The 257,539-nt window shown below is 38.4% G+C and overlaps 5 protein-coding genes and 1 non-coding gene across 10 annotated transcripts; 4 read left to right on the forward strand and 2 right to left on the reverse strand.

Moving 5' to 3' along the window:
- Positions 1 to 894: 894 nt before the first annotated feature.
- Positions 895 to 28,662, reverse strand: PLBD1 (phospholipase B domain containing 1). The gene is made up of 11 exons (XM_058190822.1): positions 28,466 to 28,662; positions 14,590 to 14,809; positions 13,183 to 13,266; positions 12,483 to 12,621; positions 8,314 to 8,475; positions 6,178 to 6,322; positions 4,975 to 5,175; positions 4,743 to 4,883; positions 4,033 to 4,218; positions 3,459 to 3,565; positions 895 to 1,135 (listed from the first exon to the last, which is right to left on the reverse strand). Exons 1-11 carry the CDS (start codon positions 28,575 to 28,577, stop codon positions 968 to 970), a joined length of 1,665 nt encoding a protein of 554 aa, XP_058046805.1. The 5' UTR covers positions 28,578 to 28,662; the 3' UTR covers positions 895 to 967.
- A 3,825-nt stretch (positions 28,663 to 32,487) lies between these two features.
- Positions 32,488 to 128,856, reverse strand: GUCY2C (guanylate cyclase 2C). Its single transcript, XM_058191663.1, has 27 exons — positions 128,664 to 128,856; positions 127,347 to 127,465; positions 122,307 to 122,374; positions 120,922 to 121,137; positions 115,226 to 115,347; positions 107,709 to 107,805; positions 98,377 to 98,509; positions 97,375 to 97,510; positions 96,657 to 96,742; positions 90,633 to 90,744; positions 81,267 to 81,348; positions 79,124 to 79,229; positions 77,441 to 77,503; positions 77,004 to 77,075; positions 75,737 to 75,841; positions 74,078 to 74,164; positions 66,283 to 66,415; positions 63,526 to 63,663; positions 55,390 to 55,478; positions 53,641 to 53,732; positions 50,309 to 50,467; positions 48,987 to 49,179; positions 48,511 to 48,685; positions 39,755 to 39,853; positions 39,023 to 39,117; positions 35,289 to 35,365; positions 32,488 to 33,250 (listed from the first exon to the last, which is right to left on the reverse strand). The coding sequence occupies exons 1-27, from the start codon at positions 128,854 to 128,856 to the stop codon at positions 33,076 to 33,078; spliced, it is 3,222 nt and encodes a 1,073-aa protein (XP_058047646.1). The 3' UTR covers positions 32,488 to 33,075.
- A 14,912-nt stretch (positions 128,857 to 143,768) lies between these two features.
- On the forward strand, positions 143,769 to 172,003 carry IFT56 (intraflagellar transport 56). Of its 3 annotated transcripts, none has more exons than XM_058191151.1 (18): positions 143,769 to 143,915; positions 144,211 to 144,348; positions 146,737 to 146,829; positions 148,640 to 148,754; positions 148,910 to 148,959; positions 149,640 to 149,785; positions 151,890 to 152,061; positions 152,313 to 152,387; positions 153,393 to 153,495; positions 154,546 to 154,601; positions 155,385 to 155,438; positions 155,838 to 155,901; positions 159,782 to 159,870; positions 164,171 to 164,254; positions 165,585 to 165,654; positions 166,933 to 167,039; positions 168,773 to 168,906; positions 171,677 to 172,003. In XM_058191151.1, the coding sequence occupies exons 2-18, from the start codon at positions 144,211 to 144,213 to the stop codon at positions 171,786 to 171,788; spliced, it is 1,662 nt and encodes a 553-aa protein (XP_058047134.1). In that variant the 5' UTR covers positions 143,769 to 143,915; the 3' UTR covers positions 171,789 to 172,003. The 3 variants fall into 3 exon arrangements, 2 of the variants coding, with proteins under 2 accessions (XP_058047134.1, XP_058047133.1); XM_058191150.1 differs by lacking the exon at positions 143,769 to 143,915 and adding an exon at positions 143,950 to 144,086; XR_009156124.1 differs by lacking the exons at positions 143,769 to 143,915; positions 159,782 to 159,870; positions 166,933 to 167,039; positions 168,773 to 168,906; positions 171,677 to 172,003 and adding an exon at positions 143,950 to 144,086.
- Positions 172,004 to 172,997: 994 nt separating this feature from the next.
- On the forward strand, positions 172,998 to 245,162 carry UBN2 (ubinuclein 2). 3 transcript variants are annotated; one of them, XM_058189715.1, is made up of 17 exons: positions 172,998 to 173,515; positions 180,485 to 180,574; positions 181,085 to 181,186; positions 182,506 to 182,643; positions 183,303 to 183,415; positions 183,934 to 184,432; positions 188,193 to 188,263; positions 189,009 to 189,138; positions 190,875 to 190,993; positions 192,877 to 192,990; positions 193,972 to 194,115; positions 212,662 to 212,712; positions 221,241 to 221,283; positions 226,229 to 227,755; positions 237,131 to 237,377; positions 240,989 to 241,078; positions 243,315 to 245,162. In XM_058189715.1, exons 1-17 carry the CDS (start codon positions 173,024 to 173,026, stop codon positions 243,359 to 243,361), a joined length of 4,017 nt encoding a protein of 1,338 aa, XP_058045698.1. In that variant the 5' UTR covers positions 172,998 to 173,023; the 3' UTR covers positions 243,362 to 245,162. The 3 variants fall into 3 exon arrangements, with proteins under 3 accessions (XP_058045698.1, XP_058045699.1, XP_058045700.1); XM_058189716.1 differs by lacking the exon at positions 212,662 to 212,712 and adding an exon at positions 218,412 to 218,462; XM_058189717.1 differs by lacking the exons at positions 212,662 to 212,712; positions 237,131 to 237,377; positions 240,989 to 241,078; positions 243,315 to 245,162 and adding exons at positions 218,412 to 218,462; positions 233,204 to 237,117.
- A 9,610-nt stretch (positions 245,163 to 254,772) lies between these two features.
- TRNAR-CCU (transfer RNA arginine (anticodon CCU)) lies at positions 254,773 to 254,845 on the forward strand. The gene has a single exon. It is a non-coding gene; the product is annotated as a tRNA-Arg (tRNA).
- Positions 254,846 to 255,673: 828 nt separating this feature from the next.
- Positions 255,674 to 257,228, forward strand: FMC1 (formation of mitochondrial complex V assembly factor 1 homolog). The gene is made up of 2 exons (XM_058190199.1): positions 255,674 to 255,837; positions 256,941 to 257,228. The coding sequence occupies exons 1-2, from the start codon at positions 255,700 to 255,702 to the stop codon at positions 257,142 to 257,144; spliced, it is 342 nt and encodes a 113-aa protein (XP_058046182.1). The 5' UTR covers positions 255,674 to 255,699; the 3' UTR covers positions 257,145 to 257,228.
- The last annotated feature ends 311 nt before the right edge of the window (positions 257,229 to 257,539 follow it).

Consider the following 257,539-nt stretch of genomic DNA (forward strand, 5'->3'; position numbering starts at 1 on the left):
ATTGGGGGGTGTATGAAAATTGGATAAACATATTTTCAGCAGTATACAGGTTATGTTGAGAGTAATGTACAAATATGCAAGAATGCAAATCAAATTATGTTCCACAGTATTATTGGATCTCACCTATATTTTAAAACAGAATGATTGGTTTCTTACCTTGTGCTAGCTTGAAAATATATTTTAAGACTAAGTTTAAATTTTAACTGTAAATAAAGCAACTGGACAGCCAAAAGCTGAGATACTCTTCAGATCGGTAATTTATAAGCACTGATAAATAAACTTATACAAAACTCCTTATAGAAATTTGCACTCTGATTTTTTTTTTCTTCAACAGATGAACATGTAAATAATGTAGGCTGTACCAAAAAGTCCAGTTTAAGCAGGACGGTGGCAAGTTCTCCTAACTTTTATATGCATTGTAGACTAGTGTGTATGTGTTAATTGTAGTGGGGTTTTGTCTTGATAAGCCTGAAATTTATACTTTGAAATAAACTACTGGGTTTTTAAACTTTTGAGTTTTGTGTGATTAGTTTGGAAGAACAAAAGATCATTTGGCTTAAGAAATGGAAATGGAAGTCCAGAATACTAGAGAGAGGGAGGGAGGGAGGGAGGGAGGGAGGGAGAGAGAATAGATATAGATGTTAGAGAGAAAGAGACAGACAGCCGGGCAAAGACAACTAGGAACTATTAGTGAGATTGCTGGAAATTCACTAAGCAGCTGCCAGAATTCATCTAGAATCAACAGTCATCTGCAATATGTCATCCTAATCAGACTATTTACTCCAGAAAGTTCATTTATCTAAAATGAACAGAATCCAAGGGTTATATATGCTATTATGTCCAGATATACTTGCATATATCAGGCTTTATCTTTCTCATAAGCCAAGAGTAAAATCAAGGTATATCCAGGTCTGTTTATTTGCTATAGAAGAAAAAAATGTAAACACAATTTTCAGAATTTACAGATTCACAGCACTGGTTTCATAGTAACAAAACCAAAGTTATATGACTCTGGCAGACCCTGGTGCTTCGTCTTGTTGAAATGAACCCAGCTGAAGATAGGCAGGCCTTTCTCCACAGGTGGGCCATTGATGGCATAGGCTGTAAATTTTGCAGCCATATTGATATCTGCTACCTATACAAAATTTAAAAAAAGAGGTCATGTAAGAAAAGAAAAGAAGGGGTAGATGAATATTTCACATATTAACATGCACAAATTATTTCTGAAATCCCCTTCAAATATAAATGGATCATTTAATTCATGCTTTTTCTTTCTTTCTACGTGACATTAAAAGAAAGCAAAATTATTCAAAAATGGCCAGAAATGAGAGTCCAAACCATGTTAATTGAATCACATAGCCTCAAACCAGGCCCCTTGATTCGGCCAAGTGAACTGAAGACCAGAATGGAGATACTGAATCATACATTTGATACAGATGAGAGATGATTTTGTGTATTTTAATTCTCTAAAGCAAGGAGTCAGGACTGAACTATTTCCTATAACTAAATAAAAACAGAAAGCCATGACAAACTTGGATTTATCCAGGTTTTGTCTTGAGCTGATTTTATGAATAGATTATCTACCAAATATTAAGCGACACTCCCTAGCAATGAAAGCATGGTGAGATTTCAACAACCAACTTCCTCAGTGAGATAATCTTAACAATTACCTTGTGCTGTTTCTTCTCTGACCCAAAGATACCCAGTCTTATAATGTGCTGCACATACAACTATCTTTGAAAACTATCCAGAACCTACAATTGGTCTTGAATGTGGTAGTGTAGTAATGGGAATCTCTTGTGACACCCAAGTGACACTGTTGCTCAATGAGCTGCGCTGACTGGCTTCTGGGTGTAATTCAAGTTGGTTATCACCTACAAAAGCCCTCCTAACATAGGACCAGGATATTTGCAAGATGGCCTGCTCCAACAATATCTTCATCCCACACATTGCAATTGAAGAGGGATATCCCTTTCCATATCATCTTATGAGACCCTGGAGATGTGCCTTCTCAACAGTGGCCCCTTTGGTGTAATCCTCCCTTCAGCATAAATTGGCTAGAACCTGCAAACAATTACAAGCCTTTTGGCCAAACTGAGTAGAGTCCCCATCAATAGCAGTTATACTACACTTCAGCTGTGTTTCCATTTATTGCCTACATGGTTTTAATGATACAGGTTGGGTTTTTTCTATTCGTTGGTTTTGACTTTTCCTTTTTTTTAATGCTACTTAAGTCATATTATCTGAGTTGGATGGCCATATAAATGCTTTAAATAAACCAACTGACCAACCAACCTTTCTCTTCATATTTTGCCCATATATCAATTAACTCCTTTATTTCCCCTCACAATTCTTACTATTTCTGTTTTTGACATCCTGAAGTAAAAAGTGAGTGATTACAGATATCCCAATGTTCTGTTCCTGTATGAGTCTTCTGTATCATTGCAAATATGCAAAAATAATGGATAAAAATGGCAGATCAGTGTTCAGAATTTCTGAATCTTCCTTCCAGAAAACCCATCAGCCTTCACATACAAATGAAGGTAAGTATACATGCTCCAAGATAAAGTTGCAGGATCAAATCAGGACCAAAGGTTTATTTTCCAAGTATTTTCCAAGTTTTCGGGCTTGTGCTTGGGAGAATAAATCTTTTATCCTGATGACTCTTATATTGGCTCCTGCAGCCTACACACAGGTTAAGAACAGAAACTATGATATTCCTTAAATAATATTAATTTCTCAAGGACAGGAGGGCTATGGCTCTTCCAAGGGTTGCTAAGTTGTAATTCTGAATGTCCATTGCAGTTAGCCAGGCTGGTTAAGGCTACTAGAGACCCTTTGCCTCAATCTTAAAGAGAGAATTACTCTGTACTGGTCTGTCGCATGAAATTGGAATAGTTCCCAAGTTGCCTCTGAAATGGCTATACTTTACAATCCCAACCAAAAAACAAGTATTTACATTGAATTCTCATTTTATTTTTAACTATTAATTAGATGAAAGCTAATTTTATCGTATTTTAGTTATTTATATATTAAATTATTGTATTTTGTTCCAATTTCATTTTAAACTGTATTTTATTCCAATTTCACTTTAAATCATATTTTATTCCAATTTCATTTTAAATTGTTTTTATATTATTTTTATATTATATATATAAAATAATTTTTGCCTGGAACTCTGCACTTTAATATGGCCCAAAGGCTAATCAATAAAGTTAACTAAAAACAAGATGAAAGCTGCTATCGATGGAAGCATGATAAAAATGATATCAATAATTGTCAAGGTAGCTTGATTTGGCCAGCTGCTGGCACCTGCATTTGAATCCAAAAGTAATTACAGGCACATATAATGATGTGCAGTGGGGAGAATATTGTGTATGCAGAATAATGTGAATCAGCTAATATTTTCTCCACTCCACACATATCTATAGTGGGGCAATTCCTTTAGGAATGTGTACCTTAGAATCATAGCATCCAGCTGGAACTGGAGACTTGTGGTTCAAGTCTTCTCGACAGCAAATGGTATTGCAGGGATTGTGTCTTGTGTATGGATCTTTCTTATAATCTGGAAATAAAAGGAAAGGGATAAGTAAGTTTTCGCTCTCTTGCTTAACCATGATTTAACCCTGTATCTGTAGAGTCAGAAGTCTGTCATTTGATTCTTGCTTCTCCTTCAAAGAAATTGGAGCCATTTTCTTTCCACCACAGTTGGATTTTATCCATGAAGCAGGTTAGAATAAGAGAGTAGAAAAGAGGGTTTGCTCTGAGAAGTTGTTTAAAGATAACTAATAGAAATTTGACTCCTGTCACTCACAGACTTAGAAAACTATATCGAAAAATATGATGTATTTAAAATTCAATATTTCTTTATTTTAACTAGATTCAACAGATAATGGCCAAGAGTTGGATAGTTTAACATTGTGAAAGGTGAGCAGATACTGTTATTGCAAAACAAATGTTTGATGAGGTTTTTTTTATTATGGAAGAGAAGACAATCTAAAAAAATCAATAGAAAAGTTTAAATTGACATACTATTGTATCTCATGATATACTTCATGGACTCCATATCAGTTACTTTTCCTTGGTCCCGTCGGAAGATTTTTGCTCTTGGGGCTACTTCATAAGAAAAATCCAAACCATACTTTTGAACATATTCTTCATATCCACTCATATTGTAAATTATTTTATGGAAAGGGATGTTGTAGGAAGGCCAGTATCCTGCAAAACAAGGCTTTACCAGTGAATGAATTCAGCTGGAGCTTTTGTATATTGCTTGAATTCAGCTACAAGAAACATTAGCCAAGTTCTAAAACAAGAGTCTCCAACCTTGGCAACTTTAAGACTTGTAGTCTTAAACTTGTAGTCTTAAAGTTGCCAAGGTTGGAGACCCCTGTTCTAAAACACCGAAGTCTCAAGGGAATGTGAGCCAAACTACCATGGTAGAAAAATTTCATAAAAGGAGGTTACATTTGGCAAAGCTGAAGTATTTAAGGAATTTCAAATTCAGCAAAAGAATGTGAATTTACATCGTCTACCATCTGTAGCACAAAGGAAATTTGTATTTAGTGCTAAAATCTCTCTCTCACACACAATTATTTCTATAAATACAAACTTTAAGTTCCTGGTAAGTTGTGCTTACTAATGTTGAGATTATTTGCAATTTCTATTAGGAAGTTTTAGCTGAGATTAATTACCTTTGGCCCTTTCCCAGATTCCATTATTCAAAAACTCTTAGTGTTTACCTTTACGGAGAATATTTGTTTGATCAGAATATTCTACAAGATTGGGAACCTGTTCAATGATATAAAGAGTCCCATCGTCAATGCTTCTTCGCAATTTGATTTTTTTTGTATCAAGTATCATATACTGGTTATTGTAAGTACCTAGAGAGCAGTGAGAAAATAGTTAAATTTTAACTGTGCTTTCCCGCCCCTAGAATCATGGGTGAAAAGATTGCCATTCAAATATACCAACCAGAATTTTGTTTTTCAAAGGTTTGGGCCCAGGTCTTTCCAGAATCTGCCATCATATTGGCAATACGGACTCTCTCCCATGCAAAAAGGCTCTCGGGTACCACTTGTTTAAGAAGAGAAAGGTTGAATACACTGTTTGTGGTCTGCAACATAATCAATCCACTGCCAAGTATGTAAAAGTCATCTAGGGAAGTCAAAAAGCCTGAAACAAGAATTTTCAAAAAGTTTGTTATTCAAAAAGAAACCCTTCAGAATTTTTTTATTCTAATGCTTGATTTCTACAAATGAAGGAAAAAAGAAGGAAATTAAATGGATAAAAACAAAGACTCTACAGTAACAGCAGCACCAGAATCAACTGATTTTAAACGAAAGGAAACCAAATTCAGCTAAATTATATAAGGTATTCAACAATGAGACTCTGAAAGTGATGAACTGGACCTATTTGTGAAGAGATCATGCATTCTACAATTGCTTCCAGAAATGTGGATTGGACAGGACTGGACAAGTCTCCAAAGAGGCTTTTCTTTCAGTGTCTTCTCAGTGGTTTTATTTATATGGGGGCATTCATTAGCACATGAATGTCCTATGATTCTGTGTTCATTTTAACAAAATACATGAAGAATTATTCACAGGACCAAAAAAATTTTTACTCCCTTTCAGTCCATGTCATGGTTTGAGGAATGATTGCCACATATGAACTATAGGGGTGAAGGAGGACTCAAGATGGATCTAACTATTCCAGTTTCTTTTGGAGATACGTGCAGTCCAATCTTTTGGGATGGAAACACAATACATAAAGGACTGCAATGCTGCATATTCATCCCTGATTTCAACTCGTCTTGGGAAAAGCTTTCCTTGCTTTTCACCTCACAAAAGGCACCATAAGAAAAATCATTTATTTTATTACTTAAGATTCAATTCTAATGTAGACATCTGTACAATTGATCTGTAACTGTTTTTGTGTGTGTCAAAGTACTTTCATATTACATTATAAAACTCTACAACACTATTCTGAATGCAGTGCTGTTGAGTTATGTTGGATTATCTTCAGCTAACCTAGCCAATGGAAGATGGTACTTATATTCTAAATATGAGCAGGGAGAATTTTTTTTGGTTTATGGGTATATAGAGCTCCAAATTGGAAACGGCTATAGGTTACAGACAAACTAAGAAACACATGTCATTTTTCACTCATCTAAATTACCTGGATAACTGCTGAAAGAGGCACGTCCTGTTTTTGTCTGTGGGTCAGTAATTCTGAAGTCCCAATGTTTATATATTCTCAAAGTGGCAGCATATGTGAACCAACTAGAATGAGCAAAGTAGACATTCTCATATCCAGGGAGGACCTGAGAAAAAGAATGAATTAGTTATCTAGAAATAACATACAAATCACTTTTGTTTTTCTTTTATGGAATTTAACACTTTAAAAAATCCTTTTATTAATTGTTGGTTAGTATTTTTTTTAGCCTGCATACAATTAATAATGTGAATTAAAACATTAATAGAAGAACTGGCCTTACAAAACTTTGAAGGTGTTGCAAGAATTAAGAATTTAGGCCAGGAAAGAGAAAAAGTGAGGGTTTTTTTTCCCTGCCACTATCCATTGGATAAGAATAAAAAAGAAAGAATGGAGGAAGCGGGGACCCCCACTGTATTCAGCAGACCTATGGAGCTGAAAAGTCATGAAAACTATTCAAGTTAGCTTTCTTAGCATTCCTTGCACAGAGGAAAGCAGGACACTATGACTGGTGGGTGGGTAGGTGTGAAAATTGGCAAGATGGCAGGTGCAATGGTGCAAACCAAGCTCACCTCTTTTGTATATGTGTGGTCTTATCTAACCTTAGGTGGAGATCTGTTCAAAGGAAAAGAACAGCAGTTGAAAAAGGATGCCTACATGGTCCCTGCTAACACTTTCAAAGATAGGACTTAATGCTTACACCAAAATATTTTATTGTACAGAGATTGTAATGGCATATAAAATCACTTTGAGAGGCAGGGGAAGAAACACAGGCCAGGGAACCAAGCAGATAAGAGGCAGGTTAGCCTGCAGCAGGAATGTGGGTTTGGCAAATATCTCAGACCCTCCCTAGTTTCATGGACAGTAAAGGCAACAGGGGAGAAATGTACTTTCAGACTTGTAAGATTCGGTTGCTATAATCTTACAATAAAGTAGAATTAGTTCATCTGAACTTGCTTCCTGTATGAACTACCTTGCAAGGCTGTCAGAGACCCCTGGGAGCAGGCAATCTCAAAGATATCCAGACCATTAGCCATATAGGGCTTTACAATGCAAATAGAACTTTGAATTAAACTTGAAAGCCAATGAGTAACTAGTACACCTCTTGCAGTGATGGAATTATCTGAAGAAAATAAGATATGCCCATAAGGCTCAACCTACTGCATTCTGGACCTGTTGTAGCTTTCAAGTAGTTTTCAAAAACAATCCCATGTAAATCAGATTACAATCATTCAGTCGAGAACTGCATCTTCCGATCAGGGTATGTTCGGAATTGACACATAAAATGGAATTATGTAAAGGCCTTCCTAGTCACAGCTGCCAACTGCAAGCAGAAATTTTAAGTCCAAATGGACCCTCGATTTATGATTCTGTTCAGTCCAGAGGAATGGAACCAGAACTATTTATTTACTTATGTTTTTAAGGCCACCCATCTCAACAATAATTAAAACCTAAATAGCATAACAACCACTGCATATTCAGCGGGTAAAGTTTACTTCAGGGTAAAACTAGAAGTAAACTTCAAAAACCATCATTGACATAATCATTTTATGGGCTTTGCCATACATCTAAACGCTAAGGACTTAAAGAAATAACAGAATTATAGGACTGAAGGAACTTTTGGAAATATCTAGTCCAACCCATTGCCCAGTGCAAGAATCTAACTCCAAAACATTTGAAAAACAAATGTATGCCTTCATTTCTTAGGTATATTCTGCTGTGTGCCTACCACTTAATTCCAATCTGTTAAAAATGCATCCAAATTTTATGGATTCTTGTGCTCCTTAGTAATGTGTGAAGCTTCGATTTCCCTAATTTCTTGTTGGATTCACATCCTGCATTAAATTGAAAGGGTTCTGATTAAATAACATTAGGCTACCTTTAAGCTGTTGAAAGAGATGAATCAATGTTTTTGGGTTGGCTAATTCAGTTGGTTACAGCAGTGCTCCTGAAACCCCAGGTAATGAGAATAATGGAGAATAAGCAGGTTGTGTTGACAATGCACTAATATTTGTAGACTGCTTGGAATGTGCTGTGATCAGTTTAATCGGCCCTTGTAATTCTAAAGTAAAAGTTAAAAAAAAATGCTAACGCTCTCACCTTGATTAAAGCTGAGCAATGACCCATATCCCATTGATACGTCCTAGAAACTTCTGGCATAGAAAGAAAATCATTGTTTCTTGAGTCTGAGGTTAAGGCAGGAATGAGGTCAAGCAGATCTCCAATTGCATTTAAGAAACTAATTTCAAAGTCAGTGAGAGGCTGAAATGAAAAAGATAACAATATACCTAAGATTCAGTTTTATCTACATGAGTGTTACACATGACAGGCAGAAATAATCCATGCCTAGCCAGTCTGTCTTCAAATTGGGAATCTGAAAACCTAAAGTCCAACAGCGGTGATGTTTTAGTTCAAACATTTATATTAAAATTAAGAAATAAAATTAAGAAGTTCATAAAGAAAGTTTATACAGAAAATTGGATCTAAAACTATTGATTTACCCAACATGCTTTATTCAGACACAACTTTACTGATTAGGATCCCATTCAGAGATAACCAAATACAGGAAAAAAGAATATTTGTTCCTTGAGCTATAGAATGAATGAGCAAGGGGGTTTTCTTAGTTCAGCGCCTGCAGATGAGTAAAGAGTCAGAGAGTTCTTGTCAGCAGATTCTGGTAGTTCAAAGTGCTGCACACAGGTAATCCTCGAGCTTTCAAGTCTCTGCCTCATAAGCAAGGGACAAATTGCCCTGTTTTGTTGCCTTAACAAGATTGCTCGGTGCTGCAGAAAAAGAGCCTGTTCATTACAGTCGCAGGTCGCAATGGCCATTAAGTGAATATTTCACTGAATGATCCCCCGTCACTGTTCTCCCCAATGCAATTGTTAAAAGAATGTGCAGGTCATGAAATGGACTTACTCCAATGGAGTAAAGCTATTGGAGGCCTAGCACAGGCCTAGGCCTGCCTGCCTTGACCCTCCCAAGACTTAGTGAAGGTCCCTGAGGCCTTGCAGACCACTGGAACAGATTGCTTCATTGAGAGGCCATATGACATGATTCTGGAAGCAGAGTTTCCAGAGCCTGAGAGGTTTTCAAAATCCTACACGGACTGAATTAGTGAAGCAGAATGGGCTGTTTTGTCCTTCAGCCATATGGCATGGTTCTAGGAGCAGTCGCCATTTTTTCAGCCACCAAATTGCATTCTGATATTGCCACCGCTTCCGGAATTGGCTCCCATGTAACACCACTCCTGCGCAGGCTGCACTGGCTACCTGTGGTCTTTTGGGTGCACTTCAAGGTTTTGGTTACTATCTTTAAAGTGCTCCATGGCTTAGGGCCGGGGTACTTACAGGACCGCCTACTGCTACTGAATGCCTCCCACCGACCCGTGCGCTCGCACAGAGGACTCCTCAGGGTGCTGTCCGCCAAGCAATGTCGGCTGACGGCCCCCAGGGGAAGGGCCTTCTCTGTGGGGGCTCCCACCCTCTGGAATGAACTTCCCCCAGGACTTTGTCAACTGCCCGACCTTCGGACCTTCCGCCGCGGGTTGAAGACTTACCTGTTTATTCACGCAGGACTGGCATAGAAATTTTAATAGTTTTTAATATTTGATATAAATTTTATGGGGTTTTTACGGTTTTAAATGGTTTTAATTTTGGCCTTATATTTAATAAGTTTTTTAACTATTCTTTTACCGTGTATATAATTGTTGTTTTATTTTGGCTGTGAACCGCCCTGAGTCCTTTGGGAGAAGGGCGGTATAAAAATCCAATAAATCTAATCTAATCTAATCTAATTGCACCATGCAGATGTAAGACAAACCACTCTGTTTTGCTGCTTTTGTGTGGTTTGCACAGTGTGGCAGAAACTTTCTGCAGCTTTCTGCAGCGCTTTGCAACCTCATTAAGACAGAAAAATAGAGTGGTTTGTCTCACAGCCACCATTTTGATGGTTACTTCCAAGTTTCAGCCACACAGGCAAGGGATAACTGCCCTGTTTTATTGCCTTAACAAGATTGCACAGTGCTGCAGAAAGTTTCTGCAGGGCTGTGCAAACTGTGTTAAAGTAGCAAAACAGTTTGTCTCTCGCCTATGTGGCACAATTTTAAAATTAAGCCATGTAGCCAAGCAACAAAGTGACCCATTTCAGTACTATAGAAGGCTTCGGAGCTCTTGAAAAGGTAAGTGAGGAGGAGTGTCTGGATCCTAGTAGGGTGGGAATCAGGCTTAAGGACAGTAGGGAGCCATTGGGAAAGGGAAATTCCTGCAGAGACCCAGTGGGCAGGATGGGGGAGAAGACAGGCAGGGTGGCACTGCAGTATCCATGTGGTTGTTGTAAGGGCATATGAATATGGGGGCGTTGCCCCAGTCATAACTACGGGTCTGGGACATAAGTAACTTTTGCCGTTCCGCCATAATTTTGAACAACTGATAAGCACCGAATATGTCAAGGACTTCCTGTATTCCCTGATAAAGGACTTTCTATCATAGAAGAGCCAGAGAATAGGATGTAAATGATGAAGAGTGCAGCATAATATAACCTATTATCAATATTTATCCTTTTTACTTCCTCTTTTTTATTTCATTTCCATAAAATCCTAACAGAAAATGCAAATTGTCAATTCATTTATAAATATTGCAAAATATAATAAATCCACCATAAAAATAGATTTCCTAATCAAAATCACTATGCAGCACTGAAAAATTCAAAATTTCACGTTTTTCTTCATATGTAATGAAGAAAAAAATAATAATACTTTTTTCTTAAATGTGGGTATACAGATCAAATTTGAAATTGTACACATTTTCCAGGGATAAGAATTATATGAAAGTGGAATGTATACTTTTTAATTTAAGTATGAGCTAGAGAGAGTTTAACTTATTTGCTAATATTAAAATTGGAGAAAAAACAAAATAACTGGGTGTGTACATACAAGTTTCCAAATATATCTACACATAATTATCCAAATAGTATTCAAATATCTTATTTTTGTTATTTTAAGAAATCTACCAGCTTTAAATCTACCACTAAAATACTTAAATCCAAATTCAGCAGGAAAACAGTATCTGACTATGGATGTACAGTAAAAAACTACATATTGATTAATATAAAATCTTTCAATATTCAGCTTACTTTGCTCAATAGTGTTATCCAAAATACGAAAAAACAAATACAATCTTTTATTTATCTAACTGGTTTCTATTTTCATCATTTGTAAATAGTATAATTTAATACTGTTCTCAAGATTTTGTCCAGCGTAGTGGAAAAAATGAAACAAACTATATATTTAAAAATTGGGTTTTTATATATAATATTAACAAATAAGGTACTAAAAAAAGTGCATTTCTACTTACAGGTTGTCTGAATTTATTGGGAAAAGACTGCCAGTATTTGCACTGAACAATATTTCTGCCAGTGGCATCATTGGCAAATCATTCCTGATTTTGGTACAAATAAGGCTGGGGGTCAGGGGGGGATAGATGCCTATTAATACAGCGTGGGCGAAAAGGATGGGTATTTCCTTCTTTTAAATATGAATTATTAGCTCAGATGTTCATCTTAAATTAAAAATACAGGCAATTATTGGGATTTACTTCTTGAACTTAAAAGTGGAGGCCAATAGTTTTCAACTGTTACATTACATTTCATAAAAATGTTTTTATTAACATTATGGTTGGAATCAAGAAATGTTTTTCCTTCTCGGTTTCTGTAAATCGTTTTCAGAGAAATTAATTCAAAGAGTTTGATAAATGCTATTTTCACTTCAAATGGTATTGACCCTGATTCCATTAGCCCCAGGCTCCGTATTTCCTTGCAGTGCTGAGTCAAGGAAAGAAAATGTGTTTAGTTATTCATGTCTTTACTGTCATGCTGTGCTTGAGTATGGAAATAAAGGTGAAAGCTATTTGTATCCAGTGAATTCTCGTCCTGCTAATTCACAATGACAATATCCTGTTGACTCTCGGAAGGTCACCCAGCCCATTCCAAAATTAGGGCTATAATGACAGCACTTTCCCTGTGTGGCATAGCAACTACGACAGACGTTCATCTTCTATCTAAGCTTCCTAAATGGTTAGAGAATTATTGAGTAATGCTCCACTCTGGGGCTGTACCATACCAACTAACTTCTACATCAAATGGAACAGCTGTAACATAAAGGATGTTTTACATATTCTGTACAGGAAGCAGAAAGACTTGGTCTTAACTTAAATCTTGCACTAAACTCTATTTGCTTTTCTGAAAGTGAAAGACAACATATTGCTTCTTACTGTCCTTTTCTGCCGTTTAGCCCATTCCACGTTTCCCATGTACAGCCCATCCAGCTGAGCAATAATGTAGCCTGCATTTCTCCAGTAGGGGTCATCCTTGTTATTTTTAATCTGCTGCCTGGTCCACTCATCCTGTTTCCTATATAGGAACAAAACTGAGTTTAGGATATATATTTGATCAGAACTACTGAGATACTTAAAGTTTGCTCCATTCTATGTCTCAGTGGGACTTTCTTGTGAATGTTTAGGCTTATGCTCTCCTCAGGCAATTAAACAATGAAGTTATGGAACAAAGGACAAACCATATTAATACATGTTCTTTTGTTAAAAAGTTTTGATAATTTCAAATATCACAGATACATTTCCTCTGCTAAATATAGTGACCCTAAAGTGCCGGAGATACTATCAACTCTGCATCAAAGCCAAAAAGCCTTGTGGCATTTTAGAAATGTGGGAAATCTATTATGTCATAACCTCTCCTTGTATCGTATACTTTAGCATATGCAGAGTCCTTCTAACAGATTCTTGCAGAGTCCTTCTAACTCTGTTTGTCTGCTTCTCATTTAGTTATGTATTGCTGGAGCAAGTGGAATTAGCTTAGTAAAACATTCAATAATTCTGGGGAGTCTTAAAGCTGTATTATAGCACTTGTTTCATTGCTACTTATGAATGGGAACATTTTTGACAATAGAATACATACTGCATAAAATCTTTTACTTTTTGTTCAATGATGACGTTCTTAATCATCTGAGGATACAGATTTGCAACATGGTCACTCATATGCCTGGAAGAAATATGCAGGAAATATTATTTTAGTTCACTTGTCTTGCTTTGTCAATATGAACACAACTTAATACATTTTATGTCTTAACTTGTATCTTTAGTACAGCAACTGTTGTGACATTCCAATATAAAGAAAGACTGCACATAATTTCATTCTGTATGTAAAATAACAATAAGCAGGCTTCCCACCCTACTCATGGTAATCCTAATTAAAACTATACATTTAAAGTTATTTTCATAAGATTTTCTTAAATTAGCTTGAATCCTCTTTCATTTGGTATTACGAACAGCGTGCTAATTCTCCCCAATAATCTTGGTTTGCCTGCTCAAAGCTACAGGCAAAAAATCAAGCCAGAGATAAAAAAAATTGAAGATTAACTACAGTAGAATTAGAATTTTATTAGAACTGAAGAGGCTTCTTGAATGAGAAGCAAAGCATTTTCTAAGGGAATAAAAGTCCAATTGCCTTTTTGGAAAAAGCACCTTTGGGTCCTCCAACATAGTGCGATTCAAATTTTGGACCTCAAATTCTCAACCTGTAAATCTAGAATAACCTAAATTTAGGGAAGTTTAGTCAAAACATCACTTGCCTTAATGCTTTGTTAAATTATAATTCACATGAGAAAGGCAAGCAAATCAAATTTGCAAGATTCTGTTACTGTAGCCAATCTTTAAAAAGGTAATTTTAGGCGCCCATGGTATCTGTTTCTGGTCTGGTCCATCTGTAGACAATAGTTGTCTATTGTTCCAGGAGATTAATCTTTCCTTAATATGTACTGTATTAAAAGTACATATTATAAGTAACTAAGCTACTTCTTTCACATGCACAGTCCCCTATCCTATTTCCTACTGTTCTAATCATGGCTTCCCACGATATCTAAATTGTTTACAATTAACGTGGTTTGTCTATCATTTTTCTCCAAGGCAAAATAAGAAACCGTGATGCGTGCATAAGAGCACAAGCGTGCCTACTGTTCCTGTCCTATTGTTTCTTTTCGTTATATCCAATTAATATAGTTATTACATACTCATACCTATATATGCTTATATATTGTATAGTTACTTCATGCTTATGCTTATATATTCTGTGTGACTAAATAAATAAATAAATAAATAAATAAATAAATAAATAAATAAATAAATAAATAAATGGATTTATGTGTCTGTTTTGGAGGCAAGTTTGGTCAATTAGGATATTTTGGAACTTGTGATTACAGCAAGCCAAATAACAAGGGAGTGAGTGTTCTTCAAAAATCCAAAAAGTCCAACCCACATTTTAGATAATCAGTTAAGCTATGCCAATTTAGTTTACCAAACTACTTACGAAGCAGTGAGGTAGCCTTCCAAGAAACCTGCAGCGTACATGAGTATTTCATTGCTTACGGGCTGGTTACCATAGCCTGCTTTGATCTCAAGTATTCCCCATCCAGTAGATTGTACAGTGTCATTGTAATAGCCATAAGCATCGCCATTCTTGTCTAATACATCCCTAACTTGGAAAGTTTTTTTAGCTTCCAGCCAATATACAGTAGCATAGTGGAGATCTGTAAGGATACAAAGAAAAGCATTGAAAAATCAAAATATAGTATAAAAAAACTCTTAATTCCTTGATTATGAAAAAATTATAAAGAGGAAGATGGGTGGAAGAGATACTTTTCTTAGTCATTGTTTGTAGTTAGAAATCTGTTTCCTTCCATGCAACATTTGTCTTTTGTTTTGAAATCGACAGCTTAATAGAGGATGGTTGCATCCTAATTTAATCATAAAATCATTCATATAAACAATACAGGATGCATTTCCAGTCAGATGGAAAGTCACCATTATAATCTGCCTACATAAAAAGGGTGACAAAGATTAATCAAAAAACTAGAGACCAATAAGTTTTATTGGAATTGTGGCTAAAATGTGTGATAAGGGCAATGAAGTGTAACTATTTCTCCACCTTTATTGCAACTGCAGGGAGATGACTGGCAGCCTTATTTCCAGTAGTCAGGTCCCTCCTGGGTAAGGAAAAGCTAAAGGATCCCTGGCAGTGTCACTTTGAGGAATGTTCTTGAATATTCTTGGCATCCATCAGACAAAGTTCTTGACTTTGCTCAGAATTAGACTGTGACTGGGAACCCCTATGAAAGTGATGGAGGCATGTTTGAGTCTTGTTATCAGGTAGGAATTTGAGACAGTTGCTCTTGAGAAAGTGGGTAGGTTCCTTAGGGCTATGAGTTCAGCCAGTTACGTTCTGGATCTATGCTCTTCCTGGCTAGAGAAGGCCTCCTAGGAGATGGCATATGATCCAAACAGTGGTTAATGGCTCTTTGCAGGATAGGATGTTACCACCTGCTCCCCAAAGAGGCAGTTGTATACCTCCTTCTCAAGAGGCCATCCTTGCACCCTATAGTATTGGACAGTGTCCAATCTCCAATTTTTCAATTTTAGGGAAGCCTGTTGATATGGTGGTTGATGTAAAGTTACAAAAGGTACTGGATAAAGCAGATTATCTGGACCCTTTCCAGTCTGGATTCAGGCTGAGCCACAGTGCTGAAACAGCATTGGTCATACTTGTTGATTACATTTGGAGATAATTACCATAGTATCCTTTAGTACCAGTTTCACTGTGCTATAGTGGCCTCCTCCTTCTTCCATAGCTGATTCTAGTTACTGTTGGTAGGAAAGGGAAGCTCAATATGGTGTGTTCCAGGGCTCAAGCCTTTCACTGCTCCTTTTAAAGTTCTACATGAAATTGCTAGGAGAGGTTATCTGTTGTTATGATATCTGCTGGTATGATATGATAGTTGGCCCAATATCATCACTATGCTGATGATACCCTCTTATATATAGCTAGACAGGTGACACTGTGGTGGTACTGGCTGAATGTCTGGAGGATATAAAGGCCTGGATGGGGAGGAACCAGCTTCAATTCAATCCTGGCAAAATGAAGTGGCTTTGGGGTTTTGCCCCCCCCCCCAGGTCCAGATGATATTTTATCTTTGATTCTGGACAGGGTGGCACTTTCCCAGACTGAGGTGGTTCATAGTTTGGGAGTTCTCCTGGATTAACAGCTCCTGCTCAAAGAGATTTGGGGATCCTTTGCACAGATTCATCTAGTGCATCAATTGCACCTCTTCCTGAACTGAGAGGCCTTGCTAATGGTCATTCATGCTTTGGTCACCTTCCATTTGGATTATTGCAATGCACTCTACATGAGGCTGCCCTTGAAGACCCCCTGGAAACTTCAACTTGTCCAAAACATAGCAGTGGGCACAGTGATGGGTACTCCTCGGTTTGCCCATGTAACTATCTGGGGCCCAATCTACACTGGCTTCCAGTTTCTTCCCAGTGCAATTCAAGGTTTTGGTCATCATCTTTAAGCTCCCATATGTTACAAGGCCAGGTTCCCTTTTCCCTTTTCCTAATGATCAGATAAGGCAATCCACTCTCTTAAATATTGTCATTTTATGGGAGCTAGGAAATGTGAGTTTTCCAGGGCAGTCATTGCCTATGGAATCCCTCCCCCTTGAAGTTCATCCTTTAACCTTCTAGCTTTCCATAAAACATTGAAGATTTGGCTTTCCCCCAAGTGTTCGGATGAGGTAACTTCATATTGGAAGCTTGATGGAGCCTGATTTTTGGTTTTTAATGTGTTTGGATTTTATAGTTTTAAAATGGTTTTATGTTGTTTTAATTTTTGACTGGGGGCCACTCAGGGTATGTTATAAGATGGGTGGCTACACAAATAAAATATAAAGTCTTCCTGTTACTTTGTGCAAATACTAAAATTTTTCATAATTTAAAAGTTTGGTTTGGCATTAATTAGATTTTATTTACTGTGCGGCTCTCCAATCTATGATTGCAAGTTTATAAATTTTAATTTGTTAAATCAATATTGTTTATTAATTATAACAGAGCTAATAATTATAATTACTGTCATAAATATGGTTCACTATCTTGTGTTAAGACTTCATGAAAAGACCAAGAAACGTAAGCATAAATCCCAAAAATACAAATAAAAAATTTCAATAGCAATTCTAGAAATGCTTACATGGCAATAAAGACTCAGTAGGGTATAGTTCTGAAAAACTTTGTTGTTAAGTTTAATATGAAACAATCAGTTTTACCAAACAAAAAAAATATTGTAAAAAAATCATACATCTCAGCTTTTTGTTTAAATATTACAATTAATTTATAAGATAGGAAAAACATCCTATTCAGAAAATGGACAAGAAAGACAAATAAGAAGATTCTTAAGCAAGATCCAATGTTATCTATCTTGCCTACTGTTTGACTTGCACATTTACAAAAAGCACATCCAATATCCTCCACATCAAAGCTAGATCTGACCAAATCTCTTGAAGAGCAAACTTCTAACTGCATCATCACCTACCAGCAGACTGAGAAACATTGTCTGCACTTGCCAGCACTGGTGCTCTATCTTTTTATGCCCTTTTAAAAGAGGTTTTGAATGGAAACTTCCAGTTTGGCGTCAGGCAGGATAATAGGGCTCTGCGAAATACCAACTAATACCTCTTCATTGGGGGGCCCTAGAGGGCCAAAGTCACCCTGGAGGGGTGACAAAGAAAGGAGGGATCCCTTGCTGATCATGATCCCTTGCTTGATCCAAGGCACCCTCCCGACCAACAAAGAAGAGAAACGACCATTATGGCCAACCGAAGCTGGCCCAACCAAAGAAAGAAATGAGCTGGAGCAGTTTGTAAACAATGGATTGGAACTGAGTGAGACAATATTCAATTATTTTATTAGAGACCCACCTGAAACCAAATAATTTTTGAAAGACTCTGAAGCATGGAGAAAGCAGCGATACATAAACTATAGACCCAAAAGAGAAATGAAATCTTAATGGAAGATTATGAAGTTTTTAAAGACAGAACTAAATCTGTTATTTTGCGAAAAGTGACGTAAATCTGCTAGAAATATTGTCTGACTGTTGGGAGAAATTATATCAAGAAAAACATTTTTTTCTTTGTATTGAACTTTGACAATCAGCTGGCAGCCCCATTTTGATATTGAAATTTAGAGCTGTGTCACTATCTAATGGCCAAAGAAAATATTATATTGATTTAGGCTGGAAAAGACCTTGAAAAAGAGTTGGGGGAAAAAAAGAAGAGTTATAGGAGGAGATAAGAAGAGAAGTAAAAGGTAAACAACATCTGAAAGCCGTCTCTTTGTTTTTCCCTGTTGTCTCTACTTGCTATTTTTGGGTGGTTTAGAAATAACTGATGACCTTTTGAAATTTTGAAAACAATGTGGATTATAAAGAATAGGAATTGCCCTTGAAACTGAACATCTGATTCTGTGAGTTAATGAGTCATGGGGAAATTTGGCGGGCCATTCTGGATTACAAATACCATTTAATAGAATATTCCACGAGGTGAAAGGAGGGGGGAATTAAACAAGACTTATAAACTTAAATAACTCGGAGTAAAACAGCAGACTTTGAGGATTACAAACATTATGGATTTTGAGGAACAGTTCAGGGACTGAGCAAATTCTTTTAACATTGACTTCTTGACATTCTTGAAAACTTGAGACATTGGGACTTGGATGGATTACTGAATAACTTTTAGCCAACCAAATAAAGTAAAATGTTACAAGAAGAATAAAAAAATATACCCCAAATAGAAATACTATTAATGTTTCAAGATATTAAGAAAACTATGATAAGGAATCATACAGAAATGATGGAACTGATTGATGCACAATACAGATCGGAGACCGGGAAATTGCCAACAAATGATAATGAATGATGAACAAAACATTCAAACAGTAGAGGAGAATTCAGAAAGAGCAGAAGAAAGAAGAGAAGAGAAAAACCAACAAATGACACAAATCGATAAAGATATAGAAGAGACAGTAAAAATAGAACAAATAAATGATTTTTTAAGAGGCCAAAATGTAGAAAAATGCAAAAAGAAAGATTCCTGAGCAGAGACCAAAGAGGTTCTGATGGGCTATCTTAGACAGCAGACAGCAAGAGGCTGATGTGGAGGCAGGAAGATATTTAGATTAAACATGAATGATGTATACAAGATCTCATAGGAGGAGCAAGGGACACTGATTAAAAAGTCAATAAGAGTTGAAATACTAAAAAGGGCAAGAGATGATGGATAGATATAGAATACATCTTAATATGGGATTTGTTTTTGGAAAGACTAAAAATAGAGCTAGAAATTAAAAATTGGGGAGATGTTATTATGCATATATGATAGAATCTATTATAGTTAATACGTATAAGTAAATGTTAGAAGTCAAGATTACGATTATGGAAGCTTAAAAAGTAAAAAAATAAGGGATGAAGGATAGATACATCATATCTTAATATGGGAAATGTTGTATCAGAGGCTAGTAATAAGACATAAAAAGTAGAAATTGGAAAAATGCTATTTTATATATGGCCACAAAATAGAATACGTTATAATTACAATGTATATATTAATCTGAGAAGCTGAAAGAATATTATTATGTATATTTAATTAATATAATCATTATTATCAAGATTTTGTATAAAGTAAATTGACCCAGCCAATGTACTGTTCACTAAGTATCTTGAAGGAAAAAATATATAAAGTTTTGAATGGAGCATTCTTTGGAAAAGTTTCTCATTTCAAATATAAAATGTCTGAATGTACATAGGCACTACTTTTCTTCTGCCTTGTTCGTTTGTATCCTACCTCTGTTATTTTCTGTTATCAATTATACTTTCTTACATCAGATCTCAATACATTTAGTTGCTTAGGAATGCAACTTAATGGAGGCTCTGCTTCAAAGTTAAGATCAACACAATTTTGAGCAATGCTCTCATCTTGCAAAAAATAAGTGAACTAATACAACAGGTCATATTTCGATACATTGGATTGGAGAAAACATTTCTTTTAAAACAAGGTGTCCTTTATATTCCAAGTTTATCCCATTAAACATCTATTGCAATTTATGGGTGGAACAAGAAACTGGAGGAGAACATAAAGCATTGTACAAGAACTCTAACAAATTAATCCATTATAATTATGTATTACCCATTATAATTCATCTATTACCCATTATAATTAGTGCAGCCTAAAAAAAATATTGAAAAGTATTCTTACCTGAATAGCTTGGGATAATTCTTATAGCATGCAACTGACAATTTAAAAGCAGTGTAATAAATTTCACAACATAGGTTTTAAAAATCATTCCTACTGAACAACAGCTCAGAACAACAAAAAAGATTATAACATCTAGCACATTTTATTTTCTTCATCACTGTCAATCATTTGGACAAATCTGACTGGCCTAGGAGGTCCAGGTGTTTACCATCTCCTTGACTGCCAAATGAAGCAAATGAAAAAGTCTTCCTTTTTTAGTTTCAACAGTGGGCCTTTTCAAGCCTAAATGCCAGAGGAAGAATTATTTTTCTGGATCATAACTGCAGCAAGATAGGAGATAGGGAAGGAAGCTTCATCTTTCTCATTTCATTGGGGTCATCTCTGAAAATCTGTCAAATGTACAAAATCAACTAAACTCCCTCATAGGGCTTCTATAAGCTTCATCTCTTCCCTGTTACCTAGGATTGGAGGCAAGCCTGTCAATTAACTTTGCTTGGGTCCAAATAAACTTTTTCTTTGCCTCATCGGCTTTTGACTTTAGTAAGACTACCTCACACACCAAAACACAATCCTCAGATTGATATACATTTCCCTTGTCATAATTAGTAGCTATTTGAATTATTACTTCAGTCAAACACTTGGTATAGCTCATGGGTGTCAATTCATTGAGGGCTGCATCAGAGTTGTGTTTGACTTTGAGGGGTGTGTGTATGTGTGGCCAGGGTGGGTGTGACAAGCTCAACGTCACTTGTATCGGGGGCACCTGTGGTGGCCTGAGCACTCTGCCAGCGAAAACGGGCTCCCAAGCTCTGTTTTTGGCTGCAACAGCCTCCTGCAACCCTCTGCCAGTGAAAACAGAGCTTGTAACCCTCCCAAGTTTCGTTCTCGCTGGCAGAGGCACCATGGGCCAGTCCTTTGCTGTTTCCACGGTGGCCTGTGGGCCAGATCTAAGCATCCTATGGGCCAAATTTGGCCCCCGGGCCTTGAGTTTAACACCCCTGGTATAGCTGAATGTATGAACAAATAGGGGAAGAAATAAGCTTAAGATATACAATATTTTAATGCTTTTGATGAACTGAATACCTTCATTTATTTTTAAAAAACATTCAACCAAATTTTTAAAAATGCATTTTTACTAATGCAGTAAAAAAAGAAATGTTTGCTGTAAATTGCATAATTACATGCAAGTTACACAAGCACTTCAATCTAGCTAAATTAATTCTTACTCTATTTTTTTGTGAAAGCCAAATTATTTGTCTGAACATTTACAAATTAGTACCCTCAGTTTTAAAAATATAAAGTATATTATACACTTTTTAAAAATTCATATTACAAGGGTTTTGTCTCCCCAACTTCAAAAAACAAGTTACTACAATAATAAAATGCTTATAATAAGATAAACAATACATATGTGAATTTAGTTCAATTTTTAATATTAAAGCTAAACATAGCTATATACAATCAATGAATTCTAGGTAACTCAAAATCTTCCACACTTTTTATAGCATTTAGGTTAGTTCGAGTAATAGCACCGCCATGGATTTTGAATTATTTTACTCAACAAATCAGCATGGCTATTTTTTATTTGTACTGCATTGGATTTTCATGAGATATCATCTTTATTTTGTTTTTTTGAAACTGTTGTGTCCAGGATGTCCATATCTAAGCCATGTGCTTAGATATTTTCTTGGGCAGAGAATGCCAACAGGAAACCCCAGACAAAAGGCAGTTTCTAAGAAACTTTAACTGAAGAAACTCTGGAACTGTTTCATTCCATCTCTGATAGGAAGTTAGATGAAGGGGTCACAGAGATCCCCAGCATCCAGCATAAATTATATACATTATAATCAGCCTTTTAAAATATCACCCTTCTACTCAGTTACTTGTTCCCCATCTCAACATGATTCCACATATGAGGTTGCCTTCCTTGCTTGCTTCTATCTTTTCTGAAAGTACGTTTATCTATCCTTGGAAGATACATCTTATCTCACCTCTATGGCTAAACTATCTTCACGGCCTGTATACAGTAAAGAGTAAGATAATAAACAAAATCTTAAACAAACAAAAAACGTGATAGGTTCCAGAGCCTTAATAAAAGTGTGAATGCTCTAATAAAATGTTTTAATACTGTATTCTATAAAATATTCTAACGTCAAAGAGATTGTAATTTTATAACTCAGTTAATTGGGGGGGGGGGGAAATCTGTGGTCTATTATAAAAGATGTTTCCAACTTTTGGAATGTTGTCTTTAGAAAACAACTGTAGTTTGTCATGTGGAGTTCTGAAAGAAAACATTTAGGAATTTTTTTTATTTTTTGCTAGAAAAACATCCTAGAAAATCATTTTCTTATAAGCAAGCAGAATGTGGAACTGCTAATCTCACATTTAGAAAGAAGAAAAATAACAGGTTCCTTTTTTTTTCAAGTACAACTATGATTTTTTAAAAATATTTTAATACTATTATGCAACTATACTTGCCTAACACTTTTGCTTCTATAATTATTAATTTGTTTTGTTTGTTGTTTGTTTTTTTGTTTTTACATTTATACCCCGCCCTTCTCCGAAGACTCAGGGCGGCTTACAGTGTATAAGGCAATAGTCTCATTCTATTTGTATATTTTTACAAAGTCAACTTATTGCCCCCCCAACAATCTGGGTCCTCATTTTACCTACCTTATTAATAATTAATTCTTTCAAATAGAAGAACTAAATAATTTCACTTCCCCTATCATTATTGCAAAATCAGTACAAAACCAGATAGAAAACATGAACAAATGAAACTACTAGTTTCATTTCTCCCATAAAATTAACAGCCAAAATTCAAAAGACCAGAGATACAATTTTAGGTTTGTTGAAAAATGTGCAGTTCTTTATTTTTTAAATACAGCTTTATACATTTTATAAATCTCAACAAAGTTTTCAAAACTTTGAATCTCAGTCACACAAATAGGTGTATAGAAAATGCAACATTGGCTCCAAGTTATTTTGCTTGCTATCCAGTAACTTTTATTTCATCATTGATACCTCTAACTGCCTTTGTTGAATTCAGTAAATCTAGGTAGTCAGGGATACCCAGCATATTTTGGACTCAAATTTTCCATCGCTTCAGTGAACTTTATATTTTCCGATACCCACTAGTATTGCAGTGTAGCACTATTCTTATTCGGGTTAAACAGGTTTAAGATTGAAATAATCCCTTGATGTTATAGGTGTGAGCGCCATTGCATTCATATTTAGTTTGTGACTTAAAGGCATCCTACTGGTACTATATAAGTACAAGATATTTGGGGAATTTTCAGCCTTTTTTACATTCTCCTTTCTGTCTTGTCTGTTGCAAGTGCCCTCCGTAATATATTCCCTTTTGTGGGATTGCCACAAACCTCAGCAGCCCTAATACAGATAGTCCATGATAACAAATGGAAAGATGGAGTTTCTCTAGTCAAGCTGCTTTTTAATATACAGAAATTAAAAGAAGGATCCCCAAGATCACCAATTCCAGAGAGAAAGTGGTAATTGCCCCTCAGAGTTACTAGTTCAACAGTTAAGAAACAAGCAGTATTGGAATAAAGGTGAATTCTGGTGCTTGTCGTTCAACTTCCAAAGTTAGCAACCCTATTCAGAGCTCTCCCAGGACCGTTCCCTGCTTACACTAAGCCACAACAGAAACATGCCCTGGTAACTCTTCTGCCATTTTTCATGATATTGCCTTCAATTTAGCTCAAATACCTGAACCAGCTTAAAGTTGTCCTTAGCTGTTCTGATATTAAAATAATGCTTTCCCTTTAAGCAGTGGTGGGATTCAAATAATTTAACAACCGGTTCTCTGCCCTAATGATTTCTTCCAACAACCAGTTCACCAAACTCTCAGAAAGTTAACAACCGGTTCTCCCGAAGTGGTGCGAACTGGCTGAATCCCACCACTGCCTTTAAGTAGGCAACAACATGTAGCAGTTTGTGGATACAATCTGAACCATATTGCCATTTTGTCATTGGTGCTCCTTAGTGAGCAGGATCTGCTTGGCACCCTAGTAATTTTATGCTGATGGGCACATGCTCCCTTCCCTCTAGTCCCATATTTCTCTGGGGCTATTCTGCTTTTTCAGCCATAGAATCCATTTTTCTCCCCAAATCAGGATCTGGACTGACCCCTGCTTCAGTCCAGAATCTCAGTTTAGAGACCTGAATCAGCTGGAAGAACAGCCAACAATTGGCAGTGATCACAGTGAACTTTTCAAAGTTTAGAGTAATGTTAAGCATGTGTGTAGAACTGAAAATGATATTACTATTGCTGTATATTTCTGTATATATGGCAGAGAATAATACTGCTACATGAGAATATGAAAGTGATAATATCTAGTAACTCATCATACATAAAATTCTTAGTTACTAGTGGTAAATTCAGGGACTAAAGTTACACATAATAGATGTTTCCTCACTGTACTGTTTTGTATGTATGTGTCTTTGACTCAGCTTTGAGTCCTACCAACTTCCTGGACGAGTCCCTCATGTTTTCTTGGCAAGATTTTTCAAAAATGGTTTGCCATTGCCTTCTCCTTAGGACAGAGAGAGTGACTGATCCAAGATCACCAGCCTCTTTTGTGTATAAGCTGGAACAAGAGCTCAAAACCTCCAGCCAGATCCCTCGACCACTATATAAAAGTGGCTGTCGGTAAGGGGATCGTACCCATCTCTATTCTTTTCCAATCTATCACTCAAAATATATCCAGAAAGTAACAGTATAACTTAAGAATACTAAGATATACAGTATAACTGATCATTTCTTGAAAATAAACTCAGGTATTTTAATCATGAACATTTCAACTAATTTCAACTACTTTGGGTGTTTGAAACAATGGGGAAATATGTGGTTGAAAAGATTGAAATTTACATTACTTTATGCTATGATTTTAAGATTTTTTAAGATAAAGTTACCAGAGAAATTCCCTAAAATGTATAAAGAATTACAAATTTATGTTGGAAAAGTGGAAAACAAGAAATGTTTCACTAAATCACAGTGATAAATACATGCGGTCCTCAACTTACAATTGAACCAAAAATTTATGTTGCTAAGTGTGAAATTTGTTAAGTGAGTCACTTAAGTCATGGAACTTTGTTTTTAAACGTAACAACTTCACCAAAATTATTGTATATGCAAAGGTGGAAAGAGCTGGTTGGTGAAGATGATGGAACTTGCAGAAATAGCCAAACTGACTTATTAATTAGAGAAAAAACAACATCTATATTTATTGCTAACTAGAAACCCCTCATAGACTTTTTGTGAGAACAGAAAAAATGAACTTACAATGTATGGTTTTGCTGATGAGTCAGGATAGTTTATGGGAAAAAATAAGGTATTTTGCAACCAAGTAGTGTAATTTATAATTGTACTCATAACTGATGTGAAGAAACTCAAGAGGCTACTTCTTTGTGTTTTCTTTCTTTGCTTTTGTGCTTTGATCTCGTTTTCTCTTTTTATATTAGTTTCTATTAGTTTTTTTAATCTTCTTTCTTAAAAGTTTTAATAAAATTATATGGATAAAAGTAAATTTAGTTACTTTTAAAATAATTTCTGATTATTTGAGAAAATGAGAATTTTGAATACTACATAAAAAAGGAAGAGGTCACATATTGATTATCACACAATTCTTATCTCTCATTGATAAAACTAAATTTTTCTAAACTACTTCAATTGAAAAGTTATCAGATTTTAGAATTTTTAAACAAATCAGATGAAAATCGTAAATCAGCTTGTGACATAGTCAAGGAGTAGAGAAAAATCAATAAACTAAAACAATTTAAAAACACATCTGTAGATTATAATTCATCCAAAGAAGGAGCTGTTCTCCAAATCTTACAATCATTATTAAGGAAGAGGTTCATAATTTATAGGTATTATTTAATCTACTGATATCACCAAGTTATTTTAAAAGATATAGAAATATATGGTTTTTATTAGACTATTATGAGTAAGTGTTCAACCATTCTTGTCAACTGTCCTGGCATTCCCTATATCAGTGTTTCTCAGCCTTGTCAACTTTAAGATATATGAACTTCAATTCTCAGAAATCAGTTGGTCCACATATTTTAAAGTTGCCAAGGTTGAGAAACACTGCCTTAGGTCCAAACCCAGCCCAAATTCAAATCATTAATGATTCTAATCTTAAAAATCCTTCACTCCATTAAGCCAGGATGCTTAAAAGTCTATGTTATGTATTTACCCATTAGTATTCTTATCAGAGGGATTTGGCTTTTGGATCAACTTAATTATAGACGGTCTTCTTGACAGTACCACTCAGTTGCTCCTCTTAGAGAATTCACTTCACACTTTCCTACTTAATCCTTCTGGCAATGGTCTATCTATGGGTACTCCTCAATTTACAACCATATTTGAGCCCAAAATTCCATTGCAAGGCAGTTATAGTGAGTTTTGCCCAATTTTATAACCTTTTTTGCCATAGTTGTTAAGCAAATCACTGCAATTGTTAAATGAATCATGCTGTGTCATTAATCAAATTTGGCTTCCCCCATTCTTTTCTTTTTGGAAGCTGGCGGGAAAGCTTACAAATGGTCACATAACTCCGGGACACTTCAACTGCTTTATCAACAGTTTAAAAGTTTTATGTTACTTATGATCATCCTCATTTGTGAGTTTTCCAAGCATATTAATAGCAAATCATATGAATGTAAGGAAGTAGATTCAATGCTTATTGCTCGCAAGTAACTGCTTATGGATTATATCCAAAGATAAAAACATGTATTAAAACAGATAAAATTAGTATGTGAGTAAAGTAACTGACACTCATATACATCAATATAAATAAATATAGAGTAAATATAAATAAATTTAACCCTAAGAGTCAGCAATTCATGGGAAGAGAAACACACTCTTCTTGTAGCTAATCTATCCAGGCTACAGACTGCAGATGTGCTGGCTGAATATGCAAATAAAGTTACAAAATATTTTCCCATGGTAATTTATTTTATCTCTTATGTATTTCAGCACTCATTAGAATGGAAATTTATACACTCTCTTAATCCATGGTGCCAAAGTACCTGTACATATTAATTATAAATTATATTTTCAGCCTACAAAGCACTTAATGTAAAACTTTTTGAAACTGAAGGTTACATGCTATATCACATGTAAGAGAAGATGTATCTTCTCTTCTAATATTGCAGTAATAATTCTTAGGATCAACAGGCTTTCCTTTTCTAATTTGCAATTTTTTAAAAAGAATAATATTCAAATTAGAAGGCAATCAGTCCTACCTTGTGTTTACAAATGTAGATGTAGTTTTCAAAGTTTCAGAATCACACTATATACTATGTACTCAAGTTATCTTATCTTTTACATATTGTAAGCAGTTTTTCCAATAATGGAACAGAAATGTATTTGCCTCTTGAAAATAAACGAGGGATGGAAGACTGAAAGTTGTATGATTTTTGTTTGTAAAGTGTCCCCAAACTCTAAATAATTTCTGCTTATTGTCGATTTCAGTTCAGTTCAGGATTTAATTCTAGGAAACTGGCTTTATAATACATGCAGCAAAGAATTACTCCTCATAAAAGGAGAATGCCAAAAAAAGTGCTGCTCCTTGTTGCTTTTACTATTTTTGCTCATTAGGCAAAAGAACCCAACAGATTGAAAGGCGAATTCGAAACAGCTCCGTTCCATGTGCTATCTAATCTGGTTGTTTTAAAAATACGTTTCTTTTTGAAATTTAGAATAGGAATTCTGGACTTATTTGCGTTGTGCGCCATTTCCAAACGGAGGGCTTTTTGACGCCTTTAAAAAATATTTTTTTAAAAAAAGTCAGAGGAGATGCGAGAGAAAGCAACGGATTCAGATCGCTCCCTCCACGGGGCAGAGCAGAGGGAAAGGAAAAGCGAGACTTTCCGGCTGCGCTGTAGCTCAGGGATTGGCGAGCGCCCGGCTCACGCTTTCTTGGCAGGACCTTGCGGAGGGGGCCCGGGAAGCGTCGTCCTCCATGGAAAGCCGCTTCTTCCCGCGGCAGCCTCAGCCCGAGCCCCTTCCCGGGCCAGCGGCGAAGTGGCCGGGAGAAGGGCTTTTTCTTTGCCTGTCCTGTCAAGGGGCTGCCTTCTCACCTGTTCGAGTTTCTGCCACGGCCCAGAGAAATAAAAGTCCCCCCCAATACCAGCTCCAGCATCGCTGGGGGCGATTGTCCGAGGAGGAGGAGGCGCTGCCGAAGCGGACCATGCCGAGTCCTCCGAGCCGGTCCGAAAGTGGGGCGAGATTACTCGCCTGGCTCTTTCCCGGCCGCTGCCCCGGGTGGCACAAGAAAGAGGTCCGCCCTCTCTCAGGCGGGGTGGCTTAGAAAGTGAAAAAGGTCTCCGCCCGAGCCTCGAGCATTATCACTATCATCGTTATTATTGCGGTTGTTATAGTGTCGGGACTGGAAGCAAAGGATAGTAAGACGTCTTGACCTACTTTTAATGTCCCCAGACTCTTAAGGCGAAGTCATTAACCCAGAATGACTTTTAAGCAAATCTCAACACCTGGCCGACCCTGTCTGTAGGGTTTGGAAGGGAAGGAGCGTCAGGGCTGCTTGGTATTTCAGCGGGAGATTTTTGGGCACGGGATAGCATCCTTCCACACACCTCAACAGTTGAACTCAACGAGTATTGTAATCTGATACTGAGGTGTGCACTTTTGACTGGAGTCTGGGCCTAACACAGTTATAACTTTAGGGATACAGAGGTTTATGCTAGCCAATTGGTGCTTTCCCCTCCCCTAAATTTCTCTTCATGGATACGTTTGAGAACACAAAACATGGAAATACGTAAAACATAGAAAACACAGCAGAAAAAGACGTAGTGGACCATCAAATCTGTTCTTTGAGCTCTTTAATTTTTGTTTTCTTTTTAATTTATTATTTTTAATTAGGATATGTTCCTTGCACAGTCAGGCAGGTATTCAGCTGGATCTGGCATTTTTATCCACCTATCGAATCCTTTTCTAGGACCTGGGATAGACAGATGTAAATGTTTTATGATGTTAAAGGAATTGTCGCAGTATATAAGCTGTTCTAAGTAAAGCTTTTTGCAATTTTTTAAAATCTGTTTTTGTTGAATGGTGGACATACGTTTATCTCAAGTATATTTAAACCAGTTACTGATGATGTGCCTTTCATTATTAAAGACAGATTACAGAAACATAACAGAAAAGTACAACAAAGTGTGAAAAGGAAAAGCATTTTCCAGGTGTGATAAAAAATGAGTAAAAAAACCCTATAGTTAAATTGCTTGTTTGATAAAAGCAAAAGCTTGGCTTGAAAGCATTTAGTAGATCAATCACTTTCCTAAGCAAAATTCCTATAATTATGATAGATCTTCCTATTACAATTTTATCATATTTTTCTTGGTCAGATCTGATGTTTTTCAAAACAACCATTGTAGGCCAGCTTCCTAAAGTGATAAGGCTGAGATTGAGCTCCCTTTTTATTTTTACAATTTTAGTTATTTTAAAGCCCTTCCAGTTCTAAAAGTGTAGGATTTTTAAATTGAATCTTAACAAGAATTCTCTTTTTGTATTTCTACAAAATTACATTTTGGTAATGGTAAAAGACAGAGAATGAGGTGACTGGATGGAGTCACTGAAGCAGTCGGCTTAAATGGTCTCCGGGGGATGGTAGAGGACAGGAAGGCCTGGAGTAACATTGTCCATGGGGTCGCGATGGGTCGGATACGACTTCGCAACTAACAACAACAAAAAATGATAAAAGAAATGGATGCATGGTTATAATTCCATTCAAAAAACTAAGCCACCATATAATATTTATGCCATTAAATGGTGATAACTGTAGAGAACTGCAGAGATTATTTTGGAGAAAATATACAAGTACTCCTCAATTTACAACCGCAATTGAACCCAAAATATTTGTTGTTAAGCGAAACGATTGTGAATTTTGCCCCATGTTACAACCTTTCCCACCATAGTTGTTAAGTGAATCACAGAAGTTAAGTTAATAATATGGTTGTTAAATGAATTTGGCTTCCCCATTGACTTTTGCTTGTCAGAAGGTGTCAACTATCATAAATATGAACCAGTTGCCAACTATCCAAATTTTGATCACGTGACCATAGGGATGCTGCAACAGCTGTAACTATGAAAAATGGTCATAAGTCCCTTTTTTCAGTGCCATTGTAACTTTGAACAGTCACTAAATTAACTGTTGTAAGTCAAGGACTACTTGTACTAATAGCTAATGCAAATGGAGCTCCTGTATTAATTGTGGAGTCTGATTTCTGATGAGGCCTACTTTGAATGGCTGTCACCAATTTTGAAAGTGGAATAGCTTATTCTCTTCCAGCTCTCTTCCATTGAAAAGAGTCAAGACTAAAATTAAATTTATTTCTCAGGCTATTGTTTTCCCCATGTCAAATCAATGTTTTGCTAACATACTTTGCATATCTTCTCCAAAATAATGTCTGCAGTTCTCTATATAAACCTATTGGTTGGAGTATCTGAATTACTCAGTTTTAAATAACTGAATAATACATAGGTGGCATTTTCTCAAGAGTTTTGTTATCATGAGTTATATAAAAAGAATCATTCTGTAAATTTTCCATCATTAGTTGAGGCTGATCCGAAGAAGTCAAGTAGTTCTATCATATATTTTTTTTGAAAGGCAAAGTCAAGTTACTTTCTTATGATCTAAAGGTTACCTTAAATGTTTGCCTATTTAACAGTCTCCTATGTGATCTTAGTCATGAACAAAGAAACTACAAGAAACTGCCAAGGGCGGGAAGCTACAAATTTCATTGTACACCAACAAACTAAGGGTGACTTTTATTTTTCCCCTGCTAAGTAAATCAGTAATAACTAACTTTAACTATGGTTTATCTGTTTGTTTTATCAGTGACATCATCAAAATAAACAAGTCCCCCTCGAATGCAGACTCTACCAGGTCATGACCCTACCCGGATATGACGTGCATACCACCTCCCTACCTGATGTTGGAGTCAGAAGTTCAGGACTCCTATAGGACATGACATATTGAACCTAATCCCATGAAAAAAAAGTGACTGTCAACCCTACAGTGTGTGATTACCCAGCCTTCATCCTATATGGATTTGAATCAAAATTAAGTAAGGTGAATAATTAACAGAACTCTGGGCTGCGATGTATTTGGGAAACAAACCCTATTTATGTATTGATAAATAATAATAATTTTCTCTCATTTTTTTCTTTATGTGCTCTTTCCTTTATATTTAAACTATTCTTCAGATTCTAAAGTTTATTTTTTCCCTGCTATATTGTTTGGTAACATGAGCAAAAATATAAAGTAAAATATATTTTATAGTGGCACCATATAATTAAGATAAGTAATAAGGAAAGTATGCCCATATTCTGGTATGTATACAGTATTTGGCTTCAATTAACACTGATGTCATACATTTTGAAGACTATGGCAAAATTTGGTGGGATGTACAATTATCCCATTTTGAAGACTATGGCAAAATTTGGTGGGATGGTAGCAGCCATTTTATTTTATCTATTTTACATATATTATCTATTTGACATAGGATAATCTAATTATTTGATGTAACAGAAAAATAAATGGCAGTTTATGAAGCAGCTTTTTAAAAGTTTTTGTTGCTAACTTCCCAGCCTCAAAACAGCAAGATATGCTTCCTAAAAAGAAATAAAATGAACAAAACATGCATAAAACATGAATTTGAATTTTTAAAAATGAAAACAGTTGTAACATTGCTATGAAAATAAAATCATAGCATAACAGAGTGATACCCAGATCGCCAGCTGTGTTGCTAGTGGAGACCCCAAAAAGGGCAGCTTTTTCTTTCTTTGCAGCATTTTGAATCCTGGCTTTTTGCCACACAAATGATCCTCCGCTAGTCCTCCAAACAAGTACTCTCAATTGTACATAAGTTATAAGTAATCTTAATGTTATAAAATACAAAATAAAGTCATGTATGAAAAAAAAACTATATAGGACAACAACAAAATGCCAACATCCACATAACTGCCTGCCTGTGAATATATCTCAATTAAGTGGGTGTGGTTATGGAGATACATATTCAAATTTCATCTGTGGCATGGTAAAAACAAGTGCTACAAGATACTCTTGTATAAAAGAGTTTTATTGTATTTTCAAATGGATTGGTTACACTCCCAAACATAGAACAAATAAATCATGGAAAAATCAATGCCTTAACAGATTTTAAATGGCAGATAAAATTCTTCTTATATAACCATAAACACTGTACTGAGTCCAAAAGATATTACTGGTAGTTGACAGTCTCTTCCTTTGTTCCCTGCATATCCAAAAAGCAGTGTAGTAGTAAAGGCTCTAATAAGTCAGCAGAAGCAGCTTGCATTAAATTATTTGCATGTTGGAAATGCAGCAAAGGGAATCTTTTCTTAGTTTATTAATTACTTGTATAATATGCAAGTACAGAAGATATTAACAGAGAGCCATGTTAGTCTATGGTAGCCAAGCATTGTTGCAAACTAACACATTCTATTAAAAAATAAACTAGTGATGAAAACTTGTATGTCTTTTAATAATGCTTGCTATTTTGAAAAGATGCCACCAGACTCTTATTGATTAATGATACTTAAAGGAATGAGCAACATTCTGTTTTTAACCAGTCTTGCTCTCCTCAATCTTGCAAATGGGTGGCGATGGTAGGAACCCAAAATCATTTTATTCCTAACTTGTTCCTATCTAGTTTTACAGATAAGTGGCAGGGTGTTCTGTAGTTGCCAATTGCAGATATTCCAGGGTATCTTTGCAGTAGCTAGTCATGCACGAAATCTGCTGCATCTGGCAATCTCCCGTTGGTCTTTTTTGCAACGAGTCCTTTATCATCTCAGCAAAGTCTGCCTGCAAACGCTGCTGATTCTCCCTGGAAATAGCAGTAAATATTTTCAATTATCTATACATTTCTATCCATCAATACTTCTATTCAGGGGTGAAATCTAAAAATTTTCCCTACCAGTTCTGTGGGCGTGGCTTATTTGGTGGGCGTGGCTTGGTGGTCAGATGACTGGGTGGGCGTGGCCAATAACAATAAATAATAAAAATAATTAACTAACTATACAAAACAACAAGAGGTACCAAAAACCAACTTTCACACTTTACACACACACAACAAAACACAACACAACTGACTCACACACAGTGTAAAAGCAGCTGCACTTCACCCAAAATGGCCCCTGCAACAAGCAGGAACCTCACACTTTCACATTTTACACACACACAACACAACACAACACAACTGACTCACACACACACAAAATGCCACATACAGCTTTGTGAGATTTTGTGTGTTTGTGTAGTTAGAGTGAAACACTACAGGAACACACCAAATTTCAGAAAGCTGCACAAATATTTTATTTTATTTTATTTTATTTTATTATTTTATTTTATTTTATTATTTTATTTATTTTATTTTATTTTATTATTTTATTTTATTTTATTTTAATTTAATTTAATTTAATTTAATTTTTATTTTATTTTATTATTTTATTTTATTATTTTATTTTTTTTATTTTTTTATTTTATTTTTTTATTTTATTTTATTTTATTTTATTTTATTATTTTATTATTTTATTATTTTATTTATTTTATTTTATTTTATTTTATTTTATTTTATTTTATTTTATTTTATTTTATTTTATTTTATTTTATTATTTTATTTTATTTTATTTTATTTTATTTTATTTTATTGTGGACTTCAAATCCCAGAGTTCCTAAGTCAGCAAAGCAGGAAGTCAAAGCAACACTTTTTTTTTTCTTCAGTAGCTGAAGAAAGCATAGCGTTGCCAGCCCGAAAGAGCAGTAATTATAGGTAAGTGAGGAGGGGGCATTGGGTGGGCATGGGTGGGGGCTCTTGTAAGTTGGGGCTGTTAAAAAGTGAGTTTAAAAGCCTGCTAGGATCAGGAAACTCCTCTGGGATCGCCAGAGGAAAAAAAGTTTTAAAGTCAACTCCTCTGACGATCTCAGCTGAAGTTCCCTCATAGCAGCCCAGAACCTCTTAAGATTATAGTTTTAACATGTAGAAAACATATTTTTTAAGGTTCTGATGATGAGGAACTCAGCTGGGATGGCCAGAGGAGCCTTTTAAAGCACCCCCCCTTTTTCCTTTTTCCCCCCTTCAGCTGAAGAGGTTTTTTTTAAAAAAACTTTTAAAGTGTTCTGATGATCTCTGCTCAGCCCCGCGATCATCAGAGGGTTTTGTTTTTTTTAAAGGTATGTTTTCGGCTGAAGAAAAACTTTTAAAAGTAAAAAAAACCACCTCTGCTGATGGTGCGGCTCAGCAGAGGCAGGGGGGGCGGGCCCAGGGATTTTTGCTACCGGTCCTCCGAACCAGCAGCTGCCATCGCTACCTAATCGGGAGAGCTGGTGCAAACCGGGAGCATTTCACCCCTGCTTCTATTCCTATAAATGCTGTTTAAAAGTTGAGAATAGAGGGAGCTCATACAGCAGTGGCAACACCTAGTTGATCTTAATAATAGCAGTTTGAGACCTGGATGGCACCTGGGTGACAGACCATCAGAATATCCCAGGACTATAGAAATGGTGAAGAAATTGGGAAATAAAACCAAACAATAACAGAAAACAGTGGCAAGCCACTCTCCTGAATACAACAGATATCTACACATATACACACCAAGAACCAAACTCACTTGTGGTGAGAATGTACTTTTTTATGTGTCTCTATATCTTACAGGGGGTGAAGTTAGTTTTGGAATGCATAAACCTGACCTCCAAAAGCACCCCACCCTCAGAAAATAACAAATAGGAAGAATATATACTGCAAAAGATTTTTTTCTCTCTATCAAAAGGAAAACAAGAACTATCAATCAACTACACAAAAATCCATCCTGATTTGAATACTGGTTAATATCACAGCTTTTAAAAAATACAAAAAAACCTCTTACGCAGAAGGAGGCGATGGAAGATTATATTGCTGATCCTTCACACCTGTCAGCCAATAAGTAATCTCAGTTCCTTTGCCCTGATATGAAATGATAAGATTATAATTAATTAACTATTATAATTATAATTATTATTATTTTGAATATATATCAATATCAATACATGAATAGTGAGACATCTGGGTATCATTCATTTGAATACAAGTAGTAATGATAGTATTAATATTATGTTATTTAAATCATACTTATGTAATTGTAATAATATTATTTTACATATTTGTATTAAAATATAAGCCTTCATTATTTAATTGTTCAACATTTTAGTCCCCCATTCTAATAACAATAACAATATCATGGTATCACCATCTTTCAACCTCTAATCTTTATGTCTAGCTATTTCTTTTAATATGTTATATAAAAATGTGCATAATAATATTCCCTCTATTTCTGGTGTCTGCCTCTAGTCTAGCTCCTGGTAAAGCCAATCTTGTGTTACAAAACATTTCCTCTATCTGTCATCTCTTGCCCGTTTTAATATTTCAATTCTTATTCGTTTTTTGACTTGCCTCCCAAATTCCTCCCTTGGGTCTTCTCTAGCTACATCTTTCCTATTTAATTTAAATATTTCTTCCATCTCTACTATCTTTTGTTGCCAAACCTCCAGAGGATCAGCCCAACTCTCCATTTTCTTTTCAAAGATATCTTTCTGTTTATCTAGTATCATTTTTGATCTTTTAGCATGCATTTTCCCTGAATTGCTTCATACATTTTTATTACCTTTTCCCTCTTATCTTCTTGTTTTGTTTGCTTATTTAGTTCTGTCTTTTCCCCTGGTCTCTCCATTGTCTCCTCTATTTCCTGGGCTTTTTTATCATTATTCGTGATCCCTTGTGGAGCATTTTCTAACTTCCCATTTTTGTTGTTCATTAAGTCCATTATCTCCCTGTGATTCCTTGTCATAGTATCATGAATGCTTTGAAACATCACCATCAATTCTTTTTGCAACCCACTTATTTCCCCCTGCTGAAACATCTTGCCTTCTTTTTTGATAAGTCCAAATATCGATCAGTAGTCTGTCAATGTTCTATCACTGCCCAGAGTCTCTACTAGTTTTGCCCTCAGAAAGTCGATCTGGAAACCATTTACTCAGTCCTGAAGTTGCTTCTCCAGAAATAAAGTAATATGGTCCCACAGTTAGTCAATTTAGCTCTTTTTAGGTAATCCAGGAAAATTTCCAAATGTCTCCTTAAGTCCCCATTATAAGTTCAATCATAACTCCTGATATTTAAAAGTCACTTTACTTAGATGTCTTCCTTATTTTCAATGTTAGAGCTCCAGTAGTCATGGAATAGATAAGTATAAAGCAATAAATAGCACAGCAGTCCTCCAAGTACACCGCCCCGAGTCTTCGGAGATGGGCGATATAAAAATTTGAAAAATAAATAAATAAATAAATAAATAAGTGTTATTTCCACTTTCTCCTCTGTTTTATCAGTATTTTTCTTAGGGTTGTAGGAATATAATGTATTCCATTCACCAGTAGATGGCGCCTTCCGTTTAACTTCAACATTGCATAGATTCTAACAAGTTCAGTTTCTATTTATTCAAACAAATAATAAAAATTCTGACAAGTAATTCCAACATTTTAAAATACCTTATTGCCAATAAAAATTAGAGATCCAATTTTTCTGTGTTTTTAAAGGTTTTGCGCTCTCTTTTTAATATTCTTTTCTTTTCTTTCAGGTCTATGATTTTCTTCTCTGTAATTGTTCACCACTTAAACAAACTCTTCAAAGAGTCCCTTTTCCAGAGTTTATTTTCTTTAGGGTAGGTTTCAGGTTAAAAAAAAGTCACCTCACTGTTGACTGGTGTGGATGAACAGTCACTGTTCATCCACACCATTCCAGCATAGTCTTTGTTTCTTTGGCTGCCCCAGCTTCACAGCAGCCATAATGGCTGCCTCTCCTCTTCTTTGTTGGATGAGAGGGAATTAGCTGGATTAAGCAGGACAGCCACCACTCTCCATGATCTGCAGGGAACCCCTCCACTCTTCATCACCACTAAAGGGTGTCTTTAGCCCCTTATGGGGCCCTCCAACAAAGGGATTCAGTGGGAGTTCATGGAGCCCTGGTTTTTACATCCGATAGCACAGTGACATCAACTGGAAGTCCAATTATTGTGGTTACTATATTGCATGATTTTTTTTAAAAAAAGCAAACCATTTAAACCCACTGAATGTATAAATACATAAAATAACACATTATGTTGTGATTAATTCAACCTCAGGATTTGCTAGCATGACAATTAAAAGAAGGAGAAGAAAGAAAAGGCCTTGGACAAGATGCTATTTTATAAAGTAAGCAATTCCAAAATTCTTCACTATAAAGTGAAACGGGACTATTTTTTCCCTGAGGAGGAAGAAGACATTTTGCTTCTCATCCAAGAAGCTTAATCGGTTCTGGCAGGATGGTGGTGGGGGCAGGGAGGTTCGAAGGATCATATTTCTTTGGCAGTCATCTGGTTATTAGCACTCTCCCTAAGAGCTCTTGAAGCCACTTGCAGGATTTATCTGTGCAAATTGGGGATGTGTGTGTGAAGCTGCTCAATGTTAACATAAATGGCTTCTTTTACCCATTTTTAAAACCAAAGCTGGACCATTATGTTAACACTGAGCAGCCCTCTCTCAACAGAGGGGAGTGATAAGACACCATCTATCTTCCGCCTACAATGCAGCCCTTGCAGCAGTTCGAAGAAGATTTGCATTCCGATACAGGTAAGTCTGAGGGCACAGTTAAATCCTCCAAGTGGCCTTAGGAGTTCTCAGGGAAAGTATTATGACCAGATGACTGCAAAAGAAATATGATGCTTCCAACCCCCTCCCATCCTGTCAGAACTAAGCCTTCCATTGCCCCCACCATCCTGTCAGAATGATGAAACTTCTTGGATGAGAAGCGAAATGTCTTCTTCCTCAGGGGGAAAAACAGTCCAGTTGCCTTTTGAAAAAGCACTTTTGAAGCAACTATGACCTGGATGACTGAGAATCTCCGCAGACATTCTTTATCACAAATTCCTTATTCCATGGACAACCCCCTCCCCCCCCAAAATTCAAAAAATGATCACACTGCTGCAAACCAGGAATGTATTTCCCAATCCAAGTTCATACAATAAAATTTATTACAAATAATCCTCACTTATCAAGAGTAACTGGGACCAGCAACTACGCCAGTAAAGGACATGGTTGTAAGGCACCACACTGAGTTATTGCAGTTGTAAAGCAACTTGCCAACTTACGATGAATGTTCCAGCAGTATTAGTTGCTATAGTTAGATGAATCCTGTTATTACAGCATCCCACAGTCACATGATTATCATTTGTGACCTGCTGCCAGCCTCCCCATTGATTTTGCTTGTCAAAAGATGGCAGTGAAGGTCACAAAAGTGATCATGTGATGTTCTACTTGTGATCTGATCATTGATTACCCCAAATCACAATCAAGTAACCACAGGGACTCTGCAATAGGTATAGTTATAAGGATCCGCCATAAGTACCTCCCTCATTCCATACTGTTGTAATTTCAAATGGTCACTGAATGAGTGGATGTTAAGTGAAGCCTACCTTTAAGTAGTCTGGACACAACCGAGCTATAAGTTATATTTTTTTAAAAAGCTACGTAGCTCTTAAATAAATGTTCACTGTAAACAGATTTTTAAAATTATGAATATATGGGTATAGATTACCTTCAAATATGTTTCTCCCCGTTCTTCATACTGGAACTGACAGTCTGTCCTCTTCAGAATATCAATAGTGGAACCACTTACATGAATCCGCAAAGCTAAAAGTAAGCATATAAAAATACACAATATTTGTAAGATAGTTTTATTATTATTTATTATTACTATTGTGCCAAAGTTATACAGTTGATATTTAATAATTCCTGATTTTTTTAATGGGTGGAAACAATAGAATCCAGTTATCTGAAAAACACCATTGTTTTTATAAGAAACATTTGTAATTAAGTATATGTAATGCTGAACATACTAACATAAATTTGGATTAGCTTTGCTGATTTTATTTATTTGTTTGGTCATATAACAATATATAAACCAATCATATCCAAGACTCAAGGTAGTTTACATTAACCACAAAATCCAAATGTACTAAAATGGTTCCTGCAACAAACCTGCCTAAAACAAAATGAACCACATCTTAGTCCTGGTACATGAGGGCAGGTATAATATTACGGCTATTATTGAAACTGGATGTGATGGAACCATGTACAAGCTATATATGTTGCAGTGCCTTGTAATCTAAATTCAGAAAAATTACACACTTATCTATGAGAGAGTGATTGGCCCCAGATTCTAATAAGTCTATCATATTTTGATAAAATGTTTCTTTTTATATATGGAATTCTGAATTTGATTGTATAAAATATTGTATAGTTAGAAACTCTGAAACTCTATTCTTACGTAAACCTGTAGACTCCATTCTTGAAGCTGTGTTCACTGTGTCTCCAAACAAGCAGTAACGAGGCATTTTAATTCCAACCACACCAGCTGCGCATGGACCTGAACACAAGACAAAATAGAAATTGTCTGAAAAGATAAGTCCACATTGTCTAATTAATCTCACTGTTTACAATCCCTTAATCATGTGTATCAATATTTGTAACTCATAGCTGTATGCTTATTCATGGATGTTTACACCCATAGTTAATAGTTTCTCGTGAGTTAAGAGTATAAAAAGTTATGCCATAATCAATTACCAATCATATGAGTAGAATGAACTATAGTCAACCAAAAATTATGCCACAATCAAGTTATTAAGATACCATAAATTACTAGTTATTTTTCCTAATGTGTGTTTATGAAAAGATATGGCAAAGGAATGAATGTAGCAGGATTGATTTGATCAATTATGTTTATGAACTGAGAGCACTGGTAAAGAATACTTTCTCTCCCTGCATATATAAATGGTGCAATTGGAAACATGTTAAAAGATACATATAAGATGGAACGACTATGCAATATTTTTAAGATGTGTGATCATTGCATCTCTGTCTTATAATTGGAAGAATGTTGTCACTGTTCCCTCATATAAAGGAAAAGGCAACTAGAGTGAATGAAAATCTCAGGTGGTTTGATAAATGTGCTTGGGAAGATATTCAGCAGAATGCTGATTGAAATATCCTGGCATTGAGCAAAATTTGACAAACATCTTATTCCGTTGTTTGTTTGCTTATTTGTTTGTTTAATGTTTTTAGTAGATTATTAGGAATTGTTTGACTGTGAAAATGTATTCTATGTAAAACAAAGATATGTGATGTCCCTTGATTGTTTAATACATGTATGGGTAAATGACTAAATGTTTATATTGATATACTACATTGATATATATATATTTCGTAGCGGTTTTATATATATATATAACCGCTAGAGAAATATATGCAACCAAATAAAAACTGAATGCACACATTACCACACCAAGCAGGAAGAGGACCTTCTGCGCACAAATTCCAATTGTGCCTTTTATAATTTTGTGAACAGTAAACTTAAAGACTCAAGATTCATCCCACCACTAAAAGATTCTAATGGCAAAGAATGCAATGACAAAACAGTTAAAGCAAACCTCTTTAACACATTCTTTGGCTCAGTTTTTGTTAATAGTGATGACACATATCCGACATTCCCAAATCGTACCAGCAATGAGTATGACGACTGAACACATATAGATTTCACAGAAGATAATATTGGAAAAGCTCTTCATAACTTGAAATCATCTCTGTCTATTGGACCTGATGGACTATGTGCATACTTCTTAAAAAAAACTTTTCACTAATATAGCAGAACCCCTAAGCATAATCTTTGATAAAGCTTTCACGACCAGTTCCCTTCCCAAACTTTGGTCACTAGCCACAGTCATCCCAATCTTCAAAAAAGGAGGCCCCAGCCATACGGGTCTGGATGGGGAGAAACAGACTCAAGCTCAATCCCTCCAAGACGGAGTGGCTGTGGATGCCGGCACCCCGGTACAGTCAGCTGCACCCGCAGCTGACTGTTGGGGGCGAGTTAGTGGCCCCAAAGGAGGTGGTTCGCAACTTGGGCGTCCTCCTGGATGGTCGGCTGTCCTTTGATGAACATCTGGCGGCCGCCTCCAGGAGGGCCTTTTACCAAGTTCTCTTGGTAAAGAGTTGCGTCCCTTCCTTGACCGGGATGCCTTGTGCACAGTCACTCACGTTCTGGTTACGTCTCGGCTGGATTATTGCAATGCTCTCTACATGGGGCTGCCCTTGAGGTGCACCCGGAGGCTGCAGTTAGTCCAGAATGCAGCTGCGCGAGTGGTAATGGGAGCCACTCGTGGCTCCCATGTAACACCACTGCTCCGTAGTCTGCACTGGCTTCCTGTAGTCTTTCGGGTGCGCTTCAAGATCCTGGTTACCACCTTTAAAGCGCTCCATGGCTTAGGACCCGGGTACTTACGAGACCGCCTGCTGTTACCTTATGCCTCCCACCGACCCGTACGCTCTCACAGAGAGGGCCTTCTCAGGGTGCCGTCTGCCAAACAATGTCGGCTGGCGGCCCCCAGGAGTAGGGCCTTCTCTGTGGGAGCACCAATGCTCTGGAATGAACTCCCCCCTGGCTTACGTCAAGTGCCTGATCTTCGGACCTTTCGTCGTGAGCTAAAAACATATTTATTCATTCAAGCAGGACTGGCATCAATAGTTGATTTTAAATTGGGGTTTTATTAATATTTTAAATTTTTAAATCTTTTTAATTATCAGCCGTTTAGTAATAGTTTTATTTTAAATTCTTTTAATTGTATATATTCTGTATCTTATTTTGGCTGTACACTGCCCTGAGTCCTTCGGGAGAAGGGCGGTATAAAAATTTAATAAAATAAAATAAATAAATAAATAAAATAGTTGAAAATTACAGACCAATCCCTCTATGCTGCGTCACCTGCAAAGTCATGGAAAAAATCATCAACCAATCCATTACCTTCCACTTAGAAATACACAACCTACTCTCTAATAAACAATTTGGTTTCAGAAAAAAATTATCATGTAACTTGTAAAAACATATGGACTACACTGGCCCATACATATGGTCTCCACTGTAAAAACATATGGACTACAAATCTACATAGACTTCTGCAAAGCTTTTGACTCAGTAGTACATGATAAACTCCTCCTAAAACTAAAATCCTATGGCATTTCAGGACCCCTTCACAATTGGATATCTGCTTTTCTGTCTAACAGACAACAAGTGGTTAAAATTGGCAATGCTCTATCAAATCCTGTTCCTGTCAAGAGTGGCGTTCCTCAAGGTAGCGTTCTTGGACCAACACTCTTCATACTATACATAAATGATCTTTGTGACCATATTTCAAGTAATTGTGTTCTCTTTGCTGACAATGTCAAACTATTTAACACCACCGACAATACATCTACCATTCAAAAAGACCTTGATCTTCTAACCGCTTGGTCTAAAACTTGGCAACTCCAAATCTCAACCAGCAAATGCTCAGTCTTACATATTGTAAAAAAGAACCCAAACACTAAGTACATGTTTGATGGACATTACCTTACAGATGACCCCCAACCTGTTAAAGACCTTGGAGTTTTCATATCAAATAATCTAAGTGCCAAAGCCCACTGCAACAACATAGCAAAAAAAGCTCTAAGAGTTGTAAATTTAATTTTGGGTAGCTTCTTTTCCAAAAACACTACACTACTAATCAGAGCATATAAAACATTTGCTAGGCCAATCCTTGAATACAGCTCGCCTGTCTGGAACCCACACATTTCTGACATCAATACAATTGAACATGTCCAGAAATATTTTACAAGAAGAGTTCTCCACTCCTCTGAAAACAACAAAATACCTTATCCCACCAGACTTGAAATCCTAGGTTTAGAAAACTTGGAACTTCGTCGCCTTCGACAAGACCTAAGTTTAACTCATAGAATCATCTATTGTAATGTCCTTCCTGTTAAAGACTACTTCAGCTTCAATTACAATAATACAAGAGCAACCAATAGATTTAAACTTAATGTTAACCGCTTCAATCTAGGTTGCAGAAAATATGACTTCTTTAACAGAGTTATCAGTGCTTGGAACACATTACCTGACTCTGTGGTCTCTTCTCATAATCCCAAAAGCTTTAACCAAAAACTTTCTACTATTGATCTCACCCTATTCCTAAAAGGACTATAAGGGGCATGCATAAGAGCACAAACGTGCCTACCGTTCCTGTCCTATTGTTTTTTTATTCTTATACATGTATGCTTATACTTCCTCATATTTCCTCATATATATATTTATATACTATATAACCATTTTGTGTGATGCTTATGTATATTGTTTTGACAAAAATAAATAAATAAATAAAAGATTTATTTTATATTAGATATAAAATATTAGACATATTAGATTTATGTTGCATACACAAATGTGGATGTGGCTTTGTTCACGGATGATATCATGCTGATGGTTGAGAATATAAGTGATTTGCAGTGACTGTGCACGAGATTATATAATGAGGTATATCAGTCTGAAAAATATTGCACTAAAATCTAAGACACATTGGTCAAACACCATAAAACAAATATCTGAAGGAAGAGTGGATGGGCTGAGACTTAGCAGAAGGTGGAAAATTTTACTGCTAGATGGAACTGATTAAATTCTGAAAAACAGAGGGGTAAGAAGTATGCAGAGCAAAAGACAGGACATGAATTAAAGACCACACATGAATTGTTGAATTGACATGGCGAAAAAAGGATGGTTTGCAACACTGAAAAATATGGAAAGATACAATAAATGCTGCTAAGTAGTGATATAAACTATATTTTAGTTTCCTTTTCTTTTCTCATATTTCCTGCTGTTAATTTCTTTTCATTACTGATTCTTACTCCTCTTCTAGACTTTGCATAGTTGCTTCTCTCAAATGGGAATAGCATAAGAGCTAAATATCAATATTTGTTTAATATTTTTCTATTGAAATAATAAAAAATGTATCAGTTCAGTAATTTATTTGCAGCCTTTGATGCACTTAGTTCAAGCACTCCTTTGCAGTCCACAGCCTACAACACAGTCTGGAAGGAAGGCTTGTTACACAAACTACAACTGAACATTCCATGTCAAAAGACTATCCACCTTATTAATAATATGCTGAGTGACAGGACTTTTCAAATAATAATGGGAGGGGAAAAAAGCGAGGTGCTCTTCCAAATCTAAAATTGCCTTATTTCTGAATCTCAAGCAGAATTCTTTTCTTCTCAATTCCAATTATGTCAAATTGTCTAAATCCTTTTTCATCTCTCTGTTATTTCATTTTACTTTATCAGTAATTTGTTTTGGTTCTCCTCAAGTTCTTCAATTTGTTTTTTCTTCTTCTTCTTTCATTCCTTCTTTCATCTTTACAAACCTTTCTTCCATTCTCTCTTCAGATGCAGCTAGTTTAAACAGATTTGACAGATTCAGATACTTTTTCCCCAACTTTTGAAACCTTTTTGTAATATTCCCAAAATAATAGTGTTTTTTATTGGTTGTTTTAAGAATCCTTTTCTTCCCTCACAACATTTTGCTGCTTTTGCAGTAGTAACCATTTTTAAAATTTGTAATCCAAATGAAAAAGTGATTCAGATGAGTTCCAGAAAATCCTGGTGAAGATACTACAAAAAAGGTTATTTAAACTTTAACATTTTTTTAATGAGATGCAAATAGTACACAGGCAGAGCAAAGTATATAGGATTAATATATGATTTGCAAAATTAAGAAATACTGTATATTAAGGGATATTCTTGTGTACTTTTTCATGAAGAAGACCAGAGACCAGGTTTTGGGGCAACATTCCAAGATCAGACTGAAGATTAACAATGTAGATGCAACTATACTTAAATAAATTTTGATCAAGATAATGAGCAAGAGAAAAGAGTTTTTTTCCTGAAAAGTTCAGACAGAAAACAGATACCATTTGGGATAAAGTCAGTGGTGGGATTCAGGTGGTTTGCACTGGTTCAGGAGAACCATTTGTTAACTTTCTGAGCATTTTGGTGAACCAGCTGTTGGAAGAAATCTCCTTCTAACAGCCTTTTGTTTTTCCCACTTTACAGGGCTAATCCTGTCAGGAAGGCAGTAAGGAGAGTTTCTAGCCTAATCCTTAACTTTATTGCCCTGCTTAAGTGTTTTTAGAAACTGCCTCTGGGTTAAGCCTTATTACATTGTAACAGCAGTTAAAGGTTCTTGGCAGTACACCCAGACTAGCCGGAGCCACTTCTCTGGAATTTTTTCCCTTTGCTGGTACTTTTATTAGGGGCTTGACTGTTTTTTTAAAGTTTTTTACACTACTTTAGTGGTTCCTGGCACTGTCCTTTTGGGGTGTACTTCCAAGAGTCAGTATACAAGCTTGGTACTCTGTCTGATTTTTTACTGCCTTTCTGGGTGCATGTGATCTTTCCTTAAATCTGGATGATTTCCTTAGGATATCTTGTGAGGTGAACGAGACCAGCTGGTATCTTTAAGTGGTGCAAACGGATCTAAGGATTGCTTCTCCTGGGTGGGAAACTGTGCTTTGTCAGTTCACTGAGCAGAGGAGTCTCTTGTCTATGCGGATTCTTCAGTCAGCCAGGTCATAGTTGTCCAAAGCTGCTTTTTTCAAGAGTCAACTGGGTTTTCTTAGTTTCCAGAAAGTCCAGTTGCCTCTTGAAAAAGGACCTTTGGGACAGGAGTCTCTTTCATTGCTTCGGAGCGACCAAGACATCATACTCACTGATAGTAAGATTAAAAAAAAAAAAAAAGGAGGTAGGGGTGTGGATCCTTCAATTTATTTTAATTTTCTCTCATGACTATAAGGCTTAGTCACATGGCACCAGACTTGAAGTTTTTTTAGATATTTGTGGCATGTACTAATTTTATTGTGATCCTGACAAGCTTGGGAGGGCAGAGACTTGAACCTGGGTCCCCTATGTAATTTGTTAATTTGTCTCTTTAGCTTGGCATTCTATAGCCCAAATGTACCCATCCACTTTCTGGAGAGCTTAAATGACCTCTTTGCTAAAGGGTTTCACTTTATGAGCAAGAATTGGTGTTGATAGTTATCATTGCATTTTAACTATTTTAATTCCTCAAGGTGCTCTGACACCCTGCCTGATTTGTAACTCTGATTTGCAGGTATTGCTAATCAAAAGGAAGGTATTCAGACAGAATGGTTTAGATTTCCATGATTGCTGTGACTGTCATTGATTTTCAGTGTGTATTCCCCCATTTCTAATATAATGATTGGTATTTAGGGCAGCTTTTTGCAAGCAAATAAGCTGTTTGTATTTTTGTACAGGTAATCCTTGACTTACAACAGTTCATTTAGTGACCATTCAAAGTTACAATGGCATTGAAAAAAGTGACTTATGACTATTTTTCATACTTATGACTGTTGCCGCATCCCCACGGTCATGAGAGGCCATGCAAGGCAAAATGCCCCTCGACATGAATGATGTCGAGTTGGCCATGCCTATCCAGTCACATACCCACCCAACCACACCTACCCAGCGGGTCATTAGGGCAGAGAACCGGTTGTTAAATTATTTGAATCCCACCACTGTACCAAGTGGATCCTTACTTTTAAACAACAGAAATTTATATTGAATTCAGTACAAAAACCAAGAGAATTTCTAGAATAATTTAAAGTGGAAAAGGAAGAAATGAAAATAGTGGTCATAAAAAGGACTAAACAACTACAGAATACTGAGGAAGAGGCTCCCATCTTAGGCACTACAGGTAGTGACTTTTCTTGACATTCTTGACATAAATATGAATGTTTAACACAGAATATAAATGGAGCAAATACTCCTCAAAAAAGAACATTGTTTGATTATTTGAAAAAAAAAATAAAACTAGATACATTCTGCTTATAAGAAAACTTATCACGTAAAAAGATAAAATATTTGGTTTAGACAGATATAGAGTGTCAAGGTTCCAGAAATACAGAAGAGTCTAATATGGTTTCCAGGCCTGACATAGAGTTTATTTCAATGGAGTTGTTTTGTATATGAATCCACAATTACAATCAGAGTTGTTATTAGCTGATGGTATAGAACATGTGGAAACTAATCTAAACCAGATGTTCTTGACAGTTCTACTCAATCTTTATTGTTCTTGATGAGAAAGTCAAGATAGCAATAAAACTTGCTTTAGACCAGTGGTCCCCAACTTTTTGGGTGCCAGGGACCAGTTCCATGGAGAAAGGTTTTTCCATGGACCGGAGGGTGCATGGTTTTGCATGCTACCTGCATCCTGTGGATGGGGCTTCACTTGTTTACACAGTCTGGTTTCTGGCATGCATAGACCAGTGGTAGTCCAATGGATCGGGGGTTGGGGACCCCTGCTTTAGATACTACTCTCTTGCTCCCATTTTTTCTTTTTAAGGAATTTAGAGAGGACTGTCTGCGGTGGCTTAATTAGAACATAACTAATTAATGCTTTCTTCAGGGTTCCTGAAAAGGGCAGTTTTTATGAACAGTACAGAAATTCTGAATTTTGTATACAAGTGTATACAAAATTCTGAATTTTGTATACAAGTGTATTTTGTATACAAGTGTATACAAGTGTATAGAAATACAAATTAAAAGGTAAAGGTAAAGGTAAAGGTTCCCCTCGCACATATGTGCTAGTCGTTCTTGACTCTAGGGGGTGGTGCTCATCTCCATTTCAAAGCCGAAGAGCCAGTGCTGCCCGAAGATGTCTCCATGGTCATGTGGCCGGCATGACTCAATGCCAAAGGCGCATGGAACGCTGTTACCTTCCCACCAAAGGTGATTCCTATTTTTCTACTTGCATTTTTTACGTGCTTTTGAACTGCTGGGTTGGCAGAAGCTGGGACAAGTAACGGGAGCTCACCCCATTACGCAGCACTAGGGATTCGAACCGCTGAACTGCCGACCTTTCGATCGACAAACTCAGCATCTTAGCCACTGAGCCATGTAAAATACAAATTACAATTGATCAATAATATTAGGAAACAATTTATGCTTGATATTATCTTTATAATATTCACTATATATTTTTTGAACAATTGGTCACCACTAATAACTTTCTTAAATGTAATATTTGAAATCCTAAGAAATATATAATACCATTTCTATTATTACTTTAGGAAAACTTAAACATGATATTAAACATCATTGGTTGATTTGTTTGTTTTGATCAAACGTTTGATAGAATCCTCGTACCAGAATGAATTCCTATTCGAATCCATACAGGAAGGCCAGGAAGATGTTGTAATTCAAAAGACCCCATGAAACTCAGTATATCCAGGGCCATCATGGAAATATCCACTGCGTGGCAGTTACCATTTCTGTTTGGTAAACCACTTACTACCATATATGCATCTCCAATGGTCTCCACCTGTTGATACATGACAAAAAGTCACAAGATATATCTTCTTAGGGAAACGTTCAATTAGCAAAATAATGATTAGAGCTGTAGGTCCACTCAGTATAATACAGCCCTCCCATAATTGGATTCTGTGATTTAGATCTCTTCAATTCTGATTTTGCTCCACATACGTGTGTGTGTGTGTGTGTGTGTGTGTGTGTGTGTGTGTTGTGTGTGTGTAACTCTTGCCTTCTTTAGTGCATTGCTGCCCCCCACTACTTTTATTTCATCTTAAGGTAACCTTTTATATTTTGTTCTCAAATCAGATCACCTTGTAAACATCATGATGATCAAGAATGTGGTCAAAGTTCTTGTAGATGTCATTCAACATGTCTACCACTTCCATAGGTGTGCTGTATTTACATATGGTTGTGAAGCCCACAATGTCACTGAAGTAGATGGTGACCTCTTCAAACAATTCTGGCTCTACAAGTCCAGTCTCCTTCAAAGATTTTACCACAGGCCTGTGAGGGGAAAAATTTCAAAGTGTGCTTTAAAAAAATTAATTGTGATATGATAGTCATAGCTTTTATCTCTTGTTGAATCGCCTTGAAAGAGATGACAGCTATAAAAATGTGATTAATAAATAAATAAATAATTTGTTGAGACATGATTAGTTAATAATTATTTCACAGCTAATTAATAATTACTTAATTAAAGTATTAAAGCATTTATAGAATAGGTAATCATATTCCTTATGCAATCAATATTTAATTAAATAAAGTCATCCTAACACTTCACTGTTGTGAAATTCCTTTAATGTAATATCACACTATTGTGTAGATAATAAGAAGAAAGCAATAGTAATAGGGTGCAATCCCAAAACAACTGGAGCACCACTTGAACACTATCAGCAGTGACAAATTCACCATCAGTCAATTGCAAAAGGCGGTTTTACTCGGAACAGCTTATATCCTGTGACAATATTTATAACAGCGTGAAACATCTAGATCTGTCTATCTGAGGTCCTTGGAAATTACTTGATAGGTAGACAAAAATGCCAAATCCAGTCTGAATATCTGGATGACTATGTGACAAACTATAATTTATAAAGTAAGTATACTGGTCTAATTATGTAGAGTCTGAAATGGCATAAATATAATAACATTTAAAAACCATCCTTCCATAGACCAGACATTCTATCTCCACAAATGAACACTGTGCATGGCAAACAGGATACAGTATTCCAAAGCAGCACTAGGTACAATACCTGTGGCCTTTCTAAAATCTGCCCCCCAAAAATCAAGACTATATGTCCTTTTTCAACAAAGTTACTTGAAAAGTATAAACTTCATTCTATCTATTTATAGAAAAATGGTCTTTCTCTGAAAATGGTATTTGCATATCTCTTGAAGAGGAATAGAATTTGAATGGAACAGAAGAAATTTTTGCATGCTATCCAGACATAACAAGATAAATCCCTCATGCTGTTCAATATTGTACAAGTTTTTGAAAAGACAAATATATTAACATAGATTTTAAGAGCTTATCCTTAAGTATTTGGACAAGAAACATATAAATCTTTTTACAATTCTTCAATCAGTAGAATTCTGCTGATACTGCAGGTACTATTCCCTGGTGGAAGACACTCACCGTGGGAGAAGCATGAAATTTAGTTTGTCAGCTCTATCTCGTTCTGCTTTGTACAGCTTAGTTCTCTCTTCTACTAAGTGCTCCAGGTTTTGAGAATACAACTGCAGACGTCGGATCAATGTGTCCATATAACTCTCATTGTTTTGGTTGTGGTAGTTGCTAGGAATATTGTAAGAACAAAAATGATATTTTTCAAGAAAAACAGCAAATAGAACTTGGTGGAAATTAATCTAATCTATAAATGTTACACAATCAAAAGGAACATCCACCAATTCTTTCCCTCTGAATAATAGTTATAAATAGATAAAAATGACATGCTAGAAATGGTTTTAAAAGTTGTAGATGAATCTTAAAAGAAAAAGAAGTAAGTATATTAGCATTTAAGGGTTTAAAATGCTACACTAAATATTTTAAGGAGAGAGAGAAAGAGAACACATGAATGAGAGAATAGTCAGGGAAGTATATATTCAGGGTTGATTCTAGTCAGTAATGATTGGGGAAGAAGAGGGCCTGCCCTAACCCCTGCTATGTGAGGCACTGCAGGATTTAAGTTTTCTCTCTTTTCTCCCTCTTTAATATTTACATGAGACCACTGGGAGAGATCACAATAAGCTGACTGGTGCCTTGATTTGTGACCAACATTATTTACTACTGAAATTTCAGTCCCAATTTATAATTTATAATTTATAATCAAATTTATAATTTGATTTATAATCAAATTATAAATCGTCATAACAATAGTGCTCCAAACTACAATTTTAAAAAAGCTAACTATGACCTTATAAACAATGATCTCTCATTTCTTGACTGGCAAAATCTATTCTCAACCTGTATCACTGCAGAAGACCACTATAAAGTATTTCTTCTTGAAATCAATAAAATCATCAAACTATACGTTCCACAAATCACCACTAAAATCAAAAAAAGAAACGAATTACCCATATCAATAAAAAAGCTTCAATCCAAAAAAAAATCCCTCTGGAGAAGAAACAAAAAGGGTTATGTAGCAAACTTCAAAAACCGCTACAGAAATATTTGCAACCAAATTAAAACTGAATGTAACATTTACCACACCAAGCAAGAAGAAGACCTTCTACGCACAAATTCCAATCGTGCTTTCTATAATTTTGTGAACAATAAACTTAAAGAAACAAGATCCATCCCACCACAAAAAGAACCTAACGGCAAAGAATGTACGGACGAAACAGTCAAAGCAAACCTCTTCAACACATTCTTCGGCTCAGTCTTTGTAAACAGCGATGGCTCACATCCGACATTCCTTAATCGTACCAAAAATGATAACAACGACTTAACTCTTATAGACTTCACAGAAGATAATGTTGAAAAAGCTCTTCGCAACCTGAAACCATCATTATCAATTGGTCCTGACGGGCTATGTGCATACTTCTTAAAAAAACTTTCAATAAATATAGCAGAACCCCTAAGCATAATCTTTAATAAAGCTTTCACGACTAGTTCCCTTCCAAAACTCTGGTCTTTTGCCACAGTCATCCCTATCTTCAAAAAAGGAGACCCCAGCCTAGTTGAAAATTACAGACCTATCTCTCTATGTTGCCTCTCATGTAAAGTAATGGAATCTATCATAAACCAATCCATTACACTCCACCTCGAAACTAATAACCTACTAATAAACAATTTGGTTTCAGAAAAAAAATTGTCTTGTAACCTACAACTTCTCCACTGCAAAAACATATGGACTACCAACCTTGATCAAGGAAAAAAAATAGATGCAATCTACATAGACTTCTGCAAAGCTTTTGACTCAGTAGTACATGACAAACTTCTCTTAAAACTAAAATCCTACGGCATTTCAGGACCTCTCCACAATTGGATAAATTCCTTCCTATCAAAAAGACAACAAATAGTCAAAATTGGCAATGCTCTATCAAATCCTGTTCCTGTCAAAAGTGGCGTTCTGCAAGGTAGTGTTCTTGGACCAACGCTCTTCATACTATATATAAATGATCTCTGTGACCTTATCTCTAGTTATTGTGTTCTCTTTGCTGACGACGTCAAACTATTCAATACTACTAACAATACTTCTACCCTTCAAAATGACCTCGACTTTGTTTCCGATTGGTCTAAAACTTGGCAACTTCAAATATCAACCAGCAAATGCTCAGTCTTACATATTGGTAAAAAGAACCCAAATATCAAGTACAAGCTTGATGAACATTACCTTACTGACGACCCCCTCCCTGTCAGTGACCTTGGAGTTTTTATATCAAATGACCTAAATGCCAAAGCCCACTGCAACTACATAGCACAAAAAGCTCTAAGAGTTGTAAACTTAATTTTACGTAGCTTCTTTTCCAAAAACTCTATACTACTAACCAGAGCATACAAAACATTTGCCATACCTATTCTTGAATACAGCTCATCTGTCTGGAACCCATACCACATCTCTGACATTAATACTATCGAACGCGTCCAAAAATATTTTACTAGAAGAGTTCTTTGCTCCTCCGAAATCAGCAAAATACCTTATACCACCAGGCTTGAAATCCTGGGTTTAGAAAACTTAGAACTCTGCTGACTCCGACATGATCTGTGTTTAACACATAGAATCATCTATTGTAATATCCTTCCTGTAAAAGACTACTTCAGCTTCAATCGCAATATTACAAGAACAAAAAATAGATTCAAGCTTAATGTCAACTGCTTCAAACTTGATTGCAGAAAATATGACTTTTGTAACAGAGTTGTTAATGCTTGGAACTCACTACCTGCCTCTATAGTCTCTACTCAAAACCCCAAAATCTTCAACCAAAAACTGTCTACTATTGACCTCACCCCATTCATAAGAGGACTATAAGGGGCATGCATAAGAGCACAAAAGTGCCTACCGTTCCTGTCCTATTGTTCTCTTCGTTATAGTATTATATGCATACTTTACTTATACCTTTACTTATATATACTTTTTCTCTCATGATGGGTTATTTTTATGTATGTTGATGATTGTATATACTGTTGTGACAAAATAAAATAAAAAAAAATTGTGCTCGCAGGTTGTGGGCTACCTGTAGAGAGAGAGAGAGAGAGAGTAAAAGAGACAGAGACAGAGAGAAGAGAAGAGCCTGGCTAGAACAACCTATATGATCCAACAGGATTTTTGCATTACTAACCTTTACAGTAAATAATCATGCTATTTTACTTGATTTCTCTTCCCTTTATTCACGTCTATATGTTCTTTTCATACATGGACATTTTTTAAAATCAGACAATACATTATCATTTACTTTTGCCCATGTCCTGTACATTTTGCCATATTACTATATAAAACCTTGCTTTAATGTATATTTGTTTCTTACCTAAATATCCTACCTAGAGTAGTTTCAATTTTTTTAAAATCTGGCCTCTTTTCTGGATCTTCTTCCCAGCAGCTTTTCACTAGAAAATATATCTGGCAATGCATAATCCAAACTAAGGTTAGTTAATCTATTTCGGGTTCTATGACAAGATATCAAAATAGCATTTTTCCTTCAGATAAGGTTTGCACATTTCCCACCCAATTTCCACTTCTTTGACACACAAGTATTGTGTCAAATATTAACCACTACCTAAGGTTCCAACTCTTTGTCTTTGCAAAACTGAATGACTAGTTAAGCAGTTAATTTATTTTAACATAGGCCTGCCTTTCCTCCTGGATCTTAAGACAATGCATTGCTTCCAATTTTTCCCTATAATCATGAGTTAGCTTCGGGGTGAGAAAAAGTGACTGGCTTAACATCACATTGTGAGTTTCCATCGTTAAGGCTAGACTGAACCTAGATCTCCCCACCCTTAGTTCAACACCTTAACCACTACAACACACTGGTCACCATATGAATTATATTATGAGGATTGAAATTAAAGATATTGTAGGAGAGTTTGCACACTTTATTAGGCCTTTTTTTTTTGGTACTGAAACATAGATTGTGCTCTTTGACTTGGGCAGCCACCTCTCTTACAAGCCCGGTCAGTATTATAAAAAATAGCAAAAACGTATCTCATCTGCTAGGCTTTTAACTGTTGATTGTTCTAATGACACTGATTTTATTGTTGCATCTTTTTTACTGTCATTCCTTAAGGGTACATATAGAGAAGGGGTGTCAAACTCAGGGGCCGGGGGCCAAATCCGGCCCACGGGGTACTTAGATCTGGCCTCTGGAGCTGCCCTGGAAACAACGAAGGACCGGCCTACAGTGGTTCTGCCAGCGAAAATGGGCTCCTGAGCTCCATTTGCAGCTGCCACGGCCTCCTGCAATCCTCTGCCAGTGAAAACCAAACTCTGTTTTCAGTGTCAGAGGGTTGCAGGAGGCCGGCAGCCGAAACGGAGCTCGGGAGCCCGTTTTCGCTGGCAGAGTGCTTGGGCCATCACAGGCACCCCCGATATGAGTGATATCAAGCTGTCCATGCCCACCCTGGTCACACACACACCGCCCCCCCAAGGTCAAACACGACTCTGATGGAACCCTCAATGAAAACGAATTTGACACCCCTGATATAGAGTGTATATATGAACAGGAAAAAAATATAAAATGGAATGAATAAATGAACAGGGTTACGGATATGAGCTGCAGAATTAGAAGAAAAAAAACACTTGTGATGTCATTTAATGGTTTTCCAGGTTTTGTAGCCCAGATTTGGTAGCATAACTATCCCATTGTTCTTACCTCCCCAAAGGAAAATATTACCAAGCCTGTTTTCCCAGTGAAGCGCCAAGGTTAAAAGTCATTTGTTAGAAGAAATATGGCAAGAAAAATATAAGGGTTTGCTTTCATGTCTGTTGAGGTTTGTAAAACATCATTTTAATTGCCCCTTTTTGCACTCTAAACTCCAGCTGCTATGTAGGAATTTGGCTCAAGCTACATTCTAACAGAGGTAATCAACTAAGAGAAGAATTACACTTGGAGAAAAGTTAATTACATTTTGCAGATCTCCATGAAGTTGTTAACAGAAACCCATTATATGGTGAAATTAAAAAAAAATGGACCCACAATATTGTTTGCCAATTTTTCTAATTTCAGCTGACATGCATATACTTCACTCAATAGACCCGTGTTTCAGTTAGAACGTACGTCTTGCTCTCGCTCCCCTTCTGTCTCCAATAAAAGATCTGGCCGGAATGGTCGTTCTTCTTTGCTGCTTTCTACTCTATAAAGTTTTTCTGTAGTGGGAGAGAAAATGTGATATATATATATATATATATATATATATATATATAGGTCTTTGGTTGTTCGGGTTTTCTCCCGTGTAAAATTGGAAGTGTCTTGGCGACGTTTCGACGAAGTCTCATTCGTCATCTTCAGGCTTCAGCTTCGTGCTTCTGGGAGCAATGTGTGATCGCTCCCAGAAGCACGAAGCTGAAGCCTGAAGATGACGAATGAGACTTCGTCGAAACGTCGCCAAGACACTTCCAATTTTACACGGGAGAAAACCCGAACAACCAAAGACCTACATACAAACACCCGTGAAAACCTCAGAAAACATATATATATAGACATTGGATATGCTTGCCCAATCGGGGGAAATGCCCATTAATCTTCTCCTCTTTGGGAATAATGGGATTTGAAATCTAATATATTTGGAGGATACAAAGGATTAAGAGCATGAGAACAGAACTGTTGTAGATAAACAGAAACCATCAAGGAAATATTTTATAAATAAAGATAGATTAAAGCCTAGCTCTGAATAAACCTGTTCATTCTTTGATAAAAACCTATAGACAGGGGGGTTTTTTGGTTTTTTTTTGTGAGGTATGCCAGAATAAAATTCCTGCTAGGGTAAACAGAGGAACAAAGAGCAATTGATGCATATTGTTACTACATATAGTATATAGAGCAATAAGAAAACAGCGCTGTGGGCAGCAGAGGAAACAGGAGCTTTTCTCTGCACAGAGCTTTTCGGATGAGACTTGGAGGAAAGCACGGCTCATGGCTGTTAAATTTCACTGTGCTGCGCCAAACGCTTTCCCATAAAGAATAACGAAGGAGAGAAACAGCCACTAACCTAGAGAACACTTGGACTGGAGCAGCTCTGTGCTCTCCACTGGCTGTTTCTTCCTCTTCGCTCATCCAGCACAGCGAAATGTAGCAGCCATGAGCTACGCTTTCCTCCAAGTCAAATCCGGAAAGATCTGGCTGGGGAGGGGTGCCTCCGTCCGCCAGCTCAGGGCAGAGGACTCAGCTGCAGGCCAGACTAGCTGAGGAACTGTGGGGAAACTCTGCACTGTTTTTGGGCGCCCAGCTTACCAGGCTGCCCCAATCCCTGTCACAACTCCAATGGTGGCAGCTTCAGGAGACGCTGGTGGTATGGAGGCACTGTTGAAGGCTGGGAGGGGGATGCAACACATGGGGGGCCGAGTCTACTCCCCTTTGCCTCCCGACACTTGTTTACCCGTCCCAGAGAGCTTGGGCTTTGGGGAGGATCCAGAGGCCTTCCTTGCCGGCGTCACTCCTGAGCGAACTTGTTAAGTTTGGGCAATGAAGAGGCAGGAGACCAGTGAGTGACAACAGCTCTTTAGTTTATTGTGATCCCAGCAAAAGACAACAGGCAAAAACCCCTCTTTAAATACTGTTTAGGCTGAGGCTTCAACCAATCAGCAACGTGCTAGTTCCCGCCCAAACTTCCCTCCTAAAGTTTAAATACATTACACTCCTTCCCTCCCAGAACGCATTGTACCCCTATTTACATAAAATTTGCAAGTTATTTTTCCACGTAGTCACGCAGGTAGACAGGGCATCTCCTAACTCTTTCTGACCTGCGCAATTCATTCTCTGGGAGTGAGTTGAGCTGGCCGGAGGGACTGTTTGTTCCTCCCAGCTCCTCCTCTAGGCCATCCGGCCCTGGATTATTTGCAGAGTCGTCCCTGCTGTTTTCAGGAGGAAACGCTTGGCGTCGCTGGACTTCATCGGAATCAGATAAGTCCTCCGCTCGCCTCGGGTTTGAGTCAGCTGTATATTCAAACATTTGGTAGTCAGGGTCTGGCTGTTTGGCTTCCGTATTACCTGGTATTCGTTTTCTTAATTGGTCTATGTGGCGTCTCCAAACCCTGCCATCCTCCATGTCTACTATGTATGATTTTGGCCCGGTTATGCTTATAATTGTCCCTTTTAACCATGTTGGGCCTCGCTATAGTTGTGTGCCCATACTGGTCACCCGCTGTCATCTCCCTAGTTTTTTCTTGGGTACTCTTGTACCCGTCTGGGGTGTAGGTTGGGTTTAGTCGGTCTAATGGGCACCTGAGTTTCCTGCCCATCAATAGTTCCGCTGGGCTGCGGCCAGTTGCCACACAGGGGGTTCTATGTTGGACTGCTAGGAAAGTATCGATTTTGGTTTGCCAATCGCCTGGACTTATCCTAGATAGCGCTTTCTTGGCGCTCCAAACAAAACGTTCTGCAAGTCCGTTCGTCGCCAAGTGGAAAGGCGCCGAGAGGACATGTCTGATGCCCTCTTCCGCTAAGTACCCCTCAAACTGGTTTGCCGTGAATTGTGGGCCGTTGTCGGAAACTAGGGTGTCGGGCAGGCCGTGTGTTACGAATAGATGCCTTAGGACTGTGATTACTGCTTCAGCCCTTGTGGTTTTCATGAGGATGATTTCTAACCATTTTGAGTAGGCATCGACTACAATTAAAAAGGTCTGCCCATGGAATGGCCCAGCAAAATCTATGTGAATCCTGGACCATGGCCCTTGGGGTTTCTCCCACTCTCTGATTGGGGCTCTAGGGGATAGTGGCCTTGACTCTTGGCAGGACTGGCATTTCCCTACCCTGTCGCTAATGTCCTTATCCATTAGGGGCCACCATACATAACTCCTCGCTAAACTCTTCATCCTTACAATCCCCGGGTGTCCCACATGCAACAGTTCCAACACATTTCCGCGTAATTTTTCCGGGATAACCACTCTATCCCCCCATAACAGGCATCCCCCTTGAACCGACAGTTCCGATCGTTTTTTGGCATAGTCTTTGAAACGCTCGCCCGGTGCAGCGGGCCATCCCCTTTGCACCCAACCGATTACAGTCCTTATTGTAATGTCCCTGTACGATGCCCTAGCCACTTCCTTAGATGTGACTGGGCCAGAGTCCAAAGAGTCAATGAGCAAGACGGGTGTCCCCGGGGTCGGGTCTTCGATAGTCTCTGGTAAAGGGCATCTACTAAGAGCGTCCGCATGCCCTAAGTCTTTTTCCGGGCGGTTGAGCAACTTGTAAGAGTATGCTGCCAGGAAGATAGTCCATCGGGTCAGCCTGGGAGAAAATGCAACAGGCGTTGGGCGGTCGCCTGCTAGGAGTCCCAGTAGGGGTCTGTGGTCCGTGACAATCTCGAAATCTCGTCCGAATAATTATTCGTGGAATTTCTTAACCCCTGAGACTATGGCCAATGCCTCCCTATCTAGCTGGCTGTAATTCCTTTCAGCTGAGGACATTGTTCGGGAATAATACACTATAGGGGCTTCTGTTCCATTTGGTAATCTATGGCTGAGCACAGCCCCCACCCCCTATGGTGATGCATCGCAAACTAGTACTAGTGGCAACGTGCCGTTGTACTGGATGAGGAGGCTATCACTGGACAAAAGGTTTTTTACCCCCTCAAATGCCCTAGCCTCCACTCTGCCCCAGGACCAAACAGTTTTCTTTGCTAGTAATTTGTGTAGCTGTTCGGCTATTGTTGCCTTATTCCTTAAGAATACCGCATAGAAATTAACAAGCCCTAAGAATGCTTGTAATTCCGCTTTATTTTTTGGAGCTGGGGCCTTCCTAATGGCTCGTACCTTGCTCTCAGTGGGGTGTATTCCTTCCCTGTCTATTCGGTATCCCAGGAACTCTACGGATTCTACCCCAATTTGGCATTTGTTAAGCTTAACTTTAAGCCCAGCAGACCTGAAAATGCCCAATACCTTTCTCAGTTTTACCCCCAGTTCATCTAGACCCTGTAGCAGTCGCTCCATTAGGTTCTGGAAAAGCCCTGGAGCCACACTAACTCCGAACTGGAGTCGCATGCATTTGAAGGCGCCGCGGTGCGTGACAATTGTCTGTGCCTCGGCTGTGCTGCTATCTACGGGCAATTGCTGGTAGGCTTGAGCCAAATCGAGTTTGGCGAAAACCTGCCCTTGCCCTAATGAGTGCAGCAAGTGTTGTACTACTGGGACAGGGTATGCGCTTTTCTGCAATGCTTTGTTAAGCGTTGCCTTGTAGTCAGCACAAATCCGGACCGATCCGTCCGGTTTGACTGGGGTCACTATGGGTGTCTCCCATTTTGAATGGTCGACGGGAACTAGTATTCCCTGGCTTACTAGTTTGTCTAACTCCCGGTCAATCTTTGGCTTTAGGGTGAAAGGGACCCTCCTAGCCTTTAACTGGATAGGGGCGACTTGAGGGTCTAGGTTGAAAGAAATAGGGGTCCCCACGTACTTGCCCAGGCAGTCCTTGAAGACGTCCTCGAACTCCTTCAGTAGTTCATCCTTGAGGTTGACGTCGTTTCTGTAGACCCCGGTCACTCCCATGCCCAAAGCTCGGAACCAGTCTAGCCCTAGCAAACTCGGTAGAGTTCCATCCACTACGGTGATTGGCAAGGTCTTCTTGAACTGTCCATACTTGACTTGGATGGACGTGACCCCTCGAACAGGGATCCGATTTCCCTGGTAGTCTTGCACTCTCAGCTTCTGGGCTTGTAACTGGCGCTTTGCGATGGCTGGCAAGTCCTTCACGATGGTGTCCCAGGACATAATTGTGATTGATGAGCCGGTGTCTACCTCCATTTGGCACGGCACCCCTTCAATGTATGTTTTGGTAAAGATCTTCTTTTCTAGTCGTGTCGATGCGTGGCCCACTCTCACAGTGGTCTGGTTTAACTTCGCGCCCTTTTTGAATGAGCCAATCCCCGGCCGCTTCGCTGCTCCGGTGCTCTGATTGGTCGGTTTGAATTTTTGACGGGAAGGTTGGGGGGCTCGACAGGCCTGAGCTATGTGTCCTTTCTTTTTGCACGACAAACCGCGTCCTTGAATCTGCAGTTTTGTCGTTGGTGTTGGCCCCCACAACTCACGCACTCGTCCCGGTCACCTCTCTCCGGCCTCCCGGTGTGGAAAACCTCTTCCTCTTCCTCACCTTCCGATTCGGCCTGGACTTCCTCACTGTGGACCGGTGTTGCTTTCGCTCCAGCACCCTGCGCGTTCGGCTTTTGCAAGGTCTCCGCCGCTTTGGTGGACATCTCATGAGCCCTGGCCTCGTCCAAGGCTATTGCCAACGTTAGGTTGCTCTTGGACAGCAGCCGCCATTGCAGTCGGATGTCCCTGACCCCACAAATGAGTTGTTCGAGTAAGGAGTCCTCCAAATCTCTGTACTCACAGTGGTTCACGGCTTTCCTCAACGCGGCCATGTACACGCTTATCGATTCGCCCTCTCGCAGTACCCGTTGCCTCAACTCGAACCGTTGGACGAACTTTGAGGGTACCGGTGCGTAGTGCGCTCGAAGTGTTGTTTGTAGTGTTTGCCACAGTACCGATTGTACCGGCATTGGCTCTGAAAGTGACTCCGCGGTATCAAAAACCTCTGGACCACAATGACTTAGGAAGTACGCTCGCTTCCGATTGTCTGAGACTCCTTGGAGTTCGTTTGCTTCGAGGAAACACTCGAAACGAGCCATGTTCTCCTTGGCTGGGTCAAATGGCGCTGGCGGCGTGTAGCTGGACATCGCTAAATATCCGCCCTTGAAACTGGCTGGGTTCGCGAACTCCTTTGCTCCTTCAGCTCTTTTTCCCAATCTCACTGCCTCAACATCCCACCTTCGTCGCCAATGTTAAGTTTGGGCAATGAAGAGGCAGGAGACCAGTGAGTGACAACAGCTCTTTAGTTTATTGTGATCCCAGCAAAAGACAACAGGCAAAAACCCCTCTTTAAATACTGTTTAGGCTGAGGCTTCAACCAATCAGCAACGTGCTAGTTCCCGCCCAAACTTCCCTCCTAAAGTTTAAATACATTACAGAACTCTTCCGTCCTCAGCTGTTGCAAAGAAGCGGCAGCTCCGGGTGCATCTTGCCTGCTTCATTCTCTTTGAGAGCAGCTTTGCAAAGCTGCTCTCAAAGAGAATAAAGTGGGTGTGGCGCACCCGGAGCTACCGCTTTTTCGCAACAGCTGAGGACCTCTTCCGCTTGGAGCTCCAAGCTGCTGGGAGGGGGGCGGCTGCAACGCCGGCAGCTTCAGGAGGCTCCTTCCCTCAGTGGTTCATTTTCTTTTACCTCGTCTAGGCGGCTATGCCAACTTTCTCCTTAAAGGCTGCACCACGCCTTTTGATCTTTCTCAGGCGTGGAGAAAAGCAACCCTGTGAAAGGACTGAGCCTGTTGCTGAACTTGGAAGCCGAGAGGCTTCTTTTCCACCCAGCCGCTGGTGTAGGGCGCCAAAAAGACCTCCGGTCTCTGCCACCATCTTTGCACATGAACAGGACTTTTTGGCGCCCTGTGGCCAGGCAGCTGAGAGACTTCTTTGCCAGTCAGCTGCTTCCCAGCTCTGGTCATCTTACCGTCTGACAGATGCGTCAGGGGGGCGAGCAAGCAGTGACCAGGGAACCGGTTCGGGGCGTGGCCAGGCTGCCCTTAGTACCAGTTTGGAGAACTAGTCCCTAAATTTACTACCTATTCATTAGAACTGGGCAGAACCGGTAGGAACCCACCACTGATGTCAAGAGAATCAAGATCAATGTAAATGAAAAACATTGGGTCATTCTTGTTGTGAATATTAAATTACTCCGCTCTAGGGGGTATTTAGGCAAAATCCAGCCATTAAGCTCCTTCCTCTTTGTAGTGTTACTCATTCGTCATGTTTTTGGGGAATAAATCCAGAAGGAACTACACAAAGGAAGTGGGTAATGTATTGCTGTCTCTTGTGTTTTCTTCTCTCACTCTCAGTACACAGAAAGCATAAGAGCAGCTGTGAAACAGAAGAGAACTGGAGGGGAAAGATTTGCCTGAGTTTCCTGTTGGAATACATAGAAACATGCACTCAACAATGCTGACCACAATATGCTCTGATTATTGGGAATTTTGGGGGGGGGGGGTTTAAGCAAATTCAGAAACGTGTTAAAGGGGGAGTGTCCAGGTATATTAAACAGGGATCTTCATTCCCAGCCTTTGAAAGTTGCTAGACACTTTTTTGGGGGCTACTAATAGATAACATTTTGATCCTAAATCAAAAGATAGATGTTTTACTAAATGCATAGGCCAAAGAAGTTGACTTGCATTAGTTGATTTATAGTGGTTCTTCTAAAGACTGTGCTATGAATATCATTTACCTATAACTTCTGCTTGTCAAAATATAAAGGTGAAACCTGTACAAACTAAACAGTGTGGCCCAGATCCTTTAGCAGCCTCAGAGGGACCCGCAAGCTTAGAATCCTTAAGAGCTTCAGTGCTTGAACTGAAACCAGCAATCCAATTTGATATGAAAAAGCAGGCTGAAAGTTCATATCCGTTACCTAAATGAACTATGAAATAAAGAACTGAAATATCCAATCTTGGAAATTCCAGGATTTAAGAAACAGAAAATGTACTGATGATTTAAGCAATTAATTCATCAGGTAATATTATTTTGTATTTGTTGGATTCCTCAAAGAATATTTAAAAAGAGGTAATTTATTTTTTGTGCTAGCATTGCATGAAATCTGAAGCTTCTTTAATTGTTATAGTTTGACTTTATCCAGCTGTAGCTTTGTTTTGATTTCAAATTATAGGAACATTTTTTGGGGGAAAATATTAGAGTTAAAGACATAAATATGATATTGAACAATATTGCTAAAACATAGAATAAGTCATTTCAGAAAGTTTTGACCTAGCGTAGAGCATGGCAAAGAAGATAATCCCATGCAAATGAGGTAAACATCTTCCTAATATTAACAACTGGTTTGGGTATATAATTATGCTATCTCTTTTTTAATATGTTTTAATGTGCTAAAAATGAGATAATAAAGCAATATATTTCTACATGGTCTCAATTTAATCATTTAAGATTGAATTAATTTAATTAATTCTAATTAATTAATATTAAATGAACTTTTCTTTTGTAGTTCTTTTTACTTTTTCTTACATTTCAGTTAATTATTATAATATTTATTCTCGCTATATTATGTGTGTTATATCTTTTTCCTGTTTCTATTGCTGGGAATCTGTTGTTTTTTTAAAAAGTATAAGCATGTAGCCACCCCTCTCTTTATGCACCGTGTTTACCTTTTAAATTCCGACAATCGTTAGTGTAGAAAGTCTCTTTACGCAGAATAATCTCTTGTGCTATAATTCCATAGCTATACACATCACCTTTCTGAGATACATCAGCACAACGGAGGTGTTCAGGAGCAGTCCAGAGATCTGATTTACAGAAGAAAAGATATGAGTAGATATGAGTAGACAGACAAGCATCTGAGAATTTAATCTATTCATATATTGGTTTGGCTTCCATTAATTCTATGTATTGTTTTATCATTATATATATATAATATAAATATAATATAATATTTATATATAATATAAAGATATGTATGTGTGTGTATGTGTGTATATGTGCGTGTATATGTGTATATGTGCGTGTGTATATGTGCGTGTATGTAATATAAAGATTTCAATGGATAGTCATCCCGACATTCAGTATCAGAAATAGTGATGTAACATTAGAGAATTTTGTCTATTGTTAGGGATCCTGCATATAGGTTGTCCAAGACATTTGATTAGCTGCTGTGAAACCTAAAAATTAAACTACAGAAGTCTTTGGTCAGAACTACTAAGACTGCTTTTACATTCTGAAAGTGGGTCAAGAAGAATTTATTTATTTATTTGTATATATTTAATCCAATCAATAATTTGATTTATTTGATTTATACACTAACTTTCTACTTAAAACAGGCACTCAAGTGACTAATTTTTTTTAAAATGAGATATAAAAGATAAAAAACGTCTAGTACCCATTGAAAGCATTCCATTATGAAAGTCTGTGAAACAGAAGAAGATAACTGTTATTGTTGTTCTTTTTCTGTGGGCACACTGGTGCACATTAAAAATGAAATTCTGTTGCCTGCTCTCAAAAGTATATACATACATAACACACACATATATATGCTATATACATACATACAGAGGTGAAATGCTCCCGATTCGGACTGGATTGCCCGATCCATTAGCGATGGCTGTGGGTGGTTCGGAGAACCAGTAGCAAAAATCCCTGCCCCCCCCACCATGCCCAGCTGAGCCACGCGATCATCAGAGGTTGTTTTTTTTTTACTTTTAAAAGCATTTTTTCTTCGGCTGAAAAAATGCTTTTAAAAGTTTTTTTAAAAAGCCTCTAATGATCGCGCGGCTCAGCTGGGATTGTCAGAATCTTTTAAAAGCATTTTTTCTACAAACTCTCATCCGAAGAGGTTGTAAAAAAATGCTTTTAAAAGGTTCTGGCGATCAGGCAACTCAGCTGGGATTGTCAGAACCCTTTAAAACCCTTTTAGGTTGTAGAAAAAAATGCTTTTAAAAGGCTCCTCTGGCAATCCCAGCTGAGTTGCCTGATTATCAGAGGCTTCTAAAAGCATTTTTACAACCTCTTCAGCCGAAGAGGTTGTAGAAAAAATGCTTTTAAAAGTTAAAAAAAAAAAGTTGGCCACGCCCACCCAGTCACATTACCCCCACCATCAAGCCACGCCCACAGAACCCATAGTAACAAATTTTACATTTCACCCCTGCATACATATGTATATAACTACACCCTAGCATATAAATACTTATAATATTAATCACTATCGTCTTAAATACATATCGGAAAGAGGAAGCTTGAGAGATCATAAGGTTGATACTGTATGGAACAAACCTGTGGTTGAATCTGGATGGGCTGCTTCAGATACCATGAAGCCTCCTCCCAGAAGGTAACAAGGAAAATAGAAGAATCCTTACAGATTTTCTACATATTGAGCATATGAAGGCCAAATTCAATTCCCAAGGTTGTTTGTCCAATAGGAGGCAATACTCATTAGTTGATGTTAAGACCATCTTTCACTTAGTTATTTTGTGCTTAGTTATTTTATTTGCTGAAATATTCAGATCGGTCTACAATGGGACAAAGATCTCTCAAAGGATTAAGATAATTTAAGAAACAAAGTTGGCCTACTTTCCATGGAACTACACTGAACCAACCCTAAGGGAGAGGAGACTTGAGATCTGGCTGCCAGACAAAAGCATTCTAACTACCTGGTATTTGCAATTAGAAAAAAATATGACTCCCTTCCTCTCAATGAGGAGGGAAAGGACTTTATAGCAAAGTTCCTTTCCTCCTGATTGAGAGGAAGGGAGTTATAGCTTTTCTAATGCATTATTGAAACAGAAAAAGGTTATCAAGGTCAGTTTAAGGATACATGGATGTAATTAAGTCTCTTATTATATTAGTGAGTTCATATGGGATGCAATTAAAAGAAAGGTGATGTTTCAATAAATATTTTGTTTTGCTGTCTCAGTTTTTAAAAGAGGGGTGGCAAAACCTGATTTAATCACATATAATCATTAAAGAAACACATTACTGTCTCAGTGGCATCGCTTGCATCATCATTATATTTTCTAGATATGATTTGACTACAAAGGCCAGCATTCCTAGCAATATAACTGTCATCATGCTGTCCTCTTTGCTTCAAAAACCAAAAGGTAGGTAAAAGTAGTACATTACCTACTACAAAATATGCTTGCTCCTATTGCATAAGGTGTGATCATGAAGGGCCATAACTTCATGGCCAAACATATCCTTTGTAAATGGGTCCTAGTATATACAAGCTTTGGCATCTTTGCATAAGGCTGGAAAAAGCCCTTCCTGCAAATTAACTGCCAGTCTGTGTCAGTATTGGTGAATTAGCTGGACCAATGATTTGATTCAATATGACGCATTTCCTATGTTCCCATTCCCAAAGCATGGGCTTTTTTTTTTAAAGAGAGTAAATGGTTTCTTCCATATCCCTTAAGTACCTTTTTTAGGTAGCAGAATAGAATTGCAGCCAAAATCAGTGATTTTCACAACCATGCGTTTATCAACAACACAATTTGTGGATTTCAGGCGTCCATGGACCTCTGTTTTGCTTGAATGCAAGTAAGACATTCCCTATGAAACAGAGTGACAGAAGGTAAACGCATAATATCATTACTAACAATTATATGAGATAGACTGGGGCAGAGGTGGTATAGTTTGCTTTTGACAATGGTAATTAGACCTCCAGCCCAATCACAGCATTAACCTGAAAACACTTCTTGCATTATTTTACTCTCCAAGCTGGCAAGAAATTCTAGGACTTGTAGTTCCCACTATATCTAAATGAAAACATGTTAAAGAAATATTGACTGAAAATTAATGTAAGCTCTGATTCAGTAGAGGTCCAAGCATGAATCCCTAGGTAAAGAAAATATCCCAGATTTGCAAGACTTACAACCTATTTCTCAAATACGTATTATAACTTTGACAAAATTTTAAATGACAAAGATAATCTTATGCAACAAATTGGATTGGGAAATATCAATTGGTAATATTTAATGGAATTATTCCACACTTGCTTGCTGAGATGATACATATAAGATTCAGAAATGTTAAAAGCCAGAAAGACATGTTACCAGCATCAAGTACATTCACATGGCATCTTATCACTCAGCCCATCTGAAAGATAGCTGAAGCCTCTGTCCCTGCCAGTTGCCCAAGCACCCTTCATTACCCTTTAAGGACAGTGACCGATGACAAGCTTTCTTCCCAGCCAATGACGTGAATCGGAAGGGAAATAAAGCCAGAGGAAGCTACCAATCCTCTTAAAACCTTGCAGTAAAGTTATATAGACAAGGACCATTTACAAGCTTGAAAACTGAGGCAGATTAGTGCTCAGCTGTTAGGGCAAATTTGGGCATATTTTTTGCTAGTACATCTGCTCTTTTACATTTCAGAATGGAGATCAGCCTAATACTGCTACTTTCTACCTGTTTTCTCTCTTCTGCCATCATCTAATAAAATGATGCTTCCTTTTCCAATGTCAGTACCAGTAAGGGATGGGGAGGAAAGTAAAAAAATATTTCCCACAGATTTGTCTGCATTAATTATTGATAATATCATGAGAAAGACCTGGCAGTCCCATTTTAGCACTTTTTTATATTGTCTTGTCTTATCTCTGGGCCTTAATTAAGCTCTCTTATCTTGCTCTTTTTGTACCACAGAACAGTGCCCAGCAGCAAAACACAGAAGAGAACAAAGAAGTCAGGGCAAAGAATTATTATTCAAGCAGTGCTTTCTCTTGCTGCAGCAAGGGCTGCATTCAACTAAGAATCACTAGTGAGAAATCACTCACAGCAGGGATTGTACATCTACATGTCTATTATTTGTTTGATTTATCAGTCTTATCAACCCAACAGGAAGCAAATGCATTTTTAAGATGCCCATAAATTCAGATTACATCAGTCAAAACAGTGGATTCCCAGGAAACATAGCAGAACCCAGGAAACATAGATTCCCAGGAAATATAGCAGAACCCCTAAGCATAATCTTTGATAAAGCTTTCACTACCAGTTCCCTTCCCAAACTTTGGTCACTGGCCACAGTCATCCCTATCTTCAAAAAAGGAGACCCCAGCTTAGTCGAAAATTACAGACCAATCTCTCTATGCTGCGTCACCTGCAAAGTCATGGAATCAATCATCAACCAATCCATTACCTCACACTTAGAAGCAAACAACCTACTCTCCAATAAACAATTTGGTTTCAGGAAAAAATTATCATGCAACTTACAACTTCTCCACTGTAAAAACATATGGACTACAAATCTTGATCAAGGCAAAACAATAGATGCAATCTACATAGACTTCTGCAAAGCTTTTGACTCAGTAGTACACGATAAACTTCTCCTAAAACTAAAATCCTACGGCATTTCAGGACCCCTTCACAAATGGATATCTGCTTTTCTGTCTAACAGACAACAAGTGGTCAAAATTGGCAATGCTCTATCAAATCCTGTTCCTGTCAAGAGTGGCGTTCCTCAAGGCAGCGTCCTTGGACCAACACTCTTCATACTATACATTAATGATCTTTGTGACCATATCTCAAGTAATTGTGTTCTCTTTGCTGACGATGTCAAACTATTTAACACCACTGATAATACATCTATCATTCAAAAAGACCTTGATCATCTAACCGCTTGGTCTAAAACTTGGCAACTCCAAATTTCAACCAGCAAATGCTCAGTCTTACATATAGGAAAAAAGAACCCAAACACTAAGTACTCGCTTGATGGACATTACCTTACAGATGACCCCCATCCCGTTAAAGACCTTGGAGTTTTCATGTCAAATGATCTCAGTGCCAAAGCCCACTGCAAATACATAGCAAAAAAGGCTCTAAGAGTTGTAAACCTAATCTTGCGTAGCTTCTTTTCCAAAAACACCACACTACTAACCAGAGCATATAAAACATTTGCTAGACCAATTCTAGAATACAGCTCACCTGTTTGGAACCCTCACCATATCTCTGACATCAATACAATTGAACGTGTCCAGAAATATTTTACAAGAAGAGTTCTCCATTCCTCTGTAAACAACAAAATACCTTATCCCACTAGACTTGAAATCCTGGGCTTGGAAAACTTGGAACTCCATCGCCTTCAACAAGACCTAAGTTTAACTCATAGAATCATCTATTGTAATGTCCTTCCTGTCAAAGACTACTTCAGCTTTAATTGCAATAATACAAAAGCAACCAATAGATTTAAACTTAATGTCAACCGCTTTAATCTAGATTGCAGAAAATATGACTTCTTTAACAGAATCATCAGTGCTTGGAATACTTTACCTGACTCTGTGTCAGGTATATAAAGAGGGATATAAAGTGGGTACTATCACTTAATGTGGTCTTAATTCTACCCCTCTGTTGATGCAACCCTGGGACTACATTGGCTTCTTTGTAGCTGGAGCACACTGCTGACTCATATGTGATTGTCCAGTAGGACACAGAGATCCCTCACACAATCACTACTATTAAGGCAGGTGCCATCTATTTTATACCATTGCATTTGGTTTTTCCTGCCTAATAATAAGACCTTACTTTTCTCATCACAATTGCATTTTGTTGGATAGGTAGATGACTTGACAGATATTCAAGTCTGTCAAAATCCTTTTGTATCTTGAACCTAGGTTCTAAAGTGTTGGCTACTCCTCCCAGCTTGATGTCATCTTCAAATTTAATGAGTTTCCCCTCTATCATCTCATCTGAATCATATATGAAGATATTGAAGAGTACTGGGCCTAATACAGAACCTTGAGGTACCCCAAGTTCCCAATTTCTTACTTGGGTGAGAAGGTAGCACCATTTTGCCTAACCTAATTATTGCTGCCCATAGACACTTAACTGTACTTCTAGTCAAGGATGGAACTTACTAGTTAGTGATTATTCCACTTCACCCTGCACCCCTACTTTATGACCTGTATACTAGGTAGATTGATGGGTGAGCTAAACTATCTGCATTTGCCTGTCTCTGCCACACTACACCTTTAGTACTGTATTTGGTAGTTACTTTCTCTGGCAGCAGGTAACCCTCAGTGGATGAGGAAATAAAGGCAGGGAGAGACATCACTCATTTTACTTAAATTCTCCGGGATTAAAACTGGGCAGCATCCCTTGCCAGCCTCAGTACTCAAACAAAAAAGCAATTGTCAATGAAAGCAGCACAGGTTTTGCCAGCCTGTTTCTCTGCCAAATCACACTTTGGAGCAGTGTTTCCCAACCTTAACCATTTTAAGATATATGAACTTCAGAATGCTCCAGCTAGCATTGGGAGTGAAAATCCATATTCTAGGAGTTGATGTCTGCACATCTTAAAACGGCTAAGATTTGGAAACATTGCTCTAGATCAGGGGTGTCAAACTCACATCGTCACCACGGCATCAAGTGACGTATTGGGACTTTTTCTCCCTTCACTAAACTAGATGTAGCCGTGCCCAGCGCATGACACATCTGGGCTGTGGGCCACAAGTTTGACAGCCCTGCTCTAGATGAAAGCACTATAACAGTGGTTGTACCCTAAATGTGGACAAGTCAGTAAGTTTTTTGAATGAAAAACCGGATAATTGTGTTTTAAATATTTTAATTTTTTAAAATTTCTGCTCAGTCAGTCAAGGTGAAGATATGCAGCTAGCAGATGCCTTACTTACAGGAAAAACCAGCCATTCTACAGAGTCGGCTGCCTGACAATTCTCCACTGCCATTAAAAAAGAAGAAATTGTGAACTTCTTCTGTCATGAAAAAAAATTCTAGTTAAGAAAGATAAAAAAAGAATATTCCTGTATGCATATGAATAATTCAAAAAGAGAAATAATAAATATGGCATATATCTAAATGGGAATTTATTTATTTATTTGTTTGTTTGTTTATATTTCTATACCGCCCTTCTCCCGAAGGACTCAGGGAGGTTTACAGTCATATTAAAACAATTTTTACAAACACTAAAATAATTTAAAATGAAATATTTAAATTTAGGCTGACTCCTTAAAACCCATTTAAAATTCCCAATTAAAACTATCAGGCCAGTCCCGCATGATGAAACAGCCGTGTTTTCAGCTCGCGTCGGAAAGTCCGGAGATCAGGGAGTTGGCGAATACCTGGTGGTAATTTGTTCCAGAGAGTTGGGGCCCCCACAGAGAAGGCCCTCCCCCTGAGGGTCGAGCCGACAGCACCCCGAAGAGGCCCATTCTATGGGAGCGCACTGGTCACTGGGAGGCCGTCGGTCGCAGTAGGTGGTCCCGTAAATAGCCAGGTCCCATGCCATGGAGCGCTTTAAAGGTGGTAACCAGTACCTTGAATTGCACCCGAAAGATCACCGGAAGCCAGTGCAGCCTACGCAGGAGTGGTGTTATATGGGAGCCTTGATTTGCTCCATCACCCGCACGGCTGCATTCTGGACCAGCTGAAGTCTCCGGGTGCTCTTCAAGGGGAGCCCCGTGTAGAGAGCGTTACAGTAGTCCAGACGGGAGGTGACAAGGGCATGGGTGACCGTGCATAGGGCATCCCAGTCTAAGAAGGGACGCAACTGGGACCCAATACTTCAATTTAGATTTTTACTCATTTCCTTATACACCCTTTTTTCTGGCAGTATACATTTTCCGCGATGATTACATAACATAAATTACACCCTCCACCCACCTACATTGACACCGAGGAAGGAAGTGGAATGTATGAATTTTGTCTTCTAGATTGCACGTTAAGGACTCCTAAGCACTATTCTTTGGTCACCTGAGAGATAAACAATAAAATAATCAAACAATTTACTTCTATCTAGAGCCTGTGCTGGCCTAAGAGAAGGTCCTGCCTCAGTTTTCATACAGAAATTTTGAGTATTCTGGATGAAATCTCTAATTCTGAAAGAGTTCCACCTACTCCTTAGTCATCAGAAATGTACACCTGCATGACATTGGGTATCTTTCTTGCTAATCCTTATCCTGCCTGCTTCAAATCATTGCATTCACCTGTTTTACTTCCAGTGCAATAGGTGACATAGCCCAATAGATTTTATGTACTTTCTGGGTAGATAATATTAGAAGAAGGGGGGATATATTCTCTTAAGGTAGCTAAGGACTGCTTAAATGTGTCTGTCTCAGAGTGTGAAGGAATTGAAAGCAACAGAAAAGAGATCTTGCCAGGGCATGTTTGCACAGCTGCAGGTGGGGAAAGGCCATATGTAATGCAGAAGGAGTGCAATTTGACTTATCACAAGACAGGTTGAATACCAGTTTAACTGCAGGCACACAATACATGCAGGAAATGAAGGATGGGAACTTCTTTGTGCTTGTCATACTTGTATTAGCTGATATTATTTCTGATTCCAACAAATGTGTGGGACAATTAAACTATTGAGAGATTTTGCTAAAGATAATCCCTACTGGAAAAAAGTCAAAATTATCATGGTCTGAGTTGACATCCAGACATTTTTCTGGCCTCTTTTTTTGCCTCCTATCCAAACAAGGATGGAAGATTTGTCTCACTGGGCTCTTCCTCATGGCAGTGTTAAAATGTTTCCTCCTTTCTTTGCTGAGATCACTGCAGTAATAAGAGCCAGTTTGGTGTAGTGATTAAGGCACCAGCCTAGAAACTGGGAGATCATGAGTAGTAGTTGCACCCTAGGCAACAAGCCAGTTGGGTGAACTTAATCTCTCTTACCCTTAGGAAGCAGGCAACTTCAGGGCACTTCCAAGAAATCTTGCAAAATTTCAAGGACTAACTCAGGCAGTTGCCAGAAGTCAAAAATTGACTTGAAGGTGTGTGTGCTTGCCCGCGTGCACACACAAACACACACCAAGACCAAAGACTAGTACAGATGTACTCTGGGAGAACTTAAGAGAAGTGATTTTGGATTGTTTGGCTCAGTGGTGGGTTCCAATCGGTGTTACTACTGTGTTACCACCAGTTTGCTTCGCTTCGCACTTTGCTACTGGTTTGGCTTTATTTGCATTCCCAACATTAGTCAACATCTGATAGGAAAACATCTATCAATTACTCTCCATTACACAGATTGGAGCTGGAACCTTTGGAGGATGCAGTAATGTGATATGATATGAAAATGTGAATATAACGATCTCATCTGATCTGGGAAAAGGAATTTAATTCTGTCTGGCTACCATTTCCATTTTTAAAATTCTTCCCATGGTGTTGGTTTTTGATTTTTGAAAATACTGGTCTGTGAATGTGTTGAGATTCCATAATCTAATAAAAAATAAGACACCATGCACACCTGGGGATGATGAGGTCAAGTCAGCAACAGACAGCATCTCTCTCTCTCTCTCCCTCTCCACTCTCTCCCTCTCTCTAAAAAAAAGCTTTTAAAGGGTTCTGATGATCCCAGCTGAGTTGCCTGATCGCCAGAACCTTTAAAAACATTTTTTTTACAACCTCTTTGGCTGAGGAAAAAAAGCTTTTAAAGGGTTCTGACGATCCCAGCTGAGCCATGCAATCATCAGAGGCTTTTTTTTAAACTTTTAAAAGCATTTTTTCTACCGAAGAAAAAATGCTTTTAAAAATAAAATAAAAAACCCTCTGATGATCGTGTGGCTCAGCTGGGGTGTGGGGGGGGGCAGGGATTTTTGCTACCAGTTTTCCGAACCACCTGCTGCCATCGCTATTGGATTGGGTGATCCCGTCCGAACGGGAGCATTTCACCTCTGATGTAAAAGCTATTGGCTCCAACAAATTTCAGGGAAGAAGAATTGTAGGTTTAACCTTCTGCTTAACATGAAAGCTTTCACTGATTTAGTACCTCACTGAGAATTAAGTCTGTCTACTGGAAATAAAAAGCATTCTGAGAAAATGAATATACAGAAAGATTACTGGAAAAAAATTCGAAGTAAGAAACTATGAGCTTCATGATATTTTTAAAAATAAACATTATTTCCAGTGCTCAGCATAACCGGCTACAAAGTGAAGCCTATTTAATGTGAGTTCAGGATGATTTTTTCCATGCCTCTTTTTAGTTCATGATTTCAATTTTATAAATATGTTTGTTCTCATTCTGTAAGGAAATTTCTATCATTTAGAAAAATTACTTTTATTTTTTCTGTACTGAAATGTACCAAGCTTATTGTGACTCAGCTTTCAAGAAATCTGCCATTTCATATTTCCTGTTTCTAATGACAGGACTTGAAAGAAACTTGCGCAAGCTGATTTTATACATGGATAGTGAGGGCAATCTATGAAACTCCCATCTTATTCTGTTGCTAGGTTTTATAATGTAAAACTATCCTTACATATTTACCTTAGCAATGTCATACATGACAGAAATTTTAAACTCCCAATCCATGAAGGTTCCATCAGGGTAGGAGATTTTATCATTTAAGACGTCCTGAGATGAAAACGAGAGAAAGAACTGCTGGTAACAACATTAAAACCTGCGTAATCCTGAAGAAGTTGCTAAAAGTATCCAACAGTCAAACAATATCTTCATTATGATCAAGTAAAATAACACAAAATAACGAATCCTTGCTAAGCAATTCAGGGCAACTGAATAAAAAAAATATTTCCTTGAATAAAGTAGCTATTGAGAAAACTCAATTTTATTTCCAGTTCAATTCAGACATCAACTTAGTGATTCTGTTTTTCCTGAAGTTACTTTGATCACAGTGGACAGTCCTATCTGAACACAGTGGGAGATAAAACAGAAATAGTCCTCCATGTTTGTATCCTTTTTAAATGGCTATTGCAGTTAAATAGTTCAACAGGAGAACAAACCTAACCCTGTAAGCCCTTAGTACCTACCACCAGTAACCTAACATAATTGACTGAGGTATGTCTGAGAAGTGGGGGGGAAGGGGAGGACTATACTTAAAACTCAAGTGTAAAATATTGCTTTTTCACAATATAGTTAAATTAATTCCAGCTGGAAATTCTGGAAACTATAGTTCTAATACCCTGGAAGACACCAGAATGGGGAAGATCAGGCTTGCCTTTTCATTACTGGTCTGTCTAAGACAGGGGTCTCCGACCTTGGTCCCTTTAAGACTTGTGGACTTCAACTCCCAGAGTTCTTCAGTCAACTTTGCTGGCTGAGGGACTCTGGGAGTTGAGGTCCACAAGTCTTAAAGGGACCAAGGATGGAGACCCCTGGTCTAAGAGGGCTGAACTTTTATTTTAAATTGAATACTATAGCAGGGGCCTTCAACCTTGGTCCCTTTAAGACTTGTGGACTTCAACTCCCAGAGTTCTTCAGTCAACTTTGCTGGCTGAGGGACTCTGGGAGTTGAGGTCCACAAGTCTTAAAGGAACCAAGGTCGGAGACCCCTGTACTATAGAGTATTTGCTTTGTGGTTAAAAAGAACCTCAGCTTCTATCTGAAATATTTCCTATTTCTTGACATGGAGGAGTGAGCCCTTTTTGTTTCTCCTTATGACTCCTAAAATATCACAAAATCTAGTTCTTAATAGCAGATTAAAATAAGTAAAGTGGTATGTAACAGGTTATAAAGAGATAACTGCCATCTGGAGCTATTTGATTTGCTTCTGAATTGAAGATGCCAATCAATGTCATCTTCTCTGATGCATTGTGGTGTTGTGGTGTCTTTTTCTTATTACCTTCCTGTTCTTCATAATTAAAGCAAAATCTCATTAATTCTGAAAGATCTCTAAAGGTGCTATTACCCTTGCGACCACCACGAAACCCTTTTCTGTTTTAGAAATTCTTTGTTTTTCTCCCTTCTTTCGTTGTGTCTCTATGGTAACACGACTGTGGAACATGGGGAGCCTATAGGACAGCACAGTCATTTCATTAAGATTTAAACAACCACCACCAAATTAAATGAGTTATAAACAGACTACTATTCTTTCGTAGTGCCCCCCTTGACCCTCACTAGAAACTTTCTTTATGATGAAGGTTAATGTGTCTTGATACAAACTAACCAGTGAGTTATAAATCTGTTTACCCGCAATGAACCCCTTTCACAGTACTCAATTACTCCGTAGATCACTGTGTCCATCTTGACTGTTCCATAGAATTTAGTTAGGTTGTAATAGTCAATTTGAAGGAGCTGGAGAAAATAATTGCATTTATTAGAAGCAGATAGTTACATTTTAAAGTAACATACAATACTAGGAATGAAAAGTATAAAAACTCAGTCTTTCTTATGGCATGGAGATACTGTATTTTTTGTTGGGTCTTGTAGCTTTTCAACCCTAAGGTGATTAAAATATTTGCAAAAACTACACAAGATACATATTTTTGGAAATCATTAACCATACCTAGAATGTTAAGTTTATTTAACATTCTAATGCCTGCCATGCTAGAGGTGCATGGCAAATAATAAAATAATAACTGTTTACTGGAAGGGAAATTAATGTTGCTGTCCCTCATTCTCTCCTTAACTTAGATTATCTTTTTCTTGTTTCCAGCCAGATGAGTACTTCTTAGCGGTGTACAGAACTATAGTTAATACATTCCCCACTTTTATTTTCTTGGAATGCCTACAGGGTCTATTTAGGATTCAGAAATATTCTTAGAAATAAAGAAGAAGGATCTCCTGCATCTCTTGGCGGCTTTCAGTACCATCATGCAGTTAAAGGTAATGGTTATCACTTTTAAAGCCCTATATGTTACATTGGCACAAGATCTCTTTATTATGGGACTACCTCTCCCGAAGAATATCTGCCCATTCCACTAGATCAGGTAAGATAGTCTGGCTCCAGATCCCTTCCCTGAAATCCTGCCACCTATTGGGACCTCCGTGTGCTTTTTCCATGGCTGCCCCTGTCTTGGGGAACATCCTCTTCTTGGTGGTTTGACAGGCCCCCACCTACCAGTATTTAGCCTTTTAAGATTGAGGATACCTTTTATCTAAATGCTGAGAATGGAATGGAATGGAATGGAATGGAATGGAATGGAATGGAATGGAATGGAATAGAATAGAATAGAATAGAATAGAATAGAATAGAATAGAATAGAATAGAATAGAATAGATTGAAACTTGTTGCAGGGCATCCTAAAGAAAGATTAAAGGCACAGTATTTTTATTTTTGTTTGATCATTTTTTTGTTTTGTTGTTTTATGGTTGTTTTATAGTTATTGGTTTTACTATTCTTATGAGGCATCCTGAGCTGTTTAAGATGGGTGACCATATCAACATTTTAAATTAAAAATAAAAATACATGAAAAAAGTTGTATTCCAGCATTCCTCAGAATAGTGTACTGCTTACCTTATTCAGAGCTATTTTCTGTTTCTCTGTAAAATTTCCCTCATTGTGTCTGAAATCCTTCAGGATTATTATCTAGAAAATGAGAGCAATTGGAAGAAAACCATAGCAAAGTCATAACAACCTATCACTAATATCTACAATGTCTAGAGTTCATAACAATGATTAAATAGCAAACACATCATATTTTATAGACAAATTGATATGTACGCTAATCAATAACAAGCAAATGATTTTAAAATTTTACACCTGCAGTCCACTTTGTTCATTATTTAGGATTGAGAAGTTGCAAAGGAAAAAATTCCATACATTTTTAATGCATTCAACTTTACAACAAACTGGGAATATTAGCGGCATCATGAAATCTGTCTTGCACAAGAGCATCAGATCATTTTTTTTAGTGAAGGCAAGTAGAACAGAGAGACTGGGAGTAAGAATACCTTCTTATCATATTTGCCTTGACGCAGCCTTTGAGCAGTATCCCGCCTTTTGTCTTCATCAATCTGGGAAACAAGAGGACTCCTTTAGAATTCTTACTTAGAATAGTAAGGTCTCTATCCTAATGTGTACTAGGAGCTAAAATGTAATACCCAGCTGCTAGAAGGTTGTCAGCGGAACAGATTCAAAAATACTTCCCATAACTTGAATATTATTTTGATATTTTGTGCATCAAGTGATATCATATAATAAATGCAATTTCTCCTTTGTTTCCCATTCTTGTCTCAAGATGGTCTTTTTGTTTTTGTGGAAGAATAGAGATCGCATCGCACTCGTGTCAGAAGCACCAAGGTGCTTCCAAATTGAACAGATTAGCCAGTGACATCATCATTGCCCAGGGAGCTCACCCTGCCCCCAAAGCAGCACTCGGATCTCAAACGCAAGTTTGCTAACTTCCAAACAGGGTCCTAACCACACGAGCCCCTGTGCTCCTTAGAAGAATATAGATGGCAATACTTAATGCCTAAACAAAATCAAATCCATAGGAGTCTGATTCCTAAGGGGAACACTGTTGTGTAAAGCATAGGGAGATAACAGATAGTCTTTGTGTCCCACAGATAAAATTAATAGCATTGCAACTTAGAAACTCACTGTCCTTAGAACTATACATAATTCCAGAAAGAGCTGTAATCAGCAAATAGGAGAAAGGGAGGAGAATAAAATTAGTTTCGAATTTCAGGTGAAGCTGCAATTAAGAGTTCTTCCACACAACCTGCTTTTCCAGTGTGAAGTTCCCCACTAACCATTTGTTGAGGACAGGAATGTGTAATGTCATACTCAGTTCAGCCTCTTGCAAAGATAGCCTATCCCTTCTTTTTTTATTTTTTTTTATTTTGTCACAACAATATATACAATCATTAATATAAACAATAATCCATCATGAGAGAAAAAGTATATATAAGTAAAAGTATAAGTAAATGTATGCATATAATACTATGATGAAGAGAACAATAGGACAGGAATGGTAGGCACTTTTGTGCTCTTATGCACGCCCCTTATAGTCCTCTTAGGAATGGGGTGAGGTCAATAGGAATGGGGTGAGGTCACTCTTAGGAATGGGGTGAGGTTCTTGTTCATCTCAGATGAGATAATGCATTGGCCATGAAGTGCATGAACTCTATCCATAGCATTTTATTTCAGTAGAAGCCGTGTTTTTATTCCTACTGGATAATCTAAGTTGTTGCAGGCAAATCTCTTTCCCTCTAGTCAATAGTAGTTGCCATTTTGCCCATGCTGACCATATTTGCATATGCATGGGATACTTGTAGGTGCCATTGCTACCTGCTGTCCCATTCCCTTCCAAGATTTATTGATTGGAGATACTTAGGAGCTCGGATGAAACTGCAAATGAGGGGAAGAATGATAACATTGGCCGCTATCTGTAAACTAATAAATGTTACTGTTTCTATCACATGGGGCAGAGTCTAGTAGAAAAGGGGAATGTCTACTTGCTTTATACAATCATGACAAAACTATTAATGCACATATAATAAACTGAGCAATTAATTTTATTGTAGAACAGAAGACTTTATAACGTCAGAGTGATATTGTCTGATATACCATTGTGAAGAATGTACAACTTACTTCATATTCTGTGGTAAGAAACTTTTGCTCTCACTTCCTACCTTCAGACTAACATGATTTGACTCGTTAGTATTCAATGGTAGTATCTTCTCAGGTGGAATATGGGACCATCTCTTTTGCCGCAATTGATTGGCTCTTCTGTATTTTCTGAAAATTTAGAAGTATTGTAGAAACAATTCTGAAAGTATTAGAATCTGGATTTTTAGGAAGATAAAAGCTGTTTTAACATTTTAATACATTTACACATTCATACAACATAGCACCTAATTGGGGAGTGGGTGAAGGAAGAAAGACCAACAAGTCCAAATGGAGGATGCTGGGTCTTTGCAAGCTTTAGCTATAGAGCCCAGGCAGTCAGATGAATCGCTAAAGGACCCAGCATCCTCTATTTTGTTGCAAACTTTTGGAGATGACTTTTGGTTTTCTTTAGTTAAACAGGAAAAATTGCAGAAAGTTTTTATTTCATTGCTTGCTTCAGTGCCTGAAGTCAAGGTCAAATTTAAAAGGGATAGAGGTTGGAGAGCAGAAGGAGAGATTAGTTTTAACACCTAATTGGAATGGGGGGAAGCAATCAACAAGTATGTCCCTCCCAGTTTTTTGTAATTTTTTTTAACTTGAAGAAATGTGGTTTCCTGGGGGGTGAGGGGTGGGGATTAAGCAAGGGAAAGGTTTGGGGAAGCTTACCCCGAACCTGCCTTTTATGCAAGGGCCAGCTTCCCAAAGCCTAGAGAGGCAGGCGAGCTTTGCAGCCTCCCAATGGCCAATTGATCAGTAGCTATCTGATGGTGCAGAAAGCTCTGAAAATCTAAGCAACTGGGCCTTTTTTTGCCCCAGAAAGGCAGGGCATCTTGACAGGAGGAAGGACAAGGGCAGAATTAGGAAAGCCAGGCGTGCCCAGTGTTTTCCTTCCTTCCTTTGTTTCTTGCTGGCAAGATAATCAGCTGTGTAATGGGCCTACATACAGGCTGGGGGATACTTTGAGAGGCCTGAAGCAATATATATATTATATATATATATATATATGTAGGTCTTTGGTTATTCGGGTTTTCTCCCGCGTAAAATTGGAAGTGTCTTGGCGACGTTTCGACGAAGTCTCATTCGTCATCTTCAGGCTTCAGCTTCGTGCTTCTGGGAGCTCCCAGAAGCACGAAGCTGAAGCCTGAAGATGACGAATGAGACTTCGTCGAAACGTCGCCAAGACACTTCCAAGACACTTCCAATTTTACACGGGAGAAAACCCGAATAAACAGAGACCTACATACAAACACCCGCGAAAACCTCAGAAAACAAATATATATATTTGTATATATATATATACGAGTATATATTGTATGTATATATATACGATGTATGTATGTATGTATATATATACGAGCCCACTTGCTTCAAGTGGTATTGCTTCATATATATTATATTATTAATATTATATTTATATATTATATTATATTATATTATATTAATAATATAATATATATGAAGCAATACCACTTGAAGCAGGTGGGCTCGTGCCTGAGCAAGGCCTTCCAGGATCTACACAACCTTAACTTAAGCTTCACTGAAAAACCCATGCATTCATTTAAAGAATGCATTGGGGAGAGCAGGGATGATTAGTTGTTACTTTAGGTAGTTTATTTAACATTGTTCTGACTTTTGACACTAATAGACAGACTCCATTATGATCGTAACTTGAGGACTACCTGTTTTCACATTGAGCCTTTGAATTAGCCCTTCAAACAAATGGGGAAAAAAACGATGGTTTAATTCTGTGGTGGGTAAGTTTTAATATATTGTTTAAAAACTGAGTCATAGCTGCAATTAAAAAGATGAATAATTTTTGTTATTTTGACTGAGGTTTATTTTGCTTGCTTTATGTTGGATTAGCATTTGTATTTTTCCTTTTGTTATGTTTTTATTATACATCATAACAGGAAAAATAATAAAAGACAAGTAAGTAGCAATTATAAATTTGAATCTTGTCCAAAAAAGAAAAAAAGAAAAAGAGTGATGGGATTTATGTAGTCTAAGATATTTGTGGGGAGTAATTTTGTTTGCAGAAGGAAGACTTGAAAGAAGCTGAAAGTATTTGTAGGCTGATGCTGGCCTTCCCAATCTGAGGTCATCCAGATGTGTTGGACTATGAATTCCCTATTTTTAGCCCAAGGAGGACAATGTAAACAATCATACCTCAGCACCAACAAAGCAATGATCAGAACTAGCACTACAATTGCAGTAAGTGTGAAAACAGCTATGGTCAGAATGTGGGGACCTATAAAACAAGAAAAGAAAAGAGGAATGGGTAAACCAAGATCCTTAAAAAGTAGTTTAAGAGGCAAATCATAGTATAAAAAATAAACTTGTATTACTGTACACAGCTTGTACAACAAAATAGTAAATTTTACACAACAACAGTTTTTGAGCCACTATTTTGAAGGTACTGTAATGAATCCAGTCCTCCAAGAAATTAGCATCAATATCTCACCATCAGAGATTTAGGAAGCAAACTCTCAAACTGATACTTTATCAGAAAAACAAATGTTTGGCCTCCAGTACTCCTGGATTTTTAGCCACATATATATTTTGTCTTAAATGGTTTGGTTTGGTTTGGTTTGGTTTTGTCCTAATGTCTACCCTAAATGATTGCTAGGTTGATTTTTCACATATTATATCAGTCTTGTTTTAACCATGGTTTGTTAAAACAAGAGCTAAACAAGGAGCTAAAATCCTTTTCTCCCTGCTCCCCTCCCCTGACCTCTTTCCTAGGGATGGATCTGCAGGGAGAAAAGGATTTTAGCTCTGTGCCTTTTCTCCCACAGCCACAGAGCTGCTCCACCAGTATGGAAAGGCAGGGAGAAAAAGATTTTTGCTCCGTGCTTGTTTGAATTTTCAGCCTGCTTGGATTTTCTTTCCATGTCTCTCCATTTCTGCACCCCTGTGCGCATTACCTGGGAATCCATTCATTTAACAACTCTTGAGATCATTTCAAACTGAAACTGGCAGTGCTGGGATCATGGTTATTGAGTGAAATGGTCATGTGATGTCTTACGTAACGACTGCTTTGCTCAATAACCAAGACTCCAGTCCCAACTGCACAATTAGGGAAAACCTGCATCTAGTAATAAGTAATACTTATTAATACTAGATGTAATACTAGATGTATTAATACTAAATGTAATTAATTAGTAATTAATACTAATTAATTAATAATTAATATAGGAAAACCTACATCTAGTAATAAGTAATACTTATTAATACTAGATGTAGTACTAGATGTATTAATACTAGATGTAATTAATACTAGATGTAATACTACATCTAGTAATAAGGGGCGTGCATAAGAGCACAAACGTGCCTACCGTTCCTGTCCTATTGTTTCCTTTCATTATATCCAATTAATATAATTATTACATACTTATGCTTATATATATGCCTATATATTATATAGTTACTTTCATGCTTATGCTTATATATACTGTTGTGACAAAATAAATAAATAAATAAAAATAAATAAATACTTACTTACTCCAGTTTTGAGAAAGATGGAAGGAATGGGTCACTATCAACACTATGATTCTATGCTAAATTCTTTGGGGAAGTTTTTGCATTTATTACTACTTTGACAGCTCTTGACATTTACTTATTTTGCTTTGATACATCTATCCAATTCATCTACCTTTTCAACTACGGATCAGCCTTATTTTCTTAATTCTGTGACAAGGTCAAACTTGTCAGAACATCTGGGCTGGCTGTTCCTATCAGAAAAGCAGGATGTTAGGTCAACAATAAATAGAGCACTTAACATGCTCATTTACTTGGCAGATTACAAAAATCTTGCCTGCCCTGTACCCTAAGCTGAATGACAGCGGGTTAAATACCTCCCAGCACATTTTAAATAAAATTACAAGTTCACATTTAGAATATAGAATAGCAAGGCCATATATTTCTGGTATGCTGCTGCCCCCTAGTGGCTATAAATATTCCAATGGGAAAATAGGAAAAATCTGGATGCCTTCCCATATGATTTTCTTCCCATTAATTCTGATTAAGATGTAATCAGAATATTAAATGCAGGCATTATTATTATATTAGTTTTGTGAATTTCTGAACAAATGGGGAAATGAATTATATAAGGCAGCAAACATCATATTATATTTTCAGGATATTGATGAAGAGACTTTTATTTTATTTTCTGCACTGAATGCTATAACTGTTTAAATAAACTTTTTCTTTTTTGAGAAAAATGCTATAAGCAGTGCAATGAGAGACAGAACAGCAGTCTATGGAGCCACAATACTTAGTGTCACAATTTAATTTGGCTATAGATAGAACATTTTATTTGTACTATACCTTAGGAAATATATACCAGAAATCCTTTGGGAATGCTTTTCTGAACAAGATTAAAAAAAAAAAGAACAGTACCGGTATTATACTGAAACTATGTAAGAGTTTGAAAGCTGCATATCAGCTATTGGATAACATATTTGCAGTCTGTTCTCAGTCTATATCTAAAATGCCCCATATTTATCAGAATCTTGGCATTTGTTGATATACCATATTTTTCCCAGAAAGGGTACATTAAATATTATAGATCTGTCATTTTTATAAGGATGACAATAAAACCTGGTATGGGAAATGAGAGGACCTTTCCATACCTAATGGAAATTATAGCATGCAAGATTAAAGTTTAACAGGAATCAGGAGTGAAACAAACAATTGGAAAATCCCCACCCACCTCGATACAATTTTGATAACTTCCTGAGCTAAATAAATAGCTTTCTGTTTATTGAGTCCTCTGTGTAAGGCCTTTTAATAATCTGCTAGGCTCCAGATGTGTGAGTTTAATACAATTGGAAAATTGTAATTTGGGGAAGACTAAGCTAATACTGTAAGTCAACTATCAGTTACTCCTACTGCTGACATATAGAGAGGGGGGGGGGATTGGGGGTCAAAGCATGTGTGTTTGTATCATTCCCCCTGGGTCAACTAATTTTGAGAGCCATTCTAGGATACTGTAACATCTGCGGTTAGGAGGATAGGAAAGACTATATAAAATTTTATAAATTGCACATTCATTCCTTACCTGTTGGGAAATTTATTGAGTAGATCAGGATCACTTTTCTTTTAACACTAGATAATATGACTCACAATTATGCTAAGAATGTGTTTTATTAGCCTTGCCTGTTATTCCATAGTAGCATACCTCAAAATGATCATTTGTTGTGGTTCAGCAGCACTGGTTATGGTGAGGGTTCTATAATCCTTTCCAGATGGGGGCACATTTAGAATTTTGAGAATATACTGTGTACCAATGTATTCTAGCTTTTAAGAATATTATTTGACATCCTATAAAATGCTGGAATGGCTTTAATTAGAAATTAGGGCAAAACAGACAAATAAGATACATTATGTTAAAAGGTTTTACAATATCAATTCCAAGTTTGAAAAGCTATAAAATATTCGCAGCAAGAGATGTTAACCATTTGTTATCAAATACATTATTTGTGTTGTTTCCTGTATCTTGAGCATCTGAAAATTAATTTCCAGTTCAAAATACCCTTTGTAGATCTCATAGAATGGATAATGTATGGTCATGTGACCATCCTAACCTTTCAAACTTATTTCTCATGGTCAACCATAGTGTTTCCATAGCAACAACTCTTTATTTAATAAGCAGGGTTTTTTTTTTAACCTGGGAGGATAAAAGAAGGAGTGGCAAACAGGAAAATTATTTCTCCATCCAGGAATAAACCAACTGCTATGAGCTCTTGATCATGCAGAAAAGGTTAAACCAAATAAATCATTGCAATGCCTGAAAAAGTTCTATGGTGATACAATGTTTTGTATTTGATATTTATATTTGATTAATTATAAATTGCCTTGGAACTGAGGTTGGCATTCAAAGCAGAAAAAAACTTTTATGAGAATATACCTATATACCTATATATCTAAGTCAGCCATCTTTGCTGGAGAATTCTGGGAGTTGAAGTCCTCCAGGCTTAAAGTTGCCAAGGTTGGAGACCCCTCATCTAAGTCATTTTATTATCTATTCTATTGATGCACATTTCATTGACTTTGTTCTCATATAACAGTAAACCCTTGTTTTTAACTGTGATTGGTTGAAATCAGCAAAGTAATTACCGTATATACTCGAGTATAAGCCGAGTTTTTCAGCACGTTTTTTGTGCTGAAAAACGTCCCCTCGGCTTATACTCGAGTCTACGTCTTCGGGAACCCCGCACAGGAGGGGGTACCGAACGGACTCCCATGGGAGGGACGGGGAGCGGGCCCGCCGAGGTCTCGCGGGATTTGTCGCCCCAGGCCGGCCCCCATTCCCGTGTCTGGTGGGCGGGGCGCAAACTTGGCGGACTGTGCATTGGCGGGGAAGCCCTGGTGGTGCAGTGAGAGGGCTGGGCAGGGAGCCGCCAGCCTTCTCGGCTGAGGAGGAGGGTTTCCCGACCCGCGAGCTCGCCGCCGCGAGAGCCACCCCAAAGGCCAGAAGAAAAGGCCATTCCATCGGAGTAATGGAGCGAAGGCTCCTTCCTCTCCGCCTTACCCATGCTGTGCGAGCCGGCTGGGCTGCAACCCCGCCGCCGCCGCTCCTTCCTCAGCCTCCGGGGCTCGTGCTCTAGCAGCCGCCAAGCTCAGGCCGGACTCGGCAGCTCCCATCAGCACTCACACGGCGCGATTCGGGCAGGAGGTCGGGCTCGCTCTGTGGCGGTGGCGCCTCCGCCGCCGCCTCCGCCGCCGCCGCCGCCGCCGCCACGGCCACGGAGCGAGACCGACTCCTCCTGCCCGAATCGCGCCGTGCGAGTGCTGATGGGGAGCTGCCGAGTCCGGCCTGAGCTTGGCGGCTGCTAGAGCGAGCCCCAGGAGGCTGAGGAAGGAGCGGCGGCGGGGTTGCAGCCCAGCCGGGCTCGCACAGCATGGGTAAGGCAGCTCCCATCAGCACTCGCCGGCGCGATTCGGGCAGGAGGAGTCGGGCTCGCTCTGTGGCGGTGGCGCCTCCGCCTCCGCCTCCGCCGCCGCCGCCACGCCACGGAGCGAGCCCGACCTCCTGCCCGAATCGCGCGTGCAGTGCTGATGGGGAGCTGCCGAGTCCGCCTGAGCTTGGCGGCTGCTAGAGCGCGAGCCCTGGGAGGCTGAGGAAGGAGCGGCGGCGGGGTTGCAGCCCAGCCGGGCTCGCACAGCATGGGTAAGGCAGCTCCCATCAGCACTCGCACGCGCGATTCGGGCAGGAGGAGTCGGGCTCGCTCTGTGGCGGTGGCGCCCGCCGCCGCCTCCGCCGCCGCCGCCGCCACGGCCACGGAGCGAGCCCGACTCCTCCTGCCCGAATCGCGCCGTGCAGTGCTGATGGGGAGCTGCCGAGTCCGGCCTGAGCTTGGCGGCTGCTAGAGGGCGAGGCCCGGGAGGCTGAGGAAGGGGCGGCGGGGGCGGGGTTGCGGCCCAGCCGGGCCCGCACAGCATGGGGAAGGCGGCTCCCCATCAGCTTTTCGCACGGCGCGATTCGGGCAGGAGGAGTCGGGCTCGCTCTGTGGCGGTGGCGCCTCCGCCGCCGCCTCCGCCGCCGCCGCCACGGCCACGGAGCGAGACTGACTCCTCCTGCCCGAATCGCGCCGTGCGAGTGCTGATGGGGAGCTGCCGAGTCCGGCCTGAGCTTGGCGGCTGCTAGGGCGCGAGCCCGGAGGCTGAGGAAGAGCGGCGGCGGCGGGGTTGCAGCCCAGCCGGGCTCGCACAGCATGGGTAAGGCAGCTCCCCATCAGCACTGCACGGCGCGATTCGGGCAGGAGGAGTCGGGCTCGCTCTGTGGCGGTGGCGCCTCCGCCGCCGCCGCCGCCGCCACGCCACGGAGCGAGCCCGACTCCTCCTGCCCGAATCGCGCCTGCGAGTGCTGATGGGGAGCTGCCGAGTCCGGCCTGAGCTTGGCGGCTGCTAGGCGCGAGCCCGGGAGGCTGAGGAAGGAGCGGCGGCGGGGTTGCAGCCCAGCCGGGCTCGCACAGCATGGGTAAGGCAGCTCCCCATCAGCACTGCACGGCGCGATTCGGGCAGGAGGAGTCGGGCTCGCTCTGTGGCGGTGGCGCCTCCGCCGCCGCCGCCACCGCCACGGAGCGAGCCCGACCTCCTGCCCGAATCGCGCTGCAGTGCTGATGGGGAGCTGCCGAGTCCGCCTGAGCTTGGCTGCTAGAGCGCGAGCCCGGGAGGCTGAGGAAGGAGCGGCGGCAGGGTTGCAGCCCAGCCGGGCTCGCACAGCATGGGTAAGGCGGAGAGGAAGGAGCCTTCGCTCCATTACTCCGATGGAATGACCTTTCTTCTGGCCTTTGGGGTGGCTCGCGGCGGCGAAGTTCGCGCGTCGGGAAACCTCCTCCCTCAGCCGAGAAGGACTGCACCGCCAGGGCTTCCCGCCAATGCATAGCCTGGCGGGAGTTACTGCAGCTCACCCGGCTCCCGCCCCAACTGGTGGTGTTGGGGCAGCCGCTCCGCTTTCTAGCAAAAAGGTCGCTCGCCCAAAACTCCTCGCCTTCTCCTGGGAAGGGCTGGATGGCTAGCCGGGAAGGGTTGAATAAGCAAGCCAACCTCCCTCCCTCCCTCCCTCCTCTCCCCCGCAAGCGAAAGAGCGTTTTCCCGTTGGAAGAGAGAGAGAGAGAGAAAGGAGGGGCCGTTCCTCCCCTTCTTTCATTCTTTCTTCTCCCTCCGTGCTTCAGAAGCTGGGCGTGTGTGTGCGCGCCCTAGTCCCCTTCTCTTCCGCGGCGCTGGAAGAGAGAGAGAGAGAAAGGAGGGGCCGTTCCTCCCCTTCTTTCATTCTTTCTTCTCCCTCCGTGCTTCAGAAGCTGGGCGTGTGTGCGCCTGTGTGCTCTAGTCCCCTTCTGTTCGGCGCTGGAAGAGAGAGAGAGAGAAAGGAGGGGCCGTTCCTCCCCTTCTTTCATTCTTTCTTCTCCCTCCGTGCTTCACCGTGCTGGGCGACCTGGAGCAGCTGCTCTTCAGCCAGATGCTCGGTGAGTCAGCCCGTCCCCTTCCTTCCCGTGGGGGTCTGCCTTGCTGGTGAAGGTTATTGGGGCTTTTGAGCAAGGGAGGAGGAACGCGAGCACCGCCTTTCGCGCTGGCATTCCGGGATTTCCCTTTGTTTAGAGCTGGGAATCCTCCTTCCCCCTTTTGCACTCCCTCCCTCCCTCCCTCTCTCTCTCTCTCTCTCACACACACACACACACACACACACAGACTTCTAAAGTCGATTGGCACAATGCTAAGCAAACACAGCAGTGGGTCAAGGGTGAAGGGCTAGGAACCTGGCAGGTGAAAGGTTGAGCGACATGAAAGGCAAAGACCACAATTGTTTTAAGAAAGAAGCTTTAGCAGGGAGGGGGGGATGGGAGGGTGTTTTAAGTTTTGGCAAACAGCCAGGCCAACTGTATTGGAGAAGGTCACACAACTGGCCTTAACATTTTAGCTGCTGTCTTTTTCCTCACACTTGGGTTTAATGATATTAGAGATCCTTATTGCCCTGCCAAAAAAAAAAAAAAAAGAGCCACCCCAACGTCTATGAAAATTAACCTTCTCTGCCAAGAGACACTGTGCAGGGTATTTTCACTATTGGTGTGCATACAGGCTTAGATTTGTGCTGGGTTCTTAGTGCTTAGAGCACTGACCTTCAGAGGCACCCTGGTCCCTTGGAAGCTAAAGGAGGACTCATTTTCATGCTTGCAGTTGTATTGTCAATTTCTGTGAGACAATGTTGTTGAAGTAACTCACTCACTCATTCATTCATTCATTCATTCCTTGTGTGTCCAATCACACTTAGCCAATAAAAATTCTATTCTATTCTATTCTATTCATTCATTCATTCATTTTATTTTGTCAAATACATATTAAATAATTATATAAATATAAGCATGAATTGAATACATAAAAGGAATACAACTAAAGGGAACATTAGGACAGGGACGGTAGGCACGCTGGTGCTCTTATGCACGCCTTACAGACCTCTTAGGAATGGGGTGAGGTCAATACTAGATAGTCTTTGGTTAAGGCTTTGGGGATTTTGGGAAGAGACCAGAGTCAGGTAGCACATTCCAGGCATTAACAACTCTGTTACTGAAGTCACATTTTCTGCAATCTAGATTGGAGAGGTTCACTTTTAAGTTTGAATCTATTGTGTTCTCGTGTATTGTTGTGGTTGAAGCTGAAGTAGTCATTGATAGGAAGTACATTGTAGCAGATAATTTTATGAGCTATGCTCAGGTCATACCAAAGGCGGCGTAGTTCTAAATTTTCTAAAGCTGGGAATCCTCCTTCCCCCTTTTGCACTTTTATTGTTTTTCGTTCAAATAAATATTCATGTTATTTTACTTGGCTCTATCTTTATTTTTTACATTGACCAGTAGCTGCCTCATTTCCCACCCTCGGCTTATACTCGAGTCAATAGTTTTTCCCAGTTTTTGTGGTAAAATTAGGTGCCTCGGCTTATATTCGGATCGGCTTATACTCGAGTATATACGGTATGTCTTATTGGATCAATTCCTGGTTTCTTCCATTTTATCTATTCTTGTTTTGCACATCTATAGTTGGTTTGAGACTATAGGAGAAAAATAACAAACCAGTAATTCAGAAAACCAAAATTCCTGCTTGCAATTTATACTGTCGCACGTAAGGAACATAACCTTGTTTGAAATGCAGGTAGTCCTTGTTTAGTGACCACAACTGTGACTGGCAACTTGGTCATTAAGCAAAGCAGTTAATGAACCTGCAACTGTTCTTACTTCCACCTTCCCTTGCTTTACAGACCTGCAAGGGCTGTAAATGAGAGGATTAGTTGCAAAGTTGCTTTCTCATCACCGTTGTAGCTGCAAATGGTCGTTAAATGAGGTAGACACCAAACAAAGACTAGCTGTATGCAGGAACTGTTACCTAGGCAAAAGGGACTGATACATTTTCAACAAGATAGCGTCCGAAGTGGTTCAAACAGATACATACATTCTCAACACATGTTATGAATTATGGCAATTGCAAATGACTGATTCCATTTGTTAAGAATTACCATTCTTAATTCTTCTTTCTTAAGAATTACCATATTTTTCACTCCATAAGACATACCTGACCATAAGACGCACCTAGGTTTAGAGGAGGAAAACAAGAAAAAAAATATCAGGCAGAGCCTGAGAGGACCACACAGGGGTGGTTTCTACTTATCTTTACTATCGGTTTGCAGCGGGAGTGTGCACTTTTCTGCGCATGCGCAGAAGCTTATGATGTAATCAATATAATCAATTATGATGTCTGGGCATGTGGGCGGAGCCTCCCACCACTTTTACTACTGGTTCTAAAGAACCGGACAGAACCAGGAGCAACCCACCACTGGGACCACAGATAGGTGTCCTCTCATGTGCCAGCTCTGCCTATTGACTCCTGCACTGCGGAATGACAAAGACAGAAGAGGCGGGTTCAGCACTGTAAAAGGACCCTACTGCTGTGGCCCAGCTGCTGTTCACCAAAGGACCAGCACCTTTTTTTTGGAGGGGGGGAGTAGTCTTATGGAGCGAAAAATACAGTAGATTGGCTCACCACTGCTAGGAGAATCCTTAGGTAGCATGTGGTTTTTCCAGATGAATGTAGGTGTCTTTGTCTTCACAACAGTTTTGTTCAAATTTGTGTCGAACCACAGGAGGGGCTTAAACTGGAAGAAGAAAAAAGGAGGTTTCACTCTGAGACTTCTTTCCCTAGTGTACTAGTTTATTTATTTATTTATTTATTAGATTTTTATACCGACCTTCTCCTGAAGGACTCAGGGCGGTGTACAGCCAAAAAGATAAAAACTCAATATATATACAATTAAAAAACAAAAATTTAAAACAGAGCATATTACAAAAGGCCGACATTAAAAAATTTTAAATTTAAAAACCCTAAAACAATAAAACCCCAATTAAAATTTAATAAAACTATTAAGCCAGTCCCGCTTGAATAAATAAGTATGTTTTTAGCTCACGGCGAAAGGTCCGAAGATCAGGCACTTGGCGTAGGCCAGGGGGAAGTTCGTTCCAGAGCGTAGGAGCTCCAACAGAGAAGGCCCTGCCCCTGGGGGCCGCCAGCCGACATTGTTTGGCGGACGGCACCCTGAGAAGACCCTCTCTTGTGAGCGTACGGGTCGGTGGGAGGCATAAGGTAACAGCAGGCGGTCCCGTAAGTACTCGGGTCCTAAGCCATGGAGTGCTTTAAAGGTGGTAACCAAAATCTTGAAGCGCACCCGAAAGACTACAGGAAGCCAGTGCAGACTGCGTAGCAGTGGTGTTACGTGGGAGCAACGAGTGGCTCCCGTTACTACTCGCGCAGCCGCATTCTGGACTAACTGCAGCCTCCGGGTGCACCTAAAGGGAAGCCCCATGTAGAGAGCATTGCAATAATCCAAACGAGAAGTGACCAGAGTGTGAGTGACCATGCATAAGGCATCCTGGTCAAGGAAGGGATGCAACTGGCGAACCAAGCATACTTGGTGGAAGGCCCTCCTGGAGACGGCCACCAGGTGTTCATCAAAAGACAGCCGTCCATCCAGGAGGACGCCCAAGTTGCGTACCCCCTCCCTTGGGGCCAATAACTCGCCCCCAACAGCCAGCCGCGGTTGCAGCTGACTGTACCGGGGTGCCGGCATCCACAGCCACTCCGTCTTGGAGGGATCGAGCTTGAGTCTGTTTCTCCCCATCCAGACCCGTACAGCACCGGAACAGTACTTCAACAGCTTTGTTGGGGTGGTCCGGGGTGGAAAAGTACAGCTGAGTATCATCAGCGTAGAGATGGTCACTCACCCCGAAACCACTGATGACCTCCCCCAGCGGCTTCATATAGATGTTGAACAGGAGAGGCGAGAGAATCGAGCCCTGAGGCACCCCACAAGTAAGGCGCCTCGCGGACGACCTCTGCCTCCCTGTCAACACCGTCTGCGACCGGTCAGAGAGATAGGAGGAGAACCACCGATAAACGGTGCCTCCCACTCCCAAGCTCTCCAACCGGTGCAGCAGGATACCATGGTCGATGGTATCAAAGCCGCTGAGAGATCTAATAGGGCCAGGGCAGAGGAGCAACCCCTGTCCCTGGCCCTCCAGAGGTCATCCACCAACGTGACCAAAGCCGTCTCCGTACTATAACCGGGTCGGAAGCCGGACTGGAACGGGTCTAGATAGACAGCTTCATCCAGGTACCGGGGAAGCTGCCATGCAACTACACTCTCTACAACCTTCGCCACAAAGCGAAGTTTGGAGACTGGACGATAATAGTGATTAAAAGTAATTTTTTCAGACTCCTCCTCTGATCTTTTCAGTTTCCTTTCTGTATCCCACATATCTCATATTGAATCTTGTGTAAATTATTAGTCAAAGTATAAAGGAGTCTTTTGCTTAAGGACCAAGTCCCTTTGATTTCCTTTACTTGAATTGCAGTAAACCAGGAAAACTCCTAGGAAGGGGGCAATGGCAAACCACTTTTGAAAACATCGCCAAGAAAACTGCAGAAACTTGTCCAGGCAGTCTCTCAAAGGCACAACAAAAACAATAAAAGGAAAACTCTACATTTCCCATTTCATTTTAATCAGGCAGCAATGTTTACCAGCTTCAAATTACTCTAAATAGTACATCAATTTTAAGCTATGTTTAATATACTCTTCTGCTTTGCTCCAAGGTGAGAATAGGGCTGTTGTTTGGGCCTGTCTGGATGACTGTGGCTCAGTAGTAAGGAATGTGCTTTCTATGCAGAAGTTTGCAGATTTAATCTCTGGCTCTACAGATACAATGGGCGAAAATCCTGCCAGACGTACATCTGCTAGTTAATGTACTTATCTTAATGTAGTGTCTGATGTTTTTGTTCAGATTAAAAGGAAAATAGTAATTAACATAGGCTTTTATCTAATATGTTTCCTCCCAAAATGTAAGCACCAAGGAGTATTTAAAGTGCTAAAGACATAATAATTTTATAGATTTTTAATTCCTGATGTTGGTGACACATTTTAACATTTCTACATTCATGCTACCAATAATTAAAGGAGAAACTCCAGTGGCCCTACAAAGCCAGTAGGAAGTCCAAATATAGTGACTTGTGACTGCATGACTATAACTTTGTTGCTTGTATCCTTGCAATTTATATTTATATTGATTGTTTCCTAGTATGATTTGATGGCTTACTGTACCATGTGACTGTCATTGGGTGTTGTGCCTTGTGATTCTTGACGCATGTATCTTGTCTTTTTATGTACACTGAGAGCATAAGGGGCCGGGATAGCTCAGGCAATAGAGAAGCCTGTTATCAGAACACAAAGCCTGCAATTACTGCAGGTTCGAGCCCGGCCCAAGGTTGACTCAGCCTTCCACCCTTTATAAGGTAGGTAAAATGAGGACCCAGATTGTTGGGGGGGCAATAAGTTGACTTTGTAAAAAAATATACAAATAGAATGAGACTATTGCCTTATACATTGTAAGCCGCCCTGAGTCTTCGGAGAAGGGCGGGGTATAAATGTAAACAAACAAAAAAAAATGCACCAAAGACAAATTCCTTGTGTGTCCAATCACACTTGGCCAATAAAGAATTCTATCATTTTATCTATCATATTCATGGGCAAAGAACTGTATAATCCAGGGGTGTCCAAAGTTTTTTGAGTGAGGGCCAAATACAGAAAAATAAGCAAAGGCCCAGGCCACGGGGGGGGGGGGGTCAAAATTTTTTGTACCAGTTCTGTGGGCGTGGCTTATTTTGGGGTGTGGCTTGGTGGTCATGTGACTGGTGGGCGTGGCTAACTCCTCATGTGACTGAGTGGATGTGGCTATGGGCATAGAAACCTAAATACATAGAGACCTAAATACTGACAGCGGCTACCAGTAATCCTCGGCTTGCAACCACTCATTTAGCGACCAATACAACAGCACTGAAAAAAGTGACTTACCACCAGTCTTTGCATTTATGACCTTTGCAGCATCCCCAGTTACATCAAAAGTCAAGCTTTTGGCAACCAGCATGTATTTACTGGGGATTTTCCGCTGTCCGTCATGAACTCTCTTCCCACTGAGGGAGACACAGCAGCCAATGGAGGGACTCCGGGAGGCCCAGGCAAGGCCCGCACCGCTTCCTCGCAGCCACTCAGGTGTGCCACGCGCTCCCACCCAGGCCAGAAAGGGACGGGCTAACTAGGGGCGAGTGGGCGGGCACCGCCCCTCCTCCGAGCGCCGAGTGGCGGCGCGCGGAGCGGCAGGCGCGGCGGCCAATGGGAGCGGCGAGCTCGGCGCGTCACGGGCCGGCACACGGGCCCGCGGCTGAGGTAAGCGGAGCATGTGGTGGGCGCGCGCGCTGCTTCGGCGGCGCATGGAGGCGATGCCTTGCCGCGACCGGCGTGGTGGGCCAGCGGGGCAGAGGCCGGATGCCGGCGGCGGCGGGCCTCGGCAGCTGCGCTTCGCCGACCCCAGCCCGGGCAGCGGTGGCAGCCTGGGCCCGGACAGCAGCAGCAGCAGCGCCGACGGCAGCCGATGCTGCTGCGCTGGGGGGAACGGCTGCTGTGCGGGGGACGGGTGCCGAGAGGCCACGGCCACGGCGGTGACGGCGCCGCGTCACGCCTGGCCGGGATTGGCGGCGGCCCAGCCCAAACTCCTGCCCATGAACGACCAGATCCGGGAGCTGCAGACCATCATCCGCGACAAGTAAGCGCCCCCTGAGCGCGTGCAGAGCGCCGTGCCGGAGAGGATCCGCGGGGCTGGGAAGCAGGCGCCTCGCCCGCCTGGCTTCGGGCTGCAGCCCGCGTGGGGCGATGGGCGCCGCCGCCCGCCTCTTCCTCTGTCTGGTGGGCGGGCTGGAGCCATGGGCGCCCTGGGCGCCTACAGCCCAGTGGCGGAATGGCCGCCCGCCCGCCTCTTCCTCTGTCTGGTGGGCCGGGCTGGAGCCATGGGCGTCCTGGGCGCCCCCTACAGCCCAGTGGCGGAATGGCCGGCCCGCAGCCCCGGGTGGGCGGGGATCGCCTCAGCGGAGCCACTCCGCATCTGCAACCGGGCGAGCGGCGGCTTCCTTGGGGGCCAGGACGGGGGCCGCACCCCACTGTCCACCGAGAATTTGCTGCGGGCCAATAAAAACTGACCCGCGGGCCGCAGTTGGCCCGCGGGCCGTAGTTTGGACACCCCTGGTATAATCCTTAATAACCTTAATAATAATAATAATAATAATAACAACAACAACAACAACCTCTGGAACGAGCTTCCCCCAGGACTTCGACAACTTCCTGACCTCCGGACCTTTCGCCGCGAGCTGAAGACATATCTATTCTTTTGAGCAGGACTGGCTTAAATAGGGTTTTTAAATATGGATTTTATTGGGGTTTATTTTTATATTTTGTATGGTATTTTAAATTTAGGCTATTTTGAATAAGTTTTTTAAAATGTGTTTTATTGTAATATATTGTATTATTTTATTTGCCTGTTCACCGCCCTGAGTCCTTCGGGAGAAGGGCGGTATAAAAATTAAATTATTATTATTATTATTATTAACAACAACAGAGTTGGAAGGGACCTTGGAGGCCTTCTAGTCCAACCCCCTGCCCAGGCAGGAAACCCTACACCATCTCAGACAGATTGTTATCCAACATTTTTTAAAAAATTTCCAGTTTTGGAGCATTTACAACTTCTGCAGGCAAGTTGTTCCACTGATTAATTGTTCTAACTGTCAGGAAATTTCTTCTTAGTTCTAAGTTGCTTCTTTCCTTGATCAGTTTCCACCCATTGCTTCTTCTTCTACCCTCAGGTGCTTTGGAGAACAGCCCGACTCCCTCTTCTTTGTGGCAACCCCTGAGATATTGGAACATTGCTATCATGTCTCCCCTAGTCCTTCTTTTTATTAAACTAGACATACCCAGTTCCTGCAACTGTTCTTCATATGTTTTAGCCCCCAGCCCCCTAATCATCTTTGTTGCTCTTCTCTGCACTCTTTCTAGAGTCTCAGCATCTTTTTTACATCGCAGCGACCAAAACTGAATGCAGTATTCCAAGTGTGGCCTTACCAAGGCATTATAAAGTGGCACTAACACTTCACATGATCTTGATTCTATCCCTCTGTTTATGCAGCCCAGAACTGTGTTGGCTTTTTTAGCAGCTGCTGCACATTGCTGGTTCATATCTAAATGGTTGTCCACTAGGACTCCAAGATCCCTCTCACAGGTACTACTATTGAGCAAGGTACCACATATACGGTACCTGTGCATTTTGTTTTTTTTATCCTTATTTATAAGGATAAAAATTAATATAGTTAGCAAGATGAATAGCCTCTTCTGATATATATCTGCACTAACTTGTGTACCAGTTAGAACATTTCTGTATCAGGAGCCCTGTTTATAGTCATTCATACTTTTGGGTATCTCTTGATTGAACTACTGCAATTCACTCTATATGGGACTGTTCTTGAAGCCTACCCAAACTCCCCCCTCCCTTAATATCAATACTGCAATGTTACATGATTCAGTACCTGGACAACTATATGACTAATTTCTCAGAGTGATTGAACATCTAGTCAGTGATTGGTTTTAGTTCATTAATTCTTGTTAAAAGTATAGTTTCACAATAAGATTGTACTCACTTCATTGTTATCCGTTGATGTATAGAAAATACTGAAATTGACATCAATATCTCCATATCCATCCAAGATTCGAGGACCTAAAATACCTAAGGGGAAAAAAATCATATTAACCTGTAAGTTTCAGTCAACAAGTGACATTAATTTACTATATAGTAAATTAATTAGACTAATAGTAAATAATAATCAAATTAGTTAGATGCAGAGAATTCCTTTGACAATTTGTACTGGATGGCAGATAAATGGTTGTTTTAACATGACCTATTGGAAAATTATTATGGAGAATGTAAAAATCAAATCATAGAACAATAGCAGAAAGATATAATTATCAATGGATCTCCTCCTTGCAGTTTTAAAAATGTAATGAGACATAGCTTACTATTTATTAATTTGTGCTTTTTTATCTACGTTTAAAAGTTTTAATAAAACATAGTAAAGTATAATCAAATTATTTTTGAAAAAGTGTTTCTTTTACCCTGCATTGCTAAGATGTTTCTTCCTCATTATTTGTAAGGTAATATTAAGAAACCTCTTCATAAACTCTATTTTTGGTACTTAATTTCGCACACTACCAATTTGATCCCTATAGATATTTATGGATTGCAACGCTTAGAAAATTAACCAAGACTCCTCAGAGTTGCACTCCTAAAACATTTGCCAATTTTAAGAGGCCTGCATAGGCCATCCATAATAATCTAAAAGAAACAAGATCTGTAATTACCTTGAAATGTGATATTCCGGAACTGGTCAAGCAAATTAACAGGACAAACTGATTCTTGTCTGGACAAAAGGACTTTCAAAGCATGGCCAAAGAGTAAAACAGCATCCAGGTATCCCAGGAGGACATCGTTTTTCAGCTAGAAGCAGTAAAAGGAGAATTAGATCCTAAGAGAGTCTTGGATGAAAATAGTATATGGTGTATTTTTATTCATTTTTATTCAGAATGTGTTTTTCTCTAAATTGTTAAGGTATCAACTGAGTCATTGCTTTGGTATTGCTCTTTTTGTTTTTCTCCTTCAAGTTTTATTCAGAATATTCTACATAAATATACATATTTTGTGTATATGGGTGAAGAACATGCCCACTGTTCTGTTTGCGAACAATACGAGGGTCCGAGGCTTGGCTTAAAAACTGCTTTATTAACAACTCTCAACAACTTCTCACTGGAGGCAATAACTGGAACGCCACGCTGGGCTCGGCAGCTGCTTAAGTGTAGCTAGCTAACAAGCTGCGGAACCAATCAACCAACCCCCTTTCCGGCTCTTTACGCTAGCCGTGCTTTAACCAATCAGCGACGGCTAGCAACAGGCATTCTCTCCTCGGGTCACATTCCCGAGGACACAACACCCACATTTGTTTGTGGTTTTTGAAACCTCTCTTCTCCCCTCTGAGGCTCGTTTGAAAAAAACCCTCAAATAAATGAACTACTTAAACAAATTAATAAGCCTTGTCCTCTTCCAGAAAATTATAAATGGATTATGCGAGTATAATCTTGTTCAACATGCGAAGTATTGGATAAGGTGAGTAATTTTAGGAAAGGAAGCTGTACAGAATCAGATGATAATTGGCAAAGAAGGTTGTAGTAGAAAGTGAAGAACAAACTCAACAGTACTAGCAATGTTCAAAGCAACTGGACTGCAGCTGGTAGATGTAGTTCAGCCATTAAGTCCATGAAACAAGCCAAAAAAATCTCTTGTATCCAGAATGCAAATAAAAGAGTTACCAAATTGATCTTCTCAGCATCCACGAGAGTCCTATTATGATTTATAATTGAGCTGTAATTTGCTGGTGCAAGAGTCAGAACAAGGACATTCTGCATGTAACTAGCTGAGCGACTATTTTCATAAGAAATGTTACTGAAAAGAAAGCACAAATACCCGTATGTAGCAAGTAGCAAAAAGAATACAGTCAAACATTATTCAGCCACCACAGAGAGTTTCTCTAGTAAAAAAATCATTTATCAAAGCAAGAAGCTAGCTTTTTTTCAGAATCTACTTGGCAGAAACAATATTTAGCTCATATAAATTTGATATAAAAGTAACATTTAATAGATCAAGATTAGATCTATGTATATAGTTCATTCAATACTGAAGCAAGTGAAATATCATAGGATTTGACCTAGACATGCAAGGATTCAAGTGTCATGCATATCATATAATAGCTCCATGTTTCTTCATTGTCTCATTCAAATGATAGTCCCTTCAAACAGGGAGCATATACAGCAATCATTCTGCCTGCATCTAGTCAGAGCAACTCAAGAAAAGGCATTTTTAAACCCGAACTTTCCAACAAAAACAACGGTACCTATGAAAATAATAGGGTATCTAGAGGTAAAATATCAGTGTTTCACACAGCACACCTTACTTTAACAGTTTCCCAAACTATTATCATCTCTAATTTTCAATATCAGGAGAAATAATTTTTCATGATTTCATTTTTGTTGCAATTGTTTTTGTAATATTTTAACTGAAATGTATTAAATAATTAATTAAATTCATTTGCGTGCCTCTTCATATATCCAAGAGCTGTTGCGGGAATATAAGAAATGCTCAATACAAATATAACAATACAATAAACATTTAATATCATAAATGTTTATGAAGTGTGGAAAACAGCAAGAAATTTATACAAAATATAAGAGATGGAAGATCATTTCAGTAAATACTTGAAATGCAAACACTTGATTTGTAATATAGGTTTATAATTATTGTCTGTTTTAAATGTGGAAATCATAAAATTTTTGAACACAAATAACCTTTCTACTCCATGTAACAGGCAGCAAAACTTTATTGAATTGATTTAATTTATGGTATGAGTTAACTTGAGTACTGTGAACAAAATGTATAATAAAAGATTCAAACTACATAAAATTATTTGTCTACATAAAGAAAGGAAATAGTTCAAATGAAATTTATCAATCATGTATTACAACTTGTCAAATGCTTATCTTTCTGTTTTAGCATTTAAAGGCAGCCAGTTAGAGGAAGTATAGTGATACATTGTGATCCATCATCTATACACTGTGCATAGTTCAAGAAAATGTGTACATGTTCAGAAGTTCCTGTTTGAAACAGGCACAAGTTACCTATCCATTAGCCTTAGTTTCCTCCATCTCTCATATCAATACTGGTTTACGTTATAGGGAACATTACACAGTATTTTGAAATAATATTAACATCCCAACTCACTGAACTCTATATGAGTGCTAAATAAGTAACAGGATGATAAATAAACCTGCATTTTTGATGCAGATTTGTATTTCATTTGTCAAATTGCTGGTAGTCTTGCAAGCAGACTGAATGTTCTTTCTGCGCCAACTCAGTAAGCTCAAACTGCCCAAGGAGCTGCTGATTCAGTTCTATAGAGGAATTATTGAGTCTGTCATTTGCACCTCTATAACTGTCTGGTTCGGTTCTGCAACCCAACAAGAAAAACACAGACTTCAGAGGATAATTAGAATTGCAGAAAAAATAATTGCTACCAACCTGCCTTCCATTGAGGACCTGTATACTGCACGAATCAAGAAGAGGGCCGTGAAAATATTTACAGACCCCTCACATCCTGGACATAAACTGTTTCAACTCCTACCCTCAAAACGACGCTAAAGAGCACTGCACAACAGAACAACTAGACACAAGAACAGTTTTTTCCCGAAGGCCATCACTCTGCTAAATAAATAGTTCCATCAACACTGTCAAACTATTTACTGAATCTGCACTACTATTAATCTTCTCATAGTTCCCATCACCAATCTCTTTCCATTTATGACTGTATGACTATAACTTGTTGCTGGCAATCCTTATGATTTATATTGATATATTGACCATCAATTGTGTTGTAAATGTTGTACCTTGATGAACGTATCTTTTCTTTTATGTACACTGAGAGCATATGCACCAAGACAAATTCCTTGTGTGTCCAAACACACTTGGCCAATAAAAATTCTATTCTATTCTATTCTATTCTATTCTATTCTATTCTATTCTATTCTATTCTATTCTATGTATATCCCATGCCAAAAGATCTTGTAAAACAATTGCACTGTCATGTGTGAAATGAGCATTTCCTCACTACTGAGTTGAAGTGTTATCCGCTCATCCTTGAGGCAACAGAAAACTAAGCCAGCATGACATGTGCTAACCCCTTTGCTGATCTATATCCCACCTCTATTGCCTCTGTTGCAAATAACTGCCAATCATGTTTTCCTCATTAAATATATGTAGGGCATGACAGGCAAGGTTACTGACAACCTTCTCAAGTACCTATGTCAGGAAAACAATAATCATGGCATTACAGCACAAATAGACACAGAGGAATAATGCAATAGTTATTTTTTCCTTTGCTAGTTGCCAGACACATATCAAATAAAGTGTGTGTGCATGCATGCATGCATGCGGGTGTATATGCGTACATACAGATGTATTTTTTAAAAATCCCTTCAGACCCCTATGGGTGGTATGTGTCTGCCTCAATCTCAGGCCTGGGAGAGGCCTGGGAATTACAGGGTTACATGCAGTATTTTAATTGTTCTTACCACTGTCCTGATGCTCCTTGTGAAGTGGGGCCATAGGAATCAGATGGATTTGCTGATCACGTACCTGGCTCCTTGCTGCGTGACTACAGCCCTACCTGAGCTACTGGAGGTGCTTGCCGGAGTGGCAGTTGAGATTCCCAGACTTTTGGTCATGTGGGATTTCAACTTGCCATCGGCCGGCTTGTCATCAACGGTGGTCCAGGAGTTCCAGGCTTCCATGACGGCCTTGGACCTGATTCAAGTAACTGATGGCCCTACACACATTGGGGGAGCCACACTGGACTTGATTTATATCTCTGGACAGTGGTTTAATGATCTGGTATTAGGAGATTTAGTGACGGAACCTGTGTCATGGTCAAATCATTTTCTCCTTCGCCTGGACTTTCGGACCGCCGCTCACCACCGCAGGGAGATGGAACCAATGCGTTGGTTCCGTCCCAGGCGCCTGATGGACCCCGAGAGGTTCCTGATGGAGCTTGGGCCGTTCCCTGAGGATCTTGCCCACGGCACGGCTGAAGAACTAGTTACGGCCTGGGAACAGGCTGCGGCTGGGGCTTTGGACCATGTCATGTCTTTGCGGCCTCTGACCCGGCATAGATCTCAATTGGCCCCTTGGTTTTCTGAGGAGCTGAGAGAGATGAAACGCCGGAGAAGATGCCTAGAGAGTACCTGGAGGTCCAGCCGTTCGGAGGCTGATCGGACACTAGTTAGGTCTTTTTCGAAGACCTACCTAGTGGCACTGAGGGAGGCGAAATGTTCTTACATTTCCACCCTCATTGCGTCGGCAGATAACCACCCGGCCGCCCTGTTTTGGGTGACCCGCTCTCTCCTTCATCAGGAGGGGCGGGATGACCCCTTGCAGCGACGTACCGAGGAGTTTACTGGTTATCTATACGATAAAATCGTTCAGCTTCGGGATAGTTTGGACCAAAATTGCGATGATCCAAGTGAGATGACGGAGACGCGTCTTGTTGAGGTTGTCTGGGATGAGTTTGATTCTGTGGCTCTCGAGGACGTGGACCTGGGGAGGTTACATGCCACTACATGTTTACTGGACCCGTGTCCCTCCAGGCTGGTGCTGGCCACTCAGGAGGTGACACGAGGCTGGCTCCAGGGAATTATAAATGCTTCATTGTTGGAAGGGGTTTTCCCCGCCGTCTTGAAAGAGGCGGTGGTGAGACCCCTCCTCAAGAAGCCTTCCCTGGACCCAGCTATTTTGGGAAATTATCGTCCAGTCTCCAACCTTTGCTTTGTGGCGAAGGTTGTAGAGAGTGTGGTGGCATGGCAGCTTCCCCGGTACCTAAATGAAGCTGTCTATCTAGACCCGTTCCAGTCCGGCTTCCGGTCCGGGTATAGTACGGAGACAGCTTTGGTCGCGTTGGTGGATGACCTCTGGAGGGCCAGGGGTAGGGGTTGTTCCTCTGCCCTGGTCCTATTAGATCTCTCAGTGGCTTTTGATACCATCGACCATGGTATCTTGCTGCACCGGTTGGAGAGCTTGGGAGTGGGAGGCACCGTTTATCGGTGGTTCTCCTCCTATCTCTCTGACCGGTCGCAGACGGTGTTGACAGGAGGGCAGAGATTGACTGCGAGGCGCCTTACTTGTGGGGTGCCTCAGGGGTCGATCCTCTCGCCTCTCCTGTTCAACATCTATATGAAGCCGTTGGGCGAGGTCATCAGTGGCTTTGGGGTGAGTTACCAGCTGTACGCTGACGATACGCAGCTGTACTTTTCCACCCCGGGCCACCCCAATGAAGCTGTCGAAGTACTGTCCTGGTGCCTGGAAGCCGTACGGGTCTGGATGGGGAGAAACAGACTCAAGCTCAATCCCTCCAAGACGGAGTGGCTGTGGATGCCGGCACCCCGGTACAGTCAGCTGCAGTTGCAGCTGTTGGGGGCGAGTCATTGGCCCCAACGGAAAGGGTGCGCAACTTGGGTGTTCTTCTGGATGGACGGCTGTCGTTTGAAGATCATTTGGCGGCCGTCTCCAGGAGAGCTTTTTACCAGGTGCGCTTGGTCCGCCAGTTGCGCCCCTTCCTTGACCGGGATACCTTATGCACGGTCACTCATGCTCTTGTCACTTCTCGTTTGGATTATTGCAATGCTCTCTACATGGGGCTACCCTTGAAGTGCACTCGTAGGCTTCAATTAGTTCAGAATGCAGCTGCGCGGGTAATCAAGGGAGCCACACACTGCTCCTGTGTAACACCGCTCCTGCGCAGTCTGCACTGGCTACCTGTGGTCTTTCAGGTGCGCTTTAAGGTTTGGGTTACCACCTTTAAAGCGCTCCATGGCTTAGGGCCCGGGTACTTACGGGACCGCCTGCTGTTACCTTACGCCTCCCACCGACCCGTACGCTCACACAGAGAGGGTCTTCTCAGGGTGCCGTCTGCCAAGCAATGTCGGCTGGCAGCCCCCAGGGGAAGGGCCTTCTCTGTCGGAGCCCCTAACCTCTAGAATGAACTTCCCCCTGGTTTGCGTCAATTACCTGACCTTCGGACCTTTCGCCGTGAATTGAAAACGCATTTATTTATTCAAGCGGGACTGGCCTAAATTTTTTAAACTTTTTAAAAAAATTTAAATTCTAAATAATTTTAAGTGGGGCATTTTTTATGAATTTTATGGGTTTTAAATTTGATGGTTTTAAATTTTGGCCATTTATGGAATATGTTATTTTAAGTTTCTGTTTTAAGTTGTATATTGTATTGTTTTATAATCTGGCTGAGTCCTTCGGGAGAAGGGCGGTATAAAAATCTAAATAAATAAATAAATAAATAAATGATGCTGTTCCTGGGATCTGTTGGAGCCAGTGGTGGGTTTCAAAAATTTTTACTACCAGTTCTGTGGCTTGGTGGGCGTGGCATGACTTGGTGGGTGTGGCTTGGTGGGTTTGGCAGGGGAAGGATATTGTAAAATCTCCATTTCCTCCTGATCAGTTGGAATTTGGGAGGAAGAATAGATGGGGGTGAGGCCAATGAGAATTTTTACTACTGGTTCTCTGAACTACTCAAAATCTCCGCTACCGGTTCTCCAGAACTGGTCAGAACCTGCTGAAACCTACCTCTGGTTGGAGCCACTCTCCCAGTTTAGGAGTCACCATGATATGCAAATTTAGTTTAATTAGAGCATCCGCATGATATAAGTTTAATACTTTTATTATGGATAAAACCATAGTAAAAACATCATAATATAGAACCTTAGAATTGTAATGGGATAGATGTTATAATTTGATAACTAAGGAAGCTAATCTTTTAACTGCTTCTGATGTGGCTGTAATGAGATTGTCCCAGATGCCTTGAAATTTTCAGAAGACACATTCTATATGTGTTATTGTTTGCTCTGGAGCATCACAGTCACATTGTGGGCTCTTGGCCATTCCTCACTTAAAGAGCTTTGCCTTAGTTCTTAGTTCTTGATGGTGGTGATAAGGGAAACATTTAGAATTTGGGGGTGGGTGGGGAGTTAGATTTGTCTTGGAATGTTAATATTAACATTTAGTCTGTTATACCACTTTATACTGTTACACTATTAGACTACTTAATATTTTAGGCACCGTTATACCAAAGCTGCATCCAGCTCTTGTGGGAATAAATACCACAAATATAACACACATTTTTGTGGTGAGGTTTCTTTTATCTCTGGCTCACCCTTTTTAAGAAGCCTTGTTTTCTGGAACTTCACTTTTTCTGTTGACATTCCTTCTACCTCTGGGACTTTTGCCAAACTCAAGCATTTCTGGTGTATTGCTTTTGCTCTCCAGATAGTCAAATAATCCTCCAATAATTCAGCCTCTCTCTTTCTCATCTCAGACTGATGCTCTTGAAACCAAAATCTGTCTGAACATGTCTCTGGGCTGGACAGAATCGTTCAAGAAATATTTTTTCTTCTACTGCTACTTAATTTATAACTAATTTGATTCCTGAATAGGATGTAAGAACCATTTGCCTAAGACATCTGTTTATCCACAATGGATGATCTGGCCCCTCAAAAAACTGTCCAGTTGGTAGAATAAGAGACCAGATGAGATAGAAACTGTACCATTCAGTCAACAGTATATGATAGCTGTACTCCTACTGGAGCCTCCAAAGAAAATTAAGATTCATTTACGGAAAAACTAGGGATGCCTAAATCCATCAAATGACTCAAATAACCTTTGTTGTGGGTAGCAAGAACATTCTCTCAATCCCTGCCTAGATGTACTGGATTACTTATGTCAGAATAAAAATACCCACTTACCACCTGAGTCATCCCTATCACAGACAAAAGTCACAAACAAAATTATAGGGATATCTAAAAAGCTTTTCATCTTATGGAGGCTAGAGATGACAAAAGCATGTCTCCTCAGGAAGCCAGCCAGGAAGCAAAATCCCCTCAAGATAAGAAAACCTCCTAAATCACAATACTATGTCAGACCCTCTCATAAAATTCCACATCTAGGAAGATCTGCATGTCAAACATGCATCTCGTGATCAAAGTCCATTTTGGATTTCACACAGCCCCATGACAACAGCACCTCAATTTGCACATCTAACACACTTCACGATCAAAGCCCATTGTCATTATAAATACTTCTACTCTCAAGCTTCCTAATCTTCTATATAGCATAACAGAGTTGGAAGGGACTTTGGAGGTCATCTAATCCAATCCCTTGCTCAAGCAGGAGAGTCTACACCAGCGGTTCTCAACCTGTGGTTCGCGACCCCATTGGGGGTCAAATGACGATTTGCCAGGGGTCGCCTAAGACCATCGGAAATATGGGAAGTATACTTGCAAGTCGAAGAATCGTGCTCCAATGGTTGACTCCACAAGCCAGCTGCAGGCTCTTCAAATTGCTAGTCAAATTCGGTGTCAGGCGCAATGAATTAAAAAAGAGAGAAAGCTTTGTTCTGATGTCTCCCTCTCAAGCCAGCTGCAATCACTCCCAATTGCTAGCCTAGTCTGGCTTCAGGCGCGCTAAACTTAATAGGGGAGGAGTCTCCGCTTTAATGCCTCCGTCCTCAAGGCAATCGCAAGCAGTTCAGATTGCTAGCCAATACGGCTTCAGGCGCAATAAATTCAAAATGAAAATAATTTTACGGTTGGGGTCACCACATCGTGGGGAATTGTATTAAAGGTGTCGCAGCACTATAAAGGTTGAGAACCACTGGTCTACACCATTTCAGACAAATGGCTATCCAGTCTCTTCCTGAAAGTCTCCAGTGATGGGTCACTCACAACTTCTGAAGGCAATCCATTCCTCTGGTTTCTTGTTTGTGAATCTCCGTTAGGAAATTTCTCCTTAGTTCTAGGAGAACTAAGACTTAGGAACAGCTTCATTAAATACTCTGATTACTGAACCACAGATAGTTTTCAATTATTATATTCAGTTTTTCAGCCTCCATTCTTCAAGCTAGTAGTATTGTGGCACTGATATAATTTATAAGGCTAGCAATCTCTCTTTGAACCATCCAACCCTTTGCTGCTCTTTGTTAAATCTTGGCCTTGGCTAGTGTCAGAAAATTTACAACATGATGACAAAAGCTCTCAGGCCTATAATTGGCTTCTTTCTAGTCTTGCACAGGACACAAAGACTGCATTTTGTTAATAAACATCTCAGATAAGTAGCAAAACCCTGAGAAAACCTAATGTGCAGGAACATAAATTATATGGATGCAAACTCCATTGCTTATCCCCTTAAATCCTTAAACAATGGGGGAAAATACCATAACAGTACCGAAAAAGAAAAATGGTGATAGTCAAGTAGGACAGATCACACCCCTTCCAGTCATCTTTCCTGAATCTCCTTAGAGAAGCAGTAAAAATGCCAGTTACACCATGAAAGGCTTAGAAAGCAAAAGAATATTGATAATAGGTAGCACTTCAAATAACAACAATAATGTTTATTCCACATAGCTTTGTTTGCAAATAAACCATTGTCTTTGTAGTTCTACTTTTATTATCTCTATCACAGCTATTCCTAGCCTCACAGATTATATGCATATTTTCTTTGCATAAACCTGGGGTTATACACAGGTCCTTTTTAAGCATTGCAGCCAATTTATGCTTTGGATGAAAGGGTGTTGCTGGTCTCTTTTACTAATGAACTTTAGTAGATTGTTTTTTGCTAGAGTACATACCTTCGGCCCTGCAGCATTATACCCCTGAGTACATAACAAATCATGCTGGAAATCACGGATTTTAAAACAAATTCTACCCCCTCAGGCTTCAAGCATAAAAACTACTAACTTGGACATCAGTGGAGAAGAAATTACTCTGTCTCCCTCCATAAGGGAATTCACTGATTGTAAAGCAAATATTCATTTGCATACGTTTTACAAAATTTAAAAATAAGTTTAATTTGAGAGTTACTTTGGAATAGAATATATATAAAATTGCCTTCTCCCCCTTATGGGTGGTATTTGTCTTCCTCAATCTAGGATACTGAGAGTTTGAGGGTTCTGACTAGTATCTTAGCCAGACATCTGTATCCAGATTCCATGATTTTCTTTTATTATTCTTTATTTGTTTCATAAAATTTGTACCTGTGAAGATCTATCAGGATGAAAACTATATTGTTATCCACCTCTTTATTCCCAAGGGCTATTTTGATATCATCTGGAATACCACATGTGAGGATTACTGTTAAAAAAAAGTAAGACAGAGTGAGAAATAAGAAGTAATAAATATTTTACTATTTTTTTTAAAAAAAAATCTTATGTTTAGAACATGAAATAACATTAAAGTAGTAAAATTATTGGGAATCTAATACACTAAAAAACCAACAACCTAATAAGCAAAATCAGAGAGGTTAATACAAAAGTTGAAACTTAGTATTCTGATGGTTATCAAGAAAGAGTGTGGACTTCCTCTATTTTATTGTTAAAGGAACTTACGAGATATATTTTAGTGGAACTAACAACTACAAAATGGAGAACCAGCAAGTTGACTGGCTCTTCATAATTCCTTTCTGGACAAGGAGAAATTTTGAAATCACCCTCATGTGCTACATATAGTTGCTCCTGTGGGAAAATTATAACAAATTAGATTCTTCTTCTTAATTTTATTCCTCATATTGTCTCAATCACCCCTTAGACAGGTCATACACAAACCACCTTTAATCTACCGACAATTCTCAAAATAAAGGAAATGATTAAAAACACCTTACTGCCCTCATCAGGGAAATGGAACCCCTTCAAGATTAAATCACAATACCAGGCCCCTTACAATAAAACCACAGTTAGAAATGCTTGTTAACTGCTTTTCAGCTATTAGCAGGGATGAAGTACTACTGGTTCGGACCAGTTCAGATGAACCGGTAGTGGAGATTGGGGCTGGTTCGCCGAACCGGTAGCAACCACTGGCTGGCCAGGCTCCCAAACCAGTCCACAGCCCGCAGTCCTGCCATGCTTCCCTGCCTTCCACGCTGCCTTCCTGGCATCCCCATGGCCAGCTTGCAAAGGCAAGCAAGTGGAAGGCCACATGGAAGGCAGGCAAGCATGGCAGGGCTGCGGGGAAGGGAGCTAGCAGCCTACTCCCTTCCCTGCAGCCCTGCCATGCTTCCCTGCCTTCCATGCTACCTTCTCCTCCTCCTCCTTGCGGGGTTCATTGAGTTTGTTTTGCAAGCTCACCCAAGGTTTACAACTTTGCACGGCCTTTGGAGCTTTTGTGCAGCAAGTCCTCCTCTTCCTCCTCCTCCTCCTCCACAGCTCTAATGTGGGTTTTTAATTCACAAGGAAGGAAGAGAAACCCTTCCCATCCAACCTGAGGACCAATTAGATTTTCTTGTCGCTCATGGTGGGAATCCAGTCTTTGCATGGGAGAGAATTTCTTCCCACTGGCCCGGCAGCCCTTGTGGGAGATGCAAACATTGTGCTGGGGATGAGAGAGGTGGTGCTGCCAGTGCTGAGAGAGGTCCCTCGCTTTCTTCCTTCTCCCACCACTGCCACTGGATCCGAGACTGCTGCTCCGCTGGGCTGTGCATGGGCAGCCCCAGGAGGGTGGGCAGATGTAAGGCCAATGCTGGTGGTGGTGAAGGGAGACCAGCTGCGCTCGGCCGAAGAGCCGCCTCTGGGGAAGATGGTGAGGCTCACTCGCCTTTTGGGCCTGGCATGCTCAGGTTCTGCGGGGCCTTTGGGCAACTGGCACCTGCTTGCCTTCCCCTCCACCTTGGGTCCCACTGCCTGCATCCAGCCCATGATGGAGAACGCACCACTTCCGGGCTGGGCCGCCCTACCTCCCGGAGCACTTTCTTCCTTCTCCTGCAGCAGCCACTTCTCAGACCAGGTGTGTGTGAGAGAGTGTGTGTGTGTGTGTGTGTGTGTGTGTGTGTGTGTGTGTGTGAGAGAGAGAGAGAGAGAGAGAGAGAGAGAGAGAGAGAGAAAGAAAGAAAGAAAGAAAGAAAGAGGAAGGGAGAGAGAGAGAGAGAAGAAACAAAGAAAGAAAGAGTGATGTGAGTGACATCATGTTGGCCAAGCCCACCCAGTCACATGACTGCCAGGCCACGCCCACCAAGCCATGCCCACAGAACTGGTGGCGAAAATTTTTAGATTTCACCATTGGCTATTAGGAACTTTTACAGAATTGTAATTGCCTTACAGACCTTTTTCAATCCTTAGTAAAAGAAATTTTAAGTAGAAGTTTGAAGTTTTAAACTTTTTGTGTGTCACATCCTGGACATAAACTGCATCAACTCCTCCCCTCAGGATGCTGCTATAGGGCACTGCATGACAAAACAACTAGACACATGCCATCTCGTGCCATCACTCTGCTAAACATCAATTCCCACAGTCTTATGTTATTTATCCGTGTAGTAGGGCTGTGTTACTATTATCTTTCTCATCTTTCTTTTTACTTTCTACTTTGGTAATTTATGATTATATTACTTAGCTGTTTGTACGTACACTAAGAGTTATGCACCAGAGACAAATTTCTTGTGTGTACAATCACACTTGACCAATAAAGAATATTTTATTCTTCCAAAAAAACCTGGAATAAGCAGCAAAGCGATAGTTAAAATTTTGATTTTAGAAAGTTACAACTGAACTGAGGGTTTAGATAAATTTAAAATAAGATTTTGGAATTAATTAAAATAATCTGTCCTATGAGAGCACACTTTTCTTTTGAATACTTTTTTAAAATGCTAAAATAGAACCTTGAAGTTGGACACTAGAGAGAACTACAAAGAACTAAAACTCCCAATACTACTTAAATTTGACTTATTAATTCAGAATAAAGCAAAATGTTTTAACCTTGGATATATTGAAGGATATTTTTGAACAATGAATCCAGAAGCTAATTTTAAGAGAGTCTACCTCCATAGATGGACTGAGATTTAAAATATAATGGAAGAGGAACAAGTTTTACTGGACAAAAGTGAGACTGATGTAAAAATGGCAAGCTACAGGAAAGATATAGAAAAAGACATTATACTGGACATACAAAAGAAACTGGCTGATATCTTAATATTTAAAACAGTTATACAAATAACAAACCAAAAGAATGATCTGGCTAATTTTCATATATTGTATTTACAAAAGAGGCTTGAAGAAGAAAATACGTAAAGAAATCAAGTTTTAGGACATTATTTCAAGATACAGTTTCTTTAAAACATAAAAGGAATACAAATTAGAATAGAAAAGAACAGAATAGAATAAACAGAGTTGAAAGGGTCCTTGAAGTCTTCAAATCCAACCCTCTGCTTAGGCAAGAAACCCTATATACCATTTCAAACAAATGGTTGTCCAATCTCTTATTAAAAACTTCCAGTGTTGAAGCATTCACAACTTCCAGAGGCAGTATATAAATATAAAGCTGACTTATTTGATCAAGGTGTAGCTAGATATGTTGCTATCTCTAGTAACCATCAATGGCTGATTGGGGTTGAAATGACAAGGTTTTAAAGGATTTGTTTATAGATAAGAGGTGGGATATGGGAAGAAGATATGCTGTATTTTAAAAGAAAGTGATAAGCTGTCTCAAGTTTCAGTCTCACTGGCACACATAGTTTTTCAGAAAATTATCAATTTTACTTCAAGGCTGAAAAGTTAAACATGAAGCAAAGGAATGTAAACAGGTCAAAGACTTGCCTGCAAAGTTTGTTTTGAAATAGAAGCACTCTGAAGAAGAGTTCAAATTCAGTCCAAGTTTTAAAGAGCTAGGTCCAGATTATCAGATAGTTCAAAGGAGAGTTTAAAGAGAAGACTCCACATATGATTGTCATACATAGCCAGACAGTCAGAAGTTATCTCCAACAAAGAGAGCATGCACAGATGGTTAAAAAATGGGACGTAATGGCGTCCCGGTGGGTGGGCAGAGCCTCCTGCCGCCGGCACTACGGATTCACTAAACTGGATAAAACTGGGGGGGGGGTGGATTTCACCGCAGGGCTACATTCAGCTGTCAATAATGTTTACTTCTTTGCTTGGACAGCAGCATAATAAATTCCACTGTGCTGCTCTCTTCTCTATTCAGCTGGTACGTCAGGGGTATCAAACTCACATCATCATGGCGATGTCACGTGATGTATCAGAACTTTTCTCTCCTTTGCTAAACCAGGTGTGGGCCATGAGTTTGACAGCTTTGTGGTACATGGATTGGAAGGCATTACATCATCCTCATCTGATTTTTTTGGCTGTTTGGCTGGTCCCTATGTTTGATCAGTCTCACATGATTCCTGGCTTCTTCCGGACCAGATTCAGACTCAGAACCTAAGTCCTAAGCCTGGGCCAGGCCATTAAGTTACTAAAATTGTTTATAATTGTGAAAAAGAAGAAAGCAATTTCTTTATATCTTTTCTTTTTATTTTATATATCTATATATCTATATATAAAAGCGAAAACCACTCACACATTAATCACAAAATCTCCAGAACCGTAAAGCCTGCAAATTTGAAATTTGCCATGTATGTACCTCTTGGCTTCTAAATGCTCACTAAGAAAGGATTTTTCAAAATGACCACCAGTGCATTAGGGAGAACCTGAGGGAGAGAAGGGGAGGGGAGAGGACAGGGGAGGCTTCTGTGGGGCCAGCCTGAGGAAGAGACGGGGAGAGGAGAGGATTTCTGGGGCCAGCTTGAGGGAGAGAAGGGGATAGAGAGGAGAGGCTTCTGTGGGGTAGCCTGAGGGAGAGAAGGGGAGAGGAGAGACCAATCATAACTACTCATTAATTTTCAAATTCTAAGTGTTGATTTATCAAGCCCAATCACATAGTTTTGTAGCGGAGCATGAGTATTCAGCCAGTTTTCTATATTCTTTTTTTTTCTATATTCTTTTTCTTTTTGCTCTTTTTATGGTGAGATCAAGGTTTACTCTTTGTGATTCTTTGTCCCATCTGCACAGTGCAACATCCTTGAGACATCCTGTTTCTGGGACACAGGAAGAGTATCTGATTTCAGATGGTTGGCTTCTGAACTTACCAGAATTAGTACTTATCCCACTTTTATGGTTAGAACATTCCTTTCTCCATTCCTTTATAACTGGAAAGACTTAGCAGTTCTCATCTTCTTTTCTCCTAATCCAACAGCCTTGAAAGGGTCAGTGACTCTTTCTTGGCTTCCATTTCTATTTCTGCTGATCCTGAATAGTTCTCTCTGCCTACCAACTCATCCATGGATCCTAAAGGAGGAAGGGATTTGGGAAGAAAGTATATGCATTTCCTCTAGAGCAGGGCTGTCAAACTCGTGACTACACCGTATCATTACATGAAAAATCACAACTTTCCCCCCCTTTGCTAAACCAGGGGTGGGCGTGGCCAGCACGTGACACATCTGGCCCACGCATGGGCCACAAATTTGGCACCCCTGCTCTAGAGAGAATATAGCAGGCAGAGAAATCATTCAATATCATGATCTTCTGTTCAGATACTTTCCAGTCCAAACCCAAAGATGTTTTCCAAATGGCAACTGGACTTTCTTGGCTTTTTTTCCCTTGAAAATGTTTCACTTCTCATCCAAAAAACTTCTTCAGAACTGAACTTTTCAAGGAAAAAACCCAAGAAAATCCAGTTGCCTTTTGGAAAAGCACCTTTGGGACAACCATGACCTGGATGATTGAGAATCTCCATAGACATATTCCGAGTTCAGAACTATTCCACTATAGACTATGTTGGAGTGGCATGACAACAGGAAATGTCCAATAACCAACAGCTCAAAGTGTAACATTCCATTCACTCTGGTTTAAGGAGAGTACTCATCTGTTCCAGTGGATCAGCGATATATAAGAAAGAAATGTTCACTTCTGTTAAAGGTGTCTTAAATACTGTCCAGTTTCATGTACATGCAAGAATTTAATTTTCTATTTGTAGTTATCCAATCATCCTGTAACTGTAACTTTGTTGCTTATGATTTATATTGATCCTTATGATTTATATTGATATATTGACCATCAATTGTGTTGTAAATGTTGTACCTTGATGAACGTATCTTTTCTTTTATGTACACTGAGAGCATATTCACCAAGACAAATTCCTTGTGTGTCCAACCACACTTGGCCAATAAAAATTCTATTCTATTCTATTCTATTCTATTCTATTCTATTCTATTCTATTCTATTCTATTCTATTCTATTCTATTCTATTCTATTCTATTCTATCCAATCACTCAGAAGCTCCTTAAGTTCAAGTTCCTCCTGCTCCAAGTTCAAAGAATTGATAAGTGGTGAGACACCAATGCAAGACTTAAATCTCCATGTTTATTATAAGTAGAATGTTCCTAGCTGGGGAGTGCTGGGAGTTGAAGTCCACACATCTTAATTTTGCTGAAGTTGAGAAACACTGAGCAAAACCACCACATACTATTCTCGTTACTGCTATCTGTGAATTTGCTCAGTGAAGAGTGATCTATGTTTTCTAACTAAAGTAGAAAATATTCTATCTTGCATGAACAAGTATTAGTCTGTTTTGTGAGTAGGAATATTAATTACATGAAAGTTAAAATGAAAGAAAAAAATTGCATAGGTTTGATCATGCGTGACCCTTTGTAAAATGTTTCTAGAAGTTCCAAGTTATTTTGTTTTGTGTGGTGGGACATGAAGCCTCTAGAGGGAAAGCTAAACAGAGTTTCAAAGAGTATCAAGGGTCATAAAGTGAGATGAGGAGGGATTGTACATTCAAAACTTGCCCCCACGTCCAAGTCTGCATTGATAGTTTTCACCCTCATCAGTGCTTCTGCCAGCTTGGTAAATAAGGCATCTTTGCATGACTCCAGAAAATGTTTTCAGACAATGCTGGCTCCCTCACCAAGAGAAAGCACTACGCCCTAGAGTCAGACACAACTTGACTTTTGCATGCAATTATATATTATGAAATTCTTGTAACTTCCAGAAACCATCACAATATTTACAGCAGAACCAATCTGAGTGCAAAAATTAAAAAACAGATGAAAAGACATTAGATACATAGTTGGAATAGGGGACTGGCCTCAAGGAGAATTAAACCCCTGGATAGGAAGTTCAGAAAAATAATGGCAATGGATTGTGCCCTTCATCCCCATAAACAATGCTGACAGATTCTACTTACTAAGGAAAATAGGTGGGCGTGGAATATTGCAAGTATATCATATGATTGAAGAAGATAAAAAGGCATTGGAAAGATATCTGAAGGACAGTGAAGAAGCTAGCATAACGGAAGGCTTAGTGAGGACTGGAGTGACCAAACTGCCATACAAGGAAGACCAAATAAAAAACAAAAAAGAGGCATGGCAAGACGTGGCCAGTACATTAAAAAATAGCAGGCAGATAGACAATAACAGAACTTGGTAATGGCTAAGAGCAGAAAAGTTGAAGAAAGACACAGAGGGGCTAATTCTGGCTGAGCAACACCAAACCTTAAGAACAAGCTTTAAGATTATGTTTGGAAGCAGCTCAGACAGATGGCTCCCTAATGAGGAGGAGGAGGAGGAGGAGGAGGAGGAGGAGGAGGAGGAGGAGGAGGAGGAGGAGGAGGAGTCAGGCTTGATAAACAGTTGTTATAACCAATATCAATAAAAGTACTGTTAGGCATCCTTAAAGTTGATTTCATGGCCTGGTCTACCTAGACCTGTAGATTCCAGACAGAAAGCCCTTACCATTGCTTTTTCGACTTGAATTTTTCACAATATCTTGCAATTCTTCTGGCGTCCTTAGAATTTGCCTGAATTTCATGTATTTTGAGATATCTGTAACTGAAGCATCTAGAGCATTCATATACCTGGGATTGAAATAAGAAACAATAGGAAAATTAATATTTGGCAGTTGCATAAAGTTTGGCAAAATATTTGGTGTGAGGAAGATGATAGCGTTGTGGCATCAAATCCCCCCAAATTTCAAGCTGTACATGTCTCTAAAAAAGATGGCACTTCATGTGCATCAACATTTATAGTATTAAAACCATTATATTCCTGTTGCAAAATCCATAATAATCATAGGCTTCCATCATATTAAGCTTACTTTTAAAAACGGGATGTTTCTTATCCCGTCATATAATAGGTTTCCTCGACCTGGAATTGAGCCTGGAAATGAAATGAATATGTGTGTTTCTATGGTCATTGGTACGCAGGGATTGGGATGTAAATAGCTCTGGGGAGGTTTGTACTAATTTTGAATTGTCATTAAGCAATAAAATGTTAAATGAGGACTATCTATATTGTTCTGAATATTCATGTCATATGTCTTAATACTTTTATGTGTAGTGTTTTTAACTCTGTATCACATAAAGTACATTTCTTTCTGACCGGTCGCAGACAGTGTTGGCAGGAGGGCAGAGATCGGCCGCAAGGCACCTCATGTGTGGGGTGCCACAGGGGTCGGTTCTCTCGTCTCTTCTGTTCAACATCTATATGAAGTTGCTAGCTGAGATCATTCGTGGTTTTGGGGTGCAATGTCATCTGTACACTGATGATACTCAGCTGTACATTTCCACCCCTAACCACCCCAATGACGCCATTGAAGTGATGTCTCAGTGTCTGGAGGCCGTGCGGGTCTGGATGGGGAAGAACAGGCTTCGACTCAACCCTTCCAAGACTGAGTAGCTGTGGATGCCAGCATCCCGGTACAGTCAGATGACTCCATCGCTGACTGTTGGGGGCGAGTCATTGGCTCCTATGGAGAGGGTCCGCAACTTAGGCGTCCTCCTGGATGTATGGCTGTCCTTAGAAGAGCATATGACGGCCGTCGTCAGGGGAGTTTTTTATCAGGTTCGCCTGATACGCCAGTTGCGTCCCTTCCTAGACCGAGATTCCCTATGCACAGTCACTCATGCCCTCGTCACTTCCCGCCTGGATTACTGTAACGCTCTCTACATGGGGCTCCCCTTGAAGAGCACCTGGAGGCTCCAACTGGTCCAGAATGCAGCTGCGTGGGTAATAGAGGGAGCAACTCGAGGCTCCCATATAACACCTCTCCTGCGCAAGCTGCACTGGCTTCTGGTGGTCTTCTGGGTGCAATTCAAGGTGTTGGTTACCACCTTTAAAGTGCTCCATGGCATAGGACCGGGTTATTTACGGGACCGCCTGCTGCCACAAACTGCCTCCCATCGACCTGTGCGTCCCATAGGGAGGGTCTCCTCAGGGTGCCGTCAGCCAAACAATGTCGACTGGCGACCCCCAGGGGGAGGGCCTTCTCCGTGGGGGCACCTGCCCTCTGGAATGAGCTGCCTCTGGGGATACGTCAACTCCCCGACCTCCGGACCTTCCGACGCGAAATAAAGATCTTTTTGTTTTATCGCGCAGGGCTGGCTTAATGTAATTTTAACATGGGTTTTATTATGGTTTTATTATAGTTTTAAATTTTGTTTCAGCGTAATTGAATTAGATTTTTAAATTGTTTTTTATTTTTGTGTAATCTGTTTTTATTTGGCTGTGAACCGCCCTGAGTCCTTCGGGAGAAGGGCGGTATATAAATTAAATTAATAAATAATAAATAAATAAATAAATAAATAATAAAATAATGTATAGCTTTATAGAATTGTAAGCTATGACTTCAGTATGTACAACCCTTGCAATTCACTTCTGTACCAGTGGAGATTCCTTCTTGTCATGGTGCCTCTCTCTCTCTCTCTCTCTCTCTCTCTCTCTCTCTCTCTCTCTCTGTGTGTGTGTGTGTGTGTGTGTATGGTATACATCTCTACCTGTATCTATCTATCTATCTGTCTGTCTGTCTGTCTGTCTGTCTGTCTGTCTATCTATCTATCTATCTATCTATCTATCTATCTATCTATCTATCTATCTGAATAGAATAGAATAGAATAGAATAGAATAGAATAGAATAGAATAGAATAGAATAGAATAGAATAGAATAGAATAGAATAGGATTTTTATTGGCCAAGTGTGATTGGATACACAAGGAATTTGTCTTGGTGCATATGCTCTCAGTGTATATAAAAGAAAAGATACCTTCATCAAGGTACAACACTTACATTAAATTTAACAATGATACAACACTTAATGATAGTCATATAAGCAATCAGGAAACAATATCAGTATAAATCATAAGCCACATACAAGCCACAAAGTTACAGTCATAAGTGGAAGGAGATGGGTGATGGGAACGATGAGAAGATTAATAGTAGTGCAGATTTAGTAAATAGTTTGACAGTGTTGAGGAAATTAGTTGTTTAGCAGAGTGATGGCGTTCAGGGAAAAACTGTTCTTGTGTCTAGTTGTTCTGGTGTGCAATGCTCTATAGCGTCATTTTGAGGGTAGGAGTTGAAACAGTTTATGTGCAGGATGTGAGGGATCTGTAAATATTTTCAAAGCCCTCTTTTTGATTCGTGCAGTATCAGTGGAAGGCAGGTTGGTAGCAATTGTTTTTTCTGCAGTTCTAATTATTCTCTGAAGTCTGTGTCTGTCTTGTTGGGTTGCAGAACCAAATCAGACTCAATAATTCTTTCTTTCTTTCTTTCTTTCTTTCTTTCTTTCTTTCTTTCTTTCTTTCTTTCTTTCTTTCTGTCTGTCTGTCTGTCTGTCTGTCTGTCTGTCTGTCTGTCTATCTTGTTATCCATGCAAGTTAGAAGTCTTTTTAGTCAGAAGTCTCCTACTGGCTACCCCAAGTTACCTTTTGTCCAGGGGAGGGGGAGATTGTCCACCCTGGACAAGGAAATACTGGATTATAGCCAAATATCACTTGGTGCTCTCTGAACTTGGTTGTTTGCTTGAAGATATTTCATTATTTGGCAAGGTAGCAGCATCATTGCTAGTGAATGTGGAGTTTTCTCCCTGTTTGTATACAGTAGCTTGCCTTGCCAGTGTTGATGGGAGTGGGGTTTTCTCATTGGTAGTTTTCTCAATAAAGGTACTTTTTTCTTCTTTATTTTTTGTCTCGTATTAATCCCTGCTGATCTGGGCATTGGCTGAAGAGGATATATTTTAATCTCCTTATGTCTCTCTGAGCTATTTTGTTATCTCCTTTGAATGGTATGGAAATGTGGTTGATCTCTAAGTATGTATTGATGACTGATTTGTCTGAATGTCAGGTTTCGAGGAATTCTCTGGAATTTTTTGGATTTAGGTTGCTCTAAGATGCTCATAATTTCCCAGTTGAAACTATGATTAAGTCTAACCATGTGCTATGAAAATCACATTTCTATGCTTTGCTTGTGTCAACCGTCCTGTTGGCATATGCAGCAAAAGAAACTCTTTACCAAGAGTTTAACTTTACTGATAGATCCATACAGAAGAAGCGCAACTAGCTCGGAGATTTTTGCATGAAAAACAGCATAGTTAATTTCCCCTTTCCCTATTTTGACCACCCATTGTCCATTGTCCACCAATCCAATTCTTTTATTTTGGGAAAACAGTCTGCACCTTTGGAAGGTTCCCATTGAATGGCCTTGAAGCATTAGGATCTTCTACAAGCGGCTCACATAGGTTCCTCACTTCCCTTCCCGTTCCCAATACATTCCAAGCATCCTCCTTCCCCCCTCCCTTCATTTCTTTTGCCAAATTGTGAGTAGAGGCGCCTTACGAGTCAGCCTTGACAGCTTTGGTATACTTGCTTTTACACAAGGTAGCCTTGTCAATTGCCACCATGCTTCATCACCCTTAATTCATCTATAAAAGTAGAAAATCTGCATGCTTGATGATGAACAGAAAGGCTGGATTCAGCATAAAAGGTGAAGTCTTAAGAACTGAAAGCTTTGAGAACCTTAACACTATCTCTAAGATTGTTAATCTTTTGAGGTTGACCAGATCAGGAAATAGATTCTATAAGAAGATCAGAACCACACTATTGTAACAGAATCTTAATTGTAGTTTCTTTTCCCTTCCTCCCCTTGGACTAGTTGAGGCTGTTAACACAATTACTTATTTATTAGATCCCTGTCCATCCGGGTTAGGGAACGTTTCTAGGATAGTGGCTTCTGGGCAGTTGCATGCTGTGATTGCTGCAGGGGGTTCTTCCCAAAATTCTGGAAGGAAGGTGTGGCCTGCCCCCTCCTTACCTCACTTACCGGACAACTTCTGTCCAGTTTCCCAGGTTTCCTTTCTAGGGAAGGTGGTAGAGAAAGTGGTTGTGTTACAGCTCTAGAGGGTTCTGGATGAAACAGATTATCTAGACTTCTTTCAGTCAGGTTACAGGATAGAAACAGGTCATATTTTTCAATGATCTCTTGTGAGAACAGATGGGGTAGTGCATCTATTCTTGACTTCCTTGACCTCTTAGTTGCTTTCAGCACTATCAACCATGGTATTCTTTTAGACCAGTTGTGGGATTTGGGACTGGGTGGTGCACTGGTTTGATTCTTTTCTCAATGGCCAGTTCCATTCCACTCCTTTGTGGAATGCCACAAGGCTCAGTACTCTTGACACTCCTTTTTAACATCTACCCATTGGGTGAGATCATGGAATGGAATGAGATCTCAGTAATATGCTGATACTCAGCTTTACATCTCTGGTGATCCAAGTGATGCTGTGGCTGCCCTTTTGAAGTGCCTGTCATCTGTAGGGGTCTGGTTGGGGGACAACAGGCTTCAACTAACCCTGGTAAGATAGAGTGGCTGTGGATATGTGGAGCCTTGAGATCTGGAGGTTTATCATCATTAATTCTGAATGGGATGGCACTACCCCAGTAAGTGCTGTTTATGCAAAGAAGCTGAAGAAACAGTGGACCACCTGGTAATTGTTGCAAGAAGACCGCACAGACTGACTGCAAACAGTGGCATGACAAAGTAGCAACAATGATGCATTGGAAAATCTGCAAGAAATATCATTTGTCTGCAAGCAAGAACTGGTGGGACCATTAAATAGAGAAAGTCATAGAAAGTGAAGAAGTTAAATTGCTCTGTGACTTTAGAATTCAAACAGACAGGAACCTGCCACATTACACTCTGGACTCAACAGTTGTTGATAAGAAAGACAAAAAAGTCTGGATGGTGGATGTGGCGGTGCCTGGAACAGCAGACTAGAAGAGAAAGAACTGGAGAACATAACAAAATACAAAGACCTACAAATAGAAATTGACCAAGTGGGCCAAAGGTAAGCAAGGATAGTACCAATAGTAATAGGCACCTTGGATGCAATCCCAAAACAACTGGAGCACCATTTGAACACCACTGGCATTGACAAATTTGCCATCAGTCAATTGCAAAAGGCAGCTTTACTTGGAACAGCTTCCATCCTGCGACAATATCTGTAACACCATCAAAAATTCAGATCTGTCTATCCCAGGTCCTTGGTCAGGATTCAATAGATAGACAAAAATGCCAAACCCAGTCTGAATATCTGGCTGACAGCCAGATATTGCAACAACAACAACAACATTTCAAAATGATAGCCTGAAAGTTTCCTACCAGTAGCAGTCTTCATTGATGTCATTCTTTCTATAGACATAAACTGTTTCCCACACATCAGTTTTGAATGGCAAACTGGCACTTTCCCAGAAATCAATCAAGAAGTTAGTCACTTTCCTGGTTGGTGTTAACATCCTTGTTAAGTTTTCTTTAAAGTCACAAGCCAGACCAAAACTCCCAACAGAAATGAGAGGGAGGTCCAATACATGATATAATCTAGAAAATAAATAATAACCAAATTATCTTACCATGGCTGATATTGCTGTCAGTATTTCATAATTGAACTAATGGGAGGCACACTTTTAATATTCTTCAGTTTGACTTCATCTTAAAATCAATATAAAACCAAAATAAAGTAAGCTGTTTCTTTCATAAAAACGATTTAATAAATTATACAAGTACTTGTAGTCAAATGTTTCAATTGTTACAGTGTGGATTGCTTCTGTTGACTCTTTCAATCAGGTATCAGCTATCAGTGCCATTTGTAAGGTGGATATTGGGCATGGAGAATGACTGGACAAATTGCTCTGATTATTCATCTGTCAATGTAATTGCAATTCTAAGGTTACCAGGTTGGGGCCTCAGAAATATGGACAATTCCTAGAGAGCAGCAAAGAAATAGATTATCTATAAGATGAGAAAGGATCTAAAAATATAACCTTGAGCCATGGCGGTACAGTGGTTAGAATGCAGTATTGCAGGCTAATTAGGTTGATTGCTGATTGTCAGCAGTTTGAGTCTCACTAGCTCAAGGTTGACTCAGTCTTCCAGCCTTCAGAGGTTGGTAAAATGAGATTGTTGGGGGCAATATGCTGACTTTGTAAACCACTTAAGAGAGGATTGTAAAGCACTGTGAAGTGGTATATAAATCTAAGTGCTATTGCTATTGCTATAATATTTTATACATTAATCTCCTAAACTTTTAAATATGTAACTATGTAACTATATGTAAATAAGTTAATTCAATATTTTAATCTTATTCAAATACAGATAGTCCTTCACTTATGACCATAATTGGGACTGGAAAATTCATTATTAAGTGGTGCAGTCATTAAGTCATGAACATGTGATCATGATTGTTAAGCAAATCAACCAGGCTGTTAAGCAAGACATTACCTGATTGTGGTTTGCAACCTTCCCTGGTGGCTTCCCCATTAATTTTGTTCTTGGAAGCCAGCTGGGAAGGCCACAAATGATGCTGCAATCATTGTAAATACATGTTGGTTGCCAAGCACTGAATTGTGATCACATGTCCATAATGATTCTGCGATGGTCATAAGAGTGAGGACCAATCATAAGTCACTTTTCTCACCAGCATCATAAGTTTGCATGATCGCCAAATGAATGGTCTATGTCGGGGATTATCTGTATTGGTTGATACTTACGTGACCATCTGATATGTGGCAAATGAACACACAGGACCCAGGACAACACACCCAAGTTTGTGATAAGTCTATAATATAAATAAAGATAATATTAGAATATGCCTTTACTCAACTTCATCAAGTGTTCTAGTTATAATCATTACTGGACCAGAAGGCCTACTTTCTCTTATGTTTTAATTACCTCTTGATCAGATTACTATTATATGCTTTAAATGGAGCTTACTTAAACACCATCCTGAAGCGACATTTTAAGTAGTTACGGATGTTCCTTATTTTGCCCAGATAGTACCTCTACTTCAAGAGGCTTTCAGGAGCAATTCAAGGTGCTGATTGTTACCTTTAAAGCTCAACATGGCTTGTATTATGTATCTTCAAGATTTCTTCCTCCCAATGGTTTCTGTCCATTAGAAGACTGGAAGGAATGGCTGTTTTGGAATCCCTACTCTAAGTGTCATTTTATGAGCCATTAAAGCAGGTCTTCTCAGCTGTTGTCTCCCTTCTCTTGAATAGCATGCCCCACCACAGGATTAAAGTAGCTCCAATCCTACTGAGCTCAGGAAGGTCATTAAGCACTAGAGTAAGATGAGTTGAAATCTGAAGAGGATGAAGCTGCACTGGAGGAAAATGGTTATGGCATCAGGTTTTGTTTTTATTGTTTTAATGGAACTTTAGTTTTTATTGCAGTTCTGAGCCACCCAGAATTGTGTCTTTTAAGATGGGCAGCTACGTATAACTGCATTTACCATTGAATAATGTAATAATTAATGTATAATTAGCATGATGCAAATCATTATAAGATGCCATGGAATAGTGATAATGTTTAGCTTTATGACCTGTACTTAGCTAAATTAACATATTTGAAAGATGGAACATGCAAGTTCCATTCAAAACAAACAAAAAAGGAGGAAAGGTATGTTGAGGGATATTTCATCCTATGCGATATGTGGAGAATAGACAAACAAAGTATAATCCTTTGATGCCAGCATATGGAACGAATGCAAAGCTAACTGGGCTAGCTAGATTTTGAATCAAATAGGTATACATAGATGTGTGTTTGATCAATCTGACAAGTAATTTCCCCCTCTACACACTGCCATCTCATCCAAAATTGGCATCTGATTTTAAGGCTGTTCCCCAGCAGATCTTATTTCTCACAGAACTGAGCCATTCAAACAGAACGCTGAATGCTGGGATGCTGCCATTACTCTCCTGGATATAAGTCTTCTAATACAGAGAACCAATTTAGTCTAGTGATTAAGACACCAGTCTAGAAACCAGGAGACATGAGTTCTAATTAGGCCATAGGCATGAAAACTAGCTGGGTGAATCTCTCAACTCTTGATGTTGGGTGACAAGCTGGTTGGTCAATTTCTGTCATAAGAACACATCAATATTTGATCGATTTGAAGAAGTAGCACCTTGGGAAAAACACTAGGAAGAAGAAAAAATAAGGCTTCTAATTCTTGTTCTGACTCTGCTGGGGTGGAAGGTAGAGATTCTTTTTCAGGATGTGTCCAGAATGCTTGTCAGTCTTTAATCCTTTCTCCCTTGTCAGAGCTCAACATCATATCCTGTAGCAATATTTTTTTAAAAAATTATTTGGGAGAAGTGATTTGAACTTTGCAAAAGTAAATTTATCAAGTATCTAGAGGATTTTTCAAGAGTCTATATTAATTTCCAGAAATGATTTGAGAGAAGGTTGTAAAAAACAAACAATTCATGAGTAACTACTGTACTTTAATCCTCCTCCAAAATGGATCAGAATATTAACTATCAGTGACAGTATGCTAAACATTCTTTATTCTTTGTATTAGATTTTTGATATTTTATTGAAAATGAAGAAATCCTTTGTTCCCTCTTTGACAATTGGTTATGGGATTTATCATTTTATAATTTGGTATATACCCCCCAAGTAATTTTTAGAGTCATGCATTTTGTTTCTTCAGGTTTAAAAAGTTACTGCTGTTTCCAAAATATACAGTAATAATAATAGCATGGACATTCGAGAACTAGATTAATTGGAATTTAATTTGTTGCCAGCAGATTTAAAAGAGAAAGAATCTGGTCTGCAACTGGTTAGAGAAGGCTAAAAGGATATTGATTCTAATGACTCAGAGTTGACAGAACTGAAGAGTAATGAACTGGATTTTTTTTAAAAGGATATTGATGAAGATTGGGAAATGGACTTATCTAACTGGAAAACAAGTTTTAAGAGACCTTGTGTTTTGTAGGAAATTAGCACCCACCCCTGTCCTGGGAAAATGAAATATTCTGGGAAATATTAAGGGGGCAGAATATTATATTTTCCCTAAAGGAGAAACATGTTTCTAAAGACAAGCTCAGAGCCTCAGCTCCCTGTCCCCCCAGCAGATATTTTGGTGCAAACCTATCTACAAGAAAAAGGTTGGGGTCAGCTTATCTAAAAGACATGGCCCTCAGGACAGAATAGGATTAGCCCTCACTGAAGATCCAAACCAGGACAAAGCCATTAAGCCGTAATAGGAATTGCCTATTATGTATAATAAATAATATTATATAATTACTGTTATATCATCACCCAGCAAGATTCAACCAGGGCTGGGACTCAAGACAACCTACAAAGTTACCCCTGAATGGCCCCATGGGAGTCTGACAACCAATCAGAGTACATTTCTTACACAGGAACAGGAAGTTCCAAGGCGAGGCCCAAGGGAGGGTATAAATCTCTCTCCTCTCTCACCCATGTGCTTTTTTTTTTTTGCCCAGGACCTCAAACCATGTGGCCCTGTCCACCATTAAACCATCTTTCCAAGCAGTCTCTATGTTTCCAGTGTCTTTCTTCCCACTTGGAACTGAACCCAGATGGACATTTCTTCCAACAGTTTCAACCTGTAGGAGGTGTTTGGTTTTTTTTGAACAACAAATGCTGTGCAGATATCCACAACAGACACTTATGATTTTGGGGAATGAGATCCAATTGTTAGGAAAGATCCCAGTTAAAATGTTAAGGTGAAGCCTTATTATTAAGAATCAATCGAGGATATTTTATCCTGGATGGACCAGAAGCAGCAATTGTGGTGAGTTATGGTGGATTAGAACCCATTGTGTATTTTCTATGAGTTAAATGCAATAATAGGGCCTTGAAGTTTAATTCTGTTGTTGGTTTTACCCATTAACAATTGTAGGAAGTTAGCACCCTCCCCTGTCCTGGGAAAATGAAATATTCTGGGAAATATTAAGGGGGCAGAATATTATATTTTCCCTAAAGGAGAAACATGTTTCTAAAGACAAGCTCAGAGCCTCAGCTCCCTGTCCCCCCAGCAGATATTTTGGTGCAAACCTATCTACAAGAAAAAGGTTGGGGTCAGCTTATCTAAAAGACATGGCCCTCAGGACAGAATAGGATTAGCCCTCACTGAAGATCCAAACCAGGACAAAGCCATTAAGCCGTAATAGGAATTGCCTATTATGTATAATAAATAATATTATATAATTACTGTTATATCATCACCCAGCAAGATTCAACTAGGCCTAGGACTCAAGACAACCTACAAAGTTACCCCTCCATGGCCCCATGGGAATCTGACAACCAATCAGAGTACATTTCTTACACAGGAACAGGAAGCTCCAAGGCAGGGCCCAAGAGAAGGTATAAATCTCTCTCCCTCTCTCACCCATGTGCTTTTTTTGGCCCAGGACCTTAAACCATGTGGTTCTGTCCACCTTTAATCTATCTTTCCAAGCAGTCTCCATGTTTCCAGTATCTTTCTTGGAACTGAACCCAGATGGATATTTCTTCCAACAGTTTCAACCTGTAGGAGGTGTTTGGTTTTTTTTGAACAACAAATGCTGTGCAGATATCCACAACAGACACTTATGATTTTGGGGAATGAGATCCAATTGTTAGGAAAGATCCCAGTTAAAATGTTAAGGTGAAGCCTTATTATTAAGAATCAATCGAGGATATTTTATCCTGGATGGACCAGAAGCAGCAATTGTGGTGAGTTATGGTGGATTAGAACCTATTGTGTATTTTCTATGAGTTAAATGCAATAATAGGGCCTTGAAGTTTAATTCTGTTGTTGGTTTTACCCATTAACAATTGTAGGAAGTTAGCACCCACCCCTCTCCTAGGAAAATGAGATATTTTAGGAAATATTAAAAGAGCAGAATATTTCCTCTAAAAGGGAGGCAGAAACTCAGTCTCTCCACATCTTTGTTAATGGGCTATTAAGGTCTGGGCCAGTCTATTCTATATAACAAAGATCTACCTCCTTCAAGCAGAGCCATAATAGGAATTGCCCAAAGCCCTTTCGTTACATCATCACCCAGCAAGAGTCAACCAAACTTGGGACTCAAAAACACAACCTACAAAGTTACCACTGCATGGCCCCATGGGAGTTTGACAACCAATCAGAATACAAGCTCAAATTCAAAAGCCTAGAGAGGGTATAAAACTGAGGCACTCTCAGCATCTCTTCCCTTTTTTCTTCATCCAAGATCTTCAAGGCATGTGATCCTGTCCATCATTAAAACCATCTTTCCAGGCAGCCACCATGTTCCCAGTGTCTTTTTCCCCACTTGGAACTGAACCTAGAAGGATATTTCTTCCAACACTGTTTTTTATATATATAGTAGATAGATGTCAGGTCAAATGGGTTGGGCAAACAAAGTTGTAGAAGTTCATAAATTGTGTGCCTGTTTTGCAAGGGTGGGGACTATTATTCCTGAAATGTATTTATCAGCATTCAATTAGGGAGGATAATTTATGTGTATTTTTTTCTTTTCATGCACTTTTATGCACATTTATATTTTTCTCTTTTTTGTTTTGTCTAGTTTTGCTTTGTTTTTGTATTTTCTTTTTTCCTTTTTTTGGAATTTTAATTTTAATGTTCTTAATAAAAAATACTGAAAATAAAGAGAAAAATATCTATACAAGCTAGCAGCTTTACAGCAAAGAAAAACTAAAACTAGTCAAACATAATATAAGAAAGAAGCATAATAGTCACTATAAAGCAGGTTAAAGCTAGAAATGTAGCTATAAAAGTTCATCATACTCACATTGAGCTGTCTAACAAATGCCACACCTTCACAAGTGCTACTGCGGCACCCTTGTGAGGAATAGACAGATGTGTTGAACACATCATATGTAGCACTTACGTTGACAGTCATGTTGTTTTCTGTAACAAAAATACAAATAGAATACTATTTTAAGATAAAATTTAAATGATAAAAGATCTACTGAATTGTAAAATAATTTAATAAAATAATACGCAATGCAATAATTTTAATAAGGATTTATAATTATTTTTATTGTAGTGTGTGCCCCCACTATATACATTGCAGATCTTCTATATTTGAAATAAATGGAATAGAATATGGGGATTTTAATTGAACTCTACCAGTGTGCTATGAAAATTATTATTATTATACTTTCTGTCTCATTCTTTCAATGTAGCAAAATTTGCTTCTATTGCAGATAAAGAACTGTCTTCAAAACAACTGAATACAATTTAAAGCCTGAATGCTGTTAGTCTTATTTTAAAACAATAGGTGAATAATATTTAAGGCAAATGCTTATGTTTAAACTAAAGAATTTATCTACAAAATTTTCAACTAAAGTTCTCAAAGTTACTTTCCTCCTAATGTTTGGAACTAAATTTCCAACATAAATAGTCTGTTCTTCCATACTATTACTACCATAAGCACTATGCAACAAGCAGTCTCGATACTGAGAGATATTTCATTTTAATACAGCAGTTGTAAGTTCAATTACAACTGATATTTATTTATTTATTTATTTATTTTGTCATAACAATATACATAAACATCACACAAAAGATTATATAGTATATAAACATTTATATGAGGGAATATAAGGAAGTATAAGCATATATATATATATATATATAAGAAAAAAAACCAAAACAATAGGACAGGAACGGTAGGCACGTTTGTGCTCTTATGCACGCCCCTTAATATCACATGAAAGAAAAATAGTTACAGCCTCCATGAAAGAACAGCACAAATTGCATTCTCAGTGAGATAAATTGAAAAAAATAAATTAGCAGGTATGCTGTGTATTTGTTATACCATGCTGCAATCTGGATTTGTATCATTACCAAATTTTAGTATATTAAATATTTTGCATTACTAAACATATTAATTACATAAATTGTATTTTGATGTTATGCTTCAAAATGTTTATTTTTAAAATAAAGATTACTTTGAAAAATATTATAAATTATGATTCGTTAAAACCAACTCTGAACCCACATAAAGCTATTAGGACAGCATTGGTTTACACTATATTGATCAATTACTGATAGCTAAAAGGTTATAGATAGCTAAAGTACTGAACACAATTAACATTCTTACCTTTCAGAATTTCATTCACCAGTCTGAGCCCCAGTTCTACAGTTGGTTTTAAGTTCTCTGATGTCACTGGATAATCAGAGTCATTTAGCATCATTACATTGATCACATATTCATCTTTACCACACTTGGTTTCACTAGTGTGCCACAGCAGCTGACTCAAGAGAAATGATGTTCCCACAAACTGATACATCATTGTTACCTTTTTATACTCTGTACTGCCACTTGGCATATTTTAATATCTGCCTTATGTCTAGCACTCTGTTCAACTTTCCTTTTTTAAAGTGAGTCCTTCTGTCCTTTTCGATGCTTCTTTTTCACTCCACGCCCATCTGCCTTACCTGTCACCTCTGTTGTGAACAATTAACAGGAGCAGAACTCATGAAGATGGGAAGAGACCAAAGGTTGTTTTTCATGTTTGCTGTAGAGAACATGTAAGCTATAAAACTGAGGCATTAGCCACACCTCACCAGATAAGCATTCAATATGATTCACAAGAAAAAAAAGAGAGGAGCCAATAACATTTAAAAAAAAAAACTGAAATAAGATTTAAAAGCCTATTAATGCATAGCACAATGGCTGCTGGTCTCACCATTCTAAATCATAATGCCTCTTAAATGAAGGATACTGAATAAAAACTGTGGTTTGTTTTGAGATTCTATTTTCATTTTTTCATATTTATATCTTGCTCTGACAAAAGATTCTTGCTTATTATTTTCTTCCACCTTTTTTCTCTTTCATCCAGTGGCATTTTCAAAGAATCAATAATATATATACAGTTTCTGTTGGCTTATGCTAATTTGTTTTACACAAAAGAAAAAAAAGGGAGAGAAGGGGTAATACGTGATTTGTTTCAACTTAGTCAATTTGCACCAAAGGTCCAGAAATATGGCAAGACATTTTCCCCCATCAAACTCATCTCTGTTCTTATTCATGTGTTTACCATTGTGTTATGAAGTTGCTCTAGCTGTACCTTCTGTCTCCAACTAATTGTACTTCTTTTCTTGCAATAGCCATTACTGTTACTGTGGGGTAAAAACGGGCAATGTCCTCCTGTCCAAGGAAGGCCCTTGCCTAAAATGAAAAAGAAAAGTGTTAGAAACATGTTTGTTACACTGCAAAGGGACAAAGCTAAATGATCCACAGGCCCAGGAAAAGCTTTAAACTTGAGCCAACCTACAAGTACAACCACAAAAATGCTAATAAAGTCCATAGTGCTATAAGCCTCTTTGTTTTATATAATTATTATGTGCATTTGAAATCCGACTGTAATAAACATGGAGAAAATACTTTTGCTATATACAGAACATGAGACAAAGAAGAAAACATGTTTAAGTAATGTAATGCTTACGATCATAGCTCTAAAAATTTATAAGCACATTTGTAAATTCATTTGGGTTACAAAATTTTACACCATATTCCACAACTCCCTTTTTTCCCCACTATCTAATTGATGCAAATTCACTTTATGCAAGATTTTGGGGAAATATAATCGTAGCATAAAACAAGGGAAGACTGTATATGATTACATCTTTTTGTACTCAAATTGCAGATATCTATCTATCTATCTATTTACGGTATCTATCAGCATAGAAGTGATATGTTGTACCTGGTTATTTCTATTTGTGATGATGGTATTCCTTAGATCACTTGTGTAAAACAAACATCCTAAAATACAAAATATACATAGAAATCAGCCAACCTATTAAATTATTATAAGCAATTTGACAGTAAGGTCACCCTAGTGCATTTCCATTTCCTAATTTATTGGTAATCATTTGAAGCTGGCCTTTTATGCAAGAAAGAAATTTAAGAAATGTTATTGCCCTCAAATCTAAGTATCTATTTGTCTGGTCATTTGAAAAAAAACAGAGATACGAACCCTTATTAAGGAGAAACTGCTAAGTTACCCTCTCACCATGCCTCTGTATCTTAGTAAGGATAATAAAAGGATAATAGGCTGGCAATAAGGTACTTAAGGCTGTACGCTTCTATAAAAAGTAGAAAAGGGGGGATATGTTTTAAATAACGTTTATAGATGGACAACAGTATCCTGGAGGTTGCCTAGCTAAGAGAAAGAGACAGTTCTCAAGTAACAATAAAGCCCTCCCTATATTCCACATGAAAGAAAAAAGACCCATCTAGCAATCCTGCAAACATGAAGCAGTCATTAAAACCAAAGAACCCAAACAACCTGAGACTTTGCACACAAGTTAGTCCCCTGACAAAAGGAAGCAGGAACTAGTAATATTAGTAATAATAATATTCTTGTGTATTTTGTTCCTTCTTCTTGCTAGGAACAACTGCAAAGCTCTGTAAATAGTGGAAACATTTCACCTCAATCCTGCCTGTCTCTTAATTGGGAATCAGCAAGATAGTGTGTAGTTGTCTGGTTCTATGCAGACCGGGCAGCAATTGTTGTGAAACCTGTAAAGCCTTCAAGCTATTTTTCCCTTTAGGGATCTGTGAAGGAAATGCTATATCAGCTTAATCCCAAAAACAGGAGGTGGGAAAAGGTAAGATAAATGCCACTTTGTTTACCCATTGATTGTTTTGTCGTTTTAGATATCCTGGGACTAAGCTTAAACAGTACACTTAGCTGTCAAACACGAAAGTATACCAATGCAGACATGATACTGGTCTACTACAATAACACCTTGATCTTGGAAGGAATATCCATCTGGTTCAGTTCCAAGCTGGGAGAAAGACACCAGAAACATGGAGGCTGATTGGAAAGATGGTTTAATGATGAACAGAACCACCAGCATTTATGGTTCTGGTGCAGCTGCCAAAATGGAGTTGAGAGTGTGTGGCTTTCATACCATCTTTTGGGCTTTGTATTTGAGTTTCCTTTTCCTGTGCCACGAATATGTCCTTTAATATTTTATTGGCTGTTTTCAGATTCCTATGCGGGTCATGTAGGGGTTACGTAGGGGTCATAGCTGGCTCTATAGGCAAAAGAGGAAACGGAAATCCTAGGTGTTTGTCTGAATTTGAATTGTTCTGGGGTTGGTGCAATGTCTGAAATACCCTTAGGAGATTGTGCAATTTAGTGAGCTCTGTGTCTTCTGCTAAATGGTAATGGGTTAATCCTATGTCCTGAAGGATCATGTTCTGTTCTTAATCCCATCATCCTGGAACTGAAGATCTTTTGTTTTGTAGTTACAGTTATGCTCATAAGTTTACATACCCTGGCAGAATTTATGATTTCTTGGCCATTTTTCAGAGAATATGAATGATAACACGAAAACTTTTCTTTCACTCATGGTTAGTGTTTGGCTGAAGCCATTTATTATCAATTAACTGCGTTTACTCTTTTTCAATCATAATGACAACAGAAACTACCCAAATGATCCTGATTAAAAGTTTACATACCCCAATTCTTAATACGGTGTTTTGCCCCCTTAACATCAATGACAGCTTGAAGTCTTTTGTTGTATATGTAGATGAGGCTCTTTATCCTCTCAGATGGTAAAGCTGCCCATTCTTCCTGGCAAAGCCTCCAGGTCCTGTAAATTCTTGGGTTGTCTTGCATGAACTGCACGGCTGAAATCTCCCCAGAGTGGCTCAATGACATTGAGGCCAGGAGACTGAGATGGCCTCTCCAGAACCTTCACTTTATTCTGCTGTAGCCAATGACAGGTCAACTTGGCCTTGTGTTTAGGATCATTGTCATGTTGGAATGTCCAAGTACATCCCATGCGCAGCTTCCGGGCTGATAAATGCAAATTGTCCTCCATTATCTTTTGATAACATACTGCATTCATCATGCCATTAATTCTGACCAAGTTTCCTGTGCCTTTGTAGCTCACACATCCCCAAACATCAGCGATCCACCTCCGTGTTTCACAGTAGGAATGGTGTACTGTTCATCATAGGCCTTCTTGACTCCTTTCCAAATGTAGTGTTTATGGTTGTGGCCGAAAAGCTCAATTTTGGTCTCATCCTCCAAATGATTTTGTGCCAGAAGGTTTGAGGCTTGTCTCTGTGGTGTTTGGTGTATTGTAAGCAGGATACTTTGTGACATTTGCATAGTAATGGCTTTCTTCTGGCGACTCGACCATGCAGTCCACCTTTCTTCCAGTGCCCCCTTATTGTACATCTTGCAACAGCCACACCAGAGATTTTCAGAGAGTCCTGTATTTCACCTGAAGTTATTTTGGGGGTTTTCTTTGCAATTTTCCTGGCAGTTGTGGCTGAAAGTTTAGTTGGTCTACCTGACCCTGGTTTGGTTCAACAGAACCCCTCATCTTTATTTATTTTATTTATTTATTTTGTCGAGTACATATTAGATAATATGTATAAGTATAAGCATGAATTGAATACATAAAGTAAATACAATTAAAGGGAACATTAGGACAAGGATGGTACGCATGCTGGTGCTCTTATGCACGCCCCTTACAGACCTCTTAGGAATAGGGTGAGGTCAACAGCAAACGCTCTTAGGTTAAAGTTTTGGGGGTTTGGGGATGAGACCACAGAGTCTGGTAGTGCATTCCAGACATTAACAACTCTGATACTGAAGTTATATTTTCCGCAATCGAGTTTGGAGCGGTTCACTTTAAGTTTGTATCTATTGTGTGCTCGTGTATTTTGTGGTTAAAGCTTTTATGATTTTATGAGTTATGCTTAGGTCATACCGAAGGCAGCGTAGTTCTAAATTTTCTAAACTCAGAATTTCAAGTCTGGTGGCATAAGGTATTTTGTTGCGAGCAGAGGAGTGGAGGACTCTTCTTGTGAAATATTTCTGGACACACTCAGTTGTATTAATGTCCAATATGCAGTGCAGATTCCAGACAGATGAGCTGTATTCGAGAATTGGTCTAGCAAATGTTTTGTATGCTCTGGCTAGTAGTGTAATATTACTGGAGAAGAAACTACGCAAGATTAGGTTTACAACCCTTAATGTCTTTTTGGCGATGTTGTTACAGTGGGCTTTGGCACTTAGCTAATTTGATATGAGTACTCCAAGATCCTTGACAGAGTGAGGGTCATCTACAAGGTCATGTCCATTTAGCTTGTATTTTGTGTACTGATTCTTTTTACCAATGTATAAGACAAAGCATTTTTTGGTGGAGATTTGGAGTTGCCAATTTTTGATCATTCCGACACAAAGTCAAGGTCTTTTTGAAGGGTAGCAGCATTGTTGATAGTGTTAAATAGTTTAACGTCATTGGCGAAGAGAACGCAGATACTTGTAATATGATCACAAAGGTCATTTATTTATGAAGAGTGTTGGTCCTAGAACACTGCCTTGGGGGACACTGCTATTAACAGGTGCAGGATTTGATAGGGCGCTCCCTATTTTGACTACGTTGTCTGTTTGACAGGAATGCAGTCATCCAATTATGGAGAAGAAAACTACACTACTACTTCTGCGGGTTTCGCAGTCAGAGTTTGAACACTGCTGATTGACATTCTCAATTTCTTGGATATTTTTTTATATTCTTTTCCTATTTTATACAATTCAACTACCTTTTCCCACAGATCCTTTGACAATTCTTTTGCTTTCCCCATGACTCAGAATCCAGAAATGTCAGTGCAGCACTGGATGAAGGATGCAAGGGTTTGTCAGGAGGCCGGAAACTCATTGACCTTTTATACATGCATACTAATTACATGCAAACAGATCACAGGTGAGGATGGGTACCTTTAATAGCCATTCACACCCCTTTGTGTCAACCTGTGTGCATGTTATCAGGCCACAATCACCAGGGTATATAAACTTTTGATCAGGGTCAAAAATAGGTAGTTTCTGTTGTCATTATGATTGAAAAAGAGTAAACACAGTTGATTGATAATAAATGGCTTCAGCCAAACACTAGCCATGAGTGATAGAAAGGTTTTCGTGTTATCATTCATATTCTCTGAAAAATGGCCAGGAAATCATAAATTCTGCCAGGGTATGTAAACTTAAGAGTACAACTGTAGGCTGGGCCAGTCTTTCTTAATAGGCACAAAATATCTGCAGGGTGGGGGGTGGGGACTATTAAGAAAGAGGGAGTCTACTTCCTGCCTCTAAAAAAACATTTCTCATTTTGGGAAATATGATATTCTGCTTTTTTTAAATATTCCTCAAAATATTTCATTTTTCTAGGAGAGTGGGCTTCCCACATTGAGAATGTCTTAAGTAAGAACACAGTAAAATCGTATGCAATATTGTATATTCTCCTTGTGTCTAAAATGCTTTCCTCATCCCAATAAATTGGCTGTACTCATCATTTCCTTTTCTGACAGCAATGTGAGGGGCACATCAAGTTCTGGGAAATCAACTATATCAGGGCAGTCTTCAATGATTAACAAATGAACTGCCTAGAGGTACCAGGAATGCCTGAGAGTTGTTAATTTTAAAAAAATAAAAGTTGTTTAGCTTATAATTAATTTTTCTTTTGTTCATAGTTGAAAATAAACTCACCTGATGAAGACTTTTCAAACACTATGCTGAAGGTCTCTAATAGCTTTAAGATGATTAATAGGCAATTTCCAAAAGAGATTAGAAAATTAGGTTTGCAAACTTGGTATCCTTTAACAGACTCAGTTAAAGCAAGGTGGTTGATGTGGAAGTCACCTGACATTTAAAAGGACAGAAAACTGCTGTGATCTCCTTGAAGGGGGCAGCCATCCAGAGCAAATGTGGGCAATCTCCTATCCCAGTGATGGCGAATCTATGGCACATGTGCCAGAGGTGGCACACAGACTCCACTCTGCTGGCACGCGCACTGTCACCCCAGGTCAGATCTTTGTGGCATTTCTTTCATGAACTTCTGTTTCCCTGCAAATGACGAAACAGAAGCTCACGAAATAAAAAGATCTTACCTCTTGCAATGCTGCCAGTGTTGGGATGTCCCACCTCCTGTTGGTCAGCTGGTCTTTGGGTCTCTGCTGCGCATGCGTGCATGTCTGGGCATGCATACGTTTGTGCATGTCCATGCATGCGCATGCACACACTTATGTGTGTGCATGCATGTGTTCACATGTGCACATGCACCTTTCAGTTTGGGCATGCGCATGCGTGCAATTTGGGCACTTGATGCCTAAAAGGTTCACCATCGCTGTCCTATCCTCTCCTTAGCTGGAGAAGTTCCAAGAAACTCTTCCAAGAAACTGTTCTCTTCACTGGTTTCTTGGTCTTTGCCATAGTTATTGGTGCTACATTCAGAGAACTGTCTTCAATTCATCATACCTCCCCTGGAAGTCTATGGTCAACTTTTTATTGATATTAATATAAAAGTAAAAAAGCAACAATCATGTTAATTGATTTCACATATAATATGTCAGGGTTCCAAGTAACACCCCCAACGAAAGAAGACTCCAAGGCTAGAAGTTCCTCAGAGTTCCATTTTATTAGAGATATCATATTGGCACATCTGGGAAAACCTGAATCTGAGAGCTTCCAGGTTTTTCCCACCCAAAAGAAAGTCCAAGTCTCTTCCCCTGCACCCACGGTCCAATCAATGCACTGTCCCAACTGGAGATGCCTCCCAATCATGCCACTCCAGGTGCAGACAAAATGTCCTTGACTCTCAGAGAAAAGAATGTTATTATGGCTAGATATCTCCCCAACTCCATGTAATCCTCCCTCCCAATTTCCCACAGCACTAAATGTGGCAGCCCTGAAGATCCAAAGAAAAATATGGCCTCCAGGGCTGACATAATCATAATTTAGTCGTATTTTTAAAATTGTACTTCCTCCTGGTACTCACATATATACTAAGATTGATTGTACCATTAAATTGTGTTTTAAAATATAAACAAACTATGAGACGTCTCATAGAACAAGTATTATATTTCTTATCTTTCAGAAATTATTCCTGAGCAAAGAACCTGGAAGTTTAACATCAATGATGTAACAACCCAAGGTCTCAGAATATAGCAAATGAAAGTGATTGTCCATGCCCTAGCTCTTAAAAAATATTTATAACACTGTTGTCTACAGTTATCTCTACTTCACACAGTTTTCCCAAGCCAAGCAGCAAGTTTCTAAAGGGTGCAGTTTAGAACTATCTGAACTATAACTAACCAGTACTTCTGTATAGGAATTTTATGGAGAATAGAGAACTTTCTATTTGCTAGAAGAAAGCAGCCTCTTCTCAGCAGCGTCTCAGCTGGCAGCCTCTCAAATACTGGAATACTGCTGTGATGTCTCTGCTAGTCCTTCTTTTCTCTAGACTAGCCAAACCTAAATCCTGCAACCGTTCTTCATATGTTTTAGTTTCCAGGCATTTAATCATCTTAGTTGCTCTTCTCTGCACATTTTCCAAAGTCTGAACATCTTTTTTGTAACCTGGTGACCAAAACTGGATGCAGTATTCTAGGTATGGCCTTACTAAGGCAGTACTAATACTTCACGTGATTTTGATTCTGTGCCTGTTTATACAACCAAGGACAGTATTAGCTTTTCTGGCTGCTGCCACAGACTGTTGGCTCATATTTAAGTGATTGTCTGCTACAACTCCAAGATACCTCTCACAGGTACTGTTTTTGAGCCAGGTTTTGTCTTAACTGTACTTGTACCTTTGGTTTTTCCTGCCTAAGTATAAAACCTTGCTTTTCTTCACATTAAACTTAATTTTGTTGGGTAGCCCCCATTGTTCAAGTCTGTCAACATCTTTTTGGAGCCTGAGCTTGTCTTCTGGGGTGTTGGCTATTCCTGTCAGTTTAGTGTCATCTGCAAATTTCATGATTTCCCCTTCTATTCCCTCATCTAAGTCATTTATGAAAATATTTAAGAATATTGGGCCTAAGACAGAACCTTGTGGCACCCCATTGCTTACTTTCCTCCATATAGGTGTAGTACCATTAAGGACTACTCGTTGAGTACCGTTTGCCAGCCTGTTATAAATCCATTGTGGTGATGCTGCCTATCCCACATTAGGTTGTGGTCTACTTTGTCAAATGCCTTACTGAAGTCTAAATATATTATGTTCACAGCATTTCACTGGTCTACTAAATTAGTCACTATGTCAAAAAATGAAATAAGATTGGTTTGGCATGATCTGTTTTTAACAAACTCATGCTGGCTTTTAGTTATAACTTTATTTGTTTCTAGATGTTCACAGATCTGTTTTTTTATTATCTTTTCCAGTATCTTCTCAGGTATTGATATTAGGCTGACTGGTCTGTAGTTTCTTGAGTCTATTTTTTTCCCCCTTTTTTGAAGGTGGAAACCACATCAGCCCTTTTCCAATCCTCAGGTAATTCCTTGGCGTCCAGGATTTTTTAAAGATAGGATATAATGTTTCTGAAATAACCTCTATCAGCTCATTCAGAACCCTGGGCTTTAATTTGTCAGGTCCTGGTGATTTATATTCATCAAGATCAGAGGTGTACTCTAACCATTTTCTTACTTATTTTAATTTTTATTTCTGGTCTGTCTTTTACAGTTAGGTTTTTGGTTTTTAGAACCAGCAAATACCTCCTCTGGCTGGCCCCAGAGTGGGGTGGGAATGGAGATTTTGCAATATCCTTTCCCTGCCCCGCCCACCAAGCCATGCCCACCAAGCCACGCCACACCCACCAAGCCATGTCCACAGAACTGGTAGTAAAAAAATTGGATTGCACCACTGGCTCTTATGATCATCAGTTTCCCATGCTTCTTGAACTGTTTTCCCCTTTTAGGATTTTCGTCCATGGAATCTTTCTTAGGCTGTTTCTGAGTTTGTTAAAATCAGATCGTTTAAAGTTTAAGACATTGGTTGGATTACGTTTCATGCTTGTGTTTGCATTATATTGAATTCCAATTTGATGTGGTCACTCTTGCCCAAAGTTCTGGCAAGTTCAACTCTCTCTATAACTTCTTCTCTATTAGTAAGAATTAGATCCAATATAGCTTTTCCTCTAGTTCCTACTCTACCTTTTGGATGATAAAGTTGTCAGCTAAATCTGATCTCCCACATGCTGCAGAGTTTATCTCCCAGTTGGTATCAGGGTAGTTAAAGTCTCCCATTACTGTGATATGTTTTCTACATTCATTAATTGTTTAGTAAATGCTCATCTATTTTTTGTTTGCTTGGATGGTCTATAGCAGGGGTCTCCAACCTTGGCAACTTTAAACCTGGTGGACTTCAACTCCCAGAACTCCCAGCTTTGCTAGCTGGGGCATTCTGGGAGTTGAAGTCCACCAGGTTTAAAGCTGCCAAGGTTGGAGACCCCTGGTCTATAGTACAGATAGTCCTTAACTTACAACAAGTGACTGTTCAAAGTTAGAGTGGCACTGAAAAAAGCAACGTATGACAATTTTTCACACTTACAACCATTGCAGTATCCCCATGGTTATCTGATCAAAATCTGGATGCTTGGCAACTGACTCATATTTATGATGGTTGCAGTGTGCTAGAGTCATGTGAACAGCTTTTGTGACCTTCTGACAAACAAAGTCAATGAGAATAACAGATTCACTTAACAACTGTGTTACTAACTTAAGAACGGCAATGATTTACTTAACAACTGTGGCTAGAAAGGTCATAAAATGGGGCAAAACTCACTTAACAAATGTCTCATTCAACAACCTAACTTTTGGGCTCAATTGTGGTCATAAGTCGAGGACTATCTGTATACACCTATAGCAATGTCATTCTTTTTTCCTTTTATATTGATCCATATGGATTGTAGGAGGTTTTCATCCTTGGTTTGGTGGATTTCTGTAGAGATATAGAGATCTTCTATATATAATACATTTCCTCTGTGTATCCCTCCATCAGTACAATCCAGTTATGAGTTTCATTCCACTGAGTTTCAGTAATGACAACTATATCATATCTGCCTTAATGTATTAGAACTTCAAGTTCACCCTAATTGTTCCCTAAACTTTGAGTGTTTATGTTTAGGCATTTGAGTCCTTTATGAGTCTTGGGTATGTTTCTTATATCTCCTACTTTGTAACTGGGTTTTACTTCCTTTCCATCACTTTCTACTCTGCTGTGTTTTTTCTTTTTCTTTTTCTTTTTCTTTTTCTTTTTCTTTTCACCCTACTTCCTTATATAATTGGTTATCTAGTGGTTTTTGCTTGGAATTAGGTTCTAAAGTTTCCCTCCTCCCTCAATTTTAGTTTAAAGCTTTTCTGATGAGCCAGTCGCTTTCCAAAAATATTCTTTCCAGTTCTTGTGAAGTTCAATCCAAACCTTACCAGTAGCCCTTCACATAGGTAATGCAGACCATGGTCTAGGAAACCAAAGTTCTTTTGGTGACACCAGCTTTTAACCCTTTGCTCCCTCATTGGATGATGGCCTTTTGTTGGAAGCATAAATGAAAATACCATTTATGCTCCTAATTCTTTAACTTTTTTTCGTCTAGCTCTTTGTAGGAGTAGAGGTTTTTGCTCCCAAAGTTTATTAACAGTGGAGGATGGGAAAAGTGCATGCAGGTGGTGGATGTGGCTTGAACTTTCCTTCTTGTCTCATTTTGAATGGATATTCTATCACAATCATTACTCTGTAGAAATTCTGTGTTGCCTTTTTATGCTTTGCTTTTATATTAGAAAATGTTACATATTAGAAATCTACAAATAGCCTTCTAGTAAACAGCAGTGCAAAGATTTTTTAAAAAACATTTTGTGATGATTGTTGGGGCATCAATCATTTAATATGGTAAAACTAGCATAAGAAACACAGTATACTCTAGTGGTGACTTGATGGTTTTCCAGAAATAAATCTTCTATGACAGAAAATTATTTCTGTCCCTAAAATTGTCCACAAGCCATTTCCTGTCCAGGAAGATTTATTTCCAGAAAACAATCAGATAATCTCTAAAATGACTCTTTGCTTCCCACCCCAAATCATCTCTACACTGATTATCCCTGAGACTTTGTCTCAATGAGTCTCCATGCTGTCCTTAATACTGCTGAACTATGGCAGAAAAGAGCCTGTGCTTTTATAATTTTTCATTTATATAATTTATATAGCTGTCTATCACACATAAGAGATTCTGGGCAGCTTACAAGATTATAATGTTGTACCTTAGAATTCTTGACAAACATCTATTTTCTTTTATGCACACTGAGAGCATAAATTCCTTGTGTGTCCAATCACATTTGGCCAATAAAAAAATTCTATTCTATTCTATTTTAAAACCCATCAAATATAACCTCTGGAACCCAAGAATAAATAGTCAGCACACTCATAATCAATAGTAAAATAGTTTCATCTATCCACCTGACCCAAATGCCTGGGTCAGACAGCCAGGTACTCCAATGCCTATTGTCTGCATATTTCTGATGTTTGTTAATATAATATAGTAACCATATTCCAGTATCTGGAGGAGAATATCTTCTCCATAGCCTTCATTGTTACTCTACCAAGGGCTACTCTACAACATATTCTTGATTGCTTGTCTGTCAATGCTGTGTGAGTGTGCACATGCATGCACAGGTGTGCCCTCAAGTCAGGTTTTTTACTCCAGGTGACTGCCTGGACTGGTCCCTGCAGTTTTTTTGGCCAGGTTTTTCAGATATGGTTTGCCATTGCCTTCTTCTTACAACAGACAGTGACTGACTTAAAGTCACCCATATGACTTCATGCCTAAGGCAGGACTAGAACTTATGGTCTCTAGTTATTACCTTTAACTGCTACACCAAAAAACGGGCTCTATTACTCTTTATAGTTAATCCAAAAAAGTAAGAGATTTTCACCACTTCAGTATCTTCATCGTCAATTTTTAGGGATGGTTACTGTACGTGTCATTAATTTGGTCTTCTTTATATTTAAACTTAGTCCCATATTTTTTTATTATGCTTCTTTGCTTTCATAGTTAGAGCTTGCAGATCCTTTGCATTACAACTATCAGAGTATGTAGTATTGTCCACACAATGCAAGTAACTAATATTTCTTCTTTCAATTTTAAAATTACACCTATCTTCTAATGCAATATATACTCCTCTATATATTCCACATATAGTATACTAGCTGAACATCCGTGCTCCGCTCAAAACTATGTGATTGGGCTTGATAAATAGGCACTTAGAGTTTGAAAATTAATGAGTACTTACAATCGGCCTCTCCTCTCCCTGTCTCTCCCTCAGGCTAGCCCCACAGAAGTCTCTCCTCTCCCCTTCTCTCCCTCAGGCTTGCCCCACAGAAGGCTCTCCCCTTCTCTCCCTCAGGCTGCCCCCATAGATCCTCTTCTCTCCCCTTCTCTCCATGAGGCTTGCCCCACAGAAGTCTGTCCTATGACATCCCATTCTCTCCAGAGTTATTTTCAAATTGGGAGGGGGAGTAGAACATCTAACTAATTAGCATCAGAGCATGTTATAATAATATAGGAAATACTAATGCTCTGATCGTCATTTCGAAAAATCCTTTCTTAGTGAGCACCTAGAAGCCAAGAGGAACATATGTGGCAAATTTCAAGTTTGTAGGCTTTATGGTTCTGGAGATTTCGTGATTAATGTGTTAGTGGTTTTCGCTTTTATATATATAGATGTTGAATATTACCAATCTATTTCACCATGTTCTTCTTCATTTCAGTCAACAGTTGTATCTGAATCCTTTTCATTTAGCGCATTGGTATGCTGAAGTACTATACCTATGTTCCTTTTCAATAGAAATAGTGTAACGGTCTTACAGAAAGTTGAAAATCCACTGTAAAATCTAATGGTCTAGCCATCTGGCAAAAATTGTCTCCTCCACAGCCCATGTTCAAGAGAAAAACTGGTGGATTTTTTTTTTCTTGGTGATAATTAGTAGCAGAGTACAACAAATCTGAGAGAACTCATCATCTTTGTCATTAAATGTACAATATACATTGTACTTGTGAGGGTATAATAGATTTATTAAATATGTATATAGTTGTAGGAGTAGTAATAATACTTGATATATAAGGAATTAGGAGATATGTAAATTTGTATATAGACTAAGGAATATATGACATAGAAACTTGAACTTGACGTATATGTTAGAAACCAGAGACGTGGAGCAATGTCCAGTTTTTGTTTGTTTTTAAATCTAATAAAAAAAATTCAAAAAAATGTACAATATACATTATAGATAACACATTTGCAATCTTGCTTGTGGCAGGATTGTGGTAACAAATTTAATACCATTATAATTTTTGCCTGGCAAAGGGATGGTAGACAGCATTTTAACTTAGCCATAAAAAAGATCTATAGATTTTCCTTTTGCTCTGCAATATCTCTGAGAGAAAAGAATCTGGGATCACAACATTTATTTATTTAAAACAGTTGTATTCTACCTATTTCTTCAGTTCTAGGCAGCAAATCATTGTGAAAACAGAAAACATAGAAAAAAAACATTATTGCTCTTGATATTTCCAGTATCTTAAATAAAGAGCCATTTTTCATAATGGTTCCCCCAAAAATTTTTTTTGCATTTGTTGAAGTAACAAATTCAACGTGGTACATAAATCAGCCATAATTTTTTAATAAACACACGTGTATAAATCATCACTGTCACTGTATGATAACTCATTAAAGTATATAATTTATTTCAGACTGATCTAGGGAATACACTTAATTGAAAACAATGAGAGTTATTTCCAAGAAGTCATGTATAAAATCGTATGATTTTTGTCATAAACTTCCCTGATTTTATGTCATTAAACTTTCATAAACTGTTCATAAATTCTCTAAATGTTATTCTACATATGCAGTAGTGGTGCAATTAAATAATTTAAAACCGTTGGTCCATAAGTTTCTGAAAATAATGATGATGATGAAGAAATTGCACAAAATCACTGGTGACATGTTATTTAAGGGAAGATAAAAATCTACTAAAGATACCAACACAAACTGGTGTTTTTTTTAGTCCTACTCATTTGGAAATATCACAGGCTTTGTGTCAGGTCACAACACATGTCATTTGCCTTCATGCCCTTCTCAGATGCTTATTGTATATTGTTTGGGAATTAGTATTATTTTGTTATAATATAAAAATATAATTGTGAAGCATATAACTGTATACAAGTTTTCCCAGCTGTCTCCAAATAAATATGCGATCATAGCATATTGTAGTAAGTAGAAACAGCCTTGGTTGGGTGATGACCCATTATCCGACCCATCGGAGTCAGTTGTAGCAGCAACTCAGTAAGCAACTCTACCGCAGTGGTTTTTCTTGCAGAAATGTGTCACTGGACAAGGTACAGCTAGTCAGCACTTCGTGAAAACGGAGCTTTCCCGTCGAATTGGGACTCGCCTTTCTTCGCCCTCCTAAACCACGATAGGGTACACGCCTCTTCACGTCACTTAAGCTCTTAGATTTCTGAGATTCTTCCCAAAACTATTTTGTCCGGAGAGCCACCGGAACTGTAAGTATGACTCGCAGTTGCCGCCCGGTCTTTTGTTGCTGTCTCCCAGGCCAGATTGCCTTACCCTAACTACCTCCCTTCGCGCGGTTGCCAGGGTAACAGAGACCTTGGTGAGGCAGAACAGCAACAGACGACCGTTGTTTTTTGTGAAGCAGGCCTGTGGGCAAGATGGTGAGGGACAAGTAGAATCGGATAAGGCTAGATTAAGGGGCTTTTCTAAAGAGATCAGAGGGCGAAAAAAAACTAGCGAAGCCCTATTCCCTTTACCTTGTTCTTACCTCTGTCGCTTTTGCAGATGCTCTCACGGCTGAAACCCGCGGTTGGAGGCGGGCCTCAATCAGCGGATAAGCGCAGAAAGAAAGGCAAACGGCTGCCGCAGCTGGAAGATTTATTAACTCAGCGAGATTTCACTGGGGCCATTGCCCTTTTAGAGGTACTAGGGATACATTTGGGGAATATGGCGGGACGAGAGTTCTGCAAGTGGAGTTGCTGCGGCCGCTTCTGGATTGTTTGTTAGCATATTTGTTTAGACTTCTTTAGGAATAGATCAGTGCTTTGGAGGGGTGGGGGAAGGAAAGCTTGTCCAGCCACCTTCCTGCTACTTCTGTCATTTCAGACTGAGAACATCCGTACTTTTTGCTTCTCTGGGTGGCAAATATCACCTCTGCAAAATAACAATAACAATAACAATAACAACAACAGAATTGAAAGGGACCTTGGAGGTCTTCTAGTCCAACCCTCTGCCCAACCCTACACCATTTCAGACAAATGGTTATCCAACATTTTCTTAAAAATGATCACACTGTTGGAGCATTTACAACTTCTGCAGGCAAGTTGTTCCACTGATTAATTGTTCTGTCAGGAAATTTCTCCTTAGTTCTAAGTTGCATCTCTCCTTGATTACTTTCCACCCATTGCTTCTTGTTCTACCCTCAGGTGCTTTGGAGAATAGTTTGATTCCCTCCTCTTTGTGGCAACCCCTGAGATATTGGAACACTGCTATCATGTCTCCCCTAGTCCTTCTTTTCATTAAACTAGACATACCGAGTTCCTGCAACTGGAAGTAAATCTTAGATTTAGAAGTAAATCTAGAGTGTAACCCAAAGGTGCTTTTTCAAGAGGCAGTTGGACTTTCTGATTTTTCTTTGAAGACATTTCACTTCTCATCCAAGAAACCTGAAGGAGAATCTAAAATGTCTTTAAAGAAAACCAAAAAGTCCAGTTGCCTCTTGAAAAAGCACCTTTGGGACAACCATGACCTGGATGACTGAGAATCTCTATAGACATCTAACCACTTTATGCAGTGGCCCCAGATTAGAATAGAATAGAATTTTTTATTGGCCAAGTGTGATTGGACACACAAGGAATTTGTCTTGGTGCCTATGCTCTCAGTGTACATAAAAGAAAAGATACGTTCATCAAGATAATCTACAGATTACAATTTATCTTCCTTACTATAGATTCATATAGCCTTCATAGCTGGTTTGTAGACTGATGAGATATTACCAGTAATAAGGAAACTTCTGTATCGTATCTAAATCACAAGATTATGAACAAGATAGTTTATAATGACTTTATCAGTTTAGGAATTAGGATTTTATAGCAACCATCTTAATTTGCTGGAGAAGGTAGGATAAACTGCTTGTTCACTTTGAAATAAACCAAAATTTCTAGTTTATCATGGGTGAACATGGCCATAAGCTAATGCAGTAGTTGTTCTACAAGTTTATTCCTTGTTGAGAGCAATGCAACAGAAGCAATATTATTAAACTGCAACATGAATGAGCACTATGTTTGTGCATATATGGATGGTTTAGTGTGACATCATATTCATGTTAGAATATGATTGTTGCATCTGAACAAATTAGGATTAAGTTTGTTTAATTTATTAGTTTATAAATTCCTAGCTTGTTTTCTTCAGTTCTGTGATTAATGTTCTATGATTAATATGTTAAGATGCACAATACCAGAGTCAAGCTGCATCATGAACTGTGTGTGTCAACACTTCATTATGGTAGTTACATGCAGACATGTAAGGATAATCAAATTACAATGTTGTTGCCTTTTTAAAAACCTACATTTGCAATGACAAAAGCAGAGTTGGAGCGAATGTATTTGCACTTCACTCATATTGTGGTTTAATGAGCTAATGAGTACTGCCTAACTGACAGTGACAAATAGATTGATTGTATGGAGATCCTATGACCTTAATATCAACTTAGAAATATTTATGGTATTGTTAAATCAATAATCACTTGGTGACACATCATATTCATGATCACTTTAATACATTTCTGTCTGCCTGTCATTAAAACTGGCTATCTAAATATCTGTAAACATCTAATTACTTAATTTAAATGTGAGCCTTTATTTTATACATGAACATCATATATACAGACATTTTTTTTTAATTTGCATTTATATCTTGCCCTTCTTCGAAGACTCAAGGCGGCTTACACTATGTCAAGCAATAGTCTTCATCCATTTGTATATTATATACAAAGTCAACTTATTGCCCCCAACAATCTGGGTCCTCATTTTACCTACCTTATAAAGGATGGAAGGCTGAGTCAACCTTGGGCCTGGTGGGACGTGAACCTGCAGTAATTGCAAGCAGCTGCTGTTAATAACAGACTGCATTAGTCTGTTGAGCCACCAGAGGCCCAACAGTGTCTAAATTAAAGTCCCATCACTGCCTAAAAGATTAATTTGTGTAAACTCTATGGCTGCAATAAACTTGTCATTTAAAAATAATTAAAAATTATATGAACTTGGTCACAGTAGGATATCACTTTAATTTTTATTCTGCCTTCTTCCCAAGTTTAAGCGTCAGGTTGGAGAACAAGAGGAAGATGCAAACCTGTGGATTGGATATTGTGCTTTCCATCTGGGTGACTACAAGAGAGCACTGGAGGTGAGGTAGTGCTTCTTTGTCCTGAAAAGGAGGATGTTCTCTTAAATTTGTAAGAAAGAGGATGAGGTAGTCCTCAATTTACAACCACAATTGAGCCCAAAATGTATGTTGCTAAGTGAGAAACTTGTTGATTCCCCCTCCCCCGTTTACAACTTTCCTTGTCACATTTGTTAAGTGAATCAGTACAGTTATTAAATTAGTAACACAGTTGTTAAGTGAATCTGATTTCCCCATTGGCTTTCCAAAAGGTGATCACATGATCCTGGGACACTGAAACCATCATAAATGTGAGTCGGTTGTCAAGCATCCAAATGTAAATCACGTGACCATGGAGATGCTGCAATGATCATAAGTGTGAAAAATGGTCATAAGTCACTATTTTCAGTGCTGTTGTAAGTTCAAACAGTTACTAAGTGAACTGTTATAAGTTGAGGACTACCTGTAAATGTTCCTCAAAGTAATATAAAATCAAAAATATTGGTTATAATATTTTATGTCCAGAAGCCTAGTGAATAAATTACATATAATTTATTATTTTGACTTATTTATGAAATACTTTGTATTAATTTATGATCTCTATTTTTCAAAATTCTATGTTTATATAAGGAAAATACACCAAGAGAATCATTGTAAGAGAAAATGGAATTAATTTACACATGATTGTGTCACTATGACTGTGTCACTTTGTAACATTGTTCCTCAAATTTACTATCAGTGAAGAATGAAATTTAAGACTATAATGCAGTGGTGGGTTGCATTAGACTGGTTCTTGCGAACCGGTAGTCAAACCAGGGGTAGGCTCCACCCACCGACCCCAACATCATCAGGAAGTTTCTGCGCATGCGCAGAAGCAAGCAAGCGTGAGCGAAGTGCACATGAGTGATCCCGCTGCAAACCGGTAGTAAAAATAAGTAGAACCCACCCCTGCTATAATGTATCTCATGGACCAGAATAAGTAAGATAAAACATCAGTATTTCAAAGGCTTGCATCTATTTGAATATATATTTAAATATTGTAGAAGAAAACTGTTGCGTATAAGTTGGGTTGACAAAATCAGAAATGAGGAGGTGATAAGCCACCTGGGAAAGCCAAGGAAAATCATCAAAACCATAAAAAAGTGAAAGAATATTTTGGACATGTGATGTGATACCCAGAAAAATACGGCATACTTCACTTAATCTTTCAAGGAAAGATTAAAGGTAAACGAGGTCCAGGCAGAAGAAGAACATCATGGCTTCAAAATGTAAGGGACTGGTTGGACAAAACTCAACAGCACTTTTTCGTGCGGCTGTTGATAAAAATTGGATTGTTAACATCCGATGGTGGATATGGCACAAGAAGAAGAAAACTATAATAGTACAAGGTTAGGTCTATGCAAAGCACTTAAACAGATGTTTTGCAAAGCATATTGATAATGAGTGAAGTTTTCTTCTTAAACTGCAGAAGTAGCAGTATCTTCCAGGCAATACCATACAACTATTTTTAGGTTTTTCCAGGTTTCTTGTACATGTGCATACACATAAAACATTTCCATTGGTACTTCTCATAGAGCAAAACTGCTGTACATACACACACTTGTAGAAATGATTTGGGAAAGCCCTACAAGTAGCTGCAATTAAAAGGATGCAGCTTTTTCAAAATTTTGAAGATAACTGAAATACCATATTTGCATTGGTAGTCATTTCTGTTTGTATTTTTTTTTCTTATTTACAGTTCTTATGCGCTCTGGCTGGGTTATAAGAAGAAATAGAGCATAAATTTGTCTGTGGTGATTAAGTAAGGCTGCATTAAAATTATTATTTATTTAAGGAGTATGAGGAATTAATCAAGGAATCTGCCTGCAACCCTGATGTGTGGGTGAATCTAGCATGCACTTACTTCTTCTTGGGAATGTATACACAAGCTGAACAGTCTGCTTTGAAAGGTGAGTTTGATAATTAAGCTTGCTTTTTTATTTATTTTTACTGGCAATAAATTCAGGTGCACTTACTGGAAGTGAGTGGGGGCATTGTTTGCACTGTGAAAATGAGGCATATGAATTAATACGTTTTAAAACCTAGGTATTAATTTTGTTTTTAGCTCCCAAGAGTAGACTTCAGAATCGTATGTTGTTCCATCTAGCACACAAGGTATGTATTTCAAAACATTGGATCAGATTTGGATGTAGTTGAAGTATTTTGAAATCCAGTTCCCATCATGTGCCCAAATGTTATTTAAAATCTTATAAATACCCATCGTGCTATTTGTTTTCAGAGCAAGCAGTGTAATGCAAGGTACTTGAAAAAAAAAGAAGCAAAAGATGTTAGAGATAAGAAGAAAGGGGGGGAAAAAAGAAACCTAACTAAATCTAGTTGACATTAACATATACCTCTCTGTACCATGGAGATTCTGCTACAATTAATTTATTCACTTTTGCTCAGCTTACATATATACATACTCATAATGCTATTCTGAGCTGCATTGCCACTTCATAAAAATACAGCAACTTTTACACCTTCACCTTACTATTCAAATTCTGAAAGGCTTGTTTAAGTGAGAAAGAAGTTCTCTAAGTAGAATGATGAAATGAAGAGCTGAAGTATTAAGTAAGCACAGAAGATGAAAGCCTGAAAATTTCATGGTGACAAGAATTAAGATAATTAAGAAATAGATGACTCTTTAAAGACTGCCTGAAGTCTGGAAAAATGATTAGTTTCTAATGAAAGATGGTAGAGGAAAAATATGGTTAAATATTATTTTCAGCAGACAGAGTATTAGAATATGTAAGGCATCCACTTGTCTCTGTCTTTAAATCATATTTCCTTCTTAGTTTGGTGATGAGAAGAAACTGATGAATTTCCATCAGAATTTGCAGGATATAACAGAAGACCAGCTTAGTTTAGCATCTATACACTATATGCGATCTCATTATCAAGAAGCTATTGATATCTACAAACGCATACTGCTTGATAACAGGTTGGTTCAACTTGTTTCTATCTGTTTAAAAGATAATTTGGAGGGGAAAGCTGAAGCAAATAATTTCATAGGGCTTTTCGATCTTGCAGTGTTTAGCTATCTTTTGCTGAATATTGCCTTTTGAGATCCTTCTTTAAAATGTTATTGTAAAATCTTCTTTAATTTTTTGATCCAGTAGTGAGTTCTGAGTTTAGTAAAACATGAAGGGAATGTGGATACTTAAGGAAAAATGCTAATGAAGGTACAATTCTACATTCATATTAGATATATGTGGTTAGGATTGGGGCTTTTATTTTTTTATGAACAATTACTTTTTGATATTTTACCTAATTTAAATAATTTTTAAATAATTGGATAACTCTAGCAGGACATACTTCAATCTAGTGGGGTTTTTTTCCTGTTTAAATTAGATTCTGGTTAAAAAGAAAGAAAGATGAGAATTAAAATCCAACTTTAGAAATATATCAAGGGCCAGAAAGGAATGGAGCAAACTTTCCACCTAAATATCTAATCTAAATTACCCCAGTCTTTCTTCATGTCAATAGTTTAATTTATGGTGAGAGAGAATCATTTTGAAGTTGTTACTGTTAAGCAAATAAGAGTCAGAAATCCTTGGCAATCTGCTGCAAATCACTCAGAAGCTATAATTACATCCAGATGCATCTTCAGGCCAGTAATGAGTTCCACTTATCTTCGCTACTGGTTTGAAACTGTGAGCATGCACATGCACAGAGTGTCTGTGATGACGGGTGGGTGGGCAGAGCCTCGCGCTGCCACCACTACCGGTTCGCCCAAACTGCGGCGAACAGGTAGAAACCCACCACTTTTTCAGGCTTATTACATTTAGTGCCCAAATCTTGTTTAAACTGCAAAATAGAGAAATAGCTGGATCAAATCAAGACCTATTTTAAGCCAGCAATTTGTTTTTCATAGTAACCAACTAAATCCCTCTAAGGTACTTGCGAATAGGAAATGAATGCAAACACTTCTCTTGCTATTGCTCTCTTCGTATTTGTATCTGGAAGCATGCAGTCACCTTACTGAAACAATGAACACTGAGTCTCCGTGCCTAACAGTTTTGATAAATTTATTCTTTATAAATTATCCTCTTTTAAAGCAATCCAGACTAATAGCCAGGCCTATGTCTTACGTTAATGAATTCTACAAACCAATTATGCATTATGCAGAAATACTTTTCTTTTGTTTATTCCAAGACTTCCAGTCAATTTCATTGAAATCTTCTGATCCTAGTTTTGAAAGAGAAACTTCTTCAGGTCTACTCTTTCTATGCTCGGAATTTTAAATGCATTGATTGAATCTTTACTCAGTTATTTTTTCTTCAAGTTAAGAGTCTCAAAGATATTTGAGCCTTTTGGTTAGTCACTTTGATTGCTTTTTTTCTGCACTTTTCCCATCCCCATTGTAGTGACCAAAAATGTACACAGTACTTCCAAGATGTTGGGCTAGAATAGGGGAGAGCCAAACTGAAATCCATTCTCAGCCATGGAGACTCACTTACGAGGTTGTTTGTGTGAGGAAACCAGTGGAGGTGAGAACACTGTGTTCATTATCTTGAGTCTCTCAAGAGAGCCATTTATTAATCAATGAATTATTGATAGATTTATTTTCATTTGGACACCTTTCTCATGAATTCTCCATGGAAAACAGCTTTTTCACAGCTGTTGTACACTATATCAATCTTCAGTGAGTTATCCACTATAATTCCAAATTGTTTTTCTTGATCAGTTAGAAACAACATAATATAAATTTATATTGCAGTGTCCATGTTTTTTCTGATGTTTCTGTTTTTTTAAACAAATGTAAAATTATATGTCCAAGATCCTAGACAACAATTTTAGTGTCCTATTAGCTGAGAATTTCATACCTATACCATAGACATTTACTTTACCACAGTTTGTAGCAAGATAAAGATATTAATATCTTGTGCCATTCTGATTTTCATTGAAGAAAGCTGGATATTTTGGGTATTTTTTTATACTTCGATTTATATACTGGGCTTTTCTAAATTTTATATCACGGAAACTTAGTTGAATTTCATAAAGCATTAGTTATATTAATATGTTGATGCACTTTAATTTGGCAGGGAATATCTGGCCCTCAATGTATATGTGGCATTGTGTTACTACAAGTTGGATTACTATGATGTCTCTCAAGAGGTGCTAGCTGTTTACCTTCAACAGGTTCCTGATAGTACCATTGCTCTTAATTTAAAGGCTTGTAATCATTTCCGACTCTACAATGGGAAAGCTGCTGAGGTATTTTGTTACTATAGTTTAATCTCTCAAATCTTCCCTCAATCCAAATTTAAATTTTGCTATAACATTTCAGTATCTATTCTTGAGAAATGCAAATTATTTGTGGTGTGTGTTTAGCTATTTCTTATTGTTTCTGATACTATGCAGAACAAACATTTTAATTCTATAGTATTTTGCATATGTTTATTCCTTTGGTTACCACTGTTGATATGACCTATTAACTGTTTTTTAAATTTCTTTAAAACTACAAGGCAGAGCTTAAAAGTTTGATGGACAGTGCCTCAACATCATTTGAATTTGCTAAAGAGCTCATTAAGCATAACTTGGTAAGTAGCAATGGGATAGCTCATATAATGTAACTTATGCAGATCATGCACATGATCAAAGTACTGTTTGGTCAACTTGTCTGGGAGAGTAATTTATTGATTGGGAATGAATATGAAAGTTGTACTTCACAGAAAGAAATCCCATTGATTATCACATTCATGCACTATCATTAGCCTATTCCTGACTTTAAGTTCTTTTCCTGTTATGTTCAAATATTTATTATTTCTTCAAAAATCTTATGTGATCTATTCCCACCAGCTTCATTTTGATGTAATTTTTCAGATATGTCATTTTTCAGATATGTCATTTTTCAGGTGATGTTAACTCTGTAAATTTGAAATATTTTTCTCTTATGATTTTGCTTATGATGATTTTTTTCTTGATATTAACTTTTTTCACAAGCCAAAATAATTTAAAGATATATTTATTTATTCCATGCACAATTCTTCCTTGTATCTCTTTTACTAGCTTCTCATTCCCTCCTTTATATACTGTTGTCATCTTATCCTACAGCTACCAGATGTTTTACAGCTTATAACCCTATTAATGACTTTAACTTATCTAAATCTATCATCTTAAAATGTCAGATAATATTCATAGTTATGCTTTCTTATCCTTGTTGTTTTTTGAAACGCTCTTCTCTCACAGACCATATACTTGATGTCACCTTTTACCTCCCACCTTAAAATCCACGTTTTCTGCAAGGTCTTGTGCTTGACCTTTTTTTTCCCTCTCTTATCAACTGTATCCAAGTTTTGGAATGTATACATATTGGCTGTGTATGAAAATGCTATATTTATTGATACATTAAATAATAAAGATGTCACTATGATTTCTGGGATAAATGTTTAATCTGTAAACTACAAAAGCAATGGAGTAGTAAATGACAAATTTCATTGTTCATGATAAACTGCTTAGTACAATAAATATATTGAAAACGTGCATGGGATTTAATTGTAACTTGTTTACTACAATATTAATACAGTGAGTACTTCTACTTACAGGTAGTATTCCGAGGAGGGGAAGGGGCTCTCCAAGTGCTCCCTCCACTGGTTGATGTCATTCCTGAAGCTAGACTGAATCTAGTCATTTATTATCTTCGGCAAGGTGAAAAAAGCTATATATCTCATTTTACATTTTTATATCTAAATATATTTTATATATCTGTTCACATTTTTAGTGATCTTTTTCTACCAAATAGAAGATATATGTACTTTGTTTTGGGGATTATTGGGGGAGGGGATACAGTAGTTTACTATTTTTTATTTGTGGTGCTTCATGAGCTAACAAATGATGTCAAGCAGGATATCCCAGGAGAAACATATGGGATTCTTTAAGGTATTGCAGACAAATGTTTATATTTGCCACCTGTACTTCAAATGCATTTTGCTTTCAATTCCAAAGTGCTGCATAATCCTATTCTTTAATGTCCCTTTTAAAGGAACAAGTGCATTTTTTGTTTAAGGCAATCTGTTCAATCTCTTCTAACTTCAACTGATTTAGGTAGGAACAAAAACTGAAACATCACTAACTTCAACTATAATTTCAAGGACAAATCTCTTTTGTCCCTCCTCCCCCCCTTGAGATTTATTTTGAAGAGCAGACTTCAAAATCACATGTTTTGATCTTGGGCTGATCTTAGTGTCAACTCACGAAGCTTTCCTGACCTGCTCGTCGACATAGCGCTGGATTTTTCTTGAAACTTTGCTTGAGGCTTCTGCTTTCATTAGGGCATCAGCTGGAACCCTGGCACTTAGTTATTGTTATTATTCTGCAATTGTCACATTGACTCTGGTATTTTTTTATTTGTATCCGTACTATTAAAACAAAATCCCCCAAAATGCTTTTCTGTGATTGTTTTGGTTTGTTACTCTAATAAAATGTCTCATTTTAGTAATTAAATACATCATATATGGATCCAGAAAAAAATAAGGTGACAGTCTGTTTTGATACATTTTCTTTCTCTTTTTTCTATGTATAGTATGTGAATATATGAATAAAAAAGGCTAAAAAGCCTTTATACTGTATACGTATTGTAACATTTAAAGATAACATTATACAAATATTTACCATCTTCTTTTGTCAAAAGATGAATAAAAGTATGGGAGAGGTATAGTATTATATACTGTAATATTATATTGTATCGTATTATTTCAGATGATGTACAGGAGGCTTACAACTTGATTAAAGACCTGGAACCTGCAACCCCTCAGGTTAAAAAAAAGTTTATTCATTGATACATACTAGAAGAAATTATCTTTGGAATGTTATAGGATAGAATTCTTGTCTATTTTGTTTGTTGTCTTCCATTTTTTTAAAAAAGATACGTTGATCAGAGTAATTAAGTAATTAAGATAAGTGGATCAGAGTAATTAAGTTCTGTTAAAATCTGTGAAAAAAGAATTGTCATTTGTGTCACGTACATTTTAATGCAACCAAGTACAGCTAATTTATTCGTGATGAAAACTGTTTTGAATTTTTCTTCATACTTAACAGTGATCAAAACAATACTATAAGTTGTACTTCAAGTTTTGAAATTTTATGATAAACTATAGTAAACAATTGATGTGTTTGATGTTCCATTTAAGTAACTTTTATAGATTTTTATGGATATTTCCATTTTCTGATTATTTCACTTATTTCAAATTCATTATTGTTACTGTTATTATTTAAAAATAGTTTCTTTAGCTGATGTATACTTTAAAAACCTGGAAGATGCCAAGATAAATTTCTGGAAACTGGGTGGTTAAATTAAAATACATGCTTATATAATGGAATACACCTACAATTTTAGCAGAAGAATGAAATGGACGACTGATCAGCCTTTTAATGGTTTGAGTGCCTTTTATATTTAACTTGATACAATTAGAATCCATAAATAAATCTGATTCAAATATCTTATGTATTTGCACAGTAATTTGAATAAAAGAATTGCAAATTGCTTTAAGCATCAGGAAACAAATTGCATAATTTAATTCTTTTTTCAATATTTTTAGGAATATATTCTGAAGGGAGTAGTGAATGCAGTACTTGGGCAGGAAATGGGTTCAGTGAGTATAACAGTTTCTGATACTAGTAATTTATGAAGAATCCATAAATGGTCAAATCGAACGCAGAAGCTGATTGAGATTTTAAATTGATCCTTTCTTACATAAATTTCTTGTTTTAGTTAATTATAACTGTTTTAGACAAACTAGAGCTACTAAGAAACAAAAAGGAAATATAACCATGCTTGGGGAAGGCTCATCTATTTTCAAAAAAATAAAGTTTTACGCAGAAATTTAAAAAACAATAACTGAATATGCTCATTAACATCAAAACATTTTGGGAGGAGAAAATGGAAAACAAAATGAGCATGATGAAGAATGGAACTAAGCATTTAGGAAATAGAAAGGGAAAAATATTCATCAGCACAATAAAAGCCCTATTTCTATACTGTTCTTTTTCAGAGAGACCATTTGAAAATTGCTCAGCAATTTTTCCAACTGGTGGGAGGATCTGCTAGTGAATGTGGTATGTTTTAAATGCACTGTTTTCTCTTTTCATCAGACATTAATTGTATTAAATTTATTATGTGATTCAATGAAAGGTAAGTTCACTGCAAGTTGCTATTAGTATTTGCCAGTGACAAATATTAAGTAGAAATATTTAACATAAAAATGCAACATAAATATGCTATTTGGGCTAGAATTGGAATTTAACTTATGAATTTAGATTATAAATTTTCATGTCACAAAGAATTATAGAATCATAGGGTCGGAAAGGACATTGGAAGTTCATAACTTCTCTGATCATCCCAAATGACTCTCTAATCTTTACTTGAAAACCTTCAGTGAGGGAGTAGCCATAATTCTACGAGGCAATCCTACTTTCAAGAAATTTCTCTTTACTTCAAGTTCAGCCCTTTAAGGCAAACCAGACCGAGAAGGAAATGTCATATGGGTCTTAGAGCTATTTTTATTTTATTAGAACAGCTATAGCAGCGGTCCCCAATGTTTTAGGCACCAGGGACCGATTCCATGGAAAGTGCTTTTTCAGCAGATGCTGAAAGGCATAGTTTTACATAGTGCTGCATTCCACACATACATGGATGGGGCTTCACTCACTTGTGTGGCCTGGTTCCTGGGGTAGGCCATGGCCCAGTGCCAGGGGTTGGGGACCCCGAGCTAAAGTGACAGAATATTGCAAGTCTGAATATGCTTTCCTCTTTCTTCACTTTATCTTTGTATGGATTAAAGAGGAGCCTATCTAAGGCATCATCTTCTTTCTTGGAACGGATTCAATAGGCACTTGTCTGATTGTTTCCTTGTAATGGATCTTCCCACTATCATTCTCCATGCCTTTTACAGGTTCCATCAGCTGGTTCTTATTTTATTGTTGGAAGCTGTGGAGAATAAAGTAATACCTTCTTCCCTATGACAGCTCTCCAATTATTTGAAGATTGCTGTTCTGTCTTTGCTTAGCCTTGTCTTCTTTAAGTTAAACATCTGGTTCACGTATCCATTTTCATAGACTTTAGCCTCCAAGCCCCTCATCATCACTGCTGCTTTTCTAGACATTGTTTCTAGTTCTGTAACATAGTTCTTTGATTATGGTGACTGAAAATGGACATAGTACTCCTGTTGACCTCTAATCAGCGCAGCACAAAATGGAACTATCACTTCCTGTGATCTTGACACTGTATTTCTCTTGATGCAGCTTAATATTACATTAACTATTTGATACCTGCAGCAGACCGGCTCATGTTTAATCTATGGTCTACTAGGGTGCTTAGTTTCTTCCAAATATTATTGCCAAGCCAAATACTGCTTATTTGTGAATCTGGTGCTTGCTACTTAAGTACAGAATCCTACATTTTTTGCCATTGGACTGCATTTTTTTGGATAGGGCTTGATGTCCAAATCTATCAAGACCCTTTTGAATCTTGAGTCTCTTTTGAACTATTAGCAATTTGTCCTTTCCCATTCCCATTTCTGAGTTTTGTGTCATCTGCAGACTTGATGCACATTCTTTCTATCCCCTCATTAAGCCATATTTGATACATTTGAAATGGAGTTGATCAGCTGCAAATCCAACTACCGCTAATAGTGGAACCATCCATTCGTTGGTGAATTTTATGAAGGAGGAAGAAATATATCCATAGCATTCCCATGGTTTATTATTCTAGTCACTGTGTCAAAAAAAGCAATAAGATTTGTTTAGAATGACATGTTTTTAACAAAGCCATGCTGGCTTATAACAATCACTTTGCATCATAGTTATTTGGTAATTTTCCAGACATTTTTTGGCAGCTTCACTCATCCTAATATCCTTATATGCTAATATGAAACAGCAGAAGGAAATAATAGTCACTAGATTTGATTAATCAAGCTCAGCCTCTACATCACATCCTGAATCTTTGCATCTTGGAGATAGCACACTTCTTTTTACTGTGTTTCCCTGAAAATAAGCCAGGGTCTTATTTTCTTTTGAACCCTGAAATAAGGGCTTGGCTTTATTATTGGAGGGGTGTTATTATTTGGAGGATGGAGGAGGCGGTGAGTGTGGGACTGGATTTTCTGTCATCGCTGTTGCCTTCCCTCCCTGTTCTTCACGCTGGCCGAGTGGCTGGCCGCCGCTGCCCTGACATGTCCCACTGCCGTCGCTGCTTCGTGGAGAGGATTCTGCAAGACCTGTTGTGCCATTGCACACATGAACTGCAGCACTGCCGTGAGCTTCATCATACTGGCAACAGCTGGTGTCCTACCACTTGCGGCTGCGCCGGTATGTCAAACCTTGCAGCAGTGCTGCCGTTCGTGCAGACAACAGCACAAGCCTTGTAGTGTCCTGCTCTATGAGGCGGTGGTGGTGGCGCGATGAGTCTCACAAAGACTCATTTCTGACAGGTGGGGTGGGGGAGAAGCTAGACACGTGGAGTGAGATGTGGCTCCCCTTGCCGTCTCTTCTCCCTGCCCTTGCCGGGCATGGCAGGGCTCCTCCCCCTTGTTTAACCACCTGCCCCCTTTAGGGATGCAATTTGGGGGTGGCAAGTGGGGCGGACTTACCTTTCAAGCGCTGTGGCATTCCTCGCCGTTGTGTCCAGGGAAACATGTTGTAAAAGAAAACTTGCAAGTTGGAGAAGTTTGGTTGAACTTGCGAGAAAGTTTTCTTTTATAAGGTGTTTCCCTGGACACAACGGCGAGGAATGCCACAGAGCTGGGAAGGTAAGATGCGCATTTTGTGGTCCAACACATCCCACCCCACCCCAATGGCAACAGCAGCCTGGCTGCTTCCCTTCCCCGCTGTCTCTTTATCGAGAGGAGTGGCAGGTAGGGCGGGGGAGAAGTGAGATGTGGCTCCCCTTGCCATCTTCCCCCCCCCTCTGGGCATGGCAGGGTTCCTGCCCCTTGCTTAGCCACCTGCCCCCTTTAGGGATGCAATTTGGGGGTGGGCGAGAAGCGGGACACACGTCTTACCTTTCCAGCTCTGTCATGTTCCTTGCTGTTGTGTCCAGGGAAATACATTGTAAAAGAAAACCTTCTCGTGAATTCAGTCAAACTTCTCCAACTCGCGAGTGTAGCCAGGCATGCGTTTAAGCCATTTACTTTCTTGTATAGTAAGTAATATGATGAGTTTGCAGTTGCAATCATCATATGGTAGGAGACAAGTGTGACACAAACTTTACTGGTCATCATATTCCATCTATGTGTATGACTTTCTGAAGGTGGTCCAGGTTCAAACAGCTGCTCCCTTTACATATTTCCTTTGCCCTTGAGAAGAACCCCCCCCTCCTCCCCCCATCTTATTCCTATTGGAAAGTGAGTGGGACTGTAATCTGGCTATTTATGATGGATGTAAAAGTAAGGAGAAGAAAGGAGAAGGTCTTTATGAAGCCTATGCCTTCCCTACTCACCATGGAATCTAGCATATAAAAACTAATATTATGACAAATGAGGACCCAGATTGTTGGGGGGGCAATAAGTTGACTTTGTAAATATACAAATTGGATGAAACTATTGCCTTACACAATGTAAGCCGCCCTGAGTCTTCAGAGAAGGGCGGGATATAAATTCAAATAAAAAAAATGTGTTGATTGTTAAAGTGTTCAGAATGTTTTGCCTCTCTGAAAGCAAATTATTAAGGGCTCATTAGTCATAACTTGAAATTCACACAAGTAACTTCAAACTAACGTGAGAAGCAGATTCTAAGATTTTAACTTAGGGAAGCCTTTTACTTACTTTTTGTTTGTACAATGACTTAAATCAGTGTCAAACTGTTTCCTATCTGTCAACAAAGTAAATAATATATTGTGTTGCTTTCTGGCACCCTGGCATTAGTTCTAAAAACAAATGAAGATAGGTGTACTCCCCAATATTTTTGCTATTCTCAACTTATTTGCACTGTTATTCTTCAGATACTATCCCTGGGAGACAGTGTATGGCTTCTTGCTTCTTTTTGCTCAGGCAGTTTGATGATGTCCTAATATATCTCAATTCAGTGAAGGTTAGTAAAAGTTACAATTGTCTTGTATACATTCATGTATGTCTGTTAGTATCTCAAAAAGTGACTATGCACAAACATAACACTAGAGAAGAGAAGAAGGCTATTTCATCGAGTGTCATAGAAAATCCAGTGTTAGGGCATCTGGCTTTTAATCTGTGATATTTTCAGTTAAAATGTTGCTGTGGTGCCAATGATCAATTATTTAATTTTGGTCTTGCTAGAATCTATATTGGAGTATGTGGTTGATGCAATCTGGATTTCATAGAAGTTTCTATAACTACCTCTTTCTAGTGTCTCTTTACTGTAGATAGTAACGATAAATAAATAAATCTATGATGGTAAAATCTGTCAATATATAAAAAGCAACTTGACCTATTTTTAAGTCAAAGCTTTATCTTTATTTATTATATTTATATCTCACCTTTCAGTCAGGAGGTTAAGCTAACAAATGCAGTATTCCCTCCGCTTTTTCTCCATAGCAGCACTCTTATGAGGTATGTTGAGCAGAGAAAGAATGATTGGCCCAAAGTGAACTGTTGCAATTGACAGCGGAATAGAAATTTGTGTTTGCTTGCTTAGTTCAGCACCTGTGTTGCACTGGCTTTCATATATTAGCCCTTGCAACTCTTTTTTTAATATATTTTTCTTTGCTATAAACTACCTAGAGTCTTATGATTGGGATAGTTTACAGAAATTGTAAATAAATATCTTTTGATGCTTTGCACAGCCCTATTTATTTTTTATGAAATGCCAAGCCAAATGAAAACTTATTCTGTCCCTTTACTTGCCAAATCTTGTTTCATTAAAGGATTCTCTGGCATTGGAGCAAAATCTGAGGAAGCAACTTGGACCGCCCCTCAGATATAGTATGTAATGCCAGCTCTGCTGTAATTGATTTTCCCATTTTCCAATTAAAAGCTGGGCATTGCCTTTAATTTACAATATTTGGTGTATCATTTGGTGTACCAGGTGATAGTGCCTGGCAGATTTCAAGGCTCTAGTTGTACAGTGAATATAGCCCCTTGGTTTTGACAGTAGATAATTATAAAATAAGAATTTAGCTTTTTCAAATGACTGAAAAATAAATTGTTGCAATATCTCTTAGCTCTTTTATCCTGTAGCAATCATTTTCTTTTACTACTATAGAGCTAACTTTTATTACTGAAACTACCTCTCAATTTTTCCTTCATGAATTGCACAGGGTCATTTTTTTTTCAAAAACTAAGGACACAACTAAACATGATCATTTCCTGAGTAATACAGAAAATTAACTTATTGGATATATCTGGATCTCTGGAGGGCCAGGGATAAGGGTTACTCCTCTGCCCTGGTCCTATTAAACCTCTCAGCGGCTTTTGATACCATCGACCATGGTATCCTGCTGCGCCGGTTGGAGGGGTTGGGAGTGGGAGGCACCGTTTATCGGTGGTTCTCCTCCTACCTCTCTGACCGGTCGCAGACGGTGTTGACAGGGGGGCAGAGATCGACTCCAAGGTGCCTCATGTGTGGGGTGCCACAGGGGTCGATTCTCTCACCCCTCCTGTTCAACATCTATATGAAGCCGCTGGGTGAGATCATCAGTGGCTTTGGGGTGAGATACCAACTGTACGCTGATGACACTCAGCTGTACTTTTCCACCCCGGGCCACCCCAGTGAAGCTGTCGAAGTACTGTCCCGGTGTGTGGAAGCCGTACGGGTCTGGATGGGGAGGAACAGGCTCAAATTTAATCCCTCCAAGACGGAGTGGCTGTGGATGCCGGCACCTCGGTACAGTCAGCTGCAGATGCGGCTGTCTGTCGGGGGTGAGTCATTGGCCCCGATGGAGAAGGTACGCAACTTGGGCGTGCTCCTGGATGATCGGTTGTCCTTTGAAGATCATTTGGCGACCGTCTCCAGGAGAGCTTTCTATCAGGTTCGCCTGATCCGCCAGTTGCGTCCCTTCCTGGACCGGGATGCCTTATGTACAGTCACTCATGCTCTCGTTACCTCTCGCCTGGACTATTGCAATGCTCTCTACATGGGGCTCCCCTTGAAGAGCACCCGGAGACTTCAGCTAGTCCAGAACGCGGCTGCGCGGGTTATTGAGGGAGCGGTTCGGAGCTCCCACGTAACACCTATCCTGCGCAGACTGCACTGGCTACCTGTTGTTTTCTGGGTGCACTTTAAGGTATTGGTTACCACCTTTAAAGCGCTCCATGGCTTAGGACCGGGCTATCTACGGGACCGTCTACTGCCGGCCTCTATCTCCCATCGTCCGGTGCGTTCCCACAGAGAGGGACTCCTCAGGGTGCCGTCAGCCAAACAGTGTCGACTGGCGGCCCCCAGGGGGAGGGCCTTCTCTGTGGGGGCTCCGACCCTGTGGAACGAACTTCCCCTCGGGCTTCGACAACTACCTGACCTTAGGACCTTTCGCCGCGAACTTAAAACCTATTTATTTCGTATGGCTGGACTAGCTTGATTTTTACCTTTAATTTTAATTGAATTTGATGGGTTTTTAAATTTTTGTAATTTTATGGGGGTGTATATTACTTTAATTTTTGGGCAAATTTAAATCAGTTTTTTAAGGGTTGTTTTAACTATTGTGTATGTCTGTATTTTATCTGCCTTAGGGAGAAGGGCGGTATACAAATTAAAATATTATTATTATTATTATTATTATTATTATTATTATTATTATTATTATTATTATTATTATTATTATTATTATTATTATTATCTCCTTCATACCAAATAAAAGTTAATTCAGCTTTTAGTTCATGTCATGCGCTGGAAACAGGAAGTTCATTTTCAGGCATGCACATGTGCCATTGGCAGCTCCTCTTCAAGGTTGCAGCCCAGATGCACAAAGTACACGCATGCTCCCTTTTGGGCATTATTTGCCGAAAAAGTTCGCCATCACAGGATTAGAAGTTGAAAGCACACAAAACCACTTAACAAAATATATGAATACAGAGATCAAAACAGTACACAGAGGGTGAAACATTTGTGAAGATTGATGTTAATCTACACATGATGATTCATTATTTGATAATATAATTAATGCATTTAAACATTCCATACTGATTGACACTTAATATTAGTTGGCACCTTTCCATTTTCTGTGTTCTAAACCAGTATATCTAGATAACATTTTATACCTCCCACAAAGCTAATTTCAGCATAAAAGCAAACTTTTCCACACCTCAAGGAGAATGGTATTTTTCTTCCTAGGCTGCAACTTGACATGAATCCAGACAAAATGTTATTATAATGTGATCTACATTCATTTATACAGCAATTATTATATTTTATAATTTCTGAAATTCTTAATTAGCATTTATGTTATTTAATATATGAGAACATATTGATAATCAGTTCATCCATGGAAAATCTAAAGAAATATAATGCGTTATAGTATTATCAGGGTGAAATGTTTTATTGAAATGGTTTGCTATAGCTTCTAATTTAGAAATTTGGTATAACAAAATGAGGAAGTATTTAATTTTAAATGTGCAAAAAGAAGTATAAAATCCTTTCTGACTTGGTCTGATGGATTGCTTCAAATAGAACTTACTCACTAGGTCATTTATTTTCTGCAGCAGTGCCTATCTTCTGGAGAAGGCTCCATGTAAAAATCTGCATTCCACCATGCCTCCCAGCATATAGGAAGGATGAAAACTGAGCTGTTTAGAAGACCTTTTAATGATTAAAGTTAATTATTAGGAGACACTTATATTAGTATAATTATGGGTAATTTAATATACTGATTTGCTAGGAGTTCTTTGGGAGTGTGTTGCTATATAAACAAGTAAATGTTCCATCCTCTCTTTTTTTTTTTTTTTTTGCATTTATATCCCGCCCTTCTCCGAAGACTCAGGGCGGCTTCTCTGTATAAGGCATTAATTATGAATTGTGGGTTCATTGCTTTTTATACTGTTTTGGAATTAAATAAAAGAACGATTTCACATTCATCAGGACTATATTTTAGGGGTTTTCTAAGGCTTAAACTATTTTTATGAACAGTCAATAAGCTGTATTTTCAAAATGTCATAACTAGATAGAAATGGGGCCCTTGATATTCGTTGAATTTTAAAAAATGGAATCGAGCAATAATGTTTTGAGGAGACAAGCAAAGGGGAAATTACATCATAATAAGATTTTATATACTTGGGAGAAAGGCAAAAGATGTTCAATTTCTAACTTATTAACATCCATCATAATTCAATTGTATTGTCAATTACAAACGATAGCTGAAAATTGATACTAGCTGTTAAATGTCATAAACCATTAAATTGTTTATTAAACATGCTTTATTTTCCAGAGTTATTTCTACAATGATGATACTTTTAACTTTAACTATGCACAAGCCAAAGCTGCTACTGGCAATACCAGTGAGGCTGAGGAGGTATGTATCTACTTATTGAAAAGATCACAGACAAATTTAAAAATATTTGCTGCTTACATTTTGTATCTTAATTTCTATATCTGAACTTTCTGAAACTTCAAGGATTTGTGCATCCTTTCTTAAAGAATGTGGAGGTTGTTCTGAATAAGAAGCAGTAACCTTTTAAGTATTCAATATACACATAATCCTATGCATATATACTAAGAAGGTAACAACACTAGACAGCAGCAAAATGTGTTTTTTTAATACTAGGAGCTATACTGAACCTTGTCTTGTGGTCACACTTTCATAGTGTATGAAACTAGAAAAAATATAATAAAACAAAAGGAGAATGTGGAAGATTGATTAATTGCTAATACAATATAGTTTGTAATTTAAAATCTTTCATAATTACAGAAAACAAACAAAAAATTATTTGTTGCAGTATAATAGGAGAGTCTTATATTTTATCCATGTAACATTGAGAAATGGAAGTAAATTTGCTGCTGAAAAAAAAGGATCTTATGGTTGCTATTTCCCTCTTCAAATTTAACTCCATACATGAGTTGTACAACTGCAGAAGAATACTCTGTTTTCAAGAACAAATGCATGCATGCATGAATGGATGAAAACATACAGTATAAGATATGCCCCATTTGCCCTTCACCATTCCTTAAGTACTCCAGAACATTCTCCAGAATGTTGTGTTACTCCAGAACATTCTGGAGTAAAAGCTCCAGAATGTTCTGAATAAAATGGCTATATATATATATATGCTATTTTTAGAAAAGCTTCATTATTTGCTGACTCTGTAAACCACTGTAAACCACCGTAAAGTATATAAGTGTAAGTGCTATTGCTATTTCTAATGAAAAAGTTATTCTCCTTGAAACTTAATTTTTTTTAAAAAAATCAATGTGAGTTATCATTTGACAAAGTAAGGATTAAAGGTTAAATGATTGGTTATTTTTTCTTTTTAAATATCAGTCTGCATATTAAGCTAGAGTTTTATGAAAACAATCTAGAATCATTCCAAGACTTTGGCATGATCCCCTTTCTAAACTACTAATTGTTCCCATTTAAAAGGGCCATAAAATATATAATGATATCAGGACTGCAAGCTTTGTTTCTTACATCTCTGCTTTTGTATCACATCTCTGCTTTAGAGATCCTGGGGGTCTTTTGATAAGGCAAATTATTGAATAAATAATTTACTTTTATGATTTATGGGAAAACTATACTTTCATGTCTTAAACTTTTATAGCTGCTGAATCTTTAGAATGACAAACCCTGATTTGATTGAGCTACATTTAATGTGAACAGAAGCTTGGTTTTCTTTGTTTCCTCTCAGGTGTTCCTCCTGATTCAAAGTGAGAAAATAAAGAATGATTTTGTTTACCTCAGTTGGCTAGCACGCTGCTGTGAGTTACTCTGCTCTGTTATAAAATACGTATTGACCTGGTAATCTTGTCCCTTAAATTAATTTTAAATGAAATTAAGTATTAAGTATATGTAAATTTAATTACTTTTTAAGTTAGTTTTTTTTCTTACAAATGTCTTTTAAGAAGCAATTTTCCAAAGTTTTGAGAGAGGGAATTGAAATTTCTGCTTTGGAGATAGGCCAGTTCTTTAAGATAATCTATAGAAAATGTGTCCCAAAGGTGTTTTTTGAAAAGGCAGTTGGACTTTGTTTTTCCTTGAAGACATTTCGCTTCTCATCCAGGAAGCTTCTTCAACCCACTCCAAAGCCTGGGAGAATAATCAGGTCTCCAATAACTTCCTGAATGTTATCAGGGTGTGAGATGTCATCCCACTCTGGGGAAATATTCTAGAGAGCAGTTGATTAACACATGGGTAATTGTGTGAAGCCTTCACAGTCCAGGAAAAGGTCCAACTGCTGCGCTAGGTGTGCTTTTGTGAAGACTCCTTTGGCCATAACTGCCAAGGTCCTAGAGCTGTGATGGCGAACCTATGGCACGCATGCTTCTCTGTGGACATGTGCACCGTCGCCCCAACTCAGCTCTCCATGGCATTTCTTTTGTGAGCTTCTGTTTTCCTGCAAATGAGGAAACAGAAGCTCATGAAAGAAAAAGATCTCACCTCTGGCAGAGCTGCCGGTGTTGGGATGCCCCACCTCCTGCTGGCCAGCTGGTCTTTAGGTCTCTGCTGCCGATGCGCACATGTTTGTGCATGCACGTGCGTGTGTGCAGTTTGGGCACGTGCATGTTCGCAATTTGGGCACTTGGTGGCTAAAAGGTTTGCCATCACTGTCCTAGATAGTTGTATCTCCTTCAGGATCCTCTATAGTTGAAGTAGGTTTAATGCCAACATAGATATTATATATTATATTCATAGATCAGAAAGAAGAAACTCCTTCTTGAAGGCAACTGACTTTATTTTCACATAAAAACCCACATGTATAATCTATTCAAATGCTCAGTCTGCTGTGTGCTCAAACGGAAAGTACCCATGATAATCTAGAGCTCATTGTCATATAAAACTTCTACGTTGGCATTGGCACATATTTTTTAAAAATTATTTTTTTAATTTTCCAGTTGACTTAATCGGTGTGGCTATGTTACTTCTCAACTCATCTGAACAGCCAATCTAAAGAACAATACTGCTGAATAATATGCTTATCCAGTTCTAAACACTGTAGCAACATGCCTCTACTAGTTTTAACTTTCTGTTGATTGCAGATATTATGAATAAGAAACCAAGATTAGCCTGGGAACTCTACCTAAAGATGGAAACTTCAGGAGAATCCTTTAGTCTTCTGCAACTAATTGCAAATGACTGCTACAAAGTACGTTTTCTTTCATTCGTTTTCCTTCACTATCTAAATCAACCCTGTAGAATTGTAACTTTTTTTCCTTCTCAAGTCATGTATTTTTTTAAATAAATTGCTTCTACACTTTTCTGTTGTTAAATCCCATTTTTTACAATCAGAAGTTATATGAGATAGTCCTAATTCCTAGACTATAAAGCAGTTTGTTAGTTTGGAGTTTTTATGATGCATAAAGCTGTCCCAAGAAATAAACCATGCTGACTACTTTTCCTAAGATCATACTGAGACATCTTAAGAAAGATTATCAGTTTTTTTGCCTTTCATTGAGTAAGGAAATGATGTTAACTTTTCTATATGTTTTTGGCATTTTTCTAAGACTTAAATGCAAATATTTCATAAAAATACATTTATCTTTTTTTTGGTCATAAATGCTCATTTATTATTAAATGTTCCATTTAGAAGAAAATAGACTTTATATTGAGTCAGAAGTTTCAATCATTTGTGCTATTCCTTAATTTTGGCTTTTCTATTTTAATAGAATAGAATTCTTTATTGGCCAAGTGTGATTGGACACACAAGGAATTTGTCTAATACAATTTTGACTATAACTTTTTAAAAACATATTTCTGTTCATTGGAAATCATTTTATTCAATATAATACTTTGCTAGAAATGAAAAAAATTAAATGTTTCAGGATGAAAGGTAAAATGTAACTGAAAATTGAACTGGGAAAAAAGAACATTTTAAAATGTTTTCAAAGAAAATCTTCCATCTTTAAAATTGTTTGGGCAACTATCATGGTTAGTGGCATGCCCCATTTCTGTGCCACAATGTAATCATGTTAATACACACACACACACACACACACACAATAAAATAAATAAATAATGCAAAATTCTTGGTGCTCTCTGAGCTTGGTTGGGTTTTTTTTTTTGCAGATATTTCATTACCAAATTAGGTAACATAATCAGTGCTAGTGGGGAATGGGGTTTGCTCTCCTTTTCTATGCTAGTGGCTTGCCCTGTAAATGTTGGTGGGACTAGTCTTAGTAGTTTCCTGATTCAGCTATTGTTTACTGTTAGCCTGTTTGGCAGTTCCTTGATTGAGATATTGTTTGCTTCTTGATTGTTCATCAGATCTTAATCTTGATGTGAATCTCTGCTCATCTGGGTGTTGCTTGGTGAAGAGGTGTTTTGGTCCTTTTCCTCCCTTTTTAGCTTTTTGATAGTCTCTTTTGAATGGTATGTAGATGTTGTTTGTGTCTGTGTGCTTATTGATGCCAGATTTGTCTGGGATTCTGTAGCGTTTTTAGACTTGGCTTGGTCTAAGATGCTCACAATTTCCAAGTTGAAACTATGGTTTAGTCTGTCTGCGTGTTGTGAAATTAAGGAACTTTCATCCTGTCTTCTGTTTTCCTAGTTTTTCATGAATATACTCTGCTAGTCTTCTGCTGGTCTCCTAGTTTGGTAATAAAATGTCTGCAAGAAAACAACCAAGCTCAGAGAGTACCAAGAGTTCCACAGTTCAACATTGAGCTACAAATATTGTATCAATAAATAATGTGTTTATGACATTGAAAAATATTTATTTCTTTAACTTGAAAACAAAGTCAGAAAATTTTATCTGGATTTCAAATCATGAACAGGAAAAATTCATGTCACTGTTCATTCCTCTTTTTATGTTGCTACATATTTAAACTTTGTTTTAGGCAGTGTTGCTGCCTTAAGCATATACCTTTATCTTTTGAACAGATGGGCCAGTTTTATTATTCTGCTAAAGCTTTTGACGTCCTCGAAAGATTGGATCCTAACCCTGAATATTGGGAAGGCAAAAGAGGAGCCTGTGTTGGTATCTTCCAGATGATTGTTGCTGGCAGAGAGCCTAAGTATGTACACTGAGTTTCTTTCTACTACTTCGGCTGTAATATTACAATATTGTTTTTTTTTACTGAATAAAAATGCCGATTAGAAACATAAGGAACAGAAGGCCTTTAAGTTTTGATTCTGCTAAAGTGTGTATTATGAATGGAAGCTTTACCTTTATTAAAGTACTGTAGTCCTCGAGTTACAATAATTCACTTAGTGACAGGTCAAAGTTACAACACCCTCCCACCCCAAAGTTCTTACAACCCAGGCCTGAAGTTATGTGTGTTGCAACACCGTGGTAGTCATTTGCTCGTATGACTAACCACAGAGATACTACAACATGCTTCCTGCCTATTTCCCCCAATACTGCCTCACCAGGTCTCCACAAGAACTCAGCCTCCTTTGCTAGTCTACACATGCTCCTCCCCACCTTGTCACCGATTGCTCACTTACCTTTCAAAGATTTCCAGCATTCCAGACAGGCTGGGCCACATGACAGAAAAGCAGCCATCTTTTTCTCAGAAGCTGGCGAAGAGGACAGGATCATCTGTAAGAATGCAACATCTATCAGATCCCTGCAGGTCTCGTCTGGTCCTGGCCTGAGTGGCTCTCTGGGCGCTCTCTGCACACTGCTGAATGGCTGGTTCAAATGAACTGTTTTGGACATTGTGGTGTGAAGATGGCAGTGGCATCCAATCAACATGGGGCATTTTTGTGCTAGTTTTGGCTAGAGGAAGAGGAGGAGGCAAGACTGCAGGGCACTTGGGCAGCCAGCTAGAGTGGCAGCAGGCGAGCCAAGCCAAAAGAGCTGCACAATTGCCGGGGATGCCCAAGCTCCTCATAGCAAGCCAGTTCAGTGCAGCCATCCTAGAAGCCTCACACGCATGCGCTCACTCGTCTCCTACAGTGCCTTGGGTGCCGGAGCCCGGGGCACGTTCCCTGGCGATGGTGGACGGGCGCTACCACAGCTGTGTTCCTGGGAGAGTCATCCTCTTGTCCTCTCCCTTGGGGCAACCCCCACAGCCTTCATATGCCTCTCTGCCCATCCGATCTCCCACAGGACACACCCAGCAAGTGTGGGGAAGACGGTGCACCAAACTCTCCATCTTTCCAGTTGCCTCTGTAACACTGCAATTGATGAGGTCCATGCAGGTTCACCTCTCCATTATGTGACAGAGCCAATAAAGGCTGCAGAGACTATGGAGACAGGTGGAGAGATGGCAAGCTTGGTGTACCAGCCACCCCATGCTTGCCAGGCATGCCCGAGGAGAGATCAAGCAGACAGAGAGGCATCTGTGGCTTGTGGGGAATGCCCAAAGGGAGAGGATGAGTTACAGGGGGAAAAAATAATTCAACAGACAGGTTATACAGCCATAAAGAATGTCCTCTCTCATTTACAAGTTATTCTTAATATTTTTTAACTAGAAACATCTGTACATAATCAGCAAGATTGACATACATTTAAAAAAATTTGCTACTACTGAACCAAACCTAGGTTACCCTCACTGTTAATCTGCATAAACTGCCTGATGTCCCAAAGGTGCTTTTTCAAGAAGCAACTAGATTTTCTGATTTTTCTTTGAAGACATTTTGCTTCTCATCCAGATTCTTGGATGAGAAGTGAAACGTCTTCAAAGAAAAACCAGGAAATCCAGTTGTCTCTTGAAAAAGCACCTTTGGGACAACCATGACCTAGATGACTGAAAATCTCCATAGACATTTAGACTGCCTGATGCTGGACTTTTTTGAACCTTAAAGATATCTCTGATCACCAGAAGCAAATAATTCCCAGGAAAACAAACATTTCCAGACACATTTTGTGGCACACTATCCCATGTATTGTATTGAAGACCAAATGTATAATAAGATTACAGTGGACAAATTACCTGAACCCATTAAAAGATGTTTGTAACAACTAATAGTGATAATAAGTATACTTCTATATGCTGCCTTGGGCTCCTACAAAAGATGGAATATCAAATAAATGTGCGTCTACAAATAAAAAGGATCCGGGATGATCCTTAAATGCTGAACGTAGATCATCCCAAAACTATATCAATAAAAGTTTTCATCCAGACAGTTTTCTCTCTCAGTGACTGCAATCGTACACCCATGTTGTTTCCTTTGCAACATTAGAAAGGAATTGCTGTTGCCTTCTTTGGAATTATTTTTTTTACTTCCCAGTTGACCAATATGTAATTAATATGCAAATCGATGCAATTTTTAAGAATTAGTTCCTCCATTTTCCTACTTCATGCTCCAAGATGGCTGGGTAGGGTTTTTCTCAGGATGCTAAACAAAAAGTAATTAAATTGAATTCCACTTTATTATTGCAGTATCAATCACAACAGATATATCTGCTCTTTCGGAAGAACTTAATCCTGTATTGACGCTTTTAATATAAAATTTCTTTCCCTCTGTTCTGTATTCTAAAATTGAAAATTTTTAGAATGCAGAGCAGAGGAGGAAATTTTAAGCACCAATATAGGGTGAAAATCGAAAAAAATCAAATCATGGATAGCCACTTACTCCTATTGAATACATACTAATTTATGGGGCTGAATTTTGGGCTTCTAGTTCCTAGCAAAGGTGATATATCACTTTTCTGATTCCTATATGAAATTTTCTTTTATCCATTATGTGAAGCCAGAGAAATTTAGTTTCTAGCAACAGAACTGAAGAAAATACTTCAAAACTTCTCAGATATAACATAGTTAGAAGCTGTCTAATATTGTCTGATATATTCTTTCTCTCTTTTTTTAAAAAAAATCTTCATTTCTTTCCTTTTAGGGATACTCTAAGGGAAGTACTGCATCTCCTGAGAAGTTCAGGCAACCCCCAAGTAGAGTACATTGTACGTATAATAAAGAAGTGGGCCAAGGAGAATAGAGTTGCTGTTTAAACAATGTGATCAAGCGAATGGAAGTCATCTATATTGTGCCTGGCTGGAATACTAAGACACAAACATTGGAAATCTATGATAGAATATGTGCTTACCTATTTATACATGTTGTATGTAATTAATATGTTGATGCTGTATGTTCATTACAATTTTTTACAGTCTCTCCTGCGTTTAATTCTGGAGCAAAAATTCAAAATAAATTCATTTATAAAATTGCCTGTGAATTCTTTTTGTTCTTTGTATATGCCATATGGCTAAGTTTGGGATTTGGTTATTTTTTAAAAATTCCTTCTTTTTTGTATTAAATCACTCAAGGCCATTTTGTAATTAAGCAGCAAATACATTGCAAAAATAAACATTACCTTGTATAATTGGATAGATTCTACATAGTTAAACCAGGAAGCTTTATGCCTTATAACTTTGTCTCTGAAATTAGATACTAAAAGGAAAAAGGAGCTAGATATAGCTTCTGCTTTGTCTTAGCATTTCAAATTTTTTTGTACTGTTTCCAGCTCAAATGTACTAAACAAGAAACACTTTTTAGGATGGCCGTTTCTTTGAATTGCATCTTAAAAACAAATAATGAAAGACGGTGTTTTGTAATTAGTTCATGTCATGTTAAAAGGAAATTAGTATTAAATAGGAAGAAAATCATACAAGGATAGAACGCTCACAACTTTTTCGGGTACTAAATGGTTTTTATGACCATCTTCATTTGCTGTAAACTAGAAAAATACTAATAATATATGAACAGGAATGACAACGCTTGGTAGCTGCCGTATTAGCGCCGCGTTCCTGAGGAAGTTAACTTTTGCCCGAAGCCACCAACAGCAAAGAAAAGTGCTCATTCAGAACTCTTCGGGAAGACTTTTTAAAAGTCTTACGATTGTACGGCGTACGCATTTCCAAGGCAACTGTGGGCGGAGCTATGTCGTCTTCAACGTGCGATCGCGGTGACGTACTAAAAAAAAATCCCTAATCTAGAACAACAATGACGTGTAGTAGTGCGTCCGTGGAGGGTTCTGCCTTTGCGCATGCGTGCCCTAGTAGCCTGCATCTATTTACGTGGGGGGGCTCCAAGATGGCAGCGATTTTATCGGCAAGGAGAGGCTAGTGGGGAAGAGGGGAGGTACTCTGACCTGGTTAAGGGGGAGGGAACGGGCGGAGGAGGAGCTGGGGTTGTGGGTGGCGAGGTTGGGTCACCGAACAGGTGGGAAGGGGGGGTGGGGGGGTGGATGATGGCGGAGCCGCGTCGGGTGCCGTTCATTAGTCTGTCACCCGTGAGGCGACGAGAAGGTGAGTCTCCGGTGCTAGAGCGAGAGACTGGAGGGGGCCGCGAGGCAGAGCAGCCATTAGCGCGTGAGGGCCTGAAACTACCAGATCAGGAGCACCACCACCACCCCTATGAGAACAGTCCGGTAGAGCCGCCGTCGCAACCCTTTGAATCTTGTCCTCGGCCAGAGTCTCATCCTGTGTCATTACCGCGGGAGATCAGCCGGCCTGAGCTGACACCAAAGCCACCTCAGCCGCCACCCCACCGAGAGTCCCCAAGGCCAGAAGCACCGCCGCTGTCGTCTCATCAGCAGCTAAATCAAGAGAACAACCGACAGGAATCGCCGCCACCGTTGGATCAGACGGTTCGCTTTGAGTTGATCTTGAAAGATCCCACGGAGGAGAGCTGCGTGGAGTTCAGCTATCCCGAGTTGCTTTGGAGTGGCAAGGCCCGGGTACTAGACCAGCAAACACTCACTCTTCTCTATCCTTTCTGCCTCCTGTTTTGTCAGTCTTGTCCTATATGGTTCTGTTAGCATAGTCCTTAGCTTGAGTGCTGGGGGAGGAAAGGGAGAGGGGAATAATGAGGAAAAAGTAAGGGGGTTTAGCATTAGAAAAAATTCCTATCTGGATTGATACAAGACCAAATTGCTACTCTGATTCAGTCAAAAGATGGTGAACCTGTAGGAGCTGGATTTTCTACTGTTACTTGAAAAGCCTTTGATACAAAAAGAGCAAAAGCAAGTAAATATATCTGTGCCAGAAAGATTTTGTTAGAGCAAATTAGTTTCTCTGTTGTGAATAAGCATAAACCTGTGGTTTTTATTTGCAGTGTTCTTTCAATATACCTTACAAACACTGTTATGGCTGTACATTGTTTAAGTGTTGTAGAGATTTGAAGATTTACATAGCAGTGGTGTAAAGGCAATCAAATTTGGGTATTTCTTTTTTTACAAAGTCAGGATATTGGGAAAACTTGCTTGTTGATATTGTAATAAATAGTTTCAGTAAATTTGTGACAATGCTTTGTCAGTAGCCTGAGGGTTCACATGAAGAAATCAACCTATATTGAGATTGGCTGTAACTATTATGTAAATTGGTAAATTATTAAAGCCTATTAGATTTTTTTATTTAGATCTCAGTATCTTGAATTTATTGTATAACTTTTGAATGTGATGTTAAAAGATATTTGCAGGAGATTGAGGAACATTAAAGATGAGTAAACTGTTTCTTTGAAATAAGAGAGATAGAGAATCTGATGTTAGTATTAAAAGAAACACTATGTTTGTTTTAATAAAACTGACCCTTCAGTCTTCATAAAAGATTTTATGCTTCCTTTTAATATATGCAAAATAGAGGTGGATATCTAAATTACTTTAATCTCAGATTATCAAGGTAGTAAACCTGTACTACTGCTTTGTTTAATCCATGTTGAGAAATTTTAGCACCTTATAGAGTGCTAAATTTAGGGATGATGATGTACCTCTAAATATTGTTGAATTGCATTTCACATTGGCTCTTACTTTTGGACAAATTAGGGCTATTGAGAGAGAGATTTAACCAGACTAGGCTATGTTGCCCATTTTGATCGCGTTGTGGTGAATTTAGCCCCAATAATACATTTAGAAATGTTAATGCAGCTTAATTCATAGTAACTGAGGCCTTATACAATGGTTGTTATTTTTTTGAGAAATGGGCCATCACTATATGTAACCCACAGTCCCTTTTACGTTACTGAGAATCTGAAGTTAATTTAAATATTCTAAATTATTTTTTCACTTATAGGGAAGTTACTATGTGAACAAAGTAATATACACTGCTCAAAAAAATAAAGGGAATACAAAAATACTGTAAGACATCCTAGATCTGAAGGAATGAAATATTCTTATTAAATACAGTACATTGTGTTGGTTAGGTGTTCCCTTTATTTTTTTGAGCAGTATATTATTTTGCTATTTGTGGATTAAAAATAGAACATTGCAAAAAAAAGTCATTGAATTACTCACAATTATTTTTTAAGTGTTGATAAGATCTGATTTGTAGCTGTTTCTATTATACTATTACATAATAATAGTCAATACTATTATCAAAATTAATACTATAGTACCTACAATTTATCATTAGGAAATAACTTTTTCTGTGATTTTTTAAAACAATCTTGTTTTTCTTTGTATGTTGTTGGTTGGTATTAAGAATTCTACCAATTGTCCTCATCATTCTTCTGCTGTTATAATATGAAATGTAGTACAGATAGTCCTCAATTTATGGCCACAATTGAGCCAAAATTTATGTTGCTAAGTGAGACATTTATTAAGTGCTGTTTGCCCCATTTTATGACCTTTCTTACCACAGTTGTTAAAGGTATCACTGCAGTTGTTAGTAACACAGTTGTTAAATGAATCTGGTTTCTCCATTAACTTTGCTTGTCAGAAGGTTCCAAAAGGGATCACATGACCCTGGGACACTACCACTGTCATAAATATCAGTCAGTTGTCAAACATGTTAATTCTGATCACATGACCATGAAGATGCAGCAACATTCATAAGTGAAAAATGGTCATAAGTCCCTTTTTTCAATGCCGTTGTAACTTTGAATGGTCACTAAATGAACTGTAAGTCGAGGTTACCTGTATCCTCTTTTGCTATATCTTTTTTTCTTTTTGTTGCTATAATTTATCCTTTTCTACATGGTATTGCCCTTGGAGTATTGCAGGCCAACAATAAGTTCATAGCAATGTAAATGTTTTACTTGAAGGTATATTTGATTATTATGAGATTTGTATTAAAAGGGATCAAAATAAAAGCAAGTAATGATAATTTCTGATTCAAATGCAAATATGCCAATAATTGTTCAAATCACATTTTGCAGGATTGCTAGTCTCATATATCTAATATTATCCCAGGTTTAAGACAAATAGGTCTTAATCCTGGAATAATAGGTAAAATAGTCATAATAGATGAAAAACCTAGGTGAATACAAAAAATAATTTGTAAGCAATATCCTGTTTCCCCGAAAATAAGACCCTGTCTTATATTTTTTTGAACCCTGAAATAAGCACTTAGCCTTATTGCCATGCGTTCAAAAGCCCAATTGGACTTATTATCAGGGGATGTTTTATTTTGGGGGAAACAGGGTAATGTGTCGCTAAGTATAATTTTATCCAAGTGCATTCTGTTCTTATGCTGGTGTATCTATTTGGGAATGTGAGGCTATTGAACTATTGTAAATCAGTGGACACCAAATACACTACTACCAATATTATTGATGCTGCTATTGCTAGTTCAGCTGAGGAGTTCAGTTAGTTTCATGCTTGTGAAATTGATTCATGTGGAAGTTCCAAAGCTGTATTTTTCTTTCTCAGTGATGATTTATAACATAAAATGACAGTTTGATTACCATGAATGTAAATATTTAAATATTTAAAAGCACTTCTTATATCTATATTGTTTTATATTAGTAATATTTATATTATACAAGTAAGATAGTTATTTTATTTTAAGGTTTAAAAAGTCTTATTTGATTTAAATAAGATAATTTATGGTATCTTTAATTGCGAGGTTAAATTATTGGTAGCTTAGTACAATAGGTAAATAGGCCATAGGGCTTGTTTTTTCTACTTTGATGAGAAAGCAATTAAAAGAGATGGTAAGCAATATCTAGTCATACATAGTCACTGATCTGCAAGATTGATTCTGATTCAATAGATCATTGTTAAACACTCTTTAGCAGTTTAATGATTGACTACAGCCACTGAATTTAAGTTTGTGTGCTTGGAAAATGAGAAGGGCACATCCGTTCTTGGAAATATGGTTACATTCTGTTTAAAACAATTTAGCTGTGGATTAATCTGGCTTCTTTCAACAAATAAGGTTTTAATATGTTAAACTATGATAAAGATAACTATCATAGTTTAGCATACTTAGCATAGATAAATTACATTTGGAGTACTGTGTCCAGTTCTGGAGACCTCACTTTAAAAAAGATATAAGATTGAACGAGTCCAGAGATGGGCAGTAAAAATGGTGCAAGGTCTGAGGGGGAAAAAAAACATTAGGAGAGATTGAAGGGACTAGATATGTACAGCCTGGGGGACAGAAGGGAAAGAGGGGACATTACTGAAACCTTTAAATATATTAAAATTGTAAATAAGGTTCTAGAAGGCAGTATTTTCTATATTAAAAAAGCAACATGGGGGCATAACCTCAGTCAGGTGCAGGAGGCAAGTTCACAAGTAATATTAGAAAGTATTACCTCACAGAAAGAGCAATAAAGGTTGGAGTCAACTCTTTGTGGAGGTAATGGGTCAATTATTGGTAACTGAGTTTAAACATGCTTGGGAAAACATGTCCATCGTCCAACAAAAAATTAAAAAATAAAGTAATTTAAAAACCCTCAAAAGGCAGACTTGGACCAATAGATCTTTTTTTGCTATCAGGTTTCTAAATAGAAGTGAAAAATAATTGCTTTGTATCCATATCTAAACTAGTGGGAAACTCACTTTAGTATCTTTCTAACAAGGTAACAGCCCAAGGCCCAATGTAGCATTTTTTTTCACATAAAAGCAAACCAGATCTTTCTATGGTGAAAGGCAGAAAATAGAAGTGTATGTGTCTCCTGCCTTGTTCTACACGCAGTATTTGGAGGTATACAGGTTCCAATGTAGGAATAACAGTAATGGTTATCCTTGATGGCCTAATTGTTCAATAATACTTTGATATAACCTCTGAACTTACGTTATGTTTTAGACTAGAGTTAGAATCATTAAATTATATTGGGTTTAATATAACCCAATATAATTTAACATGGTAATGAAGATATATTATAATCGATAGCCATGTTTTGTTGCTGCTTTAATTCATCCAGTTGCTGTGTGGTGTGTGAATAAAACATAAGATCAAGATAAACTACAACATTAAGCTAAAAAATTTCCAGCAGCAATTCTTCTGTGTCTTTAAAAGAAGAGGGAACTAGGAAAGGATTAACCTTTCTTTCTATTCTTCATGATTACTACTACATCTGTAAAATTGGAAACAGTGAACAGAACTGTGGCTACAGATTCTTTTTAAATTAAGGTGACTGAAACAGGCATGAGAAGAAAGAATAAAATTTTGATTGAGCAATTTGTGGTAATCTACTGGATGCCACATGAATAAATCTCATATTTGTGTGCAATGGATGAGTCAAAGTAAAGTACTAATCTAAAGGAGTGAAAAGTTACATCTCTATGATGCCAGTTCCGCTTCATTCAGCTACATCTCAAATTGTCCTTGCTTTACCACATTAGTTGATCTCACTCTTTGCAATAACATTCAGTGGTGACATAGAAGAGATTAGCCAAAGAATCTCTATTTTGCCCATAATATCTTGTGAATATGATTTGAATTTACTGAATTTAGTAACTTTAAAAGTAATCTTTGTTTAATGCAGTTTCATGCCATTAGATCAGAAGTAATTGTGATGCTTTTTATTAAAAAAAACTTTATATAACCTCCAATAGTTTTGTAGACAAATAGAATAGAATAGAATAGAATAGAATTTTATTGGCCAAGTGTGATTGGACACACAAGGAATTTGTCTTGGTGCATATGCTCTCAGTGTACATAAAAGAAAAGATACGTTCATCAAGGTACAACATTTACAACACAATTGATGATCAATATATCAATATAAATCATAAGGATTGCCAGCAACAAGTTATAGTCATATAGTCAAATATGACTTTGCTTTTGTTTGAATGGCTCTTGCGTTGTTACTGGATAGATGCAATATAATAATAATAATAATAATAATAATAATAATAATAACAGAGTTGGAAGGGACCTTGGAGGTCTTCTAGTCCAACCCCCTGCCCAGGCAGGAAACCCTACACCATATATGAAATGTCAAGTAGGAAGCAAGAATGCCAATTTAAAGTATTTCAGAAACACTTAGTGTACTGCAGGAGATACAAAAGGAAGGTAATACATTGTAAAGTGATCACAATTTTTCACTGTCATCAGGCCACGTAGGAAATGAATTCTGTCATGATGGGAAATAGCTACTTATACCTTGATTTATAACAATTCATTTAGTGACTTAGTGTTTAAAGTTACAATATCACTGAAAAAAGTGACTTATGCCCGCTTTTCACACTTATGCCCGTTGCAGCATTCCCATGGTCGTGATCTAAATTCAGGTGCTTAGCAACTGTCTTATATTTATGACAGCTGCAGTATCTGGGGTCATGTGACCATCTTTCGTGGCCTGACAAGCAAAATCAAAGAGGAAGCCAGATTCACTTAAAGCTGTGTTATTAACTTAGTGATTCAGCTATAGCAAGAAAGGTCATAAAATGGGGCAAAATTCACTTAACAAATGTCTCACTTAGCAACACAGATTTTGGGTTCATTTGTGGTCATAAGTCTAGAATTACCTGTGTTCGTTTAAAACAGTTCTAATATCTATAATTGAAATAACTATTAATATCCATTAATCTGGAATACACCATTTATATGATTGAATTTATTCTGAAGTAATGTTTTGAGTACAGAAGAAAAACATAATTTTCAGATCTCAAATTTTATTTTCTGTGACTGTTTCTTAAATTTTTTATTTTTAGGACTCCTTCCCACTTTTAAAAATTATAGAAAATCCCAAAGGGGCTTTTGTTTATATTGGTTATTTTAATCAATATTTTCTGTATTAAAAATTAAAATTGACTCACTCATAGAATATTTATTTGCTGGATATGTAAAAGTAAAAATATTAAATCTATTAGATATTATGATAAATAAAATATATCTCAAGGAAAATCCTATATTTTTTTTACAAAAAATGAAAAGAATAATATTGTTTTTAATTTTTGTAAGTACCTTCAATATCTGCCAGATAATTTCTTCTCGGAGTTTGTAAAGTTGTAGTTTAGTCTTCACTTAGGTTATTCAGTAATAGCATATTTAATATATGGGGTTTTAAAATATTCTGTGTTAAGTCTGTAGAAACATTACATTTGGTAAGTCCTTTAATAGATAGTTTAAAACAGTGGTGAACCTTTTTTAACTGAATCATAAGCTTTGAATGGCATGAAATGGGACTATGATTAAAAACAAATGCATTTATTCAGTTAATATTATTCCCTATATGTTGAATAATGTATCCAGTCTCTTGCATTAAAATTGCAGTATAGCATTAACAGTTGGGGTTTAGGGTACCATATCTAGTATTAGGGTCACAGATTGTATATCACTGATTAACATGTCTTACTGATTCCAAAAGGGTTTATTTAAATTGAGCTGTTTAGTTTAATACTGATGCATTACATATTAAACTAAACATGTTAAGGATTCTGTTTGCTTTTCCATTTAAAGTTATAGTCATAGATAATCCCTCATGTACTGCATATTTAAGTATTAAAAGTGATTGGTTTCTTGTTTTCTCTCATCAGAAAAAGTCACTCATTGAAGACCCATTTGATAATGAAGAGCATGAAAGGCATGAAGTGGAAATGCTGGCTAAGAAATTTGAAACAAAATATGTGAGCAAATCTGTAGAAATTGTTGCTATTATAGGCATGAATCCTGATAATTTTTAGTTGCTTCTAATATTGCTTTAAGTGACAAATTTAGGTTTTAAAGAATTTTGTTTTAGTCATGATAACACATCCACTGTGTTTGCTGTCTAATCATTCTGCTTTTATTCATTTCCCCCAGAAGGTCGGGACTCTCCTGAAAGAAAAATAATTCTGTTACGTCTAAACACAGTTGCTGACTTTTTCTTAAAATAGCCTAAACTAATTTCAGTTTCTGCATTCAGTCTTATTCATTATAAGAATATAGAACATCCAGTTAGATGTAGGTCTTAATTTATTTCTCTTGGTATCTTGGCTACCTTATTTGCTAGAGAAACCAAGCAGGAAAGATTGGTGAACTTTTTCTTTTCCGGTTATCCTATAATGCTTATCCACTTTGTTTGTTTGTTTGTTTGTTTGTTTGTTTATTTATTGTGAGATAAAATTTCTTCTAAGGTATCAATCTTATTTTTATAGGGTGGAAAGATCCACAAACATCGGAAGGACCGAGCTCAAGATCTGATAGATATGGGTTCTGGTTATGATGTAAATGATCCGTTCATCGATAATTCAGAAGCTGTAAGTAAAACTTACATGCATACTGTATCTTCTTCTGAGAGCTAAAATGTACAGTGGTATCTCGATAGTCATCATTAACTGGTTCCAGGAGGCGCAATGAGTACCAAAAATGATGGGTACCAAACACACTTTTTCATAAGGAATAAGGTAGTGAGTCACCAGGCAACTGATACAATCTAGCTTGTGCGTTGAGTACCAAACAAACGATGAGTACTGTGACAAAAAGTTAGTGTCCAAATGGTGTTTGAATACAAATTCTATGACTTTCAAAGCAATTGAGTTCTAAGCTACCACTGTGTACCTGATATTCTGGAGTGATTTCATTCGGACATTAGGCTGTCTTTTTTCAGTTTAGAGATAGGACTACATCAAGTATTTTTGGATGATTATTTAAAGCTGGGTAATTTAAGACATTGCAATATTTACATTTGGGCCCAGCATTAGGGATAGGATGATGGAATAGTCTGAGAGAAGAATCAGGAAATGCTGCATTTGTTTTGTAAATGCTTTTAATTTCAGTGCATGATTGATTGACTAACAACAATTGTGTTTTAATTTTTTAATTGATGTGATTTTTATATTTCATCTAGTATTAAACAATGAAAAAAGGAGTACATTTTATAATTTATAATTCAGATAACTCTTAAATTTGTTGGGGAAGCAGCATTAAAATATGTTAAAATATAAAATAACTGATTAGCCAAAGGCAGATGTCTTATGCTACAATTAGGCAAGATTATGTTCTCTGTAGTATAGTACGCTTCATACTAGATGTTCATCTTTTAAGATATACCCACATACATAAACACACCTTTGCTACATATCAACACTTACCTAAAAAGGACAAAAATAAGGACAAAATTGTGATTATATTTGCCCACAAGCCCTAGTATTAATCAGTAAATGGCAGGCATTAGGAATTAATTTGAATATCATTTTAAAATTATTCTTGAAATTTCATTTTTGAAATAATATTTTCAGGTACCAATTTTAGCATTAGTTAATGTCATCACTGAAAGCCTCCTAAATGCTGTTTAGATTAATTTATAAAATATATAAAAAATGAAAAAGATATACCATATATTTTTCTATGCTGTAAATCTTTATAGCATAGAATTTTTTGATACTATTGTATTTTGAGGGTTGATACAACACTGAATTAGAAAATCATTCTAGATGTACATGCTTTGTGTCTTTATACTGATCAGGGTTCTGACATATTCATACTAGCCTTTTGTTGCATTGCAATAAAACTACTACATTGTTTTATATTAATGCATATTAGTTATCTAACTTTTAATCTTCTATATTCTATGCAGTATGATGAATTAGTTCCTGCATCCTTGACTACTATATATGGAGGCTTCTACATTAATACTGGAATTCTGCAATTCCGCCAAGCATCTGATTCTGAAGAGGAGGATTTTACAGGAAGCAGAAAGCATAAACCATCAAAGGTGAGTAGACTCAGGAGAGGTATACTTCAATCCTATGCTCAGTGCAGGTATCTAAATGATAGCTTTTCACTTGTAGATGCTATTAATTTTTTTAATATCAAGATTTTGCTTTAATTTATTCAATACATTTATTTGCTACACATCTCACTCTCAATGCAACTTTTAGCTGCTTACAATCTATAAATTAAATAATATATTAACCAGAATTAAGATACTGATTCAATTACAGGCAGGCAATTGAACCCAAAATTTATGTTGTTAAGTATTTGTTAAGTGAATTTTACTCCATTTGATGACTTTTCTTGCCTCAGTTGTTAAGTGAATTGCTGCAGTTGATAAGTTGATAACCCAGTTGTTAAGTGAATCTGGTTTCCCCATTGACTTTGCTTGTCAGAAGGCCACAAAGGGTGATCACATGATCTTAGGATACAGCAACAGTCATAAATATGAACCAGTTGCCAAGCATCTGAATTTTGACCACATGACCATGGGGAAACTGCAAAGATCTTAACTGTGAAAAATGGTCATAAGTCACTTTTTTCAGTGGCCTGTAACTTTGAATGGTCACTAAACAGACTGCTATAAATTGAGGACTACCTATATTTAAGTTGTTGTATGCTTCCTCGTCCCCTTTTCCTCCTTGCTCCCTAAATTTTTAGTTCAGCAAAATAAAAGATGGCGATGACCGCAGTATGAAGAAACGAAAGCGAAAAGAAGAAGAGGCAGAGAAGGAGAAAAAGCCTCGGAAAATTAAAGTTACTAAGCAGTTGGGGTAAGTTTGCTAATACTTTCTTCTGACATAATACATTTTGTGAAACTGGTAAAAACGATGAATTATTTGCAGTAGTATTTCCATTGTGAGTTATTTAATTTGGTAGAATAAATGTAGATCAAGTGAAGTTCAGTATATTTTTCTTGACATATTTTTTAAAATACTATCAGTAAAATGATCAGAGTTTCTTAGATTGCTGTCCCAAAGCATAATACTACTATTTGAATTAGTTTATTAAAAGGTGAGAAAGACATGTTCAAAAAATATTTTGCAGTTTTCCAAACCCATGAGTTTGTGGATTTAAGAAAGTTAGTTACAACCAATGTTCTGAAATAATTTAAAATTAGATTATATTGTATTTCTTTCATTACTTTATATTGTTTACTATTTATTGATGTAGTTTAATCTATGTAATTTACAATATTCTAATATTAACTAATACAAAGTTTTCACATTTTTAATTGAGATCCAAGTTAGACATTAATTCCATTCAGTTACTTATATTGTTTTATTTGCAGGGTAATAGCATTAAATTCACACAAATCTGAAAAGAAGAAGAAAAAATTATACAAGGATTCTTTTTCATTGGCTGCTATGATCCGAAAATTTCAGAAAGAGAAAGAAGCTTTTAAAAAAAAGGAGGTTAACCTGAATCCCACAGTAGCAGCTACCTGTTCTACACCCAGTAAACTTCCTTTGGCTCATTCCACTGGTGGCAATGATATGTCTGACTTGAATCTCAGCATTACAGATCCAGTCCTTTCCATTTTTGGCAGCACTAATGAACGTGAGCTCCTGCAGGAAGCTGAAAGTGCCCTGGAGATGCTGGGAGACATTGATTTTGATAGGTTGCTTGATGGTACCTCTGATGGAAGCCCAGTATCTGAGCCTTTAGGAGAAAATGGAAGTGTCACTCAGCCCCCCCATACTGCTGAGGTCCTGACACTGAAACAAGTGCCTGCCCTCCCAGAAGGTCTACCGGGAAATCTAGAAAAGCGTATTGAAGACCTTAGGACTGTAAGTATATCTTTTTTACTGGACTTTTTAAAAGAACTATTAGAATTCATGTTATTTAAGGCAATCTTTGCAATCACAATACTTTGCAAATTTCAAGATATATATATATATACAAACTGAAATGAATGTTTGAATATTGGACTTTGGTTTGAATTTGTTTGAATATTGGAGCTCTGATACTTTTTATTTCCTTTGACAGACAGCAAATTACAGTCCCTAGTAGCGTACATTGCTGATATGTATGAAATCTGTATGTATGCTATCAAAGATACAGGTTAACCTAATCCATCTGTTTTTGTAAGGCTAAAATTTCGATAAACATATATTTTCATTTCATAGAACCTATTTATGTGATCCGTATTTTCCTGTTTAATAAAACTTTCTTTGAAGAAAAGAAAATTCCATTTTCTTAGGTGTTAATCTCATTCTGTTGTGATTGATTTTCAAATACACAACCTATCCTGAACCATAAATATGCATGTCAGTATAGCCTGAGATTTTAAAAAACAAGTATAAAAAGTGGAACGAGGGGCAGCTAAGTAAGGCAGAATATCAGCAAATAGCCTGAGCCTGTAAAGATGAAGTGAGGAAAGCTACGACTCACAATGAACAAAGGTAAAAAATAACCAAAAAAGCGCTTCTTCTAACATGTTAAAAACAAGAAAAAAATCAAGGAAACAATTGCTGGGAAAAAATGGCAAAAAAGTGACAAGCAACAGGGAGAAAGCAGAACTACTTAACTCGTTTTTTGCATCTGTCTTTAGACAAAGGGAAAAAACAACCCAATCTATCAAAAACAGCACCACAAAAAACAGATTAGGAACATAAGTTAAAATAGGGAAGAAAATAGTAAATGAACACCTGTCTACCCTAGATGAGTTCAAATCACCAGGACCAGATGGATTACAGCCCAAAGTTATGAAGGAACTGACAGACAAGATCTCAGAACCACTGAACTATATCTTTCAAAGATCCTGGAGAACTGCCAGAGGACTGAAAAAGAACTGATGTAGTTCCCATCTTCAAAAAAGGGGAGAAAATAGATCCAGGAAACTATAGACCTAACAGCCTGACCTCAATACCAGGGAAGATTCTAGAAAAGATAAGCAACCATTCAGTGAACACCTAGAAGCAAATAAAGTAATAACCAAAAGCTAACATGGTTTTTGTTGATGATGATCAAAATCAGATCATGCCAGACTAATCTTATTGCATTCTTTGACAAAGTGACAAAAAGTGACAAGCAACAGGAGAAAGCAGAACTACTTAACTCATTTTTGCATCTGTCTTTACACAAAAGGAAAAACAATCCAACCTATCAAAAACAGCACTACAAAAACAGATTAGAAACACAAGTTAAAATAGGGAAGAAAATGGTAAGTGAACACCTGTCTACCCTAGACGAGTTCAAATCACCAGGACCGGATGGATTACACCCAAAGTTATGAAGGAACTGACAGACAAGATCTCAGAACCACTGAACTATATCTTTCAAAGATCCTGGAGAACTGCCAGAGGACTGAAAAAGAGCTGATGTAGTTCCCATCTTCAAAAAAGGGGAGAAAATAGATCCAGGAAACTATAGACCTAACAGCCTGACCTCAATACCAGGGAAGATTCTAGAAAAGATAAGCAACCATTCAGTGAACACCTAGAAGCAAATAAAGTAATAACCAAAAGCTAACATGGTTTTTGTTGATGATGATCAAAATCAGATCATGCCAGACTAATCTTATTGCATTCTTTGACAAAGTGACAGAATGAGTGAACCAGAGGAATACTGTTGATATAATTTACTTGGACATCAGTAAAGCATTTGATAAAGTAGACCATAACCTACTACTTGATAAAATAGAAATATGTGAGTTAGACATTATCACCACCAGATGGATTTGTAACTGGCTGATCAACCGCACTCAACGTGTAGTCCTCAATGGAACTGTATCTACATGGAGGGAAGTATGCAGTGGAGTACCCCAAGGCTCTGTTTTAGGCCTAGTACTCTTCAACATCTTCATCAATGATTTGGATGAGGGGATAGATGGGGAACTCATCAAATTTGCAGACAACACCAAGTTAGCAGGAATAGCCAACACTCCAGAAGATAGGCTTAAGTTACAGAAGGATCTTGACAGACTTGAACATTGGGCAGTAACTAACAAAATGAAATTCAGTGGTGAAAAAAGTAAGGTTCTACATTTAGGCAAGAAAAACAAAATGCACAGGTACAGTATATGTGGTACCTTGCTCAATAGTAGTAACTATGAGTGGGATCTTGGAGTCCTAGTGGACAATCATTTAAATATGAGCCAGCAGTGTTGCAGTTGCCAAAAAAGCCAACACAGTTTTAGGCTGCATAAACAGAGGGATAGAATCAAGATCACATGAAGTGTTAATACCACTTTATAATACCTTGGTAAGGCCACACTTGGAATGCTGCATCCAGTGTTGGTCGCCATGACATAAAAAAGATGTTGAGATTCTAGAAAGAGTGCAGAAAAGAAAAACAAAGATGATTAGGGGACTGGAGGCTAAAGAATGATTGCTGGAACTGGGTATGTCTAGTCTGATGAAAAGAAGGACTGGGGTGACATGATACCAGTGTTCCAATATCTCAGGGGTTGCCAAAACAAGAGGGAGTCAAGCTATTCTCCAAAGCACCTGAGGGTAGGATAAGAAGCAATGGGTGGAAACTAATCAAGAAGAGAAGAACTAAGGAGAAATTTCCTGACAGAACAATTAATCGGTGGACAACTTGCCTCCAGAAGTTGTGAATGCTCCAACACTGGAAGTTTTTAAGATGTTGGATAACCATTTGTCTGAAGTGGTGTAGGGTTTCCTGCCTAAGCAAGGGGTTAGAGTAGAAGACCTTCAAGGTCTCTTCCAACTCTTTTATTCTATTCTATATACTGTATAGCCGTGATGGCAAACCTGTGGCATGTGTGCCAGAGGTGGCACGCAAAGCCCTCTGCTGGCACGTGCGCCGTCGCCCCAGGTCAGATCTCCGTGGCGTTTCTTTCGTGAGCTTCTGTTTCCCTACAAAAGAAACAAGCTCACAAAAGAAAAAAATCTTACCTCTTGCCATGCGGCTGGTGTTGGGATGCCCCGCCTCCCGCCAGCCAGTTGGTCTTTGGGTCTCTGCTATACATTTGCATGCGTGTCTGCGCATGTCCACACCTTTCAGTTTGGGCATGTGCACACGTGCAGTTTGGGCACTCAGTGTCTAAAAGGTTCACCATCACTGCTGTATAGTATTTATATTTTATCTATAAAATGAGATTTAGATTTTAGAAAACATCTTGTTGAATATGAATGTGCAGTAAGTTCTTCTTTATATTTAGTCTCCTAGTTATTCTTTGTAGAACCCATAATACTTAAAATGTATTAGATAATCTAATTTTAATTGCATATTCAAATACAATTGGAAAGTTTAAGAAGTTTTCAAAATAAAATACAACAAGAAAGATCAAATATTTTGTATCCTATGCCAATATATTTAAATGAAGCCAATTGTTACTATTGCTTAAATAATAATATTTAATATTATTAGCAATATTAGTGCTTAAATATAGTAAATTTATCTCCCAATATTATACATAGTGAGGAAAGACAAAGTACTTGTGGTATTCTAGAATAAATACTTGGTAAAAACTGAAGTAGCTTTCCTGAGATTGTGAAAATATCCTATGATTACAGTAGAGTGCAACTTGCTAAATTATTAAAATGCTGGGCTGAAGTGCATTTTTATTGTTTTCTCTAGGCTGCCAAGCTTTTTGACGAAGAAGGCAGAAAGAAATTCTTTACCCAGGATATGAATAATATCTTGCTCGAGTAAGTGCTCATTTTGTTTTTCAGAAAAATATTTAGTTTAGTAGAATAATGTGTTGAGCACAATGAGTTGATTTCTAAAGTAGCTCATAAAAATCACTAGAATAGTGTTTATTTGTTGAAGAGTATATTTGTCGTCCCTTGGATATACAGTCACTTGGATTGCAAGGCAATCAAACTGGTCAGTCCTAGAGGAGATCAACCCTGACTGCTCGTTAGAAGGCAAGATCCTGAAGATGAAACTGAAATACTTTGGCAACCTAATGAGAAGGAAGGAGTCACTGGTGAAGAGCCTAATGCTGGGAATGATTGAGGGCAAAAGAAGAATGGATGACAGAGAATGAGGTGGCTGGATGGAGTCACTGAAGCAGTAGGCATGAATTTAAATGGACTCCAGAGGATGGTAGAAGACAGGAAGGCCTGGAGGAATGTTGTCCATAGGGTTGCAATGGGTCAGACACGAATTTGTGACTAACAACAACGTACTTCTTGTATTTAGGTTTTGTATTTTTTATTCATAATTATATAATATTCTTATACTTGTTTAGCCATGTTTATGGTATGGACATTAATCACAAAACCCTTTAAAAAGAGCAAAAAATAAAGAAAGTGGTGTCCCTTAAAACAACCAATTCTCAGATTTTTTTTTTCCATAGAGAAAATATAAACTTATTTGAGAATAGGCAATAAGATAAGAGTCTTGTCCATGTGTTCCTTATTAGTTGTGAATTTGTTTTCTGTTCAACAGTATTGAGATGCAACTACAGGAATTGAATCCTACTTTCCGCAGTGGAGTGTATTCTCATCTTGAAGCTTTTGTGCCATGCAATAGGGACACATTGATAAAACGTTTGAAGAAATTGCATCTCAATGTCCAGGTAAAACTACCTAATTAAGATACATTTTAATCGAGACACATCATAGATGGGTCAGAATTGGTTCCCTGTAGAATGAAGCATTACCTGCATGTCAAGGGTGTTTGTGTCTGTATCTGTGTGTGTGTGATTATAAAAGATTTATATCCCACTGATTTTTAAATAGACTAACTTCTTAATGTGCTGTAAACTAGATCACATAATTTCTTTGATGAAGATTGTTTTATTTTGAATTATTTTTATTTTTGTATTAATTTGGGATTAGAAATTGCAATCCTTTGGATAGACTTTCCAGAAGTAGCTAACTTTTTTCATCTGTTGCTGATTTGTAACTATTAATCTAAAAAGTATTTGAGAACTGTTGTGGTACTTTTAAAAATGTTGACTTTTAAAAAAGATGACTCAATTGTGAATAAATTAAAATCCAATAATAATGCAATACTATCATAATTAGACAAGCCCATGGTACTTTTTGGACTTGCTGACTTGTTTTTATGCTAGATCTAAGAACGTATGTTTTAATTGAGAAACACTTTTTTTAAGTGCTGTCAAGAAAATAAGTCTTTTATTTCTTTTAACTTACCTGATGGTCTGGAAAATTTGGTCCATAAATTTCAAAATTACCTTATTTGTCTATTTCAAGTGATGGGGGAAAGTACTTTGTCTTTTTTTTTAACCTTAAAAAGATCAGAAAAGATAGGAACATTGCAGGATGAATTTGAATGGCAGGCAGGCAGGCAGGAAGGAAGGAAGGAAAAAAACATAATGCCATTTTTGTTTAGCACTCCAAGATCACTTCCATTATATTAGTCAAGAAGAGTCTGGCCATTGGATTATTTCCCACTTCCCTGCATGCCTAAAAAAACTTCATTTTTTTCTTACTAGAGCCTTTCTCCCTCACTATAATAAATTGGGAGTCGAGGGGCACCACTTCTTAATTAGCAGATATCTGATGAATGGATAAAATATTTACCAGGAGGCAATGTCTTTGCATTTCATACTCCAAATCCTAAGAAGGTTGGAGGAAACCAAGACAATGTCTGGAAAGCAAAATATAGCAAATGAATTCTAGGTGACGCTTGCATTTTTAAATTTTCAGATTTCTGTGTACATTTTTTTTGCAATACAGTTAATTCCATCTTGACTATGGAAGATAAATAATGAAAAAAAAACCTCTTTTATATTGAATACAGGACCATACTGGCTATATTAAGTTCCTCATTATTTGTATCATTGTCATGGTCTGAACCTTTGTTCTTGAATTCTAGCCCTAGCAGCCTGACCATGTCTATTTGTCTTTTAGTTGTCTTGCTGCCATACAATTACATTACTATGGTGTTTTAAATTATTTTATTTTTTATTCTATTTTATAGATTGTAACCCTCTGTAAGTGACTAAACTATACGTATTTCAAATAAATTAATAAACACGTTTTGAAAACAGTAATATAGGTATAGCTCCTTACATCACCTAAGTTTAATTTAATTTGTTTTGCTCCTTTCCTAAGAAGGTTTTTCTACTGCAAACTTTTTTCTTTTCTCTTCTTAACAAGTAATAATGTTTTTATTGTTAAAAATATACATTAAATTTCATAATACAAGACTTAAAAAAAGCAATTGTTTTAGAACCAAGTTAATTCAGAAAATGAAAAACATTGTTCAGGGAGAAAGCTTCAGAGATGTATTGTGTGAATATATTACATTGCTTGCATCACTGTTTTAATGGTAGTATCTTCTCAGGATGATCGCTTGAAGGAACCATTGCAAAAATTGAAGTTGGCTATCAGCTGTGTCATGCCTGAACAACTATTCAAATACCAGGAAGATTGCCAGGCACATAGTCAAGCCAAGAATGCCAAGTATGTAGGCAAACCAAACAGCTCTTTGGCCAAGGGGGGGGGGAAGGAGATGAAAGGGCAACTGTCCTGTTTTATTAGAAAATATGATGTTCCAGATGTAAGGAGATTATGTTTGTAATTGCTACTTTTCTGCTTATATATAGATTTCCCTTTTTACAGTAATTCTGGGAATATAATGGAGCATTTATGGGATGGATATGTATATATGGATATGATGGATATGTCTCTTGCCCTAAAAAGATATTGATATCTGTCCATGTATTCACTTGGTCTTTTTTGTCTGCTATCTTAGCAAAAGCAGCTCTAGAAGCTATTCCTATTGCTTGTGACAGGTTATATTTATCTAGATATCTATTTCTAGATTTTAGCTGTTTCATTTTGTTTTTTCCCCCCAACATGTCCTGCATGTCTAGCTAGTACTGGAGTTGTAATTGAAAATCTTTAGCACAAGTTGGGATGACAGTTAATTTCTGTTAGAAAAGCTGTAGCCTGAAGTTTAGCAAACAGTGATGTTGCAATTTAAGTGGGGTCTCGCATGTAAGAAAAGAGCTATTATTAGTGATCACTGTTTTATTTAGTCCTACAGCTAATTGCTGGATACATTAGTGCTAGCAAACAATCCATCTGAAATTCTTCAAGGATCATTCCATTAAAATAGCCCTTCTTTTTAAATTTTCAAGTTTCATTTATATTCTTGTCATTGTAGGAGTAAACGCTTATTAATCTGTGGTTGCAACATATCAGAAGGAGTTGATAACGTATTTTCTGACTAAGAGACTTAAGAAATTTAATTAACAGCTATTTTGTTAGTTGGAAAAGGTGGTACCTTCTGACTTGTATTGACATACATACTAGCTGATAAGTGGTAATTGTATGAAACTTAATTACTTAATTAAGTTAAAACAGATTAAAAGTAAAGGTTCCCCTCGCACATACGTGCTAGTCGTTCCCAACTCTAGGGGGGCGGTGCTCATCTCCATTTCAAAGCCGAAGAGCCAGCGCTGTCCGAAGACATCTCCGTGGTCATGTGGCTGGTGTGACTCAATGCCAAAGGAGCACGGAACACTGTTATCTTCCCACCAAAGGTGGTCCCTATTTTTCTACTTGCATTTTTACGTGCTTTCGAAACTGTTAGGTTGACAGAAGCTGGGACTAGTAACGGGAACTTACCCCATTACATGGCAGCACTAGGGATTTGAACCGCCAAACTGCCAACCTTTCGATCAACAGGCTCAGCTGTCCTAGCCCCTGAGCCACTGCGTCCACAAAACAGGTTAACATCTGACAAATCTTGCACCACTTATTAGTTTTATAAATTTGGGACAGGACCAAATTGCTTTCCCACAGCTGAATTCTTAAATTATTTTATATGCAGTCATACAACTGACTCTTCTTGTCTCATGAAGGTCTTTCATATTTTTTTACAATTATTGCAATGAACTAAATGGAAATTGCCTCATTTCAGTGTCCAAGATATGTGTAGATATTCAGTGACTTTTAAGGTGATGGACTGCAAATACCAGCTTCTATCTGGAATAGCAAAACATCAACTGCTATAGGAAAAGGATTGGCAGAACCTGAGGATGGAATAAAAAAGGGATCAGTCTATACTCCCTACAAGTGAACTAAATCCAACTATCCTTAAATTGGCCCTTATCTAACACTAAACAGGTGTTAACCCTTCGTTGAATAGATTCTATTCATAGCCATGATTAGCAATACATCAGTTTAATTAGACCTTCACATAGAGTCCTGATCTTTCCTACCAGACAATTTCAAATAAGCCACCAGCAGGTATCTGAGTCTCTCTGGCAGTGTAATGATGAAACAAGCTTACTTCTGTTTCTACTCTTTACAATACTGTGCTTACTTTTTTGCTCCAGAATGCAAGCAGAAGATGAGCGAGACAAGAATGGTTCAGAAGAGGATGACGACGAGAAACCAGGGAAGAGGATTGCAGGTCCAAGAAAAAAATTCCACTGGGATGAGACAGTGAGGTGTGATACTATATTGTTTGATACTCCACTAGAGGTATTCTAAGTTACCATAGCACAGACTAATAAAATTTATTTCAGATCTATCAGGAAAAAAATATTTCTTGGACCTTTTTCCTGAGATGTAGCACAGTCACAAATGTAAATCTATAATAACTAATGCATGCAGTTCTGGAGTGGAAATGAACTGCATGGAAGTATAACAGAAATAAATAATCTTGGTTAATGTGAAGCTCATCTTTCTTGCTAATTTACTTGTTCCTAAGTGCTATCTAATATTCACTGTAGTTTCCCATACCTTTCACTGCATAAGGCTTTGCACACTTGTCTATATTGGCGTTCTTGTCCGAGAATCTTTGCTTTTATTTGGATTATGTAAGGTTCTGTCCTCAATATTTGATTTGTATTAGCTGCTATGTGAGGGATTATCAGAAGAGAAGTTAAAAGGAATGCCAAAGAAATTGAAATAATTTTGCTTTATAGGTGAGAAATCTGAAATGTGCAGTGGTATTTGCTTTACATTTTCCACCAACTTTATGGATATGGAGAAGGAAGAAACTCATTTTCATCTTCCGTCTTCAACAATGGAATGGGAATGGGAATGGAATGGAATGCCAAGTATGATTAAATACACAAGGATTTTTTCTCCAGTGCAGATCTTCATTTCTTAAATCCAATTCTGTATTTAGATTTGTTTCACTTAACAAATTCTCAATTGTGGAAAATTAGTATCTACTGGAAGTAATTGCAGTGTTTTTGGGTAAGAAATGTCCAAGAAATGGAAATGCCTGTTTTAAATTATAGAAAAGATAAGCCAGAATACAAGAAATTGAAAAGCCAGTTGCATTATATCATACAGAATACTATGCTTAGCTAAAAGTTATTGTTGAATAATCCTATTTTTAGAGAAAATGTGAAAGGTAAATGAGTAACTTTGACAAGTGATGCTTGATGCATTGAAAACAGCCAATTTTATTTCAACAGGGCTTTGCTGTGTAACCTTGTCAAGATAAAGCTGGATTGTTATGAGCTAGAGCCAAATAAAAGTCAATCTGCAGAAGATTACCTCAAGACATTTATGGAGACAGAGGTGAAGTCTCTTTGGCCAAAAGGTTGGATGCAAGCTAGGTATGATGCCTATTTAAGACAAATATTCTTATTCAGATTTTATGATATATGATGAATTAAGTTTTGTCAAAATTCAAGTATATGCTATTTTTCAGATCCTGGTTATAAGACATTTTCTGAAATAGTGTATATGAAATCATTAATTAGTGCTAGAATTTCCAGATTAGTATCTGTAGGCCTTAGAGTAATATCTTGATATCTGTGATGCTCTTATTTATTCTCTTTTCTTTTTAATCTGGTAATACATTGCTGGGAAAGTGCAAAGATGATCCAGCCATCAGCAAATGGAACTTGCTATTGCATCCCAAGGTGCTTAAAACAACAAAATAAACATAAAGCATTGTTTTCTGGAAAATCTAACAGTGTAGATGGCCACTAAATACAAAATAAACATTTTTTATATTGCAAGGGAGGGTTTTGGGGGGGGAGAAGTCCAGGGAATATCTTGTTGATTAGTTTGATATTTAGTTGTAGTAACACATAATCCTGGTTTGTGGTGGTCCTACATGTTTTTTAAGATATTGAGTCAAATAATCTTGCTATTGCAGCAAAATGTGACACTGAGTTCAATCTGACTTACCCATCAAATGCAAATAAATATATATTTATACAGCTATTCACAATGTAGGATATGTAGGAAAGTTGTATTCTTTTAAAAACATGAGCAGAAAATTTTTGTTGCCTGAAAGCTACACAAAATTTGGATCAAATGTCCCAGTGAATGTGGTGGGACTCCAATTAGTCTTCAAGGGCAACCCTTGTAAAGCTCATTGCATTAATTCTGTCTGGGGATAATGAAGACAAAGATGACTGTTGTCAGAGTTTCGTACTCCAAAAATGTATCACAGCTGGTCTTGGTAAAGGCATTCAGGGTTACGTCTTCATCTATAGATCCAGTATAATCATGAATTAAAGAGAAACCTCATAGTTGTAGCCCTGGGCCTCTCCAACTATGACTGCTGGACAGTCACTCTGCTCTAATGCTGTCAACATCAACATCGGGAATGAGATGAACCTCTGCAATACAGTGCCTCCAAACAGCCATAAGTGGTCCGAGATGCTAGCATGATCAGTGTCAAAACCAGCTAAGATCTAAGAGAATAAGGACAGCTGCACTCTCGCTGTCCAACACACAAGGGTAACCTATTGCTGTTTCTGTTCCATACCTGGATTTAAGTCCTATCTGAAAATGACCAGCTAATTAATTTCACCCATGATTCTTTGCCCTGGATTCCCATAATATTCTCCAGATGTTCCATAAAAATGGGAGGTTGGAGATTAGGCTGAAGCCATCTAATAAGGGGAAGTTGGAGACATTGTTTTTCACCACAAGCATTCCAGATATCTTTTCTATCATTTCATAGGATCTCTGATCAGGGACAGATTGGTAGAGTGCATTCTTTTTCTACCTTAGAAATAGCTATGTTCTCTGTCTCATTATTAACTTTATAGAAGCTACTATATTGCTGGAAATTAAGAATTAAGATTATTGGTGTTTATCTTTTTAAACTTTAACAATAGTTTAAATTTATCCATTTAATTGTTTAATTCATAGCAGCTTGTTTTTGGTATTGATAAGTTTAAAAAAAATTTTAAACTGATCTGCTGTATGGTGAACTATGTACGGTTGCTTTGAAACACAAAACGACATTCTACCTAACTCCTAATCAGACAGAGTAATGGAGAATTTATGGTAGTTTCAAAATCGGATAATTTTTTATTTTAAAAATCTTTATTTATTGTGGTAATCAGTGGAAGGACAACTATTATATCAGTGTGGAACATAATAAGTTGCATTAAAAATAGACCAAAAGAACTAAATTTAGAATTTTGAGTGGAAAACTGCTATTAACATAACAACAAAGTTAGAAACTTCTGTTCATACTATTCTATTTTTAGTATATACTATTGCCCAAATGTAGCAAGGTCTAAGGTATTTATGTCTGAATGACTTTTTATGGACTTACAGAGCTGTTCATTTGGAAGAGTAAAACCAAAAAGCTTCATTCTCCAGAAACCATGTGGCCTGATAAGGTTAGGATAGTTCATTCATTGCCCAAGAACAGGAACAGGCTTTTTTTTTTTTTTTTAAGAAAATGGGCAAAGAAATACCTGTTCTTTTACACCTCCTCTTCTAGAAATGGTAGAAAAAAACTGATTAGTTCTGTTTAAATGTTGCTGAAATGGAGAATTTTACATGTGAGCATGCTTGATAATCCCTGTCTTTAATGTCACTTATACTGTATTGGGTTTTTGTAGGAAGGAAGCCCATGTGCATAACAGTATTAAGTGTTGATTTCCTTGTTAGCCAGAATCTTACATGGGAGCTAAAATAATATCTCCTCTGCAAACGTTTGTATTGAACCTAAATGTCTGCAAGAAAGCCAATGTCACTAGAGCAGAATCATTTATTTCAGTAATGCCTGAACTTCAGCTTTTTAAAAAAATGAATTCTAAAGATTATAGCACATGGTTGAAAGGGTAGAGAGCAATACTGATACAGGAACAACTGGGAACTTGCAGAATCTGTTAAAAAATATATGTAACTTGAAGCAACTTTAATTTTTCTTAACTATTTTAATGTGCAATATTATTTAGAATCACAAGAATTGCAGGAATAATTTATTAACTACCCTTTTATTTCCCTTCAGTGCATGAGAAGAGTCAGACTATGCAAGAAGAGCAGGTTACTATTATTCATGTTCATAATGTGTATGATAAGGACTGGCATGTTAGGATACAAAAAATATTAAGTGCAAGGAATTAAGTACCCCAAATAATTGTTTTATTAGTTCTTTTATTTATAATGAAGACAGTATACTAGCATACTAGCAATGTGAATATGTGTTCAGAGTGAACACATTTAAAATGGCTTAAATTGAGAATGTCACTGAAGTAACATTATTACAAATTATGATCAATTTATGAAACTTCATAGCTTCTATTTGCTTCATTGTCTTGGCTATTTCAGGAAAGTCAAATACATACATTTCAGTATAGTAATTATTAATCTTCCTTACTGCCTTGTTTCAATTGTTTGTAGCTTGATTGGCACAAATGTGGCTCTATACACATGTAATCTTAACAACCCTTTTGAGGATTAGAAATTACAAATACTGAATTTAAAAAGTTGATTAATCAGTTGTATAATCATTGGCCAAAAGTTTTATTCAAGAATGACTAGGTAACAATAACGCAATCTTTAACCAACTATTAATATATATTTAGTGTGGACTTATATATTTGGCTCTTTATGAAGAGTGAAACTTGTTTTCAGCCTGAAAGAGGTTAGACTGAAAAGGTAAAATACAAGTCACAAAACTTTAGTCAAGGTAAGAAAATATAAAAAGCTTGGAGATGGGTGGATAAGAATGAGCAGCTTACATACGAGAGTGTTCTAAGGTTTGGGATTTTTCTTTATAGTGAGTTTACAATAGCTATTATTGGGATAATAGAAACATAGTTGAACATCGCCATTTGGATCAGTGGGTGATTGCTCCACTATACAAGCCCCCCTCTGCCAATAGATGCTCATATCCTGCTTAAAGCAGGGATCCAAATAAAGTATTCCTGATAAATGATTTTATAACTTCTATCTGAATATGTCCAGCAGATTAGAGCTACTATCTCTTCTTAATCCTTAATAGACATTTTACAACTTCTACCTTAAAGTCCTCTCACAATCACTTTTTTAAACATTTAGTAACAGTTTATCTTTCTATAATTTAAATCTGTTAAATACTCTGGAATATTTAGACTAAGTCTTGGTATCCTTTTGATATTATCTCTGTTCAGTCTTCTTAAAACATAAATTGGTGTGGGTGTATTTCTTTATACAATTTACTTCTGGTTTGTTGGAACTCTTCCCAAAGAATATCATTCAGAACTAAAACAATACTTGGGTTTCACCTTATACAAAGTAAAATAAAATTACTATTTGCTATAATTTGTAAATTAAACTTTTCTTGACACAACTTAAAATGATACTATCCTCTCCTTTTTGCATTCATATCACATTACTAACTTCAGTTTGTAATCAATTACTCTTTGAAGATCTTTTTGAGTGAAAAAAACTGTGTCTGTGAAATTTCATCCAATTTAAGCTACTTTTTGTAACGTTTCAAGATCCTAGTTTTGAAACATCAATTAATTTTACAAACGTTTCCTTCATTTAGAAAGTGTAGAACAGGGGTCCTCAAACTTTTTAAATAGCCAATTCATGATCTCTCAGATTGTTGGGGGGCCAGACCAGCTGGGTGGGCATGGCTAGGTGGTCATGTGACTGTTTTATTTACTTTTGTTTACATGTTGCTCTTTTGGTTGACTTTCTTTTTACTATATCGTTTTTTAAGTTGTTTAGGAGTCTAATGGTCCACTTCAGAAAACTCAGTTTTGCAACAATTCTTCTCAGCCCCAAGGAGCTTACAATCAACAAGCTTCTCTCTCTATGTCTTTTGTATCTCTCTCCTTCCTTCCTTCCTTCCTTCCTTCCTTCCTTCCTTCCTTCCTTCCTTCCTTCCTTCCTTCCTTCCTTCCTTCCTTCTTTTCCCTTCCTTCCTTACTCTTTTTTTCTCTGCGTGTCTCTTGTCTCTCTCTGTTCCCAGGGTGGGGGTGGGTGGGAAGGAACCCCTGAACTGGTGCTGGATGATGGGAATCTGAAGTCTGGAGGCCGATGAGTCATGCACCGAAGACCACTTGGCCGGTGGAGAGGCAGGGCAATCCTGCTGTCTCCCCAAAAGTAATATATCTCTTGTCACTTGAAACTTGAAGACTCAAGGCAGCATGAATGTTTGTGTTATAGCCGCTGGAGCTACTAAACAGCGTGGCACTCTCCCCTGATGGCTGCCCACTTGTCCTCCCCTGCATCCACCCCTTGGCCAGGGGACGCAGCACTTTCAAGCTAGTCCGGCTGGCGGGTGGGCGAGCAGGCGGCCCTCCAAACTAATCCTCCAGCACTCTGCCGGCTGTGTGGAGGCCCCAGGAGGCCTCCATGAGTCCCAGTTTTGGCTGGCAGAGTGCTTCTGGAGGCTGTGGAAGCAAAAAACAGGACCAGTAGCACTCTGCTGGCCAAAAACATAGACCTTAGCTTCCAGTTCTAGCCTACAGGGCTTGTGAAGGTAAAGCCTTCGCTTGGCTGAAGGGTGGGGGCTGGCGGGTGGGCAGGGCAGCCTCGTGGTCCCATGCGGCCTGGATTAGTTTAAGGGCTTCTGGTGTAGAATCTTCCTGGTCATATTTTATGTATGTATGCTTGCATGTTCCTTTGAATCAATGATGTCTCTTGTCAACTGCCTGGACAGGTCCCTGCAGTTTTCTTCACAAGTTTTCAAAGTAGTCTATTATCCTAGGGCTGAGAGAAAGTGATAGACCCAAGCTCACTCAGTTGCCTTTATGCCCCAGGCAGGAATATAACTCATGGTCTTCAGGTTTCTAGCATGATACTTTAACCACTACATCAAATTGGTTTTCACTGTTACACTTATTGGTCTGATTTTGGGGTCCTTTAATTCCTTTTGATGATAGATAGAATATTTACTTTTCTGCAGTCATCTGGCACCTCAGCCGGCGGGGGCGGTGTTTCAGTATTTCTAAAAAATAGTATATACATGTTTGGCTGAGCCCTCAACAAGTTTCTTCAGGTTTCATCTAGGTTTTGGAAATGTCAGCTTATTTGAAATAAAGGGGTATTTCCCCACCTCTATCTAAATCTATCATTTAGATAGATGCTTTTCTATCTAAACCATCAATTTACCCCTCCTTCCTCTTCAGAGTTGTCAAGTAGAGCACATAAGACTTCATGTTGGGGAGAACTGAGATGAAAATATACTGCTTTTGATTTATTATCTGTTACTATTTTTGCCACCTTCACTGATTGATTGATTATGTCATCAAGTATTTTCAACTCCTAGCAATCACATAGATTTTCTGTCTCTTGTTTCTTCAAGTCTCCCAGTGATAAATTCATCACCACCATAACTGAATCTATCAATCATGCTACTCCTCTTCTTCCCTTTCCTTCATGTTTCCCAGGGAGCTGGATCTTCCTATTAGGTAGGAAGTACAGGTAGTTCTTGCTTAATGATGGTCACTTAGCAACTATTCAAAGTTACAATGGACTTCCTCAGAGCTACTTAACAACCCGTTTTCAAAGTTCCATTGTCGCAATCTTTCCATAGTCACATGATTTCATTTTGGGCTCTTGTCAATCAGTTTGCATTTACAATTGTTTGCAGTGTCCCATGGTCACATGACAATGATTTTTGGCATTTGTGGTTCCCAATTTCCAGCAAAGAAGTCCAATGGAAAAAACTGACTTGCTTAACAACTGCAGCACTCACTTAACGGCAGCAGCAAAAGCCATAAAATCAGGTGGTCAAACCAGTTGACCATTGACTGCCTGATTTTATGACATTTTGTCCTGCTCCCCACACACACATGCACGTATAGCAGGAGTTCTACACCGCCCTCAAACAGGTCCTCGGAAAGCACTCCTGTTGCACAGGTCCAGATTCTAAACTCAGCAGAAGAGTCACTGGGTAACCAGTCCAATGGGCACACATGAAGATAAGGAAAGCAATCCATGATTCAAACAGGTCAGGATACTTGGCACAAGCACAAGGCATGGAACTGGGCATGTTGCTCCAGCAACACAAGTCCTCAGGGCAAGATTACGTAGGCAACACTGGTACAGCCCTTCATGAGAGGCGAGGTTGCCTGCTCACAAGTAATCTAGATGACTGGGGTTGTGTCTGCCTCCTCTCTTCTCTACCTGTCCTTAGATCAGAAGGGTGTGTGGACTCCACCTCCTTCTCATTGCTAATGGGCTGCAGCTGCTCCTGGTCCTTGTCTGGAGCTTCCTGGCCAACTTGCTGCTGCTGTGGCTTGCATCACTCAGCCTCAGCCTGCCACACATCCGATCAACCCATTTGAGACTGCTCTGCCAGGCTACCATGCTCCAAGCCCCAGTACTGACCAACCTTCAGCTTTCCTCTGCTGACTCACTCACCCTTCTCTGAACTTGCATTCAGAGAGGCAACCAGCACCAATCCATGACACTGTATGACTTATATAATTCCAGGCTCAATTACACTCATAAATTGAGGACTACTTGTAGGATACCCTGGTCAATTGTGCCTTGTGTGAGAACAATGGGTTGATTTGTTCAGCGATCCATTAGTTTATTTTCTTGACTGTCCACAATATTCTCAAGAGTCTTCTCCAACACCAGCGTTCAAAGGCATCATTGCTCTTCATATCCTGCTTCTTTAAAGTCCAACTTTAACTTCCATTAAGCATCATAGGGAATAACATGGCTTGCATGATTTTGATCTTTGTAGGTATAGACGAAGAGTATTAAACTCACCGCGACATGTTGCCATCATGTGATGTATCATGATATTTTTTCGAGGAGCTGAGGTGGGTGTGACGCATTTAGCTCACAGGCCACCAGTTTGACACCCATGGTATAGACACGTTGTAAAATTTGAATATATTTTTCAAGGCCTTCATGTCTGGTTGTTCTTCTGCTGGTGCTAGCCTGCAGTGTATTTTTTGACTGCTGCTTCTTTTACCATTGATTGATCCTGGTAGGCAAAAGAACTGTCCATGTTATCTTCAATTGTAAAGTGACTCTTGACATGGGATATTGATGGGAAATAGGCTTTTCAGGCAGTATGTTGATTATGCAATGTTGTACTTGGGGCAGAGAAAGTTGTTTATTTCTTTTACTTAAAAATCCACAAAACTGTATTTTTTATTATACGAGAAATTCCATATGTAGTGAAGATTGGAAGAAGAAGGGGAAGAGCGTTTTTTTAAAATAAATTTTATTTTATTCGGAAAATTAAGGTAAAATGCAAACTTTTAAAAAAAAGATTTTTTTACAAAAACAAAATATAGACAAAACATTAGAAAAGAAAAAAGTGCATCAAAAAAGACAAAAAAACACACATATATTATCCTCCTAATTGAATACTGATAAATATATTGGATTTTTATTAATTCTCAATATTAATTCTCCCCCTTGCGGAGCAGGCCCAATACCTGTATTTACAGCCAGTTTGACCTGTCATCCATCTAGTATCTAAAGAGGCAAAGTAGTTAACAGATGAACCAACAGCAAAGTTAAACTTCAAAGCTCTCTGTTAGCAATCTGTTATTGTATTTAATTTGTAGAAAGCCTACAGTCACTATAGCCATTATCTCTAATCTGTCCAGAATCAAATGCCCTCATTTGATTCTTAATAATAAAACTTCTCCTTAAGATTTTGGTTGAAAATAGCCCAACAATTGTGTCTTATTCCACCAAATCCTCTTTTGTCAATCCATCTTCCAAAAATTTCCAGTCCTGTCAGAGTTTAGGCAGCGTGACTAGTATTGTGAGATAAACCCAGGAGCAAAACACAGCACATAGAGCCTTTAGATAATTAACAGTGGTTTTATCTACAGCTAAATATATACAGACTTATACATGGTAAATACCTTATCATACAGCTACCGACACAGAGCAATGAGATACACTACGAAAGAGAACATGAGAAGGGAAACGCCCCCTAATGGCTTTCCTTATATAGGCAGCTTCTTACCCAGCTTCTTAAACTGGCAGTAACCCTGCCGCCTCAATCCCATTGCATCGACTTCCGGTTGCCTCTGCTTACAACCTTCCATTATTTTACAGCTATTAAATCTACATACCCTGACAAGTCCAAATCGTTTTCCAGTTAAATTTAGTAAGTCGATTACCCAATCACCATCAATCTTAAGAAATTCCCATTCATCACTCATTGATTCTGTTAATCCCAAATCTGTAAAATCCATATCCCCATCAGCCTTCTCCAGCAAACCTGCAGTTTCCAAACCAAGTTCTTTCTCATTTAAAACTGCCAAAAGCAATTTAGATTCCAAACCATCCAGTTGTGAGCTTGGTTTGGCTACAGTTGCTTGTGTTTAGATAACCTCTTTAGTTTGATTTAAAATTATGTTGTTTTATCAAACTTTTTACCAACTTTTTTCAATCTGAACTTGTAGATTAAAAAGCATTCTGTTTTCAAAGGCTTCCCAGAGGGCTTTATCTTTTAAGTTGGTACATTGTTTGTATTTTAATTATAGTCCTATAACTGGGCACTCACAATCAGATATTTTCCTAGACCAGGGGAGTTAGACATTCACAAAACATTGAGATAATATTTCTCACAATAAAGAAGGATGGGGAAAAAAGAAAATTTCCATGAAGCATTTAAAAATTAAGACCAGAGCTTTTTAAAAGTTACGAAAGTGTGAAAATCTGATACAAATGTAAATGCAAACGGATCACTTTCACTATCCAGAAAATCTCCATTGTCTTCAATACTAAGAAAGTGAAAGTAATTCAGACAGCAGAGTGAAACATGAAAAAATATTAAAGAATTCACGTTCAATCCAGCAAGAGGTTAAAGTGAATCAGTCTTCAACCGGTCAATTGACTTTTAAAAGAAAAATCAAGCTAAAAAGGAAAATACAAATCATGCAGGTAAACCCAGATGTGCTTAAAAAACCGATCAGCTGAGGGGAAAAAGGGAGACCCAATTTTCCGACCGCTCCTACTAGAAATTGCAATCCTCAAGATTCCTCTTCCCAGGAGGATCTACAATCATTCAAGATTCATCTTGGGTCTTTCTTAGGTGCTCCCATTCAGATCTAGGAAGGACTGCCAAAGAACCTGTTTTGGCAGCAAAATCAGCTGTTCATTGGCAGGAGAAACAAATCCCCTTGGCACTCAGCATGCCATCTTGCGAGAAGCGGGAAGAGCATATTTTCCGCAAATGGTGTTAAAACTTTTGAGAGAAAAGAAAAATTGATCTTGTTCCCAGTGGATATCTGGGTTTGTGAGTTTGTAGCTAATTTTTGACCATTGCTATCAGGATATAAAAAAGCTGTGGTATACAGTAGCAAGAATTCTGCATAATTTATGTGGGACTGTGTGTTGCAAAATGAGACCAACCCAAAGAGGTTGACTGTCAGTAGTTTCCATTAGCATTGACCTTTCTAGCAACTGTTTAGGTAAGTCAAAATGACACACTATAGATTTATCCATGAAATTAATAATTGCACCTACTCCAAAAGAGCTGAAAGTTGTATTTCTGGAGCTTTGTGGATATGAAGACTAACAGGAATAATAAAATTCACTTGCCTGCTGTTGGTCTTCAGAACTCTTCTTAATTGTTGAGAGGCCCTGTCAAACGTTTGGAAAGTAGCTTACAAAGTTTTCCAAAGATGAGGCTCTGGAGTAATTCAGATATTTACTTGTGAGGTACATTTCCACAAGTATGACTTTTTATAGTCAACTCAGGAGTATGGAACTTGAGCAGTACAAACCGTAGCTAGTTGTACTAGAGCTCCCTAATAAAAACACAAAGCAAGGGCTCACTTTCTTTGTATTTCTGCTGCAGAGATAGATCTCCTCACTGTTCCTATTTATACAGGTGGCACGGTTGGAGTTTGAGGAAACAACAGGGTGGTGGTTGAAGGGTAGAGATTATGAAAGTCTGTACAAATGTCTCCATTGTACTCTTTATGCTTCAATTCCTTCTGCTCTCTGCCAATCAGCATGTAATACTGAAATTGCTCTTCTAAATTTTCTGAAGTGCCCTGTCTTACTAATCCATCCTTCAGTTTATCAGAAAGTCATTCCCAAAATTGGTTAATCAAGGCAAAATAATTCCAGTATACATCTCTGACAAAAATTAAAAATCAACTACCTACTCATGAACGTGATTATTTCCTTGCTTCAGCTTGTACTTCTCTCAATTTGTGATGTTTCTTCTGGCCACAATATCAAAAGCAGCTCAAAATCTTTGCATGAAATTCTGGTAGTTATCTAAGACTGCATCATTGCTCTCAATGAGCGGAATTGCCCATCAGGCTGCTCCTTCCTTCAACAGGCTGAGAACGAAGGCTACTTTACTCCGATCAGTTGGAAATTCTACTGGTCTCTTCACCATGAATAATTCACATTGAATAGTGAAAGTCAGGAATTGATCCTGTGCCCCACTGAACTTCTCCAGCAGACTTCCAGGATATCAAAGTAACATGGCTGTGGGGCAACTTGTGGGGCCACTCCCAGCTGAGGTAAGCTTTGTCCCAGATTCTGTGCTCGCTGTATCATGGCACTGTGCAGGTTCGTTATTTCTATTTGTAGCTGGTGTGGATGCTGCAATAATACCTCAGCCACTTGTTGTGCAGACAAGTTGCCTCAAGGATCTGTTGTCATATTCCAGGTCTTGAAGGCAAGTTCTGATTTCTCTGCTGAAAGACAAGATTGTTGTCAATGCTTTGAGGTAGACAGAATATAAAAAAAAAAGGAGCAGCTTTGGTTTCCAGGAATGCTATATTGTGCCAGGGTACAATAACAATCCTGAAAGCAAATAAATCTTATACCAAACAAAATCATAGTGGGAATAGTCTTTTCTAAAACCTCTCCCTCTCTTAATAGTTTGTTGATTCCTTCCCCTTTCTCAGGGCCATTTACATTCCTTCACATTTTTGTGTTATACAATATCTATAAAAATAATTCTCAATTTACTTTTGCAAATGTACTTTTTCAGCCAACAGTGCAGCATTATCTGCATATAGACATACACATGTATATTATCAAACAATCTGTTATTATTACTAGCTTATTATCAAAGCATTCAATATACATTTATCCATACATTCTTTTTATAGTGGATTGCTGGATGCTACTGTTTCATGCCAGACTCTCAGTCAATGCTAGATTTGTATGGCTGAGCCTGCAAATGTGGTTTACATCACAGAGATCTGATTTACATGGAGATGTAACCCTGTTTGAGATTTTCCTGCCAAGTTTCTAGCTGCTCCAGTAGCGTTGATAGAGCAATTGGGGAGGAGGTAGAGTGGTAACTTTGTAAAAGTTGGCAGTACCAGAAGTACTTCCTCAGAGCTGGTCAGGTGAATATCTGTATGATACATTGAGCTTTAGGGAAAGGATAAATGCCCTTTCTGTACCATCTGCTTCAGTGACCTGCAATATGTCTGCCCAAGCTTCTGGATCTTTTGGGTAGTTTGGTGGTAAAATTCCCTAGACTGCAATCTCTATTTTCTACAGAAGAATCATCTGTAGAGAATTCATCTCTTCTGTAGGGACCACAGATTTATTCCAGAAGATTTTGGGTCCAGCTTGAAAATAGATGGCCACACATTAAATCCGGTGTTTACCTCAGAACTGATAGCATGTAAACTGAGTATGGAGAACATTGTCTTTACTTATCATTTTCATACCATTTTCTATCTAAGAAATGCATTATGTATTCAACTGATTTCTACATGGTTGGTAAATCAGTTAAACTATATTATCCCAAATTAAGAAAGACTTTTCTGAAGGCGCATGGATAATTTCCAAGCAACCTTGCAATCAGCTCTTCCGTGGGCCTTGCCAGTCTCAGGAATATGGAGCCAATGTGAGTTTTGGAAGAGATTGCCCTTAAGCAGCCTCTCCTTCCTCACAAAGGGTTACTTGATTTATGGGGGAGCTACAAGAGGTAAAGAACACGTACAGCAACAATTAAAACAATGAAGAAAATATGTGATTGATGAAAGTTGATACCCATATTGAGGAATATATTACATCATTAAGAGCGATGAACTGGAGTTATTTCTTCACTCTTAATTGTGATTGCAGTGGCTGTGCCCAAGATTACCCTTTCCCTTTTAGGGCGAATTGGAGGGAGGTCTTTTTGTAAGGTATTGTGATTTATTTACAGTTGTTTTGCAGGTAAAATTGCTTGCATTCACTAGGAACAGAACTCCACTTGGATATTTTGAGAGTCATATTACTCCTGTATCTGGGTTTCTTTGGCCTGATTGCCACTCTTCTTTTCTTAGCCAAGTGTTTGGTGAAGGTGGTGAGGCATCAGTTACAGACAGTCCTAGAAAAATAGATTTTTATACACACTTTACTTTCAGTCTTCAGGCATGAATATGGTTTGGAAATGGTGCTGGTCACCCCAGTGGAGTACCTTTGTTGAGACATGGATGAAGAGAGCATGTTTTGTTAAAATTCTCAATAGCCATAACCAAATACCATATGGACATAGTATATTTCTAACTGCCTATAAAATTAGTGCTTGGACCACCGCTTGGTAGTGATTCCATTTTTTCCTAAGTGAGTGGTTCCAGTCAGCATGTGAAGAGAAAGAAGGATAGTGTATGTGGTTGCTCCGACTTTGATTAGTGCACTAGCAGGCCTTTTTAGACTGGGAAGCTTGGTAACAGTGATTCATGCCCTTTATAACCTTGTATTATTGCTACTTTGTGCAATATATTCTATAAGGGGCTGCCTTTGAAAACAAACTTAACAAGCTTCAGCTGATTCAAGATGTGCCAGCCTATCTGCTAATTGAAGTTAGCCATATTACACTAATGTATTACAGTTGCAGCATTGATTGCTAGTTGGCTTCCTTCCTCATAACTTCCTCCTTTTAAAAGGTTGTTGAGGATCGTTTTCTTCCACAGAGCATTTGTGTGCCAATGGTGTGAGGGTTGCCAAATTAGTTAGCTATCATAATGTGGTGTTTTTATTTGTATTGCTTATTCTGTTGGATTTTAACAGCTGTGAGTCTGAACTAGATGGTATTTGTGCAAACAAAAACCAGTATATTAATACCTCGCACTGAAATTTTGGTAAGACTTAGGCACCCTGATCCAATTCTTTCTACTCTTGGTTTTGAATATTTTTTCCCCTTGCATATGCTACTGTTGTGAAATTTCTGCACATATTTTCAATAATAGCCAAGGATAACGACTCTCAAAGCCATTTCAATACCTTTCCTCTCCTCTCCTTTTTTCTTCATTGTTAAGGTGTCTTTAAGATCATTGTCTTGCTGAAATATCAGTCTCTTTTCAGCTTCAGTTTTTTCACTGAATATGGGAATTTGTAAGTAAGTGTACATAAACAGTATGCAATTTCAAATTTGCAGAAAGTTGTATTTAATTTTGTACCACATAGAAGTTGTGTCAACTTCAATGAAATATTCAATTTGACAGGGGACCTAATAGTTTATGTACAATTGTAGATGTGATAGCACTGAAACAAAATAATGTCATGTTTCAAAGTGAGACTATACAAACTGCCTTCATTTACAAATCCTCTGCTAATGAATAGCTAACAGTCAAGCACTAAGATAGACTGAAAGCCAAATGTGCAAGTACATGCATCCTTCAGAAATACATACAAAAGAGTGGGATCTTGCCTGAGAGCCAGACAGCTATAAAGTTTAGTCCAGAGTAAAAACTTAACATGGGTTCAGAAACACCTAATCTACAACAGCCCCAAGCGTCAAATGCTAGGGAGTTTACTGAGCCAGTTCAGGACAAGGAGCTAAGATTCAGGAGACAGATCTGGATCAAAGGACATAGAAAATCAGATCCAAGTTTGGTGAGTTCCCAGCAAAGAGGCCAACCTGATGATTGTTTTTCATTGACCCAGATGCAAGTATGACTCATTTATAGTCATTTGTGACTTTGCTTCTAAAGGAGCTGTATTGCTCAGCTTTCCAAAGCATCCAATAAGCTCTACTCCTGCATATTATCTGCCAAGATTAGTCTCAATTGATTGTTTGGCAACTCCTGAGGCTGACAACTTATTTATTTATTTATTTATTTATTATTCATATTTGTATACCGCCCTATCTCCCGAAGGACTCAGGGCGGTTCACAGGCAAATAAAACATTCATATACATATTAAAATAACCATTAAAAAACTTATTCTAATGCCAAATTTTAAAATATAAATATAAATATTAAAACCAATTTAAAACCCCTATAAATTTAAAATCTAGGCCAGTCCTGCACAGATGAATAAATGTGTCTTGAGCTCACGACGGAAGGTTCGGAGGTCCGGAAGTTGACGGAGTCCTGGGGGGAGTTCGTTCCAGAGGGTGGGAGCCCCCACAGAGAAGGCCCTTCCCCTGGGCGTCGCCAGACGGCACTGCCTAGCTGACGGCACCCTGAGGAGTCCCTCTCTGTGAGAGCGCACGGGTCGGTGAGAGGTATTAGGTAGCAGTAGGCGGTCCCGTAGATAACCCGGCCCTATGCCATGGAGCGCTTTGAAGGTGGTTACCAAAACCTTGAAGCGCACCCGGAAGGCCACAGGTAGCCAGTGCAGTCTGCGCAGGATTGGTGTCATACGGGAGCCACGAGGGGCTCCCTCTATAACCCGCGCAGCTGCATTCTGAACTAACTGCAGCCTCCGGATGCCCTTCAAGGGGAGCCCCATGTAGAGAGCATTGCAGTAATCCAGGCGAGACGTCACGAGGGCGTGAGTGACCGTGCATAGGGCATCCCGGTCTAGAAAGGGGCGCAACTGGCGCACCAGGCGGACCTGGTAAAAAGCTCTCCTGGAGACGGCCGTCAAATGGTCTTCAAAAGACAGCCGTTCATCCAGGAGGACGCCCAAGTTGCGCACCCCTTCCATCGGGGCCAATGACTCGCCCCCAACAGTCAGCCGAGGACTCAGCTGACTGTACCGGGATGCCGGCATCCACAGCCACTCTGTCTTGGAGGGATTGAGCTTGAGCCTGTTTCTCCCCATCCAGACCCGTACGGCCTCCAAGCACCGGGACAACACTTCGATAGCTTTGTTGGGGTGGCCCGGTGTGGAAAAGTACAGCTGGGTGTCATCAGCGTACAGCTGGTACCTCATACCGAAGCCACTGATGATCTCACCCAGCGGCTTCATATAGATGTTGAACAGAAGGGGCGAGAGGATCGACCCCTGCGGCACCCCACAAGTGAGGCGCCTCGGAGCCGACCTCTGCCCCCCTGTCAACACCGTCTGCGACCGATCGGAGAGATAGGAGGAGAACCACCGATAAACGGTGCCTCCCACTCCCAATCCCCCCAACCGGCGCAGCAGGATACCATGGTCGATGGTATCGAAAGCCGCTGAGAGGTCTAATAGGACCAGGGCAGAGGAACATCCCCTATCCCTGGCCCTCCAGAGATCATCCACCAACGCGACCAAAGCCGTCTCAGTGCTGTAACCGGGCCGGAAGCCGGACTGGAACGGGTCTAGATAGACAGTTTCATCCAGGTGTAAGGGAAGCTGATATGCCACCATACTCTCTACAACCTTCGCCGCAAAGCGAAGGTTGGAGACCGGACGATAATTACCTAAAACAGCTGGGTCCAGGGAAGGCTTCTTGAGGAGGGGTCTCACCACCGCCTCTTTCAAGGCGGCCGGGAAGACTCCCTCCACCATCCAACTTGTTGAATCAGGCCCCTTGGTGTATGACTCCTTTGAGATTCTATAAAACTGGAGTAATAATGGTACTGGCCCATTTTGTTTCTCCATTGATCTTTAGATCAATAGGGGCTTCAATGGGATTGACAGCTGTGGGTTCTGGAAAATCCAGACCATTTAGGAATCCATCAAATTTGATAAGGCTTGAAGGGCAGACCAGCTTAATGTCCCATACACTGATAAGGGGGAATGATGCCTTGAAATGCAATTTCTGGCCTAAATATGATAGCAGGGAATTGTGACTCCCCTAATAGCCCTCTTGGCCCAGAACTGAAAATAAAGTAAGGATATGCCCTATTAACTAATGACAATTTGGGATAGAGTCATGGCCATGGAATTCTGAGCTGATCATATTAGAAGAATCTTACTATGAATGCTCTTTGAGGCCTTCAGATGTGCTGAAAAAATGACAATTTTTCAGCTGTATGGTTTGGAATAGAAGCATAATAGCTTTGGCTGCACTTTCTGGTTATATATGTGATGTAAAGGAAAAACACAAAAGCAGTATGTCAAAGAACAGAGTTATTAAATCTGATAACAGAGTTATTAAATAAATAACAGAGTTATTAAATAAATAATAAAGTTATTATTTATAGTAGAATCTTCAAAGCTATTTCTTATGCCCAAGGGTTGATTTATTAAACAACATGCCTAACATTTCAAAAAATAATATTTGTGATTATCCATTACGTACTTCTAATAATGAGAGAAAACTATTACTGATCAGAGTTAGATGAAACAATAGAAAATAGAATTTTGAAGATATATTATTTAACCACCAAGAATGAAGCATTAGTCACTTCTCTATTACTTCCATCCTAAGACTGGTATCATTAGGCCTTCTATCAGTATTTATGTTCTTTAAAGCTAGTTGCTATTTGTGGTTCAGTTCTTTTTTAAAGAAAAAACTAAATACAAGTCATATATGGTGCCTTATATCATTTTACAGTAATCCAAACAAGTCAGTGTGTCGTTGCAGTTCATTCACATCTGCCCTTCTATTGCAGTTTAGAATTTGAATCCCTTTACAAACCATAGTTAAATATTACTGTTTTACCATATCTACTTTGGAAGATTCTACAATACTTAAATTTATATTAATTAAAACCAGTGACATTAATTAATGATATTCTAGGCCAATGCTTTTCAAATGAATTGTTCAAGTGGGTAACATGCAAATAATTGTAAATACATAAAATAATAAATACTCTTGTGGTATATTTACTGTTTTTGCTGTTCAGACAGAGACTTCTTGAGATGTTCCTCTGCTTCTCAAACAACAAGTGTACAGATACTTCTCACTGATTAATATTTTTCAAAGATTGATCTTGATTGAACAGTTACAATGCTGGCCTTCATTAGCAATGCTGAAGTGACAACCATGATTTTTGGGTCGCTCTAGAAATTTGCAAAATTACAAAAACTAATTGGGCAAGTTGTATTGCATGATTCAACACAAAAAGCTTGAGCTGTTTGATGTTTGACTCGCTGCAGTCGAAGTCCTTTGTAAGGAGATGGGTGCCAATATCTGCTACTCAAAATTTTCAAACTGAGAAGAGGAAATTTTGGTTGAGAGGATATTAAACTTGCAGGATTCTTCGATAATAATTGAACTCTTAAAATAATATGCAAGGCAGGCATCTTTGGGCTCTTAAATGTTGAATTGTAATGTGTATTAATTTGATCTTTCCACTGTGTAACTGGAGTAAAAGATTTCAAAAATAGTAGCCTTGTGGAAGAAGATCCGCCAACTTTGGATCAGATTTATAATTATTGAGGGAACGTTGATATAATCACTGTTTTGCAGATATAAAAAGATTTCACTATTTATGGTTTTATTAATTATGTTGCCATTTAGTTTTTTTTATAGTTGTGATTGGGTTTTATGTAATTGAGCTTCACAGAATCTTTGGGATGACATACAGATGTAACAAATTAATAAAGACAAATTTAATATTTTTTGTATTGCATCCAGTTTCATATCATCTGATTTAATTATTGTTTGTTATCTGTATGATCCTTCGTTAAGATATTTATAAGTGATTGTTTTTATGGTTTGCTTGCTGCAGCCGCCTGCTGTAGCCTATATTGCAGAGGGTTATCAGATTGTAATTTTTGAGTATATTTGTCTTCAGCAACCTTCTTGTGCCAAGAAGGTGTACACATAAATGAGTTCATAAAATAATTTGTGAGGAATAATTGATAAATTTGATATATTGCAATTATTTCTCCTCCATATGTCTCTCTACAGGATGCTCTTTAAGGAAAGCCGAAGTGTTCATAATCATCTCACATCTGCTCCGTGAGTATCATATCAATATATATACTTTTCCTGTTTATCTGCAATTCTTTAATCATGGTTGTCTTAATAATTTATGTTTATTACAGCAGTTATTATTGTTCAAGTTGTTATTCAATTGGTAATAGAAATTCAACATTCTAATGTATTATGGCTTATTCTTGACATTTCTAAAATATGAATTTTGCAAACGGGAGATATGCAATACATTTCCTTAAATCGAGCTATTTACGGGACCGCCTTCTGCCACCGTTTGCCTCCCACCGACCCGTGCGCTCTCACAGAGAGGGACTCCTCAGGGTGCCGTCGGCCAAGCAATGCCGGCTGGCGACCCCCAGGGGAAGGGCCTTCTCTGTGGGGGCTCCTACCCTCTGGAACGAACTTCCCCCAGGACTTCGTCAACTTCCTGACCTTCGGACCTTTCGCTGCAAGCTGAAGATGTACCTATTTCTTTGCGCAGGACTGGCATAGAATTTTAGAACTTTAATATTTTATTATTGGGGTTGTAAATTTTAACTGGGTTTTATTGTTTTATATGTATTTTAAGTTGGGCCATATTTGATAGGTTTTTTAATTATTGTTTTTATTATATTTATTATTGTGGTTTTATTTGGCTGTGAACCGCCCTGAGTCCTTCGGGAGAGGGGCAGTATAAAAATTTAATTAATTAAATAAATAAATAATATGAAATTATGCTTTAAAATATGAAAACTTCTAGAGCAAGTAGTTAGCTAATCATTTAATATTAAACATATAACATTGCTATTCAGTTGTAAGAAATTAATACTGATTTTTTTATATTTTAAAAATCATAAAGCCCCACTTGACTGAGGATTTCCACCCACCACATGATACTGTATTTCAAACAATTGTTTCTAGATAATTATGCATATTCTTACATCTAGTTATATTTGTGGAGGGAGGTGCTGCTCCTGTAGAGTTGGTTTATATGAAAAACAGACATACAAAGTTCCTCTCTAGTGGTTTGCTCTCCTTCATGCTGTAATTACTCAAAATCCAGCAAGGTAATTGTTCTGTGAAAGACTTAGCTTACCTATCCAGGAAACTTCAGACCTATTAGCTTAACCTCAATACCAGGGAAGATTCTGGAAAAGATAATCAAGCAACGAATCACCGAACACCTAGAAGCAAACAAAGTAATAACCAAAAGCCAACATGGGTTTGTCAAAAACAGATCATGCCAGACTAATCTTATTGCATTCTTTGACAAAGTGACAAAATTAGTGGACCAGAGAAATGCTGTCGATATAATTTACTCGGACTTCAGTAAAGCATTTGATAAAGTAGACCATAACCTACTACTAGATAAAGTAGAAAAATGTGGGTTAGACAGCACCATCACCAGATGGATTCGTAACTGGCTGACCAGTCACACTCAACGTGTAGTCCTCAACGGAACTACATCCACATGGAGGGAAGTATGCAGTGGAGTACCCCAAGGCTCTGTTTTAGGCCTAGTACTCTTCAACATCTTCATCAGTGACTTGGACGAGGGGATAGATGGGGAACTCATCAAATTTGCAGATGACACCAAGCTGGCAGGAATAACCAACACTCCAGAAGATAGGCTCAAATACAGAAAGATCTTGACAGAGTAGAACATTGGGTGCTATCTAACAAAATTAAATTCAACAGTGAAAAAAGTAAGATTCTACATTTAGGCCAAAAAAACAAAATGCACAGGTACCGGATATGTGGTACCTTGCTCAATAGTAGTAACTGTGAGAGGGATCTTGGAGTCCTAGTGGACAATCATTTAGATATGAGTCAGCAGTGTGCAGCAGCTGCCAAAAAAGCCAACACAGGTCTGGGCTGCATAAACAGAGGGATAGAATCAAGAAAAGCTTACTGAGCATGTCCAAGATGGCGCCGCCCTGCTGATCGGGGGAGCGGCGGTGGGCCTTTTTGGGCCTTGTCCGGTTCTGGGGGGGGCCTTGGTGACATCTTGGGCCCCCGCCCTGATGGAAGAACATCCAGTCACCCGGAGGAGGGGTGACTTGGCGCAGGACGACTTCGGGGGGCGTTGGGAGGAGCCCCGGAGCGTCCTGCTGCAGCGGTGATCATGGCGGCTTGCCGGGCGGCTTGCCGGCTTGCCAGCTTGCCGGGCGGCCGCGGCTTGCCGCCGGCCTTTTCGGCGGTCTGGCGGCGGCGGCGGCAGCAGCGACGGCGACAGGGGGTCTCTGATGTTCAGGGCCCCCTTGGACCCCGCCCGTGGGAGGAAGCAGTGGCGGCCCTGGCAGCTAGCCGGGCGGCTTACTGGGCGGCCTGCGGCTTGCCGGGCTGCCGCCAGCCCTTTTTGGCGTTCTGGCGGCGGCGGCGGCGGGGGCCTCTGACACCTTGGGCCCCCTTAGATCCCCGCCCTGATGGAGGAGGTTTCAGTCGTGGAGGAAGATGGATGACGGGCGACTTCGGGGGCGAGGGGAGGAGCCCCGGAGGAGTTGCGCCCAGTGGAGATCTGGAGGGCCTACCGGGCCCCCGTCGGCCTTGTTGGCTTTCTGGCGGCGGTGGCGGCCTGGCTTCTTCGTCTGGCGCTGGCGTTGGTGGAATGACTGGCGTCCCTTCCTAGATGGGGGGGATGTCGGTGGCCTCATGCGGCGGCGATGGGACGCTTTCGGCGGCGACGGCCGGGCGGAGGTGGCCAGTGGCGGCGGCCTGCCTCGGCGCTTCAAGGCGGCGGACGGCCTGTTTAACATCTCTACCATCGGCCCGTCCCCCCCTCCTTCTTCCTTAGTCCACCCCTGACTATTTATAGGGGGTGGTGAACTGACTGAATGAGTGGTTTTGTTTTCTACCCCACAAGGATCACTATTGACTGCTTCCCATCAGGACTGACTGACAGACTGGTTGTGGTCACTGTATCATCTGTTACCATCTTGACCGGCCCAGGATGGGCCTCCTGCCGGACTTTCTTGGTGATGCGAACGCCACGGCGGCTGACCTTCTTGCCCTGCGAGATGCCCTCTCGGGTTTGGCCTCCATACTATCGAGGGCCCACCTTGAGGACGGGCTTTGGAGCCCCGAGAGGTGGCATGCTAAAATAGGAGGCTTAGGGCTTTTAATTAGCTGTTTTAAGAGATTTTTAAGGGAGTTTTAATGGGGATTTTAAGGGTTGGGAGGGGAGGGATTCACGGGTAGGGGAGAGAACCCGCCGGGAGGGGGTGGGAGGTTAGGGCGGTATTGGGAGTAGCCCGCCGGGTGGGGAGCCAGTCCTGCGCGTGCTCGTGGCGGTTCTGTAATGGGTTCGGAGGTTATAGGGGATTGTGTTCCTTTTGGTGAGGGTGGTTCCATTTGCACGGTAAGTGGGAGGGGCAGATATGGCGGAAGGGGGACCGATCGTTTGGGGGCGCGCGCCGATGTCTGCAGGCGATCGCGCCCGATCCCTCCCTTCTCCTGCCCGGATGGTCAAGACCCTCAGAGCCTGGGCCTTCATCTGATGTTATGCAACGCACGGTCCGTGGCCAATAAGGCCCCCTAATACATGATCTGATTCAGGGGTGCCGCGGATATTATAGGCGCACGGAGACCTGGTTGGGCACTGAAGGGGGCGTGCCCCTGGTCGAGATGTGCCCACCGGGTTTCCGTGCATTCCATCAGCCGAGGGCCCAGGGTAGGGGTGGGGGGGTGGCGGTTGTTATTAAAGAGAGTCTAGAGCCGAGGGAGACCACCGTACCTCAGATTGCCGGGTGTGAATCCTCTTGTGAGGTGGGGTCATAGGTGTCAGATGGGCTTGCTGGTCACGCACCTGGCTCCTTGCTGCGTGACAGCCGCCTGCCCGAGCTCCTGGAGGTGCTTGCTGGGTGGCAGTGGAGACCCCCAGATTTTTAGTCATGGGGGACTTTAACTTGCCATCTGCTGGCTCGTCATCGACAGTAGCTCGGGAGTTCATGGCTTCCATGACGGCCCTGGACCTGACTCAAGTAGTGGATGGCCCCACTCACATCGGGGGAGGCACACTGGACCTGATTTTCATCTCTGGTCGGTGGTTGAAGGATCTGGACTTGAGAGATATAGTCACAGAACCTTTGTCATGGTCAGATCACCGCTCCTTCGCCTAGACTTTCTGACCGCAACCCAACACCGCAGGGAGACGGAACCATTACGTTGGTACCGCCCCAGGCGCCTGATGGACCCGGAGAGGTTCCGGACGGAGCTTGGGCCACTTCCTGAGGGTCTGGCTCACGGCACGGCAGAGGAACTAGCCGCAGCCTGGGAACGGGCTGCGGCTGGGGCTTTAGACCGTGTCGTGCCTCTGCGGCCTCTGACCCGGCGCAGATCCCAACCGGCTCCTTGGTTCTCCGAGGAGCTGAGGGGGATGAAACGCCGGAGAAGACGCCTAGAGAGTTCTTGGAGGTCCAGCCGCTCAGAGGCTGATCGGACACTAGTTAGATCCTATACTAGGACCTACCTAGTGGCACTGAGAGAAGCGAGGCGTTGCTACGCCTCCCTCATTGCGCCGGCAGATAACCGCCCAGCTGCCCTGTTTGGTGACCCGCCTCCTTCACCAGGGGAGCGGATGACCCGCTGCAGGACGTGCTGAGGAGTTTAACGGTTATCTATACGATAAAATCGTTCAGCTCCGGGACGGTCTGGACCAAAATTGTGGCGATTCGGACGGGGCGTCTGAGGGCGGTCTTGGTGATATTGTCTGGGATGAGTTTGACCCTGTGGCTCCCGAGGACATGGACAGGTTGCTGGGTAGACTGAATTCCTCTGCTTCTCAAACAACAAGTGTACAGATACTTCTCACTGATTAATATTTTTCAAAGATTGATCTTGATTGAACAGTTACAATGCTGGCCTTCATTAGCAATGCTGAAGTGACAACCATGATTTTTGGGTCGCTCTAGAAATTTGCAAAATTACAAAAACTAATTGGGCAAGTTGTATTGCATGATTCAACACAAAAAGCTTGAGCTGTTTGATGTTTGACTCGCTGCAGTCGAAGTCCTTTGTAAGGAGATGGGTGCCAATATCTGCTACTCAAAATTTTCAAACTGAGAAGAGGAAATTTTGGTTGAGAGGATATTAAACTTGCAGGATTCTTCGATAATAATTGAACTCTTAAAATAATATGCAAGGCAGGCATCTTTGGGCTCTTAAATGTTGAATTGTAATGTGTATTAACTTGATCTTTCCATTGTGTAACTAGAGTAAAAGATTTCAAAAATAGTAGCCTTGTGGAAGAAGATCCGCCAACTTTGGATCAGATTTATAATTATTGAGGGAACGTTGATATAATCACTGTTTTGCAGATATAAAAAGATTTCACTATTTATGGTTTTATTAATTATGTTGCCATTTAGTTTTTTTTATAGTTGTGATTGGGTTTTATGTAATTGAGCTTCACAGAATCTTTGGGATGACATACAGATGTAACAAATTAATAAAGACAAATTTAATATTTTTTGTATTGCATCCAGTTTCATATCATCTGATTTAATTATTGTTTGTTATCTGTATGATCCTTCGTTAAGATATTTATAAGTGATTGTTTTTATGGTTTGCTTGCTGCAGCCGCCTGCAGAGGGTTATCAGATTGTAATTTTTGAGTATATTTGTCTTCAGCAACCTTCTTGTGCCAAGCAGGTGTACACATAAATGAGTTCATAAAATAATTTGTGAGGAATAATTGATAAATTTGATATATTGCAATTATTTCTCCTCCATATGTCTCTCTACAGGATGCTCTTTAAGGAAAGCCGAAGTGTTCATAATCATCTCACATCTGCTCCGTGAGTATCATATCAATATATATACTTTTCCTGTTTATCTGCGATTCTTTAATCATGGTTGTCTTAATAATTTATGTTTATTACAGCAGTTATTATTGTTCAAGTTGTTATTCAATTGGTAATAGAAATTCAACATTCTAATGTATTATGGCTTATTCTTGACATTTCTAAAATATGAATTTTGCAAACGGGAGATATGCAATACATTTCCTTAAACCGAGCTATTTACGGGACCGCCTTCTGCCACCGTTTGCCTCCCACCGACCCGTGCGCTCTCACAGAGAGGGACTCCTCAGGGTGCCGTCGGCCAAGCAATGCCGGCTGGCGACCCCCAGGGGAAGGGCCTTCTCTGTGGGGGCTCCTACCCTCTGGAACGACTTCGTCAACTTCCTGACCTTCGGACCTTTCGCTGCAAGCTGAAGATGTACCTATTTCTTTGCGCAGGACTGGCATAGAATTTTAGAACTTTAATATTGTATTATTGGGGTTGTAAATTTTAACTGGGTTTTATTGTTTTATATGTATTTTAAGTTGGGCCATATTTGATAGGTTTTTTAATTATTGTTTTTATTATATTTATTATTGTGGTTTTATTTGGCTGTGAACCGCCCTGAGTCCTTCGGGAGAGGGGCAGTATAAAAATTTAATTAAATAAATAAATAAATAATATGAAATTATGCTTTAAAATATGAAAACTTCTAGAGCAAGTAGTTAGCTAATCATTTAATATTAAACATATAACATTGCTATTCAGTTGTAAGAAATTAATACTGATTTTTTTATATTTTAAAAATCATAAAGCCCCACTTGACTGAGGATTTCCACCCACCACATGATACTGTATTTCAAACAATTGTTTCTAGATAATTATGCATATTCTTACATCTAGTTATATTTGTGGAGGGAGGTGCTGCTCCTGTAGAGTTGGTTTATATGAAAAACAGACATACAAAGTTCCTCTCTAGTGGTTTGCTCTCCTTCATGCTGTAATTACTCAAAATCCAGCAAGGTAATTGTTCTGTGAAAGACTTAGCTTACCTATCCAGGAAACTTCAGACCTATTAGCTTAACCTCAATACCAGGGAAGATTCTGGAAAAGATAATCAAGCAACGAATCACGAACACCTAGAAGCAAACAAAGTAATAACCAAAAGCCAACATGGGTTTGTCAAAACAGATCATGCCAGACTAATCTTATTGCATTCTTTGACAAAGTGACAAAATTAGTAGACCAGAGGAATGCTGTCGATATAATTTACTCGGACTTCAGTAAAGCATTTGATAAAGTAGACCATAACCTACTACTAGATAAAGTAGAAAAATGTGGGTTAGACAGCACCATCACCAGATGGATTCGTAACTGGCTGACCAGTCACACTCAACGTGTAGTCCTCAACGGAACTACATCCACATGGAGGAAGTATGCAGTGGAGTACCCCAAGGCTCTGTTTTAGGCCCAGTACTCTTCAACATCTTCATCAATGACTTGGACGAGGGATAGATGGGGAACTCATCAAATTTGCAGATGACACCAAGCTGGCAGGAATAGCCAACACTCCAGAAGATAGGCTCAAATTACAGAAAGATCTTGACAGACTTGAACATTGGGCGCTATCTAACAAAATGAAATTCAACAGTGAAAAAAGTAAGGTTCTACATTTAGGCCAAAAAAACAAAATGCACAGGTACCGGATATGTGGTACCTTGCTCAATAGTAGTACCTGTGAGAGGGATCTTGGAGTCCTAGTGGATAACCATTTAGATATGAGCCAGCAGTGTGCAGCAGCTGCCAAAAAAGCCAACACAGTTCTGGGCTGCATAAACAGGGATAGAATCAAGATCACGTGAAGTGTTAATACCACTTTATAATGCCTTGGTAAGGCCACACTTGGAATATTGCATTCAGTTTTGGTCGCCACGATGTAAAAAAGATGTTGAGACTTTAGAAAGAGTGCAGAGAAGAGCAACAAAGATGATTAGGGGACTGGAGGCTAAAACATATGAAGAACGGTTGCAAGAACTCGGTATGCCTAGTTTAATGAAAAGAAGGACTAGGGGAGACACGATAGCAGTGTTCCAATATCTCAGGGGTTGCCACAAAGAAGAGGGAGTCAAACTATTCTCCAAAGCACCTGAGGGTAGAACAAGAAGCAATGGGTGGAAACTAATCAAGGAGAGATGCAAATTAGAACTAAGGAGAAATTTCCTGACAGTTAGAACTATTAATCAGTGGAACAACTTGCCTGCAGAAGTTGTAAATGCTCCAACACTGGAAATTTTTAAGAAAATGTTGGATAACCATTTGTTTGAAATGGTGTAGGGTTTCCTGCCTGGGCAGGGGGTTGGACTAGAAGACCTCCAAAGTCCCTTCCAACTCATTGTTGTTGTTGTTGTTATATTTGAATATTCCCAATAATATCATTGAAACTGTGGAATAACTTTTTAGGGAAAGACCATTAATCTCCAGGGCATGTACTGTTTCCCCTGAAGATTGTCTTGTCTTAGTCTCAGAAGCATTTCCAATTGTTTTGAAAATAATTCTGGGTGTAATCTGGTATAATGCTTGTTGTTCAAAGTGGCACCACTTCTGCAAGAGTCACTTGCTAAAAATCTTGATTTTAAATAAGCTGTTTCACATGCTGTTTCAGTGTGCATATTCTAGATTTAATTAGCTTTCTATCTAGCAATAAAATTATAGCGGTAAATTTTCAATTGGACTTAGTGCTTGAGTAAGAATTATAGATATTCTTATAATTATCTTTGTGCTGTACTCTTTAGGGCAAAGAAGAAGGTGATTCTGGCACCTAAACCCAAAGGAAAGGTAAGCAATTAATTACTTATAAATGAAGAAATAATACTCTGAGATTTACTAAATAAAGCAGCATTTCAATGAAGTATTTTATTGTAGCTGCTTTGCTTGATTGCTGTGGGCCACCCAAAATCATTGGTAGTTGGGTAGTATACAAGAATAATAAATTATGATGATGTTTGGATAGGATTTGGCATTTTTGTTCACCTATTGAGTCCTTTCCAAGGACCTAGAACAGCTATACCGAAATCAACTTTACCAGAGTATTTATAGCTTCATGATTTTCTATATGCTGACAAGTGCATGGTGGTTTTATTTTATTTTATAAAATAGAAAATAAGTTATTATCTGTTCACAACAATATAAAATTACAGCTTCCAGTTCTTTTGCTGGTGTTGCCCTTCATATGCATCAAGTTCTTCCCAAGGACCAATAATAATAAATTATGCTGAAGTTATCTACACTTAGATTCACAGTCTAAGACTATTAAAACATAATAATTCAAGTCCTAACCAAGCACCTAAAAATTATTAAGGTCGTGTCTAAGAATATAGGCAGTTCCAATAAAAGGGATTTTTTTTTGTAAAAATAGAATATTGAGATTAATAAATTCTATATTTCCAGATATTGAGCAAACCCTTTAGGTATTTCTCCAAGGACTGCAATCACAATATAACAACCGATTTCTTTTTCCATAAGCTTTCAAATTCAATCTGCAAGTTCTGGTATTTTGTAACTTTTTCCAATTGTTTTTCCTAACTCTTCAGAAACTTTTATATAGGGATGTTATGAGGAAGATGCCTGTTTGGCTCTTAAAAACACACAAGAACTTAACTCATTCATTTTCCAGAACTTTCTCAACTTGATGGTCATAGTTGTTTTTACTACACTCAAGTCCAAACCTCTGGCAAAAGCTTTCAATAAATAATTCTGACAACTCAGTCAGGAGTCACTTTGTGAAATTTTTCTACAACAATAATCAAATGGACAAAGTGATGTCATGAACATTCTGGAAATAAGTGCTGTTATTTTAATTGGAGTGATCATTAAGATCTAGAATCCAAACCCTTATATGATGGTAGCAGGTTTGTGTTTTCAAAAAAATGTGCCTAAAAACCCAAAACTGCTGCCACCATATGGATTTGTATAATCAAAGCAGGGGTGTCAAACTCAGTTTCATTGAGTGCCGCATCATGGTTGTATTTGACCTCAGGTAGGGGGTGGGCGTGGCCAGTTTGATATCACTTGTGTCGGGGGCATCTGTGGTGGCCCGGGCAGGTCTAGGGGATCCATTGTCTTCAGTGGAGGAAGGCGAGACCAGGCAGAGGGCCAAATCCTTGTCCTCCAGAGGAGACTTGCCATCCCTCTCAGGCCATGTGGAGGACCCGACAGCACCGCAGGCTGTCCAGAGCCCTAAGCGGCAGAGAGCAAGTGCCCAGCCCAACCCTCAAGCTCCCAGAGCACCAAGACCCCACAGCCCAGCCCTGCTTCACTGGGGCTCGGCTGTGCTTACCTCCTCCTCGAGGCTGCTGCTGCTGTGCTCACTCTCCTTGGCCAGGTTGCTCATGGTGTGTGCAGGATGACAAAGTGTGTGGGTCAGAGGAAAGCCCACTGCCTCTCCACGCAAGGAGTCCCAGCTTTGTAACCAAAGCATCCTCAGCAATATTTAATTATTTATTTTATTTATTTATAATTTAATTTCTATACCGCCCTTCTCCCGAAGGACTCAGGGCGGTTTACAGCCATATTAAAACACAGAATATAAATAACAAATTTAAAAAGAATTAAAAACAAATATTTAGTAGGCCAAATCAACTAAAATGGTCATAGACCGACATAAAACCCCTTTAAAATTACAATTAAAATACACTTAGGCTAGTCCCATACGATGAAATAATAAAGTCTTCAGTTCACATTTGGAGGTCGGGGAGTTGGCGTAACCCCGGAGGCAGCTCATTCCAAAGGGCCGGTGCTGCCACAGAGAAGGCTCTCCCCCTGGGGGCCGCCAACCGACATTATTTGGTCGATGGCACCCTGAGAAGGCCCACTCTGTGGGAGCGCACAGGTCGTTGGGAGGCTATCAGTGGCAGAAGGCGGTCTCGTAGATAACCCGGTCCTAAGCAATAGGATAGAAGGCCACCAGGAAAGGTCAAGAGGAGGTAACAAGGGGATGGCGAAAGGGCAGCAGGACTGCTTGTGGCCAAGTGCTAAGGCAGGACTTCCCTCCCTCTCTTCCTTCCTCCTTCTCTTTTTCCTTTCCTTTTCATTCTCCTTCTTCCTTCCCCTTCTTCCTTCTTTTTCTTTCCTTGATCTCTTCCCATCTTTCCTTTTTCTTTTTCTTTGTCTTTCCGCTTTCTGTTTCTCCTTTCCCGTCCCTTCTTAGATGATCAAATGCAAAAGGGAAAACATTTCTCCTTTGGTTTTGTTTGCTTTTAGTTTGCTTTGGTAGCCCTCTGCCAGTGAAAACTGAGCTGGGGGGGGGGGTTGCACGCCCCATTTTCAGCCAGGACTAACTCCTGCAGCCCTCTGCCAGTGAAAATGGAGCTCAGAGGGGGAGCGTGCGATCCCTCTGTGCCCTGTTTTAAGCTTGGACGGCCTTCTGCCAGCAAAAACTAAGCTCAAGGGGGCGTGCACGACCATCCCAAGCTCTGTTTTTGCTGTCAGAGGACTGCAGGAGGCTGTCCCAGCTGAAAACAGAGCCTGGGAGAGCCTCACGTGGCCCTCCCAAGCTCTGTTTTTGCTGGCGGGTCTATCCTTTGCTGTGTTCAGGCCAGCCCCGCATGCCAGATCTAAACATCCGTGAGCCGGATCCAGCCTGAAAGCCTTGAGTTTGACACCCCTGATCTAAGGTAAACAGATAAGGACATGAATTTAAAAAATCAAGGAGACATATAGTAGGCTCTAAACCATTTCCTCACTACCAATTTGAAAAGGCATTTTAGAGGATGAATTGTGGGATTAAGATTGAAAAAGGCTTTGGAATTGGGATGGATAATCTATAGCCCTCCAGATGTTGCTGTACTATCATTGCATCAGGGTGGCGCAGTGGTTAAAGTACAATCTTGCAGGCTACTTCTGCTGCCTGCCAGCTTCCTGCAATTTGGCAGTTCAAATCTCACCAGGCTCAAGGATCCTTCCATTCTTCTGAAGTGGATAAAATGAGGACCCAAATGGTTGGGGGCAATAAGCTGACTGGTAAACCGCGTAGACAGGTCTGTAAAGCACTGTAAAGCGGTATATAAGTCTAAGTGCTATTGCTATTACCAATACGCTTCACCCTTGGCCATAGTGGCTGGGGTTGTTGGATACTACAGTTTAGCAACACATGGGAAGTCATAGGTTTTTCTTTTTTGGTTTACACCTACACCATTTTAATTTTTTTATATAAATTATTTTTTATTAAACATATTTCATCATTTTATATCACATTTACAGTTTTTACAGCATTCCAGCATTGATAATACTCATACATACATAACATACATAACATTCCTTGCTCTTCGTTTAATTGTATACATTTTCTTTAAATTTTAGTATTTCTCTTAAGTTACCTTCATACTTTATCTTGAATGCCTTTAATGTCCCACATGTCCCAGACTAAATAATATTCTGTTTCGCTACTTTCCTTTAATTTCGATGTTAGCCTGTCCATCTCGGCACAATCGAACACCTTTTTGATCACCATTCTCTCGGAGGGCATGCTGCCCTGTTTCCACTTTTGTGCATAGGCAATTCTGGCCGCTGTTGTTATATTCAATATAATATATTGAATTTTCTTACCGTAGTTTGCTCTTATTATCCGTAGTAGAAATAATTCTGGTTTTAACTCAATTCTTTGACTCGTAATTTCTTCTAACCACTTTCTTATTCTGATCCAGTATTTCCTGGCTCCTGGACATGACCACCACATGTGGAAAAATGTCCCTTGATTATGTTTACATTTCCAGCATTCTGCAGATAGGTTTGGAAACATTTTGGCCAATCTAGCTGGAGGTAAATGCCAGTGGTAAAACATTTTATACAGGTTTTCTTTATAAGCTGCCATCGTTAATTTATAATTTTTTTCCCCATAATTTTTCCCAATGTTCTAATTCAATATTATAACCAAAATTCTTTGCCCAGACTATCATAGTTTCTTTGACAGTTTCTTTTTCCATCTTAAATCTCAGGAAATAGTTGTATGCTTTGGATATCATTTTTTCCTCCGTCCCTTGTATAATTGTATCAAGCTCTTGTTGCTACTTGTAGAAGCCATATTTTTCTAGATCCTTTTTATATCTTGCCTGAATTTGCAGGTATGGCCACCAATCTATATCTTTTCCTTGTTGTTTTAACTCTTGGTTTGTTTTTAACGTCCCTTGGGCATCTAATAATTTTAACACACACACACACACACACACACACACACACACACACACACGGTTTAGAATATTAGGTATACCTAAAGTAAAAGGTCATTTGTTGCTATTTGCATGCCATTTGGTCTTCAATTTTATCCCTTGCTATTTTATTTTAATGGATATTCGATGTAAATAACATGAAAATTGTATATGTATAATATAAAAATGTAAATCATTATCATTGAAATAAAATTAGCTCATACTGATCAAGTCATATACTTGCTTTTACCTTTTTTTAAAAATTTGCTTTTTGCCTGACAAAGAAAGATTTTTTTACTTTGGAATAAGGCATATCCAACAGATCTCACAAACAGATTTTAAAATACATTGTGCTGTTTTCTTTTTTCTTCTTCTTTTCTCCACAGAATTCTTCGCTTTATAAAGAGTTGTTTCCAATAAAAGAAAATATTTGTAGCTAAAGGTTGAAATAAGGAATCGTGGTACTTTTGAGCTTGGTTGTTTTCTTGCAGATGTTTTATTACACAAACTAGGTAACATCATCGGTGCTAGCAGAATTCAAAAACAAATTCATTTTTCTCACTTTCTTTTTACACTAGGACTCTAGTCCAAAGAAGGAGCAGAGAGCATGTCCCCCTTTTACTTCAGCCTGTGTTCCTGCTTCAAGTACTAGCACACCTATCAATGCTGTAACCAGCTTTATTCCAGCTCCAGAGACAATTTGCCTAGATGACTCACTGGATGAAGATCTGTCATTTAATCCGCCTTCACTGGATTCTGTTTCTGATGCTTTGGCTGCTATTAATAATGGGGTCAAGAGTTCTTCTTTTGTGTCCCCTGTAGACACATCTGCTTCAAGACCTCGGGCCGGGCTAAGAGAAGAGAAGTTAGCAAGCATAATGAGCAAATTACCTTTGTCATCCTCAAAAAAGATAGAGACGGTTCAAACACAACATTCATCAAGTCTTATAGCTGGACACACAGGACCAGTACCAAAGAAATCCCAGGATTTGCTTCAGACTGGTATCTCTTCAGGCCTTATTGCTGGATCTTCAATTCAAAATCCCAAGGTTTCTTTGGAACCTTTGCCAGCCAAGCTTCTGCAGCAAGGGTTACAGCGGTCAAGTCAAATACAAGCTGCTTCTTCCCAGACCCATGTTTCTTCCTCCTGCAAAGGGCAAGCTACAGCTTCTCCTACTTCACAAAGGCCAAAGGATACAGTTATGCTTGTAACCTCCTCAGAAGTCCAAAGCTGTGGTCCCTCAACAGTACAAGTGGCAAAAGTTCACCAGCAGCCCACTGCCCAACAAAAATATGTGTCTCCTCTGCAAGTTACTATTAGTAAATCTCAAACCAATCCTGTGGTAAAATTAAGTAGCAATCCCAAACTTTCCTGTTCTTCCCCAGTAACCAAGACTTCAGATAAACCAGTAGTATACCGCCTTCCTTTGTCTAATGCCACCTCTGGGAGTTCCCAAATGGTTCACCCACTTGTGTCTCGGACAACATCCTGCACCTCTACCTCTAGTAATTATTTGGCCAAGGCCATGGTATCACACGTTTCTGCCCAGGGTTTCAAGCCTCCTTTCTCCATGGTTCCCTCTCCTAAACCAGCTATCTCTCCCAAACCCTCAGCACCCAAGCCTTCGGTAACATCCAAACCTACTGTATCCCTTAAACTGCCCTCATCTAAGTCCACCTCTACAATCAAACCCATATCATCGTCTAGTTCTTCCAGTCCAAGTACATTAGTATCCCAGAACAGTCACTCCAACAACAATTCCCTTCATAAACAGTCCAGTGGAGTAAGTGTCAATCGACAATCTTCCACACTTAATTTACTTTCCTCTAACCGAACCTCAGGCTTTCAACCAGCAAAGAATCCTCAAGCCCCTTCTAAATTATCCAGTTCCTCTGCCTCTGCAACTGCTGGCAAAAATAACCTGAGTGGAGTTGGATTGAATGTACCTATCAATAGGGGAAGCAGCTTAAATGCAAGTGGGGCTAGTAGAACTAATCCCTCTGGAGCAGCAGGAAGTGGAGCACAGGGTGCTACTAAGCAGTTATCAACTCCACATAGACCATCTTCTGCCTCAGGGTCTACAGTTATACCAGCCAGTGTACAGGTATGTACTGAATCCGAATCTGAACTTAAGATATAATATACTGTACATATTGATTATTAAATTGTGAACTGTGGTAATGGATGCAAAAGGGGATGGGTTTAGAAATAAGCCCACTCAGTATAATAGGATTGACTTCAAGGAAAATATTGAACCATAGATGTATGTTTTGGTCCAGTTACACATTTAAACTATAGTTTATTAAACAAGTTACAGTGGCCAGGTTCACACATAACAGTGGCCCATAATGGGTGAGTTTGTATATAATATTAAGGCAAAAAAAACCACACCACTAAGGATTACTCATAAATAAAAAGCAGGGTTGTGTTTACCAATATGAGTTCGTATAGCTACTAGGAGATGGAATTTATTATAAATCAACTTCATTTATAGTGTTTTATGATAACTGACACTCTAGGATTTAATATATAAAGATAAAAATTAATTTCTAGTATATTTATTTGTATCTTAAGACTTTTTTACTGTGACTGTTATAAACACTATGCAGAGTAAATTACTAGAATAGCAAAAAAATTGAATCCAATAATTTAGATGGATGGATTACTTTATTTAGAGAATAACCCTAAGCCCTTGAAAATTACAGCTGCTTGAGAAAAGTTGTTTGGCTGGTAAACCTATCACTTTTTTGTGATGTTTAAACTGAGCTTTTCTTTCTTTTCGTTACTTTTCTTTCCTTCCCTATCTAGTTATCCACTTCTTGCCTTATATCCTTTCTAGTTTCCTTATCTCTGTTTCACTTTCATTCATTTTCTTGGAGCTATTCCTCCACTTCAACCTAACTCTTTTTATATTTTTCCTTTCTATGTTTCTGGGGGCCTTTTAAAGGAATGTATGTGTTCTTCTTTGTGTGTATAAATAGGGTATTTGAGTTTTGAGTAAAAATAAAAACACTCTTGAGTCAAACTTGAATCAAACTTAAATAAGTACACAAAGACATCCATGCAAGTTTTTGGGCAATATTATGGAAATGATCTGCACTTCCTTCACAAAAATCGTTATACTTAGTTGACCAACCTTTCCTAAAGTAAGCACCTTTCCTAAAGTAAGCACCCTATTTAGCATAATTACAGTCAAACATTATACCAGGACAGAGCAATAAATGTCAGGTCTCCAGACACTTAACCCTTTAGCAATTGGCTAAACTTAGTAGAAGACTCTCAGGTACGACAGTTAAAGTAGAATAAAAGTTGACTTTGTATATAATATACAAATGGATGAAGACTATTGCTTAACACAATGTAAGCCGCCCTGAGTCTTCGGAGAAGGGCAGGATATAAATTTTTAAAAAAATTGTAGATAAGAATTAAACGTGTTAGCGTATACAACAATGATTTGTCCTTTACAGTGTGAAGAAATCAAAGCCTTTATATGGGTGTGTATTTTAGAATTTAAATGCTATACTTTTTCCTCCTGCCTTCTGAGTTCATGGATATTTGGACATAGGTGAAATATTTTTATGTGTAGCTCTCTCTGTTTTTCAGCCTTACGGCACATCCTCTCTATTTTATTCTTCCTATTCCCTCTGAAGTGAAACCCTTTATTGGTCATGAATGGCTAGAAGGTATTGTGCCCATCTTCTGTTTCTTCTTGAGATATATAAGATTTCCAGTCTCTCCTTCTATCCTGAGTTTAGCTAGAAGGGAAGTAGAATTTCCATTTCTTCTTTAGTTACAGCTGTCAAGATCCCCTCTTTTAAATGCTTGCATTTCCCCTCCCCCATTCATTCAGCTGAACATTTATTTATTTTATTTATTTATTTATTTTTCATATTTTTATACCGCCCTATCTCCCTAGGGACTCAGGGCGGTTCACAACCAGATAAAAACATACATATAAATACAAATAAAACATCCATTAAAAAACTTATTATAATTGGTCGAATAATTAAAATAATTAAAATAAAAATAATAATAAAAATAATAAAATCCCCATTAAAACCAATTTGAATTTAAAATCTAGTCCAGTCCTGCGCAAATAAATAGATGTGTCTTAAGCTCGCGGCGAAAGGTTCGGAGGTCGGGAAGTTGGCGAAGTCCTGGGGGAAGCTCGTTCCAGAGGGTGGGAGCCCCCATAGAGAAGGCCCTTCCCCTGGGTGTCGCCAGCCGGCACTGTCTGGCCGACGGCACCCTGAGGAGTCCCTATGAGAGCGCACGGGTCGGTGAGAGGTATTCGGTAGCAGCAGACGGTCCCTATGCCATGGAGCGCTTTGAAGATAGTCACCAAAACCTTGAAGCGCACCCGGAAGACCACAGGTAGCCAGTGCAGTCTGCGCAGGAGAGGTGTGATTATTCATGTCTTGTTTCTTGAAAAAAGACTCATAACTTGGTTAAAGTAGCTTTTCCATTGCAGACTAGATCGAATCTATATAGGAATCAAAACACCTTCTCTTTGTTTATCCAAGATTTGTTAAGTTTTCTCTTTCTACTTCTCACAATCAAAGGGGATATTTCTTAACTCTCTTCAAGCCCATGGGAGGACAGAAGGCATTTGCTGACCCAAAGAAGAGCTTTGTGGTTAAAGTGTTGGCAGTCACTGAGCACTTAAGTTCTAATCTACTCTTAGCTGTAGAATTTCTCATGTGACTTTGGGTACAGTTTTCCCATGCCCCCAAAAAGCGGAGTACAAAGGGTTCCCTGAAGTTTATCTATCTAACTCTGCACTTATGAACCCTGTTTTTGCTGAATTTGATCAGTCAAGGAAAGACTTTCTGTTCTGCCCTTAGGAGTCTGAGACTTAGGACTAGCTAGATATCAAGGAAGGGGCACTGACGTTTTCTGGGTGGAGAATGGAGATTGGAGGGTCATAAGGTAAGAAATATTCTAGCTTACATGATAAAATAGTCCAACACTAGAAATTCAAAGGTGCATTTTTCTAGCTTAGCAGAGGGGCTGCATTTATGAAAGCACTGAACACCTCGATGCACTTGATCAGTGTAGAAAGCAGGATCCTTCAAGTAAATCAATAAATCTTTAAGATGCAGAATTAAAGCTCCCCCCCCCCCAAAAAAAAACTATGAGAATTGTGGTTCATAATTTTCATGAAGTTCAATGGCTCATTAACCAGTTTGAAGGCCATGGAAGGGAAAAAACTGTCTTTATGTCTAGTTGTCTTGGCATGCAATGCCCTATTGCAGTGTCCTGAGGGGAGGAGTACAAACAGTTTATGTCCAAGATGTGAAGGGTCTGTAGATATTTCTCAGCCCTCCCCCTGACCCGCTGTTTATCCAGATCTGCTATGAAAGGCAGGCTGGTTGCAATTATTCTTTCTTTTTTATCTTTTTTTTAATTGAAAAAGTTTTACAAAGAAATTTTTTTTAAACAATTGTTCCCCCACTTCCCCGCCTCCTCCTCTCCTCCAACCCCCCCAACCCGCCCCCCCGAGACTTCCAAGAACAAAATGCAGGGTATAACATCTAACAATCATAAGCTAAAATACAACAAAAATCTTAACTCATATCCACCCTCTTCCAACACCCCCTTAACTCCCCTTTCCCATATAAACATATACATTAATATATGCCATTCCTAACATTATTCCTAAACTATTTGATACTTTTTAGTCCAATTCTTGTTTTGAATATAATCAATCCAACTTCTCCACTCCAATACATATTTTTCTTGTGAATGGTCTTTCAGATACGCAGAAATTTTTGCCATTTCTGCTAAATTCAATACTTTAAGTGTCCATTCTTCAATCGTAGGTAAAGCAATTGTACTTTCTGTAGTCCTAAGAATCATTTGGAATCTGTACCTGTCCTGTTTGGTTGCTGTACCAAACCAGACAGTTATTGAAATACATATAATAGATTCAGTAATTCCTCTGTAAAACTATATCAATAGCTTCTGGGGCAGTCTGAACTTCCTGGGTTGATCCAGGAAGTATATTCTTTGTTGTGCCTTTCTAATGGTGGTTCTAATGTTAAGTATCCATTTCATGTCCTGGGAGATTATAGAACCCCAAAATCTGAAGGACTCTCTGCTGATATTGTGGTGTCGAATATAGTAAGACAGGGATCCCCAGCCCCTGGGCTGTGGCCTGCTACCAGGCAAGTTGGGAATCGAGCTGCCGAAGTGGCAGGTGAACACGCAAAGCTTCATTTGTGCATGCTTGGGATTTAGGTTGTGCATGAAACCATTCTACCCTGCTGTCAAAGCCAGTTGCAGAACCAAAAAGGTTGGAGACCCCTGTAGTAAGAAGTGGTAGAATAGAAGGGCTACTCCTAAAATCCATTCTCATCTCTACAGTTTTAAGCATGTTCAACTCCAGATTGTTCTAGCTTCACCACAGGGCCAATTCCCATCTATATGCACATCTCTGTCTCAAATAAGGTGAGTGATTGTTGTATCATCTGCAAACTTCAATGCTTTAAAAGAGGAATCCTTAGAAATGCAGTCATTGATATAAAATGAGAAGAGCAAGATGTAGTGCTGTTCCATATTATAGTGCAGTTCCATCTTCTGCAGATCTACCGTATTTGCTTAGTAGGCAAATTGCAAAGAGTCTAATAGTGGATCTGTGATGACTTTCAGGTGGGTTAGTGCTAACCTCTCATAGGTCTTCATAACTACAGATGTCGGAGCAACCAGCCTGTAGTCATTTAAACCGCAGTCAAGATGAATGAAGAAAACTCTTGTGGAGCATAAAAGGACTTACAATTGATAAACAGTGTCTCTCTGTCCATGCTACAAAATTTCTTTAGTAATTTGACGTTATTACACCAGCAGATATTAATGTAGAAGCAGATTCCCCCTCCTCTTTTTTATCTGATGTCTCTGTAACCCAGTCTGCCCTTTGAATTTAAAACCTTGTGTTTCAACTCCTTCCCTCACATCCTGGACATAAATTGTTTCAAATCCTCTCCATTGCATGCCAAAACAACTAGACACAGGGACAGTTTTTCCCCTCATTTCCCTCTGCTGAACACCTAATTCCCACAGCTTTTGTCTAAGGATATTTACCCATGTTGTATGGCTGTAGTATTATTATTATTATCCTTCCCATTTTCTTTACTACTACCTCTTACTGGTGGTATTACGATTATTATTACTCTGTTGCTTTGCTTGTGCATAGAATAGAATAGAATTGAATTGAATTGAATTTTTTATTGGCCAAGTGTGATTGGACACACAAGGAATTTACCTTGGTGCATATGCTCTCAGTGTACATAAAAGAAAAGATATCTTCATCAAGGTACAACATTTACAACACAAATGATGGTCAATATATCAATATAAATCATAAGGATTGCCAGCAACAAAGTTACAGTCATACAGTCAAAAGTGGAAAGAGATTGGTGATGGGAACGATGAGAAGTTTAATAGTAGTGCAGATTTAGTAAATAGTTTGACAGTGTTGAGGGAATTATTTGTTTAGCAGAGTGATGGCCTTCGGAAAAAACCTGTTCTTGTGTCTTGTTGTTCTGTTGTGCAGTGCTCTATAGCGTCATTTTGAGGGTAGGAGTTGAAACAGTTTATGTCCAGGATGCGAGGGATCTGCAAATATTTTCACGGCCCTCTTCTTGATTCGTGCAGTATACAGGTCCTCAATGGAAGGCAGGTTGGTAGCAATTATTTTTTCTGCAGTTCTAATTATCCTCTGAAGCCTGTGTTTTTCTTGCTGGGTTGCAGAACCGAACCAGACAGTTATAGAGATGCAAATGACATACTCAATAATTCCTCTGTAGAACTGAATCAGCAGCTCCTTGGGCAGTTTGAGCTTACTGAGTTGGCGCAGAAAGAACATTCTTTGTTGTCCTTTTTTGATGATGTTTTTGATGTTAGCTGTCCATTTTAGATCTTGCGATATGATAGAACCTAGAAATTTAAAGGTTTCTACTGTTGATACTGTGTTGTCTAGTATTGTGAGAAGTGGAAGTATGGAAGGGTTTCTCCTAAAGTCTACCACCATTTCTACAGTTTTGAGCGTGTTCAGTTCCAGATTGTTTTGGTTGCACCACAAGGCTAGTCGTTTGACCTCTCCTCTATATGCGGATTCGTCATTGTCTCGAATGAGACCAATGGAGAGCTTTTGCACTGGAGACGAATTCCTTGTGTGTCTAATCATAGTTGGCAAATAAACTGTTTTGTTCTGTTCTATTCTTGAAAATCTCACTGAGCCAAGTTTCTGTAAAGCAGAGAATGGCTGAGTTAAAAAAAATTAGGCTTCCTATTTAGAGGGAGAAGTTCATTCATTGACAAACCTACATTTGACAAACCTACATTCATTAATGAATGTCGATTTGTTAGATGAAGCAATGGGAGTGGAATCCTAACCCCGCTCCTCAGCATGCTTCCTCTTTTTCACTTCCTTTATATTCTCCAGCTATGGAAGAGAAGTGTTGCTTCTCTGATCATAATATCCACATAACTTCTTTCTGCATTAGCAGAGACAGGAGAAACCAGAGGAAGAATATTCTTATAAAGTTGTCTGTTGTTCAGAAGCTCATTTTTGGTGTATGTAGTCTATAATGCAGTGGTTCTCAACTTTTATAGTGCTGCGACCCCTTTAATACAATTCCCCACGATGTGGCGACCCCTTTAATACAATTCCCCACGATGTGGCGACCCCAACCATAAAATTATTTTCGTTTTGAAATTATTGCACCTGAAGCCATATTGGCTAGCGATCTGAACTGCTTGCGATAGCCTTGAGGACGGAGGCATTAAAGCAGAGACTCCTCCCCTATTAAGTTTATCGCGCCTGAAGCCAGATTAGGCTAGCGATTGGGAGTGATTGCAGCTGGCTTGAGAGGGAGACATCAGAGCAAATATTTCTCTTTTTTAATTCATTGCGCCTGAAGCCGAATTCGGCTAGTGATTTGAAGAGCCTGCAGCTGGCTTGTGGAGTCAACCATTGGAGTGTGATTCTTCGACTTGCAAGTATACTTCCCACATTTCTGATGGTCTTAGGCAACCCCTGGCAAATTGTCATTCGACCCCCAAAGGGGTCCCGACCCACAGGTTGAGAACCCCTGCTATAATGGGTTATAGAGCATTTCACCAAAGCTGCCATCAGTGGCGCCATCTGGAGGATCTTGAATGAATCCTGAAGATACATTTTGACAACGAAGGGCAGATGCATGATCTTTTTTCATGCAAATAAGATTGTACATCCCTCTCAGTTTTATTTTGGTAAAAATATGCTTTCTTCAGATGAACCAAGGGTAAGGGAAATGAGGTAAAAAGGTAGTAATCCCAAATTGTTGATGAGTTCAAGAATCAGTAACTGGGGGCTTCATGTAGAGAGCTATTTTTCCTGATAGAAAAAGTTAAGATTACTCATCAGCTAAGCAAAGGGGAAGATTAAACTACTAGGTGCTCAGTCTGGTGGCTGCTGTTGTGGGAGAACTGATATACCAAAGTGATCTCAACCCTTTTAACTTTCTGGAGCTCCCTCAAGACCAGATTGGGTCAGCAAGCCTCAGGAGACTGGAGAAATATTGAGATGACTCTTGTGTAATTAACATGTGTTTTTAAAATTCTGTTTTAGTTTTGTGCTTTCTATAATTGTAAAGTTTTTAATGTTAATAATATTATTACCAGTAATTTGTATATATGTTTTTGACTTTGTTGTACACTTGCTAGAGTCATTGATTATGAGATGGGTGGTTATATAAGTGTGAAAAATAAATAAGTCTAGCTTTCAACAGTCCTCCTTTGGAAAACTTCTCCTAGGGTAAGAGTCCAAAGGGAGAAGACTTTAGCTCATAACCAGAGTGAGAGCAGAGTATTGTGGGAGAAAGGTTCAGATGAAAGCTAATGGATTAAGGATCATTGTTAATTGGTGAGTTTATGTGGAGTGGAGGAGCAAGAATGGGATTTTAATTCCATATGACCCTTTTTTTAATGTGTGGTTGGGCTTCTATCTTTGGAACTAAAGAAACAACAAAATGAAAAAGATTGATAACATGTTTCTAAGCAGGGCACAATCCAACCACAGTAAAAATTAATTTTAAAAAAGTATTAATAATCAAAACTACACAAAAATAATACAAACTACATCTAACATGTTTTATTTATTTACTTATGAAAATAAAATACTTACACAGCAATAAAATCCTAAATCTATAAACCTGGCATCCCTATTGTGTTACTTACTTAGTGGGATTGTCAAGAACAAACATACCCTCAACTGTACCATCTTAACTACCAATCATGATTGTCAACATCTGTTCACTCAGTCTATTACATAAGTAAGTTTTCACATACTTCTTTAAAATGTTGGTGGAGGCAATAAAACATCAGGGTTTTATAGGCAGTGGAAGTAATTTTCACAGGAATCAGCTACTTTATGGGAGAGAGGGCATTAACTGTTAAAGGAAGGACAGTTTGGTCCCACTCCAAGTACCTCTGCCACCTTCCTGAGTTCTGATTACAGGACTGCTAATGATCCAACTGCTTGTTACCCAACTATCGCTAATAAATGTGAGGCCAAATTGCAATACGTTCATATCCATTTTTGATAGATCAGAAACCTTTGTTAGGTACAGATAGGTATATTGTTCAGGCCACGTTTGGGTATCACAGCAGCTATGGCTGCAAGGTAGTTAGCACCCAGACTTACCTTGCTGGGTGATTTCAGTTCCAGTGCATTGGAAATTGGCTCCAGTTCTACTCAGAATTTCATACTCTCCATTGGTGATAATGGCCTTCTTTCAGCTGCTTTCTGCCACAACACATATGAATGACATGGTATTAAACATTAGACATGGTATGTGATGTTCTGATGACTAGAATTTATGCTCTCCCAATTTCTAGCCTGGTGCCTTAACCACTACACCAGACTAGCTTTCAGTGATAGAAGTAAGAAGAGTTAGACTTTATACCATGAAATGCTGGTAATTATAAGTTTCCAGAAACAGTCCCTTATTCAGCAATAAGCCTTATCTGAGTATATAACTCTCACAAAAATGCATGTGTAATCTTTCTTATGGAGAAGAATAAAGACTTTTTTTACAGATTTGTGCTATGTGGAGCAAAGAAGCCAACATTTTATAAGCCTGTGTTCCAGAGCTTTTTCTTCTAGTTTTCCAAAGCAATGTTTGTGGGATTTTGATGGCCTTAAGTGGCAGCTGAACTATAATGTTTCTGTGTAGCTGGGGAACCAGTGGTTGCCACCTCACCAAACTTAATTTTTACATTTGCACTGTCAGTTATATTTATTGCAAGAAAAAAGAGCCGACCAACATTTGCTATCACTTAAATTGTATCATGAATTAAGTAAGAAATGAATAAGCTTTGCTATAAAATATTGTTTCTAATGAATGTGAGAAAAAATAATGCTTAAATACCTTTAGTATGCTTTGGGTTGCATCCAAAAGCCTTTAAAACATTTTTAAAATAACCTCTATCTATGTAGTCAACAACAGGTGCATCATTACTGGCAAATGCTTCACCTTTGACTCTCATGGCATCACCATTGTCTGTAACCAGTCAGAATGTGACATCTACTCCATTGACTCCTTTTGGGATGCTGGGGAGTCTTGTTCCAGTGACTATGCCTTTTCAGTTTCCATTGGAGCTTCTTAGCTTTGGAACAGACACGGCTGGAGTGACAGCCTCCTCGGGATCTACCTCAGCAGCTTTCCACCATAGTATAACTCAGAGTAAGTAAAACTGTTGTTGTTGGTTTTTTTTACTATTTTTCAGTTGATTCTTTTTTTTCAGTGGCAAATTCTTCAAATTTTCTGCATTTGTTGGGAAATTAGTTTGTTGTTTATGCCTATAATTATTTTTCATCGTTCTCTTAGTGGCTTAATTGTCTCAGGTGTGATGTGGCTGTTAGAAGGTATTAGATGTCTTGGCTAGATGATTGGGTTGACCGCACAAGTGCATGGCTATGAGTATCCCAAATGTGCTTTTTCAAGAGGAAACTGGACTTTCTAGTTTTTCTTTGAAGACGTTTTGCTTCTCATCCAAGAAGCTTCTTCAGCTCTACCTGGATGGTGGGGAATGGAAGGATTTATACTCCTTGCAGACAGCTGGTCATTTGCATTCTTTCAGCGGGTCTTTAAGGTCACCTGGAGGTTTATGAGTCATCAGGGTTACCTGAATGGTGCAAATGGGTGTGGAGCCTTCTTGGAACTGTTGAAAGGACTATGTTGTAGATTGGAGAGAGATGATGTTGTATTCCTCCCCCTCTGTTGAGAGAGGGCTGTTCAATTTTGACATAGATAGCCTCTTTAATCCCTCTTTCAAACCAGCGATGCACTCTGTTCAAAATATGGACTTTGTTGTCTTCAAAAGAGTGGCCTGTGTCTTTTAAATGCAGATGGACTGCTGAATCTAGTCATGATGTGTTTGTTCTCCTATGTTATACCATGAGCATGGCAAAACATAGGAGAACAAAACCCATCAGGACTAGATTCAGCAGTCCATCTGCATTTAAAAGACACAGGCCACTCTTTTGAAGACAACAAAGTCCATATTCAACCTTTGTGCTAACAGGCAATTTATCTTTGGAGCAAGCCTATAGTTAGGTACCGTGTTTCCCCAAACTAAGACATATCCCGATAATAAGCCCAATTGGGCTTTTGAGTGCATGCACTAAAATAAGTCCCCCACAAAAAATAACCCCCAATACTTAGATGCATGCGCAGCTGCCAAACAAACAACACAACATGAGGCGAGGCTGGAGACGGGGGAAAGAGAGGGGGAACATGCCCCATGTGCCCCTGCCATCCATGCAGAATGGCCTTGCGGAGGCCGCTCCTGCAAACCCTAGTTCGCACACGCCTTCTCTTAGTGGTGGCCGCAAAAAAACTTGCCAGCCCTACCCTGTCAACCTGGGACTGGGGGGAGGGAGACTGGCACCGGAGCTCTGGCCCACGACCCTACTCTTACAGCTGCATCCTCCAGCCCCACATGAAAAGCGGCTCCAGCTGCCCTGATCACTTCGCTGCGGCTTTTCACACCACCACCCCGCCGCCAATTGGCTTCAGCTTGGGGGAGTCTCCAACGGAGGCTCCAGAAAAGGGAAGCTGCAACCAGGAGCCGCTTGCAAGCGCCATGAGGGAGCCTGGCCGGCTGGGTGGGGAGAAAGGAAGCCTGCAGTCCCAATGAGCGGATGAGCAAGCAGCACTGGGGGCTCCCGCCTCACTTTCCTGCCCGCCCGGCTCCACACAATGGGAGAGCACGAGACGTCCCGCCACTTCCCCATGCTGAAAGGAGCCCCCCGTGGCAATCAGCTTCTGTGGATGCCAATAACCCTGCAGTGGAGAAGGAAGAACGGAGAGGGGTCTCTCAGCCAGCCCTGGGTTTGCCAAGGGGGGGGGTTGCCTGCTGCTCGCGTCCACAACCCAACCTCGCCCTTGGCAAACCGTGTGTGTGTGTGTGTGTGTGTGTGTGTGTGTGTGTGTGTGTGATGCTAAAACTGCCTCAACCCACCAGGACCGGAGATGGGACTTGATAAACGAAGCGGCTTAGGGGGAGTGGGGTGGCAAGGGGGCTGCTCCAACGAGCCCATCAGCCAGGTTAAACCCTCAGGTGGCGGAAAGGGGGAGGGGAGAAGGCAGCCACGACAATGATGTTGAGATGCCAGAGTCCCTGGAGCAGCCGCTCCGGAGTCTGACTTAGCCGGGCAATCACCGATTAGCAGAAGCCAGAGAAGGGAAGGATGAAGAGGAGGAAGTGCCCCTGCCCCCCTGGCCAAAGGGGGGATCCGGCCTTGATCCGGCACTTGCGAGGATGCCCAAGGGGGATCCGGCCGCCATCCTCTATTCCCCCCGCCTGAGCTTCATGCCTTAACTCCAAAGTCTGCCTTCGTTTCCCCCGGCATTCCCAAGACCAGAAAACCTGCTTGTTGCAAGCCACGGCCACTTTCTGCCCAAAGAAGAAAGGGCCCCATTTCCGTGTGGATGGTGCATGTGGGGCATGTCCCCCCCCCTTAACCCCCTCCCCCGGCGTCACCTCCTCACCTCAGGAAGTTTGCTGGAGGCAGCAGCCTGAGCAGCACCGGCGAAACAGCTAGTCAGCGCTCTGAGGCCAAGGTTTAGGAATAAGACACACCCCACATCCCCGATAATAAGACCAAGACCATATTTCAGGGGTCAAAAGAAAATAAAACCCTGTCTTATTTTCGGGGAAACACGGTACTACCAAGCCAGTTTCAGGTATTAATGACTATAGGGATAAATGCTCACTATCTTGACTACTGTTTAATAACTTGTAGTTCTTCCAAACTCATTCTGTAATTTCTTTGATTCTATCTATCCATCTTATCCATTGTTGTTGTTTTCTATTTACCTTGACATCGCCAATTTCTTTTCTAACAACTGCTTGAATTACTGCTGAAGCATACTAGTTGCAGATCATTGCACAGGGAAGAAGACAACCTTTATTGGTCCACGACTATTTGATTCTTTTTTCTAGTAAACAACTGCCTTCAAACTAATATTCAAACAAATCTATAGTTTGAAGGCATTCATTCATTAAATTTTATCCACTTCTTTTTCTGTGTGTGTTTCCTTCTCAGTATTTAGTTTTACAGTTGTGGATTAGGTGTGAAGTAGGTGAACACTACACTGCTGAAGATGAGATCCACTCCCATACTCCTGGCCTTCTGGCTCTATCAGCTGCCCTGAGTCCCTGATAGAGGCCGGCTACATTGGGTGTGGCTGATGGGATATAAAGAAGATCCCTACCCCCATGTCGCCCATCCTCTTAGGTTTTAGATTCTTCTTTAATCATCTTAATTTTAATCATTTTGAAATCTTTTTTACCTTTTTATTATATTGTAAACTGATGAGAGTCACTGTAACAGTGAAATAGGCAGCCTATAAATTAAATAAGTAAGTAAAAACTTATCTCCACTTGTAAATTCTTCAGATCATATTTTGCTGGTATATCTATCTTTTCTAATTATTTAAACTTAACTTGTACATTTGAAATAATTCATAATCTTTTCTACAATCTGCATCCCGCTGATGTGATGCTATTGCTTCCTATTTTGCTTCCTATATAGTTCTGTATTTTGACTGTGAAGAACTTGCAGTTTTGTTCAATTCAATTGACATCATCACAGTGACCAATCTTGTAGTTTTGGACTGGCAAGATAATAATTGGCTTAAAGTAATCCACCTGAATTTGTAAATCCCAAACTTCAGTACTGCACCATTAAATAACTAAACTTGCTGTCTACAGAGAGGCACAAAAAACTATGACCATGTTAATTTTATAATTATATCTGGGGGTTTTTTTCTTTTGTGTGCCATGTCAGATTTATTGAAGGGTTTGCAGTCAGGAGCTCAGCATTCAGCAGCACTGTCTCATACATCTCTGCCTGCTCATTTGCAGCAAGCTTATTCAGGTAAGAAAATATATTTTTTTCACTTTTCTAAAAAGAAACCAGCTGTCTCACAGTACATTTCTTAAGTCCAGTTTTGACAATGCAACAACTTTCTCAAAAGCATAGCAGGATTCCCTTTAGTCAATGTGACTCTCTTAGAGGTGCTCTAATTTGACTTGAACAGGAGATTGGATTCAGTTACTTGAATAAACCATTCCAATTCTAACATGTTTTCCATGACATGTGGCCAAAGCATGGGAGAAAGTACTATTCAGCAATTTTGTTACAGACATAATTCTCCATCTGGGTTAAGCCTTAATTTTTTCCCCATTCAGGTGTATCTCATTCTTCTTGTCATTACTGGGAGAGAATATGAAATACATATTCTATGTATTTGGTACATAGAATTTGGTACAAAGCCTTTGGTAATTGCCTGATCAGTTCTAAGAAAAAACATTCTGTTGAAACATGATTAAAAAGGGTCAAAGTTCAAGACTTGAATTTAATTTTACTGCTGCTGCAGTCAGATGCTAGGATGATTTATATGGGTTGGGGTCATATATTGCACTAAATCATGGTTTGTTGTTACCCTGATTTGTGAAACAAATCATAGTGGTCTAACTTACTCATAAAGTAAGCCCCAAACCATAGTATACAGTGACGATTATGGCCTTGCATGAACAAATCTTTTTGTAAGTGTTGAATACTTTGATTTTTGCCTACACTAATTTTAAATTCATTCTCAAGGAAGATTGTTACGACCATGCTGAGTAGGCAAAAAAGAAAAGACAGATAAAAGAAAAAGAATCAAGACAAATATAAATGGTTTCAATATCACTTCACCTCCTCTTATTTAACATATAAAATCTTATCCTACAATCCCTCATCTTAATCATAGGCAAGTCCAAAAAGCAATGACTTTTCCAATCCTATTGTCAACAAAGTTTCCAAACACAGCCCTAAAATATTAATTAACAAATATAAATTTCATCACTCCATACCTATTTATTTATTTTTATCCCATTTTACATGCTCCAGAGTTCAGTTCACTCTGTTCTTTAATACGTACTTGAAGGTGCTGGGAGATGATTATACCCAATTATACATCACCATCCTGGGCTGTGTTAGTAATACGGTATGATTGAAGCCTTTTCTAGGTGTTTGAACTCAACCAAGAAATAGTTGCTATTTTTTTAATCAAGGCTTTCACCCACATGGCTGTTTCTTGGAGATATAACACTGGCTTTGAGAGAGAGCAGGTCTGTGACTCGGGGTTCTCTTGGATTCATGGGTGAGAAATGGGGACTACAGTGTGTCAATTGCTCAGAAGACTTTCACAATGGTAACTCATGATGTCATTAGTACTTAGTTAAACTACTGCAAAAAACTGTAAGTGGGAAAGGCCTCGAAGGTCAGGAGGAAGAGATACTAGGAAGGCAATGATCAAATAAAAGGGTCTTGAGATCAGGTAAAGAAAGTAATGTGAGAAAAAAATCCTTCCTAGTTCTCACAGAGCTAGAGGGGAGGAGGAAGCAGATCAGATTTGCAAGATATATTTTTTTTACTGCATCTGTTACAGTAAGAGTAATTCTTGCTTGACATTAAATTTTGAGCCTGATCTACCCTATAGAACAGACAGGCACTTTACATGAGACTGCCTCTAAAAATCACTTTGAAAAAGGCAGCAACTGGCAGTAGAAGTCAGAAACACATTGTACCTGTGCTGTGGTCCCTGGTTTAATTTCCTGTAACTTTCTAGGTACAATTTAATTTAATTAATAAAAAAATTAAGTTTTTTTATCTATAAAGCTTAAGTTGGCTTGGCATCAAGTTACCTCAAGAAACACTTCCTCCTATAGAGTTGTCCTACATAATATGTACATTCTGGGAAAAATTGCTTGCAATTCGTTATTTTTATGAAGTTGCGGGGATTGCAGCTAGGAGAAGTTGTTTCTGTTTCATGACCTCCACATTATGAAATAGGCTTTCCATGAAAGTTAGATTCATTTTAGCATTCAAAAATAAATTAAATTAACTATTAAAATGATACTATCATGGGATCTTTTAAATGTTTCTTCAATTTAGTCAAGCTAAATTGTTTGTTTATACTTTTGTTTAAACTTTTTTTTAACCGAGGATATTTATTTTCTATATTTTGTGTACCACCAAAGATCATATGATTGCAGTGATAGAGAAATTTAATAAATCATCATTTCTCTTTTATGAATTGCTTTCTCCTTTTCATCCTCAATTCTAGATGGCCAAAGCAAAGTGGATGCTAAGTTACAGAGGAAAACCCAGTGATGTCCTGCTAAATAAGGGAGTAAATGTGGTTCTACTTTGCTGATGGAGAATGACCAGTTGGGAAAGTGCTTACATGGACACAGAGCTGCTGTTTCTGTCAATGTTTACATATTCTGATCCTAAGCACTGTGGTGAGGACAAAAACAAAAATACTTGATCAAAGAGAGAAGAAAAAGGAGGAAAGTGTTCTTATAAAATAATTCATAGTTTGATTTTGTTTTTAGGACAGTTCTCAAAGCCTTTTATCCCAATTATCTCAGAAAGGGTTGGCCAAACAGGTTCAGTTGTCAAACCTACAGCAACCCAAACCTTTTTGCAGGCTGATGTCTGATAAAGGAACTATGAAAGGAAACTAAAGTAGACATCTGTATCCACCATACAAGTAAGGCCATCCATCCTGTTCAGCCATATGTAGGCTTCAGGAAAGTCTACAAGCTATAGCAGTTAGAAACATTCTCTGCAAGTTTGAATAAGATGAAGTATAGAGGAGAAGTGTTTTATATCAGCATAAAAGGAAGTACGCATTTTCTCTACCCAAAATCAAGGCTGCTTGTTTGCTCTTTGAAGAACCTGAAGATTATACCTAATTTGCTTTGGGTAATATTTTCCCTAGATACTGTAACTGATCAGGACAGAGAATTTTCTATTTCAGATAAAGATTGAAAAAATGGTGAGTGTTTTGTAATCACATTTCAGTGGAACTTAAAATCTTCCTTTTAGTATCAAAATTTCAGATATAAGATTAGCATGAATTGGCTTTATCAGAGCATACCTTTTTTTCAATATCTTTGATGGAAGGTTTATTTTATCACTTTTAGATTTGCTGAACCATTTCAGAGTTGCCTTATTTTTCATATATTGATAGAATGTACAAATATTCCGTTTCTCTCCTTTGTGAAGATAGTTTCGGATTCTTCCTCTTCTATTAGCTTTGAGAAGATATGTGCTGTATTGATTTCTTACAGCTTTTAAGTAAGACCTTTTATCAGAACTGTTCAAAGCTCTCTCCAAAGAGTATAGTTGAGGTGCCTTCTGTTTAGGCTTTAACATTCTTATTCCCAGTATTCTTTAAATCTGCTAAGCTGGGAGATACTTGATTTGTTGATGCTTGAACATACAACTTGTAGGCTGGCTTTGATTTTGAAACCATTATGTTAAGAGTCTAGGAAAGAAATGTAGGAACTGCTTTGTATTGCACTCATTAATTAATGCAGAAGAAATGTATTTCAGGATGTAATTCTGGGAGAAAAAGTCAAAACAATGTCACATTATGTTGTAAACGTTTCAGTGGAGGTCAGATCTAAAAATAATAGTTTAATCCCCAAACTAAAGCCTTTTCTTTAATTTAAATCTGATATTTTATTTTTCAGTAAGAGTTGATTTTTTAAACATTCCTAGCGATCATCCAGAAGAATATGTACATATGCCAGCATGTTTTGCTGGAGGCTTATTTAATTCCAGCTGCAATCTCTAGTGCTGCTCTAAAGGGAAACCACATTTAAAAAAGACAACTAGTTGTATCTATTGAGCAGCATTAATTGCTACAGTATGAAACTCAGTAATATCTATGGCTTTCTATAGAATTCTATTTCTTATGTGCATATAGTTTTACTGTATGGTGGCCAACATAACTCTTCTGCTGTTTTGTGACAGATATGTATTTAGTTACCAAGTTTACAAAGATATGTTATGTCATCTTACAAAGCCAGGTAGCTAATCTTACTGATTCAGATTACTACTTATCATATTTGTTAAACATGTGTATATTTAAATAATATATAATATAAACATAGTAATTGAATGTTGGGTTGACCCTATTAATTTTTTAAAAAACTTGCACAAAATACGGATTAAAAATAGAGTCAAATCAATCTTGACACAAGGTAAACAAAGGGCTTTTAAAAAACCTAACTGTTTGATAGTTCGGTAGAAGAAACTACAAAGTTCAGAATGTTTTTTGCATCTGCAAAGCTTTTCTTTCTTCTCCCTTCAATATTAATTGGTTAATTTTATTCTCTTGATTGATTTACCTTCATTTCAAAGATAAGCAAAATGTTCTCCATGAGCATATCCTACAAATAGCCAAATATAAGGTTGTTACTGAGACTTACTGTTATATAAATTGTTTCCTTTTGGCAACTTCAAATCTATGTATTTAAGCATGTACACGCACATGCACATATAAATAAAAATAATACATTTGGAAGAAAAGATTTAAAATAAAAAAATTATATTTGAAACAATGGTTTTAAAATATCATAAAAATGAAATTCTCTTTAAAATGAGGCATAATAAGACCCTGACATTCCATATTACATTATGAAAACTAAATATTAAGTAGTTAGTAACTTTTAGATTAATTTTCCCTTATATACAATGATAGAAAGTGTGAAAGATAAAACATTTTTAAATAGAGTTTTACATTTGAATTCCACACATTTTTCCCTTTTAGAAATAATACACAGTACAGAATAGAATTAGTAGGAGTTGTATGTTTCTGATTATGTTTTTCCATAAATTCAGAGCAAAATATTTGATGGCAGAAAACGGTTTATGTTTATGTTAAAAGAGTGAAAATGTTCTCATAAAACCAAATAACAAAAGTGGCTTTCTTATTGCTCTTCAATATTTCTCATGTAGAATTTAATGAAAACACATTAATTGATTTGAGTTTATGATTCTTATTACATGGCATGCAATTGGGGCCTCTTTGTTTTGCTAAATATATGAAGAGAGCTCAGCTCTTCATCTTAATAGCAGACTAGAGTATCTGGAAACATAATGCCATGAAAGAAGTGATAGAAGACAATTGCTCTTGATGTTTTCAATAAAATAAGATTTTTATGATCATAATAAATCTAAGTGATAACTCCATAAGCTTCTCTACAATGGACATAAGGACATAAAGAAGATAATCAGAACTTAAACAGCAGATAGAATATCAGCACCATTACAATGCAAGAGAGATATATTTCCTGCACAGCAATTTTTAATTTAGATATTTTTAACAGCCTAGTTTGTCTTAAAATTATTTGGAGAGTTAAATAGCTCTTATGTTAAATCTGTTCAGTATTCATAAGCAATAAAACGTAAAGTTTTTGTTTCTGAATTTAAATTGTTTTGAGGGTTAGGGCTAAAATAGTGATCTTACACTGAGCCTCAAATATAAGCAATAATTTTGACATACAGGTTTTGAATTTCAGAATCATTTAAATTATGTGTTTCTTGTCCCAATGGGGACAGTTAGAAATTCCTTAGGTTATCTTGGATCTTTATGAAGTATGGAGAAAGGATATAAACAATGAACAAAGAACTGTCTTAACAATGCATACTTTCATCCCCAAGATAATATTTGATGGCTTAAAATCATTCCTTTTTCAGCCTTTTATATTGTCTTCTCTCTAGCAAGACAGATGGGAATGTTGAGTCAAAATCTCAGGTGTGGGTGCTGTGGGTTTGACATCTGTTTCCATGAAATTAGGGTTTAATTTATTCAGTAGACTATGAATGGGGCAGGTAATCATGGTATACTTCTTCAGACTCTTAGTTGACTAATTTAACCTCCATTTAGCCTCTCCATTTGATCCAAAGCAGTTGATAATAAAATAATTCTCAAATCCCAAGCTACCATCCCAAGCTACCATTATGACATTGAATCATAATCAGATGATAGTTTGTTAGAACTCACAGTTATTTACTATGTTTGCTGCTACATTCATTAAAATATTTTTGATTATATTTATAAATACATTTAAATCTAGTTTACACAGTGATTTTTAGAACTATTTGCCCAGAAAAAAAATTAGGATGTTAGTTTTTTGGAATGTTGACAAATGATATAATTATTACTGTTATTTTTGAACTTTTCAGAATAGTAGTGCAGGAAAAAAATCATGTTAAATTTTGGAAAGTTTTTTTACCTAACTATCTACATAACTTGTTATGTTGGAGGTCACAGTATACTTTTTATTTTCCAAAAACTTAACACCAAGATTAGAGTAATAAATAGATATCATAAAATGTTTATGCAATTATAATTGTATGACCTTTAGATTTTTTTATATATATACTTTAGTTCTATCTCTAAATGGAGTTACTCCTCCAACTTACTTGATTCAGGCTTTTGGTTAAGTGCCTTTTCTTTTTGTTCCCTCTTATCCCCACAAAGTATATTCAGAGGTCCTAAGGTGTTTGGAGGTATTTGGAAAGTCCTTGATCCTGCTCAAATGACTTTATGTTGTTAACCCTTCTGTAATTGGTGTTCAGTATATGTAATGTTATAACTGCTGTTGCATAACTGTCATTCTTACGTGCTTGTTCTTTGCACACAGCACTATTTTCCTTATGTTGAATCTGTTTTTTGTAGTATTAATGTTTACTTCTGAAAATGAACTTTGGCACAATTTATAAACAGTGTATTTGAGCAACTGTAATGAAGTGGTTTGTAATACACTAAGCCATTTCCACTGGAGTTTCAGATTGTAATTTAAAATACCAGTCTAATAATCGTAATGTTAAACCAGCCATTCTAAAATTTGGCATTTTTCCCTGTGACAGAGAAAGAGCAGAATATTTCTTCACATTAAAAATGTTATAAATAATTTATATTTGAATGGTTACATACTAGTAGACAATAAAATATTTTATATTTCTGCAATAAAAATATTTTCATATGGCCTCTGATGCCTAAGAAGCCTATTGCTTCACTCTAGGAAGCTGCCTGTTAATGATGACAGTGATTTAATCTAAATTAAAATTTTAGTTTTCCATGCACCAAATACAGTGAGAGCCTCTTTGCATTGCTCAGATACATATCTTTAGAGATATACTGTAAAACAAAATTTTGCTTTAAGTAACAAATTGGCTAAATCAAAGAATAGCAGTATACTTTTAAACAAAAAAAAAATCACAGAAAGTTTTCTCCTTTTTTTTTACCAAATCTGTTGCCAAGATCCGTGACAAATGTAAGAATGCAACCCACCAATCAAAATAAGTAATCATACATTCTAATTTTTTTATTATATTTGTAAAACTTTTAATTTTTTAAAAGTACTATATATTATTACTAAGGTTCTACTGATTTTTAAAACAAATATAAGTTGCATTCTATTTCAAATCAATTCTGAATAGATGGTTAAATACTCAAATAATATTGAATACTACTAAAATTAACGAACTATCTTTTGTTCAGATAAAGTAACTTGGTATGATTAAGGAATATAAAGTATTTTATGGAATTAGTTAACATGTTTCTAATTGCAGTGACAGATAAGAGAGGAGGTTGAATTTCCTGCAAGAGTCTAAAAAACTTCCTTATAGCAAGGAAATTCTTACTAGGAAGAAAGGGATCAATTGTCATGCTGAAGTTTATTGTAAACTATAGATTTGGTTTTCAAAATTGAATTTTTACAACTTCGAACCATTTGTTCCTATTTTTAAGAATTATTTTCTGAATGTATTTCTCAGGACACTATTGCTTAGGGTTTTTTTATATACCTTTTAACAATCTTTAGAAGTTGGAGAAACTTGTGTTGACACTTGAAGAAATCATCTAGAATAATCCATTTAGATATGAATTTGATCTAGGCTTAAGCACCTGGAAAATGACTGGCAGAAGTGAATGCCTCCATAACAATCATTTCAGATACCAGAAATATATAGAGCAAGATAAACTGTAATATGGAGAGCTGAGGAAGGGATACCTGATGACCTAGAATAGGGGTGTCAAATTGGTGGCCTGCGGGCCAGATGCGTCATGCGCTGACCACTTCCACCCCCAGTTTAGCAAAGGGGAAAAGTTGCAATACATCACGTGACAACAATGTGTCATCAACACCTGACCTAGTAGAATCTTCTGCCAGCCCTCTTGCAGATATCTAAATCTGAATCCATCTCCATATTTACATAATTACCAATTGTTTCTTTTAATTGAATTATATTTTGTTCAGCCATGTCAGAAAACTAGGATTCTCATCAGTTTCACCTGGGACAATTTTTGTTCAATGAAATATCTTTGTTCTATGTAACAAACACATTTCTGAAGCTTTGTATCCTAATTATAATTCTTTAATCTTTGCCGTGCTCCTGAAAAGATATAAGTAATATACACTTTGTGTTATAAAATTTTGCCTTTTATAATACATTACACATTTTAATGTGGTGTGGTAAAAGGGAAAATATTTGATTGTCTCATCACACATTGGAATAGTTGAGAAAAGTGAGCTAATTTAAAAGTAAGGATTGTAGGTAAGGCTCTCAGACCTTAGAGATGGTTGGTCTTTAGTACAGTAGCATTTTATTTTCAGCACTGCCTTTCTCTGTAATGGTTTAGTTTGATTTTAGTAGTCAGTAAAATTGCTTATTACAAAATTTCATGTTTAGTATTACAGATATTTCCCCCCGGCTGTTGTTAATATCTACCCAAAGAAACATGACAAAGCTTTTTGAATGTGTGTATTATGAAAATATTTTTGTAAAAATGAAATTAAATTTTAAATAGCAGGAATATTTTCACCACAAGGATAGGGTTCTGAGAGACTAGGTTTTTAAAATCTGATGGTGATATCCTTTTACTGACTATAATCAAAAATGCAGATAAAGAACAATCTCTCATTTGAAATTAGTAAATCTGTAATTAGATAAATGTTTCACCTATACAAAGAGAGGACAATTAGTTAATTAGATCTCCATTCACTTAGATTCTTCTTTAGAAGTGATCCGAATATCTTTCTTCTTTGGCACCTTTCAGCAGTGGATTGAAGAATCCAGAGGATTAAACATGTTGTGGAAGCTGGTGCTCTTTTTTGCATGTATTTTCAGTCAAGTACATTTACTTAAAATAAATTTAATTTAAATTGCTGAGCAGTGTTACATATTGCAACTATCATCAAACATGTTTTAATCATATTCAGTATCTAAGTATCATAATTTAAAATTAAAAACTTGTTAGGATTTTCTAAGCTGTAAGATAAATTCTGCAGTTGGACATTGATGTGATTATAAATATGAAACATTGAGCTGAACTTGTCATTCTCGAAAAGAACATACTTTTCATAAATTGATTCTAACAATAGTGCAGCTTTCAAGTTAAACAAATCTAGAAATTCTATTTTAGTATTTTTCTCCTGATGGAAACAATATTTCTGAATACTTTCTCAGTATTCAGCAAAAAAGCTTTTAAAATACCTGGTTAGCCATACAAAACAAGGAGACGTCATTATTGACAAAATTGAACCACTGATACTTGTGGAACATGATTATAGATTTCCTAATGACTTATTTAAAGTACCTGTTTTTATCAAGTTAGCGGTGCTATAATTATCCATGTCTGGAAAACATATCTGAAGCAGTTATTCTGTTCTGTGTATAGTTTGGCTCTATCTTTGAACCTGAGTATTTCTAAAATTAGTGGAAATTGAGCCATGTGGAAAGAATATTTGTCTTCCTTATGACATGTTTTCCATGCAACAAATATGTAGCTACTCTCAGTAAGAGGGCTTGTATAATTATACACATTATTTAGTTACTTATGCCAACTGCTTTTTGGCTTACTTTTTACAGAAATGTGTTCTACCAACCTGAAAATTTTAACAGAGTAAATCGATCTTTTTCTCCTATTTCAATGATTCCAAACACAATATTTGAATTATTTTTTCCATAATAATCTCAGGACCTGAAAGATTGTAACATAGTGTGTCTTAAAAGATGTACTGCACCAGCCATGAATTTTGTAAATAACCCTTTCAATTCTCCTTTTTATAAATATCGGTTTTAAAGTACGTTAGGCTCTTTATCAGAAAACCTGGTGCCTGCTTACTTTCCATGTAAAACTGGAGTACAGAAAAGGGGAAGCTGCTGCCACAAAAAGCCTATGCCAGTTCTGAATGTATATTCAGGTCCTTTCTAGTTTCAAGATACAGTTAAATTAACTGGGAAACAAATGCTTTCCTCTTAGTACATTTTATCATATCATGGGCCTGAAAACTCAAATAGCAAATATTTGCTCCAAAAACTCATGGGTTGAGTTTTCTAGAAGAGTGATTTTTCTTCAGTGGTTTTCCTGTTTCTATAATCCAGGAATTACTATCTCAATTTCACTTTTTCAAACAGGGTGTGGATTATTCTTTTGGCTGGAGACTTCATCTGAGAATCCATCTATAGTTAATTAGCAGATATTTGATCAGAAGTGATCAGTTTGAGTGTTCAAACTGAGATTAGATGTGCCTGTCTTTAAATGTGGCAGGAGTTTTATGAGTGTTTTTCTTTTGTATGTGTCATGTGTCTGTGCTGTATTAAATAAAGAGGAATGTACATACACATTGTATGGTTGGTATATGTTATTTATTTATTTTTGCATATCTTAATTTGGTAAAGTGCAAAATACCTAGAAAACTGACATGCTTATTTTTCAAAAATGTAATTAAATAATTCTACAGCAGAAATTAATATAATTTGTTCGTAAAATAACCAAAACAAATTTGCAACAGTAAAAAAAGAGCCACAGCCCATATGATGACTAATGAATTGACAATGGATATAGTGGAAAATAGGTAAGTGGGAACAAACAAATCTATGTCTTGTAGCTTCTAATGATAGCCGAAAAGGTTTCTCACAGCACCTCTCAAGAAAAATTGAACAGATTCTTTGCTAAGAGTGTAGGAATAGATAAACTGGAAGAGGTAATATTTACTCTTAGACTGAGAGCCAGTATAACTAAACATGGTGTTTAGAGATATCCTGTGTGAAATTTCCATATAAATTCTCATCATTGTGTTCTGTGTACCTTTGAGATTTTTAGATCTTGTATATATATCACATAATGAATACCCTAATCTGGATATCCTGGGAGTAATGAAGCAATTATGGTTTCTATATATAATTTAGTATTTTCTTTCCTTTAAAAAGGATAAAACATAAATGACTGATTTTTAATAAACATTTCCCTATATATCTAGTGTTTTATAGGATTTAAGAAATTTAAGTATTTAAAGAAATCATCTGATGTATCCGATGTTGCTTGAATTTATACAGTAAGATACTGTAGTTATTAAATGTCAGGATCCAAGGGTATATTAAATAACTGAATAAAAGATTCTGAGGTCTTAAAACAAAAATTTTACCAATTTATATTACCAAAAATTTCCACAAGAATGTTTTAAAATGAGTGTATTTATTTTGGAAGAGCCATAATTTTAAATACAGCCAATCTACCAATTGGTTCACATTCCTGTGACTCTCCATAGCTGTTAACTAAATAGGTAACCTATTTTTAACAGGAATGATTTCATAATGCCATTATGAATGGCAGTAAAGCTGGCTGAGGAACTCTGGAAATTGAAGTCCACAAGTCTTAAAGTTGCCAAGGTTGGAGACCCCTGCTCTAAAGGCAATCCAAAGTTCTCTACCTGCTCCACTGTTAAAGTGCTTCTCATCTTTTCCCAACTCCCTGTTGACCACTTGAGGCTTCTGTGATAATTTCCTCTCTTCTGCAATTGCAGAGACTGCACTCTCAGGCCATTTTGGCTTTGGCTGCAAGCAACACTACATGTTTGACTTTACAGAGACATCTGCTTGCCTATTGCTTTACTAGAAAGTACCAGTTAGGCAATGCATGAGCTCCATATTTCCATCAGGTACCAGTCTTCTGGAAGAAGAAAATATCTGGTCTTTAAACAAAAGTTTAGCAGTCCCATAAAAGAAAAAAATCTGAGAAAGCTACTGGCAGTTTGGTCAATTTAGCTTGATAGTAAGTAACATTCCAGAACATTTTATTGCTGCTTGTGTAGCAAATAAGTCCATTACAGATTTTCAGTTGCTTTAAAATATCTCACACACAGAAACCCAGTCAAGATAGTTTAGGATACAAGAAGTCAGTCTTTAGCATGACTTGGCGTTCCTCTGGTCAGATTTGCATGCTGACCACTTGGACATTCTTCACTTATCAGTTAACCTCTTAACCAATTCGTGCAGAAACTGTAAAATACTGAAAAGGTTCTTGCCTTAGCAACCTAGAAAATAATTTGATTATAAAGTGAAAATAATATAGTTGTTGAGGCTTCTATTTTTCCAGATATTTTTCAATGCATTGCACTCTGGGAGCATCCTGCTTTTTGTTTATGTTGTTTGCCAAATGATCCACAGGTCAGTAAGATGTAGGAGATCTGTCAGTTGCCTGCAAGCTCAATTCTGTTCTACTAGACCAATTTCTCAGATGGCACTTCCAGACCAGCATTCTCCTGAAAAAAACAAAAACCATCATATTTCAGGTGACGGATGTAGGGATGAGAAAGAGGAATTTTGTCAGCTTGCTCTCATACCACTTTGCGCCATTCCCTGCCTCACCACTGTTGGGCAGATGATTTTTTGAACAAGGAAATTTCAGTCCTTTGAAGGCCTAGCATTTGTGTGCAAAAACCTCTATTCTATGTTGATTTACACATTTCATTAAGAATTAAACTTTTGGTTTCAAATCTTGCACATATATACTCAGGATCCCCCAATTCTGTTCTGCCATACATTATAGAGAACAACTGATGGTGTTTTTTCCAGTTGGAAATGCTGCATTAGAGAAGAAAGAAAGCTAGAGAAGGCACTAATCCAATATTAAATTACCACCACCACTCGTGCATTGTAACTGAAGGACAGTAATGCTTGGCTGTAGGAGATAGCATAACTTGTATCATTTACCTTTTTGGAGTCTTAACTGGAAGAATGAATTTAAATTTTTACTGCTTTTTACTCTTTTACTATTTAATATGAATCACAGACCAATACATAAATGGGGGGGGGGGACTCTACCAGGAAGAGGAAAAATTGATTATAGTAATTTTCTCAAATCTAACTCATCTCACAGGGTTGCTATGGAGAAAATAGCTGGAACATTAGATATGTTCACTGATTCAATTACATATAAAAAGGTGGGATTAATAACTAATAATATATGTAGAATACCTAAATGTTGAAAACTTGAACAGAAGATAGACTACACTGTGCCTAGGAAAGTGTTGGTGATACCTGGGAAATATTCAAATACAGCAAATATGAGGACACTTCTAAAATGCATTTATAAATGAAACAAAGAAATAAACATTCTATTACAATTCGTCCTCGAACATCAATTCCTACTTATATGCAGATCGGTACCTGAACAAAATTGACAAGTTAAATGTTTTGCTCTAATATCCAGTGTGAAAGTGGAAGATGCAGGTGGTTTGTTAGAAAGCTTTTGAATCCAATTTCATATGGGTCTTACGGTGTACCGTGCATCGCATAAACATCTATGATTTGATTTCGGAAGTTTAAAGCATAGATCGCTACTAGCCATGAATATATTACATGATCGGAAGGGGTGGGACTAATATACAAAAGATTGTGATGTTAACTAGATGATTGGAAGAAGTTGGCTTATAGTAGCCCCAGTGGCCTAATGGATAAGGCATTGGCCTCCTAAGCCAGGGATTGTGGGTTCGAGTCCCATCTGGGGTGGTTTGTGTATTTTGATCTTATGTCTCTCTTTTTTCCCCCTAAGAAATTGCTGATCAACACCAAAATCTTGCTTCAGAATGCAAAAGTACAAATCATAGCGGCGCCCAGACAGTAACTAATGCTTGGGCTCAATATAAGCAATGCTCTGTGGAGACTTCCTTCTATATATGATATCCTAATAAATTAATAGAGCGGAAAAATATATGTTTAAAAAATACATTTTGGCTAATTGGAGCACTGACTGTAATTAGCTCAGTGTGAAATGTATTTCGTTGGCCGTTTTAAGGGAATAGTCTCCCTTTTACAGAATGTCTATCAACAAAATAGTATATATTAGTCTTTTAGTGAAATCTCGCTTTTAGGCGTTAGGAACGACTTACGGGCCCCGCAGATTCATCGAAAATACGACTTCCAGATTAGCTCTTCTAATGGGCCGACACGAACCCTTTCAAGGACCAAATAAAGCAGGGAATTGCTTTGAAAGAAAAGGCTCAAAGCTTTGCTTGCCTTCCTGCTCCTTTCAAACGGGTCTGAAATTCGTCGATATATTTTAATTATTTCATGCTTTCCATTATATCATTATTCTAATGGAGGAGATGAAGCTCCAATACCTGGACTGATAGCAACTACGTTACAATACATCAGGAACAGAAGATTAGATATCTATCACGTCTAAGATGCTCGCGTCCCGCTCAAATATTGCGCTTCTATAAGGATGCTCCGAAGGCGAAAATAACACCAGCAAAGACACGGCTGGTCTCGTAAGCTGCCAGACCTTTTCTTTTTGATTGGGTGGTGGATGAAAGAGGAGCTCTCTGATTGGCTGGATATTACATTCCAATAGCGGAAGCAAAATGGCGTCTCTCGGGTCGCCGATTCGCACTTTCCGTGGTTTATTGAAGGAGCTCCGTTACGCTCTTGGAGGGAGTGATGTCTCCTACCGAAACAAGGCAGCATATCGTTACTTGAAGGAAGCTTTCCGCTGCCATCGGGTATGTATATTCCAGTGCTAATACTCGAAATCTGCACGACCTTTGCGTTAATAACGGCTTGCTACTTTTCTCTTCAAATATGGCGTTTTTCTCTGGCCTTTAGAAGTTCTGTTTTGGGGACTGGCGACACTGTTGTGATCCTAAAACTAGGCACCTGGGTTTTTATGCAACTGTTAACTAAAATGGTAACTTTGTACTGATTCATGATGCTGTTACAGCTAAATTATTACAGCGAACGATAGGAAGTTTTTGTGAAGAGGTTTCAAGCCACTTCATGAAAAGACTTGCTATACGTTCTCTTCTGATCCCCACCCCATTGTGTTCGATGTGAATTTCAAGATATTGAACGCATTGCATCGTTTGAACATAATGCAATACAGCGGCCTCTCCAAATTTGGCAACTTTAAACACTTGTGGACTTCAGCTCCCAGAATTCCCCACCCAGCTTGAAAGCTGCCTGGTTTGGAGACCCCTGCAATACAGAATGGCAGCTGAGGGCCATAGCAAATGGTATGAGGACATGTCGAACCTAACACGCAGAGGAGTGGAAAAAGCTGCTGAGAAAAGCTTAGTTCAGGCAATTTGGAAGGGTTGTTTTTTAAAAATCTTACCTCCCATTTTGGTCTCATAAAATTATAATGTCCCAAAGATGCTTTTTCAAGAGGCAACTGGACTTTCTGTTTTTTTCTTTGAAGATGTCTTTGAAGAACATCTTCAAAGAAAAACCAGAAAGTCCAGTTGCCTCTTGAAATAGCACCTTTGGGAGAACCATGACCTGGATGACTTAGAATCTCCATAGACATGAAATTATAATGCAGAGCACATGGGGAAAGTCTATGTACAAGGTAAGATTAGGTTATTCCTTAAGATAGGATTATATGAAAAAATGAATAAAAATGTAAGTGAACATTTTCTTCCGTACGTTTCAATTTTCTATGTGGAACAGTGATTTCCTTTTATACGCATTGTGCTGGCACTGTAATAAATTCTGGCAACTAGACACACATATATGGCCTCAAGTTACAGTAACCTAAAAATGTATTTATCTGAATTGAAAATTAGACTCAAACAATACCGTTTTTATGTCTTTTCTCTGACTCCAGGTAACCAGTGAAAAACTCTGCAAAGCCCAGCATGACTTACATTTTCAGGCTGCTACTTATCTCTGTCTTCTGCATAGTATCCGGGAACACTTAGTACTACATAAGGAATATCATGGCAAAGGAGAACGATCACCAGACATAGTGGCAGGACTTGTAGGATTTAAACTACCACAACAGCCTGGAGGAAAGGGATGGGAACCATAAATGTGGTTTAACTATTTCATAAGAATTTTTGAGCTGTATTTTTTTTTCAAAATGGTCTGTTTAAATAAAAATGCTTGTATGACATACAGACATTTCTAGCTTGATATAGTCTTTAGGTTTCATATACAATACAATATAGAGCACATCACTTGTTCTGAACTCTTAGATAATTTTCCAGGATTGTGACATTACACCACTCATTCAGTAACTGTTCAGTCCGCTAAGTTCTGCCATCAGAATGTCCCCACAATCATTTGATAGTGATTTGGGCATTCAGTACCAGGCTCAGAATTACAACATGCAGCATTCCAAAGTCACCATTTGCAACCTTATTTGCTGGCTTCCAACAAGCAAAGTCAATGGGGGAGCCAATGATTCAGTTAACAATGGCAATT

The sequence above is a fragment of the Ahaetulla prasina genome, chromosome 7 (assembly GCF_028640845.1).
Source record: "Ahaetulla prasina isolate Xishuangbanna chromosome 7, ASM2864084v1, whole genome shotgun sequence".
Lineage (NCBI taxonomy): Eukaryota > Metazoa > Chordata > Lepidosauria > Squamata > Colubridae > Ahaetulla > Ahaetulla prasina.

Bases quoted from the DNA above. Each gene is read 5' to 3' on its own strand.
- IFT56 (XM_058191150.1), top strand. The intron at 153,496-154,545 runs GTGAAAAAAGCT...GTATTATTTCAG, and splicing joins CATTTATTATCTTCGGCAAG to ATGATGTACAGGAGGCTTAC. The intron at 159,871-164,170 runs GTTAGTAAAAGT...TTTATTTTCCAG, and splicing joins TATATCTCAATTCAGTGAAG to AGTTATTTCTACAATGATGA.
- PLBD1 (XM_058190822.1), bottom strand. From the start codon at position 28,577: ATGGTCCGCTTCGGCAGCGCCTCCTCCTCCTCGGACAATCGCCCCCAG. The intron at 4,219-4,742 runs GTAAACACTAAG...CTTGTTTTGCAG, and splicing joins AACAAATATTCTCCGTAAAG to GATACTGGCCTTCCTACAAC. The intron at 1,136-3,458 runs GTACACATTCCT...AATTTTGTATAG, and splicing joins CTGGATGCTATGATTCTAAG to GTAGCAGATATCAATATGGC.
- FMC1 (XM_058190199.1), top strand. From the start codon at position 255,700: ATGGCGTCTCTCGGGTCGCCGATTCGCACTTTCCGTGGTTTATTGAAG. The intron at 255,838-256,940 runs GTATGTATATTC...CTCTGACTCCAG, and splicing joins AAGCTTTCCGCTGCCATCGG to GTAACCAGTGAAAAACTCTG.
- GUCY2C (XM_058191663.1), bottom strand. From the start codon at position 128,856: ATGATGTATCAGTTTGTGGGAACATCATTTCTCTTGAGTCAGCTGCTG. The intron at 98,510-107,708 runs GTACAAATTTTA...CTTTCTTTTCAG, and splicing joins ATCCTGATAGATCTTCACAG to TAACATTTCTTATGAAAATA. The intron at 49,180-50,308 runs GTGAGTGTCTTC...TTCCCCTCACAG, and splicing joins AATTTCATGCTTCTCCCACG to GCCTGTGGTAAAATCTTTGA.
- UBN2 (XM_058189715.1), top strand. From the start codon at position 173,024: ATGATGGCGGAGCCGCGTCGGGTGCCGTTCATTAGTCTGTCACCCGTG. The intron at 173,516-180,484 runs GTACTAGACCAG...TTCTCTCATCAG, and splicing joins TTTGGAGTGGCAAGGCCCGG to AAAAAGTCACTCATTGAAGA. The intron at 184,433-188,192 runs GTAAGTATATCT...TGTTTTCTCTAG, and splicing joins GTATTGAAGACCTTAGGACT to GCTGCCAAGCTTTTTGACGA.